Source organism: Gobio gobio (genome assembly GCF_949357685.1).
Source record: "Gobio gobio genome assembly, chromosome: 2".
NCBI lineage: Eukaryota > Metazoa > Chordata > Actinopteri > Cypriniformes > Gobionidae > Gobio > Gobio gobio.
In genome coordinates, this window is record NC_137098.1 from 60,020,452 (window position 1) to 60,308,809 (window position 288,358).

The 288,358-nt window shown below is 38.3% G+C and overlaps 8 protein-coding genes across 11 annotated transcripts; all 8 read right to left on the reverse strand.

Moving 5' to 3' along the window:
- Positions 1-12,752: 12,752 nt before the first annotated feature.
- On the reverse strand, positions 12,753-21,597 carry znf16l (zinc finger protein 16 like). The gene is made up of 3 exons (XM_079803332.1): positions 20,781-21,597; positions 19,866-20,048; positions 12,753-15,958 (listed from the first exon to the last, which is right to left on the reverse strand). Exons 1-3 carry the CDS (start codon positions 21,487-21,489, stop codon positions 15,249-15,251), a joined length of 1,602 nt encoding a protein of 533 aa, XP_079659458.1. The 5' UTR covers positions 21,490-21,597; the 3' UTR covers positions 12,753-15,248.
- A 7,861-nt stretch (positions 21,598-29,458) lies between these two features.
- rgs12a (regulator of G protein signaling 12a) lies at positions 29,459-91,719 on the reverse strand. Its single transcript, XM_079841904.1, has 18 exons — positions 91,626-91,719; positions 87,591-89,492; positions 76,463-76,564; positions 49,010-49,028; positions 44,950-45,119; positions 44,657-44,749; positions 44,359-44,502; positions 44,079-44,261; positions 43,523-43,667; positions 42,087-42,175; positions 41,586-41,792; positions 41,401-41,474; positions 41,021-41,147; positions 37,767-37,857; positions 37,390-37,448; positions 36,975-37,089; positions 35,128-35,586; positions 29,459-30,874 (listed from the first exon to the last, which is right to left on the reverse strand). The coding sequence occupies exons 2-18, from the start codon at positions 89,382-89,384 to the stop codon at positions 30,609-30,611; spliced, it is 4,137 nt and encodes a 1,378-aa protein (XP_079698030.1). The 5' UTR covers positions 89,385-89,492; positions 91,626-91,719; the 3' UTR covers positions 29,459-30,608.
- Positions 91,720-92,670: 951 nt separating this feature from the next.
- msantd1 (Myb/SANT-like DNA-binding domain containing 1) lies at positions 92,671-99,008 on the reverse strand. The gene is made up of 3 exons (XM_079838422.1): positions 98,432-99,008; positions 94,974-95,252; positions 92,671-94,894 (listed from the first exon to the last, which is right to left on the reverse strand). Exons 1-3 carry the CDS (start codon positions 98,686-98,688, stop codon positions 94,594-94,596), a joined length of 837 nt encoding a protein of 278 aa, XP_079694548.1. The 5' UTR covers positions 98,689-99,008; the 3' UTR covers positions 92,671-94,593.
- Positions 99,009-107,020: 8,012 nt separating this feature from the next.
- dtx4a (deltex 4, E3 ubiquitin ligase a) lies at positions 107,021-142,889 on the reverse strand. Of its 2 annotated transcripts, XM_079844229.1 has the most exons (9): positions 142,547-142,889; positions 139,821-140,038; positions 136,543-137,521; positions 115,209-115,270; positions 114,906-115,067; positions 113,459-113,520; positions 113,020-113,340; positions 112,758-112,847; positions 107,021-108,888 (listed from the first exon to the last, which is right to left on the reverse strand). In XM_079844229.1, the coding sequence occupies exons 2-9, from the start codon at positions 140,029-140,031 to the stop codon at positions 108,661-108,663; spliced, it is 2,115 nt and encodes a 704-aa protein (XP_079700355.1). In that variant the 5' UTR covers positions 140,032-140,038; positions 142,547-142,889; the 3' UTR covers positions 107,021-108,660. The 2 variants fall into 2 exon arrangements, with proteins under 2 accessions (XP_079700355.1, XP_079700356.1); XM_079844230.1 differs by lacking the exon at positions 142,547-142,889 and having other exon boundaries at positions 139,821-140,184.
- A 10,190-nt stretch (positions 142,890-153,079) lies between these two features.
- coro1b (coronin, actin binding protein, 1B) lies at positions 153,080-190,427 on the reverse strand. The gene is made up of 11 exons (XM_079841917.1): positions 189,981-190,427; positions 182,544-182,749; positions 182,260-182,382; positions 181,012-181,141; positions 175,495-175,676; positions 172,219-172,338; positions 171,741-171,845; positions 169,593-169,738; positions 166,024-166,081; positions 159,127-159,435; positions 153,080-154,359 (listed from the first exon to the last, which is right to left on the reverse strand). The coding sequence occupies exons 2-11, from the start codon at positions 182,745-182,747 to the stop codon at positions 154,237-154,239; spliced, it is 1,500 nt and encodes a 499-aa protein (XP_079698043.1). The 5' UTR covers positions 182,748-182,749; positions 189,981-190,427; the 3' UTR covers positions 153,080-154,236.
- Positions 190,428-190,734: 307 nt separating this feature from the next.
- On the reverse strand, positions 190,735-222,190 carry nectin4a (nectin cell adhesion molecule 4a). 2 transcript variants are annotated; one of them, XM_079841928.1, is made up of 11 exons: positions 221,615-222,190; positions 213,417-213,629; positions 211,507-211,674; positions 207,258-207,536; positions 204,142-204,259; positions 199,743-199,897; positions 199,222-199,378; positions 199,042-199,117; positions 197,634-197,690; positions 197,275-197,448; positions 190,735-193,555 (listed from the first exon to the last, which is right to left on the reverse strand). In XM_079841928.1, exons 1-11 carry the CDS (start codon positions 221,790-221,792, stop codon positions 193,118-193,120), a joined length of 2,013 nt encoding a protein of 670 aa, XP_079698054.1. In that variant the 5' UTR covers positions 221,793-222,190; the 3' UTR covers positions 190,735-193,117. The 2 variants fall into 2 exon arrangements, with proteins under 2 accessions (XP_079698054.1, XP_079698055.1); XM_079841929.1 differs by lacking the exon at positions 197,634-197,690 and having other exon boundaries at positions 221,615-222,155.
- Positions 222,191-223,267: 1,077 nt separating this feature from the next.
- trmt10a (tRNA methyltransferase 10A) lies at positions 223,268-234,615 on the reverse strand. 2 transcript variants are annotated; one of them, XR_013818339.1, is made up of 9 exons: positions 234,554-234,615; positions 233,185-233,386; positions 229,549-229,711; positions 229,311-229,382; positions 229,157-229,231; positions 228,633-228,782; positions 228,293-228,398; positions 224,681-225,249; positions 223,369-224,633 (listed from the first exon to the last, which is right to left on the reverse strand). XR_013818339.1 is itself a non-coding variant. In XM_079841382.1 (8 exons), the coding sequence occupies exons 2-8, from the start codon at positions 233,370-233,372 to the stop codon at positions 224,981-224,983; spliced, it is 1,023 nt and encodes a 340-aa protein (XP_079697508.1). In that variant the 5' UTR covers positions 233,373-233,386; positions 234,554-234,615; the 3' UTR covers positions 223,268-224,980. The 2 variants fall into 2 exon arrangements, 1 of the variants encoding a protein (XP_079697508.1); XM_079841382.1 differs by having other exon boundaries at positions 223,268-225,249.
- A 30,939-nt stretch (positions 234,616-265,554) lies between these two features.
- Positions 265,555-270,134, reverse strand: cUnh4orf54 (chromosome Un C4orf54 homolog; the record flags this gene model as incomplete). The annotated part of the gene is made up of 1 exon (XM_079841373.1): positions 265,555-270,134. Exon 1 carries the CDS (start codon positions 269,851-269,853, stop codon positions 265,555-265,557), a length of 4,299 nt encoding a protein of 1,432 aa, XP_079697499.1. The 5' UTR covers positions 269,854-270,134.
- Positions 270,135-288,358: the final 18,224 nt, after the last annotated feature.

Genomic DNA, 288,358 nt, shown 5'->3' on the forward strand with positions numbered 1-288,358 from the left:
AACCTCGCACTAGAGCAAAAGTACCAGTAGCAGTCTTCTCAGACAATGGTAATACTCCCTCCAAAATGAATGACAAAGCAGCCCCGGTATCTCTGAGGATGCTTACCGACACACACTCATCAGAACTAGACACGGACACAGTTCCACTATTCAGGAATGACCCATATCCAGCCTTCTCAGGCTGAGTCATGGAGTCAGAAGGAAGAACGGATTTCGAATAAAAATCACCTGAAATCAAACCAACAGACTTTGGGCTGGACTTCTTTTTAAGAATGGGACAGTTTGCAATTAAATGTCCAGAAGCTTTACAATAAAAACAAGCCCTATCATCAGAAGGAACGACTGTTTTATTGCCAGATGACTTTTTATAACCTAAGACTGATGAAGAAACAGGAGATCGGTCCCATGACTTCTCCTTAAACGCTACCTTATGCGTCAGCACAAAGTCATCAGCTAACATAGCAGCGTTGTGAAGTGTCTCAGCCCTCTGTTCATTTAAATATGTAGAAAGAACCGCAGGCAAGCCATTTTTAAAATCTTCCACCAACATCAGTTGTCGCAACTGTTCTCTGCTTTCAGCTTTTTTAGAGGCGCACCATCTATCAAATAATATCTCTCTCGTGCGCAAACTCCACATAAGTCTGATCAGAAAGTTTCACATAATGTCTAAAACGCTGTCTATACGCCTCCGGAACTAATTCATAGGCTTTTAGAATGGCAGATTTCACGGTTTCATAATTTATTTTCAATGGCATATTATAAACTTACGAGAATACTTTATTACTTGAAAGAAGTAAATATACATTAATGAGCACATATATTTTTGAAAGAACTAAGTGTTTTTAGCTAAGAATAAACTAAAAAAGTTACACAGTGTAGCTTTAAATGAAAATAAATTAATATAATGACGAAAAAAATTACATCTATTATTATTATTTTATTATTATTAGTAGGTGATTTCATATAATAATGTAAATGTAAACTTTCCACATTATAATGGAATCGTAAGCTACTAGTCATAAAATGATTTAGGGTCCTTGACCGATTTGATTGAAATGCATCCATTCCAAACTGGATGAAGGGTCCTCAATATTTTGGCCCTTACAAGACATAATAACATAAAATATTATATTTTTCCCTATCAAATTAAGGTCTACTGTACAGTAGGGATGTCAGTTAAAGGGTTAAGTTATGTTTTAGGTGGGATATTATGAAAGCAAAAAGCACTAAAGACCAAAAATCTTGATTTATTGGCCTAACACAGTATACCCAATTTCCCCAACTATAGTTGCTGCTTGGACTTCTGACTAAGTGTACAAAAAACTACAGATCTCTTGTAAGAATTGTTTTGTTTGGATGATTCTAGAGACCTTCAAGATTATGTAGATATATATATGTCAACAAAAAATACTTATTAGTAACATGAAAATAATCTTTGTTTGGGAGGGTTTGCCTTCATTATGCTTCCTGGAAGTAGGGGTAGGAAGTTGGCAGCCTCATGTGACAGGAAGGAAGTTAATACCTTCACAATCTTTACAATAGAATACATCTTCATTTGGTCGTTTTCTTGCGTGTCATTGAGATTAAAAACATGGATACTATCTAGAAAAATACTTACAAAAGGAAAATGACAACTATACACAGCGGCATCTATAGTTGCTGTTGGGCTTAAATGGGTTACTAATTGTAAATTCGATTTGTAAATGCAAGTTAACAAGCATACAAGTTACAACAAGTTAACAATGCATGTGCATCATGCAAAACTAATCCATGGCTCCCAGAATGCATTGCGGCATGAAGCATGTCACCGTTGTTGAGATTGCTGATTCCTGATGTCTGTGGGAGTAAATCTCACAGGAAGGCAAAGTGCTTAATGTACAATCTGTTTTAACGCGTATTCAGCTTTTCTGGTTAAAATTGTGCTGGATATTTTCTAGAATCACAATAAAACAAAGTTAATAGTATATTGCTCATATTAAACTCAGTCATAAAATCAGTGAATTAAGCCACTATACAGTGATTCTTATCATCGAGCAGCCGACAGCTTTTGATTGTTTTCTCTAGCTTTTCTTGCCAAACATTCGTCAAACTGCCTAAAAAAAACAATGATCACCATGATGGTGACATACAAAAATTAACAATTTTCAACACAAAAAGCAAAACACTATAAAAACTCAATCAGCTGAACAAAAGATCTTAAATTGGGAGACGTGACCTTAGCCGGTTAATTGAGTTAAGTGAACTACATTGTTTAAAAGTTGAGTAAACTCCAAAACCGCAAGTTGCCTTACAATTTTAAGTTATGTCAACTTTTCTTTTTTTTTACAGTGCATTAGATATTTGAGTAAGTTGAGACCCAATTCTTATGTTTAAAAGTGTAATTCGGAAAATTCTCCTGTCTTCACTCGTGTGCAATGAATTCTAGGCAAGGCCACAAAGGATCTTTCTGTTGTATCCTTTTTTTCACGGGACATGAAGTACGCATTTGGAGGAGCCTTTGAATTGAGACTTCATCACGCCGCGGTGACGCAAAAGGGACGCAGCACTTGTGTGGTTGTGAGTATAACATTCAAAACCAGTTCCTAATATGGCTGCTGCAGAATTATAATTACTGTGCGCTTGTGGATCACAGAAGAGAAGGAGAAGCGTATCATAATTGTGACAAAACTTAATTCATGGTTCTCTGGAATGCTTGATTCTGGTCAACAGGAACATTCTGTAGTGAAATATTGTTGTGTTATGACAGGTAAACTGAACTTTTGACTGTTGTCTCCTGCACTGTGCTAGTTTTAAGTCTCTCATAAAACCATATCTATGTATATTTTTAATATAAAACAAGACCCGGTGGAAAGCACCGTTTCTTTTTGTCCTGCAGAAAAGAAAATGCCTCATATTTAAAGTTTATTGCTATTTTATTGTATTCATACAACACATTGCAATGGATTTCATCAGATAAATTCAACATTTATGAAACCTAGAAAGCAGCCATAAATGATTGCTCTGGCGATGTGGCACGTTTAATGCATCACTGGGGATTTTGTATCAGTTAATGGAGTGTAACTGCAGTCAGGTGCGGAAAATTATGGTTTTTAACAGACGTGCAGATGTTCTTTAAAAATGAGTGAAAAGCAATTGATGTTATGGTGTATTTTTAGCTGAATATGTCCATGTAGTTGAACCGTAAGTGCACTCATGTGCTAGCATTCATACTTTCATCAATACGCCAAATAATCACGTTTTAAATTGATCTTGGCCCTGCCATTGTGTAAAGCTTGTGTCAGTGTGTGAGTAATAATTCATGCCTTCAGTACACTCAGGTAAAAGGCTGTGGCCTTATAAAAGTGTTCAAAGAAAACCATAGGAAACCCTGAAGAAATGTGTGTACATGCTCAAAACATCTCTTCATCTTTATCTGAAGTACAGAACCTTTTAAATGTTGTATAGCCATCAAGGTTTCACAACAATTATTAGTGTGTATAAATATGTCTTTATAACAAGGTTATCATAAATGCCAAAGTTAAAAAATATGACAGATACATAACTAGTTTTGGGGTCAGATTTATTCATTTCATACAGTTGTTAACTGCTGCCATGATTTTCTGATGTGCAAAGTGAAGTAAAATTTGAACGTCTGATGCATATGGCACACAAAATTTCGGGCAGTCGACATCTGATTGGGTGAATTCTACAGAATTTTCCAGGAGACGTGTGTGTTGTGTTTTTTCGGTCTGTCTGGAAACAAAGCCGTCGTGAAGCCAAACGAAGAAGAAAGCTGTCCTGTTTCCAACTGTGACAATGAGCGCTTATCAGGATCAACTAAACGCTTGAGTCTCACAAGTATATGAAGTTCACGGCATACACTACACTAACTGAGCCAGTATTTATGGGGCGGAGCAACACAGAAACCCCACCCCATATTCAGCCCTGCCCTGCTCTGCAGGATGCAACCAGGATAATCTCTGTTCATTAGCCTACATAAACAATAAATATAAATAGTTATGTTTAGCATGGCAGATATCCCCCCTACCGGAAGGTCCGGGAATCTCCCTCATATGAATAGCGGCTCCCTGACACTCGTAAATGATAGCTATCCCAGAAATCGAGCGTGCGAGAGAGAATTGCCCCGGTTTTTATTAAAGTGCGTTATTGGTGATTTAATTAGAAATTGTCAGCTGAGATGATTTGCCGATTCCACCTAGCCTGACGTCATCATACTGAGATTCTAGTCAGAATATGAGTCTGATGCTGATCCATTGGGCTGTGATTAGGAGGCGTTTCCACCGAACCAGGAGAGAAAATGCCTCTGCACTCAATTGGATAGAACTACAACCAATCAGAGCAACGGAGCGACGCATAGTTGTCAACAGAACTCAACTGCACGCACGCTGGAAGAAGTAAAAGGAGAAGAAGAAGAGTGTAAACTCCATTTTCCACTTCTCCATTTACACTAAATCATTGGGACCCATCATACAGGCACATGGCCTCTCATACCACTGCTATGCGGATGACACTCAGCTCTACATATCATTCCAACCAGATGACCCCACAGTAGCTGCACGAATCTCCAGCTGTCTGGTGGACATCTCGGCATGGATGAAAAAACATCACCTGCAGCTCAACCTGGCAAAGACTGAACTGCTCGTCTTCCCGCCCAATCCGACAATACAACATGACTTCGCCATCCAGCTAGGTTCATCTCGGATCACCCCTTCAGGGTCGGTCAGAAACCTTGGTGTAATCTCTGATGACCAGCTGTCCTTCAAAGACCACTTTTCAAAGACAGCTCGCTCATGCAGGTTTGCGCTCCACAACATCTGGAAGATCAGACCTTTTCTAACAGAGCATGCAACACAACTTCTCGTCCAGGCTCTGGTCATTTCTAGGCTTGACTGCTGCAATGCTGCAATGCAATACTGTAACAAGCACCGTCCTTCAGATGAGACGTTAAACCGAGGTCCTGACTCTCTGTGGTCATTAAAAATCCCAGGATGTCCTTCGATAAAGAGTAGGGGTGTAACCCCGGCATCCTGGCCAAATTTACCCATTGGCCGCTATCCATCATGGCCTCCTAAACATCCCCATATACCGATTGGCTTTATCATTCTGTCTCCTCTCCACCAATCAGCTGGTGTGTGGTGGGCGTTCTGCCGCAATATGGCTGCCGTCGCATCATCCAGGTGGATGCTGCACATTGGTGGTGGTTGAGGAGATTCTATGTAGAGCAATTTGAGAGCCTAGAAAAGCGCTATATAAATGTAACAAATTATAAATTATTATGAATTTACTAGGGATATTAACGATTAATCATTGATTGATTAATTGTCGATAATACATTTAATCTATTTAATTTATCGATCGTCGATTAAGCAGCGTCATGCCCGTGCGTGTTGCTCAACCGTGAAACAGACACAAGGAAAAATTAATTATTTTACAGCTGGAGTTACACCTTCATCTTGACTATAAGTGTGCGTGTGCATTCGCAGGCTTTTGTTTTAGTGCAAATGTAAGTTGCAATGTTGTTTATTTTGTGTAGGCCTGTCTATATCTGATTTATCTCATATAGGATGCATTTGGTTAAGAATTAACACGGTAGTAAAGCGATCCGGTGATCATCTTTCGCTTCAGCGCATGCAGCTCAAACAGCAATGCACAACTAATAATGACTATGGTTGGGACTGTCACATTACATAACATTATAAAGAGAACAATATTTTAATAAAACAGTGTGAGTTGCCAGTTTCATTGCGTTGCTCCAGGAAGAGCGTGTACGCAACATGAGTCATGCATTCTGAATATCATGTAACTTAGTTCAAGTTTTTGGAGGGTGGGATGTCTAACATGCTGTAGGCTATTATTGCTAGTATACAGTGACAATAATGTTTAATAAAATAAATAAACTTTTGTAAACTGAATTTAAACACCTAATAAAGTTGAGTACTACTATTACATTCATTGGACCTGATCCAACTAAATGATGTTGGCTCAATGAGACAATCTAAATGAAAGACTTTATTTTGGTAAAAACCTTTTAGGTAAAGGTAATGATTACTCGCATTATCCTCTCATTTGCGGTGTCCGTATCATTAATTGGACGACCACAGCATGCTATAGCCTGTACCCAGTGTTAGCATTAAACGTTGCCTCACTCTTGATGAAGATAGCCTGGAGTTGTATCTATGAAAAGCCCATTTAGGAGGCCTATTTGTTTTGTTTCCATTCCAACTCTCACAGATTGGAAAGTGGCTGCTGCAGGTAAGTGAGGTTTTGTTTAGCATTGCTACTATTAGTTAATAAATGTGGCTGTTCACTCTTTGTGTCTTCAGCAAACAGCCCACGTGTGGTCTTTTCAGGATTGATAAAATTAGACCCTCTTCACATCAGGTGTCCCTAAACTTCCACAATAAGAGCCCAGGTGTCTGCATTGTGTCTGTAATGCAGCTATAGGCCGGTAAGTGCCTGAACTAATGGAAATGTGTTGGCGGTTTCATTGCAATCTTTTCACTATAGACCTTATTCACAGCAGCGCCATCTTTGTTTTGAACAGCGAGGCTGTGAGGGATAGACATACATCTTTTCAGTGGGTTGCACAGTTATTTAATGTGCTTTGAGATCGTTCTGCTGGCGAAAAACTGCAGAAAATATCTTTCCAAGAGATTTCAGTAGATAAAAAAACTGCTGCCTTCGGAGGATACATTGGAAGGTAGCAAGGCATCAAGGCACGACTGAATCCAGTGTTAGCTTAATTTCCTGTCTCCTGAGACACCTTCTGATCGATTTTTGAAGGCATCATATATGTATCTAGCCTCTCTCACATTTCATTTGTACAGAGAGTCTGGCCACTCTCCATTGACAAGCGTTAACTTCCTTGAAGGCGTGAACTCTGTTGAAGTTTAAAACTATTGGATCTGCCCAGAGACACTCTGGATCTGCCATAACCAAGCGCTAACGTTTGGTCGTGACGCATGTCATCTCAAACTACCGCACAACATCAACGTCATCGTTCTCAGCCACTCCCTCTGTTCGCTGATTGGACCGGTTAAAATTTGACCAGAGAAAACCAGAGAATATACCGCAATCCCAGGAAGGAAATGAAAATTGAGCGGAAGTACGTAGGAGGGCGGAGCCAGGTTAATATGTATCCTTTGCTCCATTTGATATCCCACAATCCTGTGCGTTCCATTCTGTGATAGTTGAGCTAAAAAAGAAAGATGACGTCCGAAAGTTGCGGTTGGTGGTATAAATCTACGTTTTTGACCATTTGAAATTGCTACTGTAGTATTTAAATATTTGTTTAGTTCTCACCAAAGCTCTCTCTATTTTGCTATAGATCATTAAACCGTTACACTGCCTCAGTAGTCTGTCCGAGAGGCTTTGTCAGGTGCCTTCGTGCACAAACAATGCCTGCAAAGTCATTGCCTGATAGGGCAGCGAGGCAACAAAGACAGCTGCCAATGACTGCATCCGAAAACCTAGGCAGGCTAGACTTGTTGCCTCGCTGCCTTATCAGGCAATGGCTTATAAGGCAGCGTAAGCGCACAAAGGCACCTCATGAAACAGATTTCGGACAGACTTCAGAGGCAGAGTAACAGTTTAATGATCTACAGCAAAATAAAGCGAGCTTTGGTGAGAACTAAACAAATATTTAATTTCTACACTCTTAAAAATAATGGTTCTTTGGCGAGGTGTATGGTTCCATGAAGAACCGTAAATATCCAAAGAAACCTTCCATTGCACAAAAGGTTCTTTATAGCGTAGAAAGGTTCTTTAGACTATAAACTGGTTAGAAAAAAATGGTTCTTTAGGGCAGTGGTTCCCAAACTTTTTGTAGCACGCACCCCTTTCTAGTGTTTGACACCTGTCAAGCACCCCCACCACCTTCCTTTTGTTAAACATAAAATTTTTAATAGCAATAACTAAATACAAATATTCACTGTATATTAGAAAACATCAACATTTCAGTTTTCAGTTATTATTTTATATATATATATATATATATATATATATATATATATATATATATATATATATATATATATATATATATATATATATATATATATATATATATATATATATATATAAAATATTGCGAAATGACGGCGTTTCCATTAAAGGAGCTGTATGTAGGACTGTGGCCAAAACTGGTACTGCAATCACTTTCAAATGACTGTAGAGCGGTGTATCCCCTCTCCCCCTCCCCCTGACTCGAGGTTGCCAGATAGGCTGCAGGATGCAGCAGGAACGTATGCTGCTACAAGAAGCTTTCAATGGCAAGTGACGAGTCGTACACAGTAAGTTTTTTTTCTTTCTGTTAATTATGTTTATGCTTCAAGAGCGATGTTTTGTGAAGTAATTATGAATCGCAAAAATGTACTAATGGCGATTAGCCAAATATAATCGTAAATATGAACGCTTGTATGTGACAGTACATTCCCACATGAAAAAATACTATAGTAAAATTACAGCAAAGCTAAATAACATTAGCAATGGTCATACAGGTCAACTTGCAGCATGTTTTTTCCACTATATATGCGAAGAACGAATGAGGAATCATTTTTACTGAGGTAACGTTAGGCTACTGTCTCAAATACGTTTACACAGTGCTAATAGGCGTGCTAATGTTGTTTTCCTCAGCGTCCCAGCATAATGACAGAGAAACGGGCTCTGATAATGCATTACTAATGTTAGCAATGATGACTCGCCGTTTTTATTTACCAAACAATTCCTTAACGTTACCTTTTCAATTCAATGACCCACCTCCTCCATCTGCGCTAACCTAACGTTACTTTGCACGAACATGCATCTTTGTTCGACTGTCATGAATATTTGAAATGTCCATTTACATTAAGTACAAGTTAGCCAAACATAGATGAACCTTACCTGTCCAGGAGAAAATTAGCAACGTTGGCATCAGTCTTCAAATTATTCTCCGTTTTCAGCCGTCTCTATCTTTCAAAGGAATCCCAAATCCTTGTTTTATTTCGGACACTGTCACGACGTTTTTCTGATTCATAACGAGGTCGTTTAGGTTTCGTAAAGTTAGACATTGTTTATCCAAAAAGTTTGTAGCTGCAGCTGTGGTAACTAGAGCAGAGCTGGCCACCCGAATGCAGAAACACTACTGACTTTGTGATTGGTAGACAGGTGGAGGGTGGCGCTCCAGGCCAAAACACAATATGTCAACATCAACATCAGTTGAGGGCTGCAACTTCACTTTTAAAATGACAATATCATGGCCGGACAACCGTTGTCAGTGATATAAATATTTGAAATTAACATGATTTCTTAATGTCTAGTGACATATCAGGGCCATTTTATGATTAATTGAAATACATTTCTTACATACAGTTCCTTTAACTTATGTTATGCGACTAAAACAATTTTTTTTCCTCTCGTGATAAGTCATTCCAAAAAGTATGCTACGCATGTTGTTAGGTTTATGTATATCCCAGCCACTGCACGCCATTATTTTTAATGGAAGTAGACGTGTGTGTTATTCAAGCACTGATGGCAAGGAAAGCACCTTATACTTGAGCGGCACATATGAGGTGTGTGTGTGTGTGTGTTTCTCTCTTATCTGCTTCAAGCTCTTGATAAATTGTGGCATTTTCTATTCTATTGTTTTTTTATGAGTTTAATAAAGAACTCTGTCTCGTCTTCTGTCCAAACATACCACGCCATCTGTAAAGAATGATCCACTTTTACGTACGCCAGGTTATCGTGACGCATTGCTGCCACATACAGAGATGAGCAAAATGTTTAATTTGCATGGTGGTAACTCAAAGTTTTACCACTTTATTTTGGCTTGGAATTTCGTTTGTTGTAAATATAAACTGAATTTAGAAATGCTTTTGAAATGAAAAACTTTGCGTTTAATAAACAATATATATTTTTGAAATGAAGACAGTGTTTGGAGGGGAGTGCAAAATAATCTGTTCCCAGAATCCACATCCTTTGCTGTTATTGTGAGTGTACACAAATACAAGTAGACAGTTTATAGTTTATAATTATATCTTGCACTTAGCCTATCTGAATGGATAAAAATGACGGAGTATTATGAGTTGTTTCCGCTGTCATAAAGGAAAAAAATCCATCAGAAGGCGCGGACTTCGTCGGACAGAGGGTTGAAGAAAACGTTTCCTATTTAGTTTCATAGTTAGGCTATGTTTAAATATTATAATTTTTTTATTTCATATGTTGATTATGAAAAGTAAGCAGCATGAGTAAGAATCAGATGCGCATATGTCTAGGGACATGGATTTTGAGCACTTCGTAGAATTTTGTTTTCTAGAAAGTCTTTCTTTAAAATTAATTTTGTTTTGTATAAATTGTATTTTAATTTCGATCACAATTTAATTACCTATTTGGCTGTATTTAATAAAAAAGAAGCAAACCAAGATTGTTGGATATGGATTGACGTGCAACTGGAATGTTTCCTCAGCCTTTGAGTAAGGCTGAAAGCATCTTTCTGTTTTAACACATTTCTTGAATATATGTCTTAATTACAGTAGGCCTATAGATTATGATATGTGTGGCTGCACCGGGGTCCGTCATTACTAGGTTAAAGTTACGCCACTGTCCTTATTAGGAGAAAATATATTAACGACATAAGATCTCGTTATTACGACATACTTGAGTGGGGAAAAAAATATAGATCCAATGTGGCAGCAATGCTTCACTGTACCAGGTGACCTGTAAATGCAAAATGTTTCCATTGCAGTTTTGCGATGTTTCCATTGCCCTTCTAATTGCGCAAATTGAAATTGTGAATTGAAAATACACCCAATGGAAACGCTGCCACATAGGGCCTAAATATTGTCTAGTCCTATGTCCACTCAAGTATGTCGTAATAACAAGATCTTATGTTGTTAAAACGACATATATTGTCTCCTAATAATCTCCGATGTAGATGGCTCACTGTCCCTTGATTTCTTTAAAGTGCCAGTTTTTATCCAGGTGTCCATTTTGATGAATGTAGTAAGCGAAAAAATTAATGAATGAATGGTCACTTAGCGCCTAATATGAAAAGTGCGGGGTGATACAGACGCGCATGTAAAATGAAATGAAAATGAGTAATCTACTACAGCTTGTGAAATTTTTATTTATCAATAATAAATCCTGGCACCTTTATTTAGTAGTAATTTCTCGATTGAAATGACAACAGAAGCAGAATACATCTAGACTCCCTTCAAAAATCGATCAGATGAAGGCATCTAATCGCTAGAAATTACACCAGAAGTGGAAAATGTACATTTACACAGAAACTGACCAGCAACCACAACTTTCAGACGCCATCTTTCTTTTGTAGCTCAACTTTCACAGAATGGAACGCATAGGATTGTGGGATATCAAAGGCAGCGAAGGATACATAATGCTGCCTTCAGAAATCGATCAGATGAAGGTGTCTCAGAAGGCAGAAAGTGAAGAAGTACCGCCCCCATGTTTACAAAGCGCATGTGCGAAGACTAATACAAACGCCTTTAGCAAATAAAGTAAAACAATGATGATGTCGGATGATTTTGAAGTTGGAGAGTTTTGTTGTCGTGGTACTTAATGCGTGGCGCACCGGAGAACAGCGCAAGATGAGCAATTTAGGTTAAAAAGTATATACTTTTTTTTGGGAAAATGACCGATGGTATGGCTAGATAAGACCCTATTCCTCAGCTGGGATCGCGCAGAGACTCTGAAGCACTACGAAGCGCTTTGAAACTGCATTGATTTGGACCTTCAACCATTGGTTGCCATCAAAGTCCATTACGTGGAGAAAAATCCTGTTTGTTTTCATCAGTTTTGAAAGTAATTTAACCCTCATCCGCACTTTGTAACAAATCCTTTCCTCGCAGGTCAAAATGACCCGAAGGCCTAATATTATACGTCATTTTTTTCTCTCATTTCATTTCGATATTTGCCTACGTCTAGCGAGACCTTTCTGGTGTGATTACGTAATCCGTGGCATGTCGCAGAGCAGCGCAAGATGAGCAATTTAGGTAAAAAAAGTATATACTTTTTTGGGGGAAAATGACCAATGGTTTGGCTAGATAAGACCCTATTCCTCATGGGATCGTGCAGAACCATTTGAAGCTGCATTGATTTGGACCTTCAACCATTGGTTGCCATCAAAGTCCATTATGTGGAGAAAAATCCTGGAATGTTTTCCTAAAAAAAAACAAAAAAAAAACAAAACAAAAAAAACCTTAATCTCTTTTCGACTGAAGAAAGAAAGACAAATACCTTGGATGAAATGGAGGGGAGTAAAATATCAGGAAATTTTCATTTTGAAGTGAACTAATCCTTTAAGCACACGTAAGCTAATGCGACCATAAACATAAAACAGCATATAAATGTATAATTCACGTTGTATAGCTTCCTTGTGTAGTCTCCGTGTGCGAGATTTTGCTTCTGCTCAGAGTGTTTTCCTGAAAAATACTCTTTCAGTCCCACACAGCCCTGCAATCTCCTGGAGAAATGACAAGTTCAGCTGGCAGTGTGTTATTAAGGCTTCGAGTATACTGACGATGACTTGTCACCCTCTAATAAAGAAAATAGTTCCCATGTCTGGATGTTGTTCTTTCTCTCAGTCTCTCCTGACACACATGACCCTCTCTTAAATGCCACTGCAGCCTTTCTGATGCAAACCTGAGAGGCATTTCCAGGAATAATGACTGCAGCATTCAACCCGTCAAAGCCATTCACTCAATAACTATTTGTGTCCATAGCAATTTTTCTCAGGTTAAAACAAACAAACATCACTTCATACACAAGTGTTATTTTTAATGTGCTTTGATAACATGTCAAGATGTCAACGACCGCTTATAAATACATAAACAACTAGAACCATAGCTTAAGAGTGTTTATTTAGTTACAGTTCAGGTTGCCTTGTACAGATCATTCAACTTAGAAATGACAAATTGTACCTTTTTGTGCTATTTAATGCGTAACATTCAGGATATCTTGATATCAGCACTATGGGAAAAAAATATTAAAGATCCATCTGGTGCATTGCTTGCATTTCCAACACTTAGTACACTTCATTCAGTCATTCCCATCATTATGTGTGTCCAAGTTAATTTTTTAAGAATAAGAGATCTTTTCTAAAGCCATATTTTCCCATTTAGGTAGTATATTTTCCCAAACGTATAAGTTGTTAAAGTACAGGTAGACATATATAAACAAATTCACTAATATAAATAAAAACGTGTTAATAGTGAGATCACAATTGGAACAAAATGAAGATTTTGATACAGATAGATTGACTGGTGTCCAGGTGATACTGATGCAGTAACATAAGCCATCCACACGATGGCAGCACTCATAATGGCACTTCTTTAAAGTGCTCGAGACTGTAATATCTTTTTAAAACAACACTGTAAACTACCTGCTTTTTCAATAACATGATTTTGAGTTGCTGAAACAGCTTTCATTGCATTACATGATGTTACATCAGTTGTATGCTGGTCAACCTTAATAGAAATTAGTATGTACGTTGCAGATTATCTTACCTACATTTTCACATGTATAACTTGATTATTGGATTACTAATGACTGGATTTGCATTTGGACACATACCATGGTATTCTTTGTACACTAGTGTTCAAAAGTTGTTGTTTTTTTGTTTTGTTTTAAACGAATGCATTTTTCTAGCGGTTAATAAAACGATATGCGTCTTGCGAAAGAACATCGTAGCCGGAACTACTTCTCTCTGTTTATGTCTATGACGAGTCACGCAGGTACTGTGCTACTCCGCGGCGGTGGTCGCCTAAAATAGTCCGAATAAAAATACTTATTATAGGCGTACCGTGGTGATTCAAAACACGACAAAACCACGGTTTGGAAGATGGATTCATGATGTTATACATTTTCTAAATAATAATAATAAAAAAGTTTACCTTTAAGATAATCAAAAGTGACAGTAAAGGCATTTATAATTGTCACATTATTTCTATGTCGAATAAATGCTGAGATACTTTTTTGTATTCATCAAAGAACACTGAAAAAAGTATTATCACTGGACTAAATTACATTAAAATATAATAAAACCGACAATATTACCATTTTTATTGTATTTATGATCAAACAAATGTTTCTTACAAAAATCTTACCTACCCCAAACTTTTGAACAACAGTGTACATATTACATAAATATGATAATTATTCAATATAATGTGCATTATATCTGAAGGGTTCACCCAAAAATGAAAATGCTGTCATTTACTCATGTTGTTCAAAACCCCTCAGACTTTCGTTCATCTTCAGAACACGAATGAAGATCTTTTTAATGAAATTGATTTGATTGAATGTAGGCTTTTATTCACATATAAACATTGATCAGCGAACAGAAGCTCAAATGTCCTGCGTAACAAGAATGAACCTCACTGGTTCTTGCTTGATCTGTTTACCATAACTGTGTGAGTTGATGAATGTTTATATGTAAATATTAAGCCTAAATTCAATCTGTTCATCATGTAAAGCGATCGAGTCTCTTCAGAAAATTTGGACTAAAGCGCTCAATTCATATGGATTAGTTTTACGATCTCTTTATGAACTTTTTGAAGTGTCAAAGTGGTAGTTGTGTAGCTGTCTTTGGAGGGACAGAAATCTCTCAGATTTCATCATAAAGATCTTCATTTGTGTTCTGAAAATGAACGAAAGTCTTACAGGTTTGGAACGACATGAGGGTGAGTAAATGATGACAGCATTTACATTTTTGAGTGAACTATCCCTTTAAGTATCACTATATTACAGTCTGATACCACAGTACTTTTTGTAAAGGGTGGAAAAGGTCATGTCATATCATTATAAATGTATCATTAATTAATTTAAATTAAAAGATTATTACATAATTTTTTAAGGCAGTTAATCTGGCCTTGTGGACTTGCTATCTAGTTCTAAAAACAGTCAGAAATCCTTTACAAAAAAAAAAGAAGTTTACAAAAAGTCTGAATAAAAAGATGGTGAAGTCTTGAAATACCGTGTATGGACATTCAAACACCTCTTATGTTTGAAGTTGGAAGATATTATTGCAAAATGTTTCAAAAATCAACATTTAACAAGCAGCAATTTACCGTTAAATATGACGTTAACAAACTTAAATGAGAAGGATTCATTCGTTTCTTGTTCATGATGAAACCTGACACTGTCATAGCGATATTCCGCACATCTTTCTTCGGCCAGTCGGACTTGAAATTGATCCTGGACCAGCAGTTGAGGAAGTAATGAACCACTTTTTGAACATATCCGTCAGGTGGCTATCACCCAGTTTGCACCTTGTCTTCCTGCGCCCACGCTGGACTGTGTCCGCTGGGTAACTGGGTGGCCGGCATACAGCGATGACTCTTGTATGTGCCCAGATGCCTGAAGCTCCGCCCACACTGGTAGCAAGAGTAGGGCGTAGCGCCGCTGTGAATGCGCATATGCGTGTATAAATTGCCCAGCTCTTTGAATCTGCGGCCGCACTGGGGACAGGCGTACGGGCTCTCTCCCGTGTGCACGCGCTGGTGCCGCTTCAGTCCGGACAGCACTGGGAAGCCCTTACCGCACTGCGGGCAGGGGAAGGGGCTCTGGGCTCCGCTGTGGCTGAGGCGGTGGCTCTTGAGGCGCGCGGCGTGGCGGAAACGCTCTCCGCACTCGGGGCAAACGAAGGGCTTCTCGCCGGTGTGGATGCGCTGGTGCTGCCGCAAGTTGCCCAGATAGTTGAAATGACGGCCACAGTCGCCGCACTCATAGCCGCCCTCCACTTTCTTCTCCCGTGTGCCCCTGCCAACGGGTCCTTCTGGGCCTCCCAGAGCTCGCCCCGCCTCGCCCGAGTCGCCCTCCCCGCGGGAGGAGGAACTGCCCGGCGGCGACTGCAGAGCGCTCTCGTCGTGATGCATGAGCTTGACGTGTTCCTCCAGGAAAGAGGAGTCAGGGCAAAGGGTTCCACAGAAGGGGCAAATGAAGGTGTGAGAGGTGAATTGCTGACCTGGAAGAGAGCAATTAATATAAAACAATTAATATTTCACAATCCCTCTAAGAGGATTTAAAGAGATAGTACATACAAAAATTTTAATTCTGTCATCTCACCCTCACTAAAAAGTTATTTAAAGGGTTAGTTCACCCAAAAATGAAAATTCTGTCATTAATTACTCACCCTCATGTCGTTCGACACCCGTAAGACCTCCGTTCATATTCGGAACACAAATGAAGATATTTTTGTTGAAAGCTGGTGGCTGAGAAAGGCTTCAGATAGGCCTCCATTGGCATTCAGTACATTTACACTCACAAGACCCATAAAAGGCACTTAAAACGTCGTTACAAAGTCCATCTCACCACAGTGACTCTACAATAATTTTACGATGCAACGACAAAAGTTTTTGTGTGCAAAGAAAAAAAATCAAAATAACACCTTTATCCAACTTGTTCTTGTCTTCCGTGTGTGCCTCCACGACGCATGCGCGAGAATATGACGCAGATCCGGCGTTCGGACACATGACCCAGAAGGGATTTGTTTACAAGCAGAGGAAGACGCGCGTATCTAAGCTGTTGAATTCTACATTGATCGTGCTTTAGGTCTCGGCGTAGTTCTCAAAATGGGGCTTAAGTGTGCATTTCATGGACTCCCGAACGCCGGCGCTACGTCATATTCTCGCGCATGCGTCGTGGAGGCACACACGGAATACAAGAACAAGTTAGATAAAGGTGTTATTTTGATTTTTTTTTTGCACACAAAAACTAGTCGTCACATCGTAAAATGATTGTAGAGCCACTGTGGTGAGATGGACTTTGTAACGACGTTTTAAGTGCCTTTTATGGGTCTTGGGAGTGTAAATGTACTGAATGCCAATGGAGGCCTAACTGAAGCCTTTCTCAGCATCAGCTTTCAACTAAAATATCTTAATTTGTGTTCCGAATATGAACGGAGGTCTTACGGGTGTCGAACGAGATGAGGGTGAGTAATTAATGAAAGAATTTTCATTTTTGGGTGAACTAACCCTTTAAAACCTGTACGACTTACTTTCATCCATAGAACAGATTATTATTAGGTTTTATAATTACTACTATCATTGCATTTTTTTCATACAATGAATGTCTAATATTGTTGAAAAGTAAAAAAAAAAAAAAAACTTTTATTCAGTAAAGATGCATTAAATTGATCAAAGGAGACGTAAAGACATTTATAAAAGATTTCTTCCTTGTATCACGGTTTCCTTCCATAAACATTATGCAGCACAACATTGACAATTAATAATAAATGTTTCTTGAGCATCAAATCATCATATCAGAAGAATGATTTCTGAAGGATCATGTGACACTGGAGACTGGAGTAATGATGCTGAAAATTCAGCTTTGACATCACAGGAATAAATTACATTTTAAAATATATTCAAATAGAAAACAGTTATTTTAACTTGTAATAATATATCACAATATTACTGCTTTACAGTTTTTTAGATTAAATAAATGCAGCTTTGGTGATACTTTTTTCAAAAACATAAAAAAAAATTCTTACCAACCCCAAACTTTTGAACAGTAGTGTATCCCTTTATGATACATAACAGAAAAAGGTAATATGGGTTTGGAACAACGGGTTTGAAAGTGATAAATGACACAACTTGCAATGTTAGGCAGAAGCGTAAAATGAAATAAAAAGTTAAAAATAAGCGTTTTATTTTTAATGCACATTCCAGGCCATACTGTGAATGAGTCACCAATGTATAGTATTACAGAGAAAATCTGTTAGTTTATTTGTTATTTTGGATCATGTTAACCTATAACCAAATAGCCATCTAGTTTACACCGTTTATACAAACTCTCTGTACTCTACTAGACCCCAGAGGGCAGCGCTGAGTCGTGTATTGTGACCACTAAACCATATATCACAACTGCGTATTGCCACCTAGTGGACATCTGTCTCAACATTCACCTTGCACATCACCAGTAAATTCACCTCGTCAATTTACTGGTATTTGTGCCATTATTTACCACCCAAAAAAGTGTGTCTTAAACCAGACGCTAACTGATAGATTGAGCTGGTCATTATGGAAATGATCCGGCTGCGTCTGTGGTCTTTAATTTGCGCATCGTCAGTATATCACAAGCAGAACTTCACACTCCCTTCTGTGCTTTTCTGGGGAAAAAATCTGACATTAATTTGCTCAAGAAAACATGTTTTAGGGTAACGTTTAAGTATTGAATTTAATGCAAAGATGAAGTAAAGATTATGGATGCACCAATGTGTCGATAAATCAGCGCTACCAGCCGATAAAAGCAATTATTTCCACCATCGGCTGATTGTTTAGAAACAGCCAATGATCAGGGGCGGTTATATACTGTCAATCAAAAGGGGGCGGAAAACGTGTCAGACTGCAACTCATACTGTGTGTGAAGAAAATGTTGAGTTGAATTTAGGGCTGTCAAAGTTAATGTATTAAGAGTTAAAAAAATAATGAAAATAGCAGGCTCTATTTGACCCCATGATTCACCCTTAGTTCAACCCAGGGTTGCCAGGGCCGCATTAATTGTAGCGCACCTCCTATCCAATAATCGCAAAGAGCTTTGTTACTTCTGATAAGAAACAAAGTCTCAGCTTTCAAATGCTGCCCATTTTATCACAAAATGCAAACAATAAACAGCGTTTTTGACACTCTTAAATGTGTCGTGACAGATCGTTGTAGTGCTTCGCTTTAAGCGGCAGCATGAATCTGTTCTTCCACTTTAACATGTTATAGCATGAAAAAACATGCATAAACATAAAAAGGTATGTGAAAAGATACAAAATAACCCACCGAAATGAATCATGTTTCATGTAATCGCCCAATCAGTGTTTCAACCGCAGAAAGATGTCAACACAACAGCTTGAGCACAATATGTCACTCAACATTGCATTTACATCAGGAAAGTCATCCAGTGTTCACAGTTCATTAGTTAGCTATAAAAACACCAGAGAGGAGCTTATTTACTGTTAATTATATATGTGTTTTTGAATAAATGTATCAAAGTTAAAATGAGTTATATACAAACATTGCAGACATTTTTTGTAATTATTAAATCTGAAAATAAACAGCAGTTTAATAGTCTTATAATAAATAGTCTTGGCTCTGTTGTAAATTTTAACCTCTAATATTATAGTAATGTACCAGTTTACAGCATAAGTTGGGAGAGATTTTTTTCCCCTTATGAAAATCTAACTATGTAGCCTGACGTCGTCATACTGAGATTCTAGTCAAAATATGAGTCTGATTCTGCTCCAATGGGCTGTGATTATGGGGCGTGTTTCAACCAGACCAGAAAAGAAAATGCCTCCGCACGCAATTGGATAGAACTACAACCAATCAGAGCGACGGATTAAGTGACGCGTGTTGAGCAACGCAACTAAGAAATAAGAAGAAATAGTAGAAGAAGAGTGTAAACGATCTTTAGCGGTGTTGTAAAAAGAATTTAAGGATACACAGAGTACTTACCAACACAATCACAATTTTTGAGAGAAATAGTAAAGCTGAATGCATATACGAACAAGCTCTCCATTTAGTAAACAAATTCAACCCAAGCGCTCTTTAGTGATGTGATGATTACGTTACTGTTGATCATCTGTCCATCATCGTATAAAGCCCACCCTGACAATTTGATTGGTCCGAACAGTTCTGGTTTGAGCATAGTTGCTCCACAACGGATCAAGTCCAGACCGAACTTCCCGACCTCAAATGTTGTGGGCGGGGCTAAATTCAGCTGGCATTCAGGCAACTAACTATCGGTCTCGACAGATAAAATTCAGTGGAAAAATGTTGTATTGTGCATCTCTAGTAAACACCAATTAAATGCCTCATAAGAGTCAGAAGTGCACAGCACAATTATTCCCAGCTGTATTCAGCTGGCGTTCACCTGAGACTGACCTGGCTCCATTCTGTCCATACTGTCCTCCGCTGGGCTGCTCCGGTCTTCTCGAGGGGAGCCCTGAGTGTCCAGAGGAAAATGGTCAGACACTGACCTCAGACTTCCTCTTCCTCCTTCAGAGTCTTCATTATCTTCATCCTCATCCACAGGGGGAACATCTTCACATTTCGTTTCAGCATCACCTAAAGAAGCGGAGGAGCACAGGGATAAATGCAACACCCTTCAGGAATCTTCAGTCAATCTTCAGCTTTTTACTCCTTTTTTTCCCCCTTAAACACCTTAGACATGCCAGCAGTCATAAACTGTGAGTTAAATACATAACTAAAGTGAGGCAAATACAATTAAACTTGATGTAGCGTATTTATATTTCATACAAGAAATGGCATGCAAAATTTCAAAGCATACAGCAGGAAACAGAAAACCCAGTTGTGCATAAAATATAGCAGCAACAACAGCATTTCAAAAGAATAATACATGCATGCATAAACTATACTATAAGCAAATATATGCAAACGTACATATACTACAAAAAAATGCATACTAGATGAAAATATTGTCATACCATACATTAATACTATGTATAAATACTGCAATGCCTGCCCGCATACTACATGTGTGCATAGTTTTTTAGAGAACTATATGCATCATGTATTCTATATAATGCATGCATAATACAAATTCTATGCATACAGCAATGCATGCATACGACACATGCAAAAATATTGCAATGCATGCATACTTCATACTTCATACACCTATATTCATCTATACATTCGATTGCTACAATGCATGCTGACTTGATATATTCATCTATAATGCATGCACAGTTGCACACTATAAAATGTGTATGCAAATATATGTAAACATATATGCAACTACATCCGTGTCTAACAAGGCTTGATTGAGAGCAGTACCTTTAAACTCGGCTGAGTTCAGTTCGACCCCTGCCATCCACTCATAGTCATACATGCGCTTGCTGGCGGACGGCAGCATGTTGAAGATGTCCGTGTCTGCGTCAGTGTCCGCGGAACCGCTGTCCGTCCACAGGCTCAGAGACGCGTGCGGCTGCGGCTCGGTCCTCATGTCCCGCTCGGAGCCGAAGGCCTGACTGCTGTGGTCGCTCTCCACTTCAGCAGCACCCCGCTGGTTCTTATCCTTCATCAGATAGTCGCAGATGGCGTTGATGTTCTCCTTCTTCACCACGGGCGTCCCGGGTTTGGTTTTCTTCGGGTCGGCGCTGTATTTCTGGCCCGGTTGATGCTCGGATTTCCTGCCGTCCAGGGTGCTGGAGTTCGAAACCCTCCCGTCTTTCTCCGTCGACTCCAGCTTGGCCTTGAGCAGCTCGATCTCGTCGGTCTTCTCGCGGAGCTCCATCTTCAGGACTCTGATCCGGACGCCGACCAGCTTGCGTATTTCGGACAGCGCGGACTCCAGCACCACCGTGATGTTTCTGCCCAGGTGCTCCGTGATCTCGGTCACCGAGCACACCAGCTGCTCGTCGGGCTCGAGCTCGGAGAAATCCTCCTCGTCTCGGCTGAAGGACCCCGTGTTGTCCATGAACGCGCCCTGGGACTCAGAAGACGGCCCTGTTTCCATATAGCAGTGGTTTCTTTTTCGGCTCATGCTGAAGAGCGCGGGCACTCAGCGCAAATGGTTCAGTGTTTTGATCGCGATGGACACTAAAAGATGAACAGACACCATAGAACAACCAGAAGAACTTCCTCTCATCTCGGAAGTTGAACCTATAAACAGCGCCCTCTACAGAGCCATCCAGTGGCGTTCTGAAAAGAGGAGGTCTATGTGTCTGTAACTGTCTATGGTCAGTCCTCAGTCTTATTATTATTTTTTATTATTTTCAATCATGTGTACATTCATGTCCCAATTACACATCATTTTGGCACACTCTAAAAAAATGCTGGGTTAAAAACCACCCAAGTTGGGTTGAAAATTGACACACCCAGCAATTGGGTTGTTTTAACCCAGTGATGCAATTGGGTTGTTTTAACCCAGCAATTGGGTTGTTTTAACCCAGCGATGCAATTGGGTTGTTTTAACCCTGCAATTGGGTTGTTTTAACCCTGCAATTGGGGTGTTTTAACCCAGCAATTGGGTTGTTTTAACCCAGCGATGCAACTGGGTTGTTTTAACCCAGCAATTGGTTTTTTTTAACCCAGCGATGCAATGGGGTTGTTTTAACCCAGAAATTGGGTTGTTTTAACCCAGCAATTGAGGTTTTTTAACCCAGCAATGCAATGGGGTTATTTTAACCCAGAGATGCAATTGGGTTGTTTTAACCTAGAGATGCAATTGGGTTGTTTTAACCTAGAGATGCAACTCAGTTGTTTTAACCCAGCAATTGGGTTGTTTTAACCCAGAGATGCAATTGGGTTGTTTTAACCTAGAGATGCAACTCAGTTGTTTTAACCCAGCAATTGGGTTGTTTTAACCCAGAAATGGGGTTGTTTTAACCCAGCAATTGGGTTGTTTTAACCCAGCGATGCAACTGGGTTGTTTTAACCCAGCAATTGGGTTTTTTTAACCCAGAGATGCAACTGGGTTGTTTTAACCCAGAAATTGGGTTGTTTTAACCCAGCAATTGAGGTTTTTTAACCCAGCAATGCAATGGGGTTATTTTAACCCAGAGATGCAATTGGGTTGTTTTAACCTAGAGATGCAACTCAGTTGTTTTAACCCAGCAATTGGGTTGTTTTAACCCAGCGATGCAACTGGGTTGTTTTAACCCTGCAATTGGGGTGTTTTAACCCAGCAATTGGGTTGTTTTAACCCAGCGATGCAACTGGGTTGTTTTAACCCTGCAATTGGGGGGTTTTAACCCAGCAATTGGGTTGTTTTAACCCAGCGATGCAACTGGGTTGTTTTAACCAAGCAATTGGGTTGTTTTAACCCAGCGATGCAACTGGGTTGTTTTAACCCAGAAATGGGATTGTTTTAACCCAGCGATGCAACTGGGTTGTTTTAACCCAACGATGCAACTGGGTTGTTTTAACCAAGCAATTGGGTTGTTTTAACCCAGCGATGCAACTGGGTTGTTTTAACCCAGAAATGGGATTGTTTTAACCCAGCAATTGAGTTGTTTTAACCCAACGATGCAACTGGGTTGTTTTAACCCAGCAATTGAGTTGTTTTAACCCAACGATGCAACTGGGTTGTTTTAACCAAGCAATTGGGTTTTTTTAACCCAGCAATGCAATTGGGTTGTTTTAGCCCAGAGATGCAACTCAGTTGTTTTAAGCCAGCAATTGAGTTGTTTTAACCCAGAAATTGGGTCGTTTTAACCCAGCAATTGGGTTATTTTAACCCAGCGATGCAACTGGGTTGTTTTAACCCAGCAATTGCTTTTTTTTTAACCCTGCGATGCAATGGGGTTGTTTTAACCCAGAGATGCAATGGGGTTGTTTTAACCCAGAAATTGGGTCGTTTTAACCCAGCAATTGGGTTATTTTAACCCAGTGATGCAACTGGGTTGTTTTAACCCAGCAATTGGGGTTGTTTTAACCCAGAGATGCAATGGGGTTGTTTTAACCCAGTGATGCAACTGGGTTGTTTTAACCCAGAAATTGGGTTGTTTTAACCCAGCGATGCAACTGGGTTGTTTAACCCAGAAATTGGGTTGTTTTAACCCAGCAATTGGGTTGTTTTAACCCAGTGATGCAATTGGGTTGTTTTAACCCAGTGATGCAATTGGGTTGTTTTAACCCAGTGATGCAACTGGGTTGTTTTAACCCAGATATTGGGTTGTTTTAACCCAGTGATGCAATTGGGTTGTTTTAACCCAGAAATTGGGTTGTTTTAACCCAGCGATGCAACTGGGTTGTTTAACCCAGAAATTGGGTTGTTTTAACCCAGCAATTGGGTTGTTTTAACCCAGTGATGCAATTGGGTTGTTTTAACCCAGTGATGCAACTGGGTTGTTTTAACCCAGATATTGGGTTGTTTTAACCCAGTGATGCAATTGGGTTGTTTTAACCCAGCAATTGTTTTTTTTAACCCAGCGATGCAACTGGGTTGTTTCAAGTTGGGTTAAAATGTTTGCTTAAAACCACCCAATTGCTGGGTTTGTCCATTTTCAACCCAACTTGGGTTGTTTTTAACCCAGCATTTTTTAGAGTGCATATTTTCCTTTTTAAATAAACATTACATCAGGCCTTCATTAAAAAGAAACCAAATACAATTGTATTTAGTATTTTTAAATGAACTAATCTATTTATTAAAACCAAGTAGCCTATAAATCTCATCAATTAATTTTTTAAGCATTTTTACATGTATTCCAAAATAACTAAAGGCACTAACAATTTGAACAGTATATTTTGTTTGTGGACTAATGTTCAGCTCTTCTTTTTAATAGTCAAATTATTTTTAGCCATCAAGCTCAGCAACAAACACAAAGATGTACCTTTAATTTCCCCAAGCAGATTACTCACTAAAAAAACCCCACAGTTATCATGTTTTAGGACATTTCAAGTTTGATTTTAATGTGACATAAAGTGGTGATATCAGTGGCTGAGTGGCTGAGTTGTTTACTTACTTTTTAATTAGTCTTCCTATATAAGCCATAATGTTCATTTAGGCAGATTTGAGATTGTGCACAAAAACAAGGGACGGGATTTATTGCACAAATCAGTCATATCCGATCATAGCTTGTGGCTTTCCCCCATTCATTTCCCCCCATCAAACTCTTTGCCCTGTAGTGATAAACAGGAGTTCCTCTTATCTGCCATGATGAAGAGGACGGGACTCTAACACTCACTCCTCCAAAAGAATTTCCACAATCAAGAAAATAGGTGGGCTAGGAGATAAGCCTGCAAAGACAATTGCCAGGTACTATGTGTGGAAAGAAAAGGCATTAGCCTGTCATTAATCACAGGCAGATCCCTTCACCATTCACCCCAGTCCCTCAGGTGTGAACAACCACAGACTCAGACTCAACAAACTGGTTTTGTTATGTGGCTTGAAGCCACAAAGGAATGATTCTCTACAAAGCATGGATCTCCTACACAGAATGGAGAAAATCTTAATTTCCTTTAACAGAACTCTTAATGAGTGTTGTTTGTAGGCTATACATTCAAAATATACAAACTTATCTATTAAGGCACATTCATGCATATGTAGAAGTTCAACATAACCCAATGATGTTTGGACTTTATGTTTTCAGCACATACCTAGGTTAATCTAAAATTAGTTTGGAAAGTGAATTATGCTAGAGACGTTGTTCTAAACATGAACTTTAAGCTATGAAAATGAACCTCATGTCAGAGAGGGGCCATAGTGTGGCCACCGTTGAAAGCATCAGCCAATCAAAACACAGGATCTGAAAGGTGCCCATTTGCAATCCCCTCCCTCTCAGGAGAGTTTAAAAGGTCCTCTCTGAGACAGAGGATTGTTCTAGTTTCCAGGGTTCCAGTTCTGGCCTCCAGGATTCTGGTTCCAGGGTTCTAGTTTTCTGGGTTGCTCCAGGATTCTGGTTCCAGAGTTCCAGTTCTGGTCTCCAGGAATCTGGTTCCAGGGTTCTAGTTTTCTGGGTTGCTCCAGGATTCTGGTTCCAGAGTTCCAGTTTTCTGGGTTGCTCCAGGATTCTGGTTCCAGAGTTCCAGTTCTGGTCTCCAGGAATCTGGTTCCAGGGTTCTAGTTTTCTGGGTTGCTCCAGGATTCTGGTTCCAGAGTTCCAGTTTTCTGGGTTGCTCCAGGATTCTGGTTCCAGGGTTCTAGTTTTCTGTGTTGCTCCAGGATTCTGGTTCCAGAGTTCCAGTTTTCTGGGTTGCTCCAGGATTCTGGTTCCAGAGTTCCAGTTTTCTGGGTTGCTCCAGGATTCTGGTTCCAGGGTTCTAGTTTTCTGGGTTGCTCCAGGATTCTGGTTCCAGAGTTCCAGTTTTCTGGGTTGCTCCAGGATTCTGGTTCCAGAGTTCCAGTTCTGGTCTCCAGGAATCTGGTTCCAGGGTTCTAGTTTTCTGGGTTGCTCCAGGATTCTGGTTCCAGAGTTCCAGTTTTCTGGGTTGCTCCAGGATTCTGGTTCCAGAGTTCCAGTTTTCTGGGTTGCTCCAGGATTCTGGTTCCAGAGTTCCAGTTTTCTGGGTTGCTCCAGGATTCTGGTTCCAGAGTTCCAGTTCTGGTCTCCAGGAATCTGGTTCCAGAGTTCCAGTTTTCTGGGTTGCTCCAGGATTCTGGTTCCAGAGTTCCAGTTCTGGTCTCCAGGAATCTGGTTCCAGGGTTCTAGTTTTCTGGGTTGCTCCAGGATTCTGGTTCCAGAGTTCCAGTTTTCTGGGTTGCTCCAGGATTCTGGTTCCAGGGTTCCAGTTTTCTGGGTTGCTCCAGGATTCTGGTTCCAGGGTTCTAGTTTTCTGGGTTGCTCCAGGATTCTGGTTCCAGAGTTCCAGTTTTCTGAGTTGCTCCAGGATTCTGGTTCCAGAGTTCTAGTTTTCTGGGTTGCTCCAGGATTCTGGTTCCAGGGTTCTAGTTTTCTGGGTTGCTCCAGGATTCTGGTTCCAGGGTTCTAGTTTTCTGGGTTGCTCCAGGATTCTGGTTCCAGGGTTCTAGTTTTCTGGGTTGCTCCAGGATTCTGGTTCCAGGGTTCTAGTTTTCTGGGTTGCTCCAGGATTCTGGTTCCAGGGTTCTAGTTTTCTGGGTTGCTCCAGGATTCTGGTTCCAGGGTTCTAGTTTTCTGGGTTGCTCCAGGATTCTGGTTCCAGGGTTCTAGTTTTCTGGGTTGCTCCAGGATTCTGGTTCCAGGGTTCTAGTTTTCTGGGTTGCTCCAGGATTCTGGTTCCAGAGTTCCAGTTTTCTGGGTTGCTCCAGGATTCTGGTTCCAGGGTTCTAGTTTTCTGGGTTGCTCCAGGATTCTGGTTCCAGAGTTCCAGTTTTCTGAGTTGCTCCAGGATTCTGGTTCCAGAGTTCCAGTTTTCTGGGTTGCTCCAGGATTCTGGTTCCAGGGTTCTAGTTTTCTGGGTGGCTCCCGGACTCTGGTTCCAGAGTTCCAGTTTTCTGGGTTGCTCCAGGATTCTGGTTCCAGGGTTCTAGTTTTCTGGGTTGCTCCAGGATTCTGGTTCCAGAGTTCCAGTTTTCTGGGTTGCTCCAGGATTCTGGTTCCAGGGTTCTAGTTTTCTGGGTTGCTCCAGGATTCTGGTTCCAGAGTTCCAGTTTTCTGAGTTGCTCCAGGATTCTGGTTCCAGAGTTCCAGTTCTGGTCTCCAGGATTCTGGTTCCAGGGTTCCAGTTTTCTGAGTTGCTCCAGGATTCTGGTTCCAGAGTTCCAGTTTTCTGGGTTGCTCCAGGATTCTGGTTCCAGAGTTCCAGTTTTCTGGGTTGCTCCAAGATTCTGGTTCCAGAGTTCCAGTTTTCTGGGTTGCTCCAGGATTCTGGTTCCAGAGTTCCAGTTCTGGTCTCCAGGATTCTGGTTCCAGGGTTCTAGTTTTCTGGGTTGCTCCAGGATTCTGGTTCCAGAGTTCCAGTTTTCTGGGTTGCTCAATGATTCTGGTTCCAGAGTTCTAGTTTTCTGGGTCGCTCCAGGATTCTGGTTCCAGGGTTCTAGTTTTCTGGGTTGCTCCAGGATTCTGGTTCCAGAGTTCCAGTTTTCTGGGTTGCTCCAGGATTCTGGTTCCAGGGTTCTAGTTTTCTGGGTTGCTCCAGAATTCTGGTTCCAGAGTTCCAGTTTTCTGGGTTGCTCAATGATTCTGGTTCCAGAGTTCCAGTTTTCTGGGTTGCTCCAGGATTCTGGTTCCAGAGTTCCAGTTCTAGGTTCCAGCTCTAGTCCCAAGACTTTCCAGTTCCAAGATGCACTAAGCTGAAGGAACAAGCTGTTTCTCTCTCCCTCTTGAAAGAGAGAAACAAAGAAGTTCTGCAAGAAGTGAATTTGGGGAGTTCACAACAGGATCAATGACCGTTCAGCGCCCCCCATTTTCAAGATCTTCTGCACTAACTTCAGAATCTCTTCCGAGAACCTCCAGCTCTGCGTGTTCCAGACTGCCCGGATTTGCCCTGACTTCAGACTCTAAAGATCCTCCCGCCTGCATGTTCCAGAGGATAAGGATCGTCTGCACAGACGTTAGAACCTTCAACTTCAATGCTCATTCATCTGCGTGTTCCAGATTAAGGACCTTCTCTGTGCTTCAGGAGTTCAACGTTCACAAGTACTCTGTGTTCAAGGCTGTGAAACGGAATCACACTCCTTTCGTCCCACTGCAACGCGGCCCAGCTCGGCAAGTGGAAGACGTCGCCGCTCGTCACCAGGCGTTCCGTAAATATATCACTTCACCAAACCTCTTTCCAGAGACACTGGCATTAGTGTATACTGTCAGTATATGGTTATCTAATTTGCTTTAGATTTTGCATATCTGATGTCAGTTAATACCAAATAATCTCTCGATTTATTTGTTTAATTCAGAATAAGGTTGACCTTATCACTGTTTATCTTTCCATAAGATAACTTGTAACTTCCATAGTAACATCCAACTCAGCCACTTGCATTCATCAATTCCTTTACACTTTATCCATTCAGTAGTTGTTAGCTCTTGTCTATCCTTCTGTTAATAAAATCCTGTTATTACACTTGTGTCTTCCTTGTGTTGATAATACAGTAAGAGGCTCTACACGTTAGCGATATCTCACAAATCCTACAGATTGGTCAGATGATAAACTTCCTACAATAATTCGAATTCATTCAACAATCTTTCATGATTGTTATTTATTGTCAAGGTGAAATTCCTTGGCTGGTGCTCCGTAATATACGAAGAAATCTTCTGATACTCTCACACTCACCTTAGGTGACCCTCATGTGACCCAAAACTATTGACACTAAATATTAATATTTAGTATCAATAGTTTTTGGTCACACGTGGGTCTCACTGACCGCCGCACATTCTCCTCAAAACAATGGATTCCTCCGCGCTGTGCCGTGCCGAGGCACAATTCACGTAAAGTTGATAATTCCGCGAATAACTGAGATTTCGAGATTTTGTTTTATTTTAATAATATGTATTATTTTCTCATCCAGTTTTTAAAGGAGGCATTGCATCCCTTGCCTCTTCGTGGGAAACGCCCCTCTGGCCTATACAGTAAAAAGTACGAAGTGTAATGGTCATGATGAGCTGTATGCTTATAGTAGGCTATTTTAATACACAGTATAAACTGCATAATTTAAAATAACACTTCATATGAGACACTAACTGTGCTGTTAAAAAGTGTGAGCTGCACAACACTATATATCAAAGCTAGGAATGAGAAAAGTCTGTTTGAGACCGAGCAGGTTGAATAAAAGAACTCTATAAAAATGCCTTATTTCTGGTTTTGAAGCAGGACAAATTTCACGTAATGGGCACTTTAGACCCATTTTAGACTTGACTTGACTTGAACACTTACAATCTCACTAGTTTTTGGTTTGCTTCCTTTTACACGGTTGTTTGATTACATGTTATTCTCACAATGACAGTTAAATTGGTTATATTGAAAAGAAATGCTATGGGGGCCCATCAACTGTTTGGCAATCTTCATAATATCTTCTTTTGTGTTCAGCAGAAGAAATGAAATTTATACAGGTTTGGAACAACTGGAGGGTGAGTAAATGATGACAGAATTTACATTTTGGGGTGAACTATCCCTTTAATAGCTAAAATTGCTGCCTTAAATTTTTAAGTACAATCAACTTGGATGTTTAAGTAATTTCAACTTAAATTATTCTGACTTGTTTAACTAAAAACAATTGAAAATTGCTAAAGCAATGTAGAAACATGTTGTCATAACTTATGATACAGTGCGCAAACGTTTGGGACACCCTAACTTTAATACACTTTGTGTTGTTGATAACTACACTCTAAAAAAAAAGTCTCGTAATCATAAGGGAACCTTTTTTAGTGCTATATAGCACCAATTTTGGTGCTTCAGTGGTTCTTCAGAGGTGCTATATAGCACCTTAGTCAAAGAACCGGTGAAGAACCTCTGAAGAACCGCTGAAGAACCACTGAAGCACCAAAAATGGTGCTATATAGCACTAAAAAGGTTCCCCTATGATTACGAGCCAAGAACTATTTTTGGTGCAATATAGAACCTTTTTTTTTATAGTGTATCTGTATTTTGATATCAATATGGTACAGGATTATATCCAAATCAATGTGACAGGTCAAAAGTAATCTAAAAGTATTTCGATTATATTAGGCTACCTTAAATTTGCTTGGATAACACTAACATTTTTGTCATGTAATTTGAAATCAGTGACTGGAATTTTAAGTGATCTACAGCAGCACTTGGGTCTTTAAAGTATAAAAATGATTCACAACAAACACAAAGTGAGCCCCCACACAGACAAAAATAGAAGATTTGTTTAAAAATACATTTTTAATAATTAATAATCATTCGTTTTTTTTGTGGCTTTTATAACTGAATCTGTGTTAAACAAGACTAGATGTTTGCAATTTCAAAAATTACAATACGAAAAAACTAAAATTCCATTTAAAGAAATGTATTGGTCGATTGGTGCACTAAGTCCCACTATAACTACGGTAAACATTTGCGTTTACCTCCTGCTGTAGTTCCCATAGTTATTCTGCTGTGCACTATGGCCAAATCTAACACTGAACATTTGAATTATTATCATTAAATAAACAATGGTCGTAAGTTACAAAATATTAATGAATAACCTCTTCAATCTTAGGTTACATTATTAACATACACAATATTTTCCACATGCACATTTTGGCTCCATATCAGTCTTTGAAAATGTCCAACAAGCAGCTTCCTTCAGACAAACGTTGCTTTATATTGCACTGTGTCGCTCTCGTTGACTTCCAGCACCCCGCTGAGGGGACGGGACGGTTCTGTGGAGGGGTAAATGCCATTTCTCATTTTGGTCTGACACTGGCGAAGCTCGGCTGCGTAACCCTCGAAGCTGTCCTCCAGAGTGACCCCCTCCACACTGACCCCCCTGCCCAGCACAGTCGAGTCCACTTGGGATGTTGAGGAGGGGTTGTTGGCCGCTGAAGTGCACGTGTTTCCTTCCTCTGTACCTGGAGAAAAGTTTGCAAACAAGTCAGCACAGCACACATGGAGAAATATACAGGTAGAACGTGGGAACGGGAAACCAGAAGAATCTCATTGGTTGATGTAGGCTAAGCTAAATGAAAGTCAGGTTTAGGTTGGATTGATTTAGTGACATGATTATCACATCCCCATTAAGTTCAGAACATGGAAATGCTCTGGAGTATATATAAAGTTAAACTTACATTTTATAAAGTTGTAATACAGTTATAATTAATTATACGAGACAGCATGTTCTACGACATTGACAGTGACATCCAACCACAAGGGGGCAGTATGTGCCCATTCGATTGAAAAGAAATCAATCAATCAAAATTTCAGGGTGGTGTCATTACTTTATTTTTTTAAATTTAGAAAAAAAAAAAATGTATTACCACCACCACTTTTTATTATTATGTGTGCATATTTTTGTAGGCAGAAACCTAGAAAAACGAGTTTTGAAGTCAATGTTTTTTTGTTATTGTTTAAATGCTTAAATATGAGGTCTGTGGTGAACGTGAGCTCAAGATATTTTCACGCTTTACTCTACAATATAAAATACACCTGTAATACCCTCTTGTAGTTTTGTAAAAGGCAGACATTAAAGCGATAGTTCACCCAAAAATGAAAATTAGCCCATATTTTACTCACACTAAATATGACATTCTTCTTTCAGACGAACACAATCTGAGTTTTAGTAAAAAAAATGTCCTGGCTCTTCAAAGCTTTATAATGACAGTAAATGGCAGCCCAAAAAAGTGCATCCATCCATTATAAAAGTGCTCCACACGGCTCCGGGGGGTTAATAAAGGCCTTCTGAAGCACAGTGATGGGGTTGTGTAAGAAAAATATCCATACTTAAAACTGTATAAAGTAAAATATCTAGCTTCCGCCAGACCGCCTTCTGTATTAATCTGACGGAAAAAGTGTAATGCCTCTCTCGCAGTTCAAAACACTTACACTACATCCAATGTCATCGCGCTTTTTCCGTAAATTGAATACGGAAGGTAATCTGGCGGGAGCTAGATATTTGACTTTATAGCATGTTAAATATGGACATTTTTACAAAACCCCATCACTTTGCTTCAGAAGGCCTTTATTAACCCCTCAGAGCTGTGTGGAGCACTTTTATAATGGATGAATGCACTTTTTTGGGCTTCACATTTTGGGCTGCCATTCACGCCCTTTTATAAAGCTTGGAAGAGCCAGGACATTTTTGGGTGAACTATCCCTTTAAACATCATCAGCCGTACAGGTAAACTCATCTACTTACTAGTCCGCTTTCACAGCCTTATGGTTTACAATTGTGCTCTTGCAAACTATTAAAACTCAAACTTTCAGGGAATCTGAAAGAGTTCAGAAGCTTCGTGATGGTGACGCTGAAGTCATAACGTGGTGCAGTTTGTTTATAGCCTACGTTTAGCTTTTGACTTCTGACCTTATTTTCTGCAACAATCAGAAACCCAATTGGGTTTTTTGTCGAGGGAACCAGGGTGATGCTAACTTCTGGGTTGGCCTACAAAAATACGTCATCCTTACACCACTCTATGGAACAGTGACCGGTTTAGAAAAATGACTACAGAGAGTTAGAATAAGTTGTGTTGAGAAGAGCGTTTCTAGCATATGATCACTGGAAACAGGCAAATAATGTAGATGGTAGAGTTTTCTTCATGTTCATGCGCTCATAGGTCACTTTTCATGCAGTTAAAGGGATAGTTCACCCAAAAATGAAAATTAGCCCATGAATTACTCACCCTCAAGTCATCCTAGGTGTATATGACATTCTTCTTTCAGACGAATACAATCAGAGTTATATTATAATATTTCCTGGCTCTTCCAAGCTTTATAATGGCAGTGGATGGCTATTTTTGTTTGTTGAAGTCCATAAAAGTGCATCTATCCACCATATAACTGCTCCACACGGCTCCGGGGGGTTAATAAAGGCCTTCTGAAGCGAAGCAATGCGTTTGTGTGAGATAAATATCCATTTTGAAAACTTTACATACTGTAATCTCTAACTTCCGCTAACTGCCGTACGCACGTTCTCGAGAGACTGGCGTTCCAGCGTATGACGTAGGACCCTCCAGTGCTAGTGCTCGTGAGAACCAAGTTTTGTTTCGCTATTTCCTCTGTGCTTCCGCGGCCGTCACTGGAACTTATGCGTCCTTCGTCATAAACTGGAACGCAAGTCTCTTGTGAACGCGCATACGGAAGTTAGAGATTACAGTTTGTAAAGGTTTAAATATGGACATTTTTCTCACACAAACGCATTGCTTCACTTCAGAAGGCCTTTATTAACCCCCCGGAGCCGTGTGGAGCAGTTATATGGTGGATAGATGCACTTTTATGGACTTCAAAACAGAAACAGCCATTTACTGCCATTATAAAGCATTTTTAATATAACTCTGATTGTATTCGTCTGAAAGAAGAATGTCACATACACCTAGGATGACTTGAGGGTGAGTAAATCATGGGCTAATTTTCATTTTTGGGTGAACTAATCCCTTTAAATCTTATTTTAGCAGCTTTAAAAGATTGGAAATGTTATTTTTGTGCAAAAACATGCTGTACACCATATCAGAGCTTTTTGATTATAATAGGATAAATGTTAAGTTACCAATAATGCTTTGAGGTATCAGACTGGTTTTAGATCAGCTCTAGATTACTGCATATAATATGAATCAACAAGGCTCCAGTATATATATTTTTCAAATGCATTCGATGCAAGTATGAATGGGAATAAAAGACAGATAGAAAGTTAAGATGCAGAAAAGTATGGAAAGGATCATAAAGAAACATGATTACACCAGGGAAGATGACATTCAACAGAAGTGTAGGGATGTCACACAAGATCACAAGAATGTCTAGTCTGATTTTGCTAGCATTTATTACATCTGATCAGATTCACACAGAATCAACACGATCAACTACAAAGGAAACAGGATGGCAGGCAAATCAACAGTGTTTGATAAAATAGCCTATAGCTCGAGTCTGAGATTCAGCTTTGATGAATGGCACTTTAGGCAATGATTAGATGGGTAGAGACACATTTGCACAGTTTGTATCAAAAGGAAAAGTGAAAAAAGAATGAACAAAACTACATGAGACATGATTATTTACAACCCTCAGAAACACTGTAAGCAGCACAGTCTTTGCATTGTAGTCTTGGATATACATTACAGCATGATCTATATGGTGTCTTATTTTTATTAGACAAATGAATGTCTTGTTAATTTTAAACTTTCAATACATTACATAGTCCACAGTTACATATAAATGAACTCTGAGCCGAATTGCACACTAGCATAATACTATTTCTGTATTCAATAACATGTATACTGTGCATAGTATGCATTTTCTACAAACACAGAATACCCAGATGCCCTACTAGATTTGATAAATGTAGGGTATAACAGAACTAGATCCCACGATGCAATGCAATCTGACCCTCTAACTGATGAACTGCAAGATAACAATATTTGTGTGTGTGTGTGTTTTTATAACTCATTGTATTTGTTCGTGTAATTAGGTCATGTTACAATGATGGTTATAAGTGCATAATCCATATAATTTCACATACTATTCTTAAAGAAACATTAGGCACTAGTTTTCCATTTCAAGAACAGCTACACTACCGTTCAAAAGTTTGGGGTCAACTTTTTTTGGGGTTAAAAAAAAACCTTATTCAGCAAGGATGCATTCAATTGATCAAAAGTGACAGTAAAGACATTTATAATGATATAAAGATTTCTATTTCAAATAAATGCTGTTCTTTTAGACTTTCCATTCATCAAAGAATCCTGAAAAAAATGTATCACGGTTTCTACGCAAATATTAAGCAGCACTGTTTTCAACGTGATAATAATATGAAATGTTGCTTGAGCTGCAAATCAGCGTATCGGAATGATTTCTGAAGGATCATGTGACACTGCAGACTGTTGAAAATCACAGAAATAAATTATATTTCAAAATACATTCAAATATTTCACAATTTTACTGTATTGTTTGTCAAATAAATGCAGCCTTGATGAGCATTCTTTCAAAAACGACAAAAAAAATCTTGCATACCCCAAACTTTTCAACAGAAGTGCATGTAATTATGAATATGAAATCAACACTATCGAGTGTATGTCAGTCCGGTGAATTTGGGATGTGTGTTTTTAATACTACACTAATCCATTCAGACTCGCCACCCACCACACACACACAGCGACACTCACGGCTAGTCAGGCGGGAGAAATACCTGGGCTGGGCCGCTTGTGAACGCATGCCGGAGGAGTGAAGTTGGCCTCAGGTAGGCTGCCCTCATAAGGAGGCGGAGAGGTCGGTGGAGGCGGAAGCAGAGTGGAGTTAGGGCTGGTGATGTCCCCCTCCCCCACCAGAGTCAGATCGCCCAGCCCTTCCTCCTCCTGGCCCTGGGGACCAGTGGAGCGTAGGATAGGGGAGAGTGGGGCGACGAAAGGAAGCGAGTCAGGACTGGGAGCACGGGGGTGTCCGTTAGAAGAGCTGGGTTTAGGGGGTTGGGGGTTCGTGGTGTTGTGGCCAGGTTTATGGGAGGTGGGGGTCGAGCAGGCAGGAGGTTGGGGTTCGGGATCAGGGTTCACACGGAGAAAGTCAGGAAGCACAAGATCTTCTTTTCTCAGCAAGCCTCTCTGGTCATCGACGCGACTGCTCTGAGCACGACTCAACAACTCGAAAAATTCTAGAAAAGAAGAGTGATTTAAACCATTAGAGCATGTAAACATTTCAGACACTTTTTAAAAAGTAACGTACACATATTCGTACCGAACCGTTTCGGTACAGGGCTTCCGGTACAGTGCACGTGTGCAGTCTTTAACAGTTAACCGAGTTTACACATGAACACATTCAGTATTCTGTCCATTTTAACACGCAATTCAAATGATAAATGCCATTTTAATGTGACGTGACAAATCACTGTATAGGCGTGGCAGCGAACACGATCATCTCTTCCTAGTCAAAGAATAAACATGAATCAACACCTGAAGGTATGTTGAGGATACATTACAATTTACTGAAACGTATCATATGTCGTGTAATTGCTCAATCAGTGTTTCAACAGTGGAAAGACGTCAGCTTGTAAACAATGTCACATTACATTTGCCTCAGGCAAGTCATTCAGTGTTCACAGCTGTTACTTCACTAGAGAAATATATGCATTATATTAGCCTATAGATTCATTATATTATACTTAACCTGTTAGTGATGTCTTGATTATTTCATGTATGTTTAAATTAATCTGTCATGAAAATAAATGATTTAGAAGTTAATGCAAAAACTGCCTAATGTGAAGTTTATATGTTTGTATACTATGTTATTTTTGAGTGTTTATTGTTATATCTAAAAAATAAATAGCTACTTAATTTAGGCTGATTTGGCCTCTGTTGTTATATTATAGTAAGGGCTCCCAATATAGTTTACACTTTACAGCATTAGCAGATTAGCAGATAGCAGAACTTTTTTTATCTTTAAGAAACTTTTAGTTATAATTAAATTTAAGGACAGACACAATTTGTTCAGTAAACCACTGTTTAATAAAAAAAATATGTTATTATATATTTAGTTTTCTCTCCCCTGCTGCACCAAACCTGTACCGAACCGTCAGTTTTGTGTACGTTACACCCCTAATATATATATATACACATATACACAAACACACAGTATATAAGTAAAAACTATATATAGTGAAAATGTGTGTGTATATATATTAGTGCTCTTTAATCGATTAATCACGTTTAATCGCATCCAAAATAAAAGTTTGTGTTTACATAATACATGTGCATGTACTGTTTATAATTTTTATGTATATTTAAATAAACAGTCATTCATGTATATATTTAAGAAATATATGCATGTGTATACTGTATATTTATTTAATTTATATATATATATATATATATATATAATGTATTGCAATAAAATAAAGTACTAACAATGATGAAGTACTAACAATGAAAAAAAATTATCAAACCATTTTAAAGAAAGCTAAAAAGTGAGGCAGACTTAAATTCCCAAATATCTTTTAACAAAAACAATGGACATAATCAACACTGAAAAGTGTAAAGTAAGTACCCTCTGCTTCATCTATATGATTCTTTTTCCCTTTCTTCCTCTCTGATGCAGCTGTCCGGGGATGCTTGTCTTCAGCATCTCCTTTCGACGGTTTCCCTGCCGAGCTGTCGTCTCTCTAGCAATGCAGCAAAGACAGACGTAGGACGACTGAGTATTTGGCTGAACGTCTTATAGACTGACATGTTCATGAAGGTTTTATTTCCCTTTATAAAATAGGACATTTGTCTGAACACTGGAAAAAGCTGTTAGCAAACATGCATGTACCCACAAGTTCATGCTCAGCACATCCATACATGTTTAGAGTTAGTAATATTCAGAGAATGTTGTAAATGCATCTAGAGTATGTTGAATGAATCAACACATGGGTATTGGAACGAAGCAGGCACACTATCACATTTACTGAAGTCACTCTTACCTCTCTTGGGAGAGTTTTCTTGGCAGCTGGTGTTTTGGAGTTGAGTGATTTAGACTTGTCTGGTGAAGAAGTACAACAAAACAATTACACAAAGGAATGTTGAAATGGCCTTGAACACAACTACTTGATATTATCAGGGAGAAGTGGAAAAGTAAATAGAGCACAAGGCCGTGTGTGTGTGTGTGTGTGTGTGTGTGTGTGTGTGTGTGTGTGTGTGTGTGTGTGTGTGTGTGTGGTTCAGGTATTCCCTGTTTTCTGTGATGGGTAGGTCTAGGAGATAGAATATACAGTCTGTACAGTATAAAAATAATTATGTCTATGGAAAGTCCCTATAAAAAATGGAAACTCAACACGTGTGTGTGTGTGTGTGTGTGTACCTTTGGCTGGATCAGCCCTCTCCAGTACAACTCGTAGACCATCAAGGTTTGATATGGGTAATCCAAGATCCAGAATCTCTGTCTCGCCACTCTAAAAATGTAAAACATTTAGTATTAGCCTCTTAAATGTGACAACTTTACAAAAAAAATTTGATTGCTGGCAGTTTATTATTGTTTCTTTGACACATACAGATTTAAGTTCTAGAAGGAATATTCCAGTTTCAGTACAATTTAAGGTCTAAAGACAGTTGCATGCTGTTGATTAACACAGTAATAATCATTTCTATGCATATCTCAGTTTGTCTAAACAAACAAAATGTGTTTAGCGATAGATTCACAATGGGACCATTGAAATAAAAAGCTTTCCGTTTTCAGTGTAAATGGTGTGTAAACGGCCCCTAAGAATCATGTTGCCTGATAATATTTCAACAATCATATCACTTGTGTTTTCTAGAAGCTGCTTAAAATCAGAACTAGCGATACCAAAGTCCCAAACTATTAAGTAAGTTGGTAGGAGCCACCACAGTCTTCAAAAATGGGTGACTTTGGGTTAAGGTTACAGAAACTACAGTTACCACGGTGAATGCACAATACTAACATGAACTGTTAATGAAAAATGGCCACGGATCCTGATGAATAGAATGAACATCATACCAGCAAGCAAATCCTTCTCAGCTAACACACAACGTACCGGTTGCGTAATTTATTGGTACTTTTTGGTAGAATCATGACACTGAAGTCGAGCATTCGTGGTAAAAAGTATCTACATTTAAATTTTTTCTTGAAAATGACCGATGGTTTTAATAGATAAGACCCAATTCCTCAGCTGGGATTGTTGTGGGATTGTTCAACCGTTGGTTGCCATTGAAATACATTATATGGAGAAATATCCTGGAATGTTTTCCTAAAAAAAACATAATTTATTTTCGACTGAAGAAAGAAAGACATGAACATCTTGGATGACATGGGTGTGAGTAAATGATCAGGAAATTTTTATTTTAAAGTGAACTAATCCTTTAATGTGATTATGCGAATAATGGGAGACGGAAACGCATTTGCAGAATAAAATCTGATGTAATGAACATTAAACCCTAAACGTGACTAATCGGCTTTTTCTGCTGATGGTGTCAATAATGTTGCATAACATTCCAAATGTGGCCTCTGACATTCTGAAATGTCATAGCCATAGGTTGAGAGTAAAATGTCTGGTCACCACGACCTCCCAAAAATCCTGCTGACGTTGTCTTTCTCATATGTATGAGGCTCAAAGTCACCATAATGCCGTTGCTGCTAGTGCCTTCATTAAAGATGTCATCAAATGCATTTCTTCTTCTGTGCATAGCATTTAATTTGGCGATTGCAAGCTGCACTGCTAGCAAATTTATTACTTGCCAGTCCTGTCTCCATTTTTTTATGCGTGCCTTATTTTATTTACTGTTGGTTACCAATACCAATACTTCATCCACTAGATGATGGAAACACACCTAATTCGCATTTGTTTTTCCTTTCACGTTCGGAAGGAAACCCAGCAAATGTAACTATGACGCTGTATGCTCTAATTTTGACCGCAAAAACACATTCTGTGTCCTAACAAGATAAGAAAATAATATTAGAATAATCACAACACAAGACGCAGGTCAGTGGAAAGGAAAAAACCCTAAAAGGTCTAGAGACGTGTTTTTTTATTTTTAAACGTTTTTTAACTTGTCACGCACAAGACACTGCAAAAGATGCGAGCACAGCAGTCAAACACATCCGTCTAGCACGTTTACATAGAAAAACTATGGAATAGTAGCACAGTGGAATGGAAAAGCGCATTCTGTCTGACAGATGAGCAAAGCCTTTGCAGAAGAGTCAACATCATTCACGCACACATCTTTCAAAATAAAGTTTTGTTTCTTTGACTAAACACTCCGCAAACCACCCAAAACGGTCTTGCGACCCACTTGCGCTGCTTTATACTCCTGCCCTTAATACATGTCAACATGAGACGACTGACCAAATTGCTTAATTACCTTGTCTGTGTACAATTACAGTTGAATTCCTGTCATGATTATATGATATTACTCTCCACAAAGTACTGTTTAAATAAGCAAACTGCATTCACAAAAATTATGGTAATGCAAGACTAGAGGTTTATGCAGCCTGAACAGTATTCCCATTGCTGAAAGGAATATTTAGACAACACTATAGCTCAAATACCGGTAACACACAATTGTGTTTGGAAGAATTTAAATAAGCACTTGAACAAAAATACAAGCTGCACATTTCACATCTTCTGGAATGTCTTGCACCACCAAACAGATGCTGTTGTTTTTGTTAACTTAAAGGGATAGTTCACCCAAAAATGAAAATTCTGTCATCATTTACTCGCCCTCATGTCGTTTCAAACCCGTAAGACTTTCGTTCATCTTCGGAACCCAAATTAAGATATTCACATGGACCATTTTAACAATGTTTTACTACCTTTCTGGGCCTTGAAAGTGGTAATAGCGTTGCAGTTTATGTGGGGTCAGAAAGCTCTCGGATTTCATCAAAAATATCTTAATCTGTGTTCTGAAGATGAACGAAGGTCTTACAGGTTTGGAAAGACATGAGCGTGAGTAAATGATGACAGAATTTTCATTTTATACCTTTAAATAGTTTTGAACCCAGAACATTTCTCTAGGTAGCTGAAATGTTAGCACCTGCTTCTATATCTGTAGTTTTAGCTTTGCTCCACATTCTAGCGTCACATAGATCTTCTTCTATGCTTTTGAAGGTTAATGCTAAAAGTCTGTGCTTTTGAAGGTTAATGCTAAACGTCTGTGCTAACTAAGCGATATAAGTAAAAGCTTCATAGTCCACTGGCTAAAAATAAACTAGCTTTCATGCTTTGCGGAGCTGGGAAGTGGCTTTGTTTCAAGCCAGTACAGTCATTCCTCTCTGCTAAGTGCTGTCTTCCATTAACTTCTAAAAGATGGCTCAGATGAGCACTGTCTTTGACGTTTAAGAGCGGCAAAACTGCAGTGTTCCTGCTATACCACATAACTCCACACCCTATACTGAACCAGCTGCATGTACATTTCACATCAGGAAATCCTATTGTTTTAAATTTGCCATAACATTTAAAATAAACTACAGATTAGATGAGACTTTGCCCTTTTTTTGGATTATTAAGACTGAATTCAAATCTGTACCAACAGTGTACAACGCAAAAATATACGACGTATCGTACCAACCATATGTGTAATTGGTCACAGCCAATCACTTACTATTCTGGCCACCAAATCGCTAAGGTGGAGTCCATACTTGGCAACCACAGGACGCAGAACCTCAGTCACAGGTTTTGTGGGCTTTGCTTTCAACCCAACCGATCTGTTAATGGGTACCAGGTCCAGTCTGAAAATATAAAACAGGCTGGATTTATTTATAGTTTAGCGCCAACCACAAGACATTTGTTTGATAGTCTTTTCTACATTCATGACATATGGTCCTCTTAGAGAAAACAGATTGTGCTGGTATTGAATACGACTTCCTACTGAATATAAAAGTCAAAATAACATAAATCCATTTGGGTGCAAATATTTGGGATTGTCATGAACTTTCAACCGAGCACTAGAACATTTCCAGAGACGATAATACCAAAATGTACCTGAACAAAGTGCGTTTCTCAAGACGAAGTTCTCGGGAGCTGAGAGTATTACTATCTTGGTCCAACACCAAAGGCTAAGCAGGGAACAATGGGGGGGAAAGGGAAATCACTGACAAAGCTCAAGTTTAGCATTCACAGTATAACTAAAGGAGACATTATAAAACTTGTGAAGGGTGTCTCTCTACCTTCTCTCCTCCAGTGAGGAAGAGGTCGACAGCAGCAAGGTTAATGTGACGTTTCTGACAGAGCTCTAGCAGCACCTGTCTGATGGAGGCGCCCTGTCGTAGAGGAATGGAGGAGCTTGAGCCGTCGGGCAGCAAGACTGTACACGTCCTGCTGCATCGCTCTTTGTCCTTTTCCCAAACGGAACCTGAGCGTCTCAGCTCACACTGCTTTACAGAAAAAAAAAAAAAAAGATAAAACACCCAGAGAAACAAAAACTTTAGTTTGTTGATGTGCTGTGCTTCCTGGCAACTGTAAACAACCTACAGTTAATTTAATGTAACATATTATGTCATCCAAAATAATGTTTTGTTTATGTTGCGCTAAGAACACCCCTGCGGTTAAATCACTGTAATGTACGATCACAATTATTGCTTTGATTTCCTGAGAAAGCCTCCCCTTGCATGTCTAATGGCTAAGTAGTGCAATCCTAAACTCCCTAATGTAACTTGCAATCCTCTTACCTCATTCTTTCCTCCGGAACAGGAAGTGTTGAGCTCCTGACTCGCCCCAGAAGACAGTGAACCCTGAGACTCTCTCCGCCCATTACAGTCTGTCCACACATATGCATAACCAATCACAACATAGCACATGTCATACATTATACATTAAACTGGTTTCAGAGTGTGTTAAAAATGTAAACTTTAGATTAACTTTTCCTGTTACAAGACCACTTTTTAAAGCGTTTACATGCCTATCAGCTTATTAAGCACGATCAGTATAAGTACTCATTGCTACATCAACAGCAGACATGGTCAGATCTATGGAAATAGATGTTGTTATATATATATATATATGGCTGGGCATCGATTAAAAAAAAAAAACTAATTAATCGCACCTTTTTCTGTAATTAATCGCGATTAATCGCAAGTTTTTAATATTTTACGTTTTTAATATTTTGATATTGTAATAATTTCAGTTAGTCTCCAAATTAATGTATAAACAATTTAAAGACAGCATATTTTAAATATGTGTTGTATTGTCATATTTTTATGAATGAAGGCCAGTATCACTGATACTAAAGTGTCTATGAAACATTAATGACGTTACATTACAGAATAACTGAAAGCTCCCAATTTCAACATTTATTAGGCTTTAAAAAAAACAACTTTTAATTTAAGTGAACTTAAAACAATCTTTACATAAACCCAAAATAATAAATGTTATATTTACCCATGGCCTTCCCTGTTATACATATACAGAAATGTAATAGTTATCTTTCTTAACTGCATAAATAATAAATGAAATATAGATGAATCATCATTAAAGCTAAAATGTTCTCTGTTCCCGTTGTTCTTTGATGAACATTAATGACGGACATCATCAGTGCTCCTGTCACTTTAAGAACAGCCGCGGATCTCACGCGCTGTCCCGCGCATCTCGAGATGATCATTTCCTCACAACTCTTTAAGTTCATGTAAGACCTTATTTAACTAATTTAAGACTCCTAATATGAGAATACTCAAAATCCTTATTGCTTGTTCAAGTCAAAAGAGAACTCGATATGAGCAGGAAACTGACGCGAGTCTATCTATGCGTCGAGTGTGTGTGTGTGTGTGTGTGTGTCCCTTGATTAGCTGACATGAGACGCATCCACACAGACAGGACACTGACACACACACACACACACACACACACACAGGACATTGGCATACAGCGCGTTCGCTTGTGTCTTGTCACGCTTGGAAGCATTTACATGAATAAGAGCGTGATGATCATGTAACGCTAAGCAAAAATGGATATAAAAACGGACGCTGCGTTATTTGCGTTAAATATTTTAATTGCGTTAAGCTGAAAAAATTAATCGCCCGCGTTAACGCGTTAATTTGCCCAGCCCTAATATATATATATATATATATATATATACACAAAAATTATGAGACATTGTTTTGAAACTCACTGTAAGGTAACTCTGGGGCGTCTCTTTTCTTTTGTCCTTTGCCAATACTTGGATATCTGTACCAGGAGAAGAAGCCATTTTTCTTATCAGAGTGTTTCTCCCGGAGGTCATCACTTGACCGGCCTGTTTTGGGCTTCTTATTTTCCTGTAACACAACATGAAACGTGTGACAGTGAATCAGGCTATAGGAAATGTCATTATACATAATGTCCATTAAATGCATTATAGCATGGAAATAAGCAGTGGGTAGCATGACCAAAATGTTATACCATGGAATATTTTATATTATATAAGCTAAATATATATATGCCAAAATGTATTTTTTTCCCCTGGAAATTAACTAAAATGGTTTTTAATATTTAATGATATTTTCATATTAAAAAGGTACACTATGTAACTTTTGGCCCTCTAGTGGTTAAAAAACAAAACCTGCCTGCATTATCACAGCAAATGGTAATGTTGCTTAGCAACTAAGGAAAATTGTTGTAAACAAAAAACATTTTCACATTACTCACAAACCTTCCTTGAGATATTGTTGCTTTAGTGAGATTGGTACCTTTTTAGGTGTGGAGAATGTGGAACGGTCAGAGGTATAGCTGTGCTTGGAGGGGGCGGGACTACACGGGATTGGGCAGGGGTCAGGGAGAGGTCGGCCCTCTACATTAGCCAGCATACACTCCTGATAGAGAGTGGACTTCAGGAACCGAGCATAACTGTCCATCTTCATCAGGTTGAAGATCTGCAGGGACGAGTCAAGGTTTATTGAAGGTTAAGTTTGATTGTCAAACAATGACAGCTGTGCAAATGTGGGAGTTTAATCATGTGTGCACATCGACCTGCAGCTGTGGCTGTTTGAACATGTTAGGCTGTGGAGCCGTCAGGACGTCGTCAGCGAGTTGAGCTTGACTATCGATGTTCACCGGCATAGTAGCTTTACTTGAGAGGAAACAATTGTAGATCTCTTTGGCCTTCTGGGACAGCTGAAAAACAATGAAAAATATGATTCAAATAAGATGAAAACCTATTGACCCGTATGCTCATAAGGGTTTGTGAGGATTTCAACAGAGGATGAAGGAGAAAGATGATTAAATATGTATCACCGTGGAGAACTGTGTATGTGTTGCAGATGATTACCTGCTTTTTGTCATGTTCTGGAACTTGGCTAAAGCATTCACAGGCCTGCCAGAATAAGATGTTTTCCTCACTAAACTCCTTCTTTAGAAATTCCTGCAGGAACATATAACAGCACATTTGGATCTAAACTACTATCCTGTGACATTAATACACTTCTACTTTATTATGTGGCGTCCACAAATTAATCAACACAAGCTATCAATCTGATATACACAAAGGCAAGCCTGTCAAAAACTCAAAAAAGGTATTTAGTTAACAATAAGCACATATCTAAGACAAACCGCAGTACTTACAGAAAAATAGCGGACACCCACAGGATCCTGGAGCAAGCGCTCAAAGCTGACGGCCCATGATGCAACACGGCGCTCTGAGAAGCGACAATGGTTGTTGACGCTAGGCAGACTACCATTACTTTCCAAACTGCTCACGCTGCCGCAGTCATGACGCTCGACACCACTGCGCTCTGGACCAGGCAAAAAGTAAATATCAGAGACGAGATGATTTAGGATGAGATTCTTGAACTGTTCTGGTCTGGATCACAAAAATAAAATCGCTCCTCTGTTCTGAGATGTCTTTAATACTGAGGCATGAGGAGAGGGAATGATTTTAAATGTTAAGATGCTCTACACATAGCATGAGGGTAACTATCAAGAATCATCAAAGTGCATAATTTCATTAGCGTTAAATGGAATTGAAAATAATGACCAAACAGGTTTCCTTCAGTCTGACATTGGTTAGTCAAACATCGTCTCACTCAAAATGCACACCATTGGATGAGCCAGTGTTGATGTGTTGGGCTGGTCAGGTTGCTCAAACTAATAGAGTAACGTTGCAAATGCCACAGAGTCAGTGTTTACACATTTTGGGGAAATCTTTGGCCCTGTTTACACCTGGTATTACGATGCGTCTTGGTCGATTGTATCACAATCAGTCCAGTCATGGCCCAATGGTTAGAGCATGGGCGTCGGAACCATTGTATGTGGGTGGGACAAGACCCACCCACTTTTTTACGATCAATGATATTGGACCCACTCACTTTTATCGTCTGTAACATTCAGCACATGTCTGTTTACCTACCCCTAATCGATAAACACTTATTATTAAACACGTTAGACGCTTTATTTCCACTTCTCTAATATTTTCTTCATTTTTATTGAAAATAAATGCCTTTCCGATCTGATATGTGATGGGAAAAGGGAGAAGATTGAGCTCGGCGAAAGGCGGACTCGAACCGCGGGTCGATTTGTGTCAAAACTAGATGCCATGCGTCTTACCCCTACACTACAGCCGCTCTCAATGATATGGCGATTTCCGTAATTTTGTCTTTCCGAACTATACATTTAGAAAGCAAACCGGTATATTTGTACTTAATGTAATTTGCATCTACTCCAGTAAAACATTTCTGAGGACCCACCCACATTTTTTTTGCTTCCGACGCCCATGGGTTAGAGAGTCGGACTTGTAACCCGAAAGTCTCAGGTCTGGCAGGAATTTTCCGTGTGGATAACCATCTCCTCCACCCTCAATATCACGACTGAGGTGAGACCCTTGAGCAAGGCACCGAACCCCCAACTGCTCCCCGGGCGCCACAGCAATATGGCTGCCCACTTCTCTGGATGTGTGTTCATGGTGTGTGTGTGCACTTGGATGGGTTAAATGCCGAGCACAAATTCCAAGTATGGTTCACCACAAGTCACTTCACTTTCACAAGTGGACGACGCTAAATACAGGAGTAAATGGGGTCTAAAATGTTAACTTTAAGCATGTCCACTTTCAATCACTTCCAGAGGTAGTCGAAAATGCATTAGACTTGATTACTTTCGTAGTGTAAACGCACATGTGGTCTAATGTGTCGAACAGCCACAAAAGATGCCTACTCTCAGCCCACTGACCTAATGCGTAAACATTATGGGAGTAGACGGGATTTAAACTTTGTTGGCTGGAGACCCAAGTTTGGTTTGAAGATGAAAAACATACCAAGCACAATGTTCTCGCACCATTCCTGATTTCTAACACACACTCACAGTGTTCGGTGTGGTCTTTGAGGCTATTAGAGCAGAAACAAAAGCTGAACGTCTTCTGTGCATTCATATGTGAATTTGCCATTAGATCAAAGTATCCGGGAAACCCCCACACATTTCCCACCCATAGACCCTCCCCTCGAAGAAATCAGGACAGAAGTGGTGGAAAGTGGACAAAAGAGACGGATTAAAACACCAGGTGTAAACAGGAGTGTGCGTCCCTCGTCTACTTGTGATCCAATCGACCAAAACATCTTAATACCAGGTGTAAACAGGGCCTTTTACACATTTTACCTTCAAATAATGGATTTTGTGATTGCTAAGCAAGTAAAGCACAAGCTAACAAATCACAAATATATACTGTAAGTCATGCTGTTTTGTTTTTTTGTCACAAACAGTTGCGGCCTCTATCATGTGTAATATTTGTTTTTCTTACTTTCCGTTAGACAAGTCCAGACAAACCTCAAAACTTTCTCTGTAAATACCGCTGTCATATCATAACCTCCTTCAGGCAAATCAGAGGAAACTTCCTCAATGGGCTGATGACATATTTACTGACAAGTTTCTCAAAGCACTTCGATCTAAACCAAAATCTTAAAGGGATAGTTCACACAAAAATGAAAATTAGTCCATAATTTACTCACCCTCAAGTCAGCCTAGGTGTATATGATATTCTTCTTTCAGACGAATAAAATCGGAGTTATATTACAAAAGTCCAGGCTAATCCAAGCATTAGAACTGGATTAATAGTTGCTCTGTTTTTGAAGTCCATAAAAAGTGCATCTGTCCGTCATATAACTGCTCCAAGCGGCTCTGGGGTGTTAATAAAGGCCTTCTGAAGCAAATTGATGCGTTTGTGTAAGAATAATATCCATATTTAAAACTTTATCAAGTCAACTTTCGACCGACGCCTTCCCTGTTCAATTTATGGAAAAACTGTTGAAAGTTCCCCTGCCGATCGAAAGACTAACGCGACCAGGTCCGCTCGTCATGACGTCACGTACGTATCTTGAGTTTCACTTTCAACATTCAACACTTTTCCACATAAGGCGGTCGGCCGAAAGTTGACTTGATAAAGTTTTAAATATGGATATTTTTCTTACACAAACTTACACAAACGTTGATTTGCTTCAGAAGGCCTTTATTAACACCCCAGAGCCGCGTGGAGCAGTTATATGACGGACAGATGCACTTTTTATGGACTTTAAAAACAGAGAAACTATTAATCCAGTTCTAATGCTTGGATTAGCCTGGACTTTTGTAATATAACTCAGATTTTATTCGTCTGAAAGAAGAATGTCATATACACCTAGGCTGACTTGAGGGTGAGTAAATTATGGGCTAATTTTCATTTTTGGGTGAACTTTCCCTTTAAAGTGTAACTTTCTGCTCAAGACATGCTGTAAGGGTGCATAAAGAGGAAAGATTTAATATTCTATACTGACAACAAAATATATAACTCACCTACGCAACGTAACTATATAATGGAAGTAAATAGATCATAAAATACACACAACTGTTCAAAAGTTTGGGGTCTGTACAATTCTTTTTACATTTTTGAAAGAAGTCTCTTATGCTCACCAAGGCTGCATTTATTTGATCAGAATACGTATAGTAAATACAGTACAATTGTGAAATATTATTACACATTAAAATATCTGTTTTCTATTGTAATATATTTTAAAATGCCAGTAATTTATTCCAGTGATGGCAAAGCTGAATTTTCAGCATCATTACTCCAGTCTTCAGTGTCACATGATCAGAAATCATTATAATATGATGATTTGCTGCTCAATAAATATTTCTTCTTATTGTCCAGATATATTGTCCTTGATAGTTTTTTCAGGATTCTTTGATGAATAGAAAGTTCCAAAGAACAGCATTTTTATTATGTACTACGCTTGTCTTTATGGTGATGAATCTAATGCATTCTTGCTGAATAAAAGTAGTATTCTCTATTAAAAAAAACGTCCTGACCCCAAACACCTGAACATAACACATATAGCTAAACTATATCATACAGTTGCTACAGATTCACCAATATATATTTCATTGGAAAAATTGAGGTTTGTTTATTCTCAGTGTAAAACGTAAGAGCACTTGCTTAAATTATGATCTTGTCCCATATTCTTGTATCTCTTCATTGACAAATCAACACTTTAAGACAGAGTACACAATAAAAAAATCAATGGATCACACATCAAACAACAGTGCTTTGAGTATAAAATATGTATTATAATAGCAATCTCCACTTAAAGCCAACTGTCAGCAGAATTCATTGAACAACTTCCTGAATTCATTGAGGATTGAAGGGTTTAAACAGAGTACTCACCTCCATCTGATGCAGCCGACTGAAAGAGAAGAAAAAGAGACATGAATGAGCAATTGCCATCCTGACATCGGTGGGGCAGAGGAGGAGAAAAAGAGGAGAGAGGTAAAGTTACTGAGCTGGAGAAAATGCCTGCAGACATCTCAGCAGCCTCTCTCATCTTAACTGAATGTGTGTGATGTGTGTTTGTTGAGAGGGGAGGGCTTTTACATATGGTCGGATGTAGTTGTGTGTAGTAACACGCAGCTGTTCACACCTCTGCTCTGGTCACCGCCCACACACACACACACACACACACGACCTGACCCAGGCCAGCCCAGACACTTGCAAAGACCACAACTTTAACAAAAAGCTTTAGTCAAGCTTTTCCGGTCATGAAAACGCTCCTGCTTCTCTGAGCGTGAAATGAAAACCGAATGAATGAGAGCAAGAATCCAAAACAATATCCAAGTCCCAGGTACATGGAAGCCGTCTTATATGATAAAACCAAAACTTCCCTGCCTATCCATTTACATTAGCATCACGGCTAACAGAGGTGTGCGTGTGAGTGTGCGTTTGTAGGCTGGGAGCAAAGCACATGGGCAAACACACACCATGTTTGTTCAGTGGGAGGAAGTGTGACGGAATGAGGGCAGTTATTGAGACAACAGACGGACCCACAAAGGAACAGAGACTTTTGTGAGGTGAATACAAATGAGATTTTACAAACGTGAAGGCGGGAGATAGAAGGTCTTTGTTGGCACATAATAAAACGATGGAATCAGATGCATGAGTCACAGAACCTCTGTTTACCGAGTGATATCATGCATGAACTTGCACTATTCTGTTTGGTGCCGTTTATCTAAACGGATTTGTTGTGTCGAGGGTTTTAATTTCAGCCATAGGCACTTTTCATTATGTGCACAGCTAAACTAATGCCAAACTTACACCCATCCAAAAAGTCTTTTCTTCTAGACACAGATGCACACAATGCATTAAAGGAACAGTAAAATGTGCAGTTAAAATGGATTACAAAACTTGAGTCATTTAAGCCATAAGGTTAAGGACTACTCTTCTAGGGTGATACAATTATACATATTAATAATTAGATGTATAAAATTTGATTTAAATAACAAGGATAGTAAGCAATTGTATTCAAGCTAGTGTATGAATAAATAAATAATAAAAGCCTGACTTGTATTGAATCCATTTTTAAAGACATTAAAAGGGCACTGAGGGTTTTTTTTATGATATTTGACATTTAGCCACATTAAATGTCACAAAATAATAGGAGCATTTATATCTGTCTGTAATGGAAGTGAGATAAAATAGCAGCTCATCAACACTCAGAAATGGCACATTCCAGTCCCAGTATGTCACTATTATCAAATCTGAGCTCATCATGACTAACGGAGAGCTATTTATCCGCTAATAAAAGACAAGGATTCTGAGAATGGAGAACGGCTAAAGGCGGATACGTATGATAACACTTTAATCATTGGGGTTCATGTGAAGGGCATCATTCTGCTATCTTACATTTTGACTGGTGATGCATGAAGAGCTGAGCATGGATACTTTTGTGATGATCTAAGACAAAAGAGGAGAATAAGGACATGAAGTGCTTCCAATCACTTTTTCAAAACATTTGCCAAAAATATGAAATAAAAATTTATTTCTTTCTTTGGTTCATATTTCTTCATTTTGCTCTGGATGGTTGTTAGGTACAGTTTACTGTCCCAAATACTCAAGTCAAGTCACCTTTTTTTATAAAGCGCTTTACAGATGGTTTCAAAACAGCTTTACAGTGATAAACAGGAAAATAATGATTTAAAGGGATAGATAAAGTTCACCCAAAAATTAAATTAGCCCATGATATACTCACCCTCAAGCCATCCTAGGTGTAGCCTATATGACATTATTCTTTCAGACGAATACAATCGAAATTATATTTAAATGTCCTACGCCATACACTACGCCAGTCTCTCGTGAACTTGTTGATTCAAGTCAATAATATTGCTTAAAGGAACACTCCACTTTTTTTGAAAATAGGCTCATTTTCCAACTCCCCTAGAGTTAAACAGTTGAGTTTTACCGTTTTCGAATCCATTCAGCCGATCTCCGGGTCTGGCGGTAGCACATTTAGCATAGCTTAGCATAGATAATTGAATCTGATTAAACCGTTAGCATCTCACTCAAAATATGACCATAGGGTTTCGATATTTTTCCTATTTAAAACATGGCTCTTCTGTAGTTATATCGTGTACTAAGACCGACGGAAAATGAAAAGTTGCCATTTTCTAGGCCAATATGGCTTAGAACTATAGCCCAGCAAGCTCCCTGTGCAAGCAGGTTGTCACATTGGTTATGTTGACGGAAGTTAGCCTATTTTCAATGATCAGTGCTAAGCTATGCTAAAAGTGCTACCGCCAGACCCGGAGATCGGCTGGTTCGAAAACGGTAAAACTCTAGGGGAGTTGGGAAATGAGCCTATTTTCAAAAAAAGTGGAGAGTTCCTTTATTATTAAAAGCTAGGGTAGGCAATTTCAGAGAGGCTAGCAATAGCAAGCTAGCTTTAAAAGCATTAGTTCCCACCCTCTTCAGAGTGTCTCCAAAGCCATGCCTCCTCCAAAACACATGAACGTGCACAGCCAGAGCTTATTAAATGAACTTGTCTCAATTCACATAACATTACAACAATAACGAACGTGAACAACTTAAATTTCGCCGCTGATAGTGTTGCCACAGAAACGCATTAATCTGAGTCTGAGGACGTAAACAGCTCAGCGTAGAACGTCTCGAGTTGCCATCTCTTAATTACGGTAGTTAGGACATGCCGTGAACGCAGCATAAGCTCATTGTTTTGCTCTCATCGCTCTGATTATATTCTACAAGACATTCCAAATGAAATCCCCATTCCCCAGATGGCTTGTTTCCCTTATTCAATGTTTTTTTGCCCACTTTGTTATCTGTCAGCCATCACCAGAAATCATGTTTAGAAAAGTAATAACACAGCTCTCCTCGACAAACTGCATGATTAGGGCTATCATTCATCTCTATAGCATAAACAGTGCAGAGACACCAAAGTTTAATGCCTATAGTTTGAGGTGTATTAGTTGCTTTCCTTAGAGAGCAGAACAACTAACAATATACAAACAATGTCGCATTCTATAAACATAAACATATGAAAACACTGCTCAAGCCTCGTCTGCAATGTAGGTCTTTTCTTCCATCACATCCCGGTCCAAGAATGCTCTTAACACAGTGTACAGACGCAAGAGGGATGGCCTTCAAAAACCACAAGCCCTCCAGGCCACTTCAAAGCGTAAATGTGTCTTAAAATGGTGAGTTGCACAGGCCGGCTAATGCTCCACTCTGAACAACTCAAACTAGAGTTCACTAATAAGATTCATGAGTCCTTCACTGTAACAATCTCAATCCAAGACCCACAGATAAAGACGTTCTCTAACAAAGTCCTACCAAAACCCACTGATGTAAACCTCACTCCTTATAAGACCAGAAGCAGACCCTACTAATTGTAGTGAGGGATGAAGTTAGTAATGGGAAACAGAGGGAGGAAAGACAGAGAAGGGAAGAAAATAAGAAGCTATGAAACGCTGGAGCTTGATTACCATTCGTTTTGTGCCACCACCCTGGTGTATATGGTCAGAAACACTATGGCAACAATTCATCTCAGACCACAGACTGTGGGGCCACCAATGACACGCGTCTTAGGCAGAGGTGCTCTATATATATCACACTGTCCCATGAGCAAACGTGTGATTAGACGGGGGTTTCGCAGCGGCAGGATCTGGTAGGCGTACAGCGTGGCAGGGTTCAGGGGTGCCTTACAGACATCTGGTTGTTGTGATCTGCTTCGTGACGGAGTGACATTTCTGTCAGCCAATCAGATGCCTCGGAACTTATGAGAAGTAAAACCAGAGAACTGTATTTATGGATTCAAAGAGGAAATGATGAGGTAACTTCTGTGTTAAAAGGAAAACATGTTTGAGCCTGTTGACTAGAATGGCACAGGGAAATTTCGCTGCATGTCATCGAAACCACAATTAGGCTAATTTTTCATCTGTTGGAATTTTATTTGTTGTGGGGGTTTTTTAACAATAGTTGGGCCCCAAAAGTGACCACTATGCACACATCCGTGTAGTGTATGAATTTTATAAGGTTATTTTGTCGTTCAACATCGTCTGATGCCTCTCCCACTCTGCTACAAAATTAAAGTTGCAACAGTTGAGAGTGCATGTCCAACATTCCCCACTTCTTTTATTTCTGCTAATTTACTGCATCATCCGGGTATTTACACTTTTTCTTTTTTGGAATTTTCAGTGTGAACACTACTCACACTATATATACTTAAAAACACGAGAGAATAGTGCATAAGTACACAAATTGGGACGCACATAATATTAACCACAATCTGTCTGTTTATCAAAATTAAGCACATTTTCACATAATATTAACCACAATCTGTGTCTGTGTATCAAAATTAAGCATATTTTCACAAAATATTAACCGCAATCTGTGTCCGTGTACCAAAATTAAGCATATTTTCACATAATATTAACCGCAATCTGTGTCAGTGTATCAAAATTAAGCATATTTTCACAAAATATTAACCGCAATCTGTGTCCGTGTACCAAAATTAAGCATATTTTCACATAATATTAACCACAATCTGTGTCTGTGTATAAAAATTAAGCATATTTTCACATAATATTAACCTCAATCTGTGTCTGTGTATAAAAATTAAGCATATTTTCACAAAATATTAACCACAATCTGTGTCTGTGTATCAAAATTAAGCATATTTTCACATAATATTAACCACAATCTGTGTCCGTGTATCAAAATTAAGCAAATTTTCACATAAAATTAAACGCAATCTGGGTCTGTGTATCAAAATTAAGCATATTTTTCACATAATATTAACCACAATCTGTGTCTGTGTATCAAAATTAAGCAAATTTTCACATAATATTAACCGCAATCTGTGTCTGTGTATAAAAATTAAGCATATTTTTCACATAATATTAACCGCAATCTGTGTCTGTGTATCAAAATTAAGCAAATTTTCACATAATATTAACCGCAATCTGTGTCTGTGTACAAAAATTAAGCATATTTTTCACATAATATTAACCGCAATCTGTGTCTGTGTATCAAAATTAAGCAAATTTTCACATAATATTAACCGCAATCTGTGTCTGTGTATAAAAATTAAGCATATTTTTCACATAATATTAACCGCAATCTGTGTCTGTGTATCAAAATTAAGCAAATTTTCACATAATATTAACCGCAATCTGTGTCTGTGTATAAAAATTAAGCATATTTTTCACATAATATTAACCACAATCTCTGTCTGTGTATCAAAATTAAGCATATTTTTCACATAATATTAACCACAATCTGTGTCTGTGTATCAAAATTAAGCAAATTTTCACATAATATTAACCGCAATCTGTGTCTGTGTATAAAAATTAAGCATATTTTTCACATAATATTAACCGCAATCTGTGTCTGTGTATCAAAATTAAGCAAATTTTCACATAATATTAACCGCAATCTGTGTCTGTGTATCAAAATTAAGCATATTTTCACAAAATATTAACCACAATCTGTGTCCGTGTATCAAAATTAAGCATATTTTTCACATAATATTTACCGCAATCTGTGTCTGTGTATCAAAATTAAGCATATTTTCACAAAATATTAACCGCAATCTGTCTGTGTATCAAAATTAAGCATATTTTCACAAAATATTAACCGCAATCTGTGTCCGTGTACCAAAATTAAGCATATTTTCACATAATATTAACCGCAATCGGTTTCTGTGTATCAAAATTAAGCATATTTTTCACATAATATTAACCACAATCTGTGTCCGTGTATCAAAATTAAGCATATTTTCACATAATATTAACCGCAATCTGTGTCTGTGTATCAAAATTAAGCATATTTTCACATAATATTAACCGCAATCGGTTTCTGTGTATCAAAATTAAGCATATTTTTCACATAATATTAACCACAATCTGTGTCCGTGTATCAAAATTAAGCATATTTTCACATAATATTAACCGCAATCTGTGTCTGTGTATCAAAATTAAGCATATTTTCACATAATATTAACCGCAATCGGTTTCTGTGTATCAAAATTAAGCATATTTTTCACATAATATTAACCACAATCTGTGTCCGTGTATCAAAATTAAGCATATTTTCACATAATATTAACCGCAATCTGTCTGTGTATAAAATTAAGCATATTTTCACAAAATATTAACCACAATCTGTCTGTGTATCAAAATTAAGCATATTTTCACATAATATTAACCGCAATCTGTGTCCGTGTACCAAAATTAAGCATATTTTCACATAATATTAACCGCAATCTGTGTCCGTGTATCAAAATTAAGCATATTTTCACATAATATTAACCGCAATCTGTGTCCATGTATCAAAATTAAGCATATTTTCACATAATATTAACCGCAATCTGTGTCTGTGTATAAAATTAAGCATATTTTCACATAATATTAACCACAATCTGTGTCCGTGTATCAAAATTAAGCATATTTTCACATAATATTAACATAATATTAACCACAATCTGTCTGTGTATCAAAATTAAGCATATTTTCACATAATATTAACCACAATCTGTCTGTGTTTCAAAATTAAGCATATTTTCACATAATATTAACCGCAATCTGTGTCCGTGTATCAAAATTAAGCATATTTTCACATAATATTAACCGCAATCTGTGTCCGTGTATCAAAATTAAGCATATTTTCACATAATATTAACCACAATCTGTGTCCGTGTATCAAAATTAAGCATATTTTCACATAATATTAACATAATATTAACCACAATCTGTCTGTGTATCAAAATTAAGCATATTTTCACATAATATTAACCACAATCTGTGTCTCAAAATTAAGCATATTTTCACATAATATTAACCACAATCTGTGTCTGTGTATCAAAATTAAGCAAATTTTCACATAATATTAAACGCAATCTGTGTCTCAAAATTAAGCATATTTTCACATAATATTAACCACAATCTGTGTCTCAAAATTAAGCATATTTTCACATAATATTAACCACAATCTGTGTCCGTGTATCAAAGTTAAGCAAATTTTCACATAATATTAACCGCAATCTGTGTATCAAAATTAAGCATATTTTTCACATAATATTAACCACAATCTGTGTCCGTGTATCAAAATTAAGCATATTTTCACATAATATTAACCACAATCTGTGTCCGTGTATCAAAATCAAGCAAATTTTCACATAATATTAAACGCAATCTGTGTCCGTGTATCAAAATTAAGCATATTTTCACAAAATATTAACCGCAATCTGTGTCCGTGTACCAAAATGAATCATATTTTTCACATAATATTAACCGCAATCTGTGTCTGTGTATCAAAATTAAGCATATTTTCACATAATATTAACAGCAAACTCTGTCTGTGTATGAAAATTAAGCATATTTTCACAAAATATTAACCGCAATCTGTGTCCGTGTATCAAAATTAAGCATATTTTCACATAATATTAACCGCAATCTGTGTCTGTGTATCAAAATTAATCATATTTTTCACATAATATTAACCACAATCTGTGTCCGTGTATCAAAATTAAGCATATTTTCACAAAATATTAACCGCAATCTGTCTGTGTATCAAAATTAAGCATATTTTCACAAAATATTAACCGTAATCTGTGTCCGTGTACAAAAATTAAGCATATTTTCACATAATATTAACCACAATCTGTGTCCGTGTATCAAAATTAAGCATATTTTCACATAATATTAACCGTAATCTGTGTCCGTGTACAAAAATTAAGCATATTTTCACATAATATTAACCACAATCTGTGTCCATGTATCAAAATTAAGCATATTTTCATATGAGTGGTTTCTGATGCTAAGATATTGTAGGTGGCACATGTGTGTCTGTGTGGTCACAAGGGTGTTTTTGTAGTTTTATGTGTACACTAAAAAAATGTGGTTGTATATAATTGACCCTAGATACTTGAGTCTATGATAATTTTTTTAGGTTTTATCAACCATCTAGTATAAACAGTTAGCCTGACGTCATCATACTCAATTCTAGTCAGAATCTGAGTCTGATTCTGCTCCATTGGGCTGTGATTATGGGGCGTGTTTCAACCGAACCAGTAAAGACCTCAATTGGATAGACCTACAACCAATCAGAGCAATGGAGCGACGCATTGTTGTCAACAGAACTCAACTGCACGCACACTGGAAGAAGTAGAAGGAGAAGAAGAAGAGTGTAAACGATCTTTGCCGGTGTTGTAAAAATAATTTAAGGATACACGGAGTACTTACCAACACAATCATCATTTTTGAGAGAAATAGTAAAGGTGATGCATATACGAACAAGCTCTCCATTTAGTAAACAAATTCAACCCAATCGCTCTTTAGTGATGTGATGATTACGTTACTGTTGATCATCTGTCCATCATCGTATAAAGCCCACCCTGACAATTTGATTGGTCCGAACAGCTCTGGTTTGAGCATAGTTGCTCCACAACGGATCAAGTCCAGACCGAACTTCTCGAACTCAAATGTTGTGGGTGGGGCTAAATTTGGCTGGCATCCAGGCTAATAAACAGTACAACTGCTTAGAAAAGTAATAGTATAACTTATGTTCATAGCACAAACAACATTGGGCCCCATTGACTTTCACTGTATAGACCAAAAAAGGTGAGTAGATGACAGAATTTTCATTTTCAGGTGAACTATCCCGATAAGCATCAGCCATAGTTATGCCTTATGATGTCAAAAAGACATGCATGCCTTTGCATTTTCAGGCCACACATACTAGTGTTCCTTAGTCTTCTTTACAATCACAAATTACTTTCTTCTGATGTCTTTCCAAACCTGCCATTTTCCCTTCTTCTAGTGAATCTTCACACCTCCATTGATGTTATTGTAAGCAGCCTTAGCCGCAACTACATGTGTGGCAAAAGCTGCCGAGACTTGCTTCGTTTATATTTCCACCTTCTGCACTACATCAGGTGACGACTTGCCCTTTTAACCTCCAAGAAATAAAACTGTATTCTCTCAGTATGAGAGTCCCCCCCCCCTTTCAGTCGAAACCGTTTACACTACCTCTATGCTGTCAAGTAAGGTCTTTCTTCTCATTCAGGATGTTCTGCGAATTCAAACAAACATATTCTAGCTTCTTCTGTTGACATTTGTTGATAAAGAAAGACAAAACCCATAGCCAGAGCACACTATCTCTAGGCTACAGCTAAAAACACCATTACAAAAGACAAGCAGTTGGTCTAAACAAAATATCTTGGCTTGTCATAGCATGTTTAAACTGAAGTTACGGTGATACTTACGGACAAAGACAAATCACAAAGAGCCACAAGCACAAGCGAGAATACACATTAAAAAATAAAATATTCTATAAATGTAATTCAATTGAAAATGTTTAATTAAAAATATAATTATAATATAATTGATCGAACTACTCTACTTCAATACAGCTTTAAAATACATAATTCTATTACATATATTTTCAAATATGTGCCTTTTTTACCAAACACATGCCTACTAATATTTTGTTTAAACAAAATCTGGACTTTTTACATGGGTTATTACCAAGAAAAATTATTAATCCAGTTCCGATGCAATTGGATTAAATAAACGTCTATTTTACAAATGTAAAATAATTGAACGCAATGAAATCAAGTTGTGACCAAACCTGTGTTGTAACTCATTTTAATGAACTAGATTGAAACTAAAGTAAAGGGAGGACAGACGTCCAGACACACAACTGTGGAAACATCAGAGCGTGAAACGACTGTGTCTCAAGTCCAGCTGAGCCAGAGACTCCCTGCCGCAGCTGCTCAGTGTGGGAGTGCAGGAATGAAATAAAACAGCTAATGAGTAAAGCAGCTGGACTAACCTAGCCCGATCATTTGGCTTTGAAAAAAAGAAAGAGAAGTAAAAGATCTAAACCTGTGAAAAAGGCTGTAGCGCAAACTCACCGCTTTTGGGGGACGCTTTTTCCTGAAAGAAAGTCTCCTGATGAGACTCATAGTCAGGAGGCTTCTTCTCTTTGTCTGTGATTTTGGGTTCATTACTGCAACTGCATGTGTGGGTGATTGTGTGTGTACTGTATGTGTGAATACCTGAAGATCTCCACCCAGGATCAGAGAGCGGCACAAAAAGTCTTGTTGGTACACGTTCAGTCGGCCCCCAACATATGACAATACGCTACAGACTAACTGAATTCTTCTACTCCAGTCATCATAGCTAATCTCTGGCACACACATTATATCAACGGATACTTCCTCTAACTCAAACCGATCAGCTCTGTGATTAACCTATTCCCTGCCAATTTTACATCGCTTTTTTGTGTGTTTTTTGTTTAGTAAGATAATTCATTTGCATCCTACACTCTAAAAAATGCTGGGTTAAAAACAACCCAAGTTGGGTTGAAAATGGACTAACCCAGTAATTGGGTTGTTTTAACCCAGCGATTGGGTTGCTTTAAGCAAACATTTAACCCAACTGCTGGGTTAGTCCATTTCCAACCCAACTTGGGTTGTTTTTAACCCAGCATTTTTTAGTGTTTAGACAAAGAATAGAATGTCCCTTAAATTAAGTAAATATTTCGTCATGTTAATTAATTTCAGTCAGTTTGTTTTTAAGTTGTTCATTTTTGGTTAATGAAATTAACATTAAGTGACAACAATTATCAAAATAAGAAAAAAGTGATATATATAACATAAGTATTGTTAAATTACGAGTTACTGAAAGGATTAAAGTGAATTGTATACTCATAATGCTACTTTTTTCACTCAAACATAATGAAAATATGATAAAAAATTACTAAGATATTAACAATACAAGTTTTAGAAGAAAAATATAAAAACTAATCAAATGCACCATGTGTTTGTGAGATACATCACAGGTTTTCGCACCGGAGAAACACTTTCATAGTTCCTATACTGTAACTACACGGTGTGTTTTTGGTGTGTTCGCACCGTAAGAACTGGAAACGATTTTAGCTATAGGAATGCCTTTTAGGGGGGACTAAATTATCTCTTACTTCAGAGTAGGGTCTATCCCAGCCCATTAGGAACTACCAGTGATGTAAGTCTACTTCGATTGGCCAAAAACATGCTATTTGAAACACAGAGTCTGAGTCCAGACCTTAAATTCATTGAAAGTCTTTGGGATGTGCTGGAGGAGACTTTACACAGTGCTTGACTCTAGCATTGTCAATACAAAATCTTGACAAAACATCGATGCACCTGTTGATGGAAAAAACTATGAATCTCGACAGTCATCCTGGCCATGATGTGTCTTCCTACATGGTTGTTTAAGAAATCATTTAGGCTTAGAAGAACTGTTGCCAAACATATAACATGCTAGAAACATAATAATCACTGCAATAATGATTAAATCACTGACTCTTAAGCATTTGCCTATTCAAATCCAAACAGCGACTTTTTTTTTGCCGCGCAGGGTACTTACTCCACGAACATGAAAAACAGCGATAGATGGACAGACAGCGAAGTCCAGGCAGTTTTCAACCTTTACACCGTGTCCTAACTACACGCGACGCGATAAGATTCCAGCGACAAGCAACTTGTCTGTCCACACCAGACGCGATGCGACTACGAGATGAGACAAATCAATCAAAAACCACAGCCAATCAGAACAGCGTGTGGGCGGACGAGTGATTAATCTTGACAAGTACATAATCAAATTCACAAATATTACACCATTTAAACATTACTAAAAGTACATACTGAGTTACTAAAACAATCTTTGTCATAGAATATTCTTGTTCACAGTTTGAACGTTTAATTTCACCGTCTGAGGTGAATTATCCATTGTTGTTTTTAGTACAACTACATTACAAAGCTGGGAGCCTTAAATGATATTCAAAGTTACATTACACGCTTTTAACATTAAATAGAGCACATAAACACTACCTGAGATTATCATTGCCATGTTTTGTGTTGTTGTTCCAGCCACGACAGAAATAGAAACCGTTTCTAAAATAGAATCATCACGTGACGGCTGGTTAGGACAAAAACTCTAATTAACATGGAAAAGATATATTTTATTGCGTGTTGCGTCGTGTGTAGTTAAGACACAGTGTTACGCCACGGAGTTGTTGACATTGTTGAATGCCGCGCTTAAATGACGTCGCTGTCGGCGAGTTTACGTCACTTCAGAGTTCCTAATGGCGATGAGTATCCAACCAGGAAAATGGCCCTAGGGGAAAATTTTGTTCTCTGGGGACCCAAGACCTTTGGGGACCCTTTCTCGACCGAGCATATTGCGTATTATCTTCGTTATCGTTGATTAAATCTTGGTTAATAAACATTTTCATCAGCAGTCCTCTTGACGAAATGCAGCATATTCAGTTTGTATTTCATATGTGATTATTTGAAGAAGTCTCTCTGGATAAATTTAGACATTTTTATTTCTCTTTGCACTGGGCATGATGGGTGGGCCTTTCCCAGACTGAAGCTACCAGGGAAGGGTGATTATATTATGCTATTTTTCTTTTTCATTTTGGTTTCAAACCAACTCACAACTGTATTTGGGGATTCTGTGGTAGGAAAAAATAGAGTTTGCCAGCCCTATATAGGCTGGGCTGGTGTGTAAGTTTCTGAGTGAGAATACACTGTGAGCTTGTGTATGTGGGTTGGGTGTGTATGTAAGAGAGAGAGAGATAAAGAGGGCTGTAGATTTATAATATTAGTTTCCGCTTATTCTCAGTCAATGGCTCCAGATTAAGGAAGTATCCGTTCTGTTGGGTGAGCATGCTTGATCTGACTTTATAAACTGCCCCAAAAACACACTCCTACTTCAGCTGATTTCTTTTTTTTCTATTCTATTTTTTTTTATTATATTCTGAATTCTAGACTAATTCTAGAATGAAAAACAAATCTCTTCCTCTTATCTCTGGCAGACAACAAACTGCCTGAAAATAACATCAGAGACCTCAGAGGAGACTTCCTTTGAGCCCGACGGAGGAAGGGAAAGCCTGATAAGACAGTTTGCTCAAAATGTGTCTACTTCAAGTGTTCATTATACTAGCTGCCAGCATTCATCGATTTATAAGTCCAGAATTTTTTAAATAAAGAAAAAAAAAAAACACTATGGTTTGCCATTCACCTAATCAGAAGCAGTAACATCTCAATGAAACTTGGTTGATTACGGTCCAGAACGAAAAACAAAACCAGGCGCAAAATGGAAACCACAAAATATTGTTTACCAAGGCCATGTATTCTCTTCCCGACCATAAAACAAACCACTGCAATATTTTAACCGCTGACTTTGAATGCATTGCCTGTGGAAGGCCGTCCCTGTAATCATCAGGACAAAATGCAAAAATCGCACTGACCTGGATCTTATGAGGAACAATGACTGGATCGTCTCCAGGTGTAAATGATACCGCATTCACATAAGAGGTCATAACCGGAGGACAGTGTCGGAATGTTTGGCCTCTGGACAGGACATCCAACAAAACAAAATACTACAATACAGTACAATATCTAACCTGAGATCTGTTCTTACAGCATCCTTCTACTTTCTATTGATGCTTTTGTGTGTCGTCTACTGTGGGCTGAGTGAATGGTGTTAAAGTTTCAAAACCAGTTTTTATTGAAACTGCTTTTGTGAATTAGTGAAAGTGAATCCTGTGTTATATTCTGCTTTTGACACATAAGCTCTCATTGTACTATAAATACATCCTGTACGTTTCAAAACTCAAAACTTCCTCATTAGTCCAAAAACAGCTTTTATTGAACCCAAGCTCGCTTCAGATTTTGTCACATTATTACGTCATCTACATCGTTGCCTCTTTAGCCCCGCCCACCGATTCGTGCATGTCATGTAGTGGTAAATAAAAGACAGATGCAAACAGGATTACTCCAGCAAACAAAACCATAGAGATGCCTCTGAAGATTACAAGACATTATGCATTGCCAAATTATGGAAAGTTGCCATCTTTGTGATCCTAACATTAAGAAAGTGTGATGAACTTTATTTTTAACCAAGTTCCAGTCAGATCGAGTATTAAGGCAATGTTCATTTGTTTGCTTCGTTTTACTGCGGATTCATTTTTAAACAAGACACAGTTTGACGCAGGCTTTTTAGACAGACTGAAAATAAAAGATGATGCAATGCCAGCAACACTGAATCCGACAGTAATGTCACAACACACACGTGTGAGTAACAGTGTTTTTACCATGTGTCACTATGGCTTTGTCTGATACAGATCGTTTGGTATGTACTGAGAATTTACACTGTAACGCCAAAGTGAAAAGTTGTGATTTGCTGCTCTTTCATTTCCTTTGGCATTTATGGGGTTAATGCTTTGGATTATCAGATACGGAAGAAAGCGCATAGAGAACATGTCATTTGCTGTAATCATGAATAAAAGCTTCAATGAGCGGCATCTTCCGTTTCGTCATCAGTAAGACATTACAACACGTTTCATTTTATTTAAAACATGACACTGCATATTATTTGCCACAACCAAGACTTATGTAATAAGCATAAATGTTTCACATTGTTGGCAAATGTTTCAACTATGAAACGAGATGTTTTTCAACATCGAAAAATGTCAAAATCGAATGTGTAATAGGGAGTGTTGAAAATCATTTTAATATGCAAAACTGTTGGGTATCATAGCAGTGGGCATTTCATTCAAAGTCTTGAATGCGGCACGCTTATCAAAACGGAGAGTTGGAAAGAGAGGGTCAAAAACAGGATAGAAAATAGCTTTAATACTTTTAAATGAGAATTTTTTAAAATGTAATAATCTTTACAACATTATAAGTTGACCTCAGAGAACAAATGCAGTTCATGACCCCTTTAATATCTTAATAAAGTTTAGATCAATACGAGAATAATATTAGTCATAGCCAACAGATCTGGAAATTATTACAATTTTCTGGACATCTTTTGATTTTTGCCAGAACTATTGCAAAGCAGTGTGAACGTTTAAACAAGTACCCAAAAGAGACATATCTGCAAACATTTACACAGTGCCACATTTGCATCTGCGATTTGTACAGGATAAACATCTCTCCACTCCTTTGTGTAAGGGTGAGCCCTGGAGGAAAAGCATCCATCATCATCTAAGCTTAACCCATGACCCCACCCAAATACACTTTCAAACGTTCTTTCTTTCCTCCCTCTCTTCGTACCGAACCAGCGGTCTTTCAAACTGAAACCTAACACTCATAATTATATGCGGGTAGATCTCTTTCCTGACAAATATAGTTCCCTGTGACCAAGTGTATACCCACCAACTGCTTTCAACGCAATCGTGGAGTATTGGAAGGAGACAACCTGAGGCAGGCTTGGGAATAAAGGAAAGAGTTCATGGAACATATGGAGGTTCTTCTCTTTTTTTTTCAAACATTTTTGCTGCACAATTAGTTCTTGAATTACATTATAGTTTTTTTTGCATTAGTCTATTGGTCTCTTGGTTCTTTAAAGCAGTGTTTCCCAACCTTTTTTCAGTCATGGCACCCTTTGAAAATCTCCTCCATTTTGTGGCACCCCCTCGCATACGTTACGCTAGGGGTGTAACGGTACAGATTGCTCACGGTACGGTTTGTATCACGGTTTTAGGTTCACGGTTTCGGTACGGTTCAGTATTTGCTATATTCAGGGAAAAAAGGACTACTGTCAAATAAAAATCAAGAAAATAATAAGAACAAATAATTTAAATACAAGCAGCAGCACAAATAAATACTATTGAGCAAAGATAGGCCTACTAATAAAATAAACTATGCTTTCAGGTTTTTCAGGTACGTCTAACATTAGTTTTCAGGTACAGAAATGTATCAAATGTAAAATAACATTGCATATTTGACTGTATAAATTAAAGATTAATCCTGATCAATTTACAAAAGCTATTCAATCAAGAGCAGTGAGTGATGTCCTTGTCTTTTGTTATTTGACATTAAAGCTGCACTATGTAACTTTTCCGTCCACTAGAGGTCGCCTCTTCAAAACAAAGGCGTAGTTTGATGACGCCACGTTTGAGTGCAGAATCTTGGGAAATGTGGTCTTTACCTCACAGCCTGTGGAAAAGAGTCAGGATAGTCAGGATCGGGCAGAAATCATGTTCATGGATGCGATTATTAACGTTACTGTAGTCTGAAGCAGAAGCAGGACCGAGTGTTGTGGAGCTGAGCAAGGCCGCAGGAGCGATTGAAGAGCGGGACTGTTATTATGGCATAGTCGCCGGCGGGACTTTTATTATGACACAGTCGCCGACGCCACTTCCTCTTTTCCAGTCATGAGTATGAGGTAACGCAACTCTGTTTATCGTATTAGATATATCTGAGTGTGTTGAAAAGGAAGTTATGACGTTCGCTCTGTGGCTGCTATGACACTTGTTCACACTGCAGTGAGAGTAAAGCGTTTCTGCAGAATAAAACCGGAAACCGAGGGTATGGCACAATCGATAGGCGACTCCCTCAAATGCATAGCTCACACGTCCCGGTTCCTTGGTTAAAATAGCAATTTCTCACGATTTACAAATAGTTGGAAACATTTGGGATATTCTAAGTACTCAACTGAACAAAATATATAACACTGGCCTAGTGGTTTTTGGATATTTTACTGCAAAAATCTTACATAGTTCACCTTTAAACAGACAGCAGTAAAGGATACTGCCCCTTTAAGACTTAATGCACGGATATGCGTCGTCTTTCTCGACTGTATAAAGTTTACTTAAGGCATATACAGACTATGTCTGCTAGAATACTCATCAAGATGGACATGTGGACATACTTTTTGTGTGAGTTTGTCCGTTCAAGAGCAAGAAAGAGAACTCAATATTTGCGCGCTGTGAGACGTGTGCGCGCTTTCGGATGAGTGCACAGAGAAAACATTTTCTCACAGCGCGCGCGACTTCTCATTCGCGTCTTCTGGCACTACACCCGGGTGATGACGGCGAAAATGACTGGTCATATTCGAACATACGGCAGCACTCGCATGCATTGAACAAAGTTTACAAAGAGAGAATTATTTGAAAATTTAAAAAAAAATAATAATAAAATAAATTTATATATATATATATATATATATATATATATATATATATATATATATATATATATATATATATATATATATATATATATATATATATATATATATTTGAAGGACTTTTACACGGCACCCCTGCTCTCGTCAGGCTTTAAAGCACTACAAGTGCAAGACTCTAATCAATACCTGTGTTCCAAAACCTAGTGAGCTGCCTACCTAGACAGCATTTTAAGGGGTTCCATATTTAGTCATGCTGGATTCTAAGATCAATTATACTTCACTCAAGTTAAAATATTAAACAAAATTAATGTGTTTTCTTTGTTTGTTTGTTTTTTGCTGTCTTACAGGGGAGCTATGTATGAAGGCAGCTCTCTAGTTTTGAAAGGACGGAATAACTGAAAACTGAATCATTTGTATCTATCATCCTCATGTCATGTTCTTGCCAAAGTAACCATCACAAATGTAGAAAGCTGCCAAGCACATAAATTATGGCGGGCCATAGAGACAGAGTGCATTTAGGCCATGCCCACACCGGGGGGAAAACAATCCAACTCTCTCCATTGACTTTGTATTGCGTGAGGCTGCCTCCTTGTCATTTCTGACTTGTAACAAAAAAACAGAACAATGTCTAAAAGCTGCTATGTGACAGGGTGCACAGCAAACAAGCTAAAAAACACAGAACTAAGTTTTTATAAGCTGTCGACCCCAAAAAAACAAGCGTTTAAGGAGACAAAGTGGATACAGGCATCAAGACGTGAAGCTTCAGCTGGAAGAATGGGTGCATTTTGGGATCCTGACACTCAGTATGCCTATGTGTGCCATTAACATTTTATCACTGTTAAGTCAAATATCCAAATGTCAGTTTTATATGTTATATTTCCTGAGGCTGGTTACGTTCCCCTCTGGGTGTAGTTCTCAGTGTAATATAACATGTCGTGCTCTGTCTCAATTGCCTGGATCCACTTTTGTATCCTTAAACGCTTGTTTTTTGGGTCAACAGCTTATAAAAACTTCTGGGTTTTTGGTTCAGGGTATTGTTTAGCTGGTTTGCTGTACACCCAGCCACATATCAGCTTTTAGACATTGTTCTGTTTTTTGTTATAAGTCAGAAATGACAGAGGCAGCCTGTCGCTCTGTCTCTACGGTCCATGTGAGCAGTGGCAGCTATAAGGTTGCTGAAGTATAAAGTGCTGATTTGAAAAGGTTAATAATGAAAGGTAATACGCAGCAGTAAATGACTGTTAAATGGCTCAAACAGGAAAAACAGAGCTGAGCTGAAGAGAGAAAATTAGCCCCCTGGCTGCGTCCAAAACGCCAACAAATAAAAACAAACAAAAAAAGAGTGTGGGTGTTTAACCCACATCAAACAAAACCAGACCATTAACCAGAACCAGAGGACAATTGCTTTCATCTGTATAAGTCAATGTCTTGAAACAATTAGTCACTAATGAGCAACAATGGTGTATGTCCATTTGAACCAGACACTCCTCAAAAGCTTTCATGCGCTGATTTATTGTGTTACACCCTGCCTACACTGGACACAATGCAACCTCGGACATTCAGTGTAGACTGTCTGTAGACTGTGTGAAGGAGAAGCAACAGGTGGACACGGTGAATGCAGATGCGGTGAGCAGGGTTTTGGCCTTAAAATTAATTTCACGCAGATTAATTTCACATTTTGGTCGATGTATGTGCTTAAACACACTTATTATTCATCGTACAGTCTATCCGAGCAGTGGTTCTCAACCAGGGGGCCTCATCAAACTTCCAAAATGTCCGCAGGATGACTTTAATGAGTAAATTAATTATTATTAATATATAAACACAATCCAACTGCTTTTTATTTCTTCCCCTTCCACACAGGAGGGAAATGACAATAACACCACTTGACTTGATCTAAATTAAAATGCTAACCACCCCCATATATAGGCTATTATTCAAATTGTAATATTAATTAAAATAAATTTGAATATTTGAATACTGTGTTATTTGAATACTGTAAGGATTAGTTCACTTTAAAATGAAAATTAGCCCATGATTTACTCACCCTCAAGCCATCCTAGGTGTATATGACATTCTTCTTTCTGATGAACACAATCAGAGTTATATTAAATATCCTGAGTTAAATATATAGAGTTAAATATCCTGACGCTTCCACGCTTTATAATGGCAGTGAACTGTGCTTTCGAATTTTTGAAGCTCAAAAAAAGTGCATCCATCCAGTAATCCACACGGCTCCGGTAGGTTAATAATGGCCTTCTGTAGTGAATCGATTGGGTTTTGTAAGAAAAATATGTGAGTAAAAGTGATATATATATTTGTGTCCATACCAACAAACGATAATGTTCTGCTTATTATAAGCTGCAGTTACATAATCTATCGCTTTAAATGCTCGAGCTCTTTCTGATTGGCTGTTAGTGTTGTAGTCAAGACCACCTAATCCGAGACCAAATTGAGACCAAGACCAATGTGTGTTGAGACCATAGACCGTAAAAAAATATGGACAACGCGACTTCGTTGGCTTCCGCTGAAGTAGCTGAAGCCTCCAGAGGTCCGAATATGGCGCTGACATCTTGGGACCGGAGTCTGCGCAGTAGAGCAGGAAGTATAGCCGTGATATCAAAAGCCCGCCCACACTCTCGCAGATTAAGAACAATTCATTATGTTGGTGTGAAATAAACAGTTATGGAAATGTAGAAATTAAAGCTAAAGCTCCAATCTCCTCCCGAAAATCCCGAAAAAAGTCTGTTGGTGCCTCAGTGACAACTTCACTCAGAGAAGCCGTCAATCTCAGCTGTCAATCATGACGTCACATCCCCCGTTATTGCATCAAATAACGAACTAAAACTAAACTTATTTATATGATAAAAACTGCCTACACTGACAGAAACCAACTTTTGGAAAAAATTATTTGAAGTGTAATTTGATTGTTTAGTTTGTCTCGCGTCCATTAGAATATACGGAGGGGCGGGGCTTATGAGCTATACTGGGACCGACAACCTGAGGGCGATCGAGGCGTGGAGGCTTCAGTTTCTGAGAGGAGTGCTACAGGCTTAGTTGAGACCAAGCCAAGACCAAGACTTTGAGGGTTTGAGACCAAGACAAGACCAAGACCGAGTCAAGACCAGTACTCTTTAAATTCATAAAGATCCACATTACTGCCTAAGAAATTACTTATTTTTAATCAATAAATATAATTAAAATAAGACACTATATAGAGCTGTTACCAATCAAATGAAATAACCCAATCACATTAATGATGTTAATAAATAAATCAGACAATGCACTGGCAATTTATTAATATCCCAGCAGTTGTGGTCTTAAAGCAAAATCCAGAGTCCTCTAGGTCTGAGAATGAGACAAGACCGTGTACAAATGGTCGAGGCCGAGACAAAACCAAGACCTTCAAAAAATGGTCTCAAGACCGGTCTCAAGACCAAGACCGCTCTTGAGTCCTACAACACTATCGGTTGGAAAATTATTCCTCTTTGTCAATATCATTAAAGTTGTTGTGTGGATTTCCCTATTCTCATAAGATTAGAATGATTCTTAAAACGGTATAGTTATAGTTCGTTTTCATCCTTTGTGTGAATGGCCCTTTTAAGCGAAATCAGGTCAAAGGAAACATTTCTGTTGGACAGCGGAATAATCGCATAGCCTGTGGTTTTAGGTTACCAGACCTGGGAGCACAGGGAGGCCACGCATCTAGAGAAAGAAAACATCGCCCTTTAGCAGAACAGGTGGCCTGCGCTCAAAGAATCAGAAATGCAACTGTCAAACCACGTGGAATAAGGACAAATACTGACAAATCATCCAAGAAGAATGAACACCAAGTACAGACTTGTGTCAAAGGATAGGACATGCTTTGCCTCATCTGGGAGTAGTAGATCTTTGAATGTTAAGTCATGATGGTGACCTCATGGATGGACCTCAATGTTATATAAACGCATACAAATTAAAGAAAGAACAAGTAAAGCAATGGTATTTGTACAAAGGTATTACACTATGTGATTTGCAATGGCAACAAGGAGTGTGAAAGGGAATACGCTTAGAGAAGAGTTGACAGACCGCTTCAGGCTATATTTAACATAGCCGTTTCAGTGTAGAAGACCAACCCAGATGAACAAGAGGAAAGTTTGAGTCCAGCTGAGAAATCCTGCATTGATGTCATCCGTTTCAAGTACGGTTTACTTCAAGTTTAGTAAGTGTGAAGATTTCCCCAAAACCAGTTACTCCACACACTGATCAAAACATTCCAATGCGAGACCACACATGCACAAATGTATCATGTTGGAGAATTGATTTCGTATCTATTCTAAATACATGAAGAACAAGCCACATGCACAGAGTTTCATCCAAAACAGATGCCGTGACTTCGGGAGGGAACTTACAGTGGAGTGAAGAGTTAATGTTGGCTCCATTCGTAAGTATTATTAGTCCTCAGGGCTCCTGTAGACACCCAGTGTAAATAAGCATGTCCATTCAGCCGCACGCTCTGTGAGTTCACAGGATGAAGCTGAAGTGAATGTGTCTATCTTCTGAGTTCCAGCTCTGTCCCAGCATTCAGACTGTCTGACTTTCCCTTCTGTGCTCCGTCCCTTTTCCCTCCTCCCGTCTCCTATCACTCTGCGCTTCAGACGGATTCCTCCTCCCACTAACTCCGCTCGCAATAAATCCTCACTCTCTCAAACCTACCGACAAAAGCTGTGATGTCATGTTGATTTGAAAGGAAACTCAAAAAAGTTGAAGTTTATGCTTCGAGGCATGTTTGTCATATTTTCACATTTTGCTCCTAAACTCTGGAACAGCTTTCCTGATAATGTTCGGGGGTCAGACTCACTCTCCCAGCTTAAGTCTAGATTAAAGACGCATCTCTTTAGCCAAGCATTCACATAATGCATCTCATAACCTTGCACTCCAGTTATATCAGTGCACATGATCGTCTTTGCCTTGACTTTCTCACTTGCATAATGTTTTCTTAAGCGTTCTTATGACCTAGGGAAAGCTCTGATAGAGCGTTTGACAAACAGGAATGTTTAAGGTGAGTTGTGTGAGTGTGAAAAGAGTCGGGTCAGTTTGAAATCAAGCAGGAATACAGCAAATTGAATAGAACTGGACACTCCTCTCTGAGATTCTCATTAGTTAATAGTGGGCTGCAGAAAAAGTTTCTGAATTTAAATATTCTCAACTTTTTGTTGAGAAAAAGTGGATTTACAGCGGTCGCTGACACAACAATTGTGACATTTTCATGTTGAAAATGTGATATTCTCTATCGTCAATAGTGTGGCGATGTATGAAGTAAAGCTCACAGAAGTCACTTTCAAACCAAGCAGCTTTCTGTTGGCCAATCTAGCAAATCCGCATGAACCCATTTTGAAATCTGCATGGGGAAATCTTTCACCCTCACGCGAAATTCCTAATTGTATGGATTCGTATTGAAATGACTGGATTTCAAACATTCAATACAAGTAACCGAACCTTAAAACTGGCACGCAGCATGCTAAAAGAAATGTCCTTGTATAAAAAAAACTAACTTTTGTTTAGTGTTGCGTCAGCCACATAGACTCAACTCTTATATACTATCTAGCAATAGCACACGCCACACTTTAGTTATATAAAAGGTAGTATTTTTACAATATGGAAGTTATGTAATGAGTGCATTACTTGCTCAACTAAGCAACAAAGTTCATTGTTTTCACATACCCAATCCTCAACCTAAGCACAAGCTCCACTCTTCACCACAACGGTAACACCAAAAACATAAACTCTAAATCCTCACAAAACAGAACACATGTAAAATTACATAATTAGTCATTTCTACATTTACACTCCCAATTCAGTCACAACCAAAGAAAGCTAGGAACTAGAAATCCACTGTTCGTTTAAATGCAACACCAACTTTGTAAGTAAAGTAAACTTCCATTATAAACATTTATGGATTGAAAACAATAAAATTGAGTTAGATTGTGTTGTAAAGGCTTTTATTAATTACCCTTCTTTGAAGGGGGAGGGTAGTTACAGCATCTATCAGCAAGGACGCTGACCCCTCGGATGTCTCTCATCAGGGGTGTCCAAACTTGATCCTGGAGGTCCACTGTCCTGCAGAGTTTGGCTCCAAAGTGCCTCAACACTCCTGCCTAGAAGTTTCTAGTATGCCTAGTAAGAGCTTGATCAGCTGGTTCAGGTGTGTTTAATTGGGGATGGAGCTGAACTTTGCAGGACAGTGGACCTCCAGGAGCAGGATCAGACACCCCTGTCTCACATTGTAAAGACTTTTTAAAGATGATCATGTCGCACTTAAGAAAGGAAGGTTCAATATTGGAACACTGGAAGTTTTCCTGCAGTCACTAATATACAGTCGGTAGAACTATAAGTTCTATCTGTTAGCTTTTTGGAAGAGAAAATTCCCAGAAATTAATAGTGGATGGATTTTCTGCAATATTACAATTCTTCATCATTGATATGACACACCTACAGCTGTTGTAAATCGGCTGAATCCCTTGGGAAATAAATCTACCATGTGCTATAAAACTATCAACAGCAACAACATACAGTTGTGTTCATTAGCATTTGATAATAGTTTTGATGATAAAGTCCAAACTGGTATCATTTCCTTGTCCGTCTTCAACAGCATAGAGGGCTCCACTGCTGCTGCATACTAAAAAGTGTGCAATAGAGTTCCACATACTGGGCTACAAATACAAACGCTTTGTGTGTGTGCAAAGATTCTCAGTAGTGGCAGGAACAATCTTATATGCGGTTGTGTGCTGGAAGCAGCTTCAAGACTAGAGCTGCCAAAACACTCTACAGCTTAATCAAGACGCCTGGCTCAGTCTTGGTGCTGTCTGAGGAGTGGATGCTGTCCAAACTCTCGGCCATCATGAAGGACGCCTCTCATTTACTTCATAAAACAGACTTCCAAGGTGTTCTAAAGAGTACTTCCTCCTTTGCTGATATCAGGTCGTACAGATCTGACTGAGAGTTGCACTGAATTGGCATTCTATTAGTGTACAGAAGAGATTGTTTACAATCCATCAATGAATGAGTGAAATTAGATTGAACAAGAGAAAGAAATAAAACAGCAATCATAGGGTCACTGTCGGTGTTATGATACTTCTACTATGTAAAAGCCAAATTTTGTTGCAGATCCTTTAGTTTAGCAGCACAAAACTGCTGAGTACATTACTGAAATGAACTGAATGGCCTTTCATTGAGATGTTATCTAGCAACAAAAAACATGCTTAGACCAAGCATTTTCCAACCAAACAAACCTCTCCATTTCACATCCCCTCCCTCTCGCTCTTGTTCTCCTGGTGAGCACCAGCGTGACTGATGTTCTCATAACCACACTTTCCAGACTGCCTGACCACCAGAGGGGCATTAGGTCCGTGAAAAAGGCTGCCTCAAGTTCCAGGAAAAGCCAAAGGGAAATCCTACTCCTCTCAGATTGCACACTTGGAGAGGTGACAACCCTTTTCTAGCTTTAAACCTCGAGAAATGTGCTGGTTAAAAATCACATGGCTCTATTTGTGTGCACAAAATAACATTTAAAGGTATGAAATGTACTCATCAGTCTCAGTCTGTACTAAACCTCAATTGCTCACTCTCTTGTTATTCCAAATTGGTGTGTTGTTAATTTTTCTTAACAAAAACACCAAAAAGGCACCACAGAAGTAGTCAATTTGGCTTGTGTGATATACACTACAGTTCAAAACTTTGGGGTTAGTATGATTTTTTTTGTGCTTTTATTCAACAAGAAATGGTAAATGGTAAATGGACTGCATTTATATAGCGCTTTCAACAGACCCATGGCCATCCAAAGCGCTTTACATATTGCCTCACATTCACCCATTCATACACCGACGGCGGTGTCAGCCATGCAAGGCGCCATCCAGCTCGTCGGGAGCAGCTGGGTTTAGGTGTCTTGCTCATGGACACCTCGACACTTGGTCAGGTGGAACCGGGGATTGAACCACCAACCTTCCGGTTTAGACAACCTACATGAACCACTGAGCCACTGCCGCCCATGAAAGCATGAAATTGATCAACAGTGACAGTAAAGATTAGAGTAATGATGCTGAAAATTCAGCGTTGCCATCACAGGGATAAATTACATTTTAATATATATTCAAATAGAAACCAGTTATTTTAAATTGTAATAATATTTCACAATTTTATTGTATTTTTGTTCAAGTAAACGTTTGATGAGCATTTACTTCTATCAAAGACATAAAAAAATCTTACAGACACCAAACTTTTGAACAGTAGTGTATTACTTTCCAATAGGGCTGTGCGATATTGAAGAAAAATGTGATATGCGACATCCTTGTTAAATAATGTGATATTCGGTATGCGATACGATATTTCTTTAAGTGTGTAAAATCTATTTCTTTCCCCAACTGATATCTTTCACTTAAAGCATAACCGACTGTGTTTACATGAATACTCATCAAGACAGCCATTTTGACATAACTGTGTGTGTATTTGACTGTTCGAGTGTGTAACAAGACACGAAAAAAAGAATGGCTTGTGCGCACGTTTCGGTGTGTGTGTCAGAGAGCAGACAGCTCGAGACTGCAAAGGAGTTGTTTTTCGCAACTTATTGTGTTTAATAACTCTTTTTAACATCAAGCAAGTCACATAAGTAACAGTCATGTGCACAGTCTATTCTCTGCTATATGCATTAACCTAAAACGTACACTTTTCGTAATGTTGAAGTAGCCTATTAAAATCAATCCGATATTGCATGCCCTTGCGATATGCATATTGCGATATGTACATTAGCGATATTCCGATATATACTTTCCAACCTAGTTTTCTAAGGCCATATGATCGCTTTATTTGACCAACAGACGATTTTGTTATTCCTAAACTCTTGCTTTGAGTTTCCACTGTAGCCTTTAAATTAAATATTTAAAGGATTAGTTCACTTCAAATGAAAATTTCCTGATATTTTACTTACCCCCATCTCATCCAAGATGTTTGTGTCTTTCTTTCTTCAGTTGAAAAGAAATTACGTTCTTTGAGAAAAAACATTCCATGATTTTTCACCACATCATAGACTTCAATGGCAACCAAAATGTTGAAGGTTCAAATCAATGCAGTTTCAAAGGAAGGGCTTCAGAGGCTCTGTGCGATCCCAGATGAGGAATAGGGTCTTATCTAGCCAAACCATCTGTCTTGGTCAAAAAAACAAAAAAACAAAAAACCTTTTAACCTAAATTGCTCATCTTGCGCTGCTCTGCAACACACCACGGATTGCGCAATCACGTCAGAAAGATACCGCCCCCGTGTTTACAAAGCACTCGTGCGAAGACTTATACAAACATCTGTTAGCAAAAAAGATAAAAGAACGATGTTGGATGATTTTGAAGTTGAAGATGGAGTGTTTTTTTGGTAAAGGGCATTTGTATTAGTCTTCGCACGTTCACTTTGGGCGGTACTTGCGTCTACGTCTAGCGTGATCTTTCAGACATGATTGCGCAATCTGTGGCGAGCCGCAGAGCAGCGCAAGATGAGCAATTTAGGTTAAAAAGTATATACTTTGTTTTTAATTTTTTAATGACGGATGGTTTGGCTAGATAAGACCCTATTCCTCGTCTGGGATCGCACAGAGCCTCTGAAGCCCTTCCTTTGAAACTGCTTTGATTTGGACCTTCAACATTTTGGTTGCCATTGAAGTCTATGATGTGGTGAAAAATCCTGGAGTGTTTTCCTCAAAAATTTATTTCTTTTCGACTGAAGAAAGAAAGATACGGACACCTTGGATGAGGTGGGGGTGAGAAAAATATCAGGAAATTTTCATTTTGAAGTGAACTAATCCTTTAAATAAAGTTGGTGACGGATGGGAAGTGGGGATTTTCAGTGAATAAGAATTGACAGTGATTGTACCATTAGTACTTTGTTCATCACACAAAGCTGCCGCATGACTTCAGATTCTTTAGTTAAAAATAATAATAGTAATAATGTAGTGAGGGTTGAAGCTCAAAGTAATGTGTGTTTTCAGTTTGCCCAGTACTAATGGTACTATCACTGTCAGGCAGAGTGCCAAGTGTTTATAATAGTTTCATGGGTATCCTTGTCTATTGAAAACAGAAAAAAAAACATGATTGTGCTTGAGAATAATGGAGCATCACAAAGGCCACTCTGTGTATTTAGAGAGAAAAGAAATAAAAAGCATGAATTGAAAACAGGATTGGAACATGATACAGACTGACTGACCTTTCTATGTACTAATAACTAAACAATTAGACACACCTGTATCTCTGTTTTCATGCATCAGCACTGCAGCAAATACAAAACTATGATTTTACAGTATGATGCGGGTGGCTTAGTTGAAAGCAAGGCAGAAACTGCTATATCTTACCTCAAGGTCATTAAGTGAATGAGCGAGACTGAGTCGTTTAGCTGGACCCGATGGTCTTCGAACAGAGGAACGTCCCCTTGTGAGTGCCCAAAATAAAGATCCCTGAGAGGACAAACATTGATCAGAGTTAAATACATTTTATGTACAATCCTTCAGAATGCAAGTGAATAACATTAATGTGTCTACAGTGGCATAAAAAAGAAATAATTACAATTGGTTACAATGCTCTTTTATCAGTGTTGCTTAAAACTAATTTGTAGTTTAATACAAAATATTGAATGTAAACAACATAACAGGTTAACGCCACAAAAAAATCAAAATGGCTCTTTCAAAAATGTAATTTACGCTTTATTTCACAGTGTCCTTGTTACACGTTACATGTAGTTAATTACATGCGACTAACTCTAAACCAAACCCTAACCCTATAAGAACATGTAGTTAATTAATATTACTCAGTACTTAAATGTATAATTACACTGTAACATGGACACCTTAAAATAAAGTGCAACCAAAAATTCTTGTTTTTCACGTACTTTCACAAAAATGTAACACATACATATTGATTATATTATTGCAACACCACCCTAGTGAAAAATCTATATATTTTACGCAATGTATTAGAAATAGATTTATTTTATGCCAAGTATACTACAAATACATTTACATATTATTAACATAAATACCCTTCAATTGTATTTTTGGTAGACTAAACTGATATCCTTAAAGTCTGCTAAACTAATTGTATTTAAAGGGATAGTTCACCCAAAAACTGTAAAAAATATTATCCCATGATTTACTCACCCTCAAGCCATCCTAGGTTTATATGGCATTCTTCTTACAGACGAACACAATCGGGGGTTATATTAAAAAATGTCCTGGGCTAATCCAAACCAGGGCTAATCCAATAATGGCAGTAAATGGCAGCCCAAAATGTGAAGCCCAAAAAAGTGCATTCATCCATTATAAACGTACTCTTCCGTGGGGGTTAATAAAGGCCTTCTGAAGCGAATTAATGGGTTTGTGTAAGAAAAACATCCATATTTAAAACTTTATCAAATAAAATCTCTAGCATTCAAATGTAACGCCTCTCGCAGTTCAAAACACTTACACTACGGCCCGACGTCATCATAGCGCCAGTTACGCTTTTTCCGTTAGTTGAATACAGAAGATGGTCTGCCGGAAGTGACATATTTTACTTTTGTAATGTGTTAAATATAGATATATTTCTTCCAAAAATCCCATCGATTCGCTTCAGAAGGCCCTTATTAACCCCTCAGAGCCGTATGGATTACTTTTATAATGGATGAATGCACTTTTTGGGCTTCAAATTTTGGGCTGCCATTCACTGCCATTATAAAGCTTGAAAGAGCCTGGACATTTTTTTTTATATATATACCTCCCGATTGTATTCGTCTGAAAGAAGAATGTCATATACACCTAGGATGACTTGAGTGTGAGTAAATCATGGGCTAATTTTCATTTTTGGGTGAACTATCCCTTTAATTGTGCTAAAGTGGAACTATTGCAAGTATACTTTGGGTTATTACACTTTAAATATCTTGCATTTAAAGACTGATATACAGAGATCATATTATCCTTACTAATAGTGATATTAAAACACCATTTAGGTTTTATATTAATAAATGTGCATTGTGCAATAAAGTACTCTAAATAAAGTTTAATTATAATATTTATATCAGTAAGTCAAGCGATATGTCAGTAAATATGTTAATGGATTTTATAAATGCATTTTAAATACCTTTTGCTATAGGTTTTTTTTTTCACTAGGGCACTGACATTAAAATTGGTTTTAAAAAAAGTTATGTAAATTATTAAATGAAATGTTTAACAATTTAAATGTTAATACTCTGTGTTCCATTTAAAAAAAAAATCCTCTAAAATTTAGGCTTTAAAATTAAATCTGAAGAACTTAACATGTCAGAGAGAGACAGATGACCCAGCAATAAATCATCTCAGTGAAAGGAAGGAAATAATTTTCATCTGTTCCTTTACATGGCTGACAAATTGTTGCTAGGTGACTCCCAACCTTGTTAATAAAGCTAAAGCTGATCCATCCGGCGTAATCATATTGAACTGCACTAATCAACCCAATAGCTCCATCTGCTGTGCCTGTTACTCGCAGCACCATCTGTTCCTTGACTCATTGTATTAAGCCCTTTAACTTAGCATGGTGGCAATAAACCTGCCATAAGACTGACCGCTGGGCAGACAGCAAAGACAAAGCAAAGATTGTCTAGTTTGATTTATCTTACAGAGTTAGGATCTATTTGAGAGAAGAAAAACAATAGTTTGCAATCAGTAAAAAGAGCATTACATTGTTGTATTGTATTGTAACATTATTTCAGTGCTTACAATCATCACTACTTAAGGTTAATGCCATTTTAAAGTTGCCATGAAATCAAAATGGACAATTCTTATTATTTATGTAATAATTGTAGTGTTTATTATAAATGATTTATCTGTGCACTTCTTTCTAATTTCTAATTTCTTCCTGTCATGTGCAACTGCGCGTTGTTTCTGCCTCCATTTTGTTAGCAACGCCCAACTTTCAACAATCCAATCAATTCCCGAAGAACGAAATCAAGCCCCGCCCTACTTTTTTTTTTTTCCATTTCAGAAGCCGTTTCATTCGGATATACGTCACATTAGGGAAAAAAAGAACAAACGCAACTTCAGTTTCATGCCGACTTTAAGGTATTTTTAAGATTCACTTATACTTAAAGGGATAGGTTACCCAAAAATGAAAATTTTAATTACTCACCCTCATTTCGCTTCAAACCATAAAACTTTATGATGAAATCTGAGAGCTTGCTGTCCCTCCATTGACAGCTACACAACTACCACTTTGATGCTTCAAAAAGTTAATAAAGAGATCGTAAAACTAATCCATATGAATTAGTCCAAATTTTCTGAAGAGACTCGATCACTTTATATGATGAACAGATTGACTTTAGGCTTTTATTCACATACAAACATTGATCAGCGGACATAAACAGAAAGAAGATCAACCGAACCTGCATGACGCGAGAACAAGCCTCTTAAGGCATCTTTACACAGCAGAAACACGGCACAGAAACCGATTCAAAAGCGGCATAACATCACAAAAATGTGCATTTACACAGACCGTTTAATGCGTCTCTGAAGCGGCATAAATGCATTTAAACAGGAATGAAAATCGCGGAAATTAATGCTTTGAACATTACAACAGTTTTAACTAAGTGTTATAAATTAATGAAAAAATAATGAAATATATATATAAAAAAAACAAAAAAACAGAATTTTAAATTAAATTATTTTCCTCTGCGTGCTATATATAGGCGCTTTTGATGTTTGTTATGATTCTGTAGGCCTATAGGCTATTGTAGGCTACGGTATAGCCTAGTTGTTTTATATTTCGTAATAAAATTGTGCCTCATTGAACAAATGCTATATATATTATTACGGGTAGATCAGGATTTAAAGTGGACAAACGTTTTTTTTAAAGAAACATGAAGTCACTTTTGGAGCATTCGCAACAAATGAACAATGATAGCGTTTCAGGACAGCAGATATATCAGCAAATATCAAATCTAATATCAAATATCGTTCTCAAAGAGATAATTTTTTGAACATAATATTACAATGCACGATCACAGTGACGCCGACTGGGTTAAGCATAACCCATCTGAGGGAAATGTTGCAGTGCGTTGATCTGCCAGACTCTTCAAAGGAAGATTACAAATGGGAAACGGCAATTTATTACACACGACGGTGGTTTGCTTGACGATGTGAGTTAGAGCCCTACACAGGCCACAAACCTAGGCCCTAGGCCCTAGCCCGGCCCGTGTCCGACAGCTTATCAAAATTTTCGGCCTGTGTTTTTTTTCTTTTATTTTTTTATCCTCCCTATTAGGCTACACATTGTTGCAGCCATTAAAATAGTTCAGTTTTGTTTTTAATGTCAAAGTATTTATATTGTGTTTCTTTTCTTTATTAAGTTAATTTAGAAAAATGTTTGAAGCATTTTTTGGTTTGTTAAATTAAAGTTTTAGTTTTTTAAAGTGACAGTGAGTTAACCACGTTTGATCAATTTAGCCTCTCAAATCAACACTGGACTTGTCTTGCCTATAATAAAATCCATAGATATAAAACACTTCAAGCATCACAATGTTAGTTTAAACATTTAGCCTATATCACCACCACAAAAGGGCATTTTTGACATGCTGAGGCAGACTAATGCTGCTCGCAAAAGAAACGGGCTAAAAATTAAAACATGTGGGTTGTCTAACACCTCTCCGCAAAATGAATATAATTCCGATATTCAATTCCCTTCAATTTAAATGTGAGTAAAGGACTCTTGTACCTGAATTCCTAGATGGTTTGTCTCCTGCTTCTTGATTCTCGCGCCGCGTGAGCTGACGCTGACAGGCGGTTGTCATGAAAAAGGGGTAGTTTAAGGCAGCACAAGCTCGAGTTCATTTACACTGAATCAAAGCCGTTTTCAGCATCGCCTTTGATACTAGGGGCCAAGGTGGATCAGACCCGGCATATTTTAAGTCTGCTTTAATGCGGCATTGCGTCTTTACACAGAATTTTGAGCAGACACAGAGCCGCTTTAGAGCTGCCTTAACTCGGCTGTGTAAAGATGCCTTTACAGAAGCTCAAACGTGCTGCGTAACACGAGAATGAACCTCATTGGTTCTTTCTGACGCTCAAACGTGCTGCGTAACACGAGAATGAACCTCATTGGTTCTTTCTGACGCTCAAACGTGCTGCGTAACACGAGAATGAACCTCATTGGTTCTTTCTGACGCTCAAACGTGCTGCGTAACACGAGAATGAACCTCATTGGTTCTTTCTGACGCTCAGACGTGCTGCGTAACACGAGAATGAACCTCATTGGTTCTTTCTGACGCTCAAACGTGCTGCGTAACACAAGAATGACCCTCATTGGTTCTTTTTGACGCTCAAGCGTTATGCGTAACACGAGAATGAACCTCATTGGTTCTTTCTGACGCTCAAACGTGCTGCGTAACACAAGAATGACCCTCATTGGTTCTTTTTGACGCTCAAGCGTTATGCGTAACACGAGAATGAACCTCATTGGTTCTTTCTGACGCTCAAACGTGCTGCGTAACACGAGAATGAACCTCATTGGTTCTTTTTGACGCTCAAGCGTTATGCGTAACACGAGAATGAACCTCATTGGTTCTTTCTGACGCTCAAACGTGCTGCGTAACACGAGAATAAACCTCATTGGTTCTTTCTGACGCTCAAACGTGCTGCGTAACACAAGAATGACCCTCATTGGTTCTTTTTGACGCTCAAGCGTTATGCGTAACACGAGAATGAACCTCATTGGATCTTTCTGACGCTCAAACGTGCTGCGTAACACGAGAATGAACCTCATTGGATCTTTCTGACGCTCAAACGTGCTGCGTAACACGAGAATGAACCTCATTGGATCTTTCTGACGCTCAAACGTGCTGCGTAACACGAGAATGAACCTCATTGGTTCTTTCTGACGCTCAAACGTGCTGCGTAACACGAGAATGAACCTCATTGGTTCTTTCTGACGCTCAAACGTGCTGCGTAACACGAGAATGAACCTCATTGGTTCTTTCTGACGCTCAAACGTGCTGCGTAACACGAGAATGAACCTCATTGGTTCTTTTTGACGCTCAAGCGTTATGCGTAACACGAGAATGAACCTCATTGGTTCTTTCTGACGCTCAAACGTGCTGCGTAACACGAGAATGAACCTCATTGGTTCTTTCTGACGCTCAAACGTGCTGCGTAACACGAGAATGAACCTCATTGGTTCTTTCTGACGCTCAAACGTGCTGCGTAACACGAGAATGAACCTCATTGGTTCTTTTTGACGCTCAAGCGTTATGCGTAACACGAGAATGAACCTCATTGGTTCTTTCTGACGCTCAAACGTGCTGCGTAACACGAGAATGAACCTCATTGGTTCTTTTTGACGCTCAAGCGTTATGCGTAACACGAGAATGAACCTCATTGGTTCTTTCTGACGCTCAAACGTGCTGCGTAACACAAGAATGACCCTCATTGGTTCTTTTTGACGCTCAAGCGTTATGCGTAACACGAGAATGAACCTCATTGGTTCTTTCTGACGCTCAAACGTGCTGCGTAACACGAGAATGAACCTCATTGGTTCTTTCTGACGCTCAAACGTGCTGCGTAACACGAGAATGAACCTCATTGGTTCTTTCTGACGCTCAAACGTGCTGCGTAACACGAGAATGAACCTCATTGGTTCTTTCTGACGCTCAAACGTGCTGCGTAACACGAGAATGAACCTCATTGGTTCTTTCTGACGCTCAAACGTGCTGCGTAACACGAGAATGAACCTCATTGGTTCTTTCTGACGCTCAAGCGTTATGCGTAGCACGAGAATGAACCTCATTGGTTCTTTCTGACGCTCAAACGTGCTGCGTAACACGAGAATGAACCTCATTGGTTCTTTCTGACGCTCAAACGTGCTGCGTAACACAAGAATGACCCTCATTGGTTCTTTTTGACGCTCAAGCGTTATGCGTAACACGAGAATGAACCTCATTGGTTCTTTCTGACGCTCAAACGTGCTGCGTAACACGAGAATGAACCTCATTGGTTCTTTCTGACGCTCAAACGTGCTGCGTAACACGAGAATGAACCTCATTGGTTCTTTCTGACGCTCAAACGTGCTGCGTAACACGAGAATGAACCTCATTGGTTCTTTCTGACGCTCAGACGTGCTGCGTAACACGAGAATGAACCTCATTGGTTCTTTCTGACGCTCAAACGTGCTGCGTAACACGAGAATGAACCTCATTGGTTCTTTTTGACGCTCAAGCGTTATGCGTAACACGAGAATGAACCTCATTGGTTCTTTCTGACGCTCAAACGTGCTGCGTAACACGAGAATGAACCTCATTGGTTCTTTCTGACGCTCAAACGTGCTGCGTAACACAAGAATGACCCTCATTGGTTCTTTTTGACGCTCAAGCGTTATGCGTAACACGAGAATGAACCTCATTGGATCTTTCTGACGCTCAAACGTGCTGCGTAACACGAGAATGAACCTCATTGGATCTTTCTGACGCTCAAACGTGCTGCGTAACACGAGAATGAACCTCATTGGATCTTTCTGACGCTCAAACGTGCTGCGTAACACGAGAATGAACCTCATTGGTTCTTTCTGACGCTCAAACGTGCTGCGTAACACGAGAATGAACCTCATTGGTTCTTTCTGACGCTCAAACGTGCTGCGTAACACGAGAATGAACCTCATTGGTTCTTTCTGACGCTCAAACGTGCTGCGTAACACGAGAATGAACCTCATTGGTTCTTTCTGACGCTCAAACGTGCTGCGTAACACGAGAATGAACCTCATTGGTTCTTTTTGACGCTCAAGCGTTATGCGTAACACGAGAATGAACCTCATTGGTTCTTTCTGACGCTCAAACGTGCTGCGTAACACGAGAATGAACCTCATTGGTTCTTTCTGACGCTCAAACGTGCTGCGTAACACGAGAATGAACCTCATTGGTTCTTTCTGACGCTCAAACGTGCTGCGTAACACGAGAATGAACCTCATTGGTTCTTTTTGACGCTCAAGCGTTATGCGTAACACGAGAATGAACCTCATTGGTTCTTTCTGACGCTCAAACGTGCTGCGTAACACGAGAATGAACCTCATTGGTTCTTTTTGACGCTCAAGCGTTATGCGTAACACGAGAATGAACCTCATTGGTTCTTTCTGACGCTCAAACGTGCTGCGTAACACGAGAATGAACCTCATTGGTTCTTTCTGACGCTCAAACGTGCTGCGTAACACGAGAATGAACCTCATTGGTTCTTTCTGACGCTCAAACGTGCTGCGTAACACGAGAATGAACCTCATTGGTTCTTTCTGACGCTCAAACGTGCTGCGTAACACGAGAATGAACCTCATTGGTTCTTTCTGACGCTCAAACGTGCTGCGTAACACGAGAATGAACCTCATTGGTTCTTTCTGACGCTCAAACGTGCTGCGTAACACGAGAATGAACCTCATTGGTTCTTTCTGACGCTCAAGCGTTATGCGTAGCACGAGAATGAACCTCATTGGTTCTTTCTGACGCTCAAACGTGCTGCGTAACACGAGAATGAACCTCATTGGTTCTTTCTGACGCTCAAACGTGCTGCGTAACACAAGAATGACCCTCATTGGTTCTTTTTGACGCTCAAGCGTTATGCGTAACACGAGAATGAACCTCATTGGTTCTTTCTGACGCTCAAACGTGCTGCGTAACACGAGAATGAACCTCATTGGTTCTTTCTGACGCTCAAACGTGCTGCGTAACACGAGAATGAACCTCATTGGTTCTTTCTGACGCTCAAACGTGCTGCGTAACACGAGAATGAACCTCATTGGTTCTTTCTGACGCTCAAACGTGCTGCGTAACACGAGAATGAACCTCATTGGTTCTTTTTGACGCTCAAGCGTTATGCGTAACACGAGAATGAACCTCATTGGTTCTTTCTGACGCTCAAACGTGCTGCGTAACACGAGAATGAACCTCATTGGTTCTTTCTGACGCTCAAACGTGCTGCGTAACACAAGAATGACCCTCATTGGTTCTTTTTGACGCTCAAGCGTTATGCGTAACACGAGAATGAACCTCATTGGTTCTTTCTGACGCTCAAACGTGCTGCGTAACACGAGAATGAACCTCATTGGTTCTTTCTGACGCTCAAACGTGCTGCGTAACACGAGAATGAACCTCATTGGTTCTTTCTGACGCTCAAACGTGCTGCGTAACACGAGAATGAACCTCATTGGTTCTTTCTGACGCTCAAACGTGCTGCGTAACACGAGAATGAACCTCATTGGTTCTTTTTGACGCTCAAGCGTTATGCGTAACACGAGAATGAACCTCATTGGTTCTTTCTGACGCTCAAACGTGCTGCGTAACACGAGAATGAACCTCATTGGTTCTTTCTGACGCTCAAACGTGCTGCGTAACACGAGAATGAACCTCATTGGTTCTTTCTGACGCTCAAACGTGCTGCGTAACACGAGAATGAACCTCATTGGTTCTTTTTGACGCTCAAGCGTTATGCGTAACACGAGAATGAACCTCATTGGTTCTTTCTGACGCTCAAACGTGCTGCGTAACACGAGAATGAACCTCATTGGTTCTTTCTGACGCTCAAACGTGCTGCGTAACACAAGAATGACCCTCATTGGTTCTTTTTGACGCTCAAGCGTTATGCGTAACACGAGAATGAACCTCATTGGTTCTTTCTGACGCTCAAACGTGCTGCGTAACACGAGAATGAACCTCATTGGTTCTTTCTGACGCTCAAACGTGCTGCGTAACACGAGAATGAACCTCATTGGTTCTTTCTGACGCTCAAACGTGCTGCGTAACACGAGAATTAACCTCATTGGTTCTTTTTGACGCTCAAGCGTTATGCGTAACACGAGAATGAACCTCATTGGTTCTTTCTGACGCTCAAACGTGCTGCGTAACACGAGAATGAACCTCATTGGTTCTTTCTGACGCTCAAACGTGCTGCGTAACACGAGAATGAACCTCATTGGTTCTTTTTGACGCTCAAGCGTTATGCGTAACACGAGAATGAACCTCATTGGTTCTTTCTGACGCTCAAACGTGCTGCGTAACACGAGAATGAACCTCATTGGTTCTTTCTGACGCTCAAACGTGCTGCGTAACACGAGAATGAACCTCATTGGTTCTTTCTGACGCTCAAACGTGCTGCGTAACACGAGAATGAACCTCATTGGTTCTTTCTGACGCTCAAACGTGCTGCGTAACACGAGAATGAACCTCATTGGTTCTTTTTGACGCTCAAGCGTTATGCGTAACACGAGAATGAACCTCATTGGTTCTTTCTGACGCTCAAACGTGCTGCGTAACACGAGAATGAACCTCATTGGTTCTTTCTGACGCTCAAACGTGCTGCGTAACACAAGAATGACCCTCATTGGTTCTTTTTGACGCTCAAGCGTTATGCGTAACACGAGAATGAACCTCATTGGTTCTTTCTGACGCTCAAACGTGCTGCGTAACACGAGAATGAACCTCATTGGTTCTTTCTGACGCTCAAACGTGCTGCGTAACACGAGAATGAACCTCATTGGTTCTTTCTGACGCTCAAACGTGCTGCGTAACACGAGAATGAACCTCATTGGTTCTTTTTGACGCTCAAGCGTTATGCGTAACACGAGAATGAACCTCATTGGTTCTTTCTGACGCTCAAACGTGCTGCGTAACACGAGAATGAACCTCATTGGTTCTTTCTGACGCTCAAACGTGCTGCGTAACACGAGAATGAACCTCATTGGTTCTTTCTGACGCTCAAACGTGCTGCGTAACACGAGAATGAACCTCATTGGTTCTTTCTGACGCTCAAACGTGCTGCGTAACACGAGAATGAACCTCATTGGTTCTTTCTGACGCTCAAACGTGCTGCGTAACACGAGAATGAACCTCATTGGTTCTTTCTGACGCTCAAACGTGCTGCGTAACACGAGAATGAACCTCATTGGTTCTTTCTGACGCTCAAACGTGCTGCGTAACACGAGAATGAACCTCATTGGTTCTTTTTGACGCTCAGACATTATGCGTAACACGAGAATGAACCTCATTGGTTCTTGCAGAAGCTCAAACGTGTGAGTTGATTAATGTTTATATGTAAATATTAAGCCTAAATTCAATCTGTTCATCATATAAAGCGATCGAGTCTCTTCAGAAAATTTGGACTAAACCCCTCAAATTATATGGATTAGTTTTATGATCTCTTTATGAACTTTTTGAAGTGTCAAAGTGGTAGTTGAGTAGCTGTCAATGGAGGGACAGAAATCTCTCATATTTCATCAAAAAGATCTTCATTTGTGTTCTGAAGAGGAACGAAAGTCTGACGGGTTTGTAACGACATGAGGGCGAGTAAATGACAGATTTTCCATTTTTGGGTGAACTATAAGGTTTATGCAACTTTTAAGCAACCACCAGAACACTAGCAAATCACCTACAAGAACACCCTTTAGCTTTTATATCTAGTGAAATAATAAAACAAATTCAAGGATCAAGTCATCCGAGATTTTCTTTCCGACCTTGTTTTCCCCGTCCTTATGCTTGGCTGCGCTACTGAAGAACCTGCTCGTCAGCTCAAGCTCTGGGGTGAAGTTCGTTCTCTGAGGATGCTTGAGATCTTCTAGTGGTTTGTATCTGAGAGTAGGAATTTGTTCCATAGCAGGTGGCAGGGTGCTACTTTTATTTTGGGGCTCATCGCTGTCCCTCTCCACCAAGCATTCAATGCTGTTCGGACGAGACTTCTGCCAGCGAGCTTTAAAGCCAATGGAAGGTCTGCGTTGACTGGTTCTCTGTTTAGGTGGCAAGTTAGACTGCATACTAAGACAAAGAGGAGTAAAAGCTGAACCATCCACCCTGGCCGAGACGCCTGATTGAGTCGCAGCTCCTGTTAGCGGTTCAGACAAAAGGCACCTGCACTCTGGTTTGAGGAGGGCGCTGCTCCTGTGCTGGGAGTAATAGGGTGGTGGATTGGGACTGTTTGGAGATGTGAAGCTCCACTGGCCAATGAGACTGTCTCTATCCTCTGGCGAAGCAATTCCGATCCCGCTGTCGCTGCCGCTGTTCCGTGCATTTTGCTGTCCTTCGTCTGGATTTTCCCCGTCGAGTTTCAGTCTCAGTTTTTCAATATAGTCTCCCATGTCAGTATAAAGGACGGACACAAAGTGTGAAATCGAGTGAGGGGTTTGAGGAAAGTCCAAACAGCCTTGAGTGTCTGGATCAGGAGTGCAGGGAATCCCAAAGTGCCTCATGATACTTTGGTGCTCCTTGTGGTTGTAAAGCTCTGGATCTATGAAAAAGACATGGCATAATGTCTTCAGGGTGCTGGTCTGTGTCCCAACGTCATTATTTTTGCTCGAATCAACCGAGACAAGGCCAAAGAACCTGCTGTCTTCCGTGCAAATGACGCAAAGCGCCAGGTTCTCCGCTGGGTAAGATGCCAGGACGACGTCTCGGTCATCACAAAGCTGAATGCAGTTGCATTTGACCCTCATCATGACCAATGAATGGGTCTTCTGCTTAATGCCGATCTGACTGATGCACTGACGAATGGCTTGCAAAGCCTCCTCCTCAGATTGTGACGTTGCTAGCTCCAGTTCCATGGAGTTGATGTATCCCACAATCATTGCAACATTTAGGATGCTGGAGTCGGATACCAAGTCATTCTGACTCTGAAGGTCTGAAAACACAGAATCCTCGCTCACGACTCGAGATGGGTCATCCTGCGAGAGGCTATTAGTGTGGCTTTTGGATCTGCACTGCTGCAACCAAGACATATCTGGTTCAGACAAAGGTCTTTGTTTTTTCTGCTTGTCTTGATGGCCGATTCCCTGGTCGGAAATCTCAAAGACGGTATCGAAACTTCCAACCGACTGAAGCATTGGCTCCCTCATGTCCATGCCGTTGAGGCTAACAGGGAAGGAGTCCTTTTTTCCAGGATTGAGCCATGGCAGTTTACTCTTACTCTGACAACCCAGATCCTCGTCGCTGGAGCAGGAGGCCATAGGCGGCCTGTCAACAGATGTGACCAGTAAACACAGTGACCGCGATGACGTACCAATTAGCTTCACCACAACTTCATGTGATGCCTCGGACACATCTGTGTCATTCACACGCAAGATGCGGTCCCCAGGCCGCAGTCCGACACTGTACGCCGGACTTCCTTTTATTATTCCTTGCAGAATACAAGGTGCTTGGCCGGCAATGGTGAATCCGTAGCCAGCTCTGCCACGCTCCATCTCCACCCTGCGGACCGCCGGGCTGGTGGGGCGGTCCAAATGTCTCATTGTCGACTCAGCTGGTTTCAGAACTCGCATTTCGCTGATGTAATTCACAATATTAGTCCTTTGTGAAGGTATGGCAGTTTCGTTCAGATACAGTTCCAACCATGAAAAATCATCTTGCTGCACTGCTGAGGGTCAGACCTGAGGGGAGTAAAGTGACTAGGGTTAGAACACATGAGACTTGTCAATGAAGAGTTATTTGAAACGCAATGTCCATGAATAACAATGTATGTACAACAAGAATACAGCAGACGCTAAAGAGCTGCCCTAAAGGGAGACTATTTTTAACACCACATTTGTCTGCTTGTATTTCTATTATTTGGAGTGTAAACTGTACATAAAAGTTGATAAAAGGTGAAAAACCTTTGATCATTCTTTCATACCATAAAAAATGTATTACATATACATATACATATATATATATATATATATATATATATATATATATATATATATATATATATATATATATATATATAATACCTTTTTTCATTATTTTCCTAAAAAATAATTTTAATAAATACTTGTCATATATCAAATTGATCTACAATATTTCCTTTATTAGAAACCCTTTTCATTTTTTTGAAATTCAATTGAGTTTTTGAGTTGTGGTGTTTGCAAGACCAAAAATGTCAGGTGGTGCGACCGTCCGAACATAAGAAAACAAAACTGAAATAAAAAGGTTCATTTTCTCAGTAAAATTCTTAATCAAATAGTTCAAATTCCTTATAAATGAGGGAAAATAGTGTATCAGTCCTATTTCAAAACCATTCTATTACTTTTGTTCAAAAAATTTACTTCTCCAAATGTCTAAAATGTAAAAAAAAAAATATAATTTTATTGCATAAAAATGTCATTTTAATATGCGATGTTACTTTAAGAAAACCATGTGACAGCATATGACATCACACAGAAGACCCCGGAGGACCCCTGTGATGCAGGAACAATGTTAGTCACCCCCCCCCCCCCCCCCCCCATAAATATTAGATAATTTGACAAAGAGTAATGATAAGGTTGATTCAACCTATTGTGTCAGGTGGTATGACCCCTGGAAAACTTTGAAAAATGTGTTGTTATTATAAAAATGTATATATGTTTTAAAAAATGTATGTATAACCTTAAGCATATGGTCAAACATAGGTGTCCAAGTTAGATTTGAATTGAGTTTGAAATGTCAGGTGGTGTGACCAGCAAATTTACATTTAAAAGTATCAATTCCCACTGCAATTGCAAAATGAAGTAACTGTAAACCGTTATATAATGAATACAAATCATTTTTACAGTTAAAAACGAAACATAAAAACTCCTTATGGAAAATTGGGTGTTTGAACACATAGAAAGGTGTCCGTTTATGTGAATTGGGAATTACTAAAAGGGAATTGACCATGTGATATGCATTTTAGACACTACAATGATTCATATTATAAATGAATATAGAGTCGCACCACCTGACGTTTTCTGGGTGGTAAAATCAGAAATCTTGTTTAATAATGAATTAATGTTGTAAAACCAATGTAAATCAACACCATACATTTTTTTGGACATAAAAATGTATTTTAAAACTGTTGTGCTTAAAATTATTATTATTTTTATCTTGAAAACCTTATTTGTCATTGACCCACATACATACGTGTGTGTGTGACATGCTGTTAAATTATCTTAAACAATTATAATTATTATTATTAAACTGTTTCTTTATTTTGATCATCAGTTTTATCAACTCGTTTAAGTTGAAACTGCATGTATATTCACAACAGCATATATACCAATATGTTTTTTTATTTATAATAATTTACTAATATTTTTTTAATGTAGTATTATATTTTATTATATAAACAATATTATATAAAACATAATATATTATAAATATTTGAACAAATTGTTTCTCGTTTTTATTTTTTTAAAGGATCTGTCACAACGCAGGACTAAAAATAACTCTTAAGGTTATTAAAATAATGTCTAGTGATATATTACGAACTATTAAGTTGCTTTAATCGTATGAAGGTTATTAAAATAATGACTAGTGATATATTACGAAATATTAAGTTGCTTTAATCGTATGTTTTGAAACATTTGACTACATGATAATGATAAACGTGAATGACACTTTGATATAAGAAAAGACAGAAACAAAAGTATCCAAACAGCTCTCAGGTGTAACATGCCAAACACTTTTCATTCACGTGTAAACAAACTTGCGTTCCAAGCGCACCTCAATCACTTAACGTTCACATATCCGTTATCAACAAATGTAGGCAACACACCGGCGCTTACCTGTGTTTAATCCCGAAGTTTTCCTTCGTTTATTTCGGAACTCCGTTCGCGCGACGGACTTAAACCACTGCCATTCACTATTGTTGGGGAATACAAAGCGTCATTCTCTTGTCGCTATGGCACCGTAACGTTTGCAAAATGATATCAGCTCTCTCATTGGTCAACACACACGTCAATCATGTTCGATATTCAAATATATACGGCGCTCTCATTGGCAGTTGGAAAAAAACATGCAGTGTTTGCTTTAGTGTTTGCGGTCTACTAACTAGTTTATAATTATACGGGTGCTTGTGAATGAGTGCGTTTAATAATATTATTTCGACGGTAGGTATTAACGACGTACATGTATTCAATAGCATAAATTGACATATTAAGTATTAAAAACAGCAGTTTTTCATTGTAAAATATGGCAAGATTACAAACGGCGATCTCAAAGTTGCATACAGGCGGGGTGTAATCTTCCTGATAAACAGTGATTTGAGATATAGACGCGTAAAATACAAGTTTACAGAGCTGCAGTGCATTTTTTCAAACGTTGGTTTCTATTCATGGCACCACACCCAGGCCACTGAGCACTAACGCCTTTTCTTCTTATCAACAGGAACCTTTCATGAACGCCTGACGGGTCAATTCATCACAGACGAAGAAGAGAGGTGTTAAAATTCATATTTGTGCTCCGTTTGCATAAATGCTCAGTTTGGAGCGCAGCGGATAGGATTATCTAGCCCTCACTCACATTAAGAAGAATTAAAGAGCATGTGGGGGTGCATTAACCATTATAATGTTTGGGTGCCAGTCAGGTTCAATCTATCTGGACACTTTTAGAAGTGTATATGGTTAAGTCACAAACAAGAATGTCCAAGATAATTAAAAAGAAGGTTTTAAGAGAGTCCAGTGTAAAATGCATGTGCCAGGTTCTTAAAAACGTACTCAAAAACGCAAACGTAGTAAAAATAATGCAATAGTAAGTGATTCACCCTTATATATTTATATACACCCACCTAGGCTATATAATGTATGTAAAAGATTATTCCAAACTACTTTTGGCAACATTTATTCTTTTTTTCCTTCACAATATTTGAATGGTTGGACCACCTAGAGACATTTGACACCTCAAAAAAAATAACAGGTCTGTATATTTTAACAGATCTAAGCTAAATATAAATGTCATGTTGACCTATAAGCATATAAACTGATACAACAAATGCATTCTGTAACATTTACTAACATGTTACATTTTGCTAAATTGTGCTAAGCTGTCAAAGTGTACTGGTAACACTGATCTGTAATGGTACAAACTAAACTTCTATTTTGAATCCTTGCCCACTTAATCCAGTTTCTATTATCACCAACCATTTGGTGTTACCTGTCTACCAGTTGACCGAGGCTGAATCCGAAATAGCCCCTTAAACCCTCATTCTCTATTCCCTACGTTAGTCCACTAATATAGTTCACTTGAAGGAGTGAATGAAAACGAGTGAGTGAATTCGGGCAGCCATTGTGTGTGTACTCATCATTGTGGTGCAATGTGGGATTGAATGAGTGCGTCCACTATAGTTTCGGACACCACTACAAATAATGTCCTATTTGAGGGTATAGGGGGCGATTTCGGATTCAGCCCTAGAGTTTACTTGAACACGGTGTACTCTTATAGAATGCCTTGAAGTGATAGTTCACCCTGAAAAGAAAAATAAGTAATCATTTACTCATTCTGGTGTTGTTCTAATACCGTAACACCCTTCTTTCTTTTTCGGACCACAAAAAGAGAATTTAAAAAAAAATTCCAGCTCATGCACGTCCATATAATGGCAGTGAATAGAGACCAGCATCAAGCTTTTTTAAAAAAAACATGCAAAAGTATTATAGAATGATCCCACGATTTTAATTATATAATACATTAAATTTCATATCCTATATACCACCAGAACACTTGGAACATACGGCACGTGTGGCATGGGATCATTCAGTAATGCTTTTACATCTTTTTAAAAAGCGCGAGCGGGACATTTTTTTTTTTTAATTCTCCTTTTGTGGCCCATAAAAGAAAAATGGCATACGGCATTAGAACAACACCAGGGTGAGTAAATGATTATTTTATATTTTCATTTTAGGGTGACCTATCCCTTTAAAAGAGGTCTGAAATCCTTTAAATTGACATTACATTGTGTGTCATTTCTTGCTGAGTTAGTAGCCTCTAGCCTGAAATATGGGACTCTCAGCAACTAACACAGCAATTTAGAAATCAAATGAACCAGAATTCATAAACACATTTTATCCCATACAGTGCTCGAAGTGGATCGGTACGCAGTACCAGAACTTCTGTATTTTAATCTTTAGCGTACCTTCACTTTTCTTGTGTACCGCCTATTCTCACATGATGCCGGTACTTTGCACTCAGAGCCAAAGCATTTGTGTCTGGGTGATTATTGTAGAAATTTCAAATGTGATAATTATTTGCATATGCCAGCCACAGTGGTGGATCCTGGCACATGCAATAAGCAACCGCCTAGGGCGGCAACACGCTGAGGGGCGGCATGGGGCACCAGCTTTCAAAGACAACCTTCTTCTCTTCTTTGTAGTTAATTTAAAGCAGTTTCTATGTTTGATTTTGCCTAGGGCACCAAATAAAGCCAGAACCGCTACTACAATAGCCGATGCACAAGAGAGTACCGGCACTTCCCCTCTTCAAGCACTGATCTCATAACAATGAACTTTAAACTTTTGAGTTATGAAGAAATACATTTTGAGTCAGATAGTTTGAATAAGGTGTGGATAAACAGTCGTCACAAATTTGCTCGTGTAGGTTACATCCGCCAACATTTCTGAATAACATATTCATTGTAGAAGACTTAACAGTGCTTAATCAGGTCTAAAATGTACCGCTAACTAGTTGGTTATAGCTTTTATACTTCGCATAGCAACCTCTGCAAAGACAAAAAAAGGTCCTTTTTCCGTATCTGAGGTCCTGTCACTCAGGCGTGGGTGTTCCTAAAATCTTTGAGGCTGGTGGAATGGGCCAAGAAGGCGCAGGCGCAGGCGCAGGCTGAGCAGGAATCATCTTCTCCAAGAGGTTCATCATTCGCTCCTGAAGCTGGAGGCTCTGCACCTGCAGGAAGTTTTGCTGATGCATGACGCGGCGGACTTCGTGACATGCCTCCTCAACGGCATGGCTTATCCTGCGTTGTTCCTGCAGCATTGCATCCATGACACGCAGCTTCTTTCGCCGCAGTGACACGTGTGACAGCCTTCGCTTCTTACGCGGCTGTGACCTGCAGACGGACAGCCATGCGGTTATCATTCCACGATTATGATTCTGAAATGGATGTGTGATCTGATCAAACACGTTACCTTGTTTCAAAAGAACTTCCAGAGTTATCTGTTAGGCCTTCCTCCTCGTCGTTGATGTCTCTATCATCTGAGGAACCAGTGTACTCGGGTAGAAACCCACTTGGCAGAGCGGATTGGGGCGCAGAAGACTCAATTTGAGAGGTGGAGGGGCCAGACGCCGAGAGGCTCGGTGGGCTCATATGGGCATGCTCTGGTATCTTTAACAAGATCCTCTCAATAGATTTGTAGTACGGCCAATCAGGTATAGCATTCCCACCATTTGCTGTGTACTTCAGCTTCCTGTTAGAAAAGAATGTTGTTAATTTTTTTATTTTTGTCCGAGTAAAACGGCTTCTTAAACAAGACAAAATGTATGACAAGATTTTGTACATCTGGAATTGATTTGATTGTTGGAAGATTGTAGTTTGCTATTGCTGTGATCACATGTGAGTGGCTGTCCTGGCCTCGCGCTAGTAAGTGCCATCAGAGAAGAGCTGCTATAACTAATTGTAATAAATATAATTATTAAAATGCTATAATTAATTACAATAAATACTGCAATGTTCCATAAAAAATAAGAATTGTCTATAGTTGAAATCTGTATGAAATGGCCAGAAATGAAGCTCACACAACGGTCAAAAGTTATTGCTATTTTTAACCCTTAATAAACTATCAAATGTTAATGAACAGCTTCATAACTTACATCTCTATAAGGAAGCTTGTTTCCACCGTAGAATAAAACATTTGAATAGATAATTGCGACTTTTTATTTCAGAAATGTTTACATTCAGACTTTTTCTCTTGATATTGCGAGATATAAAGTCGTTAGTAAAGTTATAGTCAGAATTACGTAGCTTGACAAGCCAGACCCACATCAAGATGTTGGGTCTGGGAACACACCATTGGCAGGGCTCAATCCGAGGGGCGGGATTAACGGTTATCTTTCAATTTGAAAGAAATTCGAAAGACCGCTGTTCTTATTTGTTTTCAAGTAGCAAGGAATTCACGTGGAACTGTCGCAACTCTGCCATCATTATGTTAAGCCCGCCCACCGACTCTATACAAGATGTGATTGGCCTGACTAGAGTTTGTTTTTTCAAGCTCGCAAGCCAACGGAGAGTTGCTAGACGACCCTGGCTGCAAATTAGATTTTCTGCCGCTAGGGTGTGTCTAGATTTCTAGGCTAAGAATTGCGAGATATAAAGTCGCAATTGACCATTCGCAAAGACCCGCCCCCTTTAGTAACTGTTGCTATGTCCGACAAGCCATGGCGCTCACAAGCCACACACACATTCTCACATTGCGGAGCAAAGAGGACTGACGACACGCCGACAGACAGGACATAGCAAGTTACTTTTGATATGAAACAAAGTCTCAACTTTAAAATGTTGTCTTATTTTAAGAAATGTAAACCACAAATCGCGTTTTGTGGCTCTTTAATGTGTCATGATTGCTGTACTGCCTCAGATAAAGCTGCTCGTGAACCGATCATCTCTTCTTTCTAGTTCATTGATAAGCATCAAATAAACATGAATGAGCACTAAAAGAAAAGTTATTTAAACCGCGGAAAGACGTCAGTAAACACTGTTTTTCAAGTTCAAGTCCACCGACGTTAATCTACAAACTCTCCAGACTGCTTTATTGGACAACCTGGCATATTCGGCGATGTGGTTGGTCAGATCGCCTGTCAATCAAACTCGCGGCGAAGGGTGAATTGCAAGAAATAAAGTCAGAATTAGGAGATATAAACTCACAATTGCGAGTTATAAAGTCAAAATTTGCATGCTATAAAGTTGCAATTGCGAGAAACAGTGAGAATTTGCGAGATATTTCTCTCAATTGCAAGTTTATAAAGTCAGAAGTGCAAGTTATAAGTCAGAATTGTGAGCTATAAGACCATTTTCACACACTAATGCCGCTTTTTAACTGTCATCAACATCATAAATTGTTTTTGTATTTTCATTTTTTTATGTATGTACATGTATAACACTATACTTTGTATTACATTACCTTTGCATCAAATATATAAAAAAGAGTGTTTCTACTACAGCGGCTGTGGGAGTGAGGGTAAAGGTAACATTTCTCTCTTCTGACTGCTGTCTCTATCAGTCTCTCTATATTTTTTTTTTAACCTCTTGTTTTGAAAGTTGTGAAAACACTATTGTGGAGTTTTTGCTATTTGAGCAAATGGGAACACGGAAAAATATATGTATTCTCTCTTTCCCCGCTATAGAAGTTTACCCAACTAAGACGGCCACTTCTGAGAAACCCGGAAAAATGTGAAAAGGGTCAATTCTAAGATTTTTAATAAATCTGAATTTGCAAGATGTAAACTCTCAACTGCAAGAAAAAAAAAGTCAGAATTGTGAGATAGTACCTTTTTATATTTTTTATTCTGTGGTGGAAACAAGCTTCCATATCTCTAAAATAATGGAGCCTGCAACATAAACCACACAAAGAAAATAAAACGTGTATAATCTTACTGTAACTCTTGTGGATATTATTTACTCGTATACAAAATATTGTATATTTTGGCCAAATATCTGACAGTTCACAACTGCACAAGCTTCCATATCTCTAATCTAACCGAGCCTGCAACATAAACCATACAAATAAAATAAAATGTGCATGTAGCTAATCTTACAGTCACTCTTTTGGGTCTTATGTACTTGTATATATACAAAATATTGTATATTTTGGCCAAATATCTGACAGTTCACAACTGCACAAGCTTCCATATCTCTAATCTAACAGAGCATGCAACATAAACCATACAAAGAAAATAAAATGTGCATAATCTTACTGTAACTCTTTTGGGTTTTATGTACTTGTGTATATACAAAACATTGTGTATATACAAAACATTGTATATTTTGGCCCAATATCTGAGAAAAAAAGGGGGAAAAAACATTTACACCACTACATTTGTGTGATGTGATGCGACAATAAAGTGCTTTTGGTTTGATTAACGTTGTTTTTCTATTGTCTCGGTTCTCCGTGGACTTGAGGAGTGTCCTATTTCTTGTTGTGTATTGTGTTGCTATTTTAATACAATATGCTACATTACAGTGACATGGTCAAACTGGTTCGCTGTTTTGTTGTTATCCACCATTGCTGTGCTCTGAATGCTGATATATATGGTTTCTAAAACCGAGTTTCCTTTTCTTGTGGTGGTTGTGGCGGACTCTGCGCGTGACGTACATCTCGTCATCAGCACATCTGTTCGCGTGGGGCGTGAGATTTTTTCGTCCGCGCAGATTTGAACGCTAGGTAGTGCGCATGCGTCGAACGCGTGCAACCATCCACGCGGCCAGTGGGGTTCACTTTAAAAGACTGAGCGAGTCCGAGAAGTTTACCTGAACATTACAGCTCACTAAGTTGTAAGAGTAGACACTTGTGTAGTGATAAACAGATTATTGAAAATGATTTTAAAGTCTTTGGCATAGATAAACTAATAAATAAATAGTGTATTTACTTGCCTGAATTGGAAAGTCATGTTGGTTATCTTCATCTTAATCTCCTCCCTGTGTCGCTGTTCGCCAGTTAACTCGTAAAGTTGCTTAGCCATTGTCTCGTAGATCTTAGCGTTGCGCTTAGCCTTCTTTAGCTCGGTCACATACTCTTCCCAGATGTACACAAGAGCTTTCATCTCGGAATCCGTCCAGTTACGAGCCCTCCTGTGCTTCTCGTTCGAGCCCGGCACTGTGTAACTAAAGCAGAGGTCCTCAGAGGCCATTTTATGATCAGATTAGATCGGTTTTAGGATTTAAGCTTGGTTCTTGGTCTCAGTGCAGTCTGTTTTGCAGGCCTTACTTTGCTTTCTCAAGCATGTGCTTGTGTGTGCTAGAGACAGGCCTCTGATGCCCTTCCCCCCATGCTTATAGTTAAGAGGCCTCAAAATGGAACCTCGAGGGCTGGAGCAATCGCTTTAAAAGCTTTTAAAGAGGGAAGTTCGTCAGCATGATGTCAAGTTACCCTGGCAACAGCCTGGTAAGGCCCTCCTCTTCTAGCCAAACCCTTCCCCTTCTCCTGTACTCTTTGTCTCTGTCACTCTGCAGCAAAAAGCTTTTAGCTGAAAGCCAACAAAGTGGGTCGGGCAGGCAGAAAATCTGCATGTGAAATACGACTCCTCAGGGGACTGAAAACGGCAGAGTGTGCTGTTTCCTAGGCAACCGTTCTCTCTCCAGACCACTTAGTCCGAGCGTTTATGAGCTTAAAAGCTTTTAATAGAGAAGAGGCTAGACTAATGTTATATTAAAGTGCATTTGCAGCCAATAAAATGCATTTAAAACTACAATATAATTGACATATTGAAAGAAAAAATATGTTGCTTACGTGTCTGACAGGAAAGCAAGCGATCACACTGATTTGGCTTTAAACTCAGTCGCAGGGCTCTAAAAAGGTTTTGTAAACATGTACATAAATATTTCATGCTTGTTACTACATGGAACTAGTTTAGGTTAAAGTAATTGCCCCTCTGGCCCTGTGCCCTAAAACACTTCCTCCTCTCAACCCCACTGAGTGTTTCAGATTTGTCTTCTATCCCAAACTACAGGGGGTTTCGGATAGGACTTTGGGGGTAGTGCTTTGGGGGGAGGGGGGTATCTTGTGCACAGATTACCAGCTGAGAAGACACACGGTGCATGTGCTTCTTTGTGGCTAACTCGGTGTTAACCGCATTATGTGCTTCGCCCATCTGTCTAGACAGATCACCTTCACATTCAACTTCACTCTGTTTGGAGACATTCCTGACCGAGATGAGCACAGATCTACATTAAAGGGATAGTTCACCCAAAAATGAACATTTTGTCATAATTACTCGCCCTCATGTCATCCCAAACCCGTGAGACCTTCTTAACACGAATTAAGAAATCTGAGAGCTCTCCTCTCCATAGACAGCAATTTAATACTTTCAATAAAATCGTTATATTTGTTTGTTTTTGCGCACGAAAATTATTCTCTTTGCTGGATAAAATTAAGGTTGAAAGGGCTTACGGCACCTCCGAAATCTGATCCGGCACCTCATTTGGGGAATCCCCCATCTCATACACCACTGAAATATATGTTAATTTGAAATAATAACGACAAGGTTATAATTATCTCGCTATATCCATGTTAAATGTATAGAAAAGTATTAAGAAGTGGAAGAAAAGCCTACAACAAAGTGGTCCATGCCATGTTTTGGCGATGATGACTTATTGGATTTGACCGCTATTCACCTCTATATTTTAAATAGTAAAATATAGAAACTTAGATGCACTTCTGTTTTTTTCTATTCTATTTTTAAGCGACAGGAACACCAAGAGGTTAAGGAGAAAAAATAAAAAAAAATTGTTGCAATACTCTTTCTTTATTTTACTTAAAAGAATTGAAAAACCTTACTTAAACTTAAAACTTTACTTAAAAAAATCCTTGTACACATTCCTAGTGTATTGTATAATATAAAATAAATATATATAAAGATTTATACTGGCAGCTCAGAGCAGTACAGCAGCATTTAAGTATGAAATTGAATGAATAAATGTAAAATTAAAACACTATAGACTTCACTATAAAATATACATTGATTCTTATTAAAGCTACTGTATTAGTTTTTCAGTCAAGAGCAGTGAGTGATTTTCTCTTTGTCTTTTGATGTTGTATTAACATTAAAGGGATATTTCACTCAAAAATGAAAATTCTGTCATCGAGAAATGAATACAGGTTTGGAACAATATTAGAGTGAGGAAATATTGACAATTTTAGAGGTGAACTGTCCCTTTAAGGACAGCGTGTTCATTATAGGCTGCGTTGCTGTCAATTTAAGACCTGCATGCATCTAATATACAGACACACGCGATTTTACTTTCACTTTAGACATAACTGATTGTGTTTATGTTAACCTTGTGTGTATTTGACAGTATTAGCGCAGTAAGACGACTACTTAGTCCAGTAATCACGTTTGACAGGCATTTAGTGCGGGCGCTCGGAAAAGAGCATATTAAAACCGTGCATAAGCACGTGAATTAAATGTTTAACCGGCGAGGCTGTAAAACGCACGCAAATAATGAACTTTCGTGATTGTGAATAACTATAGTGTTCCGTGAGAATAACTCTACCACTAACGTGTGATGTGAATGTATGTCGCGTCGTTCAGTATGGGACGGAGGCAAATTATAGAATTTGTAGAAAAATAATTAATTAAATGCAAAACGAAAATAAAACGCAATTCCCAAGCGCGTATTGAACCGTGAATGCCGTACAGAACGGTGCAATATTATATTGAGAATTGTGGCATCCCTAATGTGAAGCGATTTTCTGAAAAATATGCATATTTTTGTATATTGCACAAGACGTGAACAAAATCTCAAAATTAATCTTGTGCAGTCACTTGAAGTGGATCATTTAGCCTATTATTCGACAAAAAGAAATGCACATAAACTGAGATGGAAACATATTTACAGAAGAAACTCCAGAATTTCTAAGGAATGTAGGATGAGCATTTAGTAAGGCTGACTGAATAATTCATTCGGACTAAGCATCGCATCGGAATTGTTGCTGATCATTCTGAAATTTTGTGTTTTAAAATTCCAAAGCCAGTCGAATCAGGCGAAACTTAAACTGTTGAAGACTCAACATTTTGACACTTGAAATCTTAGATCTATCCTGCAAATTCATAATGATGGATGAACGCACATGTGTGACACGCTGTGCTGTCATGCTGTGCTGTCATTTCCAGAAATTAGACGTGTTTTACCATGTTTTGTTAGCCTGACAAGCCAGACCCACATCAAGATCTTGGGTCTGGAAACTCACCATTGACAGGGCTCAATCCGAGGGGCGGGATAAACGGTTGTCTTTCAAATTCCCTCTGCCCGCAATTGGATAGCGCCATGAGCGCCACAACCAACCAGAACAAAGAAGAAGGTGAAGCCGAGCTAATGTTAGTTGATAGACTTTCGCCGTGTCCGGTCGGCAAAACTTAGAACATATCTTCTTTTCTTAAGAATGACTTCAGTGCCGTTCTTTGTTCTTTTCTCAAAGAAAAGCTTAACTCCAAGTCTTCCAGAGTCGCGGCCAAAGTCGTGATTGGCCTGACCAGAGTTTGTTTTTTCCAGCTCTCAGCTCTACCGAGAGTTGCTAGACTACACTCGCGGCAAAATACATTTTCTGCCGCTAGGGTGCGTCTAGATTTCTAGGCTAATGTTTTGTCTATTAATGTATCATTAATATTAAAGGAATCACTTGAATTTGCCGGGAATTTGTTCTTTACGAGAGAGGATGGGTCACGTATTGTTTAAATTAAATTCACAATTTAGATGGCAACCCTGCGATGCTAAGTTTCCATCCAAAATGTTTCGCATTTATGCTCTCTTCTCTGAATATTCGGCTAAAGAAAAGGTGAATCATTTTGAATTTCCATCCACTATAGCCTACGTTATGTGCATTGAGGGAAACATTTGTCGTGATTTGCCCCTGACAAAATTAATCAATTGCCAAAATCAAATGAATCAAATTCTCCACAATTTTTTTATCAACAAGTAAAAAAGCGTAAAAGAATTGGCCTTTTACCGATAAAATGGTGTGCGTAATGACGTCATCCCTAAAAAAAAACCGCATTGTCGCATAAGTTTTGTTGTATCGCTGAAAAACATCTGCCCTGTTGTTTCCATACATAATTTCACTTATATCGCAAATTATATTGTATCTTCGTGTTCAAAATATTTGTAAAATGCAGAGAGTAATGAGACAATTGAAATTTGCCAGTTTACTACTTACTATTTTCACAAACGGCTAATAGTTCTATTTGTAAATTATGAAATGTATATCAGAAGATCATGGTGAAGTGGGACAGCTTGTCTGACAGGACTGCATGGAACTGCTTTGTGACGAAGCCCAGGGGTTTTGTACACAGGGCAGCTCATTTGTCCTGTATGCAAAATTTAGGATCCATAAAAAAGATTGCTAGAGTAAAATGTTCGGTCATATAGCAACAATAGCCAAGTTTCCATCCACTTTTTCCACAGTTTTGTTATCGACAAAGTGAATATGCGTTAAAAAAAGGATTGCGCAATTAGCTGTGTCCTGCCTGTTTCGACACAATTGGCCTTTTACCGATAAAATGGTGCGTGTAATGACGTCATCCCTAAAAAAAGTTTTGTTGTATCGCTAAAAAAAATCTGCCCTCAAGTCGTTTCCATTCATAATTTCACTTATATCGCAAATTATATCGTATCTTTCGTGTCCCAAATATTTGTAAAATGCAGAGAGTAATGAGAAGAATGAAAGTTACTGCTTACTATTTTTCAGAATAATAGGCCTATTGCTAAATTAGGAAATATTAATCAGAAGATCACAGAGAAGTGGGACAGCTTGTCTGACAGGACTGCATGAACTGCCTTTATGATGAAGCAAATGGGTTTGGACCATAGACCGTAAAAAAATATGGACGACGCGACTTCATTGACTTCCGCTGACCATAGTTGAAGCTTTCGTAGGCCTGCTCACGGCGCTGACATCTTAGGATCGAGTCTGCGCAGTAGCGATCTCGGGACCGGAGTTGCCCAGTAGGAAGTAGCAGGACTAGCAGGACAAGTAGAGGCGCAATTATCAAAAGCCCGCCCACACTCTCACAGATGCAGAACAATTCATTATGATGGTGTGAAATAAACAGTTATGGAAATGTAGAAATGAAAGCTAAAGCTCCAATCTCCTCCCAAAAATCCCGAAAAAAGTCTGTTAGTGCCTCAGTGACAACTTCACTCAGAGAAGCCGTCAATGTCAGCTGTCAATCATGACGTCACACCCCCCGTTTTTATAGCATCACATAACTCACTAAAACTAAACATATTTAAAAAACGAACACTTGAAATGAAAACATCGAAATAAAAACTAAAAAGCCTAAAATGACAGAAACCATCTTTAGGAAACAATTATTTGAAGTGTAATTGAATTGTTTAGTGTGTCTCGCGTCCATTCTAATACATGGAGGGGTGGGGTTTAGGAGCTATACTGGGACCAACCACCGGGGGGCGATCGAGGCGCGGAGGCCTCAGTTTCTGACAGGAGTGCTGCAGGCTTGGTTTGGACACAGAGCAGCTCAACTGTCCTGTATGCAACATTTTAGTATCCATAAAAATAATTGGAACAGTAAAATGTATACTTTTTAACATAATATATACTTTTTTCATAACATACTTTTTTGTTGTTATTGTGAGTTTACACAAATAAAATTAGACCCAGTTTTGAACCATGTATCACTTATCGGTATGACCAAAATTGAGTATTTTAAGTGCTCGCGCCGGCGCCTCCATGTTGCGGTAAGCGTGCTATATAGCTACCACACTCTGCACAAACACATGGATATGCATTAAATCCTTTCAGGATTTCTTATACACGTTCTAAAAATGTGCATTAAAAAATTGTATGGAAACCTGACTGAGATTGCGTATTTATAGGCTATATAGGCCTGCTATGTTCCATTACCTTTCCCCACCGCACCAACTTGCCGGATCCGTGCCCTCCCGTTGTTCCGGGACCTGGGAATTTACAAATGAATGCCTTGGCCAGCTTGGCTTCATAAACATTTGGTATTTTGAGCATAAGAAAATATGCAAGAAATGATATGTACTGTTCTGTACAAATAACTAGAAAGCAGGGTGGACGATACTTGATATAATGTGGATATATTTGAATATTTCTATATATACTGGAGTTAGATTTACATCAAACCCTAGATAGACAGACAGACAGAACATCAGACAGATAGATAGAACGTCAGACAGACAGACACAGATAGATAGAACATCAGACAGACAGAACGTCAGACAGACAGACACAGGTAGATAGAACATCAGACAGATAGATAGAACGATAGACAGACAGATAGAACGATAGACGGATAGATAGATAGATGCAGACAGACAGAATGATAGACAGACAGACAGATAGAACGACAGACAGAAAGAATGACAGACAGATAGATAGATGACAGACAGAAAGAATGACAGACAGATAGGTGATAGACAGACAGAATGATAGATAGATAGATAGACAGACAGACAGACAGACAGACAGACAGAATGACTTATATAGACAGACAGATAGACACAGAGATAGATAGACAGACAGACAGATAGATAGAGATAGACAGACAGAGATAGACAGACAGACAGACAGACAGATAGAACGATAGACGGATAGATAGATACAGACAGACAGATAGAATGTCAGACAGATAGAATGTCAGACAGACAGCATGCCAGACAGATAGATAGAACGATAGACAGACAGACAGATAGAACGATAGATGGATAGATAGATAGATGCAGACAGACAGAATGATAGACAGACAGATAGATAGAACGACAGACAGAAAGAATGACAGACAGATAGATAGATGACAGACAGAAAGAATGACAGACAGATAGATAGATGATAGACAGACAGAATGATAGATAGATAGATAGATAGATAGATAGATAGATAGATAGATAGATAGATAGATAGATAGATAGATAGATAGATAGATAGATAGATAGATAGATAGATAGATAGATAGATAGATAGATAGATAGATAGATAGATAGACAGACAGAATGACTTATATAGACAGACAGATAGACACAGAGATAGATAGACAGACAGACAGATAGATAGAGATAGACAGACAGAGATAGACAGACAGACAGACAGACAGACAGACAGACAGACAGATAGATAGATAGATAGATAGATAGATAGATAGACAGACAGACAGACAGACAGACAGACAGACAGACAGACAGACAGACAGACAGACAGACAGACAGATAGATAGATAGATAGATAGATAGATAGATAGATAGATAGATAGATAGATAGATAGATAGATAGATAGATAGATAGATAGATAGATAGATAGATAGATAGATAGATAGATAGATAGATAGACAGACAGACAGACAGATAGAACATCAGACAGATAGAACATCAGACAGACAGAACGTCAGACAGACAGACAGACTCAGATAGATAGAACATCAGACAGATAGATAGAACGATAGACAGACAGATAGAACGATAGACGGATAGATAGATACAGACAGACAGATAGAATGTCAGACAGATAGAATGTCAGACAGACAGCATGCCAGACAGATAGATAGAACGATAGACAGACAGACAGATAGAACGACAGACAGAAAGAATGACAGACAGATAGATAGATGACAGACAGAGAGAACGACAGACAGAAAGAATGACAGACAGATAGATAGATGATAGACAGACAGACAGAATGACAGACAGACGGACGGACGGACGGACGGATGGATGGATGGATAGGCTGACAGAATGACAGATAGATAGACACAGATAGACAGACAGAGACACCGATAGATAGATATAGATAGACAGACGGACGGACGGACAGACAGACAGACAGACAGACAGACAGACAGACAGACAGACAGACAGACAGACTGACAGACAGACTGACAGATAGATAGACACAGACAGACAGACAGACAGACAGATAGACACAGACGGATGGATGGATGGATGTTCTGATCCTGGGTTATGTAATGTAGAACATAAAAAGCATTAATTAACAGGCTGGATCATCTTCCTGTGGAGGAAATGCCCTGGTCTTGGGGGGGACCAGATGGTCTGTTAATTTTCTGTGATGTTAAAATTTTAATTGAGAGAGAGAGCAAGAGAGCAGCCTTTTGCCATATTAATGGGTTCTTTCTAGAGCTTGTATTGTGCCTTTTTGAGAATACTGGTGTAAAATGGCTGTCTAGCAATAGCTTTGTCAAGTAATAATAATGCTTTATTTTATTGGACATTTCAAGAATTACGCAAAATAATTGTTTAATATTGTCCATATTAAATTGATATCATTAAAATGTGTTACATATATTGGTACTGGATCTGTCATAAGCCACAATGTAATGGCACCACGAGTGTGGATCACGCTGTGCTTTTGATTTTGATTTATTAAACTTTTAGTTAAACATCGCCCCCTGCTGAGTATGATATTTCATGCCTGAAAAGAGAAGGAAAAAACTGCAGCCAGACTGAAAGGAAAAAAAATCCAAACCAGCATTTGCTTTTCTTGAGTACCTTTAATATTTATTCAGTATTCCAGCAGCTATTTAATATGCAAGAGTTGTTTTGTACATTTTATATTATACAGCAACATTAGTTCTCCGAGCTCCATTCTCTGTCTTCACAGTTTTCATCCTGGCAGCGATGCCATTTCACTGTCTCCATAGCAACTATCATGAGGAACTTGGCTGGACAATAAATCAAATCATACAAGTGCAATAAAAGAAATTAAAAACTTCACAGTGGAAAAAAAAAAACCTAATAGCTTATAAGAAAAAAAGTTAAAGTATATTATAAAAGAAAGAAAAAAATGATACAAGAAAAAGAATTACTCATTTACTTCCACGACATGCTTTTGGATGCAGGGGGAAAAGAATTGTGTACATAAAACACATACATACAGCACATCAACTATAAATGTAAGCTTACACATTTGCATGTACATACATGCAGACGTTTCGTCAACAGCTTTGTAAACAGGTCCACCATAGACCTACAGAGTACCGACCAGAAAGGCAACCGGAGACAGTTTGTCCACAGGATAGAACTTCAACAGACTTAACAGGGTAGGTTAGTTGCTCTTACTGGCCATTTGAAAAGGCCAACACCTTCAGCTTTGGAGAATCTATACCTCATTGGTTCCTAAACTGACGATGTCACAACAAAACGCCGTAATTGAGCTTGGCTCAGGAATTCTTCAGTCTCCGACAGCAAATCCAATCGCAAAGAAATTCGATAGTATTTTCACTAAATTTGTGCGTTGTCCATCCATTGGCCGCCAGTCGCAACGTTTCTTTAATACTGATAACGAAGCAGTTTCAGATGAATGTCTCTCTCTCGCTCTCTCTCTCCCTGGAAAGAGGTCCCAAAATGAATGACAATACAGGTTTCTCGTTTCGACAATATAAAATAATGTAAGAGATACAATAAAATAAGTACAAATATAAGTGGTTAATGTAAATACTGCAAACGTCTCGAAAACTATGTTGTCAAATAAATACCATGGTTATTACTGGAATGTATATGCTAACAAGTGCCACTATCGGGCAGTAAACATTCACGTTCCGGCATCTAAAACTGCAACTGGAGCTTCAAAGTTGGCAACAAGCGGCGGCCTCGGTTACACCAAGGGCGTAGTCGCCTCTGCGCCGAATGATACAACTACATGCACAGAAGTACCTTTGTTTTGCGTATCCTTCACAGAACTACAATACATTAAATGGTTGAGCAGACACCGGCATCTATGTCTGCAGCCCACTAGCGAAAAAAAAAGAAAAAAAAAATTTGCCCTGTACAAACCGACTTTTCGTGGGGAGGACGTTAACGGGTCCTTGGAGTTTTCAAAAAGATAACGGCTCCACCACAAGAGCGCGCGCAGTGCAATGTTGTTTGTTAATTACAGTTCTTGCAGCTGGCCGTCCCACTTCTGACAGGCTCGTAGTGTTTCCTTAGCAATAGTCCTTGTTTTGAGCCGCGAGGACCTTTCCCGAAAGTCCTTCAACTTCATTGTTTTGTTTTGTTTTTTTGATTTCGAAAGTGTCTCAGGCATTCCGAGAAACAAGAGCTGGGAATTGAATTCAGATTTGGCAACACTAACACAAAAAAAAAACATCCGGTCTTTGTCGTCCGACTTGAATTTTCAGTCCCTCAGACACTCTTCCTCAGTGATGCCTTGCGCCCTCAGCTCCTCCAGGACGTTGTCGAGGTGGCCGGAGTCTGGGTAACCGTGGCCGGTCAGGTTGGAGCCGAACTCGGTCTTGTGATGCACCTCGTTCCAAATGACCGTGTCTGTCTCGCCTGTAGTGCTGGATGTGCCCACCGAGAAGATGAGCCGGCGGTCCCAAGCAACCAGCAGCAGCTTCAACACCTATAAGAGAAGGGATTGTTGTTTAGAACAAAAGCTGAAAAGCTTTACATTTCAAGGTTGGAATTTGTACATTAAAGAGGACCTAGTATGCTCTTCCACAAAGTGTTGATTTTGTTTTCTCATGCTTGAATGTCCAAAAAACATTTTCACCTATAGTAACCAAATGACATACACTTATAGATCTCATCAGGCCAAACAACTTTCACCCTCAAAGTCATACCTGTGAGCTCAACAGGAAGACGCCTATTATGGGTTGTTTGTCACTTTCAAAAATGATTTGAATTCGCCCTCTTAGTTTTTATCCGATTTGCTTCAGACTTTTGACATTATTCTGACAGACACCCAGATTTACACCTTTGAAAGGATTCTTGATATCTTGAATACTTTTGTCATTGCAACGCGTCAAACTTTTATATTCCGTTTGGTTTTTTTTTTCTCTTGGCGTGCTTCAAATTGCATGAAACTCCGCACACATCAGAGTTGTCAGCCAGTAGACATGGGCAAAGCCTTATAAATGGTTAAGTAAGAGGGGCTCGGTAGCGCCACCTTTTGACTAAAATGGGGGGTTAGTTTTATCTACAGTCACCAAACTCAGTACATATATTGATCTCATTGAGTCAGACAACTTTCTCATTTATAGTCATTAGCTCCAACCAACACAAAGTCAACTATTTTTGTTTAAATGTGGATTTTTTTTTAAAAATATTTAACTACTGCTCCAAAGGACTTCACACAATTATTGTAATCTTTTTTATTAATGCATTATGCGCAAGTTAAAAAAATGCAGATTATCTGGTTGAAAGAAATGTAATACATACTATAACCACTTGATGACCACATAGGCCTATTTTTAAACGGGTGTGAAAAGCCTTGTTGCTGAGAACAGTGTTTTCAGACATAATTACTTTTATTAGCTATTGCATTTGGATATATATTTAGACAATAAAAAACCAACTTATGTCACAGTTTAGATTTTTCTGGCTCAACTGACTGGTAAACAATCTCTAACTTATCCTTTAATCTCACTCTGCCTCTGTGTGTGTGTGTGTGTGTGTGTGTGTGTGTGTGTGTGTGTGTGTGTGTGTGTGTGTGTGTGTGTGTGTGTGTGTGTGTGTGTGTGTGTGTGTGTGTGTGTGTGGGCATGTTTTCGTGAAATATCAGGACACAAATGTGTATAATGACATGGGTATGACATAGGTATTACAAAAAGAGGGTGAAATATGAGGACGTTCCCCATGTCCTCACTTTTCAAAATGCTTATAAATCACACAGAATGAGGTTTTTTCCACAGAAAGTGAACTGCACAGTCTCCTGTGAGGAGTAGGTTTAGGGACAGGGGCAGTGTAAGGGGATAGAAAATACGGTTTGTACGGTATAAAAACCATTACGCCTATGGAATGTCCTCACATTTCACAAAAACAAACGTGTGTGTGTGTGTGTGTGTGTGTGTGTGTGTGTGTGTGTGTGTGTGTGTGTGTGAGAGTCTATTTTATACTTTCAGAGTTTAACCCATTCAATGCTGTGTGCTTTTGCCTTAATTAATGGATAAGAAATCTCTTAAGCCTTCTCTTTTTCTATCAATTTGAATAACAAAATAAAGGCATAGATTCAGTTCATTTGTAGTGCACTGACAACATCATTTTGTATAATTAGTTTAATAATTAGGTTAATAAAAATATCCTTAAGATTAAAACTTCTGGACATACAAAATGTAGAGCTGTAAATAATAACTTTACGCTTATTTGAAATTGATCTATGTTGCTGAGAACAGTGTTTTCAGACAATGACTCGCTTTTATTAGGAACTGCATTTGGATATATATTAGACATTATCAAAATCTACTTTCTGTCAAAGTTTACTCTGTGTATGTGATTCTATTTTACACTTTTGATGGTTTAGAGTTGAACCCTTTTCTAGCGGTATGGTTTTGGTTGCATTACAGGATAAGAAATCTCTGAGGACTCTTAGGACAGGGATAGGCAATGTCGGTCCTGGAGTGCCGCTGTCCTGCAGAGTTTAGCTTCAACCCTGAAAAATAAACTCACCTGTCTGTAGCCTTAAGCCCTATTCTGATGGTAATTGTTTCTCTGGGGGACGTAAGGTATTTTCAACATTTACTGGGGCTGGTCAGTGATTTTATTGCCATCCAAATCCAGAATATCAGTGTTTTTCTCCCACCATCTGCGTAAGAATCCCTGGCCGAATTACCAACCGTTTATTGACAAACACCAAGGTCGTGTGGTAATTTAATTGCCGTCCGAAACCACATCTCTTTACAAGAAGAGATCACTTCAAAATTCGATGTACAAATCCTTTTTGAGCACCGTACAATAACTGTTGCGCTTCACTGTAATTTGCATACATTATAAAGATGCACACTTTTATTACTGAAATGCTGGAAAGTATTTAAAAGAACAATATTTCATCCCCGCTCCACCTCAGCGAGGAGGAGCTGTTAAGAACAAAAAGGAGAAAGAGAAACAAAGCACGTACGCTAAACATTTGAAATGGGACGTTATTGCGGCAGCAATATAAGCAATACAATTTTCAAATCTGTACATACAATCAAGCAGCTTTATGTTTACCTCATGTAAATAAGAGGCTGCATTAACGCATTTCTGCTCTTTTCCATATTTTTAAAATGACATCCATTCTTTTGAGATAAAATGCAAGACAGAAAACCATTTCAAATATAGCGTGTCTAGCTTCTAAATAGGAGATTTAAATAATAAATAGAACATTGTTTTCCTATTATCCTATTAGAATATGAATTTATTCTTATTATTCCAGGCAAATTACATGTTTGTACAGAAGACAATCAAGCGACAGGACACCGAGTTCGTAGGATCACAGAACTCGCTGCTCCACTGTGGATAAATCACCATCTGAATGCATGAGTTTTATCCATGCAAATGTGTTTTTTACAGACATCCACATGAGAAACAATTACCATCTGAATAGGGCTTTAGTAATCCTGAAGACACTGATTATCTTGTTGAGGAGTGTTTGATTAGGGTTGGAGCTAAACTCTGCAGGACAGCGGCACTCCAGGACCGACGTTGCCTATCCCTGACTTGGTATCTGTTTCTATCAGTTTTAATGACAAAATAAAGGCATAGAAACAGTTTATTTGAATTGCACTGACAACATAGTTTTATATAATTAGGTTAATACAAATATTTTTTAAAAACTCCTAACTAAATTTTGAGCTGTAAATGATAACTTCACACTCCTATGATGAATTTATGACATGAAATGCATCTAAATTTTAAATGTGGTATATTCAAATGATTTTGACGTAGTTCTTGTACATTTTCCCGCTTTAAATGCACATTGCCCGCCATGCACAGTTGTCCTAAAGCCACGGGGTGGAGTTGGCCCCGGTGCTTGGGCCCGTCATCACCTCTCTTCCCAGTCTGTCAGCATCGCACGGTTTAGTTCCAGTCTCTATTAAGCACCTCCTTCCGAAAAGCACAATGTGCTCTGATGTGTAGCGTGTTGTGATTGGTCAACCACTGTTTCGGAAATGTCACGTCCCTTACCATAACACACTACTAATGCAACTCAACCGGGCATCGTCCCTTTATTTTGCATATGCCTTGGGCGGGAATTATTTCAATGAGGAACATTGTGACGTGTTCGCTCCCGGAAGAAAACTCAAGACTCCAATGGAGTTCAGAAACCGTGCTTACTGATGTAGAGAATAACACCATTTGGAGTGACTATGTGCTTTGTAACTTTACAGTTTTCACGCTCAAACAGCAACATCACACACTAAACAAAGTTGAAAATGTAAAGAGCATAATAGGTCCTCTTTAAGAAGGGCAGTTAGAGGATGAATGAGCATTTGTCAATGTCTGGACACTCACCAGACGACCTTTCTCACTGTCAGGGAGGTAGCAGTGTCTTGGAAACCCACGAGCTGTGAAGGGCTTCCCAGGGTTGGGATGCTCCGGCCCCTGAAACAATCACAGACAGAGCCGTTTAGACCTACATTGTAGTTATATAATGCATGCATGCGGTTATATAACACTGCAGCAGTGCAATATACAATGTAGGTGGTAATATGAACGGATGCTCTGGGCAATGCGGCGGTTTTAACTAACTCTATTGTGAGTGAATGACTCTTACCTGAATGCCAGGGGGTATGTTGTAGATAATTCGGATGGTTTTGCAGTCGGGGTGTCCAGGAAGGGAGTGAGGAATGACGTGGTATTCCATCTTGCCTGGTGGCTGGTTGCCGGTTTTAACACCGTAGATGGTCTTGCAGGTGGGACACTGAAGGCTGCCGTCTTTGTTGCCGTTGTTGTACATGGCCACCAGGCACTGCAGGTGGTACTGATGGCCACACTGAGACAGACGACCGACCGACTCTGCCCGAGAAATGCCACCGACACCTGGACCTTTATAGCCAGATGGACCACAGAGAGACTCCATACAGATAGTGCAATCCTAAGATTCAAATTGATGGAGAAAAAGAAAACAATTAGTTTAATTCATCTAATTAAAGAAAAAAATTATATAGTGATTATATTTTAATTATAATTAAAAATCATTCATGTATGTTCACCTCCTCAGGTGGATTGCGGACTTTCTGGAGATATCTTCTAACAACTTCTTCTGAAGTTCTACCTGCTCAAATGAAAGAAAAAATGTGTTAAAACAAATGTTATTATTAGGTGTTATACTGGTCAAAAGTTTGGAATAGTTCTAATTTTTTAATCTTTTTGCAAGTAGTGTCTTAAATGATTAGTTCACTTTTAAATAAACTTTTGCTGATAATTTACTCACCCCCATGTCATCCAAGATGTCCATGTCTTTCTTTCTAAAGTCAAAAAGAAATTAAGGTTTTTGATGAAAACATTCCAGGATATTTCTCCATATAATGGACTTCAATGGGCCCCAAACGGTTCAAGGTCCAAATGACAGTTTCAGTGCAGCTTCAGAGGGCTTTAAACGATACCAGACAATGAATAAGGGTCTTATCTAGCGAAAATATCAGTTTCTGTGAGAAACCGAGCAGTATTTATGCTATAATTTGACCTCTTATCAGACGAACGTGATCATCTCTCAGAACTTCCGCTAAGCGAGGTCAAATACGAGTGTGGTCATAGATATAATCGACCGTAGATGCTCATTCTATTGATCATATCTACGTATCTACGTATACATCTATGACCACGCTCGTATTTTGACCTCACTTAGTGGAAGTTATAGCAGAGCTCAGAGATGATCACGTTCGTCTGATAAGAGGTGAAATAATAGCATAAATACTGCTCGGTTTCTCGCAGAAACGGATCGTTTCGCTAGACAAGACCCTTATTCATCGTCTGGTATCGTTTAAAGCCCTTTGAAGCTGCACTGAAACTGTCATTTGGACCTTGAACCGTTTGGGGCCCATTGAAGTCCATTATATGGAGAAATATCCTGGAATATTTACATCAAATACCTAAATGTCTTTTTGACTGCAGAAAGAAAGACATGGACATCTTGGATGACATGGGGGTGAGTAAATTATCAGCAAAAGTTTATTTAAAAGTGAACTAATCCTTCATGCTCACCAAGGCTGCATTTATTTAATAAAAAATACATTAAAAAAAAGTAATATTGTGAAATATTATTACAATTGAAGATAACTTTTTTCTATTTCAATATATTTAGAAAATGTAATTTATTCCTATGATGGCAAAGCTGAATTTTCAGCACCATTACTCCAGTCTTCAGTGTCACATGATCCTTCAGAAATCATTATAATATGCTGATATCTCACATGCTGACACACAAACACATATACATACATATATATATATATATATATATATATATATATATATATATATATATATATATATATATATATATATATATATGGAAAAAATTAAAAGACCACTTAACATTGAGAAACCTTACTTACATATTAATCCTTTTGTGTGTGTGTGTGTGTGTGTGTGTGTGTGTGTGTGTGTGTGTGTGTGTATATATATATATATAAATAAATAACATTTGCATGACCAAACCTTTGCGCGCCTGCTTCTTTGAGGTTTTCCGGCAACAGTGGCCGAGGCCTGGCACAGGTTTGATGTCGCTCTTGCTGACAGGCGGGGGGTGGAGCACAAGTTTGGGTGGGCGGGTCAAGCAGACTGGGAGTCCAGCGGCGCTCATTAGGATCCCGGTGATCCCTAGCCAAAGAGAAGAGAGAATTACATTATTTTTGTATTTACATAAGTTTCTATTTTTAGGTTGCAAAATGATTCCAAATTTGTTACTATATTTAATCATCACAGTCACTATTTATAACTTATTTGCATATTGTTTCTCACCTGCCAAAGCTGGGTGGACAGGACTGGATCCATTTAAGTTCTTCACTGGGACGGTGGGGACTCTATAAAGGTACAACAAAAGAAGTAAGACATGACACATGGTTCCACTACGCAAGCAACCACTCACCAATCAGAAACGCACACACGCACCTCAATGGTCTTATAGATAATCATAATCTGGATCCGAACAGAAATAACCATGTTGTTGTCACAGCTACACCTGCTTGCGTATCACCACCACCCTGACCCGCAGATGTGCCGAGTCATGCTGCAGTATATAAACCAGGTCACACCTTCTGTCAAACCCGCAGCTGCCACTAACTAAACTGGCAGTGAATCAGCAGACAACAGCAGTGTGTACCGCACATCAAACCGCTCGCATGACCTGATCACCTGCTGCCCATATGTGGAGATATTTAGACTGCCAGTGTGTACTTACTCAAACATTTCCATGGCATCTCACCCCAACATTACAGGACACACGAGTAAAACTACCAATCTTAACCAATAGTGAGATTTTAAACAAACAAAAGCAACTGTTGGACAATGATGTTGGCATATAACAATATGTTACAACAATCGTAATCAATAGTGAGACGTTAGCATATAACTACCAATAAAGGTAACTAGTGTAAAGTTGTTCTTATGTTAAACTTAATAAATAACGATTGATAAATGACAATTTATTCTATGGGTTTTTTTTCTGGATTATTTTACCCTATAATTGAGGGTTGGTTGTTAAAAACCATTGGAGAACTATTAGCTTAGCAACTATTGAACAAACAAGACAGCTAGAACAACATGTTCCAAGATACTCACTGTTTGACCTTGATAACAGTCATGTCTTAACTACTCCGATGAAAAGAGAAATAGAGTCAAAAGGGAAAAAGCAAGGGTAATGTTTGGATTCTTCCTTGCGTTCTGCTCTCAAACTTCTTCAAATGTTTCGCAGTCTCTGTACTCAGATTGATTTGTTTTCCCCCTCTCGAGAGCCTGGAATCAATGCAGTTTTGTTCACATATATCCCCTGTCTCTTTCTCTGAGTTGTTCTTCTGCTGGATGAGGTTGTCTTCCCTCACTCCGTCACCCGTCGCTCTTATAGTGCTAATCCTCGAGTTTCCATCTGTTGACAAGCAGCTAGGAAAGGAGGTGATCCACGTCACAGAGACCGGGATTACCTCTCAACGTCACACACTGACACACCGCCATAAGGTTCCATCACACTGGCACATAGTGCAAGGTAGTTGCTTATACACTCCCCCACACACACACATCCATACCATGTGTGTGTCCTGCACGAGTTCAAACCTTTTGGTCGTATATGGGCATGCATATCCAGTGCCTATACACTGACACAGACACAAGGATATATATGGATGAATCTCAGAAAATCAGTCAAGAACATGTCAGGGAGCATATCTTGCCCCAAATTCAAACAAAACTAATTATATGATATAAACATTTATATAATGTATTTAAAGATAATTATAATTATATAAATTAAATATAGTATATAGTATATTGTGTGTGTGTGTGTGTGTGTATATATATATATATATATATATATATATATATATATATATATATATATATATATATATATATATATATATATATATATATATATATATATATATATATATATATATATATATATATATATATATATATATATATATATATATATATGTATGTATATATAAATAAATAAATAAAGATCATATCTGATATAATATACAAATTAATATAATGTACTTAAAATAAAGAATAATATTAGTTTAGTGTATATATATATATATATATATATAAAATTAAAATGAAGCATTATATATACACATATATACATACATTTGTATATATATATATATATATATACATACATACATACATACATACACACACACATACATATATATGTTTTATGTTTTTTATTTTTATTAAGCATATCTGATATAATATAAAAATTAATATAATTTATTTAAAATAAAGAATATATATTCATTATATTAATTTTATAAAATATAAATGATTAATTTATAATAAAAATAAATTATGATTTTTTTTAATTATGATGATTTTTAATATTTATTTATAAACTAAATAATTATGCTAACGAAAAGTAATTACGAAAAATATTTACCTAAAAATAAGCACTAATATATATATATAATTGATTTATTTATATTATTTTAAAATGTACATTTAAAGTGTAATAATATAATATAATTGTACAAAAAACAAATCAAGTAAGTGCAGTGTTAGTTTTGCATCGTTATTCATCATGATGATAAATGTTTCAGATTTAATACAAATCAATAAAAAAAATAATGGATTACAGTAAAGTTTTTTTGTTTTGTAGTTTTAGATCATGAAACAAAAAACCAAAAGAAAAAAAAAAACTTGTTCAACCCTCATTAATTTTTTTTTATAAAAAAAACAATTAAAAAGTACTCTGTGAAATAAAAAAATATATAATTAGAATAACCATTGAAAATAAAGAGAATAATAAAGAATACAAAATCTGTATGCATTACAATAATGACAATGAGAAAGCAGAAAGTTTGTAAAGCAGAAGTGACGAGTGAAAATCTTTATCACTCTGATAAACTTTATCTTTATAACGGAATGATAATGATAACAATGATATCATAACCGCCATGAAGAGTCTAGACTAAACGTGGTAAAGTGTGCCGTAGTGACTGTACGTGCTAGCAGAAGTGTCATTAAGAGCATACAAGCGGATCGCATGTATGTCACATCAAGTGCACTGAAACCTCGAGACACACATCAGTGTGCCAGCATCAGCTGACGCGTTCATGACAAGGTGTGAGGGACATGGTGCCACCACCAAAATGAGTAGAGGAAGGAGAGCCGGAAGTTGACGTACATGTGCTGGGTTGGGGGTGAAAGAAGGCGAGCGGCAAATCTTCAGTCACGTTTGCTGCTGGATAATCTAGCGGTATTAGCACAGAACCCATATGGCTGCAGGCGTAAGCGCAACTCGCCTAATCAAACCACAGCCAGATGTAGCCACTCACCGACAAACATGAAGAGACCAATGAAACATGGAAGGGAACAGGTGGAGAGGAGAATCTCTAACGTCAATGGGGTTTTCTTAACTTTACTTGATGGCAAAAACTCACTGACAAGACCTTCGACCTTGATCTGGTCACAATCCTTTTTACTTTTTAGCTTGTTTGAAGGCAGCATTGCCGACTGAATCCCATTTGCCAGCCCTTTAGTTTCATTTTTTTCCCCCTCATTTTTTATTTATATATATATATATATATATATATATATAAAAATAAATATAAATAAACAAATATATATATAGTGAGGAAAATAAGTATTTGAACACCCTGCTATTTTGCAAGTTCTCCCACTTAGAAATCATGGAGGGGTCTGAAATTGTCATCGTAGGTGCATGTCCACTGTGAGAGACATAGTCACACAAAAAAATACAGAAATCACAATGTATGGTTTTTTAACTATTCATTTGTATGATACAGCTGCAAATAAGTATTTGAACACCTGTCTATCAGCTAGAATTCTGACCCTCAAAGACCTGTTAGTCTGCTTTTAAAATGTCCACCTCCACTCCATTTATTATCCTAAATTAGATGCACCTGTTTGAGGTTGTTAGCTGCATAAAGACACCTGTCCACCCCATACAATCAGTAAGAATCCAACTACTAACATGGCCAAGACCAAAGAGCTGCCCAAAGACACTAGAGACAAAATTGTACACCTCCACAAGGCTGGAAAGGGCTACGGGGAGCTTGGTGAATAAAGGTCTACTGTTGGAGCAATCATTAGAAAATGGAAGAAGCTAAACATGACTGTCAATCTCCCTCAGACTGGGGCTCCATGCAAGATCTCACCTCGTGGGGTCTCAATGATCCTAAGAAAGGTGAGAAATCAGCCCAGAACTACACGGGAGGAGCTGGTCAATGACCTGAAAAGAGCTGGGACCACTGTTTCCAAGGTTGCTGTTGGTAATACACTAAGACTTCATGGTTTGAAATCATGCATGGCACGGAAGATTCCCCTGCTTAAACCAGCACATGTCCAGGCCCGTCTTAAGTTTGCCAATGACCATTTGGATGATCCAGAGGAGTCATGGGAGAAAGTCATGTGGTCAGATGAGACCAAAATATAACTTTTTGGTCATAATTCCACTAAACGTGTTTGGAGGAAGAAGAATGATGAGTACCATCCCAAGAACACCATCCCTACTGTGAAGCATGGGGGTGGTAGCATCATGCTTTAGGGGTGTTTTTCTGCACATGGGACAGGGCGACTGCACTGTATTAAGGAGAGGACGACCGGGGCCATGTATTGCGAGATTTTGGGGACAATGACCCGAAGCACACAGCCAAGATAACCAAGGAGTGGCTCTGTAAGAAGCATATCAAGGTTCTGGCGTGGCCTAGCCAGTCTCCAGACCTAAACCCAATAGAGAATCTTTGGAGGGAGCTCAAACTCCGTGTTTCTCAGCGACAGGCCAGAAACCTGACTGATCTAGAGAAGATCTGTGTGGAGGACTGGGCCAAAATCCCTCCTGCAGTGTGTGCAAACCTGGTGAAAAACTACAGGAAACGTTTGACCTCTGTAATTGCAAACAAAGGCTACTGTACCAAATATTAACATTGATTTTCTCAGGTGTTCAAATACTTATTTGCAGCTGTATCATATAAATGAATAGTTAAAAAAATCATACATTGTGATTTCTGGATTTGTTTTTTTTTTAGATTATGTCTCTCACAGTGGACATGCACCTACGATGACAATTTCAGACCCCTCCATGATTTATAAGTGGGAGAACTTGCAAAATAGCAGGGTGTTCAAATACTTATTTTCCTCACTGTATATATACATACATACATACATATATATGTGTGTTGTTGTTTTTTTAAGTCTAATGCTCATCAAGGGTGCAAGTATTTGATCAAAAATATTTCACAGTAATTTGGTGAAATATTGTTATTTTCAATAATGGTTTTCTATTTTAATATATTTGAAATGCAATTTATTGCTGAATTTTCAGTATTACTCCAGTCTTCAGTGTCACATGATCCTTCAGAAATCACTCTAATATGATGATTTGCTGCTCAATAAACATTTATAATTATTATCAATGCTGAAAACAGTTGTACTGATTCAGATTTTTGTGGAAACCGTGATTTTTTCACGGTTCTTTGATGAATATAAAAGTTCAAAAGAACAGAATTTATATGGAATAGAATATTTTGTAACAATTTAAAGTCATTAATGTCACCTTTGTTCAATTTAATGCATCCTTGCTAAATAAAAGTATTGATTTCTTTCAAAAATAATGACCTTAAATGTTTGACCAGCACATTGTTTACATGGTACATCGAAGAATACCATGGTATATGTCCAAAAAAAAGTGAAACCTGTAAATCTCTTACTATTTTTTACCATAAAACAATCCAACTGAGTTCAAACAAATTACTACCACAAGCCTCACTGTATTATTGTTGCTGACGCAGTAAATCATATTACAACAGTGATTCTGTGTCGAAAAAGGCATGTTTTGTGCATTTTGTGTGTATTATGTAACTATAATTCAAGCCCGTATCATGACAGCAATGCTTAACTGTACTACTAATGTCCATCCATCCATCCAGCTAAAAGAAAAGAGAACTAATGTACAATGAATCAACAATTGTCTAACATCCATAGCAAGTGTACCTGGGAAAGATCAAGGAGGTTTTTAAAGGTAAAGGTTCATATTAGAACGAGCGAGCGAGCGATTTCTCATCAGTGTTGTCAGGCTCAATTACCGTCCAGCTATAGGTGCCATATGGGAGCCGAAACCCACTACTGACCCACCTTAAAAACCTGATCATGACTGAAAGAGGAATTGAAAACACTAAAGGGGATAGACTTGGTGCCTCTAGCCTGTGGCAGAAACACAACTGAAACTGAATTAAAATAAAGAACAAGCAAGCATGCAGTCATCGCGATCAACTACGAATCATTTTCACCATCAACTAAACACCCACAAAAACTAACTGGGAAAAATTTGCAAGAATTGTACATTTAGGGGTAACAACAGCTTGTGACTGAGGCAGAACCCTTAAAAGTGTCTTTGTACCTTATTTACCCCTGAAAGGTTCATAGTAGTACCTTAAAGGGATAGTTCACCCAAAAATTATTTCACACAAAATAAGATATTTTGAGGAATATGGATAACCAAATAGTTTCTGGTTCCTATTGACATCCATAGTATGCAGGGGGGGGGGGGGGGGGGGGGGGGAATTCTATAGAAGTCAATGGGGTCCATGTCTGGTTACCAATATTCTTCAAAATATCTTCTTTTGTGTTCAGCAGAACAAAGAAACTCATACAGGTTTGGAACAACTTGAGGGGGAGTAAATGATGACAGAATTTTCATTTTTGGTTGAACTATCCCTTTAAAAAGGTACATATTGCTACTCTAAGCTACTAATAAGCACCTTTTAGGGGTAAAAAAAATACAAAGTACAAATACAAAATACAAAGATGTACTTCTAAGGTTGCTACCCCAATGACAAGCCGTTGTACCCCTAAACGAACAAGTTTTACTTTTTTTACTATTCTTTTTTCTGGGTGACAGACAAATACTTGCTGACTGGGCCAAGAGTTTGAGTCCAATCTTGACTAGCAACTAGCAAATAAACATTTGCATTCCTAACCTTTTTAATATTGCCTTGATGATAAAAATGAAAAACATATATACAATCTAAAATACATTTGTACACTTTTGTCTGAATTTGAAGGTCTAGAAGTGCAGAATAATCCAGACATTTCTCAGACTCTCCAGACATACAGGGAGAATATTACTTCTAGCTCCCTCTAGTGGTTTAAATATATAAACACTTGAGACCTGTTAAGGAATGTTCAGGGTTCTGCATCCGAGGCACTCGAATGATCACAAAAAGAAGAAAAAAAACCCACAGCTCATTGTTTATTTTCTAACAACCCCTAAAAACACAAGTACAGTAATGCACTTGCATAGAACATCTATGGGAAGATACATTGAGGTTGAGGTCAAGGAGGTCTGTAAGAAGCCATTAGCATTCCCATTCAATTAACGTTCATTTATCACACTAGTTTCACTTATACTAAATGTTTAAGCTTTATTTATCTTATGTCTTCATTTTGTATTGTACTTGTTCAGTGTCTAATCCCAAAACTGTAGGCGCATTACTGTAAAGATGTGTTTGCACAAACTGAGGGGTGAGGTGAAATAATATTCTGTGCTAAAATAGAAAGCCATTTAGGACTGTGAACATATCAGCACAAGAAAGTAAAAAATATACACACACTGGGGTTCAAAAGTTTCACAACAGGTGAAAATGTTTCTACTTTGCAGTTATTAAACAATTTACGATGGCGCACTGTTGCCACGTGCTATTTTTTCCACTCAATTATGTCATAATAACGATATGTTGTATCGTTTAAACAATATATTCGCTCGTAATAATGAGCTGTCATTAAAACAATGTTAAAACATATGTCATAATGAGATATAGCGCTAAAATGACATTTTGTATGTGACATGACAACGTGGGAAACCGGTCTTTATCACAGTCCGTGTCATCACATCAAGCTTTGATTTGGAGCATAATCGAATTTCCACCTGCATTATTGTCAATGAACGGTCGTAAATTTTGAAAATAAATTTAACTAAATTGGTTGAACTTGACAATAAACATCCGCACTGGAAACTGCCATCGACTCAAGCTACAGCAGAAATTATTTTACTATATTATTTGAAGCTTCCACTTTCCAAACACAGACTGTGATATTGTCAGGTCACATGCAAAATAAGTCCTTCTAACGATATAATCTCATTATTATCGGAAAAGCATATCTTTATGACATATGTTGTTATTAAGAGAAAATATATAGTTAACGATATCCCCTTATTGCAGACAAATATGACGTTATTATGAGAAAATATAGCATTTAAAGGACATCTCATTATTACAACATAGTTGAGTGGAAAAATAATATGTATGTGGCAGCAATGCGCTACTGTAACAATATTATCAGGAAATCTATTTAAATGAATAAACTGAACTACAAAAACAATGCATTTCAGAATTGAGTAATTGGTTTGTCCCCTTCCACTTCAAAGACAGAAGCACTCGTGCTGCATGAACCTAGTGCAGAATCTGGAATATGCTTTATGCATAAGCTTTCTAGTTTAAATTCAAATTGTGCATTGTTCATGGTGGTCAGACTTTTGGAGCGCACTGTGCACCACCATTCAAAAGTTTGGGGTCGGCAAGACTTTTGAAGTCTCTTAAGCTCAGCAGGGCTGCATTTATTAATATAAATGTAAAATATTATTACAATTTAAAATAACTGAAAATGTAATTTATTCCTGTGATGTAAAATCTGAATTTTAGCATCATTACTCCAGTCTTCAGTATCCGAAATCATTCTAATATGCTGATTCGCTGCTTAAGAAACATTTATTATTATTATTATTATTATTATTATCAATGTTAAAAACAGGGTTCTTTGATGAATAGAATGTTCAAAACCATTTGAAATTGATTTTTGTAAAAGTTTAAATGTCACTTTTGACATTCGAACCCCTCACCCGTATGTATTTTCAAATGGCATATTATAAACTTACGAGAATACTTTACTACTTGAAAGAAGTAAATATACATTAATGAGCACATATTTTTGAAATAACTAAGTGTTTTTAGCTAAGAATAAACTAAAAAAGTTACACAGTGTAGCTTTAAGAGAGCACTCATACATCTGTGTTTTGTCTTATTTACACTGTTTTTTATATGATTAAATTTTATAATCATTTGTCATTTATGTAGTTTTCATTCATTATTCATATTATTCTTATTTGATTTACATAATTTATCATTATTCATATTATTAATTTACATAATTTATCATTTAAGGCCACAATATGTAATTTTTCGCCGCTAGAAGTCGCTTATTCAAAACACAGGCGTAGCTTGATGACGCCTTGATTTCGCAGAGCTTTTATTATGCCTCAGACGAACGCTTCCGAAGCGGCATGTGTATGTGCGGTTTATCATATTAGATACATTTGAGTGTGTTGAAAGTTATAATGCTACTCTGTGCGTTCGCTCGACAGCTACTATGAGACACTTGTTGCACACTGCGGTGAGCTAGATCAATGTTAGGCATGGTAAAACATGGTACTCGCGGTAAATCAAGATAACGAGATTTAAACAATAAAGATTTAAACATTTAAAAAAAGACTAACTGTGTTGAGCTGTATAACAATGATAAGTTTTCTGTCGCTCACCTATCTAATAAAACACATAATATTTTAAAGCGTCTTTGGTGTTTCTATGGTTTCTACAAAATAAAACCGGAAATCGAGGGTAATGCGGGTATGATGTCATTGATAGGCGACGCACAGTCCGTGTCCTGGTAAAAATGGCTCATTTCTCTGGATTTAAACATTCTTGGAAACATTTGGGAGAATGTATGTACACAAGTCAAAAAAATCTATAACACTGTTCAAGTGGTTTTTGGATATTTTAATCCAAAAATCTTACATATTGTGCCTTTAATCATTTTATTATTAATTTGTCATTTATGTTTTATATGTTATATGACATATTTCTTTTCTATTGTTGTTTAAAGCTTTGATTGTGTGGTATGTTTGTCTTCATAGGTAGAAAATTAGAGAATGTCCCCATTTCAAATTTTTATAATCACAGGACGAAGTTGTGTAGCAGCAATTTTCCCTTGGTATAATAACGGACTGTCCAGACGAAGTCTGAGCATTGAAGCAAACACAACTCAGATTATTCAATAAACTGCTCTTTTTTTATTATCATCACTTCATCTCCTGCTTCTGCTCCTCCCTGGCTTTCTCAGTCAAACGCTCAGGCTGACAGAAGACTTCTATCTGATATTTCTGATCCATCCGACCTAACATTTTGGCCCGATTTAACGCTGACCCCAAACTTTTGAATAGTAGTGTATATACAAAAGATATATGATACTGTATTTATTATCCACAAATCCACAGAAGTGTTAGATGATACGGAGCATTCATGATTGGCATTATAAGACGTTTCTGTACGTGTGCATGTTTATAAAAATCCAAACGCCATCCTGATACTTAGTATGCCGGAGCACGCCTGAATATGTCGTTGGTTGGCTCACTTCACTTTTCAAGGCTCACTCCTCATCCCAGTCATATGCCACTACACGTAAACCTAAATCTGCGCTTCTCCAGTGTCTGAGACAGACGTTTGTGTCTACAGGACGGCGCCTGAGTCTCACACAAGCACACACACACTCAAAACAAACACTTGCTCAATCAAGCAACTATTCCCAAACCTCCTTCACACAGACTACCAAATCTCTTCCCCCTCCTCTGTCTTTCCACTGACACCCCCCCCCCCCCCCTTTAACTGCATTGTGTTGCAAATATAAAACCCAAGCTGCCGACTGCCAACAAAGGTTGCCTTGGATACGCACTCCGCGCACACACACGCTCTCGAAAAAACACTCGCACAATAGAGCAAAAGGGGCCCCCAGGAATGAATGGAGCCTGGGAACGGGGAACAGGGAGAACGGGACAGAAAGAAGGAGGTGGGAGTCTAATGAACGAGACTGACCTGTTGACACTCATGGAGGACTCCCATCGGCCAGCTACGTCTAGAAAGCTTCCTTTCATTAACTATTCTCTTGCCTTCTCACATGGAAACCACAGGCCACACGGTTTCTCCAAGTGACGCTATGGTGTGACATACACTACCGTTCAAAAGTTTGGGCTCAGTTGCATCTTTTAAAAAAGAAATGAATACTTTTATTCAGCAAGGATGCAAATTGATCCGCGGTTTAGGCTTTTATAATGCAACAAAAGATTTCATTTCAAAATGCCGTTCTTTTTCACAGTTGTTTTCAACTTGGATAATAATAGTAGATGTTTCTTGAGCAGCAAATCAGCATATCAGAATGATTTCTGAAGGATAGTAGTAATGATGCTGAAAATTCAGCTTTGCATCACGGGTAAATTTCACAATATTTTTTAACTGTTTTTCCTGTATTTTTGATCAAATAGAAGCAGCCTTGGTGAGCAGAAGAGACGTCTTTTAAAAACTTTTAGTAGCAGACGTGTAATGCAATACTGCTATTACTTTACTCACAGCGAAGTTCTTTTTCCTTCCTCACTTAGGGATAAAATAAAGTTCGAAATACTAGCGATGTTTCCATCCAAAGTTGTGAATATTGGAAAATCGCATAACACATTTGTGAATGAAGCACCGTTTCCATCCAGTGAGCCGAAGAGAACAAAATTGTCACTTCCTGATGAACTGCCGCTAAACATCACGAAGAGCTGAAGCCACTGCATATAATAATTTCACATTTAATAAATGACTTGCATCTCAGAGCGCACAGACAAAAACGCAATAAAGTTTGGGAATGCAGTCGCGCAAGACTGGGAATTATACTGAACCTCTGATGACAGATTTGCTCAGGCCTTTCAGAACAATCAAAACAGCATTTCAGATGCTGTGCAATGAGATCGGTCCGCTGGTTAGTCCAGTTATTCCGTCCCATCGCAAAGTCACGTTTTAAGCACATTTTTAGAATTTATGCGCATTTTGGCGTTTCCATCCAGTGTTTTTTAATGCGATATCCGTGATGAAACAGCTACTACTCTGCTGAGAGCGACGGTTGGGGTGCGTTCACACTTGTCATGTTTGGTTCGATTAAAACGAGCCCTGGTGCGATTGCTCGGTTAGTGCGGTTCATTTGAACATATGTGAACGCTGCCATCCGAACCCTGGTGCGCACCAAACAAGCGGACCGAGACCGCTAAAAAGACGGGTCTCGGTAGGGCTGTAACGATTTGACCAAAAATAAAAACCTTGATTAATTGAACATTTTACCTCGATTACGATTAATGAACGATTATTTTCTTTTTTTTGCCCTCATAAGGTTTTTGAGGAATTTCCTGATAAGGTTTTTACTGTAAATATTTTCTACTATTAAAGGTGGAATTTTTTTTTCTAATGAAAGTGCATTTCTTTGTGATTTTAAAACACTTGAAGGAAACGGTTCACTTTCAGCAATTATTGTCTATGGGGCAGATTTCTGCTTGTTGTACATCAGATACAGATAAATTAACACAGTAGGCCAACATTACATTTATTTGAATGCATTAATGAGAGAGTGATTGTGTGTGAATTACTCATACCGTCTCTATTCATTATGAAGCTGTGGTTTGTACTTACTTCAAAGGTATTAAAATATATGCTATAACGGTTGAGTTTCTAAGCTACTTTAGTGACTTTACTTTAGTCACAGGACAGCGTTGACACTGCGTTCACTGCGCGATCTTCACGTGATGTGCAAGCTTCTGTCTGAGTGTTCGTTTGTCACAGTATATCAGGCATTAGTTCAACTTAATACACATCTGATGGTCTAAACTCGCTTTAACGTTCAAACTGGCAGGGCTTAAACCACATACAAATGACAAGCTTTGTGAGGACGCAGGTGAAAGAGGTCTGCCTTCAGGGCGCGCGTGTTGTCAGAGACGCGACACGGCTCGGCTCTCTGTGTTACAGAAAGAAGCTGAGCCCTGAACGGATACGTATTGTTATTTTTGAATAGTGCACAATCGCTTTAAATGTTGAAACTGGCAAGCCTTTAAACGCATTTACTTGACAAACTTTATGAGCACGAAAGTGAAAGCGATCTGGCTTCGTGGCTTGCGCGCGCCGTCTGTGTGTGTGTGTGTGTGTGTGTGTCGGCGGCAGAGCGTATAGGCTATAAGAACGGTGATTAACTGACCTGTATATAAACTGTGTAAAACATGCAGTTTACTATAGTGATTCCTGGCATCTATAAACACAGATAACTGCTCCTGCATCTCTCTGTGTGCCTGCAAACTGCACTTGATGTGACTGACGGGGCGGAGTCACGTGAAAACCGAAATAACCGGCATGGGAAAAATACATCGGTTAGAGGTTCTGAATGTCGGTTTCGGTTATTTTTCGATTAATCGTACAGCCCTAGGTCTCGGTCCGCTTCCAAACGAACTCTGGTTCAGTTCGATTGATATAGGAGCGCAACACGGACCAAAGACAAAGACCAAAAACCGGACACGCTGTCACAAGATGCCGCTACAAGTCAGCTGATTTGACGACGCGGAAAGATCGGTGTATCCAAAATGAGTAGAGGGCAAACGTGGAACAACGAGGAGGTAAAGCGCCTCATAAATATATGCAGATCTTCATTTCTGCATACAACGGAGGAAATCCTGCTGCTGTTTTGAACATTTTATGAGCTCTGTGAGTTCTCAGCTGGTAAAAATAAAACCATATGTACACGCATAAAATGATGGCATTTAATCCAGCACACAGCATTGTTTTGAATGTTCGGTAAGCGAGCTCCGTCGCAAAATGTACATCATAAAAGCCGACCAATCAGGTTGTGACCGTGTTGATCCCTATGCCTTTGGTTCGGTAACTTTCGGTTCGCTGTTAAAAATGCCAGTGTGAACGCTAAGCGGACCAGGATTATATGTTTTGTTTTTGTTTTTTGGTCTGGACCAAACGAACCGAACTACAAGTGTGAACGCACCCTTAGATGAATATGTAAATATGTGCTGCATGCTTTCCTCTCAGTAACAAAAACACACGACAAAAATGAGAAAACACCAACGCCATTGAACAATAAGTGTGACTATTAAAAACTAGGGGTGTGAACCTACAATGGTCTCACGGTTCGGTTCGATTACGATTATCATGACAACGATTCGGTTCAAATCGATATCACGATGCATCACAATGCATTGACGATGCACTGCATCCTCATGTATACAATTTTGTCAGTCAGTTATATGAACTGAACCTTTCATTTTACCTGCTCAAAGAAAACACGCTTCTTGAATGTATCAAACAAATCTCTGGGTACAGAAGACAAAAGGAGCATTTAGAAAAAATAGAAAATACTAAAAGCCACTTCAGGAAGTGGTCTTCGCTCAATACAGTCAAAACTAAAGTCTAAATGCATCTGGTTGTTGAAACCACACATGTCAATTTTACTCCTCGCAACAATGCTAAATTATTTTTACGTGTGAGCGTGTTATGGGCTATATGACATAGCCAGAGATGACGGCGCTACTGAAGCACGCATCCCCGCAGACGAGCGGTCTCTTCATCAAGCAAACGCACAAACTACCGAAAGTAAAGTTGTAGGTGCTCAACATACAATCATATTCATTAAAAGTAAAGAAACTGAATGATTTGACCAGTGCTGTTGCCGCGCTCTCTCCTATTACGGTCTTTGATTTTGAAATTAGCTGATGATCAGTAAAATGCAGCTCATATCTGTTGTTTTCGGTGACGTGAACTAAAATAAATATGCATATAGTGCAGGGAAATGTGGATCGGATTTATATCCGTTTTGCGGAGATACATTTAAGTGCCCAAGTGTAAATGAAATTGTTTTGATAAATCAGATAGCTTTGATTTACACACAGCGCGTGTGTTCTCCAGGTCGTGCTTACCACGAAATGTGCCCAGATGTCGTCTTTTAAAGTAGTTGGAGCATTTTAATTACTCACACTCGCGTCTCGCCTCACTCTGCCATTGTTTGCTACTGCGACAAAGCACGTACGCGACAGATGACGGCAGAAAAGAATCAGTACATTAGAATCGGTTATAATCGGTCTATTACTGAACCGATACCGAATTGTCCTCGTCTCCATCGCGATGCATCGCAGAAACGATTAATTTCAACACCCCTAATATCAACATGCAATTTTGTTGACGAAAAAAGATGATACTGATACAAAAAAAATTTAGCTAAATAAAAACTTTACCAAAAGTTTTTATTTTTGTTAAAAAAGCAGACAAAATTACAGATTTCAGGCTTGCGGTTGACGGATATCAAGAGCTTAAATCCCCCAATCAGGATACACTTTCTGCATAAATGCACTTAATCAACTTCTGTGTGACAATGCAAAGTTGTGTATTGTTTTTTGCTGTCTTTTTAATAGTAAAACATGAATGTAATTTGCAATTATTGCAATTTTTTATTTGTGAGAGTAGTTTCTTGCTTTACCAGCTGTAGAGAGTGTGTACATTTATATGATAAACAGCCTATAATAAATCAAGAAAAGGTCAAATAATACATGCATATCAGTTGACATTCTCTTGATTTGTGCTTACAGGTGAAAGTGCAATAATTCTGATGAAATTAAAAAAAAAAAAAAAATTCTCAAATGACAACAATCATTGCAATAATTTTGATCAAATTAATCGTGATTAGCCACAGAAAAGTTTTCATGAACTAAAATGCACAGACATTTAGGTTTTACATACAGGGTTCAGATTAAGCCAGGACTAGGCCTTAGTTCAAATAGGACATTTAAGTAGCTTTTATAAACATGCCTTAGAAAAAAACACTACTGGTGAGCATCTTGAGACAAAACAATGTCACTGGCATATTTTAAGATGTGCAAGTTTGCTTTCAGTTAAAACAGCTCAAACATGCATTTTAAGCCACGTTTTTTTCACCACAGGAACTTTCCCAGGAACTAGGGACTTTGGGGTGGTACTCAGTGTGTTTCGACCGCAGGAACTGGGGTCTAAATAAAGTTCAGAGTAAAGATTTGCCCCTCAAAATGGCCCTACTCGTGAGGTAGTACTTTTTCGAAGTTCAGGAACTTTCGGGGGTGGGACTTAGGCACTGATTGGTTGAGCTCACTGAGCATTTTATTTCAACCTAAAGGTCTGTTGCGGTGCGTGCAGTAAGAGTCGTTTGCGATTCAAATCAACAATGGAGTTTAAAAAATACGGCCAATGGAGCGACAGTGAGGTTCAGGCTTTATTAAGTTTATTTGCGGAGGACGAATTCCAGCAGGTTCTGGAAAGTCGCACGCAGTCCTACGTCACCGGACTAATCTTCACGGTACTTTAGACCAGGGGTTTTCAAACCCCAGGGGTCCTCCAGAAGGTTCTAAGGGGTCCCTAGAAAATTTCAGTGAATAAACAGACAAAGCAAAAATGTATAAAGTCTACTGAACAATCTAAATGTTTCATTTCTAAATGTTTCTCTCCTTTCTTGCCGTATACATACTTTCCAGAATTGTATATGTTTGCTTTGTATCTTTCTAATGAGTTTTTAATATAGTCTCTATATAGTCTCTGGGGTTTAAGGCGGTATTCTTAACATAGTACGTAATCTGCTTACATAAATTTATTGTGAAAGTTGCTTATACAAATAATTTTTCATTGAAAATGTTCTTCTTCAGGTTTATACATCCAACATTAAGTATAGCCAATTGAAGTTTGGAAACAATATGTTGTATTTTTGTACCCAGTGAAGTGGTGGGTTGTGGACATTGAGTTCTTGGGAAAAAAAGCTCCTGGGACAAATTGTTCCGGGTAATTTAGGTGGAAATGAGGCTTTTGTCTGGGACTAGCTTAAGCCATGTCTATGAAACTGGTGGATAGTCGACTAAAACTTGACTAAGCAAAAACAGGATAAAGTTATGATAAAATTGAAAAAAATTAAATAGCTGACAAAATTAACACTATGTTGGATGTAGGAATACGCAAGTTTAAAGTTCCCATCTCTGACCACAATGTGTTCCACTCATGCTACTTTCTAGACAACCCATAACACCCCATTCCACTTTCAAATAACCAATGAAAAGGTTTCTTGGAAATTGTCAAATGACATTTCAAACTGAATTTGAGGTTGAAAGTTGGGATCAATCCATTCTGACATTAAAAGTTTAATGTTCGACCCCAGTCACCGTTCCAATGGCAATCTTCAAGTAGGAAGCGAGAGAATTCTGCTGTGCTGAGTACCGAGGTCCGGATCCAAAAGTAAAATGTGAAAAGTGAGTGGAAGCAGGGTAGAATGATATTCAGGTTCAGACCAAGCTTTTAAAACACTACAGGCCAGCAGTGCTAAATTAAACTTTCTTACTTTTAACAGGCCTAAATGTGTCAACCTTTCAAGTATTCTTGAAACACAAGTTCCTTTTCTTTTCTTCAAAATGTCTAATACAGAAGTGAAACCGACCCACAGCACAGGCCTACACACAAACGGAACAAATTAACTAGTAATCTAACCCTTTATAAATAGAAAGTCAACAAATGTCATGTATAGGTTTCAAGTTCTCAATTGTCATGTTTATATTGCAGCATTTTTCGTCTGTTCCCAAAGGTGAGATGCGTTCTGAAAACAGCTATAAATCTCTGTGTACACATCCCAGTGACAGACTTTCTGTAAATAGTCAAGGTTTTGACATTTAAGGCAGCAGAGGCTGAATTCAAGCTAAAACATTAAACAATCTCACAATTTATTCACACAGGGATGCAAGTACAATATGTGGTCATCAAATGCGTTTAGAAAGTTAAGGTGTGGTCACATAAGCGAAATGTGGGCTAAATTTCAGTAATGTGACCACACTTTAAGACAAAAAGGTGGAAGCGCAGCTCAGAAATCCCTTTCAAACCGAGCAGTTTTCTGTTGCTCAATGCGGCGAATTTGTGTGACCAAAAAAAAAAAACCAAGAGCAAAATCTGCATGGCTAACTTTTTCAACCTCACCCAAAACTCCCTAACACATGAAATATCACAGTTCAGCAGTAAATGTGACCGCTTTTATTTAGGCAGCTGTATTCAATAGCCAACTTGGTTCACTACCAGTCAAAAGTCTGGGGTCGGTACGATTTTAATGTTTTTCAATTAAGTCTCTTACGCTTGCTATTTGATCAAATCCGCAGTAAAAACAGTATTATTATGAAATATTATTATAATTTTAAATAACTGGTCTCTATGTTAATACATTTTTAAACATTTTAACATTCTTGTGAAGGCAATGTTGAATTTCCAGCAGTCTTCAGTGTCACATAATCCTTCAGAAATCATTCCAATATGCTGATTTTGTGCTCAAGAAACATTTCTAATTATTATTAAAGCTACACTGTGTGATATTTTCCCCCATCTAGCGGTGAAAATGTATATGACCATCCAGTGAATATTAGTTTCTGTTCCTCTCAATTCCGATTTTGTTTTAACTCCTACGGTGGCCAATTTAGTCCAAGATTAACATGGCTTCCATTTCGACCTCGTCCACATTCGACACGGTGCCATCGAGTTTTAAAACGCGAAAGGCGAAAGCTTGAATTTACGGGTATGTCCCTCTTTGGCTGATGTACTTTCAAGATGGAGGGGCAACATGGAGACCCGCATTCGAACCCATTACCGTATGTATTTTCAATGGCATATTATAAACTTACGAGAATACTTTATTACTTGAAAGAAGTAAATATACATTAATGAGCACATATATTTTTTAAAGAACTAAGTGTTTTTAGCTAAGAATAAACTAAAAAAGTGACAGAGTGTAGCTTTAATGTTGAGAACCACTGCTTAAACGTGTGGGAACCAGGCCTCTGATTAATTTAAAAGAACAGCAAAAACGTACTAACCGCAGACTTTTGAATGCTCCACTCTTTAAAATAAAGGTTCTTTGGCATTGATGGTTCCATATGGAACATTTAATAGCCATGACCTTTCCATAGTACAAAAGGCTCTTTATGGTGGAAAAGGGATCCAAAAATACATACTTAAAACAAAATTTACAGGAAAAAATGTGTTCATGCCTTAAAATAGCTTGAATGTAACAGTACACCCTTGCTTCATTTAGTACACACAGAACCATGATATGTAAATTAGCCCCGCCTCCACTCACTCGGTCAACTTTTACTCAAGTTACTGTTGTAAACGCTGCACAATGGGATCGCTCTTTACAATGTTGGATACAGAACGATAATTAACGTGATTAGCCTTGTGCTTGACCACGTTATAAAACCGATGTTACACAAACCATGTTCCTAGTCGCCATCTCAGAGTCAGAGATACCTTCTAAAAATCAGCATCCTTAGAAACGTTTTGACAGAGGTGGACAGTAACTAAGTACATTTACTTGAGTACTGTACTTAAGTACACTTTTTGAGTATCTGTACTTTACTGGAGTATTATTTTTTAGGGATACTTTTACTTTAACTTCACTACATTTGAAAGACAAATATCATACTTTTTACTCCACTACATTTCTATCAAAGTCCTCAAAGTCGAAAGTCGTTTCTGTAGCAGCTTTGAAAGTAAGTGGATGATTTTTTCTTCTGAAGTTTCCAAACAATTTTTTGAACACTGATCAGTTTATAGCAAAATGGAAAAAGACGGTTTCTTGGCACAGTGTGTGCACCATGCCATACTAAAAGTGTGTTTCAGTTTTCTCAAAAGATTAAAGATTAGTTTAGTTGGCATATACTTGATGCATGTTTCATAAAAATGAAAAAAAAAATTAAATGTCTGGGAGAAAGAGAAGAGAAAACAGTTGGGAGAATATTGGATGTGTATCAGAGTATAGGGTCCATGCATTCTGCCTTAAAGTGACAGCAGCTTTGTAAAGAGCGTTGTAACTTTTATACAAGTATTGAAATTAGTTTAAGGTGGTCGTATGCTAGCATGTCGGATGGAGCATCACTGACTGGCTTAAACCACCATGATGACATAGAGTGCATTTATACAACAATGCAACAGTAATAAAATAATGCATTGACATACAAAAGGAAATGTACTTTTGATACTTAAGTACTTTTAAAAACAAATACTTCTGTACTTTTACTTAAGTAAAAATCTGTTTTTAGAACTTTCACTTGTAACGGAGTAATATTTGACCAGTAGTACTTTTACTTTTACTCAAGTAATGGAGTTGTGTACTTTGTCCACCTCTGCGTTTTGAACAACTCAGAACGTCAGATAACATCGTAATATACTTCATATACTTATTTCCCCTGCTATATTGCTAAATATACCCGATGTTTCATATTAATAGGGTTAGGTACCGAACTCAGTACTTTTAAGGGCACCGAACGAATGACGTCGGTACTACCGAGGCGAGTACCGATTTACATTAAATCAATCGTTACCAAATTTCGGTACCTGAGAACGCATTTGGGGATATAGACCAGTGACTGTGAAAGTGTGAATATTAAACCGCAAAAAGACTATTTAAATACGAATCCTGTGTGTCTCTGTGTGAATGAATGCCGTAGAAGCGTGGTTTACCACACACACACACTCACTATCACTATGACGGTCGCATGTTTCCATCTCTGTCGTCACATACGAGGACATGAACGCACGAACGTCATCTCCAGAGCCACTGTGAGTCACTTTATGAGCATTTTACCATTTCATTTGAGAAAAACTACCGTCTCATACTCAAATCATAAACACAGAAACTCAAAGGAATGGCAACCCATCAAAATAAAAGTCCGGTTTATCTTGACAAATACATTACTGTTGTACAGTAGAATTTAGATACGTCTCAATTAATAATACTAACACAAATGTAATAATAATAATCAAAACTTTATTTTTTTAAGTAATGAATTACAATTTTTCTGTTTTAATGTTTTAATTTTAACCGTATAAAGCTCAGTTTTGCAGCACTTTGTGTGACAAAAAAGTTTAACTAAATTAAAAGATAAATTAAATTAATGTCTTATGTCTTCGTTTGATTACCAGAAAATACACAGCACATAATTTGTGGGAAATCTTTTCATAGAAATGAAAATAAAAAAATAATATGGTTGTTTTTATTAATTAAATTGAAGTACCTAGTAGCCTACTATCTAGTAAATATTACAGTATACAAACATCACACACAATGGCAGACAGAGACCAGGGCAGCTCTGGCATAATGTCAATAAACCGGCATATAAATGACTTACAGGTTATTTATAGTTATTGATGTAAATCCCAAAAGTACCAAAAAAAGGTACCGTTGGGTACCGGTACCGATAACGGTTAAAATGTGAACGGTACCCAACCCTACATATCAACAAAAAAAAACTTATAATATATAACCTGGCCTATCTTGACACTCCACTGCTTCAGAGCGGTTATAGTTAATGATATGCCAAAGCCTGCCCACACATTGATGTGATTGGTTACAAGTTAGTTTGTGACGTAAGAAACACTGATAATTTCAGTCTTTGGTTCACTGAAATTAAGAAGAAAATATTAAGCAATGGTGTTCACTGATGAATTTGCTCATGGTTTATCTCAAAGCATATTAAAAACACCACATAGTCACTTGCTTTTTTGACCCACGAGGGGTCCTTAAGAACTGCTGAGTGAACGATTCTTTGGGAAACCAACATTTTCCTTTTCTTTTTTGGCACTACTGCAAAACCCCCCTTTTGGAACCCTTATTTTCATTGAATTTACAATCACAGGTGGCTCCAGTTGTGACAACTTACCCTGATGCAATGAGTGCCCGTGACTGTGCCATGGCGATTCTCTGCAGGGCGGGGCGGCTAAGGCCAGCCAGACTACTGCGAGGTGGCACAGGGGCAGCACAAGCTGCCGATGCCGTGGACACAGGACCCAGAACACGAGCAGAGGGTGTGGGAGCGCAGGTGGTCGCTGTAGATATAAGGGCGTTGGAGGGTGTAGGTGCTGTAGGGTTGGACACAGAGGTCGCGTGGGGTATGGTCGAAGGAGGCGGAGGTGGCGGTACAGCAGGTGGAGGAGGACGGTTCGAGGATATCGACAGGGCGGCAGTGGCTGAACCCAGCAGAGAGAGGGAGTGTGCGAAGCCTCCGCTAGCACCCGAGGTGGAGTTCCTATGTGGCGAGAGGACTCTGGAAAGGGAAGGAGGGTGAGGCAGGGTAAGAGAGTAAGAGTGTCCCCTTGATGGCACCTTTGGGCTCGGCGGCTTGGGTATCGGCGGGGGTTTCCGCCCGAGTGTTTGTGCCATGCTAGGGGTCTTGACGCCCAAGACTAGCATACACTGCTGGCAGGAACATGGCTGACCCAGTGAAGTAATAGCAGAAGCTGGGAGAGCTCCACTGGGATAGGCGCTGCCATTCCCTCCACTAACGCCTGAAACTCCTACCCCCAAGAGTCCACCACTTCCAGCGGACGACCACGCGTGCGGCTTAGGCAGCGGCCCAGAGACGAGCGGGTAGGCCAGGTCTGAGCGCCTCTGGATGCGCCGGCGCCGCTGCGTCTGTCCATTGATCTGCGTCATACTCTGCAGGTCTATTAGGTAGCAGAAGCCCAACGGCGTTAAGTCCAGCCAGGGCTGCTGCCGGTCCCGAGCCGCCTGGATGGCGATGCTGACCTCTGTGTCGTACGGCGTCCATGAGCCCGAGTCGTTCTCCCATTCCCACACCCAACCCTGCCCCGGAGCCGACCGCGGGTCATAGAAACTTCGCCGCACGGGTCTTAGTGTACCTGTAAGGAAGAGCAGAGAGGTTAGTTTAGCAAAACTCCCAGCGTCATACACTTTAAAAATCCCACAGAAATATTTGACGGGCACAGTCCTGTTGATATATTCCTCATTAAGACAGGAATTTGAACAGGACTCATAAGACTACCGTTCATCTTCGGAACACAAATGAAGATATTTTTTATGAGCTAATAGGAGAGTTTTATATTTTAATTATGAGCTCTATGTATGTGCGTTGATCAGTGTTTATATATGATTAGCCTAAATTAAATCTGTTCATCATATGAAGTGATTAAACCGCTTGATTCACATGGATTAGTTTTACGATGTCTTTTTGTATTTTCTTAGCCAGACGTCGTCATACTGAGATTCTAGTCAGAATATGAGTCTGATGCTGCTCCATTGGGCTGTGATTTTGGGGGGTGTTTCAACCCAACCAGGAAAGAAAATACCTCCGCACTCAATTGGATAGAACAACAACCAATCAGAGAAACAGAGCGACCATAGTTGTCAACAGAACTCAACTGCACGCTGGAAGAAGTAGAAGGAGAAGAAGAAGAGTGTAAACGATCTTTGCCGGTGTTGTAAAAAAAGAACTTAAGGATATAGAAACAGTAAAGGTGAATGCATATACAAACAAGTTCTCCGATTAGTAAACAAATTCAACCCAAGCGCTCTTTGGTGATGTGATGATTACGTTACTGTTGATCATCTGTCCATCATCGTATAAAGCCCACCCTGACAATTTGATTGGTCGGAACAGCTCTGGTTCGAGCATAGTTGCTCCACAATGTATCAAGTCCAGACCGAACTTCCCAACCTCAAATGTTGTGGGCGGGGCTAAATTCTACTGGCATCCAGACTGGTATTTTTTGGTTGTGTGGATTTCCAAAGAATAGACTAAATTAAAAATGTATAAAAATATCTTAGTTTGTGTTCTGAAGTTTATAGTTTTGCGATGACATGAGGGTGAGAGCATGAATGCAGAATTTGTATTTTTTTGGGTGAATTAGACTTTTATTTAGCCAATGGTCTATAATTAAAAGGTAATTCAAATTATAATAATTGTATTCATTAATAAAATATATAATTATTTAAAATATGACTACATTACAATCATTTATGTAGAACACAGAACATAACACAAATATTACAGCACATCATACACAGATGACTCATGATTGTTTTTACTTCCTATTTCTAGAGGCACGTGTTATTTATAATTTAAAGTGGAAGGGAAATCCCCCCCAAAAAAGATGAGTCATCTATATTTATTAATTAATCCACCTGAAAATATTTGGTCGAAATAGCAAAAAAGAAAGAAAGATTTTGTGAAATTTAATGTGTGCTTCTCCAGTGATGCGTTTTGACTGTGTCAGTGTTTATTTTGTGCACACAATGAGAAAAAGCTACAAAAGGTATATATCAGTACTAGTGTTTGTTTACACACTTCAACGTGACGAAAAAATAATGCTAGAGGAGCAATACATAAAATGTGTTCAGCTGAAATAGAGATGGGTCTGGATTACAATGACCTGAGAACATGACACCCTGAAGACCATAAAAAGTTCAATTAACCAACAACCCAATTTTACAACAGTACAATTAGTCTCAAGAATTTGACAGTCCATAAACTGCAAAACAAAGGTTATCCATCCGACCCCCCTTCGTGACCTCGCTCTACTACCATCCATTTTTCCATCTCCTCCTCCCTCGTGTTTTTTGGAGCGATGGGCCGCTACCCTTCGCCGACCCTATTCTCTCCATTCCTCCATCTTCCCATGAAGTCTAGTCAGTCTTGCACAATGGCCTTTGTCAGTACGGGTGATAAAGACTCCCAAAATTCTGACAGCCAACAATCCACCCCTTTGTTTCGGCTTCACGTTGCCCCTTGTTATAGGTTCAACTCATTCCTTCATTCTCGCCAGCAATGCACTCATGTGCATTGACAAAAATCATTAGGAGTTCATGGCAGAGCCACTTGACATAAAGACATAAACAAGTGTGAATCACAAACATGGAGCTTTAAACTATATCAGTGATGTGACTTGAAGAAAATTAAGAGGCTGTTGCTGAAAAATGAAGGTTTTGAGGCCCAGCCCAACCTTTTTTTATATATATATATATATATACCACAGCTAGTGAGCTTTCAAAACATCTGCAGACGTTTGCCTTCAAGTCATCACAATACAGAGCTGAGTTCGTTAGCGCATTTGTTTGATCTCAAGAGCAAATGCAGCTTGTTAATAAAACACAATAGATGAGCAATAAGACCAAATCATGTAGGATAGCGCTCTCTCTCACCGGTGTCTTGCCGAAACTGGTGCATAGACTGCAGGTCAATGATGTACGGCGATAGACGCGAGTCAACCTGGCCCAGCACCACGCTCCCGGCGCCGCGAGGGTCGCTGCGGATCACCGCCTCGATATGATGGGACACCGCCGGGCTGTAGGGTCGCCAGCGCCCGTGCTCGTTCAGCCATTCCCAGACGACCACGGCCGAGGCTAACAACATCTCATACCTACGCGAAGAAAAATAAAGTCACGTCCACAATAATAACATCTGACAGTGTCTTGACTCAGTTCATTATTTTGCAGCGATTAATTCCCGTGCCCAGCACAGGTGCGTTTAGAAGCGATGCATTTGACCACAAAGGGAATGTTATGCAGCATGCTATGGCAAGCCACTTAAGCATTTATTCCTTTAAACTAACTAGCATCTACTTAATGTTTCTAGGGCACGTTTTTCGATTACTTGTTGCGAGTAACCTAAGAGTGACTAGTACCTTTAATTTTACTTATAACATGCATACTTCTTTATCAGCTACTTGTCAGTATCATTACTAGTACGATAAAGAATAAGTATGCATGTTATTATAGTAGTAATATACTAGTAGTACCTATTCCAGATTTTCTTGCCTGTATTTACCCAATACTGGTACCCATTTAAGAGACTGTTTTATCGATTTCAATAATATTTCTAATAATACTAATAATATAAATATATTCCACCTCACTCACTATTTATGCAATTGCTTTTACTGGTCGCATGTAAATCTTACTATTAAGTTTAAAATGTTACTAGTAAAAATAGACCCTTTTCACAGACTGTGATGATGCGTTTTAATGGACATCAACATCGTAAATCCTGCAAAGTTTTTAATATTTTCATTTGTTTTTAATTATAACTATACTTAGTGTTATATAAGCCTACCTTTGCATTAAATTACAAGAAACTAGTTAACGCTGCGGTGAGGGTGTTTCTAATACAGCATCTATGGGTATGACAGTAAAATTTATGTTTTTCTCTCTTCCAACTGCTGTTACCAGTCTCTCTCTATTTGTTTCCGCTTTTTAAAAAGTCGTGAAAACACTATTATGGAGTTTTTCTTTTGATATTTGAGCAAATGGGAACACAAAAAATATATTTTACATTGTCTCTCATTCACCACTATAGAAATTAAGCCAACTATGGCGACTTCAGCGTCTGAGAAACCTGGAAATGTGAAAAGGGTCAATTGTAATAAACACTTCAGTGTCTAGTAACTAGGTGCTTGTGTCTTTTAAACTGAATAAGAAAAACGAATAGGTCCAAGCAACAACTGAAATAAGAATTAGTCGGTGAAAAGTAACTTATCAATATCTGAACCATATACATTACAACTATGAATTCAATAGCACAAATATGCAATGTTTAACTATTAAACAATGACTAGCCACTTTCAGGATAGCGACCAACAGCGAACGGTACTAACAGTACTAGTGATCAGTGTTGGGGAAAGTTACTTTGAAAAGTAATGCATTACAATATTGCGTTACTCCCTTAAAAAGTAACTAATTGGTTACTTAGTTACTTTTTAAGAAAAGTAATGCGTTACGTTACTTTTGCGCTACTTTTTCTCACCTGGGCTGGGCTTGTTTTTGTTTATAGCAAAAAAGTTATATTTTTGTGCAACGGTAAAGACCTCTTCATACCAAAATTGAAATAATAAGCCCCAGGCTGAGGTAAAAATGCAAATTCACGCATGAACAGTAGAGGGCGCAGCTCTGCTGTGCTGCCATTCTGGATAATGGTAGAATAGGATGCAGGAGAAAAAAGTTTTACCAATAAAAGCAATTTTCATCATCAAAGGTCAGCAGCAAGACATTGGTAAATTAAATATAAAGGTAGATTATAGATAAAAAATAGTTGTTTTATTTAACATTTAATTATTGGAGGTTTGCATAGTAGCTACTCTGATTTTGCATTTGACTGATTTTATTCATTTTGAGGAGTACAGAATCTTTATTGTGCAAGAGAGATAAATAAATGCTCACATTTAGTCTGGAACTACAATAACCATCATGTTTACACAACGCCTCTGCACTTATTTTTCTCAAAATGGGGGCAGGAGAGCTGTCAGTCAAATTAATGTGAAAAAGTAACTTGCGTTACTTTTTTGAAAAAGTAACTCAGATATTTTGTTGTAAATTTTAAAAGTAATGCGTTACTTTACTAGTTACTTGGAAAAAGTAATATTATTACGTAACTCAAGTTACTTGTAATGCGTTACCCCCAACACTGCTAGTGATACAGCAAAAGAAATGGAAGCACAGAAACAGAAGACTTAAGTAGCTATTTACTAGTAATAAAAATGTAATATTATTAGTAACAAAATATATAGCCTAGACAATGTTAATGTTATAGACAATAGATGTTAAAACCGCTTGCCACAGAATGTTGTGTTACATGCAAGACATTTTAGTAACGCATTTCTTCCATTGCATCCTTAAAATGTCCATTCTCCGATTGAGAAAACTGCAAGGCTGATATGTTTAATTCTGTTCGTAATCATTAATGTTCATTCTCTTTAAATATAAAATGGCAGCGGTTCATTTTGTCATGGTGGCTCTGCTACTTGTTTTATCTGTCAATTATAACATGTTCACAACCCATATTTTCTAACTCAATGTGCAAGATGCATGCACACTAAAAAGCAAAAGGCCCGTTTTCTCCCAAATGCGACGAATTAAAGCATGCAAGCACTCACCAATAAGAAATCGTTCGTGTTCACTCGTTTGCATTCAAATCATTGAAGAAGGAGGTAATTCCTTGGGCGAATCCATCTTAACTTGAGCAAAAAGTATCCGTGCGATGTAACAATAGTCCCAGATTTTTTTTTCACAGAGAAAAAGGCAAATCGAATTATTGCATTATTTTGCTTTAAAATGCACAGTCGACGCAAAGTGCAGTTAAATGTATCTTAAACGACATGCCTCACTTTACCCACTGCCATGTAAAGACATTTAAATGTTATTCTTATTCTAGTAAGGAATGTGCAGGATTCTTCGATTGTTTGCGTGCGTCTGCCAGTGGCCACGCCCACTGGGGCTAAACTGACCAATGGCGTGGCGATTACAACGCCCACTGACGTTTAACCCACCAATGGTCTGCGCAGGAGTGCAACTTCCGACTCAAGCGTCTCCTCCTCAAATCTTCACAAACGTACGTGCATTCGATGTTTTTCTACAGATATCAAATCTGTAAACTCAATGGCTGTCATCGCAAAGATTTAGGTTAAATCGTTTTGTATAAATAGTTCGCGTTTTTACTTGTCCACTATTGTTTTCTTGAAAAAAGAAAAGTAAGTGGAGATGCCGGGGATTGAACCCGGGACCTCATACATGCGAAGCATGCGCTCTACCACTGAGCTACATCCCCGTCTGTACAGAGCCTCCTGAAATCGAGCCTATAATCGTTAAATTATGAGCTTTATTACTGATATCTATGTGCAGGTATTTTAGGGGAATTTGTTCACGAAGTTCTGTATTCTTCCGTGGTTTTATTCTAACCCGGTTCCAGCAAGTTAAAGCGAAAGATGCTGACTAGTCTGATTAGATCTGAAACTAAACTTTGCAGGACGAATTTCCAGGAGCAACATAGAGCACATTTAATGCAGGAAATGAAGTGCATTATATTAATTTAATTAATCAGCGGTGGGCTGTGGGGGTTTAAAATGAGGCAATTAAGTCCTCTCATATTTTTTATGCATCAAATGTAAATGTACCTGTTACACTTATTTTTTTCTGGTTAAATAAACATTACATTAAAAGGAAGACCAGATACAATTCTATTTGTATGTTTTACACTTGTGTATGTTCTATTAAAACCAAGTATACATTTCATCAAGTTTTACGCATTTTTACATTTATTCTAAAATAATTAAAAGCCAGTAAAAATGTAAACAATACTAGTGAACTGTGAATCAAACTTGAAGTGGCTTGAAAACATGATGACTGTGCAGGTTTTAGTGAGCAATCAGCTTTGGGGAAATGAAAGTTATTGTGTTAATGACTGATCCGACAATAATTGTGTTAATAATGTTCAACTGTAGTTCAATTATTTTTGGATCAGTCAACTTTCATTTCCCCAAAGCTGATTGCTCACTAAAACCTGCACAGTCATCATGTTTTCAAGCCATTTCAAGTTTGATTTTGACATGAAATCAACTGGTGATATCTAAATGTTGTTCACTTACTTTTTAATGAGTCTTCCCAATTCCCATAGAGTTGTGACATCACTTTGTAGGCCAAACCAAAGCGAGTTAGCATTTTAGCACTTCCGGTTCCTCGTCCCAAAGTCAATGGGTTTTTTGAATGGGATTTTGGTTAAATGACTGAAATTTGATGAACACAAGCTCAAGACATTTTAATGTTACTTGTCTTGAAAAGGCGGTTGCTAACATGTGGCTAAATGGGACTAAGTTAGAGGCTGTTGAGATTAAACGTATGGCATCACGTCGAACAGGTAAACTCAGTCTGCTTTTACAGCCTCATTATGCTTATAAATGTGCTCTTATGGACTATTCTAACTCAAACTTTGAGGGAAAATGCTTTTAGATAAAAACTGAAAGAGTTGTCAGAAGCTTAGTGGGGGTGACGTTGAAGTCAAGCGGCAGAGGTGTTCCTTATAGCTTTTTACTTCTGCCGACAGCATTTAGACTTCAAAATTCATAAAAGTTGTGTTCATCTGTGGGTGCAAGTATCATAAACTTTTGTTGATCACAGAGCTTGTTTTTTGCGATAAAAATAAAAGCCTATGGGAAAATCCTATTGGGTTTTTCTCAAGGGAACGTCATACCTGCGCCACTCTTTTAACACCATTTTCTTCTTTCAGGGCGATTCGAGAACGCGCACAAAAACAAGAGGCGGATTTAAAGTACGAACCAATCATTTCCAATCATATCGAATCATATTATAGTATGATTCTCACGTGTCTTCCCCCCATTCTTTCTTCCCCACCATCAAACTCTTCACATGCTTTGGGGGGTCTGTTAAAAGTCAATGGGCTCAGGGGAGGCAAGCCTCCTGCTGTTGGACAGTGTTACTTTATAAAAACGACTGACTTTTGCACTTTTTAATGTCACATTTTGTCACATTGTTTTATTTTTGTAATATTTTCTCATCCAGTTTTCTCATCCAGTTTTTCTCCTCGGATGAAACGCCCCTGTTAATAATGTTATCTTCCAGGACTGTGGGCCTGTGATTGTATTTTAGCAGTTAAATTGATCAATTCTATATCATCTATATCTATTATAACTTTAAAAATCCTTATTTACACTATTAGCATTCACTCCTTATCATCATCATCATCGTACTTGCCCCAAGCTAACCCTTGCTCAAAATGTCCAACCATGATAACAGATGTGGTTTCTTTCAGGTTGTAGCCTCAAAATGGTTGGTGGTTGGATGCCCTAATGCTGCATCAAATTTGTTACAATTCACGTTTTAAAGTCACCATTAAATCAGAATGGGCAATTCCTATTTTTATGGAATATTGCAGTTTATAGAAAATAATAATAATAATAATAATAATGTGCCCTTTTCATCTTTAATTAAAGTAAACTTCCCTCCCTCTTGCAGCAACATCTCTTCTCTTCTTTGATGACGTCTTTACTGGCTCGAGGGCGGGACAACCAGTCACTCACATGAGATCCACCAATAGCAAACCACAACCATCCAATCAATTCATCCAAAAATAAAGTCCCGTCCCACATTTTTTTCTTGCCCAAAAGGGAAGATAAGTCGCAACTTCTTTCATGCAGACTAGAATTTTCTTTTGCAAAGTATTAATATTAATTTGGGGTTAAACACGTTCTTGACAGGTTTTGTGAGATTTATACTTTACACTATATTCAAATACAAGACAATTCTGACAATCACTTTATTGATATAAAAAAATATTCTGTAATGCAAAAATATATACAGCTCATAAAAATGTCAACACGTTTCACAATGTATTTTCACACAGTCAGAATTGGCAGAAAAACAACAGGAAGTGGATAGAACAAACAGAAAGGGTGTGGAACCGTTTTACTGACCTTTAAACTTAAAACCTACTGTACATTGTTAAAAAAACAAAAACATGTTAAAATATGAGCATCAAATATGATGCCCAACAAAACAAAACAAAACAAAAACACATGCAAACTATTTTAGATTTGTTTAAAATTTTTATATCAGGCTTTACAGGGTGACTCTTAATTATAAAAAATGTTTTGTGCCGCCCACTGGGCCAAGGCACCTGTTTGCCCGCCTATTAAATTCGCAAGTCATGTCTCTGTGCTTTTTATAAAGCAGTCAAGTCATTTCCTTCATTTCCATCTTTGCTCTCCCCCGACCAAATTGCGCTTCCTGTAAATGGCGTTAGATCTACGAGCAATCCCACTTTCTCTTCATTCCTCACTTCTTTACTTTTATCCTCCTCTCCCGCTGCTGCTGCCTCCTCCTCCTTCTCTTCCTCAGGTTCATTCTTCTCCTGCATCTTTGCCCTCTCCCTCAGGTCAATGCTGGAATAGTCACTCGAAGAATCGTCCCCGCCGTCATCGTTTTCTTCCTGTTCTCCCTCTGCGCAACTTTCGTTTTGTTTGTCGTGATCCCCACCCGCCACGTCCGCTTCATCATTATCTCCTATGTTCTCCTCGTCATCACGGGGTTGAGGCCAAATGTGGACACCAAATCTGTTTTCCACAACCCCGACTCCTTGCCTCAATCGATCCCGTAGGCCGTCAGGGGCGAAGATCATGCGCTGGATGGTGTACTGTCCATTTGTGTCCTTATTAAGTTTTTTATAAAAAAACACCAGAACAAGAGCAAGTATGATTAATATGACGAGGAGGGCAATGACAGTTGGAGTGTTGCTTATACTCGATGATGCTGACATGATGACTAAAAAGAGTGCAGAGAGAACAGGGAGAAAGAATGAAATGCATTAATCAAATGTATCATTTATTTACACTGCAGGTCAAATGTTAGGAAAAATAAAGAGTTTTTAAAATGCTCACCGAGGCTGCATTTGTTGGATAAAAAATACAGTAGAAACAGTAATATTGTGAAATATTATTAGTATTTAATTGAACTGTTTTCTATTTGAATACATTTTAAAATGCAATTTATTCCTGTGATGGAAAGGCTGAATTTTCAGCAGCCATCTGCCCAGTCCTCAAGTTTGGATTAAGTATGATTTAAATAATAATTAATTCACTTTTATTCAGTAATAATGCATTAAAGGGATAGTTCACCCAAAAATGAAAATTAGCCCATAATTTACTCACCCTCAAGTCAGCCTAGGTGTATATGACATTCTTCTTTCAGACGAATACAATCAGAGTTATATTATAAAAGTCCAGGCTAATCCAAGCATTAGAACTGGATTAATAGTTGCTCTGTTTTTGAAGTCCATAAAAAGTGCATCTGTCCGTCATATAACTGCTCCACGCGGCTCTGGGGTGTTAATAAAGGCCTTCTGAAGCGAATCGATGCGTTTGTGTAAGAAAAATATCCATATTTAAAACTTTATCAAGTCAACTTTCGACCGACGCCTTCCCTGTTCAATTTATGGAAAAACTGTTGAAAGTTCCCCTGCCGATCGAAAGACTAACGCGACCAGGTCCGCTCGTCATGACGTCACGTACGTATCTTGAGTTTCACTTTCAACATTCAACACTTTTCCACATAAGGCGGTCGGCCGAAAGTTTACTTGATAAAGTTTTAAATATGGATATTTTTCTTACACAAACGCATCGATTTGCTCCAAAAGGCCTTTATTAACACCCCAGAGCCGCGTGGAGCAGTTATATGACGGACAGCACTTTTTATGGACTTCAAAAACAGAGCAACTATTAATCCAGTTCTAATGCTTGGATTAGCCTGGACTTTTTTAATATAACTCCGATTGTATTCGTCTGAAAGAAGAATGTCATATACACCTAGGCTGACTTGAGGGTGAGTAAATTATGGGCTAATTTTCATTTTTGGGTGAACTATCCCTTTAAATTGATCATAAGTGTTAACTTAAAGTGACAGTAAAGACATTTATAATGTTACAAATGATTTATATTTCAAACAATTATTTTCAACTTTCTATTCCTGAAAATAATGTATCACGGTTTTCACAGACATATTTTTCACAAGCAGTACATTTAAAAAAAAAAAAGTGCTACGTTTTAGTTTAAAAAACTAAAAATTTAAAACTTTTGATGTACTTTGGCTGTTCATTTACACAACAACAGCGTTTTCAGGGCCTTAAAATGTTTTGTTTTTGAAAACGATACCGTTATCGTCTCTGTGTAAACTACAAAAAGGCAATTCTGTGAAACGGTGACATCATGCGCAGCGCATTACGTGTGCAGTCCATAGACTGCAAAAAAATATGGACGTAGTGTCCATGACGTAGGACGTAGTGTCCTGAAAATGGGTAAAGAGGCGGGGCGTGGGCGGAGCTGACGTGACATGATGACTAACAGACAGCAGACAAACGGCAATCCACCTGTCACTCAAAGTGGCCATGCCCTTAATAATGCAGAACTTTAATGCTTTATATAATGTAAACGAATGAGTTATAAAAAAAATTGCCCCCCTCACAGTTGTCATGAAGAGCAAAATTTGAAATATAGGCCAAACCCACAATTTGTAACAGGCTGTAAACATGTTTTTTTCTGCTGTAAAGTTGGGCATTTTAACATGGGGCTCAATGAGATTCTGCTCCCTTCTGGAGCCTGTCCCTAGTGGCCAGTCAATGAATTGCAGTTTATGTCACTTCCGTATTGGCTTCAAGAGAAACTGCGGGAGTTTGCCGCTTGGTTCAGTCTATCGGCGCATAGTGTTTCTTTAAAAAGTGGCATCGCCAACTGCTGGCCTGGCATAAATAATACAGCGTTTTTATTCATTTCCCTGGATCTGTGTGAACGGGGATCGTGTTGTCGTCTGTGAAAAAAGCAAAGGCAAAACTTTTTCCGTTTTTAGTACATCGTTGTCGTAAACGTACCCTAGGAAGCATTATTGGTAATTGAGCACCACTAATAATTGATAATAATTAAGCACCAAATTAGCATATATTAGAATAGTTCCTTGAGGATGTGACGCTGAAGACTTAAGTAAAGTCTGCGAAAAATTCAGCATTTCCATCACATTAATAAATTACATTTTAAAATATATTAAAGTAGAATACAGTTATCTAACAGGTAATCTAGGGTACTAATATGCACCTTTTGGGAGTAAAAAGAGTACAAAGATGTCCTTTTAAGGCTACTGCCCCAGTGACAAGCTGTTGTACCCCTAAAGGTACAATTTTGACACCTTTTTTCTCTAATTATTTCAAAAATTCAATATTTATTACAGTATAAAAGTAAAAACCACAGTCTCTTCATAGCTTTAGCTGGATATTCAGCAACTTGGAGCATGTAGAGACTGTGATAAACTGTGGCTTTTTTGCCCCCACAAACACCATCCTCCCGCCATGCATGGTTTCATATTAAAGTGCAGTAGCACGGAAGTAAGCATGCTTGCAGTTATGTTTTTAAAAAACATTGGCAGGAAATCACTTCAGGTTTTTTTCGGCTTTGCTGTGCAAAAGATATTTTTAATGCAGCCCACTCCTCTGTGTCACCCTTACACACCCTAAATCTGATTATTAATTCACATGTCTAAATAAATGAGTTTCAGATCACTTAAAAGCACTTAACAGCAATTCACAAGTTTTGCTAATGCAGCTGTGTGTGCTCTCAAATACGGCCCCAGTGGATGAAAGCAATCTTCTTGCGCGGGCAAATGTTTAATGTGTCTGCCTGCCAAAGCCATGTGCCAAATTAGATCAAATGCCAAAAGCTCAAAGAAGGGAAAATACACATAATGAGCTATACTTCTTATTTACAATACCGAACCCATAGGGATGCTGGGTTATTTTAACCCAAATTTGGGTCAAATAAGGACAAACCCAACCGTTGGGTTAAAAATTGAATTAAAAAAATGAACCCAACGGCTGGGTTTGTACTTATTTGACCTAAAGGTTTAGGTTGAAACAACCTTGCTTTTTTAGAGTGTATATAGGCCTATATATAGCTGTTAAAAAAAGGTAAAAATACATTTTTGGATACAACATAAGTGCTGTTCATAAATATTGTCAAATCAAATTCAGCACATGTCAAATAAATGCAATAATAATAATTCAATTGCTAAATTGAAATAACTCACCTTTACTCAACTGTCCTTAAACCCATAGCCCATGCGAGACTGAAATAGGAGATTCAAATTTGTCTTGCCCATATAGGCAGGAAAGAGGGGCGGAGAGAGAGAGAGAGAGAGAGAGAGAGAGAGAGAGAGAGAGAGAGAGAGAGAGAGCGAGCACACGCGATTATAAAGTGTCAGAGGTGGTAAGGTCAATACGAGAATCTTGATTTATGTCAAATATAATTTTAAACTTTTAAAAAATATATATTTATTTATATATATTTTTTATAGGATGCACAATTTTAAAGCAATTCATAGTGGGCAAAAAAGGCATATGCATAAGAATTAAAAAAATAATATATTTGGATCGTTTTATAATGGAGAGTGATGGAGATGCAACATTGTTAACATTAATAATGTTTTTCTTGTATTTAGCCCTCAGGTATTCCTTACTAATTGGTCACACTTGTACTCATTGGTGGTCAAATGTGACCATACACCTTAACTATTTTTCAATTAAATAAATGTTCTATATTTTAGTTCAATAATATTTTTTGAATATTTTGATGAGATCCTTTGGTACTAAATACTATTTGTGCAATAATTATTGTCAATTAATGACCACTTAAAATATTTTTCTTCTAATATTTTTATTATTTATATTACAATTAGTGCATTAATTAAGGTTAAAATAGAGAATTTAATTTCGTGGCAATTAATAATTTTCATTTGTAAAGCCATTATCCACCAGGTGCCTGTATGACTCTTTAATCAATATACATGTATCTAATCTAGTTGCTCAAAAAACTATTGCAGTTTTGCATTTTAATAATTTAGATATGATCAAACACTAGATTTCTTTAAATGTGAAATTTTAAAACGTTAATAACGTACATCCTAATATTTTTAATGATCAGGGGCGTCGGACTGGGGGTAAAACCAGTACTGATTACCAGGGGCAGAGAGGGCCCTTGAAAAGTCTAGAATATATTTTAACATGGAACATGGGGGCCCATCAGGACTGCATAGGGCCCGGGATTTTGTGCTACGCCCGTTAATGATACTTATAAGCACACGCAAGTGAATATTAATGAATGCGAGCACATATAATTTAACCCAAGAAACGTTTAAAATAGTGCTAAGGCAAACGTATGTTTCCTTATATGTACAGTAGGCTATATACATATGAACTGATACTGAATCAAGACCGAAATCGATATCGCCCCGACCCCCCAAAAAAATCTCACTCCAACCTGAACTTAAAAGTTGGCAAACCATGCCTTATCTTAAAAAAAAAAAAAAAAAACATCCTTTTCCTTATTTTCCTTCTATTTTCCTCTCCCTGCCCTAGCGTATGATGCTCTGTGCGATGTCCAAAACTTAGTACTTCAGGCACTTTCTGTGTTTCGCTGCCTCCTCACCACGGATCGCTTCCTGTACTCCTCAGTGGTAAGTCGCTTTGGATAAAAGCGTCTGCTAAATGCATAAATGTAAACTAAAAAAGTGAATTGTTGCCTCGTTTATGAAGTAAATCCGTAAATCGATGCGTGCAGCAATCCGCTGGAAGTTAGTTATTGTAGTCTATAAATATGGATATTTTTCTTTGCTTCAGAAGGCCTTTATTTACCCCCCGGAGCCGAGTGGAGCAGTTATATGATGGATAGATGCACTTTTATGGACAATTCACTGCCATTAATATATATTTTTTTGTTATATAAAGACAGCACAAAAGAACATAACATATGTGATGCTGCTTTCAGCATCTCAATGATGCCATCTGGTCCAGGAGCTTTTCCATTTGCTCATTGACATGATGGTTTTGAAGATCTCATCATAAGTAATATTACCATCCAAAACTTGATTAAAAACATCAGCTTTATGAGTATTCACATGACGTACAACACTTTTCTCAAAGTCAGCATCTATATTCAATTTTGAGTCAGACTTTTGTAAAATATTCTAACCACTTGTTGTCTTTGATATTATTTGTCTGCGTGTTAGAGTTTCCATAACTTTTAATTTTCTTCCACAATTGTTGTGTCCATATTATTCTCTAACTTATGCTATACAGCTTTTTCTTTCTGTTACATAGCTTTTCGTATTTTTGCCTCTCAAGAATATAATTGCTCACATTTGTCTATTCTTCTCAATTGATTTAAAGCTCAGATTTCTGAGATGAACATTCTTCATCCCACCATTTTGGTTGTTTATTTTTAGATGTAAATGTATTAATCAGAAATCTACCTGCTTCATGTAAACAATCTGCCGATTATAATGACAACAGTGCCATTATAAAGCTTGGAAGAGCCAGGACTTTTTTAAATATAACTCCGATTGTATTCGTCTGAAAGCAGAATGTCATATAGACCTAGGATGACTTGAGTGTGAGTAAATCATGTGCCAATTTTCATTTTTGGGAGAACTAACCCTTTAACATCATGATACCTTGGTAAATTAGTTAGAAACTCGTGATTAAAATAGGCACATTTTATAGAGAAATTGTTATTTTTTTTAAAGCGTGCAAAAATGACTTTGTATAAGGAGTCCACACCGGAAGAGCTCAGTGGAACACAGTTTCCTTTACAGATTGTTAGATGAAGCACAAGTCTCTCTCTCTCTAAGACCACATCCTGTTGTAAACTCGAGTTTAAAGATGTTATGAAGCATACAAACATGAACGCTTCACTGCTTGTGCCGTGCAGAGAACGCAGCAAAGCCCTTGTTGCAGACTATGTCAGTGTGGTCGTTACACAACCTCACGAAAGCTGTGTAAAGATCACTTTTAAAAAAAAACCTGTTGAGAAGGGCCGCCGTTAAAATGCACGAGATAATATTTTTCTCAACCATACCTGGTCAAATATTCCTTAAATCAGCTTTCTAATATCACTACACTTGCCCTTTCATTTTTGAAATTAGCCTCTACTTCCTATTTTCTAAAATAGTCAGGACATGTGAACACTTTACACTGAAGAAATCACTGCTTTCAAATCTAAAAGTAGCACCAGAAATGTTAGATTTGACCTCAATCACAGGCCAGCTGGTACAAGAATAATGAAACCGACTGATACACAGTAGATATGGGTGAATGCCATTTATTAAAAAGAACAGATTAAGTTAGCACTTAAGTTTTAAGTAAATGGATACTTGGATCATTTACAACATATACAACAGATAAAGCTACATAAAATCATTCACAGAGGAGGATGAGTCGACCCTCGGTTTGAATCATCCCTGATTGTAGTGCCCATGATTACAAACTAAAAATAAAACAAAATACAAAACCACCACCATCTACACCTCTAAATCAATGTCACATTCTACTAGTGTTTTTCATATTCAATCAAACCGGAATGAAGCACAATTATTCATCGAGACAGGGTGCAGGGTGAATCTCAACAAACCTGCCAAGAACAAGTCCAGGTCTCTCCAAATCAAAGGAAATGAGAAATTATATATATATATAGTTTTACAGTACATGTTTAGTGTAATATGAAAAATATTACAGTAATGGGAGTAATGAAAATCCGTTAATTCCCCAAAATTACAATATGCAGAACAAAAATGTCTTATTATTTGAAAATGTGACCTGAACTTTTCATCCTAGAAGATCTTCATCTGTATTTTCTGAAACGTTTCCCCATTATATTGATAACGCACAGATTCCTTCAACACCTAGTACAGTTTCTATCACATGCTACACACATTTCCACACATGAAACTCTAACAACATCCAAAATAAATGCTACGAGTGTTAAGACATACAATGGAAGAAAGAAACGCAAGAACAGTGCTGGTCAAGGTATGTTTAGAAGCACCATCAAACTTGAGCGGAAGAAAGGAATTAATTCAGCATGTTGGATTATTACATTTCCTGAAGGTTTCATGCTCCGAACTACTTTCATTAAGTAGAAGCATTCATAAATGCGGTCTTAAATGCGCGCTACAAGATAATATCAAGTCTGCCTTTCAATTAAAGTTTGACCCAACCAAATTCTGACTTCAGAGTCTGTACTTAGCAGTAAGTACCTGATGTAACAGCCCTATTAAAAGCACAAAATGAGCAGCATTTAGGATATTATATATCAGTGCATCAATAGCCAAAGTGTACCGGTAAAGCTCATTTACTTCTTTGTATCACTATGCCACAGTAATGGAACTACGTTTCCCATAACCCTCCAGAAAAGCTTTTTGAATGTGGGTAAGGCTATGTGTTGTGATACGTTTGTAGTTTCCTTCACACTTCTCCATCCTCGATACGGGCGAGTTGCCTTTCCAGTACGTCGATCCTGTGACCCTGAGCCAGCACCAGAGCACGCAAAGCCCGCACCTCCGTCAGAATATCAGAGAGTTGGTCCTCCTGTGCAGGAAAAAAAAACAAAAACAAAATGGGACATTAATATTTAGGGCCCTATTTTAAATGTCTGAGCACATGGTCTGAAGCGCAGGTGCACTCTTAGGGCGTGTCCGAATCCACTTTTGCTAGTTTAACGACGGAAAAAAACGGTCGACGCACCAGGCGCATGGTCCAAAAGGGTTGTACCTAGTCTCTTAATGAGTCATGGGTGTATTTTGGGCGTATCATGCAATAAACCAATCAGAGTCTCATCTCCCATTCCCTTTAAAGGCCAGTTGCACTTGGATCTGAACGCTTCGACAAGTGAGGAATCCTTTCATTTTTAACCTCCTCGAGTCGGCTCTCTTTCTTTCTCATCATTATAATCTGTTAAGTTTCTATTTTATTTTGTGTACAGTCACAATAAAAACTAATTGTTTTGCTTTTTGCAAAAATAAAGAAAACAAATATGATGCGCGATCTGCAGCCTCTCTCTCAAAGACGTTCATTCAGATAGTCTTCAGAAAAGGACCTCTAGCTTAGTGAATACCTGTCTCACAAACATGAGACATATGTCTAAAGAAACGTTGAAATGTCAGGTTTTAAACAATGTAAACCAAATCGAAAACAAATATTCTGTGTTTATGTAATCTGTTTGAAAAGCGATAGATGTCAGTCAACCGCGAGCTACTTCATTATCCGGAGATTCAAATACTGACGATCCAGAGTCGACGCCCACACATCAACTCATAAAAACACATCTAGTGAAGCGCTGTAACGTTACTTCAGCTACATCGTTTTGAGACGTTGAGGAATAATCCTGGATTTATTCTGCTCATAAAAAGATGTTCATTTCCAAGAGCAAAGGATTCCGCCGCTGATTGTAAGGTCAGTTTATTCTGTTAGCATCTGTGAATATTAAATGCAAAAAGACAGTTTAAATGTGAATACTGCTGCAACATTAAATGTCATACACGCAAGACTGTTTAGACAAGATTTATTTGGCCAGTTTTGGACAGATTATAACGTGTTTATTGTAAAAGAGCCTAGTGTCACATCAATAAAGCTTTTATTCGCAAATGTCTGCTCTGACGCTATAAATATAGTACCAGTCAAACGTATTTTTCTTCATATTGATGTTTAAATATTATAGCCTAATGTTATTTTTTTAATTTAATATCAAAGTTTGTCATAAATGATTCTGGAGTTTTGTTTTGTAGAAAGTGTTTTTTTGTTTTGTTTGTAGAAAGAGAATTGCTTTCTTTAAAGTGAATTTTGTTTTGTATAAATTGTATTTTAATTTTAATTAGTTTCTATAAAAATTTTTTTAGCATGAGACTACTTTTAGAAACATAAAAAATAGTACAAAATTTTTTTTTTTTAAATGCTCTTCTTAGTAATTTTTGTCTTGTTTCTAGTCTAAATATTTAAACATTCTTAATTCAAGATGCATTTACTGGATAAGTACAATTTCAACTAAATAAGAAGAGAATTTTTTTGCTCTCAGTCGGGTATGAAGCTTATTCATTATGCGCTCATTATGCAGCTCATTATGTTCTTTTGTCCTCTCAGGTGATACTCATCATTATTCATTAGCTATCACGCCTCCTCGCATACTGGCTTTGTGAAGAAAAACTGTCTTACAATTTTTAAATCAGTGTATTGTTTTATGTGAATGAGTATCCTCAATGACTCTCTCATCAGTTTGAAGCAAAAACTCTATGCAACAACACCCATGAGTCAAAAGTCTTGTGGACACATATCTATTGTGTGTTTTGAGGCCTTAATTTTAAAGCATTTTTTTTTTTTTTTTCAAAAATCATGCATAAACATTTTTCTCTCAAAAATACAAGCATGTACATACATGTTGCTCACATATTATGGTAGCCCAGTTTGTGCTGAATACCATGTAATTACACTTTGGCCATTAATATGTTTATAATGTTTATACACAAATGTAAGAGCATGTCAAAACTTCTAAAGGGCCCCAAAACAGCTTAGACTCCTAGGGGTTAATATGTAAAATGTTTGTGTGCTGCTGTGTGTGTAATAAGCAGAGTGTACGCGTGTTGTGTACCCGACAATAGGCGCATATTACTAACGCCCCATTTAAATAACTCGTAAAAATACTGCGCTATTGACTTCAGACCAGGTTTTTGTTGGTCAGTGGCGCAGTCGTTTTCAGTTGCATGGAGCTGGACGTGAAAATTATAACAGCGTCAGGCTGAAACTACCAAAAAACACTTGCGTCACACCGGGTGTATGATAGGGCCCTTAGACTTTAAAGTGTACCTATTATGCTTTTCGAATATTACCTTTCCATGCAGTGTGTAATACAGCTGTTGTGAATGTAAAAGGTCTGCAAAGTTTTAAAGATCAAGGTGCAGAACAAAAAACGTTATTGTCTCCTTAAAGAGCCGAATCATCAGCATAATGCCAGACTATGGTCTTCTTTCGCTGCCTGTGAACAACGTCTACTTTGTCCCTCAAACACTGTAGTTGTAGCTGAGACTGGAAGAGTTTGGTTTGTGTTGTCGACATGTTGAAAAGACGCTGTTTTCTGCACTGCGAAAGCAAGCCCACTTTGCTGTACTTTGATGAGGACTTGGGCTTGAATTGATCCAGTAAAACCGACGGCATCGTTACTGTTCGTATTAGTGATGTTACGTTCGTGAACGAATCGTTCTTTTTGAACGAATCTTTTAGGTGAACGAATCGTTCTCGTTCAAGTAGTCCACTGACTCATATTTCTCGTTCACTGAAATTCCTCCCTCCACAGCAGCATGGCGCTATTAGCAGCGAGGAGCTAGCGCATGCGCAGCTCTGTGGATTGTTTCATCCTGTCAATGACAAAACTTCGAGCCAATAGCGTTCGAGTATAAGATGTGACGGAGCATGTGATTTGTTGAATTCAGTGAACGAATACGCCTTTTACTGACCGAGATGCTTTTGAGTCCGACTCTGAACCAAAGACTGATCTCCTTCTCGACTTGTTTGTGAACGAACTGTATTTCGTTCGTGAACGAAATGAACCAGCTATTGAACGATACTGATAGCGAACATGTAGAGCTCGGCTTGTGTAGTTAGGCATATACGGTATGCAGCAAAGAAAGACATGTACACTTTACCATTTTAATGAAAACAGTGTAATAATGCAGGCTGATGGTTAAATGATTGTATAATTACTGATGTATTGTGTTTGTATTATTTATTTTCATTGTTGTTGTTTTATAAAATTAATACAAATTACTTCATTACGTTTGAGTCATGTCATGCAATTCTCCAAAAACTGCAAAACAAATAAAAAATGCGATATTATTGGAGTTAACGAACACGTCCATCACTGACCGAGTTGCTTTTTTGAGTCTGAACGAGAGATCTCGTTCGTGAACGAACGAACTGGTACATCTGGTTCATGAACGAATTGAACCACCAACGATACTGAACGAACACGCCCATCACTGAACGAGAGAGAGATCTCGTTCGTGAACGAATTGAACGAACTGCTGCTACATCTCGTTCGTGAACGAATTGAATGAACTGCTGCTAGATCTCGTTCGTGAACGAACTGGTGGTGCATCTCGTTCGTGGAAATGGATGTCGGTCATTTAGCATGTGAATCAGTCTCGTTCAGCAATAAGCAGAGAGCAGATGGCTGCAAAGCGCAGTTTTAGGCTACGATTGTTTATAACTCTACGTTCGTTTACCATAATCCCAGATATATCTGAATAATATGAATGTGTAAATGTCTGACCAAACAATTAATTGTTAATCATGCAAGAAAACCTTTGTGCTTTGGTCTTCTGAACTTATTTAGACTTATTTTATTTAATGATAGATGCACACATTTTAATAAAGCCAAATGATTTTTTTGTAAGTAAATACGTTCGAAATAACGCATAAGACACTCTTTTTGCCACCTGCTGGGATATTTATGGAATATAAAAAAAATGGTCACTGAACGAATCAATGAACGAATCTGAACGAATCATTTTGATGAACGAACTGAAAATGAATGAATCTCTTGAAAGAATCGAAATTTCCATCACTAGTTCGTATCACTGTGTGTCAAGCGCTGAGGAAGATTCAGAGCTGAAGTTCAGATATGGTAAGTTCGTTTCCGACTCGCACTGTAAGCGGTAGACCAATCACAACAGGCTGGGCCGTCTGACCAATCAGAGCAGAGTAGGCTCTCGGAAAGGAGGGGTTTAGAGAGACTTGATAGAACCTTTCAGACACTGTGAGAGAAGAGGTGATGTTGCATATTATGAGAAAATAAAAGTGTTTTTTGACTTTGGATGCATGTAAACCTGTTGTAGGAGACCTCTAAAACAAACTAGGAACCTTAGCATAATAGGGGCACTTTAAATAGGTAAGTTGAAACTGAATGCTTTAAATCAGACACAGAGATAAAGTAGTGTGGTAAGATTACATTTATTTGATTAAATTTGAATGAATTATTAAGACAGAGAGAGAGATGTGTGTGTGTGTGTGTGTGTGTGAATTACTTGTGTCTGTGTAGTGTCTCTCTCTACTAAAAATGAAGCTTTGAGTTTAGTTCCTTCAAAAACAGAGATGTTACCCCCTCTTTAATAAGTAATATAATGAAGCAATCAGAATCAAGTAATATATTTATACCACGGTCTGTCAGAAGTTTTTATTTAAGTGCGAGCCACGCTAGTGTTTTGTTTGTTTGAAAAAGTGTACAATAATGAGAGACGTCCACCTCAGCCGACCCTGCCGTCTCCTCATGTCTGTGAACCTTGTCACAAGTGAACAACTGTCACTCACCTCTTTCTTTACTCTCTCTATCCCACCATCTACTTCCCTTCCTCCTCGCCCGTGGCCCGGCCCCTCGCTCTCCATCTCAACCGCCACAGGGTTTGCTGGCTCAGCCGTGCTGGTGGGACTAGTGTTGGTCTGAGAGAGCAGTTTGGGTCGACCCCGCAGCGTGCCGCATTTGGTTGGAGGGGCCATGTAACCTCCGCTGAGGGAAACAAGGATTGGAGGGGCATCTTGTCCTGCTATCCAATCTTCCGCCAATAGAGCAGGTTCTAATCCCGCCGTATCTGGGTACAGATCCCCTTGAAACAGGTCGGACTGATTGTGGGTGGGGGAAAAAAAGAGTTTAATTTAGAGAGATACAGTTTGATAAATATGGCAATTAATAGTTTGCAAATGAAAATTCTGTGATTACTCACCCTCTTATCGTTCCAAACCCGTAAGAGTTTCGTTCATCTTCAGAACACAAATGAAGATCTTTTCCCACTATTGACAGCTACACAACTACCACTTTCCAGCGTCAAGTTCATAAAGAGATGGTAAAACTAATCCTTATGAATTGAGCAGTTTAGTCCAAATTTTCGGAAGAGACATGATCGCTTTATGATGAACAGATTGAATTTAGGCTTTTTTCACATTTAAACATTGATCAGTGAACATAAACAGAAGCTCAACAAACCTGAATGATGTGCAAGAACAAACCTCATTGGTTCTTGCAGAAGCTCAAACGTTATGCGTAACACGAGAATGAACTTCATTGGTTCTAGCTGAAGCTCAAATGTGATGCGTAACACGAGAATGAACCTCATTGGTTCTTGCTGAAGCTCAAACGTGATGCGTAACACGAGAATGAACCTAATTGGTTCTTGCTGAAGCTCAAACATGATGCGTAACATGAGAATGAACTTCATTGGTTCTCTCTGAAGCTCAAACGTGATGCGTAACATGAGAATGAACCTCATTGGTTGTTGCTGAAGCTCAAACGTGCTGCGTAACACGAGAATGAACCTCATTGGTTCTTGCAGAAGCTCAAACACACTGCGTAACACGAGAATGAACTTCATTGGTTCTCTCTGAAGCTCAAACGTGATGCGTAACACGAGAATGAACCTCATTGGTTCTTGCTGAAGCTCAAACGTGCTGCGTAACACGAGAATGAACCTCATTGGTTCTCGCACGTTCAGCGAACAACATGCTTGATCTTCAAGTTCAAGTTCAATTTTATTTGTATAGCACATTTCCAACAGCCCCCAGGCTGACCAAAGTGCTTTACAGAAGAGCAAGAATATCACACATACATATAAATAAACCACATAAAAATGTAAAAACCACCTTTAGAAAAGTTTAACATATCACCGTAATCAGTACACTAAGGAAAATAAAAAGGTTTTCAGCAGGGACTTGAAAATAGAAAGGAAGGGGCCAGCCTAATCTCTAAAGGCAGGGTATTCCAAAGTCGTGGCCCTGCCACCGCAAATGCACGCTCACCTCTACGCTTTAGTCTAGCGCGTGGCGTAAGAATCGGAGTGATGTGTTCATGTTTACGACACTTTAAAAGCAGTCTGGCAGCAGCATTTTGGACAAGCTGAAGTCGCGCAATTTGAGATTTAGATATACCGCAATATAGGGAATTACAGTAATCTAGACGCGACGTAACAAACGCATGAACAGCCATCTCGAGAGTTTTTGGGCAGAGAAAGTTTTTAATTTTTGACAAAGCTGGTCAAAAATAATACCTAGGATCTTCACCCGTGTCGATCTAAAAGCGGTAAACTTTCTAGCTCAGGGCTTAAACACTGAGAGTTTTCATTTGGACTGAATACAATCACCTCAGTCTTGTCCTCGTTTAAGAAGAGGAAGTTCTGGACTAGCCATAATTTAACCTCCTCTAAACATTGGAGAAGAGAGGTGATCGCAGTGGAGTTGTTTTTCTTTACTGGAAGATAGATTTGAGTGTCATCTGCGTAGAAATGAAAGGACACCCCATGCTTTCTTAGAATAGAGCCCAGAGGCAGCACGTACAGAGAAAATAGAGAGGGAGCCTTGAGGAAGGCCACAGGTCAGAGGAGCGGCGGAAGATGAAAAGTTACCCAATTTCACTAAAAATGTTCTGTCAGATAGGTATGAATGAAACCATTTCAGAGCGTTTGCTTTTAGACCTACCCAAGACTCTAGTCTAGATAACAGTAAGGAGTGATCTATGGTATCAAAAGCAGCTGATAAATCTAAAAGAAGAAGAACCACAGAGTCCCCAGAGTCAGTGGAGATGCAGATGTAATTTACAACTCTCAGAAGGGCGGACTCAGTGCTGTGAGCAGACTTAAAAACCTCATAAATAGAATTGCTAGTCATAAAGTGTTGCTAGTCATAACACGCTTGATCTTCCGTTTATCATAACTGATGTGAGTTGATGAATGTTTATATGTGAATAAAAGCCTAATTGAATTGTTTCATCATATAAAGCGATCGAGTCTCTTCAGAAAATTTTGATTCATATGGATTCGTTTTACGATCTCTTTATGAACTTTATGAAGCGTCAGTGGTAGTTGCGTAGCTGTCAATGGAGGGACAGAAATCTCTAAGATTTCTTCAAAAACATCTTCATTTGTGTTCTGAAGAGGAACGAAAGTCTTACCCACAGATTTTGAACGACATGAGGGGGAGTAATTAATGACAGAATTTTCATTTTTCTTACTTCCTCTTTCTCAAAGACACAAAGACTCCTAAACTACAGCAGTGGGGGCATTACCAAGAATTCATAAAATACCAGACAATAATGGTAAATTCAAATAGGTCTCCTATTTTTATTTCATTTTCACATTGAGCTCACCTAAAAATGAAAACTATGTCACTATTTACTCCCTTGAGTCACTTCTCAAAATGTCTTCTTTTATGTTCCAAAGAAGAAAGAGAGTCGAACAGGTTTGGAATGACGTGAGGGTGAGAAAATGAACATTTTGGGGCGAACGAACCCTTTAAATAGTAATGGGTGGGAAGTGTGACGTTTCTCTATTTTTACAAAATGAGCAAATTCATTTTCTGCAGTAACTGACAGCATTTGTCAATTTCCTTAAATCCATAAATAATTCAGCTCTAAACTATCTCATGTTAAGCTATTTTTATCAGTGACACAAACACATTTTCTTTGTGCAGTTTTTTTAAGCTTCAAATTTGTCATTTAAAAAGATTTCTACTCTGAAGTATTAGGATAGATGAGTGTTTGAAGTAATGGAGCGTCTGACGGGAAAAACTATTACCTAAAAATATATTTTTCAAAAACCAGTCAGCATTGGGTTTGCCTGATGTTTTTAATTTTTAACAGAGTATTGTGCCTCAATATAAATAAATGTGAGAGCCATTCCACCGAATGCGCGCAATTTCTATCCCCAGGACATTGTGTACAAATATGCATGAAAATACATTTTAACATGAAATATACTGATGAAAATCCTTCAAAAATCTTTTTTCTTTTGCATTGTTGTGTACCTCCATATCCCATCTGTGCTTTAAAAAAAAATTTCACAAGGAATCTATAATATTTTAAATAAAATACACATTTTAGTCATGTTTCCAGGTTTTCACGCAATACCCCCCCCCCCCCCCCACACGCACGCATTTTCAACAGGATATTGCATCATGTGAAGCTTCTGAAGGCCATTTGAAGACCTAAAGGTAGGAACACTATTATGAAAATATTGGCGCAGTGGAATGCTCAGATAAGAATAAATTACAACAGCCTTCTGTCTGTGTCGTCATTACGTCTTTGCTAGCTTTCATCACTTTTGCTCTTACTCTTCTTTTGCTAAACTGAACAGCCAATCAGATTTCCCAATCTCACTGACGGCCCGATGTCGAATCAGAAAAAGAAAACGCGACAGCATCCGACTAGAGCCAACGGTGCGGAACACAACAGAAAAACTAAGTCGGCCGGCGCTCAAAAACGACCCGACTATCGGCTTGGTGCGTCCCTGGCTTAAAGTATGTGGTTCTTTTCTGTGTACATGACGATATTATATACGACTGGGAAGGCCAATCTTAATGTTCTACCCTGTTATATCAATTATTTCCTAAGAGTTGTTGTTTGTTTATTTTAAAAATACAAATTTTTGGTAAACCCCAAGAATTTGCTCAATGTCCTTGGCTATCAGCATATACGCCATGTGGCTATATTATATGTATTTGCTAATCCTAAAAAAAATCAACCCTGTTACTTTCAGTCCCGTTACCCATATAAAAAGCAGAAGGGCAGAGTAACAGGAGTGAGTAGGGTTATCTGGTGCATTGATTTATTGTGTGAATATTTGTCTACATCCACATCAATCTACATACATTAAAAACTGCATATTTTTCTCTCTGTTTGAGCCTTCCATTTGTCCAGCAAAAACCAAGCTTTTTTTTTTTTTTACTGATTATGTCCCCAAAGTGAGATTTTGTCAGGTTTAGCTCACTTCAGTTCTAGGTACAAATTTGTCCCCAAAATATAGTTAAGTAGGTACAAAACACTCATGCACACGTGTCTCATAGACTTCCATTGTTTTTCCATCAGGTTGGTGAAATTCTCAATATTTTTATTTCTTGTTATTTATTGATATATTATCTCATAACCCGACCCCTACCCCTAAACAAAACCCTCACAGAAACTTGTCCAAAACACTACATTTAAATAGAAACAAGTCAGGTGTTCAACAGGTTTCACTATATTAGTGAGGACAATAACACCTCACAAGTGTAGTCAAACCTGTATACACATATGGACACGCATTCCTGTAACCCAGTGTTCTTTCCAGTTACTAAATAGTTTTTAAAAAAACAAACAAAGTTAAACCACTATTTTATGAAATTATGTTTGGTCAATTATTTGTCCCATTTTTTAACAAACTGCATTATAATAAAAAAAAGGGATAAACTTAAGGTTTGGGTTGCGTCTAAAAGGAAAAAATGCTTTTGTTTTTAAATAAATACACCTTGTTATATATAGATATATACACTCACCTAAAGGATTATTAGGAACACCTGTTCAATTTCTCATTAATGCAATTATCTAATCAACCAATCACATGGCAGTTGTTTCAATGCATTTAGGGGTGTGGTCCTGGTCAAGACAATCTCCTGAACTCCAAACTGAATAACAGAATGGGAAAGAAAGGTGATTTAAGCAATTTTGAGCGTGGCATGGTTGTTGGTGCCAGACGGGCCGGTCTGAGTATTTCACAATCTGCTCAGTTACTGGGATTTTCACGCACAACCATTTCTAGGGTTTACAAAGAATGGTGTGAAAAGAGAAAAACATCCAGTATGCGGCAGTCCTGTGGGCGAAAATGCCTTGTTGATGCCAGAGGTCAGAGGAGAATGGGCCGACTGATTCAAGCTGATAGAAGAGCAACTTTGACTGAAATAACCTCTCGTTACAACCGAGGTATGCAGCAAAGCATTTGTGAAGCCACAACACGCACAACCTTGAGGCGGATGGGCTACAACAGCAGAAGACCCCACCGGGTACCACTCATCTCCACTACAAATAGGAAAAAGAGGCTACAATTTGCACAAGCTCACCAACAGTTGAAGACTGGAAAAATGTTGCCTGGTCTTATGAGTCTCGATTTCTGTTGAGACATTCAGATGGTAGAGTCAGAATTTGGCGTTACAAACAGAATGAGAACATGGATCCATCATGCCTTGTTACCACTGTGCAGGCTGGTGGTGGTGGTGTAATGGTGTGGGGGATGTTTTCTTGGCACACTTTAGGCCCCTTAGTGCCAATTGGGCATCGTTTAAATGCCACGGCCTACCTGAGCATTGTTTCTGACCATGTCCATCCCTTTATGACCACCATGTACCCTTCCTCTGATGGCTACTTCCAGCAGGATAATGCACCATGTCACAAAGCTCTAATCATTTCAAATTGGTTTCTTGAATATGACAATGAGTTCACTGTACTAAAATGGCCCCCACAGTCACCAGATCTCAACCCAATAGAGCATCTTTGGGATGTGGTGGAACGGGAGCTTCGTGCCCTGGATGTGAATCTCCATCAACTGCAAGATGCTATCCTATCAATATGGGCCAACATTTCTAAAGAATGCTTTCAGCACCTTGTTGAATCAATGCCACGTAGAATTAAGGCAGTTCTGAAGGCGAAAGGGGGTCAAACACAGTATTAGTATGGTGTTCCTAATAATCCTTTAGGTGAGTGTGTGTGTGTGTGTGTGTGTATGTGTATATATAGTGATTTTTATGACAAATATAAATTATTTGAACATGAAACCACAGTTTCTTTAAAATAAACATCTCCTTGACGAGAAGTTGACATGTTTGTAAGCATACTTTTTAAAAGACGTATGAGTTTTGGTGACAGGACTGGGAAAAATGCATCCATCTTCCACTTAAAAACCTTGTAAAAAATGAAATAAATTAAACTGAGATGGAACAATACATATTTTGAATAGTTAAATATATGTGTTATTAGATTCAGATAAATAAAAAAAAACAATTATATATATATTTTTTTTTCTTCAAGAGTTACAACAAGCAAATAGCACCCATTCGGTGGAATGGCCCATGAGAATATCATCACCATTTGTAAAAAAAAAATCATATTGAAGTAAATATGGCTGATAGCTGCTTTACAATGAGGGGAAACCTAAGCGCAACTGTGCTGTTATTTACCTACAAACAAGGCAAGAGAGCATTTACAATGTTATTTTTCAGAGAACTTCCTGTCATACTCTAAACTTTCCAAGCTTTCAAAGCTTTTCAAACTGAAATTCAACACTTCTATCAGAACAAAGTTCTACTCTAAGCTCTTGTAGATGACAAAATGGAACGACTAAACAATTAGTTGTCAGATGTTACTTAGTAACTTTCCTTTCTGACTCGCCGTGAACACAGATTCAAAACTGAACCTACCTTCCGCGGCACAGTCATGGATATGGGCTCAACCTTTCTCTCATGAAGTTTATAGAACCTGATGGAATAAGATGAAGAATGGAGATAAATGCAAGCACTTGAGAAGAGATGCTGTATAAGAATCAGTGCAGGTGTCAAATGATCAGGGCGTCTCGCTCAAAAATTAAAATTAATCTTATTTAGCAAATAACACTCTCATTTCAGCTTGTTACTCACAGTCACAACATTACTGTACAACTTCAAAACATTTTGAATTATGTTGCATGAGCAGTATAAATGTATTTAGTTTATTTTTGTCATTTTTGAAGCTTGAAAGCCACTTATTATGTTGCAGAGAATATTTGCATGAAGTATACACTCCAAAAAATGTAACATTCTTACTTAAGAATGGCAAAGAATACTTCTATTCAGTAAGGGCACATTCATTTCATCCGTAAGACATTTATAATCAATGTTCCCTCTAAGCTGCGCGCATGCAGAATAAAGAATAAAGTGCTGCGCAGACGATTGTAGTTTAAATGAGAAATAATTGCAGTGCTCTGTTCAACCGCTATAGAGTTAGCATCGCTTTCGTGTTAGAGCCGGTGGATGCGGTTTACAGGTTTTATAGAAAGACAATGATGTCACGTGTGAGCACGCAGCAGTGAGTCATGTTTGTGGTCCAAATAGCTCCAAATGAGAGGCAACGAGAAACACAAAGACATGTGATATAAAACCTCATCATGTTTTAAAGAAGAGTGGCTTGATTAAAGGGGCACTTCAGCGCTGGGAAGATGAATGTGTATTTAAACTGGGTCATTTATGTAGTAGAAATGTGAAATTATTTTTGAATTTGGTGCCTTCTATACCGAGAAAAGACAAAAAAAAAATGTTTGTCTCAAGTGGATGAAAGACAACAACTCCCAGAATGCACTTGCTTCGCGGCCACTCCCAAGCCACGGCTACTGGTTATATAATTTGCCCACCGCGGCACCGCCCCACCGTTATTTTTATATTCATAGAAATAAAAGAATTTTGTTCAGTTAGAGAACAGACACTACAATTAAAAACTGAACGTGTCTTTTCAATAAAGTGTGAGTGAGCCGAACGAAAGTCACGTCACAGACGCAGCAGAAGTCAGATTTCATTCATCACGAGAGCGAAGAGCGCGGCATCATTCACGGTGCGTGTCCAGTCTGGCGCGTTTTCAGATCGCATATGGAAGCTTAACTTTCATAGTAATTCATTGAAAAGTTGAAACACTCACTTTGCTCCGAACCGCTCCGTTATTAATGCCCGAGCCGAGCGTCAGCGGCCGTGCGCATTTACATTCTGTGCGTGAGATCCCTCCCCTACGGGCGGGTTGAAAACATGCGGAACAGCTCCTTCTACTGGCTGTAGTCTATAGCCTCTGGCCAAAAAATCCTCCGATGACGCAAAATTACAATTTTTGCGTCATCTGAGGATTTTTTCCAGAAATAAAATGCATAATTCTCTCGTCTCAGGGGGACATGAGGGGGGAAAGTACCATAATTCGAATATACTACCGGGTTTCTACTGATACAAAGCCTAATGCTCAATCACTGAAGTTACCCTTTAGGTGGCGGAAATAACAGATGATGGACACAGCACAGTAACAAAACAGACATTTACAGCTACACACCCACCACAAAGTGTAGCGTGCAAACTCTACACATCTCAGTAACGCGCGTCAGTTTAAATAGATGTGTGTGTGGTTTGGGTTTCAGTGATGTTTAGATGCCTATAAAAGAGTTTACATAGAGGAGACCTTGATCATATTTAGCTATTAGATCTATTTATTTACTTCAGTATGTTTTTTTTCAGTAGGTCAGAATATTATATCAGTTTAAATACTTCAATTCGTTTTTATATTATATTATAGGCTAATATAATTATATTATATTGTAAGCTAAATAAAGAATTGATCTCACAAGGAGGGATCCTTGCGATTTAAAATTTTGAAAACCTCTGATATAGAAAATCTTGGAAATTCATAAGCAATAAACAAACATTTAATATAGATGGTTTAATGCTGCCTGTCGCCAATACATGACTGTACAAAAACACATTAAGAACCATCTCAGCGTAACCGCTTAATTTTTTTCATAATATATTATATTATAAAGAATTGAACTGTCCTGGGGGAGATTTTAATAGTATTTCTTGGTAAAGAAGACTACAGTTAACAGCACTGTAAAATGTGCTTAATTTAGTGACTTCTGAATTACATGTTTATTTTATTGTATATATCACTAAGTTACATCAAGGGTTAAATAAAATAGAAATGGCACCTTAAAAGTTATAACTGCATGATGAAACCACTTTTTTGTGTGTGCTTACATACGCTGTACAGGTAAAGAATCTTTTTGCTCAGGTGACCAAAATGTCTGCCCAATAGAGAAAACTTTTGCGAAGAAATTAGAGGGAACATTGTTTATAATCAGCGTTGGTGGGTAAAGCATTACAAGTAACTCGAGTTACGTAATCAGATTACTTTTTTTTCAAGTAACTAGTAAAGTAACACATTACTTTTAAATTTACAACAAAGTATCTGGGTTACTTTTAATGGTAGTTACTTTGTTTTCCCATTTATTGACTGACAGCTCATGTTGAGAGTAATTGTGAGTAAGTGCAGAGGTGAACATGATGGTTATTATAGTTCTAGTCTAAATGTGAACATGCATTTACTCATCTCACTTGCACAAAAAAACAAAACTCAGTAACTCAGAATATTACGAAAACCTGCAAGAACAAAATATGTTATAATAACACAAATATATGTTATGTATTTAATCTCACTTTATTCAATTTAATCTCACTCACCAACTCAACCATACCAATAAGCAAATATGATTTATATAAACATCACATTTGTGTTTGGTTTGTTTGAGCTGCACCCTCTACTGTACAGGCATGAATTTGCATTCCCTTCAGCCTGAGGCTTATTCATATTCATTTCACTTTTGGTGTGAAAGAGCCTTAACATTTGCCGCAAATATAACTTTTATTATTATTATTATTAAAATGTATTATTATTAAGAAAAATTATTAATCTTTATCCTGTTCAAAAGTTTTCACCCCCTGGCTCTTAATGCATGGCGTTTCAACCTTTTCAGTAGTTGTGCTTGAGTCCCTCAATTGTCCTCAGCGTGAAAAGATGGATCTCAAAATCATACAGTCACTGCTGGGGTTCAAATATGCAAAAGATGCTGGAAAACTGAAGAATTTTTGGGACCCGAAGGATCTTTCTGAAGAACATTGGGCAGTTTAACTGCTCAGGCCAAATAAGGGACTCATGAACAACCATCACAAAACAAGTGGAGAATCAAGGGTCTTTTTGGTCTTGTGGACTATATATATCTCCATGGTAGAGAGAACGGAATCACATGAGGGTAAGAAAACTTTTTCATTTTCATTCTTTGTATTCCCTTTTATGAAGTTATCTTTTGCCACTCAAATGTACTTTTCAGGGATTCATTAAGGTGAATGAAATGCAATCACATCCACAGCCAAATTGAAAGAATCAGTGAACCGTCTTAAAGTCACACATTAGTTCCGTCAGTTCATACCTTGCTATTTCACACTTGTTGACATCTACTCCTCGTTTGCATAGGAAACCAGCACCTCTTTGTGGCTCCTTACTGCTGTACAGACTCAGGAAATGAACAAACGGTGACTCATCTGTCACCTCAAAGTAACGAATGGTACAATCGCCCTGTGTGAGAGAGACAGAGATATATGGCTGCTGAACTAGAGCTCATTTGACTACATTGGATTTCATCAATTACCAGTTCTACTTTCATTAAATCAATACCAAGGTGTTAACATCTGATACCATACCATCACAACATCTCATACACTACTGTTCAAAAGTTTGGGGTCAGTAAGATTTGTTTTTCTGAAAGAAATGGAGAGGCCAGTGTACATTTACTTTTACTGCCACCTACTGGCATGCATGCAGCAAATCATGCACAAATGAAGGTTTACAGTAACAGATGCGACTGTTAATGCGGTATTCCTTGTGACTTATGATAGATGTATTCCTTGTTTCCTAGAATGGGCAGTTTGCGCAATCAACATCATTGGCATTACATATAACATTCAAATATTACAGACTTTATTACTTTTAATGGACATTTATTTAAAAATACCACTCAAATAGGCTATTTATTTAGGATTTTGTGTCACAATTACATCAGTATAGCTGCTCAGCTCATCTGTCAGCCACTACTGGAGGTGCCACAACATACACCAACAGTGTCAGTGATCCGCGATAATGTCAGTGGTACATGCCACTACCCACTGGCACATGTCACAAGTTTAAGTGACACATGCCACTATCCACTGACACATGCCAATGAAAACCGGATGTGCCAATAAGCATAGCGACATGTGCCATTGGCTTCTGTTTGTCAGATGCCATGTCACTTAATGTTAAAACTGCTACTGGAGAAATGGATACTTTTGTGCATTAAATCTGTGCATCCAATTTTTTTTATCAAAGAATCCTGAAAAGAAATGCATCACAGATTCTACAGACATATTAAAAACCACAGCTGTTTTCATTTGAGGCCGCGTGAGGTGAGTGATCTGCACGAGCACAAATTCTCTTATCTCGCTGAAATCTTGACGGATTTACAAATGGTTTGGTTTCTTACAAACTTTATTAACGTGGCTATAATCAGGGTTGCCAACTCTCACACATTTGGCGTGACACTCACGCTTTCCGGCTCAGTCTCACGCTCTCACGCTCTCACGCTGCCCAACTTAATCTTGCGCCAAATTGCCAAACCTGCTTTTGATATTAAACAATGTCTAAGCTTTTACTTTTTTTAAGTTTTAATGCGAAATTCAAACAATAAATAGCGCTGATATGGCATAACAGTTAAAGCCAGAGTGTTGAAAAATCATACAGAGTTGCAACATGCTCTCTCATCTCCCGGCAGTGCGCGCGGTCACGTGCTTCACGGAGCTCTCACTACTTCTAGCGGAAGTCAATGAAGTCGCGTCGTCCATATTTTTTTACGGTCTATGGTGCGGACGTCGACCTCCATTGGCCAGCAGCACGGACGAGACATCTAGCCTTTATTATGTATATCTATGCTGCTCATAAGGTAGTATTTTTTCCAAGTTCAGGAACTTTCGGGGGTGGGACTTGGGCGCTGAACATGCTGATTGGTTAAGTCAACACAGCATTTTGATTGGTTGACTCGACGAAGCATTTTATTTCAACCACTATTTTTAAAAGTCTGTTGCGGTGCGGTGCAGTAAGAATCGTTTGCTTTCAAATCAACAATGGAGTTTAAAAAAATACGACAGATGATGGAAGAGTTCCTGGGAAAAAAAGTTCCCGTTTTTCAGTGGAAACAGGGCTTAAGATAATAATCTTGAGCATCAAATCAGCATATTAGAATGATTTCTGAAGGATCATGTGACACTGAAGACTGGAGTAATGATCAAATTCAGCTTTGCCATCATAGGAATAAATTACATTTTAAAATATATTTAAATGGGGAACAGTCATTTGAAATTGTAATAATATTTCACAATATTACTGTTTTTACTGGATTACAGAACTTTTGAATGGTAGCATATTTTATATGTTCACAGTATGTAAGCAAAACTACCCCAGTCAGTGATTGGACACATTTTCTGTAAACAGCACCGTTTATATCTCAGTTGTGCAGCAGTGATAGGGTAAATCTGGGTGATCATACCTTGCCGCACAAGTAAACCATGTTGGTGTCTGGGTCATAGAATGGAAGCAGAACTCCGTTACTGGTGTCCATTTCCTGTGTAGCCATTGGCTCAGAGAGATCTCTCTGTAATGCACAGACAGAACAGGTTATCAAAGCATATCATTATCAAAACATATCAATAACTCAACCAGACATCTGATAGAAGCAAGACAGAAATATTAGAAAGCTCATCTGATTGAGTGATTGATTGATTATATAGATGATTATTTATTGATGCATGTGTCCTGGGGCAGTTGCATAAAAATTATCTTAATGGCCCCAAGCTTGTGAAAGGTAGTGCATATTATTTATTTATGAATTACATGAATTACCCATAAAGCTTACAGTAGGAAGATCAATCAAGTTTCTAATAACAGATTCAATCTTCACCTCTAAAGGATAAAATGTTATTGCTGACCGATAAACCAATGATTTTCCTTTAAAAAAAAGCTCTTACTGTGTCCCAGAGGGCAAGCTGTCTCTCACTCATTCGACTGAAGCCGGTTGTCAGGATTTTCCCATCAGCCAGAAAGACGGCCCTCATTGGCCTGGTGCCCTCATGAGCCTTCTCCCGCACCTGAGTGTGACATTGTCAAATGACAACAACAAAAAAATCACATATCTGTGAAAAAAACCCTGATCTGAAAACACATTCTTAAGTGACCTGATGCAGAATACAAGGACAGCTTCAGGACAAAGTCTAAGCTAACAGGAGACTTTGCATGTTTAAAGGCAACCACATTTTTTTTTTCTTTTTAGTGATTTATAAAATGTTAATTCATTAATATTCTATTCATGCATAATTCTACATCACTAACAAGTAGGGGGTTGACCGACTTCAGATTTTTTAAAGTCGACAGTTATGTGATGAAAGTCAATGTCGACTAGTCGCAGATAGAACAAATAAGCCTGAACGCTGACACGTGAACGCAGGTATGACACAGCGCTGCCCACAAGGCTATTGCTCCTACATAACAGCTTATTTTTATCAGTTCTTTTGTCTTTGGCTCATATATTTCTCACAGATTTCTACTTGTTCTAAATCAGATACAGATAACGTAGCACAGGAAATATTACATTTATATGAATGCATTAGTGAGAGGGCGATTGCGTGTGAATTCATTCTTCCTGGCAGCGTCGCTCTACTAATAGTGAAGCTGTGGGTTTTAGTTACTAAGAAATATATTCTAGAACCAGTGCTTGAAGTGGAAAAAATAAAAGTGCCGGTACTCACCAAAGGGGCGGAGCTTTGTTGGAGGGGGGCGTGGTTATGGGGGGGATTGTTTAGTCAACAATTCAAGAAGGTCCATATTTTAAAGCTCTTTCTAACGTGTACTCAGCCTTAAAACTAACATATAGTTCTTGTAATTGTTTAACTATAGCATTTGTTACAATAAGGGTTTATTTACAAACCAAGACCATTGACGGCTCCTCATTACCATACAGGCCAAGGTTAACTTTTTTCTTTCTTTTTTTTTATCTATAGCATTTGTTATGAAAAATAGCAACACAGTTAGAAACTATAGCTACAACATGTCACTGGTGTAATATACATCTTTAGTGAAAAATCTAAAAATGTACCACAATAAATACAATAGAACGTGATAAATTCTAGTAAATGTGGTCATCAGGAGTTTAAAAATCATTTTAGTGGCTGTTTTAGATCATGTTCGACTTTCTCTGTAGTGTTTCACTACATTCTCAATAGAATTCAAATGGGACGCACATTTTATCATCAGCGTCGCATAGGAACGGCTCGTGTAAATCATAACACTTTTGGAGAGCGCAGGTGAACGCACCTACAATGATTCACGCGCCACTTAATTAAACAATTGGGCTTCAGTCACAGTCATATTGCACAGACAATTGATCCGTTATAAAAGCGAGAAGTAGCGGTACGCAAGAAAAAGTGCAAGTACGCTTAAGAGTAAAATGTAGAAGTAACGGCCATTCATTTAGAATGGCGAATAACTTACATGTACAATAAGCTGTTTAAAACGTGCATTGATCAGAAAAATTTTGATTGTGGAACATTTGTTGTGGAGCGCTCTCACAGTATGCATTTATTTGTCATTTTAACTGTTTGGAAAGGCTACTCACTGCAGAGCCATTACCTCCAGTCCCCCCTCCCCCCTATCTGGAGCTCCAGCTCCCCCTCTGTTGACCTACTGTGGGCATGATGGGTGGAGCTCATAAACTGTAAAAAAAATATGGACGTAGTGTCCATGACGTCACCCATAGGATTCTGAAGAGCAGTTTTGAAGCGTAAAGTAGGGGCGAGCTGGCCGTTGCCATCTTGGCCACCCGTCACTCCCAGATAACAGAAAATGGGCAAAGAGGCGGGACGTGGGCGGAGCTGATGTGACGTGACGTGATGACTAACAGACAGCAGACAAACAAGCAATCCACCTGTCACTCAAAGTGGCCACGCCCTTAATTATGCAGAACTTTATATAATGTAAACGAATGAGTTATACAAAATATTTACCCCCCTCACAGTTGTCATGAAGGGCAAAATTAGCCGTATAGGCCAAAACCACAATTTGTAACAGGCTGTAAACATGTTTTTTTCTGCTGTAAAGTTGGGCATTTTAACATGGGGCTCAATGAGATTCTGCTCCCTTCTGGAGTTTGTCTCTAGTGGCCAGTCGATGAATTGCAGTTTAAGTCACTTCCGTATTGGCTTCAAGAGAAACTGCGGGAGGTTGCCGCTTGGTGGAGCTGCATTCCCCAACCACACCCTAACCCTACCCAAAACCCTATCTTACCCCTTTTCCACCAGAATGAACCGGGTGCTAGTTCAGAGCCAGTCCTAATCCCAGTTCATAGTTGGTTCGACTGAGGAGCCTTCTAAGAACCGTTTGCTTTTCCACATGCTGAGAGCCACAACAGAGCCATGTCTCATCTTTCTCAGGCAACGCTAGCGAGTTTTTGCTAGCGAGGCTGTTTTTCATGTCGGCGGGTTGAAGCGACCCCAATTATGTGATATTTAGCCCCGGGAATGCAATTTTTAGTAGGCAACCATGCCAAAAAAACACATATTTTACCCCCAAATGTGATTTTTACCGGGGAAGCCCCCCTGAAACGCGATTGGGCTTGTTTTGAGTAGCAATTGGGCGGGTTTTGTTGTGTTTGTTGTTTTGGTTCAGGAGGAAGCGTAAATGGTGGCTGCTTTTTGTTTGCTGTGCTCGGTGATTGTCTGTTTACAACTCGAAACATGAAACGTGCTGATGACATGTAATGTCTGTGCAAGTAGGTGTGTGGAGGTGTGCAAATACATATGTTGAGAGGCAGGTAGGACGTTGTATCATTGCATTCGGACCGATCATCATGGACACGTCCCACCCAGTACACAACAGCTGCTGGCCTCATGTAGATGCCTGAGATCACCAACAGCTGCTCAATAAAAATTCTTAGAATAATCCTGTCAGTCCTCAGGTGCACTTAATGCCCATGTTTACATTGTACACCTGTATCATTTCGGCCTATTAGGAACATTATGACTATGAGATCTCCTGTATCTACACTGAAGTTTTGGTGTCAGTACAGTAGTCAGTTTGGTGTTGTTTTTGAAAGAAATGAATCCTTTTATTCAGGAAGGATGCATTCAATTGATCAACTAAATGCAGCCTTGGTGAGCATAAGAGACTTCTTTCCAAAACAGTCTTACCAACCCCAAACTTTCGAATCTGAGCTACATTGCTTTACAAAATACAGGAATGAACGTGCTGACCTTAAGGACGGTTCCACGCCGGGGATCAATGACTCGTAAGGCTTTGTCTTTACAGGTGGTGCACAGGACGCTGCCCTCTCGGTTCCAGCTCACGCTGTATATCAGGTCTGGATGGGCGTCACTCAGCTGGTACACCATCTCCCCGGTGCCCACATCCCACACACAGAGGACATTATCACATCCTAGAACATGGGCAAACAAGATCAACATGTTACACTTTATTTCGATGCTCCACTTTGAACATTCTACTCACTAGGGTTGTCAAATGTACTGGTACTACTAAAAAAAAGGTTGATGGTACCAGCATTTCTGCAGTACTGGTAGTACGGAGTACCAGGTATATTCAGTACCCGCTGATAGACTCTGCTTTCAAATGCTCTGGTTCGTGTTTGTTTGAGCGCTCTCTGAGCGTCAAAGGTTTCTTTTTACAGCGTGTTTTTAACGAGCGTTGAGCATCGCAGCAAATTACAATCATATATGTTGAGCGCATGAACGCTAAGGCCAATCAGACGTGCTAGTCAGTAAAGCACCTTTCACACAGAGATTCCGGAAAATACACTGATAATGTGTCCCAGGATTTGTCCTGGGATCGTTTGATTTTGGTTCATTCACACTGCCAGTGATTTACTGGAATCTGTGCATGCGCCGCTCACACACATCCCGTAAAGATCCTGTAAAGACGTGAAACTGATGCGACGTGTAATGTCTCCGCAGCATCTTAAAGGAACACTCCACTTTTTTTGAAAATAGGCTCATTTTACAAGTCCCCTAGAGTTAAATAGTTGAGTTTTACCTTTTTTGAATCCATTCAGCCGATCTTTTTATCTGGCGGTAGCACTTTTAGCATAGCTTAGCATACATCATTGATTCTAAACAGTCCATTAGCATCTCATTCAAAAAATGACCAAAGACACTTTCAATATTTTTCCTATTTAAAACTTGACTCTTCTGCCGTTACATCGTGTGCTAAGACCAACTGAAAATTAAAAGTTGCGATTTTCTACACCTATATGGCTAGGAACTACTTTCTCATTCCAGCGTAATAGTCCCGGATCTTCGCGGCAGTACCATGGCTGCAGCACCACAATGATATTACGCAGCATCTGAAAGTAGCCCAGCTAGGTAACTTTCAATGTGACCGGCACTAAGTTCATGTAGTTGCAGAGAAAGTTTCAGGCTTGCAGCTGACAAATTGTGTTGTGGATTTATCTGTGTGATTAGCCATGGTTCTGTGTGTTGTTAAGGGCTGTGATAGTAAGTCGAAGGTGTATACTACCACCATGTTTCACAGAATACCAACGAATCATTGCGCCGCTGCAGCCATGGTACGGCCGCGAAGATCCGCGACTATTACGCTGGAATGAGAAAGTAGTTCCTAGCCATATAGGTGTAGAAAATCGCAACTTTTAATTTTCAGTTGGTCTTAGCACACGATGTAACTGCAGAAGAGTCAAGTTTTAAATAGGAAAAATATTGAAAGTGTCTTTGGTCATTTTTTGAATGAGATGCTAATGGACTGTTTAGAATCAATGATGTATGCTAAGCTATGCTAAAAGTGCTACCGCCAGAAACAAAGATCGGCTGAATGGATTCAAAAACGGTAAAACTCAACTATTTAACTCTAGGGGACTTGTAAAATGAGCCTATTTTCAAAAAAAGTGGAGTGTTCCTTTAAGTTTGCAAATGATCTGCGATTGCTCTCTCTCTCGCTTGTGCAATTTTTTCTGATTCAATTATAAACTAGCGTGTACTGTTCCACTTAGCTGGCTAATGATCTCAGCTTCAGTGTCATCACGAAGACACACCCCTTACGACATTGATCCTACCTTTTGTTCACACAGGGACTGATCCCAGCAATGTTACTAGGTCCCCATCCCGGAATCGATCCCAGAATTGATCTCGGGACATGTTTGCATTTACACAGCAGGCACTAGCAAATCTATAGCAATTTTCTAGGATTAATGCTGTGTGTGAAGCAGTGGCGTAGCAATCAGATTTCTGATTGCTTAAAAAAAATTATGAATTGTTAAATTGTCTCTCTAATTGTTGATGAAAGAACTGTCTAATTGTTTTTCATAGCCAACGCGGTTATCTTCATTAACATACGGTGACAACGGCAGGTGCACAAAGTTCAATATTACGCTTTTTCAAAATTTAGGGAAAGATGAGCGAGAAGGAGAAAATATGCCATCTATATCAGAGCCTGCTTCAGCTTTCTACGCTGAGACGGCGAGTGAAGCGGCACCTGTGGCTTCCCATTGCCATGACATGATATTTTTAATAATCGCCCCTGTGAATTATAGCTGCCGAGCTATGTTGTAGGCTGTTTGTTCTGCTGAAACAGTGAAGTAAATATGCCGTAATTTTGAAGGTGTACATGTGTTAGGGCTCGTTCACACAGAATTCGTTTTTGCTTTGAAAAACGTGGGACGCAGGCAGTGGAGTGGGGGGGGAAACGGGATGTGTTTTTTAACAGTTAAACAGATTTTAACTTGAGCGTTTTTAGAACGCTGTGTCATCCACGAGACGCTGCAAAAGACCCAAGCACAGCGGTTATACGTCTGTCTAGCACGTGTTTACATAGAAAAACAATGGTAAAAGTAAAACAGAAAAACTGCAAGAGTGCAGAATTCAGTGAGCTTGCACTTTAGACATTCTAGTCTTCTCTTGTTTTCTGTTTATTACCCATTCACGATCTCAATACAAGTTTAGTTTTTCATGCTCCTCAGTACTCTGCAAAGGGTCTGGATTGACAACCATATTTAAATGTGCCATTGAATCAGAAACTGCGATGATTGACAGTGATAAAAAATGGACAAGACAAAACAGGACAACATTTTTTTTTTAAATACTTAATTCAACAGTTTTTGCTCTGGTATCAAAATTGGTTCAGAGACATGTCAACTAACTCTCATTAGAGTATTAGTAGACTGTTAGGTTAGGGTTAGGTGTTAGGGTTAGCAGTATAAGTTGACATGTATTTACAAAGTTACTTATAGTGAGTAATGTCTGTTATGGGAGTCTGTTATGTAGTTGCTGACATGTAGTTGCAAAGTTACTTATTAGAATGTCTAAAGCAAGCAGCTACCTCCCGCAGTTTTTCTTGAAGCCAATACAGAAGTGATTAAACTGCAATTCATCGACTGGCCACTAGAGACAGGCTCCAGAAGGGAGCAGAATCTCATTGAGCCCCATGTTAAAACACCCAACTTTACAGCAGAATAAAACATGTTTATATACAAATTGTGGGTTTGGTCTATACGGCTAATATAGCTCTTCATGACAACTGTGAGGGGGGAGATTTTTTTTTATAACTCATTCGTTTACATTATATAAAGCAGGAGTTTTCAAACTGGGGTCCGGGGACCCCCAGGGGTCCTCCAGCAGGTTCTAAGAGGTCCCCAGAAAATTTCAGAGAATTAAAAAAGACAAAACAAAAATGGTTAAAGTCTTACGAATATTCTAACTGTTTCATATCTAAATGTGTCTTGCTGTATACAAACTTTCCAGAATTTTTAAATATTATGGATATTTTTCTTACACACACCTATCGATTTATTTCAGAAGGCCAGATAACCCCCGGGGCCATATGGGGCACTTATGATGGATGGTTTTACTTTTTTGGGATTCAAATTTTGGGCAGCTATTCACTGCCATTATAAAGCTTGGGAGAGCCTATATAACTCTGATTGTATTCGTCTGAAAGAACAATGTCATATACACCTAAGATGACTTGAGAGTGAGTAAATTGTGGGATAATTTTCATTTTTGGGTGAACTATCCCTTTAAATATAGCCAATTTAAGTTTGGAAACAATATGTAGTATTTATAATGTCACACTTACAATTTATCTAACAGTTTTTAATGTTTTTCATACATAAAAAAAATATTAATTGATTTAAGGAAGGGGGTCCCACATAAAAGGTTCATCATATTGGGGGTCCTTGGCATCATAAAGTTTGGAAACCCCTGATATAAAGCATTAAAGTTCTGCATAATTAAGGGCGTGGCCACTTTGAGTGACAGGTGGATAGCCATTTATCTGCTGTCTGTTAGTTGTCATGTCACCTCAGCTCCACCCACGTCCCGCCTCTTTGCCCATTTTCTATTATCCGGGAGTGGAGCGCGGTGATGCGCTACCAAGGTGGCGAGAGCCATCTCGTCCATACTTTACGCTTCAAAACTGCTCTTCAGAATCCTGTGGGTGACGTCACGGACACTACGTCCATATTTTTTTTACAGTCTATGGTCTAAAGTGGACAATTGAAATAAAGGGCCCTATTTTAATAATCCGAGCACATGGTCTGAAGCGCATGGCACAGGTGCACTTAGGGCGTGTCCGAATCCACTTTTGCTAGTCTAACGGAAAAAACGGTAGGCGCGCCAGGCGCATGGTCCAAAAGGGTTGTACCTAGTCTCTTAATGAGTCATGGGCGTGTTTTGGGCGTAACGTGCAGCGTCTCATCTCCCATTCCCTTTAAAAGTAAGTTGTGCTTGCCCCATGGCGGATTCGCTATTTACATGGTGGAATTTGCGAGCGGAAAGACTGAACTCTTCTCCAGAGACGAATCCTTTTATTTTTAATATTTAAAAATGTTTGTGTGCTGCTGCGCGTCCCTGTGTGTGTAATAAGCAGTGTATATGCACGTTGTGGACCCGCCTATAAGCGCACATTACTAACATGCTAACACAAAAAATACTGCACTATTGACTTTAGATCAGGTTTTTATTGGTCAATGGCACAGTCGTTTTCAGTTCCTCAAAATATTAACGCGCCAACAAAGCGCCTGAACACACCTCGTTTTCAGACCAGCACGCCCATGGCCGAAAAGATGGGTGTGAGTGCATTTGCTATTTAAACAACGTGGCGCAGGACGTGAAAATGATAACAAAAAACATTTACGTCTGGCATCGCATTGCGCCGGGTGTATGATAGAGGCCCAGTTTAAGAGTTAAGATTTGCATCTCAGATATTTACATGCTAATGCAAATCACACCCAAAACTGCCTTTCTTTGTCTGTTTGTGCCTTTAAATCAATCAATCAGGTTCAGTTTTATATAAGAGATTTATTTATGTTACTTCTGTTGATGTGTTGACATAGATATCAACCCCTATTTCTTAATTATATGGAAATAAAACAAAAAACACTTCTAAAACCACTTTTTGCGATCCCTATTCATTTGTCTGCCTCGAGTGTAACGTCTTCAAATATCTTCATTTGGTGGCGTTTCTAAACAAATATTGATATATTCAATTAATTGAGATTTATTTCATTCGAGTCAGCCTGTCATGCAATTCATTTTTAATCGACTGACAGCTCTATTGTCTTTTCAAGTACTTTGAAGGGGCACAAAACATCAACAAATGCCAACATCCAAAATTAGGGCTTGGTAAAAGATGTAAAGCAGGTTTAAGACACTAGAATTAGAGCAGATACCAGAAATAGAGTGTGCCAGAACAGACTTAATCCAAGCACTGTGAGCCACAAAGTATATATAGACAAAGGAAGAGCTTACCTGCAGTCAACAGGATATTGAGAGCAGAAGGGTGCCAGGCTAGGATGCCCACTCTTTTACTGTGGCCCTCGAGGGTCACAGCAGCTTCAGACATGGGAGATGTAAGACCTCCGTCAGGAATCTGCCAAATCTGTTATGCAAAAACACAGAGCATCTCAAAAAGTGGTTTTAGAAGTGGTTTTTGTTTTATTTCCATATAATACGCAAGTCTTCTGTGTCACATGATCCTTCAGAAATCATACTAATATGCTGATTTGCTGCTGCTTGAGAAACATTTACCATTATTATCAAAGTGAAATGAGAAAAACTCTGGTTTTTAATGTTTATAGAAACCATGATATATTTTCTTCAGGATTCCTTGATAAATAGAACATGTCTATTTGAAATAGAAACATTTTGTAACAACGTAAAAGTCTGTCATTTCTTATTATTATCAATGTTGAAAACAATTTAATACTGCTTAATATTTTTGTGGAAACTGCCATTCCAAAGTTCGGGGTGGATAAAAAAAAAAGAAAAAAGAAATTAATACATTTATTCAGCAATGACACATTGAATTTAAATTGTTACAAAATATTTATATTCAAATGTATGCTGTTCAAATGTATGCTGTAAAATTCTTTTTTAAATGAATATCAAATCAGCATATTAGAATGATTTCAGAAGAATCATGTGACCAGGAAAACTGGAAGAATGGCTGATGTGCAATAAGCTTTGCATCAAAGGAATAATATAAATAATAATTTTAATATAATATATTATATTGCAATTATATTTAATTAATAAAAATAAAAAAAGTCACGATTTCCACAAAAATGTTAAGGAGCAAAAACATTTCAACATTTATAATAATAGGAACCATTGTTAATAATTGAGCACTGAGCATATTAAAATGATTTCTGATGGGTCATGTGACCGACTGGAGTAGTGATGTTGAAAATTCAGCTTTGCATCACACGAATGGATTACGTTTTAAAATATATTCAAATACAATATTTAAGATTATAATAATATTTCATAATAATATTTAATATTTATAAAACACCAAAAGTTTCCAAACTTTTGATATACAGTATGTATATTACTTGGGAAAATGTGTACTATATTTTTACATAGATTATTAAGTTGTTTGGTTCAAAAACACCATTTTAAGGGGATGCTATCTTCATGTCTTCATGCAAAGAATATTCATAAAGACACCTTATTCACCATTCATAAATGAGGATATAAAATGGGAATAAAACAAACCTTGACAGTGCAATCCTCTGAGGCACTGGCAATAATGTTGTCATCATGTGGGCACCACTGCACATCCAGCACTGGAGCGGCGTGTCCGCACACAGCCGGGGTGTTCTGGTCCACTCGACCGCTCTAGTGGGAAGAGAAACAAAACCTATGTGAGCTGAACCAATTTTATGAAAATGTTAGTTTGATTATGCAAACTACTGTAAATATCTTAAACACCAACTGTAAATCCTCATAGCACATTAAAGGCATTGTTTTTGCCTATCGCAGAGAGAGTGCATGCCAACCTTGGTGAGCGGAAACACAAGAAAGGCTCCGCCTCCTCCAGCCTCAATGACAACAGCAATGAACTTCGGATTGGCAGCACACAGCGGACCGTCCCATGTCACTCGTGATACTCTGACATCATCAAGACAATGCTCAGCCTTCCAAGCCTGGGCGAACACATGCCTGAACTTACTCTGCCTGACAACACCCCTCCTGAAGGACATGACTGTGGGCAGAAGAGTGGAACGTACAGTTAGTAGACATCATTAATAAATCAACCAATCATGGAATAGTATTATGTTAATATTTCATAAAGCAAAAATAAATCATGTTAATAAATTATACATAAAATAAGTACAAAATTAACATAAAAGAAAGCAAAATAAATAAATGCAAGAAAAAAGACTGATCACAATTCAATATGCCAATATTGCAATGACTTCAATAAGTCGATTAGGCAAATCTTAATGGGGTCATGACATGAGAAATCAAATTTTGCCTTGATCTTTTAACATATAAGAGGTCTTTGTACCATTAGAACATCCTGCAAGTTTCAAAGCGTTACACGTCCTCCTCATTATAAACAAAGCATTTATTTAAATAAAACACGGCTCGTTTTGATATTGCAGGATCTGTTACATCACATGGGCAAATATATTTGCATATGACTGCCTCCAGAGTAACCCTTACAAAAAATAAGTACAGGGAGTGCAGAATTATTAGGCACGTTGATTTTCTGATCATATTTTTTTTCCAGGCACATTTGACCAATTCCAAACCACAGTAATCCTAATAACTACTATTGATTTAGTATTTAATAATGTATAAGTTATATATAATTGTTCATGAAGGCTGGAAATGAAAAACACCTTATATTCAGGTGTGCAGAATTATTAGGCATGTTTTCTTTTACAGATAAATTGAGCCAAAAAAGAGATTTAACTCAGACTGAAAAGTCAAAAAGTATTAAATGCCCATGAGAAGGAGGCAATACTAATGCAATACTAGACATTGCAGTTAAGGCATGACCATTGGGCAGTGAAATGCTCGTTGGGTCAGCAGGGTCAGACAAAAACATGTGGCGGAGTAAAGACACCTGTTAACTGCAAAAGAATTAAGAATTAAGGTGAAGAATTAAGGGTGAAACCATCAGGAACCCTTTAGTCTCCAGCGCCACCATTTTCCAGAGCTGCAACCTACCTGGAGTCTCCAGAAGTGCAAGGTGTCAGGATCTCAGAGACTTCAGTTAGGTAAAGAATCCTAAAAAATGACCCCCACTAGATAAGAATCACAAGCTGAAGTGTTGTAAAATACATGAAGGTTTTTTTATAGGCTTTATGGACAGATAGGTTGAGAGTGACTCTTGAAGGACCAGCACCACATCCTCTAGTACCACTGTTTGAAGAATTCATCTTCCAGAATCTGGCAGTACGTTTTGGGAGTTCATTTTAGTCCATCCTGAAGTCCGTTTTGCAGAGATGGACTAAAATGAACTCCCAAAACGTACTGCCAGATTCTGGAAGATGAATTCTTCAAACAGTGGTACTAGAGGATGTGGTGCTGGTCCTTCAAGAGTCACTCTCAACCTATAAAACCTATAAAGCCTATAAAAAAGCAGGCTTCATGTATTTTACAACACTTCAGCTTGTGATTCTTATCTAGTGGGGGTCATTTTTTAGGATTCTTTACCTAACTGAAGTCTCTGAGATCCTGACACCTTGCACTTCTGGAGACTCCAGGTAGGTTGCAGCTCTGGAAAATGGTGGCGCTGGAGACTAAAGGGTTCCTGATGGTTTCACCCTTAATTCTTCACCTTAATTCTTAATTCTTTTGCAGTTAACAGGTGTCTTTTCTTCACCACCTGTTTTTGTCAGATCCTGCTGACCCAACGAGCATTTCACTGCCCAATGGTCATGCCTTAACTGCAATGTCTAGTATTGCATTAGTATTGCCTCCTTCTCATGGGCATTTAATACTTTTTGACTTTTCAGTCTGAGTTAAATCTCTTTTTTGGCTCAATTTATCTGTAAAAGAAAACATGCCTAATAATTCTGCACACCTGAATATAAGGTGATTTTCATTTCCAGCCTTCATGAACAATTATATATCACTTATACATTATTAAATACTAAATCAATAGTAGTTATTAGGATTACTGTGGTTTGGAATTGGTCAAATGTGCCTGGAAAAAAAATATGATCAGAAAATCAACGTGCCTAATAATTCTGCACTCCCTGTATACTTCAAGTAAATTTTACTAAGCATTAAGTAAAGTTCAAGCATATTTTCAAGTATACTATAAGTATACGAATATCAATGTACTAGAAGTAAACTTGTAAGTGTACTGTTTCAATACTACGTGGGACTAAATTGGCCCACTTTTAAGTATACTTTAAGTGTAACAGTAGCAAACTTTGAGTACACAACTAGTTCACAATTAAGTTTTTCATTTGTACTGCAACTTTACCACAAGCGAACTTATAGGTATACTGATATTTTTCTAGTCAAATTCTTATTCTAACATTTTTATTTTTTTTATTTATGAAAGTATACTTTGAAGTGTACTCTCAGTTAAATGGAAAGAGTTAAAGTAGGCTACAGTTAAAGGTATATATTCTAGCTTCGTGCATCCTTTTTTATCAACACTTGAATGTGGGTGTTTAATTTGAAAAAAAGCAACATTTTAAACAAACAGCTTAGAAAATCGTATGCTTAGAATTCTTTATAGTTTTAACTACATAATTTGTTACATTTATATAGTGCTTTTCTAGGCATTCAAAGCATTTTACATATGGAAGGAGGGAATCTCCTCAACCACCACAAATGTGCAGCATCCGCCTGGATGATGCGACAGCAGCCATATCGAGCCTCAATGCTCACCACTCACCAGCTGATTGGTGGAGAGGAGACAGAGTGATGAAGCCAATCGTATATATATATATATATGGATGATTAGGAGGCCATGATGGACAGCGGCCAATGGGCAAATTTGGCCTGGATGCCGGGGTTACACCCCTACTCTTTATCGAAGGACATCCTGGGATTTTTAATGACCACAGAGAGTCAGGACCTCGGTTTAACATCTCATCCGAAGGACGGTGCTTGTTACAGTATAGTGTCCCCATCACTACACTGGGGTGTCAGGACCCACACAGACCTCAGGGTGAGCACCCCCTGCTGGTCTCACTAACACCTCTTCCAGCAGCTACCTGGTTTTCCCAGTTGGTCTCCCATCCAGGTACTGACCAGGCTCAGCCCCAGTGTTGCCAAGTCCCGCGTCCGCGGGTTGAAGCGACCCCAATTATGTGATATTTAGCCCCGGGAATGCGAATTTTAGTAGGCAGGCAACCATGCCAAAAAAAAACATATTTTACCCCCCAAATGCGTTTTTTACCGGAGAAGCCCCCCTGAAACGCGATTGGGCTTGTTTTGGGCTAGTTTTGAGTAGCAATTGGGCGGGTTTGTTGTGAAAACCTGGCAACCCTGCTCAGCCCTGCTTAGCTTCAATGGGAAACCAGTCTTGGGTTACAGGCTGATATGGCTACATATCTCGATCAAAAGAATGTGTACAAGTATGGGCCAAATATACTTACACTTTTCTGACAGTATAAGTCAAGTATACTTGCAATTTTTAAGTATATTTCTGAGAAGTACATACAAATTAGACAAAGTATACTTATTTTTAGTTTAAAAGAAGTTACACTAAATAGCAGACTTGAATAAACGTCTTTTTCATAAGACAATGTCGAATAGTCATTCTCATCATAGGCCCCGCCCACTGATGTTCAGTTGCTAAACAACTGAGATTTGCCTTCACTGGATGGAACGGCAAGTAGAACCAGTTATACTCACTGACGCTGTCTACCCTTGATAGTACACAGACACACATAGTACACAGACACACACAGACACACATAGTTCAGTTTCTGACACACTCCACACACCTTGAGTCTGTCGACAACAGGACAAATGGAAGAGTGAAATGGAACATTTGCTTTGTTTAGCTCGTTGGCGTCTCTGTACAGACTCCAGAAAGATCCCAGCGTTGGGAACAAGCGGATGGATTATTTTAATGGCATTTTGTTTTGTAAACGAGGCACAGTGTAATGAGTTTGCATAGAAACTTTTGTTGAAAGATGAAGCAGCCAACAGTACAGGGTCTGACTGCAGCTGCATCACATTTCATAATACTTTGTCAGTATAAAGTTTTAAAAGCACAAACTCACATGCAATAGGGTTAGAGATGAATGAATGAATGAATGAATGAATGAATGAATTAAAAATAATAACATACAAGCACTGCAAAAATGCTCATAACTGATGTCTAAAGACCAGAGAGGCTAATGAGATATAATGACACTGGGACTAACAGTCACACTTTATATTCACATTTATTTTTCTGTTTTGTATAGTTCAGAAATGTCTGTTTAGGAACATACTTCAAAGCTGACACCAAAAAAGCTACTGAAAATGACAAAATTATTGTCTGTCACACTAGCCTTATAGGCGTTTTAAACAAGATTTAACTGAAAAACAGCAAAGAATGTAACACAGCAATATCAACCATAATATAAATATCATTGCCTGTATTTGGCCATAATGTCAAAATCGCCAATTGATATGGTCTGTTTAACTACTTTTTCTGTTCTATTGACCACTAGGTTATTAGGTCAGATATAGGCTTAAGTATTGAGGTAAAAGTGAGAGCTCCTCTTGTCCAGTGCAACTCTAGACGCCTGCAGCTCTCACGTGTCTGTGACTGTGCAGGATAAACATGACACAGCTCAAGTCACAAACCACAAACCATCCACATTTAAGGTCTAATGTTCGGTTACCTATGAATTACACATTCACATTCTAATGAGATTATACCGACTATCACTCATTCTTGAGATAAGGGACAAAACATGCCCCAAACACAAAAGCCCATTTTATGTTAAAAAGTAAGAATATCAACACTAAAAATACGTAAAAAGTTACATTTAAAGGAAATTTGTATACTCAGGACATTCATTGCTTATACTTTTAAATAATTCTTTAGTACTATTTTAAAAACACACTCTGTGCTTGGAAACGCATGTCATTTAGCCTGTCCTCAGCAGGAGGTCACGATGTAAAACTGCCAAACAAAGTGTTTAATTTGATTTTAAAAATACACAGTTCCATTAAAAGGCAGAGATCTTTAAGGTATCAAACAACACAAAAAGTAAATATTGAATAATATCTCCATTAAAAAAGTTGCTATTAAAGTTGTGTCCTCACTTTGCGGCTGTCACAGTCTTAACAGAAAAAACCTAAATTGCTCCACTGTACAACACGTGGTTAAGGTGGATTTTTTATTTTTTTTTGTCAACTCTGTCAGGTTTTGTGAATGAGGCTTGAAAAAACTGTGTAATGTGATTTAATATGTTTTTTTGCACATGGGGAATTCTTCTAATGCTGTTTATGATTCTGTTTACATATGTATATTTGGCCCCAGCTGGACCTTTGACAACACCGTCAGTATTAGTCAACTTCATATTGTGTAAAAATGTTAAAACATCAATGGAACTACATGATATTATGTCTTAATTATCTAAGAACATTGGTGATATATGTTTAATATTAAAAGGAGGGAAGAGAATTAAGAAATTTAGAAACCGGGTTATTCTCTATAGTGTGAAAAAACAAAACAGAGAATGTATTTTATAACTTAGCTCCTTTACTGAACACCAGTATTACATAACTGAAGACTTGACACTGTTTTTGGATATTACATTAAATTAGCATGCTTTTAACTGACAGAGTTGACACAAATTTGTTATGGAGTAAATACATTTTAATTTTATCTGAGACCTTTGTCTCCAAAATACACATTTTTAGTAGTGTTCGTTTTTATTTTTTAACATGTAAAACATGTTTTGTCCCTTATCTCAAGAATCAGTGCTATATATTTGGGTAAAGTTTTATCACTTTAATGAGATAAAAGAATCAATAAACCGACCATGAACATCACACTACAACGACAAATGACGGTGTTGTCAAAGGTCCAGCTGGGGCCAAATATACAGTATATGTAAATAGACTCATGAAACAGCCTTAGGAGAATTCCCAATATGCAAAAAAAAAAAACTATTAAATGCTTTGGAGTATAAGAGAATATTGCAGAATGGCTTGCTTCCCACAAATGAAAAGTTGTTATAAAGAGGAATGATCAGGTGTTATTTTTCAACAAGACAACACTCCTGCCGAAATTGACGTGGCTTGAGAACAAGTCCATCGGGCTCGTGTTTGGCCTGGTCAGAGTCCAGATATGAACACTATAGCGAATATTTAGTCTCACATTAAACTCAAACGAACTGGGAGACATTTTTCAACTACTCATGAACTGTTTGAAGCCATTGAGTGGAAAACTTCTTCCTGTTGAGTGTATCCACACGGCTTAAACATTTACAGAAAACAAAAGGGACGTTACTTTAACTACAGTATTTGTACAGTTCTTGCTCATTTTCATTCAGTGATTTGTGATTAGAAAGGTTAAAATCATTAAAAGAACACTAAATATTTTGACATTTTTGGCTTGGACCCTTCTTTTTAGTATACAGTACCGGTCAAAATATTTGGAAACATTACTATGTTTTGAAAGAAGTCTCTTCTGCTCATCAAACCTGCATTTATTTAAACGAAAAGACAGGGGGTAATATTGTGAAATACTATTACAATTTTAAATAATGGTTTTCTATTTTAATATAGGCCTACTTTAAAATAAAATTTATTTCTGTGATGCAAAGCTGAATTTTCAGCCTCATTACTCCAGTCTTCAGTGTCACATGATCCTCCAGAAATTATTCTAATATGCTCAGTTGATACTTATTATTATTTATTATCAATGTTTTTTGTGTTTTTGTTTTAAATCTGTGATTAATTAATGAATAAAAAGTTAAAAAGAACAGCATTTATTCCAAATAGAAATCTTTACTATCACGTTTTACCAATTTAGCACATCCTTGATGAGTAAAAATATTAATTTCTTTTAAAAAAGAAAGTTGGGCTGACCCCAAACTTTTGAACAGTAGTGTTACAATAGATTCCTATTTTAAATAAATAACGTAATTTTTTTATTCATCGGATAATCCTGGAAAAAAAGCATCACAGGTTATAAAAAAATATTAAGCCAGCACAACGGTTTCCAACATTAATAATTAATCAGCATATTAGAATGATTTCTGAAGGATCATGTGACACATGGCAGTAATGATGCTGAAAATTCAGCTTTGATCACAGGAATCAATAATATTTTAAAGTATATAAAAATAGAAAATATTTTAAATTGTATTAATATTTTACAATATTACTGTTTTTATCAAATAAATGCAGGTTTGATGAGCAGAACATTAATGTATAATATATATACACATTCTAAAATGTAACCGCAAAAATGCTCTAATGACATCTGAACTGGTTACATTCATTCGTACCTCTGTGTGTTTGGTGCTTTCCTTCTTCTTCTTTATTTTCTTCTCTGTTCTCTTCCCTTGGAAGAACCTGCTAAAATGAATAACGCGATGCCAGGTAGAAAAATAGGATCTATATAAATGCAGTGATCTATATAAACTACACTAATCCTTTGAGTGTGTTGTTATCTCCGGGATATTCTGCATGGTCAGGTGGAACAGATATGTCCAGTTCAATTTTAGCAGGCATCGACAAATTAATCCATATTATCACGGAAAATAAATGCACAATTGTGTATTTTCAAAAGATATACAAAGCTGAAAAGAAAACTGTACAGTCCTGGAAGTTAAAATAAATCGGGAAGAGCGTCGACACTGCTGAAGGAGAAAAGATGATGGGTGGTAAATTCCTTAGCGAATGTGCCTAGAATTAAAAGCAGCGATGTGTGAAGCTCGCCATGGTGAGCAGTCAACAAAATGGACGGCGATACGCCTTTTTGACGAAATAAAAGTCCCTTTCTGAGCGCTTTGTGACCATTTAAGATTTCATTATTAATAATAACCCAATGAAATACGTACTAGAATAGAGTTAAACACTGTCTGTCTAATTGCATGTTCTCCACTTGATAAACAATATTTTTGTGAGGGAAACTGCAGACAAAATTATTTGCATACAAAATAAAGCATTTCCGATGCTATTTCTTCCATCTTCTTCCACTTTTAGAGGCATTTTTAATAAATATGAGGGACCTTTAATTGCAATGCAGTGCTATGGAATGACAATGGTGAAAAATGAATTTTAATACCATGTGACTAAAAGTCAGACTTAAATTCAAAATAAAAGTCAAAGTTTCCTGCACTAACATTCAAGCATTGTGATGGAAAATAACATACACTCCATCAGTGTTTCAACCGCGGATAAAACAGGTTGTAGCCTTCAGAAAAGCCATTCAATGTCTATAAGCGGTATAGGTAGCACAAAAAAAAAACAATTTGAGAGGAACATCTTTAAAAAATAAAAAAAAACTAGGTGGGTATCCAAATGAATATAATTGCAAGCTTATTAATCGAATCTTGAAATTTTGAACTCAAAAGTCGGCAGCCCTGCATAATAGGCCTACTATTGTTAGTTTTTTCAATCGCTAACAAGCATCGGCCAATACTGATTCACTTTTTCAAAACTCAATACAGTCTTCATTATCTTGGCCAAACAGTCTCCAAAACTCACCAACAAAACACTTTATACATCCCAAAATAAGCTTGTTCCACCATGCAGGCAACCATTCTCATTCAGAAAACATAGATCTACATTGCCATTTATTCACACTGACATAAAAAAAACCACTAACAACATGGAGCATAGGCTCAATGATAAACTTTGATTTTTAAATTTTGATTTACTGTTCACATAAATCAGTTTGAATATAAATGTGTGTGTGTCATCCGTGTGATGGACCGGCCATCTGTCCAGGGATTTTTCCAGCCTACGACCCGAGACTGGGTCTGGGAAAGACTCCAGCCTCCCCATGACCCTACATAGGACAAATGCTTTAGAAAATAAATGGATGGATGGATGGTACTACGAGGGTTCTAGTCCTCCCTCTCTCTCTCCGCCACTCTTCTTGTGTGTTTTCCTTGATCCAGTTTCCAAACAAAATCATTCTGAAGCCATCCTGATTTACCAAAACATGACAGAAAAAAAAAATACTACTGTAATAGAAACTAAAAATAGGACATCTGGGTATACTTTCAGCTGAAATTTCATTTAGCCGGGTTTGTAATAATTATTACTTAATTTATATTTCAATATAATTACTGCAGACATGCACAACGTTTGCCGTCGTTCTGATTTGCCTATGCTTTTATCAGTTTTAAAAGCAGTGTGTAAGCATTCGCAAAAATGTTCTGCAAATATATGGTATCTTGCAGATGGTGAAGAATGACAGAAGCGTTCATGGATTTTGGAAAATGTGGTCATTGACTGCATTTTGTGTGAAAGCAATGGCAAAATTATCCACAGTTTGGTCCGCATAGAAAGAGGTTTGAAAATGTGGCTTCAGTATTGACCAATGCTTAGATTAAGGTTCCATTCGTTCTCATTTTTTAAAATGGTATTTGCTAATCTCAAAGTATCCGCTGTTTTATTGTAGTATTTTGGTGGAAATTATGGTTAAAATGGTCAATTTTTCTGGGTGAATCACCACTGTTCCAATTTAGGCTGAAAAGTACCAAACGATGTGCTGATTCAACATTGTGTTTTCTGGAATTAATCTAACATGGATACATGCAGTATAATTAGGGATGATTTAATAACTCATCATTAACGCCACCCCCAAACAATGTAGTGAACTGAATACACCAAAGTTACTCACCATCAAGACCCATTTAAGGCTTTATATTTTGTTATATAGAAAGGTCACAGGAGTATCTCAGGAGCGTGCGGTAATTAAAACTAAATGCATTTAAAGCTTTAGTAATGAAGTATAAGTGTTGTAAACAAAGACAATGTCACTCCTGCAATGACTATGACATTTTGGGAACACGCAGGAGTCACTATATGGTAAAGCAATACTTCATAATACTATTAATGCACTGGGAAGTTTCCAGTCAAAATACACAATAGACACATACAAAAATATTTCAAAACACCATTTGACATCTTTCTGGATTACAGACATTATGGTCAACAAGTCACAGTGAAGGATTAACCGATCAGAAAACAGTTTGTGTAGTATTTTCTCCCTCAACAGTAATTCAAGTGAAGCCTTATGTTGCAATAATAATAATAAAAAGATCTTAATTCCATTCCCTGGTCACTCAGAGGAGCTTGACTCCCGTGGTCTCCAGTTAATCTGTACCTGAAACACATATTGTGCCCCGTAATGCTCAATCGTCCCAGTTCCAGCATGCATGTTGGTTTATGCAACTATTTGAGGGACTATTTGAGTAATGCAGGTATTGTTTTTTCAGGTTTGAGTCTGATAGTTCTGTTCATGTTTTTGCCACCATGGGAATGTACTCATATAAAAGTTCATGTAATAGTTCCGTTTTTGAGTTCGTTATTGTCAAGACTCAGCCCTTGGAAGAGTGAATTTACAGAAGAGCACATCCTTCTCCTGTAATATCAACTGAGTTTAAAGCAAGACGCTTCCGAACAAACACTAAACGATCTGAGCTTTGTGGATAATTGGGCTATGCGGTGGGAAAAGTTTTGCGTTGGCCGGGAGCAGGATGTTGTTTGGTTTCAACTTGGGCCGTAGAGTGCCATTAGTGCGCTCAAAATGGTTGGACAGCGCCTCAGATATCTGTGAACTCGCCGTCTCGCTGCTGCCATTTTCAAAGCAATCAGGCTCCATTAAACCTCTGTGGACTCCTGAATCCGTAGGGCTAGCAGAATCTTCTTCCTCTTCGTCTGTAAGAGTCGGATACCTGGATACTAAAGGTGAGTGATGCCCTCTGCTGCCCCCTTTGCTACTTCCTCCAGATTGCGGCCTCCCCTCTGCTGGGAAAATGGCACTGCCGTTCCGAGATCGAACAATTTCAGCGGACTGGTCCATTGAATAAGAAGAGGGGTGGAGAGGAGGGAGAAGTTGGGTTTCCTGTGTAGCAAAATTGTAAATAGTGATTAGGTGCAATTTCACATGCACATTTTTTTGATAAAGCATACGTTAACTGTGTTAGCATTACTAAACAGTTCAGAAATACTAAACCATTAAGTGCTGGATGTATCAGATCAAAATCAAATACAATCATTTTGTATTATTAAGGACTGTCCACACTAAGGACGATAACTATAATGATAACAATAAAGATACAGTTCTAAAAATCATTCTCTATATTAAAGAATAGCAGTTCACACCACAGCTATAATGATAATGGCACAAAGAAACTATATCGTTGGAATCACTTTCAGAATTATTTTTTCCAGCTTGTGAATGATAAAAAAATGACATCCCATTCTGGGAGTTGGCCCACCCTTTGCAGCTATAAAAGCTTCAGCTTTCCACAAGGTTTAGGAGTGTGTTTATGGGAATTTTTGACCATTCTTCTAGAAGCGCATTTGTGAGGTCAGGCACTGATGTTGGACGAGAAGGCCTGGCTCGCGGTGCCCGCTCTAATTCATCCCAAAGGTCAGGACTCTGTGCAGACCAGTCAAATTCCTCTACACCAAACTCGCTTATCCATGTCTTTATGGACCTTGTTTTGTGCACTGACTGCGCAGTCATGTTGGAACAGGAAGGGGCAAATTGTTCCCACAAAGTTGGGAGCATGAAATTGTCCAAAATGTCTTGGTATGCTGAAGCATTAAGAGTTCCTTTCACTGGAACTAAGATGCCAAGCCCAACCCCTGAAAAACAACCCCCACACCATAATCCCCCCTCCACCAAACTTTACACTTGGCACAATGCAGTCAGGCGAGTACCGTTCTCCTGGCAACCGCCAAACCCAGACTCATCCATCAGATTGCCAGACAGAGAAGCGTGATTGGTCACTCCAGAGAACACGTCTCCACTGCTCTAGACTTTACACCACTGCATCCCACGCTTTGCATTGCACTTGGTGATGTAAGGCTTGGATGAGCTGCTCGGCCATGGAAACCCATTCCATGAAGCTCTACACACTGTTCTTGAGCTAATCTGAAGGCCACACAAAGTTTGGAGGTCTGTAGATATTGACTCTGCAGAAAGTTGGCGACTTCTGTGCACTGTGTACCTCAGCATGCGCTGACCCCGCTCTGTGATTTTACATGGCCTACCGCTTCATGGCTGAGTTCTTCCCTACTGCTTCCACTTTGTTATAATCCCACTAACAGCTGACTGTGAATATTTAGTAGTGAGGAAATTTCACGAATGGACATATTGCACAGGTGGCAACCTATCACAGTTCCACGCTTGAATTCACTGAGCCCCTGAGAGCGACCCATTCTTTCTCAAATGTAGATTTGTAGAAGCGTCTGCATGCCTAGTGCTTGATTTTATACACCTTTGGCCATGAAAGTGATTGGAACACCTGGATTCAATGATTTGGAGGGGTGTCCCAATACTTTTGGCAATGTAATTAGGGTACATTTTGTGTCCTGTTACTGTTTTTAAAGAATTAAAGGCATCTATTAGATGTTTTAGACAAAATTGTATCTAACATAAAATGAACAAATCATGAAAAAAGGCTAGTTTTAACCATTACAAGTTTACCAAGGTACCGCAGTTTTACTGTAGTTTTTCAACAATTAATTTTTATATTCTCATTAAATTTTTTCCACAATTGCATTATTTAGTTTTTTGTTAAACCTTGTTACCAAAGTTATTGTAAGAAAAAAGTATTACATTCAAAAGTTTGGCGTTGAAGGAAGGTGTTGGACGGGATTTGGGGTTGAAAGAAATCTCTTGCGCTCACCAAGGCTGCATGTATTTGATAAGAAATACAATAATACTGTGAATTATTATTACAAGTTTTCTATTTGAATATTTTTTAGAATATCATTTATTCCTATGATGTCAAAGCTGAATTTTCAGCATCATTACTCCAGTCTCCAGTGTCACATGATCCTTCAGAAATCATTATAATGCTGATTTGCTGTTCAAAAAACATTTCTTCTTATTATTACAATGTTGGAAACAGTTGTGCTGATTAATATTTTTGTGGAAACCCTGACTTTTTAGGATTCTTTGATGACTAGACATGTTAATAAAACTAGAAATATTTTGTAACATTAAACATTTCTTTACTGTCACTTTTGATTAAGAAAATGTGTGCTTGCTGAATAAAAGTTTTTAACGGTAGTTTATACAACATTTCCCATTAACTATAAACCAAAATATAGTCCCAAACAAGCTAACCCAGACTTAACAAATACCAATATTGAGCAAAAGTAACAGGGTTACAAAAATTTGCAAACCTCATTAATTAAATTAATTTAATTTAAGATCATTTTGACCTTCTGAGGTGAATGAACACCATTTTCTTTATGAAAGTTAAGCACCATTTTCTGAGAAAGAACACGAAAATAGTGTGTGTGTTTTTTTCAACAAATTTAAGCTGTATTTGTGGCACACATCGACCACCAGAGACAGCCTTTGCAATTCATAGGCCAATGAGTGAGTCACTGTCTTAACGATTGAGTCATTGAATTGTTCAGTCAAATGATTTGTTCAAAGGGGCTGATTCATTAGGGACAAAGCAAGTGAAAACTGGCTTGTTGCCTCCCTGCCCTATAAGGCAGTGTATGCACATGAAGGCACCTCACGAAACGTACAGACTTCTGAGGCAGTGTAATGGTCCACAGCAAAACAGAGAGAGCTTCGGGAATATTTAATTGCTACAATAGTAATTTTATGCTAGAAATGACATCAAAAGTGGAAAACGTTGGTCAAAATGTACATTTACACCCAAACTGACCAGCAACCGCAACTTTCAGACACTATATTTATTGTAATGGAATGGAACGCACAGGTTTGTGGGATATCAAAGCATCCTTCGAAGGCAGCCACTGTCTTAATAAGTGAGTCATTGAGTCAACAATTAGACCGATTCGTTCAAAAATGCGTTCGCAGATTCACTCAGTAACAAAAAAGTTACTGTGTTGCTCGGAGACGCATTGGCTCTAATACTGTGGATTTGTTTGGAACTATTTTATTTGGCAAAATAGAGCAAAAACAGACAAATCTAAGTCACCAAATATGAACTTTGTTTATTACTGTATAAATCAATATTGCGTTTGCAAACGTGCTGATATTGCTCTTGCTCGTGTGGTATCGCTTATGAATATTAAAAACAAGAACTTATAGAGAGAATTGTTTTCCTACCATATCTTAGATTTTTGAGGGCATTTTTATTCATTTTGGCTGCATACGATTAGATTTTGGGGGCATACTTAAATTTAATAAATGTTTGTTTTAATTAGTTATTCATGTAGCCAGAGTTGGAATTATCCTTAAAATAGGTATTATAGGTTATTTCGGTATGTGTTTGTATTTATGTATAAATGATATGATACATTAAAGATTTATTAAATGATTTTTTTCTAGGGACCCGAGATGCAAATTAGCTTATGCTATACTCTCAATGTGCAATACATATTTTCCGGCTTTCGACTGAAATCACATTTACATAAATACATTTGTATTAATTTTGGCTGCATTTGATTAGATTTTAGAGGCATTTTTATACATTTTGGTTGCATTCGAGGCATGCTCCAGTCCAAGACCCCTTCAATTCCCACCCCTGGTGTGTGTGCAGCGTCTTTGTCGAGTTCAGGTCCCTTCTGTTACGAGGCCCGTTTCAAGTGAAACCGGTGAAACATAGCAAAGGTATCTCATACCTGTGACATGTTACTGTCCTCTTCATAAGACTCCATCATCATCATTCGAGTGGATTCTCTGTCGGATCTGTCCAGTTTGTCTCGACCTCTTCTAGATGTGTTATAAATGGCAGGGCGGCCGAGTGAGTCCACCCCTCCCAGCGTGGAACGACTTTCCCTGGAGCGAGGACGATCCTGTGAAAGGAAACATTCAGGGTTTCTATGTGTTTCATGAGAGGAAAACAAAGCACAAGCAATATACCTGTGAAGACAATACAGACTGTATTATTCTGCCTATTTATGTATAACATCAAGGGACTGCAGAGTGTGACTGGTAAATGCATAAGAGCATTTTGAAAAACATTAAAAGAGAGACGAACCAGTGAGGAGAGACTTGTGCGTATCGTCCCTTCGACTTTTAAAGGACGATTGTCCTCCTTTTAAAAGAAGACAGAGACAACTAAATTAGAGAGATGGGATCATAATATACAATAATATACATCCTTGTTTATATGCATACCCAGATACTCAAAAAAAAAAAAATCAAATATGAATTACAAAAAAGGCTGTATTACTATAATAGCTAACATTATGCAGAACAAACTGCAACATATTGTATTGTTGCCACAATTGATGTCTTTTCTGTCTTTTTTCTTATAACATTTGTTGCTACTATTATGGATGTAATTTCTGTTACTCCTACTCCTGTTACCACCTTCCTAATATTGTTTTGGCCCCCCTTTTGCTGCCAAAACAGCCCTGACCCATCAAGGCATGGAGGCATGGATGCTCGATTGGATTGAGATCTGGGGAATTTGGAGGCCAAGTCAAAACCTCAAACTCGTTGTTGTGCTCCTCAAACCATTCCTGAACCATTTTTGCTTTGTGGCAGGGCACATTATCAGCTGAAAGAGCCACAGCCACCAGGGAATACCGTTTCCATGAAAGGATGTACATGGTCTGCAGCAATGCTTAGGTAGGCGGTACGTGTCAAAGTAACATCCACATGGATGGCAGGACCCAAGCTTTCCCAGAAGAACATTGCCCAAAGCCTCACACTGCCTCCGCCGGCTTGCCTTCTTCCCATAGTGCATCCTGGTGCCATGTGTTCCCCAGGTAAGCGACGAACACGCACCCGGCCATCCACGGGATTTAAAAGAAAATGTGATTCATCAGACCAGGCCACCTTCTTCCATTGCTCCGTGGTCCAGTTCTGAGGCTCATGTGCCACTGTTCGTGCTTTCGGCACATTATTTTCAGTGGTGGACAGGGGTCAGCATAGGCACTCTGACCCAGTCCCATTAACCCATTAACAATTTGGCCCTTGTCAAACTCACTCAAATCCTTACGCTTGCCCATTTTTCCTGCTTCTTGTGTGTGAGAGATATTAAGTATCTAAATACTTAATATTAAGAATCACTAAAATATTAAGATACAAATGTTTTTACAATTTTGAACTGTTTTCAAAATGGATAATAATGAGAACTGTTTCTTGAGCAGCAAATCATCATATTTGAATGATTTATAAAGGATCATGTGACACTGAAGACTGGAGTAATGATGCTGAAAATTCAGCTTTACATCACAGGAATACATTATGTTTTAAAATATATTAAAATAGAAAACAGCTATTTTAATCACTAATTACATTTCACCATATTGCTGTTTTTACTGTATCTTAATCTATCGAATAAATACAGCCTTGATGTGCATATTAAGAAATATTACCCCAAACCAAATTATCAATAAACATGTTTTTAAAAAAGTGTGTGTACATGGATTTCTTACCGAGTATCTGTTGTCTGTGCTGCATGAGTTCACTCTCCTGAACGAGGCTTGTCTTGACAGAGTGCTGATTTCCTCTCTTATAAAGACAGTGAGACGGACAGATTGAAGCACAGGAACTCTCATATTCAGATCAGTCGTGCAAATGATTCAGTGTTCAGAAAGAAAGACGAAACTTCTTACTTTTTTTCATCCAGCTCTATTGCCAGTTGGTGATTCTTGCGCTTATAGTGGCGATTTACCGAAATTATTATTACGATAAGTGTGAGAACAACCGCTGCAGCAACTCCAGCAATAATAATCATCATCATGTAGTTCACTGATGCGGTGTGAACCAACTCTGAAAGAAACATGCAAACAAATCGACTTATTTGTTGTACAGTATATTCAATTACTATTGTATTCATTTTAGTGCATGCATCATATAGTCTTCTTTATTTGGAAAAGCCCAGCTTGTACATTCTACCTAACTTTCACAATCCATGGATCAAAAAAACAAACAAACATACAGGTTGGGAATTACATGAAGCTAAATTATGTAAATGATTTATATATTATAAACTAAAAGTAAATTATGACAGTATTTGGATTTTTGGATGAACTATTCATTTCATTTTATAGGTTAGGAGACATGCAGTTGCATAATATTTCCACTAGATGACAGCACTTCAACATGAGTGAAGGTTTTTCGGTGGGACACACACCTGCTGCGATACTTATTGAAATCTCCGCTTTTCCAGATCCCACCAAATTGGTGGTGGTGCAGACGTAAACTCCTTGATCTGTCAGGCGGAGGGGCGTAGAAAAGCGCAGAGTCCCGCCGTCCACCGTCACACCCTCTGGTAAAGCTTCACCTTTCCTGTGTAAGCAAAGAAATACAGTTCAATCCCCAAATACAAACCAAGCATCGAAAACAATAGAATGCCTTGGTCATCTATACTGAAGGATTCAGTGCATAACAAATGATTAATGCTTCATTATTTCATGAATGTCAACTTAAAATGTCCTTGTATCACTTTCACTTTTTTGTCCATCATTTTGGCCCCCTAAAAAAAATATCTATCAGATTGTCTGTCTTTGAATAGCATAGGTTAAAGTCAGCATGAAACTGAAGTTGTGATAGGCTTTTCTTCCCTATTGTGACGTGTGTTCGAGAGAAGCGGACAAAGATTTTGTCCAAAGATTTTGAATTTATTGGATCATTAGATTGTTATAGTTTGCTATTGGTGGATCTCATGCATTGCCCCGCCCCACGCACCAGTAAACACTTCATCACAGAAGAGAAGAGATAAGAAGCTATTTTGATTAAAAATGACAAGGGTGTATGAATTAAAAATAATAATAATGATGTGTATGGGTAAATCATTCATAATAAATACTATAATATTCCATTAAAAAAAAAAAAAACTGTCAATTTTGATTTCATGGTGACTTTAAAAAAAATCAACTGAATTCATAGAGTGCTTTAACCTCCTAAGACCCAGGGGGAAAAAAGGTTTTTAATTTAGTATTTTTTCATTTCATTACATTGTTTATAGCATAAGAAACAAATGGGGGGGGGGAAACATTATGAAAAAAATATATTTTATTTATGTTATGTTATGTCAAAAACAATGGGATTTTTTTTTTCATTCACCAATCAATGTTTAGGTTTCAGGATTTTTGCTAACCAAACTTTGTTTAAAGATGATTCTCAACTATGTTATGAAAGATACAACGGATATACCATTTTACTTTATGCAATATTTGATGAGAAAATGGGTTTTCCCATTCAATGCAATGTATCTATACACTGGATCTAATTTGCATATGAATGTTTTCTTGTTGCAACACATAATGAAATAAGAAGTGTAATAATGGGAGTAGTAGTTGGCACTTGGCAACATTTTCATAATAATATCTAATATTTTATAGGAATATTGATATGTCATTTCTTTCTTTATTCACTTGTGTCTCCCAAAATGCTTGATAAACATGATTTAAGTCCTCCATTGAGGCCATGTATGAAATCAATGCATTGTTTTGTAACAGAAAGTCATATTTTGATTAGAAACCCCATAACATTTCCTGAGATGTTTCCATAAGAGTGCAAAATTTGATCTTTCAGTCATTTTTAAAGACCAAGGAGAAGATGTAACAGACAAATGCTATCTCTGAAAAGCTCTGAATGTGCTCTTTACAGGACATCCAAAACTGTGACATGTATAGTGTCCGAGAAATTCACTATAAAGCAGTAGTTCAATTTAATTCAAGTTTGTCAGGTCAAATTTTATAGAGCTTTTAACAATACTTATCAATGCATATTTCAAAGCAGCTTTACAGAAAATGCTTGTTTCAAATGTTACGATAGTGATGTTTTAATACAGCAATATAATATAAAGCTATAATATAATACACTATATTGCCATTTATACTACGGGGCCGTTGAATGCTTGAATCTGATTGGCTGATGAACGTTCTGAGGTGTGCAATTATTTTCTGGTAAACGCACAGCGAACGTAGTTCCAGGCAGCTCTTGACCGCATTACAGTTCCATATCACTTCGCATAGTTAACTGTAATAACGGAAATTACAGGACTAAAAAAACAACAACATGACAGACGATTAGAATGTTCATCAGCCAATCAGATTCAAGCATTCAATGGCCCCATAATATGAAGTGTAGCAACTTAAAGGCTACACATGACATTTTTTCACTAGCGAGATAATAACAGCTGTTTAGAGACACACAGAGGTAGCCTAATTCACACAAGCTCTCTCTCTGCCGCTCTCACTCTCTTTCTAATAACTTCATTAATAACTGCAGTAGAATGCTATCAACGGCTCAAGCCTCCGTTAACAGCTTTAAAATGACGTTTCGGAAATAACAAAAGAGCCGTTGGATGAGACGCGGAAGAAATAGTCCTACTGACAATAGCGATTTAAGTACAAAAACCGGATGAATCCCTTTAAATATATATTCGGATCGATGTCTTGAGGTGTGGTACCCGTAGTATAAGCGGAATAATTGACTCCGGGCCATTGAATTATTAGAAAAATAATGCACACCACCTCGGGTGTGCATTCTTTTTCTAATAATTCAACGGCCCGTTGTCAATTATTCCTTGCATATATTGACGTCTGCCTTTACATGCACATGAACTTTAATGACATCCCATTCTTAATCCATAGGGTTTAATATGGAGTTGGCCTACCCTTTGCAGCTATAACTGCTGGGAAGGCTTTCCACAAGGTTTAGGAGTGTGTTTATGGGAGTTTTTGACCATTCTTCTAGAAGCGCATTTGTGAGGTCAGGCACTGATGTTGGACGAGAAGGCCTGTCTCAAAGTCTCCGCTATAATTCATCCCAAAGGTCAGGACTCTGTGCAGGCCAGTCAAGTTCCTCCACACCAAACTCACTCATCCATGTCTTTATGGACCGACGCTTTGTGAACTGGTGCGCAGTTGGAACAGGTAGAGGCCATCCCCAAACTGTTCCCACAAAGTTGGGAGCCTGAAATTGTCCAAAACGTCTTGGTATGCTGAAGCATTAAGAGTTCCTTTCAATGGAACTATAGAGGGCTAAGCCCAACCCCTGAAAAACAACCCCACGCCATAATCCCCCCTCCACCAAACTTTACACTTGGCACAATGCAGTCCGGCAAGTAACATTCTCCAGGCAAAGGCCAAACCCAGACTCGTTCATCGGATTGCCAGACGGAGAAGCGTGATTGGTCACTCCAGAGAACAGGTCTCCATTGCTTTAGAGTCCAGTGGTGGCGTGCTTTACCCCACTGCATCCCACGCTTTGCATTGCACCTGGTGATGTAAGGCTTGGATGCAGACCGGTGCGCAAAACTCTTGGACGTGTTTTAAAGAGTCTAAGTGAAAACTAAGTGATTAGTTGATCCCGACAAGCGCTCATTGTCACAGTTGTAAACACGACCGCGTTCTTCTTCCATGAGGGGGTTTGGCGTCACGCCATTTGACCGTTAAAGAACATGACACACATGTCTCCCGGGACATCCTGTAGAATTCAACCAATCAGATGACGACTTCAAAACTCCTGAAGTGTTTCCAGTTAGGTGTGCCTCATGCATCAGACGTTCAGCCCGTGGGTGTGACATCTGAGGCTGAGACTAATATTAAGCAGACAGTCTACTAACTCTCTCTGATGGTCGACATGTAGTTGCAAAGTTACTTATTAGAATGTCTAAAGTGGACCTTTGAAATAAAAAAGTCTTTCTCAAAATGCAACATTATTAGCAATTAGCAACTAAGTTTAAGTTTAGTTTGATATGATATGGGAAGCGTTTCTCCCCCTTTTTAGAAGTGCATAAGCCTTTATTGTGCTAATATCACAAATAGACCCACACAGGGTTTCTGTAGACAATGAGAAGTTTGTCCAGAGTGTATACCAGGAACTATATGTTACCGTGTGTTTTTGTACAGCACAGTGTGTTTTGCATGAGGACAGTATTAATACTCATCCCATGACACACATACCTGTACGCAGGCAAATTTTCCCGACACCATCGTCATAAACTCACTCCATCTCCCCCTCAGCCTTTTCTCATCCCCCGCTCTCTCCCTCCGTGTGAAAATGCACTCTTGTCTGTTTGCCGCGCAAGTTGCAACACGACACCAGGCCACAGTTACTTCATTTACTTTGCATTTACACCGAGCAGCCAGAGAACAGGTTTCCCCACTGAAGGCGGAGAGAGGAGGAGAAAACCAGAGAATGTTTGTCTCAGGAATTGCGTGATCATCTAAACGTCCGTGTCTACACCCCCTTAGTCACTCGCACCGAAAAATGCCAGAAAATAGGTGTGTGATTGTGACTAATTACCTCAGACATATTCATGAATACAAAAACAACTGATGTATATTTCTTTAACCTCTCAGTGTCGGTATTATTTCCTAACAGGCTCCATATCTGATCAACTATTATAGATTCGCTCATGAATTTAGGCCACAGCCTTCTCGTCCACACCTACAGATTACTCTGGCATGCTGGTAGAGAAGCCAACCGAAACAGAATCAAACCGACAAGACAGGCTGTCAGCAAGACAAACAAACAGATTGTTAGATTCAGGTGAAAGACGTGCAGACAGACAGTTTTACCTGGTCCAGTTGAATTGGTCAGGTTTTGGATTTCCTTTGCCATTGCACTGTAGCGTGGCACCTTGCATTTCAACATGCCAGTTTTCCTCGTAGCCAGATATCACTGCATTCGGAGGGTCTGTACGCACACATGAACACACACACACAACATTTAGGTGTGTCTAAATCATTTTTTAGCCTCTTGTTTGAACTTGTGATGAACTTCCCGCTTGACCAATACGTTCACTTGATCCTTTCTTTTGTTGACACAGTACAAACTCTAATGCTGGCATTATGAAACATGCATCTGTTGGAATTATATCAATTTTGTGCAATTACATTAAAGCAATGGGTTCCAAACCCACATGACTTTCTTTCTTCTGTGGAACACAAAAAGTAGTTTTTTTTCCATGCAATTATACAATTAAAGAAAAAGGGCAGCAGCTTTCAAGCTTATTATAAATGATTTATCCATGCACATCACTTTTTCTTTTTCTTTTTTATTCACGTGCCCTCGTAATCTTTCATTTAAAAAAAAAAAACGTTTCCTCCCTCTTGTCGCGACATCTCGTGATGATGATGAGGGCGGGACAACCTGTCACTCACATGAGATCCACCAATAGCAAACCACAACCATCCAATCAATCCCTGATATAGACAGAGCGCATTTAGGCCGTCTCCATTGACTTTGTATTGCGTGAGGCTGCCTCCTTGTCATTTCTGACTTATAACAAAAAACAGAACAATATCTAAAAGCTGCTATGTGACAGGGTGCACAGCAAACAAGCCGAAAAACACAGAACTACGTTTTTATAAGCTGTCGAACCGTAAAAGGCGGAAAAAAGTAGATACAGGCAATAAGACGTGAAGCTTCAGCTGGAAGAATGGGTGCATTTTGGGATCCTGACACTCAGTATGCCTATGTGTGCCATTAACATTTTATCACTGTTAAGTCAAATATCCAAATGTCAGTTTTATATGTTATATTTCCTGAGGCTGGTTACGTTCCCCTCTAGTGGGTGTAGTTCTCAGTGTAATATAACATGTCGTGCTCTGTCTCAATTGCCTGTGTTCACTTTTGTGTCCTTAAACGCTAGTTTTTTGGGTCAACAGCTCATAAAAACTTCTGGGGTTTTGGTTCTGTGTTTTTTAGCTTGTTTGCTGTGCACCTTGTCACATATCAGCTTTTAGACATTGTTCTGTTTTTTGTTATAAGTCAGAAATGACAAAGAGGCTGCCTCACGCAATACAAAGTCAATGGAGATGGTTTGATTTTTGTGGTTTTCTCTATGGACAAAATCACGTCCCGCCCTAAGGTTTTTTCCTCATTCGAGAAGTGCTATACGTAACAATAGGGACGAAAAAACAATTGCGACTTCCGTTTTATGCAGACTTTAAAAAGGATGTAAAAACACCATTCAAATATCATAGAATGGTGTGCATTATATTACATATGTCAAATTATTAATTTTTTTAATTGAACTGATACATTTCTATTCTAGTGAGATGGTAACCGCTGCATCCAGATCATTGAGTCAGTAAGTTGAATCGCCCAATTTATGAATGAATCATTCAGATGTTTTTTTGTGAACTGAATAATGGATTCATTGAACAGTTCAGACTTAATTCTCATTCACAATAATTGAAATGGAACAAAACAAAAACAAACCAACAACCTGGGCATTCCTAAGAATTTCTCCTTTTGAGTTCCACAGAAGTAAGAACGTCAAATGGGTTTCTAAAGACATGATAGGCGAGTAAATAATGACAGAATTTTCATTCTGGGTGAACTATTGCTACAGTCGAGTCACCCAAAGCAAAAATGTTTTTATGACTGTAGCTCAAGCGCTGATGAATCAGAGAATAACAATGTTGCGTCACAGTATCGATTAAGACAATGAACAGATGTCCACAGGTCAAAACACATTAGATATGTAGACATAAAAAAGGTAAAACGACAGTTTCATCACATTTAAATTTCAAAAGCACAGTAAACAGGAAAGGAGTTTTAGGTTCCCATTGTAAAATTCACAATCATTCTGAGTCATATACAGACAGTGATGTAATAAAGCTTGATGTGGCTCTAATAAGACTTGCGGCGCAACAGTATATCAATCATACTGCAGTAACGACAACATTAAGGCCATTTTGAAGAGAATGTTCTTTGGGTAAGTAAAAAGTGCTTAGACATCAAAATAATTTTTAAGGAATGCCAAAATGAATAAAGGTTGAACAAACAGCAGCACTAATTAATCCTTGTCCTATAAAAAGTACTAGAAATGTCTGTATAATATTTCCTTAAAATAAGAAATTATAATTTCAAATAAAGTCATACATGATACCAACTTATTATTATTATTATGTGGGGGAGATTTAAATTAAAAGTGATATTAAAATATGATTAAAATTACAGGTAATATTTTTATTTAAGGTGACGTTACTACATGTACTTACTATAGTAACAACAGTAAATTATGCATAATTAACTAACCCTTAACCAAACCCGTTACACTTTAATTTAAGGTGTCATTGTTACTGTGTACTTATATATTTAAGTACTGAGTAATATTAATGAACTACATGTACTTACTATAGGATTAGGGTTTGGTTGAGGGACAGATGATGTTATTACTGTGGTAAGTACATGTAACATATCTAACAAGGACACTGTAAAATAAAGTCAAACCCTAACTCTTTCATAAGTACATGTAGTTAATTAATATTACTCAGTACTTATTTGAGTAAGTATAATGAAACTATGTCACCTTAAAATAACCAAATTACATATGTTGTTGTGTATCTTTGTGTAAATGTGTTAAGATATATGTAAAGTACAATTGAAAGTATACACTACTGAATTTGTTTAATTTATGCTGGTTTTAATGAAAAATGTATTGTGTTTGTACAGGATGATTTTCATTAGAATAAGATTTTTTTATTGCAGTAATAAGAATTCAAGGGGGAAAAAGTGCCAAATAAATAGTCTTAAATGTTTTACTTTTCTTATGCATTTTCTTTTGCATTTTTTATGGATTTGATTTTGGGATGGAATTATGACCCATGCATTTCTTTGTGAGATTCACCCAGGATACAGTAGTTTTAGTATTTTCAGAACAATGTAAGAGATTAAGACTCACAGTGTACTATGAGTTTATTGGCGATCCTCTGGGGGCCGTTTTGAGATGGATGCCAGACCAGACAGTCCAGCTTCTGTCCGTTCATGCTACGGAGAGGGTGGAGGGAAAACTGGATCGAGGCCCCCAGACCATCCAAGCTGCGGTTCTGACCCTGACCCGAGAGCTCTGTGTCCCAGGAAAGGCCTGCCATTGGGATAGCCACTGAACGGCATACAGCAGCCGGGCGATATGACTGACCCTCGACCAGGATGGATGGTTCCAGGGAAGAAATGGGTGTAGCTGTGAAATGAAATGACAAATAAAAAACATGATAAATAAATTTTAAAGCTGCAGTCCTTAAGTTTTGCCCTTTGTGTCGCCATCTCTGTTTGAAACCTGCAATTGCAGTTATTTGCGGCGTTATCATCTGTACGCGAGTTGTGCATCGGCGGCACCTCAGTGCGGATTAATCTAATGTTTTGAGGAGAGTGTGTGTGTGGCAGAGTATGAGGTATCACCGCACCGATGTGGATACTGTACTTCAGAATCACAGATTCTACGTCTTGGAGCCTAAATAAGGATTTCATCGGAAAATGTCATCTGAACAAGTAACTTTAAACTTTAAAATTAAGTATTGACAGAACAAATAAGCTTAATAGCAAATTCAGATAACACTGTCTAGATCTCCAGCAGTCATCCAGGTTTGTCATGCAAGTGATACTTTTTTCAGGATTCTTTGATGAATAAAAAAGAAAAGCGTTTTTTTAAAATAGAAATCTTTTCTAACAATATACAATTTTAGTAATTAATACTTTTATTTAGCAAGGATGTGTTAAATTGATAAAAAGTGATAATAAAGATTTTTATTGCTACAATATATTTTGAATAAATGCTGTTCTTTTTAACTTTTTATTAATCAAAGAATCCTAAAAAAGTATCGCAGGTTTTAAAAAAATATTAAGCAGCACAACTATTTCCAACATTCGTAATAAATCAGTATATTAGAATGATTTCTGAAGGATCATGTGACACTGAAGACTGAAGTAATGATGCTGAAAATTCAGCTTTACGTCACAGAAATAAATGACATTTTAAAGTATATTAAAATAGAAAACTTTTAAATTGTAATAATATTTCACAATATTACAAATTTTTTCTGTATTTTTGGTCAAATAAATGCAGGTTTGATGAGCAGAAGAGACTTCTTTCAAAAACATGACAAGATGTTTTCAAATATATATATTATATAAATATATATAAATATATATATTACTTCCGCTCAATTTTAATTTTCCTTCAGTACTCCGTCTGGGATTGCGGTGTATTCTCTGGTTTTCAGAGGGAGCGAACAGAGGGAGTGGCTGAGAACGATGACGTTGATGTTGTGCGGCAGTTTGAGACGACATGCGTCACGACCAACCGTTAGCGATTGGTTATGGCAGATCCAGAGTGTCTCTGGGCAGATCCAATAGTTTTAAACTTCAACAGAGAAGCCGCCTTCAAGGAAACTAACGTCAATGGAGAGTGGCCAGACTCTCTGTACAAATGAAATGTACGAGAGTCTGGTAGAACCAGGCTAACACATATACACATATACACATATATATAATTATAATGTGTTTTCATTCCAGTGTCTTATATATTACAGCAGATATTTCACCAGTGTCTGATTTTTAAAAAGTATAACATATCCCTGTTTGCTTCCCTGTTTCTAACAGTACTTGAACACAATCATAAACAATACTTCTGAAGGAGAAAGCAGCAGCTATTGTACGATCGTATAACCGCAGCATCAATGAACACTGTCACGTGAATATCTCCATCACCACTTCCATTGACGCACACAATACGTGTGTGTTTTTCTGAAAACAATAACTGTATACATCAAAGCAGTGCTAACCTTGTGGTTAAAGGGTTATATGAAAGGCATGATGAATGAAATGACAAGAGTTATGTTTAAAAAAACCCAAAGGTTTACTTAATCCTTGTCCTGTATCGCTGAGGGCTAAATCCTTAATCTATGACTGCTGCAGGGTTGCATATGACACCAGTTCTGAGTCTGACTAATCTAAATCTAATCCAGGGGTGTCCGCTCCTGCTCCTGGAGGTCCACTGTCCTGCAGAGTTCAACTCCAACCCCCATTAAACACACCTGAACCAGCTAATCAGGCTCTTACTAGGCATACTAGAAACTTCTAGGCAGCTGTGTTGAGGAAAGTTGGAGCTAAACTCTGCCGGACAGTGGACCACCCCTGATCTAATCTAATCTAAATAAAATGAAAAGCTTTATTATTAGCTTCTTCATTGGATTTGAGGAAGAGGTTTGCGAGAGATCGATGGTGTCGCACCGGTTTGCAAGTTTTAGTCAGACAACCGGGCAGTTCTTAACCAGAATAAGATAATCAAAAGTTGGTTTATAGTGATCTTCCACTGTACCAAATCACTGTTGGGTGTAATGCATACTAAGTCATTTATAATTGAATTGCTTTTCCCTTGAAAACGTAAGGGATTCCTTTAAATTTTTCTGTAATTTAATTACACTTCTAATGTGATTACATTAAATACTGTAAGTCACAGTGATTTTGCCGAGACAGACATGTTCCTGGATCAACATTTGTTGTTGATCCAGGAACAACTTTCCTGTACGAAAATGTAGTCCAACCAACCCTATTTCACGACCAATTCATACATATTTGTACAAGGTGGCTAATTCATACAAATTCGTACAACCTCACTCGTATGAATTTGTACGATTTGTCTATACTGCAGTGATGGGTAGGTTTAGGGGAGGGGCTTGAGGTTAGGTCATTCGTACGAAATCATACAAATTGACCAACTCGTCAAATATGTACGATTTAGCAAAAATCTTACCAATTCGTACGAGTGAGGTCATACAAATTTGTGAGAATTAATATGTACGAATTGCCATGAGATCGCAGAAATCTAGACGCGCCCTAGCGGCAGCAAATCTAATTTGCAGCCAGGGTAGTTAAGCAACTCTCCGTTGACTTGCGAGCTGGAAAAAACAAACTCTGGTCAGGCCAATCACATCGTGTATAGAGTCGGTGGGCGGGTTTAACATAATGACAGCAGAGTTGCAGCGGTTCCGCTGTGCTACTCGTAAAAAAGCTGATGAACAGCGGCCTTTCGAATGGTCTTTGGCCGCAACTCTGGAAGACTTGGATTTAAGCTTTGCTTTGAGAAAAGAACGGCACTGAAGTCATTCTTAAGAAAGGAAGATGTGTTCGAAGTTTTGCCGACCGGATACGGCGAAAGTTTAATCTATCAACTAGCTCCGCTTCACCTTCTTCATTGCTCTGGTTGGTTGTAACGCTATCCTATTGCGTGCAGAGGGAATCTGAAAGACAACTGTTTATCCCGCCCCTCGGATTGAGCCCTGCCAATGGTGAGTTCCCAGACCCAACATCTTGATGTGGGTCTGGTTTGTCAGGCTAATGAGATCGGGTTGTCTTAACCCTATCCCTACACCTAATCCTAACCCTACCCATAACTTATCCCTAAAATCATATGGAAATCATAGGTGAATAACACTGATGTAGAAGCCTAAACTTGACATAAACTGTAAAACGGTTCCTTTAAATCTGATTGGTTGATACAAAGATGTTGATCCAGACTATAGACCAATTCTATATAAAACAATAGTGGATTTAATTTAACATCAAAACTTAACATCTAATCTTAAATGTATGTTTTTAATGTAACCTCCCTTTAAATGCTTTGGTCAGATCAAGAACAACTTATGCAATTTTATATTATTTATTTGAAAGAGTTAAAAGAGCAGTTCCATGTCTATCCTTGTATTGTTCAACTGGTCAAGGTTGGTATGGGATTTAAGTATTTAGTAGTGAGTAAGTAATGCAATACTTTTTAGACAGCCTGTTCTCACCCTGGGCTGGTCTCAGCGGCCATTCCCTCAGCTTGCCTGTTATTGTGCCTTGTCCCTGCCTATCGTTTGGACTGTTATCCCCTTCTCTTCCTCAATCTCTTGTCGTGTCTGCTGTTTTGTTAATAAACCCGTTAACACTCTTTCTGCATTTGAGTCCTCTCTCAGAGATCCTGATATTTGCATGACAAAAGTGTGTTGTTTCTTGCTACATATACTATGCTGGACTAACTGGGGACCGGTCACAGCACTTGCATATTGTTGCCCTATTGTTAGTTTGACTGCTTCTATTGCTCTCCTCTTTTGGATAAAAGTGTCTGCTAAATGATTAAATGTTTGCCCATTGCACTGATTAAATGTACTTACTCCACACTGTGAGCGAAATCTTGGTCTCAAAGTTTCCAGTGGGGAAGGTGGCGACTTTGCATCTGTATTTGCCCTCATCTGCAAACCTTGTTTGCTCAATAATCAGAGCAGAGTCTGCTATCGGGTCGTTGGTCTCGAATCGCACACGCTCTGAATATGCAGCGATTTCTGTGGAAGAGAAAAAGAAAGAGAATGAAATGGGTTTGCCACATCCACCACATGACAGTGAGGTTTGTGACATTTTTGTGACACATAAAACAAAGAATGATGCACTAAAAAGCAATATTCTGTCTTATAAATTGTTCTAAATTGCATGATTCTTTATAAAAGTGCATTATAAGTCACTTTGGAAAAAACATTTGCTTAATGATTCAATGTAAATGAACGCAAGAGGAGTACAGAAATGAAAGTAGGCACTGAATCTACTATACAGTACAGGTATAGTTACATTACTAGATTCAAGGAAGAAGAAATTCTGTGCTATTGTAATGCTAGGAGGAAATAGGGGAGATTGTTATACTATATGGCACCAAAAATGGTTCTTGGCTCGTTATCATAGGAGAACCTTTTTAAGTGCTATATAGCACCAATTTTGGTGCTTCAGTGGTTCTTCAGTGATTCTTCAGAGGTTCTTTGTTGTTGATCCTGGAACAACTTTCCTGTATGAAAATTTAGTCCAACCAACCCTATTTCACGACCAATTCATACATATTTGTACAAGGTGGCTAATTCATACGAATTCGTACAACCTCACTCGTATGAATTTGTACGATTTGTCTATACTGCAGTGATGGGTAGGTTTAGGGGAGGGGCTTGAGGTTAGGTCATTTGTACGAAATCATACGAATTGACCAACTCGTCAAATATGTACGATTTAGCAAAAATCTTACCAATTCGTACGAGTGAGGTCATACAAATTTGTGAGAATTAATATGTACGAATTGCCATGAGATCACAGAAATCTAGACGCGCCCTAGCGGCAGCAAATCTAATTTGCAGCCAGGGTAGTTTAGCAACTCTCCGTTGACTTGCGAGCTGGAAAAACCAAACTCTGGTCAGGCCAATCACATCGTGTATAGAGTCGGCTTAACATAATTATGGCAGATTTGTGGCAGTTCCGCTGTGCTACTCGTAAACAGAAGCTGGCGAACAGCGGTCTTTCGAATCGGCTATTGCTGCGATTTTGGAAGACTTGTCGTTAAGCTATATAGCACCAATTTTGGTGCTTCAGTGGTTCTTCAGAGGTGCTATATAGCACCTTAGTCAAAGAACCGGTGAAGAACCTCTGAAGAACCACTGAAGAACCACTGAAGCACCAAAATTGGTGCTGTATAGCACTTAAAAAGGTTCCCCTATGATTACGAGCCAAGAACCATTTTTGGTGCCATACAGAACCTTTTTTTTTTTAGAGTGTAGCTACACTTAAAAAAAAAAAAAGGTTCCAAAAGTTTTGTTTTGTTTTTTATGCTGTGATGCCTTTAAAGAACCATTTTGGTTCCCCAAAGAACCTTTCAGTGAGCAGCTCTTAAAATAAAAAAAAATGTTCTTAGTGTGGAGAACATTTTATAAACTAAAGAGCCTTTTTCCCAGTATAAAGAACCTTTTGTGGAAGGGAAAGGGTTCCATGGATGTGAACGGTTCTTCATGGAACCACAAATGCCAATAAAGAATCTTTATCTTTAAGATAAAGTGTAGAGAGGTATATTACTTGAACCCATGTTCTTAGAGTAAACTTTTAAATGTATTGTCATATTTTAAAAACATGAACACCCTGATTATCATTTTAATGAAAAAATATATTTTGGGGGAAAACAGTTTTCTTTGGTGCTAATGATGTCAGTAAAAGGAAAGGGTGAATTCATTATGTTACAAAATATCTGATGTAAAAGACAAAAAACATTTTGCTGTACCTGTCTTTCCTTCACTGAAATGAGCTGTAATAATCTGTTCTTCAGCTCCATTTGAGTTCTCTCGAATCCACGTCACCTGCACCACCTTAATCTCGCTGTTCGATCCATTGAATCGACAGGGTAAGCGCGTTTCCTTCTCTGCCAAAGACTTCAGATCCCAGGGGGTCTTAGAGGGCTCTAGAAATTGTTCATTTTCTCCTCTTACACAGGCTGCTAAAAGAGAGAAAGATTAATGAGTCTGTTAGTGATGTTAGACATGATCAGATGCTTTAATAAAAGTCTGCCAACAGCAATATGATAAAAGAAACAAATACAATTGGATGAGCCATGTTGGAAGTTGTTTATCTTTGATAAATATATTACATACTTTGGTTGGAAAGCACATCATTTGAATTAAATGTATTCGTGTTTTTACCATAAACAGTGGAAGAATTGGTGGAACAGCAGTGATTATATAATGTGTGACTACATATTGTGTTTTATATTATATATTATGTGACACACACACATACACACCCAAACGTCATTTTCCATACTTTCCATAGACATCGTAATTTTTATAGTGTACAAACTGTATATTCTATGTATATTGGCCTACACAAACCCTACCCCTAAACCTACGCATCAAAGAAAACTTTCTGCATTTTTACATTTTCAAAAAACATAATTTATTGTGATTAATTCAAGCTGTTTTCCTCATGGGGACCAAAAATGTCCCCATAAGGACAAGGATTTCCTACATTGCCATCTTAAATGGGGACATTTTCCTTACTTTATTGGTCCCTTTAAGGGGAAATTGTTTTGGGCAATACAGGTAAGCTGCATAACAAGATACCACACCAATACATAATCACACAGTTGTGTCCTTTGAACGTTTAACAACCTTGTAGAGGAACAAAACAATTATGATAGCGGTTATATCTGAACCTTGGAGTACGAAAACGTCGACTAGATGGTTGTTCGAATTCTGGATAAAGCACATGAGAAGGGTCTAAAGTCATTTTCTTTGCCTGTTTAAAAAAATGTGTAGAATATAGATTGCAGATTGGGGTAAACCCCCAGACCAATCACTTTCATTGCTGTACACACCAACTGAGATCTAAGAGTAACATTCAAATTAGCCAACCAGACCGCTATACCTTACAGTGAGATGGATTCAATACAGGCATTGATAAAACAGCAACATGACCCTCTGAGCAACTCCAAACAGTCTGAGCCTCTGCAAAAAGTACATTTTTTGTTGCACCTTTCAACACAGATTATCCACATGCACCCCCCATGAAAGTTTGTCATCAATAAGCAAACCTAAGTATTTGTATGAAGCAACCTGTCTAATGGGCTCGTTGTTGATCATGATAGGCGATCAAGTGGTCGCCTACTAATTTGGAATCAAAAATAATTTCCTCTGTTTTTCTATCGTTAATTACGAAAATTTGTTCTTTACTCCATGCAACAAAGTTAGTTGTCCTTATCCTTATACAGAAGACCAAGCATGGCGGTATCATCTGCGGATTTTACGACGATATTCCCAGGATGGTGACTCCTGTATTCATTGGTGTATAGTGTAAATAAGAGTGGTGAACATACACACCCCTGGGGAACACCAATGCTAATGGACCTACACTCAGAAAGAATCTGCTTGATTTTAACTTGAGTCCTACCAGTAAGAAATGCATGGAACCATTTGATGCTATATGGATCAAAAGACACTTGCACTGTTTTCGTCCCCATAATGTAGGGTTTACCAGGACACACACACACTCACAGGCCACTTACACCTGTTCAACTGCTCGTTAACGCAAATATCTAATCAGCCAATCACATGGCAGCGACTCATGTTGACATGGTCAAACGGAGTATCAGGGGAAGAAAGGTGATTTAAGCGGCATGGTTGCCAGACGGGCTGGTCTGAGTATTTCAGAAACTGCTGATCTACTGGGATTTTCACACACAACAGAGAATGGTCCGAAAAAGAGTAGCTATGCAGTGAGCGGCAGTTCTGTAGGTTAATGCCGCATTCCAGGCAACCTGTAACCCATGTTTTTAATAATAATAATAATAATAATAATAATAATTTGTTACATTTATATGGCGCTTTCTAGGCACTCAAAGCACTTTACATATAGAAGGGGGAAATCTCCTCAACCACACCCAATGAGCAGCATCCACCTGGACGATGCGACGGCAGCCATATTGCGGCAGAACGCCCACCACACACCAGCTGATTGGTGGAGAGGAGACAGAGTGATAAAGCCAATGATATATGGGGATGATTAGGAGGCCATGATGGACAGCGGCCAATGGGTAAATTTGGCCTGGACGCCGGGGTTACACCCCTACTCTTTATCGAAGGACATCCTGGGATTTTTAATGACCACAGAGAGTCAGGACCTCGGTTTAACGTCTCATCTGAAGGACGTGCTTGTTACAGTATAGTGTGCCCTTCACTAAGGTGGGGTGTTAGGACCCACACAGACCACAGGGTGAGCACCCCCTGCTGGCCTCATCACCTGTTGGCTTTTTCCAACCTTCTACCCATGAAAGTGCACTGGAACGGCAGCCAAACCTGTGACTTACCAGCCATGAACTCGTACTAGATCAACGTACTCCCAGTTACGAGCTCTGACGTCACAAAGCCCGCAAAACATCAATGGCAGCCCCATACGGATGCGGTGTTTATGGAAGTTGTACACAGTATTTTACAAATAACGTAAAATAAAAGGTATAGCAGCTTCTCTTGCCTTATGCGCCGTTTTTTTATCCCCCTGTTTCCCTCAAATAAGCAAGGAGTAAGCATCTTTGACGATAATAAATGATTGTAAATGAGCATAAGCCCCGTACGGTTGGCCATGCTTTGTTTACTTCTAGCTACCACAATTCCTTGCGCTCAGGCAGTTTGGCGTGACTTTGCCTGGAATGCCCGTAACATATGGGCTCAAAAACCTGCTTGGAAGCCTTGTTGATGCCAGAGGTCAGAGGAGAAAGGCCAGACTGGTTCAGCTGAAGACCATAGTAATTCAAATCAGCACTCGTTACAACCGAGGTCTGCAGAAGAGCACCTCCGAATGCATATTTTCTTGGCACACTTTGGGCGCCTTAGTACCAACTAAGCATTGTTTAAATGCCACTGCCTTCCTGAGTATTGTTGCTGACCATGTGCATCCCTTTATGACCACAGTGTACCATCTTCTGATGGCTACTTCCAGCAGGATAACACACACCATGTCACAAAGCTCAAATCATCTCACAATGTTTTCTTGAACATGACAATGAGTTCACTAAACTCAAACGGCCTCCGCAGACACCAGATCAATCCGAATAGAGCAGCTTTGGGATGTGGTGGAACAAGAGATTTGCATCATGGATGCATAGCTGACAAATGTACAGCGACTCTCTCAGCACCTTGTTGAATCTATGCCAACCCACTACTAGCAAGAGAAGTAGCTGGTAGACACACACACACACACACACACACACACACTTCATACTATATTATATATAAAACGTTTAATTATTTATTGAACTTTAATGAACTTTTTGAAGTTCTGTTTCCTCTTCCCAGTTTTGTTAACTGAGACAATCCTTGAATTAGACATGTATGTACTATGTATTTAAAGGACTTATTATGCCATTGCATATTGTATTTTTGCTCTGTGTTGCATTTAATGTTAAGAAAAAAACACCACAGCAAGTTCCTTGTAGCACTCATAGGTGTTGCATCACATGCTGAATAGCTAGACAAGATGTTAAAGGGCCAGACCAAAAAAATAAAAAATACTATGCCATATATATCTATACAGCTTAAGGCGGTTTAAGTAAGGCTTTAAAAAGAATAGAAATAACACCTCTGATAGATATATACCTGCATGAAATATACCTGCAGTAAAAGGAAAGTTGGGCCACATTGGCTGAAGTCATCTGTTACCTTCAAAACGGCGGTAACATGAACCTTTCATTTTTTAACACTCTATTGAACTGGCACAGAGAACAGAGAGGAGAAGCAGACATGGGAATCGATATGGATAACAAAATAAGAGAAAGGAAGAGGGGTGAGAGACAAACAGATGTCTGGAAGAGCGTTTGTGGACCAAAGGTAGATATGCTGCTCAACTCGTTATGTGTCTCAGGGCTAATTACGTTTGGGTGGCAGACAAGCATAAGCAAACACTCAATTCAACACATAACATCCAAAGAACATCCAAAGCGGAGTGAATAAAAGCTGAACTACTTACAAGCTAATTTTACATTTAGATGCAAAACCAGTGCTGTCAAATCGATTACTCATGATTAATCACATCTAACATAAAAGTTTGTGTTCATATAATATTTGTGTGTGTACAGTATATGTATATATATATACTGTATATACACACACACACACACACACACACACACACACACACACACACACACACACACACACACACACACACGCACACACACACACACACACACACACAGTAACATCCACATGGATGGCAGGACCCCAAGGTTTCCCAGCAGAACATTGCCCAAAGCCTCACACTGTCTCCGCCGGCTTGCCTTCTTCCCATTGTGCATCCTGGTGCCATGTTTTCCCCAGGCAAGCGATGCACACACATCCACGTGATGTAAAAGAAAATGTGATTCATCAGACCAGGCCACCTTCTTCCATTGCTCCGTGGTCCAGTTCTGAGGCTCATGTGCCACTGTTGGTGCTTTCGGTGGTGGACAGGGGTCAGCATGGGCACCCTGACTGGTCTGTGGCTATGCAGCCCCATACGCAACAAACTGCGATGCACTGAACACCTTTCTATCAGAACCAGCATTAACTTCTTGAGCTACAGTAGCTCGTCTGTTTGATTGAACCACACGGGCCAGCCTTCGCTCCCCATGTGCATCAATGAGCCTTGAGCCCATGTCCCTGTCGCCGGTTCACCACTGTTCCTTCCTTGGAGCACTTTTGACAGATACTGACCACTGCAGACCGGGAACACCACACAAGAGCTGCAGTTTTAGAGATGCTCTGACCCAGTCGTCTGGCCATCACAATTTGGCCCTTGTCAAACTCGCTCAAATCCTTACGCTTGCCCATTTCCTGCTTCTAACACATCAACTTTGAGGACAAAATGTTCACTTGCTGCCTACTATATCCCACCCACTAACAGGTGCCGTGATGAAGAGATAATCAGTGTTATTCACTTCACCGGCCATAAAGTTATGCCTGATCATTGTATAATTTGCAGTTTTTATAACTATTAAAAATGAATAAATATACAGTACATACAAGGATGTCAAGCGTACATCATGTTGATGGGCCCATGTAAGATGGGCCCACGTTTATTGTTATTTGTGGTTCAATATCAGGATGAAAAGTGGAAACTAAAAAAGGTCTATTAACACCTAATAGCTTCTCAGTTCAGGGCAGGGATTCAGCTGTAATCACTTTAATTCTTTCGTTTCTGAGTCACTCAGAAATCCAACTCTGGATTGAACTTTGTGTCAGTAGCCCAGATCCTTGACCATGAGGCCACAACAGTCAGTTGTCCAGTTTACAAAGACTAGAGGATTACATCAATGAACAGTAATGACAACTAAGCCTCCCAGACATCTGCTTGTTGACATCCTCTGTCACTGTGTCATTCAACATGATTTACCCCAGTCTGACATGTTTCTGAGTCAGCATCCTTATAATTTTTGTCATTTGTTGCCTAATACTAGCCTGAAATCAGGGGCGATGATGGCTGAGATAGACCTAATTGATTTGACTAAGTTGATTTGATTTTGGTAACACTTTGATTAGCCAACACATATTAACTAGTAGTTTTCCCTCAATACTCACCCTCATGTCGTTCCAAACCCTTAAGGCTTTTGTTCATCTTCGAAACACGAAGATATTTTTGATGGAATCTGAGATTTCTGTCCCTCCATTGACAGCTACGCAACTTAAAGTCTCAGATTTCATCAAAAATATCTTAATTCGTGTTCCAAGGAAGGACGTCATGAGGGTGAGTAATTAATGACAGAATTTTCATTTTTGGGTGAACTATCCCTTTAAGGGATGTAGATTATGATCATGCAGAATAAGGCATCAATATGTGCTTAATAAGTACTAATAAACAGCCAATATGCTAGTAATATGCATGCTACAAAGCAGCTACTTCATAGAAAATATGTGTTCCCTATGTTACTGATATTTCTACTAATACGGTTCTTAAATATAAGGTCAACTGATATATTGTATCATTTGTTGAATTTCGAAAGTATAACGACCGTATTCTATTTAATGTATTTTTGAATTACTTTAATTTAAATGTTTTATTTTAGCAGCCAATGATTTTCTAGTAGTCATCTAGATGACAAAATAATGTAGCATACTATATGTATAATAGCATTAAAGGTTATTCAAAACAAAGGCGTAGCTTGACGAAGCCTTGATTTCGCAGAATCATGGGAGTTGTCGTCTTCACCTCTACAACCGGTGGAAAAGAATCCGACGGGACTCTGGAGAAATCATATTCATGGATGAGATAATGTATTAAAGATTTATGAACGTTGCTGTAGTATGAAGCAGGGTGGGGCTGAAAGCCGTTGGAGCGGAACGAGGCCGCTGGAGCGATAATGAGAGACGAGCGCGACACACGGCTCGAGAGCAGCGGAGCTTTTATGACGCAATCGTTAGCCTATTTTTACAAAAATGGCTTCTACGGGCGATAGTGTAAGATACAAGGTAATGGAGCCTTTTATACATTGTCGTGTTTCTTAAGAAATAAACAATGGTCAAATGGAGTCTTTAAACGCCTCAGATTTAAAGTTATTCGCTGTCAAAGTGACGCCAAAATGAATGGGAGTCAATGGGATGCTTACAGCAGGTGATGGCTTGGTTAGCAATGGCCGCTCCTATGGAAGGTACGCTTTCCGGGTGTAGGATTACCCCCTTGGTGTTTCCATGGTTTCTACAAACGCAAGTATAATGTCATTGATGGGCGACGCACGGACACGCTCCGTGTCCTGGTAAAAATAGCTTATTTCTCTGGATTTAAACATTCTTGGCAACATTTGGGATAATGTAAGTACACAAGGCAACAAAATATATCACAGTGATTTTTGGATATTTTAATCCAAAAATCTTACATATTGTGCCTTTAATATCTACCTAATTATCTAATATCTTATTGTGCGCTCAATATCTATCAAGCGCTGACAAATCGGTCATATTCTCAGAAAATAATGACCAAAATTATCATAAAAAAAAAACAAAAAGGGTGTCAAAATTGTACCTTTAGGGGTACAATAGCTTGTGACAAATGTCAAATGACAAAATAGAGACAAATGTCTCCTTTTAAGGGCACTGCCCCAGCGACAAGCTGTTGTACCCCTAAAGATACAATTTTGACACCCTTTTTCTCTGTGTGCAAATCTCAAAATAATTGGTTGACTGACCCTAAACTATGACTATAGGAACGTTGATCCAGGACCAGCAAAGGATGGTGATTCAGGAAAATGTCTTTAACCAAGTGGCCGTTGCAAATTCATCTGTCCTCAGTATCAGAAATAGCCCGAGTGCTTTTACGTCAGAAATTGAACGGGGAATTTGTCGCGTCGCGTCGCATTGTTTTAATGGTTTCTCTTTGGGTGCGTCTCAATCAGTCCCTAGTTCAGTCAATGGGCTGACTCCCTGATCAGAGCCCTGACTACTAAACTAGGGAGCTGATTGAGACGCACCCTTTGCTTTGGTCGCGCCGATCGATGAACGATCGCGTCTGGAGTAGACACGGTGGTAGGCTAATGTATTAATCAGGTTGTATTACATGCTCAGACCCAGTGACCCTGAATTAACACACATGCACAGCTGTGTGTGAATAGCTCCTACACCGGGAAAACGCTCAAAAATGCAAGTTACGTTGACAACACCCTCAGATTCATCACACCCTTATTCTCACAACTTCATCAACCCAGTAAACACTCCTTAAGACTCTGCTTATAACACACACGGTGTGCGCGCGCGCGCGCGTCAGCAGGGAGCGCCTGTCTGTCATACTGAATCACACTCAGTTTGTCATAAGAAACCAGTTCTTCTTGTAATATCAGTCAACCGTAACGTGTTGTGAAGTTCTTCTCCAAAACCTTTAACTCCAAATCCTGCAACACGTTTTAAAATAGCCTATTTTGTTTTACAATAGCAATGTTTTTATCATAGCCCATGTGAAACTGCTCACCCGAGTTCCAGAAGATCATCGCAGCAAGAATATACGAAACTGTCTTCATCGTCCTCCAGTTCAGACTTTCACCTGAGCCCAAGTTATCAGTTATCTCAATGTGATGGTCATTATTAATAGAGCAAAACGGTGTCCCTGTCAAGAGCCAGTTGTATTCCAAATCAATCCAATCGATCATTGATTCCCATAGACTCCCATATATGAAGATCACGTTGAGAAACGAAATCAATCAGATATATCGATTAATTCATTTGAAGAAGCCTACAAAAAAAAGGAAACGACATCAATTAAAAGAATGTTTATGGATTACATCCATAAAAGTGAACGTTTCTCCATGCGTAAATCCTCACGGGAGCGCACGAAAGTTTTACTCCAGTTAAAGGTGTTTTCGTATTATTTTAAAGTTCTACGACATGTTGAGAAAAAAAGCAGAGTATTTCCATTATTCTTCTTCTGACGGTCGGTTTGAGAATGCGTGAAATAGCTCTGAGAGAGGAAAACTCTCAGGAAAGGCACCTGTTGGAAAATGCAGTTCTGCATTGCGCAGTCGCGCACATGTTCTTACGCGCACTGCTCAACTCAACTTTCCAGTTTTTAATCCGGGTGTTTCTTCCCAATCGGATGATTCAATCTATCTACTGGTTTAATATTCTGTAATTGCTTAATCGCTTGGAATCTGTAATGGTCGAGCTCACCTGGATACCTGGAGATTATTGCCCTAATGTTTTGTCAAAAACAGTTTGAAAAAGTCCAGTGATTCACACCAGTCATTACTATTACACTGGGCTTAAAAAACAGAATGCTAAAAAAGGTTTTTTTAAAACTTTGAACAAATAATGATCCTAATTTATAGTTTAACCTTAAAATTAATGATCCTGTCTGACCTTTTAAGACATTATTCTAATACAAGTACCCTTGGTTTCACAGACGAGGTTTAAAGTCCCAGACTAAAATGCATGTTTGAGCTGTTTTAACTGAAAGCAGCTTATCTTAAAATATGTCAGTGCCATTGTTTTGTCCCAAGATGCACAGCAGTAATGTTTTTTTTTCTAAGGCATGTTTTTATTGCTCAATGAACTATGGCCTAATCCTGGCTTAATCTATACCTCGTCTGTGAAACCAGGCCGTAGTGTTTCCTAGTACGCACTAATATTTAAAAATCAAATCAGATCCAGATGGATGACTAATGAGACATCATATCTGATTAATGTTGCAAGTGGTATGTGTCCTACATGGCTATTTATCTTGAATCTAACCCGAACTGTCATGTATCTGGTTGCATTCCTGTCCCAAAGGAAAGCGAGCACCAAAACTGTAAACCTGTTCTCCCTCCTGAAAACAGTTAAAGCCTCGGGCACTTTTACGGTGTTCAACGGAATAGCGTTCCAAACAAGGGTTTGAGCTGAAAAAGGGTTATTCGTGATAAAGCTCTTATAAGGAAAATACACAGTGATTATCATACCTGTTTATGAACGTATAAGATTAGGTACTCTAAATGTCCACAAATTTAATTGATGTTGCCTCTTTAATTTAACTAATTAAAAGTTAATTAAAACCTGAATACTAATATATAACAATTTTGCTATTTGTAATGCTGTCCAATATTGTATAATCATGCTAAGAACTTGGAAAAACTTGAAGAAAAACAATTTAAATCAAGATTTATTGTAAAAAATAAAATAAGAGATACAACTGAACTGAATTAAGAACAGTAAGAGATATTTCTATTAAATCTAATGCGTTTTTTTTCTTTTCATTTAATGAAACTAGTCATTTTTAGTTTATTTGATGAAACCACGTGTAGGTGTATAGTGACATCTAGAGGACAAATTGAGTCGTTTTCAAATATAATACTGCTTCAACAACTGCATGTTTATGCACGAGTTACGTGATCAGATTACTTTTTTCAAGCAACACATTAATGTTGTAAATGTGAAATTAATGTTACTTGTTAGTTAAAACGGTAATCTGATCACACTATCACCTGGACATGCATCTCACTTGCACAAAAACAGATTCGGTATTCTTCAAAATTAATAAAAACAGTGAATTGCAAACTTAGAATATTACGCAAACCGGCAATAATTAAAATGTTAAAAAGTACAAATATATCTTGTGTATTTAATCTCACTTTATGAAGTAATGTCTTTGGTGGATGACCTTCGACGATTCAATTCTGTGATCCAGAATGGCAGCACGGCTGAAAGGTTCGTTTGAGCCGATCCAGATACAGGCTTACATTTGCATTTCCTTCAGGCTCAGGCTTATTCATATCACTTTTACCTTTACAATTTTTCATTTTGTTATAAAAAAAAAACAAACAAGCCCAGTCCGAGTGAGAAAAAGCAATGCACAATTGATGCGACTGATTACTTTCAATGAAAAGTAATGCAATAAATTACTTTTTACGGAGTAATGCAATATTGTAACACATTACTAAAGTAACTTTCCCCAACACTGATAATTAGACATTTTTGAGGCAGATTATTACAATACTCAAAATGAATAAAATATAGTATGTATGTAGACCATTCATATGTGTTAGACATTTAAAATGAAAATGTTTAGTTAAATTCCTGAGAATGACAAAGGAACATTCAGTATCAAATTTGCTTCAACAAAAACATCCAAATGCACAAGCCTTTCAAAAGCATGTGAGATTTCATCAAACTTTAACGGAACAAAACTCGCTAAATAATAGACTGAATATCAAGTTTCGACCTAATTGTTATATTCCTCTCACTGGAATCTGGTTGTTTTAACAGAGTTTTGTGTACCTCCCTTTTGCTGTGTGAATGGTCTTTTGGGTCTTTTTTCTTTTCTGGGGTTGGGTGGCTTACATCTGAGTCTTGCCGTGTCCGAGCTTGTTCTCTTGGCCCACAGGTACAAATCCCACTGTGGCAGAACAACAAAAACGGCTAATACGCAGATTCCGTTTCTCTGATAGTCAAAAAATAATATTTAGTCATTTTATCCTTTTCATTAGAGGAATGCGATTTAACAACATAGCAAATCTACACTTTACATGATAAAAATATTAGCTGGTCAAAGGTATCAAAGGTTTACAATGAACAAAAGGCTCATTGTTCTAAAACAAGTAATATTGTCATTGTTTTTTTCCCCCACAAGATATACACATAATTTTTTTGTTGTTTATTGTTTTTTAATGGAAAAGGTTGAAAAAAAGGTAATCTCTCTTTTTTTCCATGAAATATGTTTCAACAAAAACACCTTCAAGTCCAAACCTCTGCATATAAAGCATCTCAAACCTCAAACTGAGACTAAAAGGAAAAACATTAGAAAACAACCAATTAAAAATGTGCACAAAAAAACAAAAATGAAACAGCATAAATATGTTAGGTCTCTCTATGCTGTGTTTCGCTCGCTGGAGTCTGATTGGTTTAGCAGAGGTTTGTGCTCTTCTTGTTTGCTATCTGATTGGTCTTTTGAGTCCGTTCCCTTTTCTGAGGTCGGATGTTCTGTGTCTGAGTCTTCATCGGAGTCTTCCTCGTCATTGCCCTCTCCGAGCTTGTTCTCTTGGCCCACTGGCACGGCTCCCTTCCTTTGTGGCAGAACAGTAAAGAAAGCTTCCTGCCAGTCTCGTTTCTCCAGGAATGCTAGGATGATCTCAAAAACTGCAGCAGGAGGGAACATGATTGGTTCATTTCTAGCAGGAAACTTAAAAGTATTATATTACCATGGAAACTCGCTTCCACCACGGAATAAAAAAATACATGTAATTTGCAACTTCTTCATCTCACAATTCTGATTTTTTTCCTCGCAATTGTTTATATCTATTTTTATATCACAATTGTTTATGATTTTTTATCTTGCAATTAGGACATGAGCGCATGGCGCAGGTGCACTTAGGGCGTGTCCGAATCCACTTTTGCTAGTTTAATGACGGAAAAACCGGTCGGCGCATGGTCCAAAACGGTTGTTCCTATTCTCTTAATGAGTCATGGGTGTGTTTTGGGCGTAACGTGCAATAAACCAATCAGAGTCTCATCTCCCATTCCCTTTAAAAGCCAGTTGCGCTTGCCCCATGGCGGAATTTGCGAACAGAAAGACTGAACGCTTCTCCAGAGAGGAATCCTTTTATTTTTAATAATTAAAAATGTTTGTGTGCTGCTGCGCATCCCTGTGTGTGTAATAAGCAGAGTGTACACTCGTTGTGTACCCGACTATAGCCGCATATTACTAACACACCCTTTAAATAACACAAAAATACTGCGCTATTGACTTCAGACCAGGTTTTTGTTGGTCAATGGCGCAGTCGTTTTCAGTTGCCTCAAAATAGCAACGCACCAACAATGCGCCTGCCCTAAGCACACCTCATTTTCAGACCAGCACGCCCATGGGCGAACAGATGGGCGCGGGTGCATTTGCTATTTAAACAACGTGGCGCTGAATGTGAAAATGATAACTGTGTCACGTCTGGCGTCACATTGCGCCGGGTGTATGATAGGGCCCTATGTCTCAAAGACTTTATAACTTGCAATATACAAACTTGCAATTGTGAGTTATAATGTCCGAATTGCAAGAAAAAAAAAGTCAGAATTGTGAGATAAAAAGTTGCAATTGCCTTTTTATTTTTTTATTTTGTGGCAGAAGCTTCCATACAATACAGAAGTCAATGTCATTTGAATGGATATCTGTTTACACATGGCATTAAGAAGCATTTCTGTCAATCCGATCGCAATTGTGCGACGCTAAATACAGGTGTAAACAGGATCTAAAATGTTTTGAGCTTGTCCACTTTTGACCACTTCCAGAGGTAGTCGAAAACGCTTTCAACCAGATTGCTTTCGTAGCGTAAACGCTCATGTGGTCAAATGTGTCGAACAGCAAAAAAAAAAAAAGAGCGCCTACTCTCCGCCTACTGACCTAATGCGTGAACATTATGGGAAGCGCGCTAGCCAGATGGGATTTAAACTTGGTCGGCTGAAGACCCAAGTTTGGTTTGAAGATGAAAAACGTACCAAGCACAATGTTCTCTCACTAGGGGTGTAATGGTACACGTATTCGTAACGAACCGTTTCGGTACAGGGCTTTCGGTTTGGTGCACGCCTGTACCGAACGGTTCCGAATGCAATCTTTAACAGTTCACAGTCGGCTTGTTTTAAGTGCGGAACACACTTCAACCCTAGTTCCCACTCGAACATATTAAGTGTTCAGTCCATTTCATCAGTTGAAATCTGATGGCTCAGAAAGGCCTCCATTGGCACAATGCACAGAACACTCAAGACCCTTAAAAGGTACTAAAGACGTCGTTACAAAGTCCATCTCACTACAGTGGTTCTAAAAAAACTTTATGGAGTGACGAGAATAGTTTTTGTGCGCAAAAAAACCCTAAATAACGACTTATATAGTGATGACGATTTCAAAACACAGCATCATGAAGCTTCGAAGCGTTATGAATCAGCGAGTCGATTCAGCGGTTTGGATCGCCAAAGTCACGTGATTTCAGCGGTTTGACACGCAATCCGAATCATGATTCGACTCACTGATTCATAACGCTTCGAAGCTTCATGATGCTGTGTTTTGAAATCGTCATCACTATACAAGTCGTTATTTAGGGTTTTTTTGCGCACAAAAACTATTCTCGTCACTCCATAAAGTTATTGTAGAACCACTGTAGTGAGATGGACTTTGTAACGACGTCTTTAGTACCTTTTAAGGGTCTTGAGAGTGAACCGTGCCATTGAGCCAATGGAGGACTTTCAGAGCCATCAGATTTCAACTAAAATATCTTCATTTGTGTTCCGAAGATGAACCGAGGTCTTACGGGTGTCGAACGACATGAGGGTAAGTAATTAATTACAATTTTCATTTTTGGGTGAACTAACCCTTTAATGCATGTTTAGATAAATCTATCATGAAAATGACAGCCCCTGTTTATAAATGATTAGATTTCAACAACGAATTGGAGAAAAAACATAATTTTATAACTGCCTTACGGGAAGTTTACATGTTTGCACACAATGTGTTATTTGAATGTTGATTATTATATCTAAACATGAATATCAGCTGAATCTAGGCTAATAGTTTGGGCTCTGTTGTTAACCTTTAATGTTACAATAATGTGTGAGTAAGGGCTCCCCATATAGTTTACAGCATTATCTTTAAGAAACTTTTAGTTATAATTGAATTAATTTAAGGACAGACACTTTTTTTCCCCAGAAAACCACTGTTTAATAAAAATAAATAAAAAGCAATTTTGTAAAACTGCTATACCGAACCCATACCGAACCGTGACTGCAAAACCGAGGTACGTACCGAACCGTCAGTTTTGTGTAACGTTACACCTCTCTCACCATTCCTGGTTTCTAACACACACTCACTGTGTTCGGCGTGATCTTGCGGCTGTCAGAGCAGAAACGAAAGCTGTTGCTCTCAGTATGCTTTTTCTGTCGTCTCCGGGCGCGTTCATATGTAAATTGCGTGAGCTTATTACATCCAGTAGATCTGAAAAAGCCCATACATTTACCCGCCCATAGACCCTCCCCTCGAAGAAATCAGGACAAAAGTGGTTGAAAGTGGACAAAAGAGACGGATTAAAACACCAGGTGTAAACGGGAATGTCTTCCTCGTCTATTTGTGATCCGATCAACCAAAACTCATCTTAATACCAGGTGTAAACAGGGCCTAGAGAGAACGTAAGAAAGGGCATCTCACCATGATTGACAGCGAGCACCTTGCGGCTATTCATCTTGACGAAACTGCCCAGCGGAAGCTGAGCATGAGCAATGCCAAGCTCTTGGGCTCGATCAAATGTGATTCCCTGTAATAAAGCAATTGAATTCCCCAAAACCAAGAGCTTGTAATAACTTCAAGGTAAAAAATAAAAACGTATGACAAGTGCCACCCTTTACTCAGCTCAGAATAAAATCACCTTGCAAGCAGGGCCTGTGAAATTACTTGGTGACTGTCAGGAGATAGAGCAGTGCCATGCACTTTACACAAATATTCATTTCACTGACTCCTTTTTCAGTTCTAACTGTACCAAGCCACTCACCTTATGGTGGTTGTGGTCCACCAGACCTCCAATCACATAGGCTTTGGCTTCATCCAGCTCCTGCAGCACATTGGGTGAATCAGACGTGAGGTAGACGAGGTCGTCCTTGCTCAGGATTTCATGAAACGCTTCAGGCTTGACATGGACATCCTACACCACATTGAAATTGCGACGTGTTAAAAGCATCGCTTTCCATTATCCAACATTCATTCATCAAATATACTCATAAAAGACGTTGTGTATACCCCTTCCCCTTTTCAGCCCTTTTCTTCAGGTTTGTATTTCCACAGTATGACGGTGAGATCTTACGGATTTATGAATGAACCGCTTGTTTTAAGATCATGTTTTTTTGGTTGTTATTTTGTAAACACAAGCCAAAAATGTTCATATTATTTGCTTATATAAAAATGTTTTTAATATTGCTAAAATGTATGCAGCAAACAGCAATTTTACAACATCAAATGACATTACAAAAATGTGAACAAAACAAATAACTGTAATATTTATTAGTGTAAGTATCTTACCTTCCAGTTGACCCAGCCTTTGTTAATTTCGTCCATGATTTGCTTCAACTGACCGTCATGACTTGTCAGGTAAAACTGTGGATATGAAAAGGCTGTTGAGGCTTTAAGTTTGATTTTAAAGATCCCATTTTCAGTATATATGAAGGAAACATGCCTGTACAGGATGGAGGGTGCGTCTGTTCTCAGCATAGCACCTCTGAATCTGCTTGTGAAGTTTCTTTACATCCTACACAATAAGAAATAAGTATGCAAGCTTTGTTCAATTTGGTTCTTTAAAGCACCTTTCAACAAGACTTTTCAGTGCAACAGCTAGATTGCATTACGAAAGTGAGCAAAGGAAGTTGTAAGATTTACTGAAGTTGTTGCTACTACAGATGTTGTGAAGTTGTTACCTTGAGCACCATGAGGTTATCAAAGCTGCAGTCTATGACCAGTCTGAGAGAGCTGGGCTCCGCCGACCTGCGCAAACGCTTCTTTCCCGTCCACTCCACTCCGTCGTCAGCCTGCGTTTGTCTCTCGAGTTTCCTCTGCTGCTTTCTCTCTTTCCGCTTCTGTCTGTACATCCGGGGGGAGACACACAAATATATAAATAGAATATAATATACAGTATATAAAGAACATATTAAACTCCAACATCACTATGACACGGGACAATTAAAGCTCCTGATATTCCTAACAATTTTCTTCAGAAATATCATATTTTATCCATTAAGATAATGTATACTACAATCTCAGACCAATATTTTATGCACTTTTCTCTGTTTGCTTGAAATTGCCTTTATGTACCTTACAGGGTTAGTTCACCCAAAAATGAAAATTCTGTCATTAATTAAAAGGTACTAAAGACGTCGTTACAAAGTCCATCTCACTACAGTGGTTCTACAATAACTTTATGAATCGGCGACAATAGTTTTTGTGCGCAAAAAAACCCCTAAATAACGACTTACATAGTGATGACGATTTCAAAACAAAGCATCATGAAGCTTCGAAGCGTTATGAATCAGCGAGTCGATTCAGCGGTTTGAATCGCCAAATTTCAGCAGTTTGGCGGTTTGACACGCGATCCGAATCTTCATTCGGCTCAGTGATTCATAACGCTTCGAAGCTTCATGATGCCTTGTTTTGAAATCGTCATCACTATGCAAGTCTTAATTTAGGGTTTTTTTGCGCACAAAAACTATTGTCCCCGATTCATAAAGTTATTGTAGAACCACTGTAGTGAGATGGACTTTGTAACGACGTCTTTAGTCCCGTTTAAGGGTCTTGTGAGTGAACGGTGCCATTGAGCCAATGGAGGACTTTCAGAGCCATCAGATTTCAACTAAAATATCTTCATTTGTGTTCTGAAGATGAACGGAGGTCTTACGGGTGTCCAACGACATGAGGGTAAGTCATTAATGACAGAATTTTCATTTTTGGGTGAACTAACCCTTTAAATTACAGTCTTTCGATGTCTCCATTTTGAGTGGATCTCCAAATAATGGGAAAAGTCAAGATTATCTATATAAAATGTATTTCTACAATCCAAATACCTTAGAATAATTTTCTCTCAAATATGAAAATATTTCATTTTATTAATGCAAGAATTCTGTCAACTATGTTAAAACACCCCCTAAAGACAAAAAAATGGTTTATTCCAAAACCATGTGACAAGTATCATGACGTCATTTTTTACTGCGGCAGATATTTTAAACACCTTATTTTAATTCTAATTATTCTATATTTTATCTCTAAGGACCTATTGTCAAGTCAAGTCAACTTTATTTATATAGCGCTTTTAACAATGCAGATTTCAAAGCAGCTTTACAGTGTTAAACAGGAAAATAATGCAGCATAATTTTATTCAGCTGTATAGCCGTTCTGGAGAAAACGCTGATGTCATCAGTTCATTTCAATTATCATACAGTGACAGTGTGGGCTTTAGATCAGTAATTAGATCAGTAATTTAGTTTATATGGTTCATTTAGTTTAATAATTAGATTTATTTGGATATTTAGTTGAAAAATGTAGTGTCCCCAACTGAGCAAGCCAAGCCAGAGGCAACAGTGGCAAGGAAACCAAAACCGAATTAGGTGACCTAATGGAGAAAAATAAACCTTGGGAGAAACCAGGCTCAGTCGGGGTGCCAGTTCTCCTCTGGCCAATTAACAAACAGCGTATGATTATTATTCTGGAAACTTTACAGGTCAGAGGTCATAATAGATCGGAATATTCGAAGGATCGGAGGCAACACGCCGGAGACGGGTTTATTGAGGATGACATATCGATTTAAGTATTATTAAATTGTAATATTCGAACAATCTGAGTCATCACGCCGGAGTATATTAATTTCCCGTCAACTATGTTGGGCAAATTGTTATGGTTTGCAATATTTTTATGATTTTAATTGAAATATATATTAAAATGTGAGGTTAACCTGAGCAAGAAAATAATATTTGGTTGGCCAGACAAGGCCTGCCATTAAAACTATGATGCAAAATTTGACTATGTTACCTGTCAACTGTGTTACTATTATAGTCAACTAGGTTTTGATTTTTTTTACATTTTAAATATCCAGACTGCTGTTTTTTATATTATTTCAGTGTTTAGTTTAAATCCACATGGACTGGAGTTTTGCATGACATTCTTAAATTATTTTTAAAGTAGATTTATATTTAAAAAAATGCTCGTTCTTAGTGACCATGCTGGGAATTTGACACAAATATCTGCAAAAAAATTTAATTCTTAGAAGTATTTTAAAATAATCACTGTATAGTGGCAGAATAAAGCAAAAACATTGATTATTTGAGTCACTTAAAAGCTACACTATGTAAGTTTTCCATCCACTAGAGGTCGCCTGTGCAAAACAAAGGTGTAGTTTGATGACTTCAAGTTTGAGCGCAGAATCTTGGGACATGTGGTCTTCACCTCACAGCCGGTGGAAAAGAGTCAGGATAGGACTCGGGCAGAAATCATGTTCATGGATGTGATTATAACGTTACTGTAGTCTGAAGCAGAGCAGGACCGAGTGTTGTGGAGCTGAGCAAGGCCGCTGGAGCGATTGCTAATAAGTTGAACGCAACACACGTCTCATGAGCAGAGGGACTTTTATTATGACACGGTCGCCGGCGCCACTTCCACTTTTCCGGTCATGAAGATGAGGTAACGCAGCTCTGTTTATCATATTAGATACATCTGAGTGTGTTGAAAAGGAAGTTATGAAGTTCGCTCTGCAGCTGCTATGACACTTGTTCACACTGCAGTGAGAGTAAAGCGTTTCTGCAGAATAAAAGCGTACACCGAGGGTAACGCAGATATGACACAATTGACAGGCGACTCCCTCACACGTCCCGGTTCCTTGGTGAAAATAGCAATTTTCTCACCATTTACAAATAGTTGGAAACATTTGGGATATTGTAAGTACTCAACTGAACAAAATATATAACACTGGCCTAGTGGTTTTTGGATATTTTACTGAAATTTGTTTACATAGTGCACCTTTAAAGTGTAGCACTTGATCAGTGTGTGTAGTGGTTTGTCCGTAACATAGTTGACAAGCACACCAAGGAAAACATCTTTATTTTGTAATATCAAAATGGTAATTTATAATTAAGCTTAGCAACTAGCAGATAAGTAACAATGATAAAATATATTGAAACCAAATGGTTGTTTTATTTAGAAAGATTATTGTTTTTACACTTTTTGCTGATGTGAAATGTGCCCTAAACTATAGAATGACTCTCTTATTAAATACAATTCTATCAGCATGAGCCACTTGAGCATGTATTAGTAGAGCAAACAGTTTTGCCATGCGTTTCATCATTTTGAATGGTTACTTGCATTGTTGTTATTGTTGACTAAAACCATTACAAGTCATTAAGCTGAAATAAGTAAATATTAGATGAAAATCCTAATACTAACTGAAATAAAAGTACTATTTCACACGCACTAACACGACTAAAACGGAAATAAATCAAAATAAAAGCTCATTCAGAATATGAATAAAAACTATAAGTGTATATAAATAATACTAAAATAACAGTGCTTACTTGCGAAGTTCTCTCTGTTCTTCCCATTGTTGATTCTTAAGAAGTCTCTTCCGTTGTCTTTTAGACAGTGTTTCAGTTTCTCCAGTCTGTACGGCCTCATTTTCATCCTTTGTAGATTCACTTTCATTGTTAGCACATTCATGGCTCCTCTCCTGCACTGCAGGTGCATTGGCCATATCGCTGGCCATTTAATCTGAAGATCCTGGAGTAGAAAAAAATGTTGAGAGATACTTAGACTTAGATCTCCAATACGAAAGTGTACAAATGACTGCACATTCAGTTAAACTACACAAGGATGTGGTTGAAATTCATAATTTATTTGGGCTTGAAAAAGATGTGCTCAACAATTGATAAAAAAGAAAAATGTCAAATATGTTACGTAAACACTTTCTGGAGCCTTATGTAACCAGATTTTAATGAAGGAAAATAAGATGTTTTTAAAGAGTCATTTTAAGGGTTAGTTCACCCAAAAATGAAACTTCTGTCATTACTTGTCGTTCCAAACCAGTAAGACCTTCATTCATCTTATGAAGCGACGATAATTCAACAAAAATAATGACTTTATTCAACAATTTCGTCTAGTCGCTTCATAAAATTAAGGTTCAACCACTGTAGTCACATGGACTATTTTAACGACATCTTTACTATCTTTCTGGACCTTGAGAGTGTTAATTAAATGGCTGTCTATGGAGGGGTCAGAGAGCTCTCAGATTTCATCAAAATATCTTAATTTGTGTTCCGAAGATGAATGAAAGTCTAAGAATGATATGAGGGTGAGTAAGTAATGACAGAAATTTCATTTTTGGGTGAACTATCCCTTTAAGAGAATGGTTCAATGACTTGAAAGTACCACTGGTCGAACCCCTGGGCAAATCTTTTAAGTGAACTGTTTTAAAAGATTCGACTCACTGAGATAAATCGGCATCCCGAGCAGTGCTCAAACAAATACACACCACACACCGATGAACAAAATCCGTTAGAATTTAGACACAATTGTGGTTACTGTATGCGCATTTAACCGCGACTATGATGTCTAGAAAAGCTTTCTACCAAAGACGGCTGAACTAAACGCTAACGTAAAACGGTAAAACTAACAACCTAACCTAATGTCCCTTTTGCCTGTGGTATCATGAACTATGACAGGTATTTTACTGTATAAAAGTAGTCTATTACTTCCCTATTATTTAACATGCAATACAGGTTAGCTTAAGATAAACATCAGCTGTATTCAGAGTCTGACAATCAAAACAATGCAAAACATCAGGGAACAATAAGACAAGCATGCCGAAATCCCTTATAAAATGGCCCATTTAATTCTGATGAATTACTACTAAGATAACAGAATTACAAATATAAAAGAGAAAACTACCTCTACTAAACTGCTGTCTTTGCAGTAGGGCTGTCATCATCTCATGTGCCGTAATGTGCTGCGTCATTTAAAAGCGACTCGTTCAGCGTGGGAACGTCCACAGTTCGCCATGTTGGTGAGGGCAAGTAAGAATATTTAGGCATTAGAAACATAGATGACCATAATAAAGGCCTTTATTATGGATATCTATGAGTAGAAATACCAGTGGAGCTACAACACTTTTAAAAGAAAACTCAGTTGAAGCTTTACCATCTCTTTCTCTTTGACACATCCCTTTTACTTTCTTTCAGAAAGATATTATTAGCCCAATGTCCCTTCTGTTATATCTGGTCATTATTTTAAAGATATTCCCTGGAAGAAAGTGTGGTCTTTTCAAATTTCACAAATATTTCATCACTAAAGTTAAAGAGGTATCTTTTAAATTGCTACATCAATTTTACCCTGTCAATCTTATAGGCCTTTAATATATATATCTTATATATAATCTTATATATAACATCTTATTATGCAATAGCAACAGGATACGGGTACAAGAAAATAGTGAAAATTTGTATTGGCTTTCAAAATTTCGACAAAAAATCTAAAAGACAAGTATTTTCTAATGAATCTATTTATTTATTAAGTTTTTTTGTTTGTTTTGTTTTTTACATTAGTGCAATTGTTTGTCTGTAAGTCCCTATTTATAATTTTTTGTAAAGAGTTGAATTATTTTGAAACTATTTCTATACTTCAAGCAATGTCAAAGCCTTAAAATCATAACTGTTTAGTATATTAATTGTATAATATGTATGTGTTTTTATAATGTACAATTGATTGTGTGCTGTGCAAAAAGGGAGTGGAAAAAAATAATAGAAAAGGTAAAAAAATTATATATATTTTTTTTTTTCTTCTTTTTTTCAAATTGCATTTATTGTATATTAGGCTATATATTTTTTTCTTTCTAAATTATATATATATTTATTTTTTCAAATTTTATTTATTTTAAATGATATATTACCCCTGTCTGAATTTTACAAAAACAGGGGTAGTGTTTAAATCATAATTTAAAAGATAACAATACTTGTTTATAATGAAAATATTATTTTCTGTTTCGTTATTTATTTAAACACACTATGATATATGGTATGTTAGACAGCATGGCTTGCAAAACACCCTCCCGACGTATAAATTCACACCATATTATGTTTCATGCACAGGTGGTCAACTGAAATATTCTGCCATCCTCATAGCATACACACATTAGCCTACATGGTTACAGTGCTTTTAATGTAGCACTGTCAGGAAAAAAAAGGCACACATATAGGCCTAGCACAAAACTGACCATGAACTTTGCATGCACAGACATTCTCAGAACATTGGCAAGGTTCTGGCAAGGTTCTCTCAAAGTTATGAACAAACGTTCTCCCAGAAACACAGTCTACACATCATTCATGGAATTGCATTGATAAGTTCAGTGAATTTAAAATGATAAAACATATGTCAGTCTTAATTCAGAGCACTGCTGTGAGAGCATGGCACCTGACTAGAGTTACAGCTAATATGGACGTTTGCATTCCCACTGCTGCTTAGGAATGTGTGTCAGTCTTTTAACTACTACACTGTCACCTTTCACATTAGCACTTTGCAACACATATTAGCATATGGATTTGTCGCTTCCTATATATTCATTCTCCTGATCATAGCCTTACAAATGAGCTTAATGTGGAGTTCTTAGTATGCTTCTGAGATGGTAAAAATACTCTGTACAGCTGACAGATAGTTGTTGGCAAACAGTCAGGCTCTAGTAAACAACACCCAACTTCAGCACTCATTGAAACATAAGCAAATTACACTGAGGGGAAAAAAGTTAAATGTACTTAAAGGCACAATATGTAAGATTTTTGGATTAAAATATCCAAAAACCTAACCTGACAAACCAGACCCATATCAAGATGTTGGGTCTGGAAACTCACCATTGACAGGGCTCAATCCGAGGGGCGGGATAAACGGTTGTCTTTCAAATTCCCTCTGCCCGCAATTGGATAGCGCCATGAGCGCCACAACCAACCAGAGCAAAGAAGAAGGTGAAGCCGAGCTAACGTTAGTTGATAGACTTTCGCCGTATCCTGTCGGCAAAACTCCGAACACATCTTCTTTTCTTAAGAATGACTTCAGTGCCATTCTTTGTTCTTTTCTCAAAGCAAAGCTTAAAGGGTTAGTTCACCCAAAAATGAAAATTCTGTCATTAATTACTCACCCTCATGTCGTTCGACACCCGTAAGACCTCCGTTCGTCTTCAGAACACAAATGAAGATATTTTAGTTTAAATCTGATGTCTCTGAAAGGCCTCCATTGGCACAATGGCACGGTTCACTCTCAAGACCCTTAAAAGGTATTAAAGACGTCGTTATAAAGTCCATCTCACTACAGTGGTTCTACAATAACTTTATGAATCGGCGAGACTAGTTTTTGTGCGCAAAAAAACCCTAAATAACGACTTACATAGTGATGACGATTTCAAAACAAGGCATCATGAAGCTTCGAAGAGTTATGAATCAGTGAGTCGAATCATGATTCGGATCGCGTGTCAAACCGCCAAACTGCTGAAATTAGGCGATTCAAACCACTGAATCGACTCGCTGATTCATAACGCTTCGAAGCTTCATGATGCTTTGTTTTGAAATCGTCACAAAAACTATTCTCGCCGATTCATAAAGTTATTTTAGAACCACTGTAGTGAGATGGACTTTGTAACAACGTCTTTAGTACCTTTTAAGGGTCTTGAGAGTGTAAAGTGCATCGTGCCAATGGAGGCCTTTCAGAGCCATCAGATTTCAACTAAAATATCTTCATTTCTGTTCCGAAGATGAACGGAGGTCTGACGGGTGTCGAACGGCATGAGGGTAAGTAATTAATGACAGAATTTTCATTTTTGGGTGAACTAACCTTTTAACCCCAAGTCTTCCAGAGTCGTGGCCAAAGCCGATTCAAAAGACTGCTGTTCGCCAGCTCCTTTGTTTACGAGTAGCACGCAGAACCTCCGCAACTCTGCCGTGACGTGCCGTCATTATGTTAAGCCCGCCCACCGACTCTATACACGCTGTGATTGGCCTGACCAGAGTTTGGTTTTTCCAGCTCTCAGCTCTATCGAGAGTTGCTAGACTACACTCGCGGCAAAATACATTTTCTGCCGCTAGGGTGTGTCTAGAGTTCTAGGCTACCAAAAACCACTATAACAATGTTATATACTTTGACTTCAAGGCGTCATCAAGCTATGCCTTTGTTTTGAATAAGCAATTTCTAGCAGCGGAAAAATACATAATGTGGCTTTCATTCTTCTTTTGCAAGTTTTTGCATGCATATTTTTTAAGGAATTTCGGAATTAAGTAAAATCTATGTAACTAAGTTAAGTATAATTAAAGGTGAAGTATGTAAGTGCAGCTAGTGGTCGAATAGGTATTGCAGTCCAAATTCAAAATATTGGAGATAGTTGTTTCCTAAATTTCCAAAATGAACACCAGATGTCACAGTAAATACAGCTGGACAGTGAAAAATGCAGTGAAACAGTCTGTCGTCTTGTTCATTATTCATGCCCCAGAGCATGATGGGAACACCAGTATCAGAAAGTTGAGTGGATAACTTTATAACAATGATATTTACACTTTCATTTCTACAAGCTTATATTGAGTACTAACATAGAATTTACTTTTTAATACAATTTATTTATTATTTACTTCACCACAGAATCATTTTTAGTAAAAAAAAATTTAAATTATATGATCAATGAGTTACGACAACATATGTTTTTACATTGCTTTAACTCATCAAAATAAGTTTCACCGTTTTTAGTTTTATTCAAGAACAATTTTTTTTTTAAAAGTCAGTTTAATGTAATTTAAGTTGAAATGACTTAAAGATCAAAGTTGATTGTACTTAAACATTTAAGGCAGCAACTTTTTTTTTTTACAGTGTACTTACTACCAGGGCCATAGCCACCATACATATTGAGGGGGACAAGTCCCCTTGAAAATTAGAAATGGCCAAATTGTCCCCCTTCAATATTTGACATTGTTGATGCTGCTCTGCTGTACTCCATTACACACCACTTTGTTTGTTGTAAGGATGACAAAAATAAAATGTTACATATTTAGGTTGGTCTGCCTCATTGGTCTAACAGCACTCGTCACTGTCAGAATGAGTGAGATGGCCAATCAAATCAAAGAAGGCGGGGCTTACTGTTAGTGCGAATTCCAACACGGCACTTTAGTTATAGCAGTGAAAGAGTGCATCGTAAGTAGCTAAACATTTAATATTTGACAACTCTTTTATGATAAAAACAGTAATATCGAGTGATGCAAACTACTTGACATTTTTTATGAAATTTCACCATTTTGAATTGAAAATATGACATCATAACTGAATTTGACATGACAAGAATTATCTTGTCTTATTTCTTTTTCTTTATTTCCTTAAATCCCTTTTAATCCTTTAATAATTTAATCCCCCCCACACTGAAAAAAAAAAGCCCCTGTAAAATGTACAGTAAAAAAACCGGCAGCTGTGGTTGCCAGAACTTTACCATAAAAAATACGGTAGGAACATTTTCGGTTTTGCAGGACAGTTTACAGTTTACTGTCTATTTTACAGTTCAAAACCATATAATTTAAAGATTTATATTGTAATAATTATGTGTACACTATAAAAATTTATGCTAAATTTACTGTAAAAATGTATGGTGAAATAATGTAAAATTATCAACCTATTGAAATATCAATATCTGTTATGTACCTTTGATATATATACTAACAACCACCAATCACAGTGGCGATGAGAGACACATGAAGAATCAAAGCTCATCACAAGCAGCTTTTCGGAGGACAATACTAATATATGAAAGGCGCAGAGTCATTCACACAAACACTAAACACCATCATGGTAACATTTTAAAAATGCAAGAAACATTAATTTAACAACATTAGATGTAATATAAAACCCTAATGTACATAACTGATTAGAAAAGAATAAGAAGAAACATAGTTATTTCAATGAAAATACATCAAATGTGAAGTGTCATGCAGGGAATTATGGGAATGTCAATTTACGTTTTTTTTTACTGTAAATTACTCAATGACTCCAACATTATCCGTCTGCAATACCGGAGGCTGCACTTTCAGGACCGCATTTCTAGGACCCTATTTTTTTGTGACAGCGCCACCTACCGAATCGGAGAACCACAATCCCAGAGGAACGCATTTCCAGGACCCTAGTTTTGAAGATCCGAAACAAGTGCCACCAAGGAAGTATTTTAACCCATTTTTTTTTTTTTTTTTTAGTTTTTAGTTTTTAAAGGTTTATTACCCAAATACTGCTTTCTTTATTGCAATTAAATCTGGTTTCTAGGAATGTTGAGTAATTATTGGGTCCAAGTTGCATAATTTAATAACTCATCAAGTAAAATAAACAAGGAATGGTATAGCCTTTTCAGTCAATCACATTTTCAAGTACAGAGGGAATACACAAGGATGACCCTGGGGGTAGATTTAAGATTGTGTATATTTTATAAAATAATATATTGCAACAGTTGAATTTGAACACACACAAAAACAAATTTGTTCATGACGTGAACCACATAGGAAGAACTTCATGGACAATGTCTTCACTGACTCCTAAGAGAGAGAAAGATAGAGAAGTGAATGAAATAAGGAACATTGAGTTGAACTTGTTCAACTCTCTAATTTTTAATTTCAAATTTTAAAGATCTTAGTCACCACAGAGCACACACATTATATACAATACAAAATTATATCAATCTTCATACCAAATAATGTTCATATTACTGTTATTGCATAGGCTACTGTTCAAAGATTTGGGTGAACAGGTTCTTGAATCATGTCAATAAAACGCATCTGAACCGAGAAAAAAATAATAATAGAGAGAGATGCAAGAAATCTGAACAGAAATAATATGACTTTTAATATTTAAAGCACATTGTGATGTATGCAGCAGCACTACCTACCAACTGGATGCTCTCGCCTCTTTTCAACAAGTTCATTTTATATAAATAAATAGACATAAATTAGGGTTAAGTCTAGGACTTGACCAATTAATTCATCTTTTGTTATACTTCTGCCTGCCCTGAGCTGTGTCCTTGAAAGCACTTCATATAGAGTACAGTACAAAATACATGACACAATCTAACACGTGGTATTTTAACAGTCAATTATTATGCGTGACTATAAAAACGTCATATGTCTCAATCAACATTATAAAACCATGCCAAAATGAAGAGATGTACTCATAACATGTCATGTATTGTGAGGCTGACCATGAGCACGTGACAGCTAAAACATTACGATTATTTTAACTTACTTAAAATGAAGAAAAAACAACAAGCTTTCACAACGAACGTAATACAGTTGTCTTAAGACAAAATTGTGCTGTCACTAAGTCAACACAAGCTTTCATGCAAGTTTAGTTAAACAAATGTGCTAACAATTCATTTACAGCAATATCTAATATACGTATGATAGCTATGCATTCAAGACTATTTAGAAAAATCACGATCACTTCGGCTACGTTAACTTTCCAATTAAATGCATCACGATTTTTTATTTTGATGTTAAAATAAAAACACACATGTGATACTCACAATCTGATCGTCATCCATTTTTGCTGGTCCTCTAATTCGCTAGGTGGCGTTGTCAATAAAAACCTAGGGTCCTAGAAATGCGGTCCTAGGACTGCGTTCCTGAAAATGCAGCCTCCGGTTCCAATGACTTGTTCTTTTTCACTTCCAAAAACTGTAAATTTAATGGTATTTTACTGTAAAATTAAATTAAATGTAAGGTTAGATCTATTACAGTTATTCACCGTATATATTACGGAAACTTTCTGTTAACCAATTAACTGTTTTTCACCGTAGCATTTTTACAGTCTTTTACCGTTAAAATCACGATCATTTTTTACAGTGCATGCAAAAAAACAAAAACCTTGGTCCGCCCAATGACTAAGACATGGTTACGGCCTTGCTTACATCTACTTTATTTTTCATTTTTTTTAACTGAGTAATGTGGAAAAGTACATGTTTATTGGACAAGTAGCATTTTCATAGAAAAAGAAAAAACAACAACAAAATGCTGATTTCAAGTACAATTTTTATTTTTTTCCTGTAACTTCAAATCAGAGAAAATTTCTCCCTTTCTGCATCCCTTTGTTTTAATTCTCAGTCTTTATTCTTTCTAAGACGCTATAATGCGTATTCTCATCCAACACGTCGCCCATCCATCTTCACACATACTTCAAACCATTGTAACATAACTTTGTCATCTTGTCAGTCTCAAACATCATTTATCAAGTGTAGCTCTTTAAACAGTGATTGCTTATGATTAAACAATAGCCATTACAGGAACATTCAACGTCGTCTAAGGACATCATGTGACTTCTTCTCACAAACAAAAACATTTTCACATATTTACGCTATGTATTTCACATATTTATTCTTTTTAAAAAAATCCTTTAGGTAAACGTAGTCTTGTCACTGAATTTAAACACTCTGAAATGATATTCTCATTAATTTGATGACAACGCCACACAAAACTTTGTCAAATGCAGCTTAACGGACTGGCCAGCAGCTCCAACAGCTGAAATAATCAATGAATTCACAAGTATAACACAAGTTATTAAAAACTAGCAATGTGCATCAAAAAAAGCTTCGAAAAAAACAAAACAAATAAACAATATAACAGAGGATCCTAATGTAAGGCCTCTGTTATTAAAATGTTCAGAATAATGTCAGTTATAGAATGTTAATTTTGTGAGCTAAAGACGTGAAAAAGCTAATAAAACCCATTATAATAAATGATGCTGTCTACACTGGATGTGGCACGGCGCGATGCGACAAATTCCCGCGGTTATCCGATGGCCCGTTCTATTTCTGACGAGCTTAAGTCGCTCGCGCTACTTTGGATACGAATGACAAACGCATTTCCAACGGTCCAGTGTGGACAGTTTCTACTTAGATATACACACACAGATGCCTCATTAGCAGTGCTGGGTAGATTACTTACAAATTGTAGTCGTTTACTGATTCCAAATTACAAGACAAAAATTGTAATTTAACGTAGATTACTCATTTTAGGTAATGTATTCGGACAAATTTTAGATTACTTTTGACCTAATGTGTTCATCACATTGATTTGAATAGGATAATCTTGTAACATACTGATATAAAAATCAATACATAAAAAAAAAAGAAAAGATAATATATTCCTTTCTTTGTTATCAACAACATGAAATAACATTACGTCAGGGTTTCCCAATCTGGGGTTCGTAGTTTATTGAAAAGCTATAAAAGGCACAATATGTAATTTTTCGCGCTAGAGGTCACTTATTCAAAACACAGGCGTAGCTTGATGACGCCTTGATTTCGCAGAGCTTTTATTATGCCTCAGACGAGCGCTTCCACTTCTTCCGCTCATGTGTATGTGCGGTAACGCAGCGCTGTTTTATCATATTAGATACATTATTTGAGTGTGTTGAAAGTTATGTTATAATGCTACTCTGTGCGTTCGCTCGACAACTACTATGAGACACTTGTTCACACTGCGGTAAGCTAATGTTAGATCGATATAGGCATGGTAAAACATGGTTTTCGCGGTAAATCAAGAAAACGAGATTTAAACAATAAGACTAACTGTGTTGAGCTGTATAACAATGATTCGTTTTCTGCCGATGAATGTATCCAAGCAGTTGCTCACCTGTCTAATGAAACACATAATCCAAACATCTTACATATTGTGCCTTTAAGTAATTAAGTCATAAACATTAAAAATTTAAATAAACATTTCAAAATAAAACATTTACTAAAATATTTGTTTACCTGCATGTCATGTGACCATCAACCAACATCAGATAACCATGAATAGTATTATTATTTATTATTATCATTGACTTAATCTTATTATTGACCTAACTTATTAACTTAAACCCCAGGGGGTACTTCAAATAAATATATTAGGGAAAAAAGGTTCAGCTGACAAAAAAGTTGGGGAATACCTGCATTGCATGTAAATATGAAATGATGTGAATTTGTACGTTTTAATGTGTTTAAAAGACAAAAGTCTTCCAAAGACAGAAATACATGGTTGAATAACATTCAAATAATACTTAATGTTTGTCAGGAGTTAATTAGATATGCAATGTTGCAATGTTGAGAAAACGCTTGTTAAGATAACAAAGAAGTATAATAAATTAATTATGAATAATTTACTGCCATTGTGAGAATGACATGAATCAAGAGAAAACTAACTGTAATCTGATTACATTTAATATATATATATATATATATATATATATATATATATATATATATATATATATATATATATATATATATATATATATATATATATATATATATACAGTATATACTTAATTTTTGGAATCTGATTACATAATCCATATTGCATGTAATCGATTACTACCCAGCACAGTGTATAGATTATTCTTTTGAAACTGAGGTTCAGTCAAATTTTCCCTGACAAAAATAAACCCTACATCATGTAAGCTGTGTTTTGTATAACAGTTTCTGTATTCAAAATACAAGAAATCCCTTCTAATATCTTTCATTTCTTAACCCGAAATCAATTCACCTGATCTCGATCCATTATCACTGCAGCCAAAAGCGATGAAACTGCAATACCAAATCAAAACGACTTGGTAAACACATTCTCTCACACACTCATGCTATACTGGTACTGTGAGATAATAGAGGAAATGCCATCCCCTAAAACACTCCTTCACCACATCACCACACATTTGTGTGTGTTTTAATGTGGTGGTCTATTCAGTACCAGCAGAAAAAAACACAACAGTAAAAAAAAATATACAATATAAAATTATAATGTAATTCGTTAAGCGCACAGAACACCTCTCAAGGACGAGTGTTGAGAATCAAGGTCAGGAGAAGAACTTCAGTCAAGGGATGACGGAAACCAGGAGAAATTTGGTGTGTTTTATATAGAGAACCTATTAACAGCCTTAACAACTTATTTAAGTGCCTATATACAGTCAAATATTGGACACGGGCCAATATCGGATGTATAATTGTGCACAAATATTGGCCTATTTTTACATTACGATTGCCTAGTTTGTTCACTTAGTTAGTCTTGAAAGAACACTAATAATTTATTATTAATACTGTCAAATGTAATCCTCAGCAAATATCAACATAAATATTTTTCATACTGTTATTATGTCAAAATTCAATTGTAGCATTTAAAATAATAGGTTTTATTTATTTTGACAAAAAAATTATATAGTTGAGTTCTAATATTGGCCATTTATTGGTTATCAGCCATAACATGAAAATAATTATTGCCAGATTTTTAATATCAGTGCATCCTTAGCAGTCGTCATTTAAAAAGCTCTTGTTAACACTTTACTTAAAGCCTTTATGTACTGTATAATTCATTATAATAGTAATCATAATCCATATAGTAAGTTATAATGCATCATATATTTTCATAATATTTGTAACAGAAACACTTCACAATAAGGTTCCATTTGTTAACATAAACTAATAATAAACAATACTTCTACAGCATTTATTAATTATAATTTACTAATGCATCAAAAGTTGTATATTTGTTAATGTATAATTTAATGTATCTGAGCTAACATGAACTAACAATAAACAGTTGCATTTCTATTAACTAAAATCAACAAAGATTTATAAATACTGTAACAAGCGTATTGCTCATTGTTACTAATGGAAACTTATTGTTAAGTAAGTTAAAATTGTTAAAATGCATTATAATATGCAATGCATTATAAAATGCATTACATGGCATAATTGATGCATTAAAATACTTTTATAATGCACTGTATATAATTATATAAACAGTACCGGTCAAAAGTTTGGGAACATTACTATTTTTAATGTTTTTGAAAGTCTCTTATGCTCATAAAACCTGCATTTATATGATCAAAAATACAGATAAAAACAGTAATATTGTGAAATATTATTACAATTTAAAATAACGGTTTTCTATTTTAATATGCTATAAAATATAATTTATTTCTGTGATCAAAGCTGAATTTTCAGCATCATTACTCCAGTCTTCAGTGTCACATGATCCTTCAGAAGTCATTCTGATTTGCTGATTAATTATTAATTAATTAATTAATTCATTCATTAATTAATAAATATATTATATTTGAAAGTGTATTCAAATAGAAAACCATTATTTTAACCATTATTATCTTATTGTAATAATACTTCAAAATATTAATGTTTTTTTTTTGTGTGTGCATTTTTGATCAAATAAATGCAGGTTTTCTTTCAAAAACATAAAAAATAGCAATGTTTCCAAACTTTTGACCGGTACTGTGTATATAGGCTGTAAGTAAAGTGTAACCAAGTTCTCCTTAACTTGTATATACTGACATCATTCCGAAGGTGCTTAAAGGGATATTTTACAATCACCTATACAGTAAATGCACATGAATTCATGTATCCATTGAAAAAAAATTCCAATGCAGAAAAATCCATCCACTTTCATAAAGATTTGACAAGCAGACAGAAAAAAAAAATGTTACAGCATAAACAAGCAGGCCACAAATAATAACGGGAGAAGAGTGGGGCGGTTTCATGATGAAGGAGATTCCAAAATACAGTGAATAAATTCAGCAAAAAAATGGAAGAGACGTCAACTCAGAGAAAAGGGGATGTGTGGCTCCTGTGTGAAACAGAACAAGAATAATATTAAAAACTGAATTTCACAACAGCGCTCTTCTGTCACACCGTTATCAGCACACGGGTTAGTCATTTAAGCCGTACTCGGAATCAAGCCTGATCTTCAAGTGTCTCGAAAACCATCCTGCTTGCTAATAGCTGGATTATTGGTCATTAAAATATGGCAGTTCAGGCGTCTTACATTACTCCCCTGCGCTGCCGGATCGCGCGCTGGATGATTTGTTTGTATAATATTCCTCAGCCAAAGCTTCTGGCCCGCCTCTGGGTCTTTCCCTTTAACATAAGGCAGTCCTATAAAAAGGTGACCTGCCTGCGCCCCAATCGTCTCAGGACGATGAGTCTTGATCTCCAGCAGCAGCTGGCACAACACTGTATCAGCACAAACACATGCCTCAAACTGGCTGACCTTTCTCTCCTCCCACTGCTATGCCAACAATGCCACGCCTCTTCCCTTCAGCCCGTGGGCAGAGCGGACGCCCTGCCACGACCACCCTCTTTATAGGTCTTATCCTATCACCATCCATACCATAGACATACAGTAGCTCTTGAGGAAATAGAACAGTAGTCATGTATTTTGCCGGTGCTATTTTATGACTTGGGTGGGAGGTGTTAAGATAAAATCATTTTTATTTATACTCACATAAACAAAATAGTGTGCAGTCACACATGGTGTTAATGCAAGGCATCAAACTTCTTCGTTAAACTATTTTATGCAGTGTGGGAACGGTACATTTTTCAAGTAGATATATTTGCATTTATTTTGGGAAACCTTTACTTTTACTTCACTACATTCCAAAGCATAATTTCACTTTTTACTCCATTTCATAAAAACATCGTTTCTTGCTATTTCGAACTGACGAAATCGCCACCCAAAACCCAAACCGAGACGTGATGAATCTTTCCAATGAACCCATTGAATTGGTTGACAAATTACACTGAACAATTCATTCACAAATCGGCCTGAACCAATTGTAGCTGCTCTTGAGTCAACGGCAGGTTTGCTGGGTTGCACACTCCAGACAAATGGCTATTTTTTGACAAGATCCGACGTTCGGGGCTGGATTTGATATTTCTAATGCGGAGATTTCATCCGATCTAACAGCTCAAAGATCCGATCAAAATGTCAGCGTAGTTTGAATGGTGTGAAAATTAAGTTACTAATGCTGAATGCTGTAGATTTTTAGAAGTTATTTGTGAACTAAATCTGCTGTCGTAGTAAGGAGGGGCTAAAGGGACATGGTGATGGGAAAAAATATGAGAGATTTTGGCAAATGTTTTGCGTTCCCCTGAGAAACTTTGCATTTGTTCATCAATTGTTTGCTGTGCCGTTCTTTCACAAGCATTTTTACGGAGTCCATAAACGGAAATAGAAACTTTGCGTTCCCTAGCAAAGAGCTAAATATTCAACAATATTACTGATCTGCCTGCATTGACACCATTGTATGAGAACTGAATTGAGATGGGGGGGGTATTCCAGAAAGCAGGTTATGTGACATACCCGGATATGTTTAAGAGTAAGTTAGCGGATAACCTCAACTTTCGGTTCCAAAAACAGAGGTAACTTTCAGGGTATGTAAGTAACCATGGCAACTCACTCTCTGAACATAACCTGCTCTGTTTCCATGGTGAATCATCGATTCATTGCTCTGTTGAGAATGTCTTGTGTGTTAACCGGGAACATACTCTGAGTTGTCTGAACTTACTGCCGGACTCGTTTTTGGAACCAGCATACCTCGAGTAAGCCAGGTTTGGGTTAATCAACCAAGAGTTCAAGGTATATGTGACGGTAAGTTAACCTTGCTTTCTGGAATACCTCCCTGGATGAGGACATCACAGTTTTCTCCAGAGCGCGCTGTGCAGATAAATAAACTGAATTCATAACTTTTTTTACAACAGAAATTAACCATCACTGAACTAACTTAAGCTGGACTATGACACTAGATCTGCTGTACAGCCAAAAAATATTTTTTGCATTTTCATTATTGCATTGCATTATTGATTTGAAACTATCTGTATTGTAAAAAGCGCTATATATTTATAAAGGTGAATTGACTTCACTTGAAAGAGCTCAAAAGTTTTTGCGAGCGAATGCAAAGTTTCTCGGAGGAACGCAAAAAATTAGCGAGTGAACGCAAAAATTCTCAGGGGAACACAAAACATTTGCGCGACAACGCAAAAGCATTTTCTGCGCCCCAATTCGCATAATGTCCATCCTAAATAGTATTCGAATTTAAAATTAGTGCGTCCCAAATCGTAGTATGTTGAAATGAGTATTCCCAAGATACCCGGATGGTCCACTATTTCCGAAGTGCAGATCCGTGCACACTCTAACGGCTAATATTGCCCACAACCCATTGCGAGGTGAACGAGGATTCGATTAGAACTACAAGCACAGTTAAAAAGTGTTAAAAAACTACACTACTACGGTGGCTGTGCAAGTCAGAGTCAAGTACAGAGGTTTAGATAAAGGAGTGATTAATAATCAGTATCTAACAAGATATTTATTCAGTGTTATCCCCATTATCCTGTATATTTCATCGGCACCAGCACTGTGAACTTTTGTAATGATACGTTTGGCCATTAACGTTTAAATGCATCATTATTTTCAAATTGCAAAAACAATTTGAATATCCACATGAAACATCTACAACTGGCAGATCCACGTGCGACTACATTTCCCTCCGATACGGTAGGAAATTAAATGTGGAGGATTTTAACTGTGACTGAAGATGATTGACAGGGCAGTTTAAACAGTGACAGGATGCACATAACTAAGCGACAAAGCCATCCGTTAAAGATTTTCTTTACAAAAAGAGTATATACTTTTAGGGCGTAGTATAAGTGGGCGATTTGGGACGCAGCAATTGACTTATTATTTGTAGTATCTGCACTTTTACTCAAGTATTTGATTTGTGTCCTTCGTCCACCACAAAATGTATAAGATGCAAATACCATTAAAATGTTTTATTCATAAACAGAAAATAGGGGAATAATATTGTGAAATAGGGGAAAAATATTATAAGTGACATAATATTGCGGCAATGCGGATCCAAATTCTATACCCAAGGTTCTTGACTCAATTCTAAAGAAACTTTTATGCCTTAAAAATGTCTTAAATGATTGCATAATACTTTCATGTTTAATGGGTTATTTCAATTGTATGTTTATGAGTTGTTTAGTTCATAAAATTGTTCAAAATTTTTTATTAAAACTTAGTCCACAAAATGATCTCATAATGGGAACCCCATACAGGTGCTGGTCATATAATTAGAATATCATCAAAAAGTTGATTTCACTAATTCCATTCAAAAAGTGAAACTTGTATATTATATTCATTCATTACACACAGACTAATATATTTCAAATGTTTATTTCTTTTAATTTTGATGATTATAACTGACAACTAAGGAAAATCCCAAATTCAGTATCTCAAAAAATTAGAATATTGTGAAAAGGTTCAATATGGAAGACACCTGGTGCCACACTCTAATCAGCTAATTAACTCAAAACACCTGCAAAGGCCTTTAAATGGTCTCTCAGTCTAGTTCTGTAGGCTACACAATCATGGGGAAGACTGCTGACTTGACAGTTGTCCAAAAGACGCAGTGCCGCCGCCCCCATTACGCGCATCACGCACTGCGCGTAAGGCACCAAGTGCTCAGGGGGGCACCACAAGAAAATGCTCTCTCTACCAACCAGAGCTCTGTGTCCAAGCACATTAATAGAGAGGCGAAGGGAAGGAAAAGATGTGGTAGAAAAAAGTGTACAAGCAATAGAGATAACCGCACCCTGGAGAGGATTGTGAAACAAAACCCATTCAAAAATGTCGGGGAGATTCACAAAGAGTGGACTGCAGCTGGAGTCAGTGCTTCAAGAACCACTACGCACAGACGTATTCAAGACATGGGTTTCAGCTGTCGCATTCCTTGTGTCAAGCCACTCTTGAACAACAGACAGCGTCAGAAGCGTCTCGCCTGTGCTAAAGACAAAAAGTACTGGACTGCTGCTGAGTGGTCCAAAGTTATGTTCTCTGATGAAAGTAAATTGTGCATTTTCTTTGGAAATCAGGGTCCCAGAGTCTGGAGGAAGAGAGGAGAGGCACACAATCCACGTTGCTTGAGGTCCAGTGTAAAGTTTCCACAGTCAGTGATGGTTTGGGGTGCCATGTCATCTGCTGGTGTTGGTCCACTGTGTTTTCTGAGGTCCAAGGTCAACGCAGCCGTATACCAGGAAGTTTTAGAGCACTTCATGCTTCCTGCTGCAGACCAACTTTATGGAGATGCAGATTTAATTTTCCAACAGGACTCGGCACCTGCACACAGTGCCAAAGCAACCAGTACCTGGTTTTAGGGATGCACCGAATCCAGGGTTCGGGTTTGGATTCGGCCGAATATTGGGCTTTTTGACTGGGTTCGGTTTCTGCCGAACCTCAGAATTTTTTTCCACCGAACCCGAAGGCCTAGGCCTAGTAGTCCATTTTATCCCAATGGACATGGACATCTCGTTTCTTTTCCCAAATCTTCACTCATGTCGCACCCATGTTCGCAGGGGATTATAAACGTTTCTTCCTTTCGTTTGCTTATAATTAAGTTTATTATAACTATTCACATCCTTTACTGTGGGAAAGTATAAAAAACACTGTAAGACGAATACCTTTTTACTTCAAATTTTATTTAACACAGTTTGTTCTTGTTATTAAACTTGGTAAGGCGCGTCAAGTTTGGTTTATTTGAATAGCGCATTTCACACACGCCAGTGATTTTAGTTTCGTTTTCTCTGGCAGTGAATAATCAAACATTGCCTAAATGTCTTGACCCTGTGGAAAATAAAATCCACTCTTCAGACCTTTTACAACAAGTGTTGCTTTGCAACATCAGTAGAACATATGAAGACGAAGATATTCAAGAAGGTGTCTATTCAGTGTCCCATTCCTCTCAAAGCGCAGAGCGGTAGGCCTATATGACGCATCTTTGCGGGGAAATAGTATGAATCAAATATTTTGCTAACTAATATTTAATTTTCATATATTCTTGAGGTTACCATTATTTACTGAAAATCGTTTTTGTTTTATAGGCTGTGTTGTTTCACTGACGGAAGTGCTAAAATAAACACGCATGCTTATGGATGTTTCAGCCTCAAATGATTTCAAAATGTAGGCTATATATCTGGCATAGACTACAGTATTTAAAATAGCATATATGCATTAGTTACGTTCTCAATTTAATTTACAGAGCAATCCCTGCTAAGTTTTTAGTTTAACTAATACTATAGAAGAGGATTAGTGTGTTGCACACAACAGACTCGCAACGGGGGCGTGGCATCACGATGGTGGCGCTCCATCTTGATGTCGGCACAACCCTAGCGCGCGCCTCCTGCGCTCTCCGTTGGGTTGTTCTTTGAAACGACAGAGGACGACTCGGGGTAATTTTTCTATAAACCATCATGAAATAGCGTCGAGAAGAACATACACGGCAATGTTTACTTTAGTAAACTTGACCAAAACAGTTAATGGCATCCCTACACTGCTGTGGACGTTGTTAACGTCATTAATGTGTTTACTGTGATAATGGACTGCGGATGGGAGTAGGATTCGGTATTCGGTTTCGGATTCGGCCGAATCTTAACCAGTGGATTCGGTATTCGGCCGAACCCCAAAAATCTGGATTCGGTGCATCCCTACCTGGTTTAAGGACCATGGTATCCCTGTTCTTAATTGGCCAGCAAACTCGCCTGACCTTAACTCCATAGAAAATCTATGGGGTATTGTGAAGAGGAAGATGCGATATGCCAGACCCAACAATGCAGAAGAGCTGAAGGCAACTATCAGAGCAACCTGGGCTCTCATAACACCTGAGCAGTGCCACAGACTGATCGACTCCATGCCACGCCGCATTGCTGCAGTAATTCAGGCAAAAGGAGCCCCAACTAAGTATTGAGTGCTGTACATGCTCATACTTTTCATGTTCATACTTTTCAGTTGGCCAAGATTTCTAAAAATCCTTTCTTTGTATTGGTCTTTAGTAATATTCTATTTTTCTGAGATACTGAATTTGGGATTGTCCTTAGTTGTCAGTTATAATCATCAAATTTAAAAGAAATAAACATTTAAAATATATCAGTTGTGTAATGAATGAATAGCCTGGGAAAACCCAGACAACTTCCGGCAAATTTAGATTTGTTCTGCAAGTAGTCTGGCAAAGAGTCCATTCAAACCCATTTCTAAACCCCAGAAATCGCGGCACCAATGAGAAACGTTGGGGCGGGCTTTAGACGATGACGACAGCGCAGCGACGTTGAAGCAGATTTGCCGCTGCTGTGGAGCATCACTCGTTCGAATCAGCTATCGCGTCTGTTTTAAGCGATTTAAACTTTTCCTTTCGTTAAAGCCCGAGCAAAGAACAACACTCGAAGCCTTTATATCTAAAAAAGATGTTATCGCTGTCTTACCGACTGGATTCGGCAAAAGTCTGATACCAGCTTGGCCCTTTGGTGGCTAAACGAATGGGTCTTAGCGCAATAATAACCAACTGCAGAACCGCAGAACCCATATACGTCACTCACAACAGTCTGAGAGCAACAGCGCCACGCCACAGTGACGTCACTCACAACAGTCTGAGGACCGGAAGTGGGCGGAGTTAACGAAAACTAAACAATCGGCATGGCGGAAAAAGAGAATACGGTAAACAGTTGTTTTTGTGTTGTGGTTTTAATCTATCAAGTTTATTTGTGTTGTGTATTTGATCCATAGTTGTTGTATTAACACTTTATACAGCACGTGGCTCTAATCTTTTTTTAAACGAGCTTTACGATGTCTCTCGCATCTGTTGATATGGTCTTGCTTTAAGTTACATATTTATTGTTTGTGATTTTACTTTGTTGTTGGCGCTGTATTTTTTATTTAATTACCTTTTCTGATACTGACCAATGTCTTTTATGTGGATTTTTTTCGAATTTATAGAGGCACATTACGATTTGGAGAGGCTCAGCTTTACTTCATTTTCATCAATGCAAGACATTCTGCAACAGTTTTCACTGCCCAGGGGTTTTAAACTGACCAGATGGCACTAGTTGAATGCACACCTTCAAATTCACTTCAAAAAGCAGCTGTCCATGAAGGTATGAATGTTTTGAGTGGCAAGAAATAGTATTTATTTGTTATCCCTTTAGAATTAGTTGGTTTTCTGCATGATTTGGTCAAAAATGTCATCTCATCTTCAAAGTTTCAAGTAGATATATTTAAATATATAAGCACAATGTGCTTAAGCTAACAAAATACAAACAATATTTCATGTGTCTGAATATGTCCTATTAAAATCAAATCAAATACACAACCAAACATGTGATATGAATTGCCAAATATAGATATTGTTCATTTGGATGACGTTCTGAAAGTTTCTTTTATATTCTGAATTTGCAGTAAGTGGTCATTTTTGCTTGAGAACAATGAAACTTGTCTCTCTTGTACAATTTTTATGGTTACATTATATATAATATTTCTGTTTGATTATGTTGCAGTAAATTGACAAGCAGACTCACCCCAGCACAGGACAATGGAAGCTGATCAAAAACAAGGTTAGTTTTAAAAGGCTCTCATAAAGACATAAGCTACTTATACAGATAGTGTGTTGTTATATCTGTCACATCTTTTCCAGGAATAACTTAATAATGTTCTATTGTTTTAGACTGTTCCACAACAGTTGGTCGGCTCTATTGACTGTGGGATATTCATGTAAGACATTTTTTTTAAAAATAAGAGCTTCTCTTCATTAGGATGAAAAACATGAGGGCTTTTCACACTTGAAATAGTAAACCCCGGGTATACAGAATCCTGGGTTATCTTGTTTCACACTGATCATCATTTACCTGAGATGAACAATTAATCCTGGGTATTCATACACTGCCGTTCCACACTGTACTGTACTAAGCCATAGGATAACATCCTTATTTGCAGTGTCACTGATTGGACGAACACTGCACACAATATGTTTACATAAATGCTCAAGCTTTGCATGTCCTCGTATTACAAGTTTATTCTGAATGGACATTTCAGACTATAAAATAATTAAAATGGTCTCTTCTTCACTGCAATTGTTGCATTTTCTGTCAGCATTTGACGTTTTTCCTCTCCAACGGTGAATTTATTATTTATATAGAATGCACAGTGTTTCAGTGACTGTCCAAAGCACGTAAATATAAAAGTGTGAAATGTTACTTTACCCGGGGTTAAAAGTGTGTTTAGAACGACGATAAGCACAGTGTGAAAGCTTGCCTTTGATTTCTGTATACATTTTGAACTGAAAATGGTTAATTAATTTGATTTGTGACAGGGTATGATTTGTCACAAATATAGACATGAGGAAAATTGAATTTCAAAACTTTTTTACAAACTATTATACATGCTACATCCTTCAACACACGAGATTGTTAAAAAACTTCCAACATTTCATCCCATTTTTTGTACCCTTCTCTCATGAAGGAGCCACGGATCACAGAAGACCTCTGCACTGCAGCTGAACTACCAAACGTTTTCAGAGGTTTCGTGGAGGAGGCGTGCTTTCTGAAATTGAAAGAGGAAGACCAGGAAAAAGCCCTTCAACTTTCACAGGCTGAAATGGTTGACCAACAACTTGCCAAAGAGCCTTTAGTATTTTTTAAGTGTTTGGACTAAAGGAGTCTCAGAATTAATTGTATATTTATGGAGATTTCATTTGATTTAATTTGTCATGTACCTGCTGTGCAATAACTTTGAACCTAGTTCAATATATTCTCTTTGGTCTGATTGTGTATTTTTTTAAAGCAAACCCCAGCTAGTATATGATGCCTTTGGGGAAGTAAATAATTTGTGTGTTGTTTTAGGATTTGATTAATCTGAATCTGCTTGAATTATGCATTCCAGTGTAGAATTGTGTAATGTGTATTATGTACTATGAAAAAAGGTTCATTCTGAAATGCTTGAGTAAAAAATATTTTGTCATATAAATAAATGTTCAAATGCTCAATCTTTGTTTTCATTTTTAGTGTTTTAAGCTTTATGTTCAATTGATCTAATATAATCTTTAAAGACATAATATAAATAGAAACTTTTTACTTTAAAAATCCTTAACAAAACGTTGCAATGGGGTTTATATATATATATATATAAACTTACATTTTATATATATATATATATTAATTTACATTACATATATAACTTGCGTTATAAATATATTCAATGTGTAATGTGTGTATTTTTATGATTTAACTATGTACTATTAATGAAAAGTGAGTATATCTATCTATCTATATCTCTCTACAATTAGAACGTATTAATAAAATACTTGACATTATTAACATGGTTTGAAACGCTCCAATGTATGATTGCTCCATGAGCATTGAGCAATGTATACGAAGATAAATCAGCTCCGCCCACTTCCGGCATGAGACCGTGGCGTGGTGCTGTAGCTCTCAGACTGTTGTGAGTGACGTATATGGTTCTGCGGTTCTGCAGTTGGTCGTGTCTCTCTTAGCGAGAGTCCTCTGGTAGTGTTAATGTTTTACAAAATATAGTTAAGTCCTTTTCAGGAGTGAATGAAGTTGTTTAAAGCTCAAATCTGTGGTTTATTCATAAAGAGAGCGCCTTTTTTAAAATTTGATCTGCCGTTTTCGGAGTTGTGAGCTCCAGTGGTTCAGCGGCGCTCAATCGATCATTGAGCCCGCCGAGAGGCGCCTTTCCTCGGCCAGTCCTTCTGCCGTCTGCCACTGGCTCTGATGTCTCTGTAGTGGTTAAACCGTCTCGTCTTGTGTAGATCTAACGGCTGATCTTTGCTCTCATTAATCTATAATTTGTTCCTAGACAGATCGTTTTGTCTGAGGGCAAAGTGAAGTTTCATAACTTTATATTTTTAAGATATTAAACTTTACCGTTGTAGTCTCCTAGCGCTGACTTTGACTGAATTGCTTTATTAATTGTATAGCTTCTTATACCTTTTACTTATACTTTTATAATTGCTATTGATGATCACACATAAACTGACATTTAACAAAAAGAGACTGGGTTGTGTTTTGTGTCAGATTTAATTTATTACAGTGATAATCATAGCCTATATTATGTGTGTGTGTTTTTTTAAATGTAAACGAAAAGAGGCTGGGTTTTTTATATTTCGTTTTGTTATAAACATGTATTGAAGATAATATGCATTGCCTGCACTACATATACAAATATATACTGAGTGATACTGTCAAGAGCATAGTAGGCGGACTATAGTGTCCTCCCGTCCTCGGGAGTTCGTTCTCCGGAGTCAAACTTGGTAAGTCACGGACGCAAGTCAGAAGTTCGCGTACGACAGGGTTCTTGCAGGTTTCAGAAAGTCAAATTTAAGACCTTTTTAAGACATTTTAAGACCATAAAGATTGAAATTTAAGACCTATACGACGCATTACCAAAATTATTTAAATCAAAGAAATAATAAAAAAAGCAATAAAGCAATGACATTAGTAACCCTCCACAGCCAACAACGTGCCAAATGCCCAAAAACGTAGGCCCAAAATGAAAATAGGCTAAAACAAACTTGCCCTCAAATAGAATAGATTACAAAACAGCATATTAATAGCCTAATAGAGATTGAACAGGGGATGCACTAAGGAGATAGGATAAACTAGGGATGCACGATTTGGGGAAGATATCTAATTGCGATTATTATGGTTAAAATGCAAATGTTTTTTTTTTTTTTTTTTTTTACAAATGAAAAGTGTATGCATATAACATTTTATATATTAATGTTTATATATTAACAAGACTAATAATAATGATTATATTCAATAAATACAAATATTTAACAAAATTAGAAATACTACTATTACAATAACATTTTAATTATTACAAAATTAAAAATAGAGTATTTAAGAATAAATATAACAATATAATAATAATACTAATAAAATAACATTTATATTTTACAGAAAACTTATTTTACAAAAAAAAACCTGCTGGGTTACCTGTTAATATGCAGACAGCCTATGACTAAAAACCATTAGAAAGGTCTAAAGGTTTATTGTAAAAAATAAAATAAAAAAATAAAGAAATTCTGTGCTTTTTATCTGTGATATAAATTTCTTAAAGTCTATGTACTTAATATGAAATATGAGCCTCTTATGCATCCACTGTGGGGGGAAAACTGTACATTGGAGAAAAACATATGGGTTGTCATATAAATTTATTTAGAGAGAAGTATTATTTTTCATATTTGTTACCCAAACTTTCATTCATACTGTAAGCCAGAGGGCGCCCTCGAGCAGAAACTCCACATTTGCCTCAGAGAAGTAATCCTTAGCCCTAATGTGAAGCTAGCGATGTAGGATAAACTGAAGATAGAAACGCTTTGACTGATGAAACGAAGACAATAAACACGACTGCATCAAGCTATGGTGTATTTGAGTTCTTCAAGCCTTCACTATTGTCATAATTATAAGGTATGCAGTGCTGATTGAGTGCAGACTTTATCACTGTTTAGAATAATATAAAACAATGCATGTCTGCCTCATTCTGTCCAGAAAAAATACAACGTTATTAAATGTAGACGTATTTTGCGGGCAGGTAATTGCATTTGTCACGGGATTTGTAGTTTTATCACCGAATACGTGTACCAACACCCCCAGAAAGAAACTACAACACACCGAACGAACGCTCTGGGGGCGGCGCAGCAAAGACTCTTGAGCTCCGCTTTCGCGATTCGATACTTTTTTGCTACAGTGTAACGTTAATAACTTTCTGCAGCCAGCATTTCTGGAAATGAACGAGGATAACACTTTTTTTAAGACCTAACTGAATTAAATTTAAGACCTCGGGTGAAAATCTGGCCGTTTTTAAGACATTTTAAGGCCTTAAATTTAAAAAATAAAATTTTAGACATTTTAAGACTTTTTAAGACCCCGCGGGAACCCTGGTACGAAATATGTCATAAAAAACACCACTGCCTCATTTCATAAAAAAATTAAAATTAAACATAATAATAATACAGTTTTTCTCGATTGCTAAGACACATTTCTTGAAAGCTGCTCTCCTTTTTTCTAAACTGTGAACACAAAACCCAATTTTCAAGCTACATTCACAAAACCTCAGACTCTTCTTGCAAAACCAAACTTTCACCTAAAAACAGTTCAATCTGTGCTCAAAACTGAACTATGTTGTCAAATCGTGCCCCGCGTCAATCAAAATTAAAAACACTACTGAACAGTCACTAAACACTACGTAGAAAAATAGAAAACGCAATGCTCAGGACATGAAGCTGGAGAAATAAATGTTTATTGTTCACTGTAGGCTAAATGCATGTTGCAAAACAAAAAAAAACCTGTTCATTTAGCACTTGTACAAAAAGACAAAACAGAAATCTTATGCATTTGCCACTTGTGTACAGTAAGCCCATGTGAAAATAAAGTACAAAAATATACATGGAATACTTGGCCTACGAACAGTTAGACCAACCCTCCAATACAATACTACAGTATATTGGTACAGTGATGTACTGAAACATATATTTACTTACAGTATACTGTGGTACAGTATATAGTATGTCATACAGTAATTGCTGTCAACATTTACATACTGTACTATAATGTCAAAAAAAGGTAATTACCTGTTCTCTTGGACACAGTGGACACAGTGAATCTACTGATGTTTGGTTGTACCCTTTGTCCAGCCTCCCTCATGCTCATACCATGGATAAGAACATGGTCAATCACAGTAGCTCTGATTTCATCAGGAATTACTGTTCTTTGTCTTCGCTGATCACCTCGACCACCTTGACCTCCTCTCACACGAACTCTTCCTCTCAGATTTCTATCCATTGTAGGGCCTCACAAACCAGTGCTCTCTGAACTGGCTTACTGTATATGTTCCCTCACATCATTAGCCACAAGTGTGATCAATTTTGAGTTGTTGTGTTCAAGTGGTGACATCTGTGCTTTAATTGTGTTTGACTTTTGTCACCTGTGCTCACCATTTTGCAGCACGGGTGCATCACAATGAAAATGTATTGGCAAGTTGTGTCTAAACAGGTGAAAAGTGCTTATGGTTTTGCCAAAAGAGTGATTGATTCAATCAGTGGGTTCAGGCAACTGAGCATTTGGTTCAGACAATAGGGTTTAGTGTTTAAGCAATTGAGAAAAACTGTAATAGCCACACGAATGTGGTTCAGGCAACGCGTAGTTAGGCCTACATTGATTATCTTATATATTTATAATAAAACGAAGTATAAAACACCCTGCCTCTTTTCGTTTACATTTTAAAAATAATATATTAAACATTAATATGTGGTTTAGGTAAGGTGACCAGATTTCTGAAATGGAAACCGGGGACATTTCCTATTTGAGAACACAAGTACAGACAAGAACGCATATTGAGAAACGGCCAGTCTCAGATGTTTCTCTGTTGCTCTGCATACGTCATCTCCCTCATCGCTCTGATTGGTTTTAGGTCCATCCAATTGCGCCGAGAGGCATTTGAGCGACGCCCGTTGGTGACGCCCCTTTGGAAATGATTTGTCTATGAAGCTTTGCCAGACCATAACTCAGTTACTGAGAATGGTCTGGTTTTAACCAGGCTAATGAATGAATATAATATACAAGTTTCACTTTTTGAATGGAATTAGTGATGATATTCTAATTATATGACCAGCACCTGTATATTCTGATCTGCTCTAAAAAGACTAAACCCTGCAGTGGCAATGGTTGGGGATCAAACTCGCAATACCAAGGTTGTTGTGGTTTGATTCTAGCACACAAACTGATAAGACACAGTGTGAATCTGTAAACTCTCACTGTTAGTTTGGACAGAAGCATCTGCAAAATGCATAAATGTTATTGCAAACCCAACACCCTAAAGAACAGGTGGCTTCCAGCTTCCAATGGTTATAAATAACTCATAAACAACCAAAAAAAGACTTAACAAAGACAAAACAACACATTTTCTTCATAATCAAAGCCTTGATTTCTTGAATATGTAAGGAAATTCATTCATATTAATTGTTTTATGGCTGTTACAAATCTGATCCAAAACGTATTTAAAGGAAATATATATATATATAAATTAAAAAACTAGTTCTTTAGCTTATGAGAAACTAAAAGTTCACCCAAAAATTACAGTTCTGTCATCATTTACTCACCGTCATGTCGTTCCAAACTTGCATGACTCTTTTTTTCTTCTGCAGAACACAAAAGAAGATATTTTAAAAAAAAATCTTGTTTTTCTGTCCAGCAAGTCACTGGGGTCCAGTGTTGTTCTGACAAAGCAGTTCTTTAAAACAAGGACATTCGTAGCTGTAAACGACCAGCTAGCAAGCAAAGCAACGTAATTTTTCAATTAAAACAATGCTAAAGGCTGTTAAAGATAAATTAGGCATAAATTAAATTAGGGAGCCCTTGTGGCCAGAGAGTAAAGGGTAAACTGCTTGGAGAGAGTTAGCTGGAAGTGAAGTGCAAAAAAGGAAGATGAACATTTGAACTCAATTGCTAAAACACTAAACCCTATTGTCTGAACCAAATGCTCAGTTGCCTGAACCCACTGATTGAATCAATCACTCTTTTGGCAAAACCATAAGCACTTTTCACCTGTTTAGACACAACTTGCCAACACATTTTCATTGTGATGCACCCGTGCTGCAAAATGGTGAGCACAGGTGACAAAAGTCAAACACAATTAAAGCACAGATGTCACCACTTGAACACAACAACTCAAACTTTATCACACTTGTGGCTAATGATGTGAGGGAACATATACAGTCAGCCAGTTCAGAGAGCACTGGTTTGTGAGGCCCTACAATGGATAGAAATCTGAGAGGAAGAGTTCGTGTGAGAGGAGGTCAAGGTGGTCGAGGTGATCAGCGAAGACAAAGAACAGTAATTCCTGATGAAATCAGAGCTACTGTGATTGACCATGTTCTTGTCCATGGTATGAGCATGAGGGAGGCTGGACAAAGGGTACAACCAAACAACAGTAGATTCACTGTGTCCACCATAATCCGAAGATTTAGAGAAGAGAACAGGTAATTACCTTTTTTTGACATTATAGTACAGTATGTAAATGTTGACAGCAATTATTGTATGACATACTATATACTGTACCACAGTATACTGTAAGTAAATATATGTTTCAGTACATCACTGTACCAATATACTGTAGTATTGTATTGGAAGGTTGGTCTAACTGTTCGTAGGCCAAGTATTCCATGTATATTTTTGTACTTTATTTTCACATGGGCTTACTGTACACAAGTGGCAAATGCATAAGATTTCTGTTTTGTCTTTTTGTCCAAGTGCTGAATGAACAGGTTTTTTTTTGTTTTGCAACATGCATTTAGCCTACAGTGAACAATAAACATTTATTTCTCCAGCTTCATGTCCTGAGCATTGTGTTTTCTATTTTTCTACGTAGTGTTTAGTGACTGTTCAGTAGTGTTTTTAATTTTGATTGACGCGGGGCACGATTTGACAACATAGTTCAGTTTTGAGCACAGATTGAACTGTTTTGAGGTGAAAGTTTGGTTTTGAAAGAAGAGTCTGAGGTTTTGTGAATGTAGCTTGAAAATTGGGTTTTGTGTTCACAGTTTAGAGAAAAGGAGAGCAGCTTTCAAGAAATGTGTCTTAGCAATCGAGAAAAACTGTAATAGTGATGCACCGAAATGAAAATTCTGGGCCGAAACCGAAAACTTAGGATGCACTTGGCCGAAAACCGAAACTGAAGCCGAAACTGGCTTCTTTTAAAACGTATACTAATATATATATATATATATATATATATATATATATATATATATATATATATATATATATATATATATATATATATATATATATATATATATATATATATATATATATATATTATATAGGCCTATATATATATATATAGGCCTATATATATTGCTTGTATTTAATGGATCTGAAATGAAAAAATCAGGAACCAATAGAATAATCAAACTTTTATTAAATTACATAACAAAACCTAAAATATTTTTAACAATAAATATAGATAATAATACCAAATAGGCCTAATATTATTCTTCAAGTTTTATGTTCCATCAAATAAAATTTTTAACAGTTGTGCAAAAAAAGATCCACAATTATCTGAATAACTGCACACAAAATCACAGAATGGTTCTCATTAAGAACATGAGATGCTGCACTGAATAGTCTCTCACTGTCTGTCACTGTTCTCCGGGGAAAATGGCATTTGGGGGGTAAAATATGTGTTGTTTTTGGCAGGGTTGCCTGCTAAAATTCGCATTCCTGGGTCTAAATATCACATAATTGGGGTCGCTTCAACCCGCGGACATGGAAAAATATCACGCGGGAAATCCGCGGACTTGGCAACACTGCTTGGGGCAGATAAATACCTGCGTGTAATCCGCGCAAGCAATGGAAAGCGGCCTTCGTTCGCGCGCCAGTAGTCAAGGGGATTGTTGCTTCTGGCAATGAGTAGTTCAGCTGGAAACCGCTCTATTTGTTCTCATACCGCTGACATGCTTAATCTTTGATAGGCAGACGCATCGCGTGATAACGGCTCGACCGTGAGTAAAACCTAAGCGCTTGCGCACGGATGGGAGGGGCGGGTGACATTCATTTTCGGTTTACGTTTTCGCCAGTTTTTTTTTATTTCGGCCCAAAACCGATAATGCCATTTTCGGCCAAACATTTTCGGCGGCCGAAGTTTCGGTGCACCCCTAACTTTTAATAGTTATTTATTTTACATTTATTTGACTTTTTTCTTTCATACAGGTTTAAACAATGTGAGTAAATAATGACAGTCCCTTAAACTGACCCCTTTAATTACCATCACTGATTTACAGTGTGCTTAAAGGGATAATTCACCCAAAAATGAAAATTCTGTTTGAGCTTCTGCAAGAACCAATGAGGTTCATTCTCGTGTTACGCATCACGTTTGAGCTTCAGCAAGAACCAATGAGGTTCATTCTCGTGTTACGCATCACGTTTGAGCTTCAGCAAGAACCAATGAGGTTCATTCTCATGTTACACATCGCGTTTAAGCTTCAGCGAGAACCAATGAGGTTCCATCTCGTGTTACGCATCACGTTTGAGCTTCAGCGAGAACCAATGAGGTTCATTCTCGTGTTACGCATCACGTTTGAGCTTCAGCGAGAACCAATGAAATTCATTCTCATGTTACACATCGCGTTTAAGCTTCAGCGAGAACCAATGAGGTTCCATCTCGTGTTACGCATCACGTTTGAGCTTCAGCGAGAACCATTGAGATTCATTCTCGTGTTACGCATCACGTTTAAGCTTCAGCAAGAACCATTGAGATTCATTCTCATGTTACGCAGCACGTTTGAGCTTCAGCAAGAACCAATGAGGTTCATTCTCGTGTTAAGCATCACGTTTGAGCTTCTGCAAGAACCAATGAGGTTCATTCTCGTGTTACGCATCACGTTTGAGCTTCAGCAAGAACCAATGAGGTTCATTCTCGTGTTACGCATAACGTTTGAGCTTCAGCGAGAACCAATGAGGTTCATTCTCGTGTTACGCATCACGTTTGAGCTTCAGCAAGACCCAATGAGGTTCATTCTCGTGTTACGCATCACGTTTGAGCTTCAGCAAGAACCAATTAGGTTCATTCTCGTGTTACGCATCACGTTTGAGCTTCAGCAAGAACCAATGAGGTTCATTCTCATGTTACGCATCACGTTTGAGCTTCAGCAAGAACCAATGAGGTTCATTCTCATGTTACGCATCACGTTTGAGCTTCAGCGAGAACCAATGAGGTTCATTCTCATGTTACGCATCAAGTTTGAGCTTCAGCAAGAACCAATGAGGTTCATTCTCGTGTTACGCACCACGTTTGAGCTTCTGTAAGAACCAATGAGGTTCATTCTCGTGTTACGCAGCACGTTCGAGCTTCAGCAAGAACCAATGAGGTTCATTCTCATGTTACGCATCACGTTTGAGCTTCAGCGAGAACCAATGAGGTTCATTCTCATGTTACGCATCAAGTTTGAGCTTCAGCAAGAACCAATGAGGTTCATTCTCGTGTTACGCACCACGTTTGAGCTTCTGTAAGAACCAATGAGGTTCATTCTCGTGTTACGCAGCACGTTCGAGCTTCAGCAAGAACCAATGAGGTTCATTCTCGTGTTACGCATCACTTTTGAGCTTCAGCAAGAACTAATGAGGTTAATTTTCTTTATTAATTTTATGAAATGTCAAAGTCGTAGTTGTTTAGCTGTCAATGGAGGGACAGAAATCTCTCAGATTTCATCAAAAAGATCTAAATTTGTGTTCCTAAGATGAACGAAAGTCTTATGGGTTTGGAGCAACATGAAGGTGAGTAAATGATGACAGATTTTTCATTTTTGGATGAACTATTCCTTTAAATAATTCAAGCAGTCTTTTGACATCATCTAAAATGATGCTCAAGAACTATTAAAGGTTTGAAAAGCTATTTTGCATTGTCAGGTCAAGTTAAATCTGAAAAATTATGCGTTAATCTATACAAATACTTCCTGAGCTTTTAAAACCTTGAATAGCATCATTTCAGGTAGTGTCCATAAGGTCTGCTTGAATTATTTAAAGGGTTAGTTCACCCAAAAATGAAAATTCTGTCATTAATTACTTACCCTCATGTCGTTCGACACCCGTAAGACTTGACAAGGTTTTTTTGCGCACAAAATCTTTTCTCGCCGATTCATAAAGTTATTGTAGAACCACTGTAGTGAGATGGACTTTGTAACGACGTCTTTAATACCTTTTAAGGGTCTTGAGAGTGAACCGTGCCATTGTGCCAATGGAGGCCTTTCAGAGCCATCAGATTTCAACTAAAATATCTTCATTTGTGTTCCTAAGACGAACGGAGGTCTTACGGGTGTCGAACGACATGAGGGTAAGTAATTAATGACAGAATTTTCATTTTTGGGTGAACTAACCCTTTAAGTATATACTGTAAATCTTAAATATCTAAGTATTAACTTACTAACCAAAAATCAATATCAAACAATGTCTGTGCACCTAAACTGTAACAAAACGATGTTAACCTGTCTGGTCTGTGAGATGGCATGAAGTTATCAAACTGAAAATGTCTAAAAGATCTTGACAAGTAAGACATTGCCATTCTTGTATTTTGTCTGATTATTTAGCTAAATCTATATATATATTTAGTTAATCTTTTTTGTTGTTGTTTACTTTGTTTTTTAAAGCCCTTAACATTATGAAAAACATTCAATGCATGCAAATATGATGAAGAAATAATGAATTTGCACTTACGCTGCAGGTGAGCGGGACTCTACCTATGCTCCACCACAAAGCTCATGGTGGTGCCGTCGAAGGAGGGGGGAGCGATGATCCTTGCCCCTTGCTGCGAGGTGATGCTGATGACAGGCTGCTTGCTGTCGGCCAGCCTGCTGGTGGAAACGTGTTGAGCCACAGAGGTTGATTGCGACGACTTCCCAGACGGCATATAGTACGGGCTCTCCATATAAGCTCCCTCCTCCTGCTGTCCCATGTGCGAATGGGATTTATCCCCATCATCTGCTTCTGACTGCATGGAGAGCTGGGACTGAATAGCGCGTGCAGGGATCATCGTGGTTGGCATGTACCCCGGGTAAAACATGTAAGTATGGCCATAAGCTCCCGGGCCGAGGGCGAGAGGGGATATTGGAAGTGGGACGGGGGTCATGGGAGGCTGCTGTGGCATGGGGATGTCCACGTACTGCCCGGTTTCTGGGTCAAACAGACGCCTGGTGGCTGGCTGCACAGGAGTGTCCACTAAGTAGTAGCTTCCTGTTGTGGGATCCAGCAGCATTTTTCTTTGGGTTGTGTGGAAGTGCTCTGTCGGGACGGGGGAGGGTTGAACCGAAGGGGAGAAGCAGATGAGTTGAGGCTGAGCAGCTTGCATTGTGACAGGCAGGGGTGTGTGGTAAATAGTGGCGGTAGGGGTATCCGGGGACCGTGTCTCCATGACAAACGATGAACGTTTTGGTGACAGATGGCTTCTGATGTCACTGTGAGCCAGGTAAGAAGGGGGACTGGCCGTTTGGGTTTTACCTCCTCCGGGTGGGATTGTATAAACAGCCGTTTTGCCCAGTCCGGCTGCGGCCGGCTTTATGGCGGAGGTGGCGTGAGGCTTCACGGGTATGGTTAGGTAGTTCTCCGCATCTGCTGTGGAAGTGAACTGCAGAGGGGCAAACTCAGTCTCACTGCCGTTTGGCCTCTCCCGCTCTTCTAGCACACGCTTTGGCTGGGATATCTTCAAGGAAATGGGTAATTTTGGAGATTTGGGTGCCACGGCCTTGAAGCTCAGAGATGCTGGTGATGCAACGTGCGTTTGTGGTGTCTTTGAGGGCTTCTTGGTTATATTCTTACATGGCGTTCCTGTGAGCTGCATGAGCGCTTTAGGGCTGTTTCTCTCTTGAGTGACTGATAGTGACTCTTTTTTAGGGGGCGTCTCCATCAGGTTTGAGTTGGAATCCCGTCTCAGAAAACTATCATCTGCAGGAGCACTGATTTCCTGTTCCTCCACGGTGTGTTTGTCGCCGGAGATGAGCGAGAGCACGTGGCTGTCTGTTATCGGCCGCGGCTCCGTTTTTCTCTTCCACTCATTCTTGTCGAAAACATACAGTTGCTCCATTGTTTTGACAGCGGCTTGCAGTTTTTCCAAAGCGGCTTGGTTGGCCATCTTGGGCTCGGTTTTTTTCTCGCTGGCGTCGCTTGTTTTATCTTGTTTTCTTGTGCTCGTCTCGATTTTTAATCCGGTTGGAACCTCTTGCTTTGCCAGCCTGTTAGCAACAGCAACGTGTGGAGAGGACCTGTCCGTCTCCACCATATCCTCTGGAAATCGTCTCTTGGGGGAGTCCGTTACATTTCCAGATTGCTTCACACTGCTATTTGTATTCACAGACTGGCATTTAATCACTATGGGTGAAAGAGAGGCTGAGTTCAGATAAGGACTCTGCTTTAATGTCTTCTGCTCTCCATCACAAGTCGAGTGGCTAGATTTGCTCTCGGTGTTATCTAAGGACACAAAGTGATACGAGCTCTTAACCAATTTACGCACGTCCCTAACCTGGTGAATGGGGGTCTGTAGTTTGCCCTTGTTATCTCTAATGTCTCTGACTATAAAGTGAGGCACTTTGTCAGAGGACTCACCCTTGAAAGCCGCGGAGAGCGCTTGGCACCTGGTGTCCTCAGCTGTCTTGCAGCCTAAATTGGGAGTCAGCAGCTTCGCGATATTGAACGGGTCGCTTTTGTTGTCCCGTACACTCCGCAGACTTATTTTGATTTCGGGCGACTTCGATGTCACGGCGCTGCGCGTCGCGTCTGTCACATAAAGTGTGTTCGAGCGCCACTTCAAAGCTTGATCGCGCGTGGAATAGTTCACATTCGGCGGTGGTTTCCTGAGGTCCCTCTCCGAGGACGGAAGCTGTATGCTGGGCACAAATAAATGTGACATTTTAGTGTGCTTGCCGCTCGCCGAGTCGATGCAGAAGTTGGTTTCCCCCGGACACTCGCGTAGCGGTTTCCCCTCTGGAGTTTGGACGTTTTTATGTTCCTTTTGAAACTCTAGCTCGCCGTCCCTCCACGATCTGAACGCGCTATTTTGGCTTCGAAGCAGCGTGCTTTTGGATGCTTCGAATGCTCCTTTTTTAGTATCATTCGCCGACTCTAAATTCGCTTCTGATGTCTCTTCATTGCGCCCGTCGTCTTTGGCATCGCTCGAATTGCCGTCTACTATGTCGCCCAGATCGTCCACGCAGACGATCGTGAAGTCGGAATCGGCTTCTGAGAATTTCGAGCTTTGCCTTTGCAGCCCTTTGGAATTCTTCCTGGCCGCTTTCTCGTGCTCGCGCACCGCGGAGCACGGAGAGGGCGCGTGGTGCGCCTCGCATATCTCGCCCCTCTCCATTTTGCGCTCCTGCTCGAACTGCATTTTCTTCGAAATGACATTTTTGAGGAGACTCGAAGCGAATATGGCTTTCTTGTGTGTGTCTTCCATGGCTTCACCTGCATTGCAGGGTGGCTTGCTTGCCTCGCTCCCTTGAGCGCTTGGCAAAGTGTGTGTAACTTCATCTGTGGAACGTGATCCTCCAGCGCTTTCGTTTACAGGCTGGTCGGATTTGACATTGCACCGAAAATTGAGCGTTTCGGTCAATCTTATGAGGCCGCTTTGCCCCTGTGAGAACTTCCCCATGAGCTCAATCTTTTTTTGTGCGTTTTTGTGACCGACTAAATTGCCGTTCAGGGCAAATATCTCCACGGGGGGCGCTCGCATGCTGGTCAACGTCAAGCCCGTTATCCCCTTAGCGTCCCTCTTTTTGGCCAAATGGAATTTGGGTGTGGAGCCTTTATGCGCGACTAAGTTTTGATCTCGCCCCTTGCCATACTTTAAGTCAACAAACGTCGACCACCTGTTGATTCCCAGCCCATGCTCCGAAGCGGAGGACTCACTAGAAGTGCTAAAGTTGATCGCATCGAAATATGGATACGCCAAACTTTTGAACGCCCTGGCAGTGAGATTGCGCACTTCCTTATCGGCGTCATCCAGCTCGCTCACCGCGCTGGACGCACCGCTGGAATACTCGTTCACATCCTTGCTTTTCAATTTGGTGCCAAAGTGCAAGCGCCCTGGCACAGCAATGAAACACTTTGCGTTATCACACCCTTTGTCGCCGCTTTGTCCTCTCAAAACATAGCGACTTGTGTCTTTTTCGTGGTCTTGGATGTTGCGCAGCTCGTTCACAGCGCGAGAAGTGGCTTTGATTGACAGGTGAATCTGCCCGGTTGTATTTTGTCTTTTTGACAGGCCCTCGTCTGAGCTGGCACATTTGTCCACGTCACAGAGATTGCTTTCAGGCTTACTGCTGACCGAGGCTCCGCTCGTATTAGCCTGGTTGCTTTTCATGCAGGCTTCTTTTGCCCCAATCGTTTCATCACTGTCAAAAGAGGCATAATCGACGAACGAGTAGACCTGGAGATCGTCCTCGAGATCCCAGCTGGATCCCGTCTCGAAGTCGTAATCCACATCGTGGTCCAACTCCAAAAGCTGGATTTCGTGGGTTGTGATATAGTGGGACTCGTCCTCGCGCGTGTCGTGGTCCGAAAGCACCACAGTGACCTCATCGTCCGATTCACTTTTGCTGCTCAGATAAACTTCATTGTATTGTTCATTGTTATCGTTTCCTGGGTTCTGCGTCTCCAAATTTGGGGATTTGGGCTTTTGCTCCGTCTTCTCGGTACAGTCCGTTTTATCCGCTTTGGGTGTTTCCGAAGTTGCGGTTTCATAAGAGCTCGACTTTTCCGCGCATTCCTCCAGCGCGCATTTACTTTGAGTAGATTCAGTGGAAGGTTGATGCTCTTCTTGCGAATCGCTCATGCCACTGATACTTTTAATTATTGCCAGTTGACTCGAGTCTCCAGAGAATGTTACTTTCACCGTATCATCCAGTTTCAGATCCAGCAGGTCGTTCAGATCCGCGTAATTTGCCTCTTCTTGCGCGCTTATCAGGCGCATGTCCCGCTTGGAAAGCAAGTTCTTAAACGAATCGGTGTCTTCCCGGTAAATGAGCGTTTTCTCCGATGCTGCCATTGGCTTTGTTGGTGATGAAGCTGTAGTTGTCTTTTAGGAGAGACACCAGTCCCCAGGAATCCCCACTGCACTGCCCGTTTGTCCAATCCTAGTGGAGCTGTGGCTCTGCGCTGCCTTCCTCACCCGCAGTCGTGAGCGCGGCACTCGAGAACGTCATTCCACACGCGCGCCAGACGTTCACGCGACCTCCTTTCACTACTCTACTTTCCCCTCGAATATGTCATGAATATTCCCGTAATAATGCGACGGGAGGAGACAAACGGAGCCTGACTTCCATGGCACGGCCTGTTGTGTTGCGCGCTGGCACTTAAAATGCGTGTGACTGCACATTTAGAGCAGATGACGAAATGCGAAAACGCTATTTTAGAACGAGGATGTTATGTTCGGCGTGTTTTGTTACATACTGCAGACGAGGCTGACTCCCCCGACACAACATTTGTGCTAAAACTGAATCCTCCTTAAGCTTCTCGCTCAACAATGCGCGCTTTTGGCGTGTCACCGCCTTAACCCAACAAAAGAAATATGTCCCAGCATATAATCACCGTCAGTCATGGGATGGAAAGGTTGACGCTCTGAATGGAGTCCCAGCATGACGGATATGTGAAGGATTCAGCAGTGATGAGGCAATGATGAATGCAGTTATAGTGCACTGCGATAGTAAATAATGGATGAAGTGTTGCGGAGTTTAGCTAGGCTACATTTAGGCGACTGTAACTTCTTCTAAAATCGTTTTCCACCATTATTCCCCGCAAAGTCCCGTTTTAATGTTTAAAACACACTTTTTTTGGAGCAAGGTCAGCACCACAGCGGTGGACAGCGCCTCAGACAATATTAGTTCGTTCCTCGGAATCAGGACGCAGCAATGCATTACAAACGTGAAATAATTTAAAGACACCATCCAAAAACTATCTGCCTCCTTTCTTAGACGCCAAAGTTGTTTACACACATGTTCTGAAAGCATGCCTCACACTGTCAGAACTTTACACAAATCAAAAAAACACACACACACACAATGGGCAAAACCCCTCAATTCTCCTGCAAAATGAAACTTTACATTCAAAACAATGTTATTTCTTCTCAAAATGGTATTTTGTTTTCAAATGACACACACAAATCATCATATGAATATACATTTATAAGAACCAGTTGAACCCTGCTCAATGGATTTAGTGTTACACTATACATAAGTGAGTTGTTAAATATTTGAGGATATTGTTTTTATTGTAACAAATATATTTTATTTTTCCCACAAAAACAATGTACACAGTGTAGGCTACATCCCAACCAACAGAAAGTTGCACATACAGTGGTCTAAACAACAGAAGAATTTACTGTTTACAGGACAGTAAAAAAAACTGCCATTTGAGTGTAAAGCAGGAATTGTGCTTGTAGTTTAGCAGAACTGGTTCAGGGAGTTGGTGCATGAGTTACATGTTGTGGTCATTGTGTCTCAAGTACCAGTATTTGTGTGTAAACAATTGAGAAAACTGTAAAATGTAAAAATTTACCTATTTAGATTTTTTTATTTATTTAAACAAACAATAATGTGATGTTTAACATATGTATTCTCTCTGTTTGAACGACATTTTTAAATAGTGAATTAGGGGGGAAAACAGTTGTCCATTTCGTCTGAGGGGGCGTGGCCTCGCATGAATATTTAATAAAGTAGGCCTGGCCAACGAATACATGTAAAGTTATTATTTTAGGGGTTAGAGGCTAAAACTGTTTGTATTTCTGTTTTTATCTGTTTTGTGTAAAAATATGGTAGCCTATTTTATTTAAAATCAGTGTATCTTCACACTAAGAATGAATATCTAATTTATTATAAGAATTAGGTATAATAACTTATTCACATTCATCTTGCACACTAATAGCCAAAAAGCCATTATATATATATATATATATGTGGTGGGCATCGATTAAAAAAATTAACTAATTAATCACACTTTTTTCTGTAATTAATCGCGATTAATCGCAAGTTTTTAATATTTTACGTTTTTAATATTTTGATATTGTAATAATTTCAGTAAAGACAGCATATTTTAAATATGTGTTGTATTGTCATATTTTTATGAATGAAGGCCAGTATCACTGATACTAAAGTGTCTATGAAACATTAATGACGTTACATTACAGAATAACTGAAAGCTCCTAATTTCAACATTTATTAGGCTTTAAAAAAAACAACTTTTAATTTAAGTGAACTTAAAACAATCTTCACATAAACCCAAAATAATAAATGTTATATTTACCCATGGCCTTCCCTGTTATACATATACAGAAATGTAATTGTTATATTTCTTTACTGCATAAATAATAAATTAAATATAGATGAATCATCATTAAAGCTACAATTTTCTCTGTTCCCGTTGTTCTTTGATGAACATTAATGACGGACATCATCAGTGCTCCTGTCACTTTAAGAACAGCCGCGGATCTCACGCGCTGTCCCGCGCATCTCGAGATGATCATTTCCTCACAACTCTTTAAGTTCATTTAAGACGTTATTTAACTAATTTAAGACTCCTAATATGAGAATACTCAAAATCCCCTGTGTTATTGTTTGTTCAAGAGCAAAAGAGAACTCGATATGAGCAGGAAACTGAGCGAGTCTATCTATGCGTCGAGTGTGTGTGTGTGTGTCCTGATTAGCTGACATGAGACGCATCCACACAGACAGGACACTGACTGACACACACACACACACACACACACACACACACACACACACACACACACACACACACACACACACACACACACACACACACACACACACACACACACACACACACACACACACACACACACACACACAGGACATTGGCATACAGCGCATTTGGCATTTACATGAATAAGAGCGTGATGATCATGTAACGCTAAGCAAAAATGGATATAAAAACGGACGCTGCATTATTTGCGTTAAATATTTTAATTGCGTTAAGCTGAAAAAATTAATCGCCCGCGTTAACGCGTTAATTTGCCCAGCCCTAATATATATACATACTTAATCTGCTAGTATCTCTGAGCAAAGGTAGGTTTTACAATAAAAGAAAAAAAGCATTAAACTTTTAAACTTTAGAATTTCTAAAGTGTAGAACAACGTCATAAATCAAACAATAAAAATAGTTTTACAATTAACTATTGTTTATGGCAGATTAAAATGTAAATATATAAAAAAATATATATGTCTAATGAATAATTGCGATTAATCACATCCAAAATAAACAACTTTGTGTTTACATAGCCTGATATGTGTGTAATTATTATGTATATTTTTTTAATACACACATACATGTATGTATTTAAGAACATACTGTACATACTGTATATATATATTTATATCATTTATATTATATATAAATATTTTATATACATAACACATAACCCATTTTCTTAAATATATAGGCTACATGCATGTGTGTATTTATTTATACATAATAATTATACACAGTACACACACATATATTATGTTAACACAAACTTTTATTTTGGATGTGATTAATTGTTTGACAGTACTACTGTAATATATATTATACTATAACTGTCACGGTTTGGTCAATGAAGAAGAAGAGGAAGACGGTTAGCGTGCAAGTAATAAAATAACTTAATAAATCAAAACAAAGGCAGTATTTTAAACAGTAACATTGTGATCAAAACACAAACAACATCAGACCGGGATAAAAACACAAGATGAAAAACTGAATGAAAAATAGGTGTGATCTAATGAGTCATATCATGAATAAACATGGAAACGAACTACTGGAGGGAAAATGAGAACAAAGGAAAACTAACTAGAGAACTAAGGCAGGCAAAACAGAGGAAGAACACAATGAAAATGAAACCAAAACTGAGCATGACCTTTACAATAACCTTAAAGGGATAGTTCACCCAAAAAGGAAAATTACCCCATAATTTACTCACCCCCATTCTAAAAAATGTCCTGGCTAATGCAAGCTTTATAATGGCAGTGAATGGCAGCCCAAAATTTGAAGACCATAAAAGTGCGTCCATTCATTATAAAAGTAATCCACACGGCTCCGGTGGTTAATAAAGGCCTTCTGAAGTGGATATGGAAAATATCCATATTTAACACGTTATAAAGTAAAATATGGGATTATGTTTATAATGGATGGATGCACTTTTTTTTAACTCGTAAGCCTCCGTTCACAGCCATTATAAAGTGAGGAAGCGTCAGAATGTTTATTAATATAATTCTGATTATATTCGTCTGAAAGAAGAATGTCATAAACACTAGGATGGCCTGAGGGTGAGTAAATCATGGGCTAATTTTCATTTGGGTGAACTATCCCTTTAAGCTCAGCACATCAAAACAAATAATACTTCATATAAACCCTTATATATCGTCTCCAAATTGATGTTACTCCATTTTAAGGATTGAACCGACCATTGTAAGCGTGTTTTGCTTTGTTTATGCAGTGTATACAGTAGAGCAATGCCTGCAGGAGACCTGTAGAGACTGGCAAATGTTTTAGACTGGTTGGCTATATCATGTTGCATTCCTTCAGCAACTGTAGGCTGAATGAGAAGACCACCATAAAGACAGTCTGAGATCTGACCTAGTTAATGTAATAAAGACCCCTCATTACCAGTTCAACACCAGCCGCCAAGATGAGATATTTTAGTTAGCATGATGTTATGAGGGAATATTTGAGTTATTGTTATTATATAGTTCACACATTCTATCTAACGCTTTCCATGTTGTGTTTTTTGTTACATGAGAATAAACGCGCACACACACACATGATAATTTTAGTGTGCTATTTAAATGGCTCCTGTCTGCTCAAGTGTGTTCAGATACAGTTACATTCAGTGGCTGTATTAATCCACCAGGTGTTAAATCATGTCATCTATTAATCATCAAGAGGCAGTTCACACAGTTCTGAGCTCATTAGTTAGACACACCCGAATACAGCCGATATTCGCAGCCAATTTTTCTTAATTAATATAAGTGCGCTGCAAGTTCTCCTTCATGACCGGTCCGGACACTCCTTTTCAGTGTTTCTGTTAACATACAATATTAGGACTTTTCAAGCTGTCGCCCCTAATAGTGGTATAAGACATCTTGTTTATGCCAGCCAGTAACTGGGTTTATCAGGTGGCGTGAACAGAGTTCAGTATCTCACTGATAACTCTGAAACCCATCCTGAGTGCTTGACCATCTGTACAGAGTCATCCATCATTCACCCGTAGTCTTGATCAGGGGCTTTCCAGCTTGTCCTGTAAATTGATGTCAATGATAGTGAGAATTAGTGGTCAAGATAAGTTAAAGGGTTAGTTCACCCAAAAATAAAAATTATGTCATTAATTACTTACCCTCATGTCGTTGGACACCCGTCAGACCTCCGTTCATCTTCGGAAAACAAATGAAGATATTTTAGTTGAAATCTGATGGCTCTGAAAGGCCTCCATTGGCACAATGGCACGGTTCACTCTCAAGACCCTTAAAAAGTACTAAAGACGTCGTTACAAAGTCCATCTCACTACAGTGGTTCTACAATAACTTTATGAATCGGCGAGAATAGTTTTTGTGCGCAAAAAAACCCTAAATAACGACTTATATAGTGATGACGATTTCAAAACACGGCCTCATGAAGCTTCGAAGCGTTATGAATCAGTGAGTCGAATCATGATTCGGATCGCGTGTCAAACCGCCAAACTGCTGAAATTTGGCGATCCAAACCGCTGAATCGACTCACTGATTCATAACGCTTCGAAGCTTCATGAGGCCGTGTTTTGAAATCGTCATCACTATATAAGTGGTTATTTAGGGTTTTTTTGCGCACAAAAACTATTGTCGCCGATTCATAAAGTTATTGTAGAACCACTGTAGTGAGATGGACTTTGTAACGACGTCTTTAGTACCTTTTAAGGGTCTTGAGAGTGAACCGTGCATTGTGCCAATGGAGGCCTTTCAGAGCCATCAGATTTCAACTAAAATATCTTCATTTGTGTTCCGAATATGAACGGAGGTCTTACGGGTGTCGAACGACATGAGGGTAAGTAATTAATGACAGAATTTTCATTTTTGGGTGAACTAACCCTTTAAGGCCTCTCTGCGGGTCATATGAACTTTGGTTTTGGTGCGACTGTCATGAATTATCATTAGCCTTTCTTGCAGCCTTTGTAAGAATCTTCAAAAATATATACTGTATAAAAGGTAACTTAAACATGTAGTTCAAGTGGTAACATATGAATTAACCAGATAAAGTCAATTATTTATTTATTCATGTAAATAAATTGAGCTTTACTTTCATATTATATTTTATATATGCACCGATCAGGTATAACATTATGACCTAATATTGTGTCGGTGCCAAACAGCCCTGACCCGTCGAGGCATGGACTCCACTAGACCCCTGAAGGTGTGCTGTGGTATCTGGCACCAAGATGTTAGCAGCAGATCCTTTAAGTCCTGTAAGTTGCTTGGTGGGGCCTCCATGGATTGGACTTGTTTGTTCAGCACATCCCACAGATGCTCGACTGGATTGAGATCTGGGGAATTTGGAGGCCAAGTCAACACCTCAAACTCGATGTGCTACTCAAACCATTCCTGAACCATTTTTGCTTTGTTGCAGGGCAAATTATCTGCTGAAAGAGGAATACCATTTCCATGAAAGGGTGTACATGGTTTGCAGCAATGCTTAGGTAGGTGGTACATGTCAAAGTAACATCCACATGGATGGCAGGACCCAAGGTTTCCCAGCAGAACATTGCCCAAAGCATCACTGCCTCCGCCGGCTTGCCTTCTTCCCATAGTGCATCCTGATGCCATGTGTTCCCCAGGTAAGCAACACACACGGCAATCCACGTGATGTAAAAGAAAATATGATTCATCAGACCAGGCCACCTTCTTCCATTGCTCAGTGGTTCAGTTGTGATGCTCACGTGCCCAGTTTTGGCACTTTCGACGGGGGACAGGGGTCAGCATGGGCACCCTGACGGGTCTGCAGCTATGCAGCTCCATACGCAACAAACTGCGATGAATCTTCATTCTTTTTGATGTAATATTACATATTCATCCATTTAGTTAAAAATAGTTTGTAAAATATGAATAATTATTATTATAATAATAGTAATGAAACTGCCATGGCCCCCTGAAGAGCTGCTTGGCTGAATTTGAAATTACTATAAAGTAAAAATAAATAAAAAAATAAAGATTATATTATTTGGTAACACTTTATTCCAATGCTCAACTTTAGACTATAAGTAACTTCGCAACTATGTCAACTACCACTCATTAAAGTATTAGTATACTGGATAGCAGACTATTAGTAGACTGTAGGGTTAGTGTTAGTAGAATACGTTGACGTAGTTGCAAAGTTACTTATAGTCAGTAATGTCTGTTATGGGAGGATCAAAATAAAGTGTTAGCAGATATTAAGCAGACGGCCTACTAATACTCAAATTACTGCTAATTGACATGTAAGTTACTTACTCTCTTAAAAATAACCCAAGTTGGGTTGAAAATGGACTAACCCAGCAATTGGGTTGTTTTAAGCAAACATTTAACTCAACCACTGGGTTAAAACAACCCAAACGCTGGGTTAAAACAACTCAATTGCTGGGTTAGTCCATTTTCAACCCAACTTGGGTTATTTTTAACCAAGCATTTTTTAGAGTGTACAGTTGGTAGAATGTTTAAAATAGGACCATGAAGTGTTACTTATGCTATTTAGCAAAATATAACTCGCAATCAATCAATAAGCGAACAAATAGTATTTTGTTTTTCCATAGAAACCAAGGGCTAATGTTTGTAGTTGGCTACTAAATTATTCGATTTATTAGGAGTGGCCAGCAGTCACCCTAACAACCCGGTTTAAATTTGGCCCAGCCTATTGCCCCGTCTGTCAGTGGTCCTCTTCATAACTATGCAAGTTTTGAGCATTCGACTCATGGCACATTAGCCTTCCTGCCAGAATGCAGCGGTTGTCTGGAGAACTATATTAAGTCCGACTTGCAACTGAGACTTTGTTTGCACAGAAATTCTATTCTATGAGTATCCATAAAGAGCAAATGCTTTCTGCCACTGAATGTGTCTGCGATAGTAAAGTCAACCGACTTCAGTGTCACATTTCACAACTTTTTAGTAGCTGAGAGACGGGGCGCCCACTGGACGAATATCTGGAGGTCTTTAAAAGAAATTTACAGCATTAAAGGGTTAACTGGAAAATGATCAATCAAAAAGTGTCTTAATGCATACATCAGGTGTCACATAAATCCCTGGAAGGCACTTTTAGCTCCTACTTAAACAGCTAGCACTTTTAAAATGTCTATCATATTGCTGTTGCCTTAAGCATTAGCCTGTTAAATCTGTAGCATTCAAAATCACATTGGTGATAATCTTCTTCAAAACTTAAATAGATATGACGCGCCAAGTGTCTGTTCTGCCTAGGCACGCAAGACCTGTGGGTGTTCTTACAGAGAGACGGAAAGATAAAGTGAGCTGTCATCAAAATACAACGTGATGGCAGGAATGCTTCATCCTGATTCTCAGACATTATCACACTCACACAAACCTTTTGACCTTTTCATTAAGACGTTATTTAGTATGTTTATTAAGCTGTTTTACTTGTGGGCTTGTCCCAAAATGTATGTGAATTCAGGTGGAGAGGCAGTATTCCAGAGGCAGCGAAGGCTGGCCCGTGTGGTCCGATCAAACAGACGAGCTACTGTAGCTCAAATTAAGAAGTTAATGCTGGTTCTGATAGAAGGTGACACAGTGCATCGCAGTTTTTTTGCGAATTGGGGCTGCATAGCCGCAGTCCAGTCAGGGTGCCCATGCTGACCCCTGTCCACTGCCGAAAGCGCCAACAGTGGGCACGTGAGCATCAGAACTGGATCATGGAGCAATGGAAGAAGGTGGCCTGGTCTGATGATATACACCCTTTCATTGAATTTCAGGAATGGTTTGAAGAGCACAACATTGAGTTTGAGGTGTTGACTTGGCCTTTATTTCCCCAGATCTCAATCCAGTCGAGCATCTGTGGGATGTGCTGAACAAACAAGTCCGATCCATGGAGGCCCCACCTCGCAACTTACAGGACTTAAAGGATCTGCTGCTAACATCTTGGTGCCAGATACCACAGCACACCTTCAGGGGTCTAGTGGAGTCCATGCCTCGACGGGTCAGGGCTGTTTTGGCAGCAAAAGAGGGACCAACACAATATTAGGACGGTGGTCATGATGTTATGCCTGATTGGTGTAGTTGAAATCACTTTCAGAACTGATTTTTCCCATTAAATGAACAACAAAAACATTGATAGCCACAATGCTTCTAGAGCTCGAGCGTTTAAAGGGACAGACGACAAACCTGCAGCACACAATCAGAATAAAAAGAACAATATTGTGCGCTGATGTGTATGTTAAAATTATAGTTATCTTTATATTCTGCGTACACACGAAATCACTGAAACCGACTCAAAGCGATGTAGTATACATGCCAGACCAGTATGTGGCGCTGTAATTCTGCCACAGAAATACACTAAAAATGGTGACGTGTTTGGAGGCCGCATTTAAAGGAGCCTTCGAATTGGGACAGCCTTCGTTGCGCCGTGGTGACGCAATTGGCCTTCTAATGCAGCCTTTGAAGGATGCGACCTCTGAATTGGGACGAGTGTTTTAGGGTGCTATATGGAACAGGGCCTATGTCACAGTTCAGTACTACCACACTGTAAAAGTCTCAAGCAGAACTATATTAATATGGATTGAGTTAAAGCAGATAGTTCCCAGCATGCTTTCCGACTGTTAAACACAAGTAGGAGAATATATTGGATTCACCAATATAAAAACTCTTTATCATTGAAGCATATTTTATTAGATTGTAGTTTTAACCCTGTGAGAAACATTAACTCTTTTGAAGAAATTTTTAACAAAGTTAAAGCAAATATAGTTTTAGAGTTTTAGCTTAAAGGGTTAGTTCACCCAAAAATGAAAATTCTGTCGTTAATTACTCACCCTCATGTCATTGGACACCCGTCAGACCTCCGTTCATCTTCAGAACACAAATGAAGATATTTGAGTTGAAATCTGATGGCTCTGAAAGGCCTCCATTGGCACAATGCACGGTTCACTCTCAAGACCCTTAAAAGGTGCTAAAGACGTCGTTACAAAGTCCATCTCACTACAGTAGTTCTACAATAACTTTATGAATCGGCGAGAATAGTTTTTGTGCGCAAAAAAGCCTAAATAACGACTTACATAGTGATGACAATTTCAAAACAAGGCATCATGAAGCTTCGAAGCGTTATGAATCAGTGAGTCACTGTACATAATTGTATTTTTAATTTAATTTCAGCACTTTTCTGATTCTTGATGTCTGTGCATTTGCTGCAGAGCTCCTGTGGTTGAGCCTTGCTCAAGGACACACTGGTGGTGACGGCTGCGGAGATCCAACCTGAAACCTTCTGCTTATCAGTTCAGTGCTTTAGCCCACTACACCACAAAAGTCATAAAGCTACAATACAAATAGCATGTAATTGTAAAAATATTAAATCAAATATGGCAAGAAATGGGATGCTGACAACATGAATTGTAAAATGTTTTCAGTAGTCATGCTGATGGAGAGCAGACAGACGGATGTTTGGAGCAGACATCAGCAGTCAGATTGTCCCGCACATGTTCTCTCACTCTTGCTTCAGGGTTGTGGGGTACAGGAGGGACGGCTGGGACAGGTGAAGGTGTTCACGGTGGTCAACCGCTTCATCAATATAAAGCCGCAGAATTGGCACAGCTGTGTTGAGATGGCAGCAGATGTGGAGTTCACCGCCTGTAAATGCGTGATGGTTTGTTAGAACAATACGTTTGAATAAACCTTTGTTTCATGTGTTGGTGACTTATTCATTTGTGATGTTTACTTTTATTCATTCTTTTACTCATTAATTCATGTTTCCTATTGTTGTCAGTAAATAAAATATTTTATTAACTCATGCATTTATGCATTGCTTGACTGAAAATTGGTATTCACATCGGCTGCATTTGTTTAGTGTGAATTCATGCATCGCTATGTCATATGACAAGTTGCAATTTGCTTGTTTTACTAAAACAATATAATTTTCAGTAAAAAAGAAAAAGTATACATAATTAAGTATTGGTCAGCATTTGTCATTATTATTGTAAGTGTTTTAGTGGGCTGGCAATGCAATTAATTCTGGGGTAATCTTCATTTTGAATAGTGATACTTACATTTTTTGAGTATAAAATCAACAGTTTTCTCCAAAGGTGAGATCCTCGAGCAGCTGAAAGACGTCTCTGTGCAGACACTGAGGGAAACCGCACAGGTCGGGCTGTGGAGTTACTGATGCTTTGAGCTCTCACTGCACCTGTCACTCATATCTTTTATTTTATAATTACATGGTTGTATCTTTAACAATCATAATGATAAAACAAATATCATGGGTTTGCATATATACAAAGAAAAAACAATAACAAAGTTAGATATCTTTGAATAATTCATCATAATGCAATAAAAATGTTTTTTCATAAGCTTGAGGGATGAAACAGGAGTTAAATTTAAAAAGAAAAAGGAAAATATAAAGGAGATTTAGGTCAATTTTGCTTGTGGATGAATTGTTTGGCATATAAAATAAAGAAATTACAAAATATTAAAGAGATCACGATTTTGGGTTTTGGTAAGGATAAAACTGGGTCAGATTAGTAGGGTTAATATCACAAAATAAATGGGCAGCTGTTTCTTCAACAATAACACAAAATTAGCAAGTTTAATCAATATTAAGATATTTATAGATCGATGAATTAAACCTGTCACTCGTCTTTCAAGTTGTTGCGCTTGTGATAACGTTGTAGGTCACATGATAACGTCAACAAGGCGCATAAAGTGCGGATCGCATTCATACTTAACGAGATCAGGCAATATAGTACCTACTCTTTTAGAGCTCGTTAAATAAGTACTTATTGAAAATGAGTACCTACTCAATGAGTATGCGGTTTCGAACGCAGCCCTAGTCTAGTGCACCGAACCAGAGAAAACCAGAGAGCATCAATGCTCACTATAGGTGTCCAAAATTGTGTACTTATACACTATCCTATGCCAAAAAGAAGCAGTTTAAATTCCACTTAAATAAGCAAAAAATGTGTGGAATGTTGGACACATTAATATGTAGGCTATACATATCATAGATGCCACATTCAACCACTCAAGAAACCAGAAACCTTGAGTTTTTTTAAACTCATCCGTTTAAATTATATTAAGCCTTAAAGTTCTGCATAATAAAGGGCGTGGCCACTTTGAGTGACAGGTGGATTGCCGCTGCTGTCACTACTAGCTGCCAAGATGGTGATGGCCAGCTCCGCCCACTTTGGGTTTCAAAAATGCTCTTCAGAAACCTACGGGTGACGTCCTGGACACTACGTCCATTGTTAGTCTATGGTTTTGCAGTGCATTAAAGGGGCTGCGTGTAGAATTAGCGACACCAGTGGCCATTAGGAGAACTGCAGCCAGAAACGTTGTGCTTGCGCTTGTACTCGCTCACATGTAACATACAAGAGACTGAAGGAGAGCCCCTTTTTCGTTCTTTGCTTAGAAGTAAAATGAAGATGGAAATACCTTTGCAGTTATAACGAACATCCTGATGCAGTCCACACTGCTGAGAGTGACGTTTAGATGAATGTGTAAATATGTGCTGCACGTTTTCCTCGATAACAATAACAAAATAAACCCTAATAAAAAATTTGAGCGGTGAGAAAACTGCAGTTAAGAAAGCATCTGATCATAGCGATGTGGATATGTTTGCACAAGCTCCACAATTCACCGGCATCATGTGGACAGATGAGGCAATTACAATGACACTGTTATGATAGTTTGATTTATAAAGTATATTTTAGAATATATAGACTATAGATACTGAGATAGTGAGACTACAGTCTGAATTAATTCCTTTTCTTTGTATGACTCGTTGACATTACAGTACAGAATAGCTCTTTGGGCAATCAACATTATCCTAAACAAAAGCATTCGTTTCATGTGTCATGGGAACGCGTGTAAACGTCACATCTTTTTTATTTTCCCGGTAAAAAAGTCCAGAGTCCTTCACAACTCAATGTTTATTTTGTCATTAAAGTTACATATAACCGGTTCCTGACTCCTCTTAATATTTGCCGGTTCCCGCCTCCTTTTTCCCTAATCAACAAACCTCAATAGGTAACTTTGGTATGTTTAAATGACAACAATGTACTAGTTTTCACAAAGATAACAGTTTCGTTTTCAAAAACGTTCACTTCGAAATCCTTTTTCAAAAGTTTGCATTTTCAGGTGTAAATGAACAGCCCAAACATACAGTTTTCCGTGTTTAGTTCCCCCTTCAGACAATGAATCATTCAGCTGATTAGTTATAAATTATATTTATAAGGAAATGTCATTTTATTAGTGATTAAATCTTTCAGCTGACTACATATGACATCATTGCAATATATTTTATGGCCTTTAGAGATTGTAAGATTTTTTTGTAACATTTTTAATTATTGAAAAAAAAAAACATTACAAAATAATGGCAACATTTTCCTTCTTTTGTGATATATCTGCTTCCGTTCTATCCATTAAAATTAGTATATGCCATGGCAGGGCTCTAGTAGATAAATAATATAAATGAATACCATATTTTGCAATTTGTTTAAATAATATTTTTAATTCATGTAACACTATACATTAAAGCTGCATGCACAGTATCTAAAGCAGCTTGATCACCCGGTAAGATTATATCAAACATATATGCATTAATTGTTTAATTTGTTAGCAGTCTGTTACTTTTGAACATTTGTGGACATTATCCATCAGACAGATGTTACAGGTAGTGTCCCCACGTTACCACTAGAGGGCAGTCGGTGTTAAGGACATTCCTTAAAATACCTTGATTGTTTCCCTGTAGTATACAACTGTAAAGATGGTCCTGAATGACTGCCATTTTGGCATACTTTGGTCATCAATTTTTCCCACAAAATTGTATGTTACTGTAAATTTACTGCTGCAAATATTCTGAATATTATACATGTTGTCACAGCTAGTTTATGAATATTTAATTTGTGAATCGTGAGCTGGAATTTACCAAACATTTTATTTTATTTATTTGTTTTGTGGCCTTGAGCATGACATGCAACCACAGGTTGTTCTCATTTGGGTGGATCCTGCCATTAGCAGGCTGTAAGTCACTTTCTGATGAAAAAAATAAAAAAAGATAAATAGCAAGCACTTATATATAGTCAAAAGTTCACAATACAATTTCTTCATGTTTTCAACATAATTTGCTTATGCTCACCAAGGCTCAAAAAACTTGAGCTTGATCAAAAATACTGTAAAATTTGTATTATTATGAATTCAAATTATCCTTGCTAAATAAGATTTTTAATGTAAAACTAATATTTTCAACATTGATAGTAATAAGAAATGTTTCTTGAGCATCAAAACCAGCATATTAGAATGATTTCTGAAGGATCATGTGACACTGAAGAATGATGCTGAACATTCAGCTCTGATCACAGGAATAAATTGCATTTTAAAATGTACTAACAGTTATTTTAAGTTGTTATAATATTCCACAATATGACTTTTACTGTATTTTGAAGTACATTATGAAGATTTAAAAAATCATAACATCCAAACTTTTCACCGAAAGTATACACACACACACACACACACACACACACACACACACACACACACACACACACACACACACACACACACACACACACACACACACACACACACACACACACACACACACACACACACACACACACACACACACACACACACACACACACACACACACACACACACACACACACACACACACACACACACACACACACATATGGCATAGATTAAACAAGGTGAATGATCAATATTCTCTCTTTTTCGGACCGTTCTCTGTAAACCCCACTCTAAAAAAAAAAAGGTTCTATATTGCACCAAAAATGGTTCTTGGCTCGTAATCATAGGGGAACCTTTTTTAGTGCTATATAGCACCAATTTTGGTGCTTCAGTGGTTCTTCAGCGGTTCTTCAGTGGTTCTTCAGCGGTTCTTCAGAGGTTCTTCAGCGGTTCTTCAGAGGTTCTTCACCGGTTCTTTGACTAAGGTGCTATATAGCACCTCTGAAGAACCGCTGAAGAACCACTGAAGCACCAAAATTGGTGCTATATAGCACTAAAAAAGGTTCCCCTATGATTACGAGCCTTTTTTTTTAGAGTGTAGAGATAGTTGTGTGTTAAAATCAGCAGTTTCTGAAATCCTCAGAGCAGCCCGACTGGCACCAACAACCATGCCAAAGTAACTTAAATCCCCTTTCTTCCCTATTCTGATGCTCAGTTTGAACTTCAGCAGATCATATTGACCTTGGCTGTGTCCGAAATCACCCCCTATACCCTCACTCACTATTTCGTATCCACTAATATACTCCACTTGAGTGAGTGAATGAAAACGTGTGAGCAAATTCAGACACTGAGTGCACCGGAAGGACTGTCTCTTTTGCATGGTTTGTGCTTGCCGTTTAATAATCATTTGAAACTTAGCAAACTGGCAGCTCCAGTATGAAAAGATTTATCTTAAACTCTGTCATGGAAACTGAGTATAAACCTGTATCGTATTACGCTGTAGCCACATTGGACCAGCGGTTTGGAAAATGGATGGATGGATGATTCAGCTGCGGGCGGCATCTTCTGGTTAGATGTGGGAATTCATTTGGCGCGTGACTCTCGTGGTGCACTATGGGTATTTTCTAGCCGTTGAACGTATATTGGTTGTACACTTGTTGTTGCGGTGCATTGTGGGATTGAATGAGTGTACACGATAATGTCCACTATGGTTTCAGACACCACTACAAATGACTGTCCCCTTATATACTGCCCTTGTTAAGGCTATAGGGGGCGATTTCGGACACAGCCCATGTCTACATGCCTAATGCTGCGTTCACACCAAACGTGAATAGAGCATCAAAATCGTGTCTAGTTGGACGCTTGAACATTTTGAATCCATTCCCGTGTCCGCGGCGAATTGGACGCGCATATAAGCGTTTGAAGAGAAATAGACGCGCGTTCAAGGCGCTTCAGGAGAAATATGTCATAAAACACCACTCTGCCTCTTTTCATTTTCATTAAAAAATATATTAAACATTAATAGCCACACAAATGTGGTCCAGGCAACTCCTACATTATCTTCACTGCATGTATATTTAAATATCCTAAAAAAATTAAGTTATGAAACTTCTCTTTGCCCTCAGTCAAAAACGATTTGGCAGACAACAAATTATAGATTCATGACACCAAAGATCGCCCGTTAGATCTACACAAGACAAATTCTATCTCATGTTTAACCACTAAAGGACATCAGAGTCAGCGGCAAACGTCAGAAGGACAAGCCAAGGAAAGGCTGCCCTCGCCGGGGTTAATGAGCGCTGAGCGCCTGGTGATCGCCTGGATCTAACAACTCCAAAAACACAAGATTCTTTTATTAAATAGGCGCTCTCTTTATAAATAAACCACAGATTTGAGCTTTAAAACAACTACATTCTCATCTAAAAAAGTCTTAAAAGTACATTTTGTGACACAATAGTAGTATCTTTAAATTATGCAGGGTTTCTCATCACGGCACTTTACCACGTGACAGCAGCAAGCAGGCTCCTGATTGGTTAACGCGGCGCGAATTGACACCAAATTATGTTTGATTAACAAAGTTCGGGAGGAGCACGTTCAAATGATCTATCCAATCATAATGTCATTCAAACCAGCTGTCAGCAATCAGTAATCAACACATCTACCCAATCAGCACAAGTGGAGGATCATATAAACACCCAGGCTGCGTTCGAAACCGCATACTCATTGAGTAGGTACTCATTTTCAATAAGTACTTATTTAACGAGCTCTAAAAGAGAAGGTACTATATTGCCTGATCTCGTTAAGTATGAATGCGATCCGCACTTTATGCGCCTTGTTGACGTTATCATGTGACCTACGACGTTATCACAAGCACAACAACTTGAAAGACGAGTGACAGGTTTAATTAATCGATCTATAAATATCTTAATATTGATTAAACTTGCTAATTTTGTGGTCTTGTTGAAGAAACAGCTGCCCATTTATTTTGTGATATTAACCCTACTAATCTGACCCAGTTTTATCCTTACCAAAACCCAAAATTGTGATCTCTTGAATATGTTGTTCATTTCTTTATTTTATATGCAAAAAATTTCATCCACAAGCAAAATTGGCCTAAATCTCCTTTATATTGTCCTTTTTCTTGTTAAATTTAACTCGTGTTTCATCCCTCAAGCTTATGAAAAAAACATTTTTATTGCATTATGATGAATTATTCAAAGATATCTAACTTTGTTATTGTTTTTTCTTTGTATATATGCAAACACATGATATTTGTTTTGTTTTATCATTATGATTGTTAAAGATACAACCATGTAATTATAAAATAAAAGATATGAGTGACAGGTGCAGTGAGAGCTCAAAGCATCAGTAACTCCACAGCCCGACCTGTGCGGTTTCCCTCAGTGTCTGCACAGAGACGTCTTTCAGCTGCTCGAGGATCTCACCATTGGAGAAAACTGTTGATTTTATACTTGAAAAATGTAAGTATCACTATTCAAAATGAAGATTACCCCAGAATGAATTGCATTGCTAGCCCACTAAAACACTTACAATAATAATGACAAATGCTGACCAATACTTAATTATATTATTATTATTATTTTTTACCTTAAATTATATTGTTTTAGTAAAACAAGCAAAATGCAATTTGTTGTCATATGACATACACTCTAAAAAAAAGGCTCGTAATCATAGGGGAACCTTTTTTAGTGCTATATAGCACCAATTTTTGTGCTTCAGTGGTTCTTCGGCGGTTCTTCAGAGGTGCTATATAGCACCTTAGTCAAAGAACCGGTGAAGAACCTCTGAAGAACTGCTGAAGAACCACTGAAGCACCAAAATTGGTGCTATATAGCACTAAAAAAGGTTCCCCTATGATTACGAGCCAAGAACCATTTTTGGTGCCATATAAAACCTTTTTTTTTTTAGAGTGTAGCAATGCATGAATACACACTAGAAAAAATGCAGCCAATATGAATACATATCAATGTATAAATGCATGAGTTAATACAATATTTTATTTACTGACAACAATACACTCTAAAAAAAAAGGCTCGTAATCATAGGGGAACCTTTTTTAGTGCTATATAGCACCAATTTTGGTGCTTCAGTGGTTCTTCAGCGGTTCTTCAGCGGTGCTATATAGCACCTTAGTCAAAGAACCGGTGAAGAACCTCTGAAGAACCGCTGAAGAACCTCTGAAGAACCACTGAAGAACCTCTGAAGAACCACTGAAGAACCTCTGAAGAACCGCTGAAGAACCACTGAAGCACCAAAATTGGTGCTATATAGCACTAAAAAAGGTTCCCCTATGATTACGAGCCAAGAACCATTTTTGGTGCCATATAGAACCTTTTTTTTTTTTTAGAGTGTAGG

Excerpts from the sequence above, each read along its gene's own strand:
- znf16l (XM_079803332.1), bottom strand. The coding sequence starts at position 21,489 with ATGAGCCGAAAAAGAAACCACTGCTATATGGAAACAGGGCCGTCTTCT. Across the intron at positions 20,049-20,780 it reads GAACTCAGCCGAGTTTAAAG|GTGATGCTGAAACGAAATGT; the intron begins GTACTGCTCTCA and ends CCGCTTCTTTAG. Across the intron at positions 15,959-19,865 it reads TATGGACAGAATGGAGCCAG|GTCAGCAATTCACCTCTCAC; the intron begins GTCAGTCTCAGG and ends GCTCTCTTCCAG.
- rgs12a (XM_079841904.1), bottom strand. The coding sequence starts at position 89,384 with ATGCGAGTTCTGAAACCAGCTGAGTCGACAATGAGACATTTGGACCGC. Across the intron at positions 76,565-87,590 it reads ATAAGGACGGGGAAAACAAG|GGATCTTTATTTTGGGCACT; the intron begins GTCGGAAAGAAA and ends TTGTCCTCTCAG. Across the intron at positions 43,668-44,078 it reads CATTCTCCACACCTAAAAAG|GAAAATAAGAAGCCCAAAAC; the intron begins GTACCAATCTCA and ends GTTGTGTTACAG.
- msantd1 (XM_079838422.1), bottom strand. The coding sequence starts at position 98,688 with ATGGCCTCTGAGGACCTCTGCTTTAGTTACACAGTGCCGGGCTCGAAC. Across the intron at positions 95,253-98,431 it reads AACATGACTTTCCAATTCAG|GAAGCTGAAGTACACAGCAA; the intron begins GCAAGTAAATAC and ends CTTTTCTAACAG. Across the intron at positions 94,895-94,973 it reads GGAAGTTCTTTTGAAACAAG|GTCACAGCCGCGTAAGAAGC; the intron begins GTAACGTGTTTG and ends GTCCGTCTGCAG.
- dtx4a (XM_079844229.1), bottom strand. The coding sequence starts at position 140,031 with ATGTTGTTAGCCTCGGCCGTGGTCGTCTGGGAATGGCTGAACGAGCAC. Across the intron at positions 115,068-115,208 it reads TGTCCACCCAGCTTTGGCAG|GGATCACCGGGATCCTAATG; the intron begins GTGAGAAACAAT and ends CTCTTTGGCTAG. Across the intron at positions 112,848-113,019 it reads ACATACCCCCTGGCATTCAG|GGGCCGGAGCATCCCAACCC; the intron begins GTAAGAGTCATT and ends TGATTGTTTCAG.
- coro1b (XM_079841917.1), bottom strand. The coding sequence starts at position 182,747 with ATGTCCTTCAGGAGGGGTGTTGTCAGGCAGAGTAAGTTCAGGCATGTG. Across the intron at positions 181,142-182,259 it reads CAGAGGATTGCACTGTCAAG|ATTTGGCAGATTCCTGACGG; the intron begins GTTTGTTTTATT and ends TTTGCATAACAG. Across the intron at positions 169,739-171,740 it reads TGGTTTACTTGTGCGGCAAG|GGCGATTGTACCATTCGTTA; the intron begins GTATGATCACCC and ends TCTCTCACACAG.
- nectin4a (XM_079841928.1), bottom strand. The coding sequence starts at position 221,792 with ATGATCGATTGGATTGATTTGGAATACAACTGGCTCTTGACAGGGACA. Across the intron at positions 199,118-199,221 it reads ATAGAGCTGGATGAAAAAAA|AGAGGAAATCAGCACTCTGT; the intron begins GTAAGAAGTTTC and ends TGTCTTTATAAG. Across the intron at positions 197,449-197,633 it reads GCACAAGTCTCTCCTCACTG|GATCGTCCTCGCTCCAGGGA; the intron begins GTTCGTCTCTCT and ends TTCCTTTCACAG.
- trmt10a (XM_079841382.1), bottom strand. The coding sequence starts at position 233,372 with ATGGCCAGCGATATGGCCAATGCACCTGCAGTGCAGGAGAGGAGCCAT. Across the intron at positions 229,232-229,310 it reads GCACCCTCCATCCTGTACAG|TTTTACCTGACAAGTCATGA; the intron begins GCATGTTTCCTT and ends TCATATCCACAG. Across the intron at positions 228,783-229,156 it reads AAGGCTGGGTCAACTGGAAG|GATGTCCATGTCAAGCCTGA; the intron begins GTAAGATACTTA and ends AATGTGGTGTAG.